Source organism: Panicum virgatum, chromosome 9K (assembly GCF_016808335.1).
Source record: "Panicum virgatum strain AP13 chromosome 9K, P.virgatum_v5, whole genome shotgun sequence".
NCBI lineage: Eukaryota > Viridiplantae > Streptophyta > Magnoliopsida > Poales > Poaceae > Panicum > Panicum virgatum.
The window spans coordinates 45,470,166-45,758,523 of NC_053144.1; the positions used below are offsets into that span (position 1 = coordinate 45,470,166).

The following is a 288,358-nucleotide window of genomic DNA, read 5'->3' on the forward strand; positions in this document are numbered from 1 at the left end:
CAGGAACTACCGAAGGATAGCCAACCAGTGAAATTGTGACTTTTGTCAAGCTGCATACTTTATATGAGTACATCTAAAGAAGAAGAATATACTCAAAACTACTTCGTGATACTTATGGTTCCAGTCACAAATGTTTGACGTTTTGGACAAGCTTTTTGGTCAAGCTTTTTAAAAATTGACTATTAATAAATGTTAATATTTTGAGAGTTATCATTGTGGTTTCTTTTGAAAAGTACTTTCATAATCACATAAAATTGTTTGATTCTAGAATATATTAGTAGCTGTCAAAGGTACTCATTGAACACCATTCCTTGTTCAGACAGCCCTGTAATAGTTATAGAATGCATATCGAGTGAGTGCAAACTCTATTTAAGGTTTGCTCGCTGAAATAGTTTCTGTTCTATATGACTACCCCCAAGGATAGGCAAATTAGCTTCTGCCATCGAGAGCAACACCAAATTGTTCGGGGTGACTCCTCCAATTTAGTAGAGTGGCCTAGCAATAATTTGCTTGTGGGCAACAGCTTTCTTTTTTTTTAGTAATTTGCATAATTCAATCCAGCAGAGACTTGGAGAATAGACAAAGCAAGACCATTCGTGTAAGCAATGTGGTCGGTGCTTGGATCTAAAATAAAGCAACGTCCAGAAGTAGCTTCACTGACATGTGGGCCTACAAACATGGGACCCGTGTGTCAGGTGTGCTTGGTAGAATTGCAAGCTTGGAACCCGCTCTTGCTCAGCTATCCTCAATAGGGCTTTTGTGTATCTTGTGGAAGATGATTAAGTAACTCTCCTATAAAATTCACCAAGGCCTAGCTGATAGTCCATTCAACATTTATTAGAAAAATATTGAAATGGCATTTCGAATATATTGAACCAGCTTTTCAAAAATGTTGAACCAACAATTTGAAAATATTAAACCTCAACATTTTCCTCACCTTCTTCTCTGGCGGCGGAGGCAGACGACACAGGAGCAGGCGGCGGCGGGTAGAAGCAGGTGGCGCAGTGTGACACCCTAGGTGTCTGCACAATAAAACTACATTTATTTTCTGTGCTTCATGTGTGAAATTGTTTGAGCAAGAGCCTATTTTAAAATTTTAAGGACCTTTGTGTAATTATGAATTGTTCAAAGGTCAACTTTATAGTTTTATTTGAATAGGATGTGTGATTATAGCTTTTGTGGAGGGTTTGAATAGGATGGCGCAGTTTTATTTGAAAGTTTGAGCAACTTTCATGTTGGGCACTTTTCCATCTGAGCCCTAGATTAAAAGTTATCTTTGTTTTACAATAGAGTCCCTGGAATTTCTGAAATTGCAAACTAGTCCTCTATCTTCCACCTCCTGCCTGCCTCTCTGTTTCTCTCACCGCCGGCGCTGAACCACGCCGCCCGCCGCCGAAGGAGGGCCCCCGAGCCACCTCCTGCTTGCTGTGGACGCCCACGCGTCGCGCCCGAGCCCTCACCGCCGCTTTTGCCTCGCGCCGTGTCCTCTCCTCTCCTTGCCACGTAGCACCAAGCGCCCGCCGGCCGCCACCTCGCCGCCGCCGTGCACAGCTCGGGGAAGAGCCCCGAAGCTCTTTATTTCACGCGCATCAAAACCAGGAGGACCCCCTCCTTCTTTTCCCTTCGTTCGTTTGCCGATTCCCCAACCCCAGACCCCGAAACACCACCGCCGCCATCCGCAGAACGCCGGCGTGCTCAGACAGCCGTCGATCCGCCTCTCCAAGGTCACTCCGCCCGAGCTAACCCTGCCACCAGCTCCGCCTCATCCTCGCGCAGCTAGCGGGCTACTTCTCATCGACCAAATCCCACCGGAGCGCCGTCCCCATCGGCGCAGATCGCCGGTGACCGCCGTCCTCCGCTGACCCACCTCCTCCGGTCGTCTTACGGTGCACCGAGCAGCTCTTCGGGTTCGTCGTGGAGTCCTCTTCGTTTCCCCCAACCTCTCCTTCGCCGCCGGCGAGCCTAGATCCGGAAATGGCCGGCGCACTTTCCTCTGTTCTTCCCTGCGACCAGGGACCTCTCTGCTAGAATTCAAAGAACCCTAGGGGGTTATCTGCATACCCCGTGACTCAAGTGAATAGTGACACTAGGGACCTTTTTGTTATTTTAGTTGCAAACTTTGAAATTCCATAGAAATTCGTAGAAAAATCAGAAAAATGCAAACCTAGATGTTTTGGAATCCTTGAGAGTAGCTCTATGCATTAGAATCATAATATGTTGGGTGTTAGATGAGAGTTTTTGCTGTAAAAATAGATTTGTGTTACTAGTGCTTAAATGCTAGTTGTTTTTATCTTTTCCATAACTGATGTTTGAAGCAATGTTATGCTGTGAAATTTTTAGGATAGAGTAATCATGTGATTCTAGGGTTACTATAAAAATTTCGTGGTCAGTTCTCATGTGTAGCTATAGCTATGATTTAATGCTTATTTAGTGAACTTTAATTGTGATAAATAGTTTCATTACTTAGAAAATTCTGAGAATTTTTTTTAACTCTATTTTGGTCATATATCCATGTCTGTAAAATTTAGGATCCAGAACCAGTATAGAACTACCTGTACTAATTAGTTTTATCATATGTAGTTTATTTTTGTCTAATTTATTACTTCAGTTTTATGCCTAGATAAATTCTGAAAAATTTATGAGGTGTTCATAAGAATATGAAGTCTGTTCTAAAAAAATTTGTACTTCATAAGTGTTGTATTTTGTTCTGAAGAATTCAATCTTGATCTAGGTGTTGTCTGAATAAATGAATTGTTCTGAATAAATGGCTGCATTATTTGGTACGAAATTTTCAGGATAGATTACTATGTTTACTTTATGTTTTATGTATTTTTTCTGATTTTACTACTGAATGTGTGCTGAGTTGTTTAATTATTAGCAAGCTATGACTTGCATGCTATAGGAATCACTACAACTTGTTTTATGTAGTAGTGAGATTCTTTTGTGCTGTTGATCATGATGCCTTGTATAGTTAGAAATGTTAGTACCTACTCCATAAATGACTGCCCCATGTGTGTGTTAATTTTGTTTGCTTAGTGTTAACTGCAGCTTCACCACATCGTGTGTATGTTTATAATTTCATCTCTTGCATCACATATAGATACTACGGTGTTAGCTGACAGGATGTACGAGCTGATCCCGGAGCCCGAAGAAGGTGATCACGAAGCCCAAGTGCACACCGCTGTACTAACTGAAGACCCGGACCAAAGTTCGAAAGAGCCCAAGGCTAACCTAGCTAGCGACTACCGAGAAGGCAAGCCCCGGACATAACCTATATTTCAAATTATTATCATTTATTGTTTTACTTGTGCATTTACAGTTCTTAGGATTTGAATTGAAACTCTAGTTGCATGATCCTAGGAACCTATGTACTGAACACTAGACCTGAGTTCGAACAATTGCTAAGCTTATAGGACCGGTAAAAGTCGAGTGATTGCCTGTCACTCGCGAGCTCTATAGGAATTGCTTGTTTACTTTCTGCTATCAATATAAGGACGACGAACGGGGTCGTGTTCAATATCATGACCTTGTGTGAGACCCCGTCTGTGTTGATGAACTTGCTAAGGTCGCAGTGTGTGGTAGTGCTAGTTAAGTTTTTGAACGTACTAGCCACATGCCATAAATATGGTACGCGGTAAGCCTAGTAGCCGATCGGACCGGTGAGTGGATATATCTTCCACTCTCTCTTAGAGATAGGTTTTTATTTATGTTTATGTTGCGCAACACCACAGCTACAGGGACGAGGTTGGTGCCCTGTAGTCGGGGAGAGTGGCACTATCCACAGGTCAGAATGAAAGGTAAACAGTTGTTTGGGAACGACCCGACGGTGTTCCAAACGTGTGTGTTAGGTCTGCCTAGCCAGGTTAACAAATTCGATTCGAATCGTCCGCTTCTCACGTTTTGGGACTGCTTGATCTCTTTGCCACACAGAGTAATAAGAGCAACATTATTATGATCAACCTTGATGTTTGCTTAAAGTTCTACCATGGTTGAATAGTAGTTGCTTACATAGAATGGTTAATCAACTAGAATCTTAGAAGCTAAAATTTGAAAGTAAGGACCTACTCTTTATTGCTTTTCACAAAAGGAAAACCAGAGCCTCACAGAACCCTGCATAGTCTAGTTAGGTGGGCTATATATACCCGTTGACGGTTAAGTCTTGCTGAGTATTAGAATACTCAGCCTTGCTGTTGAAACCTTTTTCAGGTATGAGTTTTGAGGACCAGATCGCTAGTCTGTCTTGGCCCTGCTCTTTGCCTCCTGGCTGGTCCGTAGAATGGGATCTGTCTTCGGCTGGCAATGACCCTGACGAGTGATACCTTGCTTGGGCTAGCTTGGTATACTTTTGCGACGTGTTGTAGCCGTCGTGTTCTCTTTCCGCTGCTTTTCAAACTCTGAACTTAAAGTTATGGTTTGTATAACTGTTTTACTAAGTTTGGACCTATAATTTGGCTTTGAACTGGTTTGTAATAATTACTATGCTTGTGTTGTAAAATATGTGGTTGTAATATCTCTGGACTCGCCTTCGTGCGGAGTATGCTTATTCGATCTGAGAACCGGTGGTTGTATCGGGACGTTACCCGATAGACCAAGAATTGTTCCGTTTGAAGTGCATTTGAGCCGGTGTTGCCTTTAGGGTGATGGCCAGCGCATTTGAGCCGGGATAATTCAAGTGGTTTTGCCACACGCAGGAGCCGGCAGCGCGGGTGGCAGTGGCGGTGGACAGGGCGCGCGACGCGGCCCACTGGGGTGGCGGTGGGGCCCAGGAGGGTTAGGATTTGAGTGTGTAGATCCAATAATTATAGATGATTGCATGAATTTCAAATATTGGAAGGTGGAATCTCAAATATTGGAAGGTAGAAATTGGGAGTATCTACCCATCATCAGGGTGATTTTGTTTTCATTTATCAACCACATTTTGGACCAATCAGAGTATACCACGTCATATGTTCAAGAGAAATAAAAACTGAGTGACGGCCATTTATTTCAATCAAAAGTAAAGAACAGTGTACATCTTATTAAAACCGAGTGAAAAAATTACATATATCACTCAGATTTTCTTTCATCTTGAAATCCTTCCGAAAGAGAACAGCTCACGATTATTCCACGTGACCCTGTTAGCCTTGATGATGATGAAGGTGCGTCTCGAGCCATACTAGAGGAGTTGTTAATTAGTGAGCTTGACAGACTGAATAACTATTACCAATTGCTCTTGTTAATTAGTACAAAATCTTCAACTGTATATAGTAGTCTCAAAAAAATTAAAACTAAAACACTTTGTACATTTAGGATTTACTGAACACTGATTCAGTCGCCTGAGTAGTCAGATAACAATGAATACACGGAATATTTTCTAATGAACATTCAGATCATAGAACGACATGCTCACCAATTTGTCTAATAATATAATAACAGCACTAAAAAAAGACAGAAAACAAATAAAAACTGAGAAACTATCCCACTGTTGCATGCATCACACAACAACAATTTACTACAGAAATGAAATAAAATTTGTGCACGAACAAATAAAAATGAAGATACGTCCACGGAGCACCTGGATGATTGATAAGTTGCTAGGGGTAGAAAGAGGTGACTGTCAGCGTAACCTGGGACAACCACTGGGTTAGCCGGGTACAAACTTTCGTGGACTTCCTTAGCGCTGAGTGCAGCAAATCACCAGCAACAAAGTCTCTCATTGCAGCCATTTTTTGCAAGCATCGGCGTCTTAGATGAGAACCCGACCACCAAAAGCTGTTGTGTGAGTGGATAGGAGGAAAATTGTGAATCAGAATGGCAGCAAGCTGACGGGCCGACCAAATGAATGGACTGATTATTAACGAAACGAACAACAACCGTCAACTAGAACTAGCCAACAGCAGCACAAATCACGAAAGGATCAGAGCAGTTGAGATTTGAGTGATAAGAAGGTAGAAAAACACCCGATAGATGAATAGAAATTCCGTAGAAATTCTCAAAAATGCGAAACACGCCAACCACCAGACAACTGGACTACTCTCGCAAAAAAAAACAAAAAAAACTGGACTACTGGATTGAGCCCAGCCCACCAACCCTGTCCTAGCTCCTCTGACGCGTGGGCCCACAAGACAACGGCACCCAACCGCCGCCTCTCTCACTGGGCTGGAAACGAGCCTGGCCGATCCAGGCTCGGCTCGGCGAGGCTCGGTGCATGAGCAGCTTGGCTCGGCTCGGTAGTTTGGCGAGCTCGCTGAGGAGGCTCGGCTCGGCTCGAAGCCGGCTCGCAAGTCTGGCACAAAATATATATTATGTATTTAATATACACATTATAAGACATTGACTAGTGCATATAAATATATAAAGTGTATACGTGTGTTGAAATGAAAGTAATCAATAAACAATAATCATATTTAGTATAGATATAGATTAATATTGATATTGTCACACCACAGATTAGGGTTAGAGTGTTTCATAATAGCCTATGAACCATTATGAGTCTCAATGGACTGAGCTCGCGAGCCGACTCGCGAGCCATAGCGAGCCGGCTCGCCTCGGCTCGTCATTTTCACGAGCCTGAGAAGTAGGCTAAGCTCGGCTTGTTGGAGGCTCGCGAGCCGCTCCGAGCCGAAGCGAGCTCGAGCCAGCTCGTGAGCCTCGAGCTATTTTTCCAGCTCTTCCGCTCCGCCCTTCTCATCGATTCAGAGGGCAGAGCTCGAGAGACGCGAGACCCAAATCCTTTCCACGCTTCGCCGAGCGTGGAGGGAGGCGGTGGTTGCGGGAGTTGAGGGCGAGGCCCCAGACGCCTATGGCCGCGCCCGCGCCTCGCGACGTCGCCGTGCTCCTCCTCTTACTCTTCCCCGTGCTCGCGCCGGTGGCTTCCGCCGTGCCCTTCGTCGTCCTGCACGGTTGGGGTTTCTCGTGCCTCGCTTCGATTCTGATTCACTTCGTGCTAGTTCCCCTCCTTATCTGTGTATGGTTGTTGGGGGGTTCGTGCAGGGATTGGCGACGAGTGCGGGAACGATGGGTTGGCGTCTTTCACCAAGATGCTTGGGGAGTGGTCAGGCTCCAAAGGCTACTGCATGTAACGCCCTCTTTCTCCCTCTCTCTGGGATGAATTATGTTGATTTGAGAGGGGCATATTTGGAGTTTTGGGATCCTACGTTGGGCTTGCTGATTTTTCTGTTGTGTGATTATAGAGGAGTAAATGGTGGTAGGGAACGTAAACCTGGGGTTGTTGATATTGTGCTTTGGAGTAAACGGGTTTGTTTACCTGTTTCAGTATGAATTGCCTGGGCATATAAGGTGAAATCGGCTGTGTGGTCTGGTTTATTTGTTTGTTTCACTTGTGAACGCCAATAAAAGTAGGATCCAAATTTAGGTGTAACGAGATTTCCTTGGACATGTAACAAAAGGGAATGAGCTGTTATATGCTAGCTGCGTGTGTGTGGATAATTTATTACTTTAATACTTTTCATACATGATAATTTGTTATTTTTTCTTTTTTTTATCACGAGCACCGTGGTACCATATAAAATCATTTGTTTCTTTGACTTTTCTTTTACAACTTTAAGCCACCCAAACAAATAAGCTTTGGTGCTACTGCTATACACATGCCGGGGAATCTCTTTGAAGACAATTTGTCATGTGATGATCTGTTGCCTGGTTCCATTTGTTATTTTACTCTGCGATTTCATGACTGATGTCTAGGGTAACATATAAACATGTATTTTGAACTTTGCTCCCAGAATTGTAAATTTGAGTACTCTTTTCTCATTCCTAAATGTCTTGATAGAGTTTGTTGGGATTACAATTCCTTGTAATGTCTTGATCCCCAAGTCTTGTAACTCTCATATACACCGCCCAAGAGGCTCAATGCAAATCCATCACATTATACGCAATCTATCTCTCTACATGGTCTCTATACTAAAAAAAAGAATTTCTTTAGGATTATATTCCAGTGTTCTGTCCAAGCTGATGTGTAGTTGTTAGGTGACACTGCTGTTGACACATTTCGGATATTGCCTCTGCACTGCTGTTTGAGTATCTTCTAATTTTTGCTGTGTTCTTCATTTGGAGCATTAACCACCAAAGCATGTCTAAACACACAACAAAGTATCGCATATGTTTTTCAGTCTTTTAAGAAGGCACCACCCTGAATATTTTAACAGAGGGCCGAACCCTTTAGGATTATATTCCAGTGTTCTGTCAAAGCTGATGGTTAAGTTTTGGGTGATGTTTTGTTATTCAATATATTGCAAAATTTATCATAACTGATTTTATGACATATTTAGGTTGTTTTGAACTCGGTTGGCAGATTATGGCAGCAGTATTGAAAACAGTTTTATAGGTTATGCTTTCATGGCTGATCTGGAGAATATAATTTGAAAGTCCTATTTCTCTACTTAGCTCAATATTTACATTTATCTACTGTTGGCATTTAGTTTGGTTTGCCATTAATATCAATTGACTTTACTACAATATTGATGTCTCAGATTTCTTTAGATAGGCGATTTCTACTGGAAAAAACCTGCAATTGTCATTCTGTCAATCTCGTTTTTTATTTAAAAATATCTCATTTTTGCTTGGTCTTGACTTTTATTGGAAAATGTCTTCCTCAGTGAAATTGGAAAAGGAGCATGGGACTCTTGGTTAATGCCACTTCAAGAGCAGGTTTGTTTCTTACTCAATATTGCAATTGGATAGTTCCATGTATAAGTTTTCATGCCATATATTCGTACGCAGGCAAATACAGTTTGCAAGAAGGTGATGCAGCATCTTCTGCTTTTCTGAATTGTACTCTGAGTCATCAAGGTTCTGTAGCATAGCTGGAATTTGTTTTCCAGGTCAAGAAAATGAAAGAGCTCAGCGAAGGTTACAATATAGTTGGCCTGTCTCAGGTTTGTTCATGCTGATATGTTGTTTGTGATTCATGACATTAACTTGATATTTTCTTATCTGTTCTTGAAATCATTTTTGGGAAAATTGCAAGGCTGCCCTTGTTTTGAAGTCCAATTTCACGTTTGCCCCTATTTTTTTAACTTTGCATGTTTACCCCTGTTTTTAGTCTTCCAGTTGCATGATTGCCCCTGTTTTGAGGTCGAACTGCACGTTTTCAGGGGCACCCATGCAACTGGAAGACTAAAAGCAGGGGCAAGCATGCAAAGTTAAAAGAACAGGGGCAAACGTGCAATTGGACCTCAAAACAAGGGCAGTTTTACAAAAGACCCAATATTTTTCTGCTCCTCCTGTGTACCAATTTTTTAATTATTTTACCGAAAATGAAAATTGCTTCGCTGTCTTGGTTAATTCGAAGCTATGGAATTTAAATAAGAAGCATTACAAGAACGTTGCAAGTCTCAGTGGCTTCATACTACTAAAAAAAATCTAGAGATATGGTGTTACAGATCTCAAACTTATGTCATAACCTGATAATGCTGCCTGTGAGCTTCTGGCAACTATTTTAGAAAGCTATATGGACATAATTTGCTGGCTTTAGCACACTTTAAGTCTGGAACTTGCTCTGAAAAATTTCTTGCTGGTTTAGGAGGAAATTTCTCTGATTCCTGTTAAGTACTCTCGCTAGATTCTGAGGTTATTGGTGCTGATCAGGATTTGGGAGTTAACGATTTCTGAGCCTATCCCATCTATTCTTTTATGTAGGGGAACTTAATTGGACGGGCTGTAGTTGAGTACTGTGATTGTGGGGCACCGGTGAGCTGATTTTTGTTCTTTACTTCATTTTATTTATCAACCACTGAGCTAACTTGCTAATATGTCAATCTGTTGTTGATATTATTATTCTGAATGATGGTTAAGCCTTTCATGGGCTGTATGCTCTACTTATTTTAACCTCCTTTTTGGGAATAGGTCAAGAATTTCATCTCAATTGGGGGTCCTCATGCTGGTACAGCTTCAGTGCCACTTTGTGGTGTAAGCTTATTCCATTCATCTGAATTTATGCTTCTTTTTTAGTGTGCCAATAGTTAGCATAGATTGCAATACCATCAAGTATAAACGAGTGAGGTTTTGACATGTACAAAATGTGTGGCAGTGCTTATAATTTATTGACCACTGTATTAGAAAATCAGTATTTGCTACACATCTCATGGTGCGATACTTAAAACACTACTAACTCTGGTCCAAGATTCATATTTTAGTTCTATGTACATTGACGGAGGAGTTTATGCACTATTTCTTCACATACTACGACTGCACACTTGTTAGTCAATTACTATAATGATTAGCACTTGCTTATAAAAAGTTCTTGAGGTGATAAAAATGGCAAGTGTTTAAACCAAAAGCTTGCTAAAACAAAAATAATGTAGCCTTTTCTGAGCATGGCTATTATTGTCTCCTCCTGTGGCCACAAATATCAGTGTAGCAACAAAGGAAGACATCAGCTTCAGCATAGGTTTGAGTTCGTTTAGCTTGGTGCAAATCAACTCGGTTGGTTAGCTATGAGAGGAATTATGGTCGGTGGATTTATTTTACTAGGGATTCGTTTGTTTCATAGAAAAAAAATAGCGCGCTATTTTCGCGCTATAGCGCCGCTATAGCGGGACGGAGCAAGTGCCGCGACGCTATTGCTAATTTTCACGCTATTGGCGCTATCGGTGCTATTTCGCGCTATTGCGCCGCTAAACGCGAATAGCACCATAGCGCCGCTATTTTCCCGCTATTGCTACCAGGCCTAAAATAGCCTGCGCGGTCCGTTACTTCATAAAAAAAAAGGTTGTTATTATGTTGGAAACTCTTGGATTATGTTGAAAATTCATGGATTATGTTGACTGTTATTATGTTGGAAACTCATGAATTATGTTGGCTGTTATTATGTTATCAACTTATCATAGATTTTTATTTTTCCTGTCACTTGTAAACAAATAGCGCGCTATAGCGGCTGCAATCAGCTAACGCTACTCCGCTTGGCTGCCGCTGTAGCGCGGCCATAGCGGCACTATAGCGGCGCTATAGCGCCAATAGCGGCCAGAAAAGGCCAAACGCTATTTTCAATAGCCCGCTATTTTTTTCCATGGTTTGTTTAGTTGTTTGCTTGGAACATAAGGCGTAACCAGGATCAGTGTTATATAAACCGATCAAGTTGTACCCACGAAACTCAAGCAAAAAATCAATTTAGTTCCACCCTGAATGCTGTCACTGTCAGAGCCTTTCCTTGAGGGCGACATGCTCTACTTCTTGCTAAACTTCCTATCAATCAAGTTCATATCAATAGCAGAGAGTAACAACAATATACTCCCTAACCACTGCAGCGGTGCAGCCTTGACGTTTCACGTTTCTTCACTTCATCCAACAATAGCACCTTCATGGGAGGAGCTAGAACTGAATTGAGATGAGTTCGCAAGCCGTTCCTACTTCCCTCATGCAATATACAAATCCATACAACCATACAAATTACTACCTTCGCCAAACGAAATGAAAATGAAGAATTGCTAAGAAGCAGAGTATGTGTATAAATGAAATTAGTGTACATTAAATTCTTGATAATTGGAGCTAGCAATTGTATTATCATATCTCCTACACATCGAGCCTGCAACTTTGTCAGGGTGGTCGCTGATATAGCTTTTCTATAACTGATGCAGTCCTAATTTGCTGCATCCCCACCTTAATCCTCATCTTAATGCTATCAAAACTTCACCTTATTTCGATCTGGAGTTTCTTCCCCATTCATAGCTTGGAGCAATTGCTGCCAGCAAGGTCATCACTAAAACTACCTTTTAGTCACTGATGTGTGACTATGTCCTCTCTCAGCTTGACCTTCATGTCAGACCATGGCAATGATGCACCAACAATTTTAAAGCAGTCTTGGAGTTTTGCATTGGTACAATCACAAGAGAATAAACTGAGTGGTATTGAAGTTAACCTATCTAGTTGAGTGGTCCGTCTAAAGTGTATGTATCTGTCAATAGTATAGCTCCAGCACCTATTGATTAAGCTCCTCCTAGAACCAATTTGCAACTTCTAGTAAGCTCAACAATTGAACTATACTGAGCTGAATTTGGAACACCAATATTCTTTACATATTATCATTGTTGTTATGCTACTAAACTTTTTCTCCTTTTGTTGCAGTCTGGGTTACTTTGCATTCTTATTGATAATCTGATTAAATTGGAGATATATTCAGACTATGTCCAGGTTTGTATAATCTGTTCTGCAATGTCGCAGTTTCTATAATGCAGTTATTACTGCTAGTCATTCGACAGCCTTTTCTGTTCTCTAACAAATTAAGGATTGTGATATTACAGGCACATCTTGCCCCTAGTGGTTACCTAAAGATACCCACTGTGAGTACTCTTCCTCCCCCCCTCCCCTTGCATTCCTTCTAACAATTATTTCTATAGCTTTTTTTGTTCCTGGCTTACATTGTGCAAATAATTCTTCCTGATATGCATGGCTTTCCTATAGCTTTTTTTTGAGTTCAACCTATTTATTTGCATGGTTGTGCATTTGGCTGTTTACTACTCCCTCCGTTCCAAACTATAGGTCGTTTTGGCTTTTCTAGACACATCGTTTTTGCTATGTATCTAGGCATAGTGTATATCCAAATGCATAGCAAAATCTATGTATCTAGAAAAGTGAAAACGACCTATAATTTGGAACAGAGGGGGTAGTACAAGACTTCTACTTCTGCAATAATCATTTGTTATAATCAAATAGGGAAGTAAAAATAGAGCAGCACATCTAATAATCACTTTTACACCTGGTCACTGAACATTTCATACATGTTTAGTTTAACTTGTTAAGCATGTTAAATTTTCCTCTAGTTATTCCTAGTTAAAATATGCCTGGCAGCATAACCATGAACTCATACATTTCTTTCTTTTAAGTTTCCTAATTGGCAAATTTTACCATTTGCAAAGCTTCCTTGTACCTTTCTACCTCACCTCTCAGGAATCTTAAAGCATAAGATCCAAAACAATGTTTATATCATCATGTATAATTGTAGTTATTTTTATTTACACGGTGGTCTGTTAAACTCTTCTCCCTTGTTTATCCTTCAGGATATGGAAGATTATTTGAAGGGTTGCAGATTTCTTCCTAAACTTAACAATGAGATACCAAGTGAAAGAAATTCTACATATAAAGAAAGATTCAGCAGCTTGGAAAACTTGGTATTGATCATGGTAGGTTCAACTCGTCCAGACACTTTCTTAGTATGTATCATATCATTGTATGAGCCAAATTACTATTGGAATGAACAGAAAAAAGGTGTTTCTGTTAGCCTCGAAACCAAAATAAAGGAAGCGAGCATGTGCAGATATGAGTTTCTAGTAAACAGAACAAATATTTGTTCATTTTAAGCATATCTCATACAAAATGGCACACTTAACACATACAATGGTAAAAAAGTTCTGCATTGGCTGTCGGAGCAATTGCATATCTTATACATTACCTATATACATGTATGCAAAGGTTCTGATATCATCGGTTGCCACCACTCTTGTAGTGTAGTGGTAATGGTAAGCTTCCCAGTTGAGGAAGACACCAACCAGAGTTCAAATCCTGGTGGCAGCGGGGAAAAAAACCCTTGTTGGCAACCCGAAAAATTGTGGCAGGGCGCCGGCCTGTAGCTTCTTTGGCTGGTTTGGGCCCTCCTACTAGAGAGGTTAGTTGCAGTGGTCGCTAACCCTGTAGGTCTCGGTCGGTGTGGCCCTATAAGGTGAAGCTGGGGTTCAGGGGTTTTCTCGACCGGCTTGGCTGAGGTTTCTTCAGGTGAAGCTGGGATTTAGGGGTTTTCTCGGCCGGCTTGGCTGAGGTTTCTTCTTAGTGCAATGCCGTGGGGGCGGCCTTTCCCTCGCTAGTCGAGTTTTTTTTAATACCATGGGTTTGCATAATCATCAAATATAACATGTTAGTTTCTACATAACCATCAAATCACAAGGCATGGTGCATAATCTGAGGAAATAGACAGCTAATATATGCTCTATCTCGATTTTTCTTGTCTTCTGTATTCCATATTTGTAATACTTCTATTGAAGACCACATTTTAAACTGCTACAGTTTGAGGATGATGCAGTCTTAATACCTCGGGAAACAGCATGGTTCGGTTATTACCCTGACGGTGCCTTTAACCCAGTGCTCCCTCCTCAAGAGGTAAACTCTTCCCTAATTCCCTGTATTGCCTAAACAGTTTGTTTGCATTGGACAGTACCATGGTACGACTCATACCAGTGCATAAACTCTCATGCATGATGCTTATGCTGGCCTTTTTAGTGTCAGTTTGTGACCAAGATATTTGTATGTAGACAAAGCTCTATACCGAAGATTGGATTGGCTTGAAGACTCTGGACGAGGCTGGGCGTGTTAAATTTGTGTCTGTGCCAGGTGGTCACCTGCGCATCTCCAGAAGCGATATGAAGAAGTACATCGTGCCTTACTTGAAGCCGGATGCGTCATCCAAGTATAGCATACGCCGGATCTTGTCGGTTTGAGAGTGTATAAGGCGGGCGGCTGCTTTATTAGAAGCGAACCACGTTCATATTTGGGAAATGTCTGTATCAACTGGATCCTGTATTGATGTCTTGTAAATACGCTCAACGTGAAGGGAAGAAATGAAAGCCTAGTGATAATGATAATAGGGTCCGATTGGTGGGTTGCTCTACTAGGGGAAGGCCCAAGCTTACGCTGGGCTTAAGCCGGGCTTGTCCAAGCTTACCAGGGTGGTTGGGCCTCACATAAATGTATGCAAATGTTTGGTTGCTGGTAGCTCTGCGTAGGTCCAAGCTTACCAGGGAGGCAGTGTTTGGATTGTCTAAAAAAAACAAGTGCTTGGATACCTGCATTAGGGGTTAGGCTGCGTTGCAGAATACAAAAGAGTGTGTTAGCTGGTCGTCGACACCAAGCTAACCTCCCTGGTAAGCTTACCGTCCTATGCGAGGCCTTTTTACGTCTCTGTCAGTGTTCCCCTCAAACCTTAATGCCTATTCTCACCTTTTCATCTCTTTGTTCATTTGCGAAATTCAGATGAAATATTCTTCAGCCGTGAAATCCAAACTGACAGCTTACACCACAAGGATCTGAATGCTTGACCATGAAAATAAGTAGCAATCTCTTTGCAACTGAGATAAAGATCAAGACATAGGAGTAGCAATCTCTTTCAAACAATCAGGAAGTTATATTGCGCTGAAAATAGAGCAATGAGAAATCTTGTTGAATCTGGAGAATCTGTGGGAGCCAACAGAAAGCGCACACATTGGAAGAATGGAAATTCATGCTAAACCGCAAACTGAAAACCATATGAATGTTCTCCTTAACACACCGACTCTGACGCCAACATATGAGCAGCTTTGTCAGCTCTCAGCAAGCAGCACAACAGTGTTTCCATTTCAAAGAGCATCTAGACCCTCTAATTTGTTTTTGCGATTAATGACAATACAACCATTGCAAGTAACATGTATTTTGCAATGACAATCTTAAGTTAGTGTAAATGAACAAGATCTTACCCAACACCCTATACAGAAATCTTGAGCCCTTTGTTTACTTTAGGATCACACTAGTGCACGGATCAGTGAGGATTTCTTTCTCTTTTCTTGTTCTGAGTGCTAGAAGTTCCTAGATCTACACAAGAACACACACAGAGAGAGAGGACCTCCAGTGCCTGCAGAAGAGCTTGGTCCGGCCATCTCACGTTCGTTGATGGAGATCCGCTCAAAGACAGCGACGAGTGATGCAGCGAGGTCGTTTCCGGCGCGATGGCGTCGTAGTCGATGGCGATGACGACGGGACAGAGCTGGCGGCGGTGAAGGCGATGAAGGTGGGGCTTCCCGCTGCTCCAGCGCTCCCTCTAGATCGGCTAGGGTTTAGGGATGTGGGTGAGGGTGCTGCGGCACGGCGAACCTCGTGCTGTGTGCCCGGCCCCTCACTCCCTTTTAATCTCGCGCTGTACAGCGGGGGCCCACCAACCATTAAGGGTTGGACGCCCCCGATCAGGGCGCAGATCAAGGGCCTAAAAAGCCGTTGGGCTTATTTAGTAGGAGATCAACCTAACATTCTCCCCCTTGATCTCACTTTGTACTTTAACCTGAAACTTTTCCTTTAGTTGTTCCATCACAGATTAATGAATAGAGCATGCTTTATCATCACGATCCAAGACCGATAGACTCAACAGCTACCACACACATCACTGTTTTGAAACAAATTCTTTATCTTTTTGGCCCCTTTTATTCTCCAAAAATCACAGGCTTTCCCTTAAACCCATGCCGGCTATGTGTTCCATGAACACATTGGGTGGTAAGCCTTTAGTGAGCGGACCCGCAAGCATTTTCTTTGTACTTATATGCTCGAGTGTAATAGAGTGATTCTGGATTTTCTCCTTCACAACATAAAACTTTATGTCAATGTGCTTGGCAGCATCACTTGACTTATTCTTATTATTGTGAGCATAAAACACTGCTGGTTCATTATCGCAGTACATTCTGAGTGGTCTTTGAATGCTGTCTACCACTCTTAACCCGGGTATAAATTTCTTTAACCATTCAACCTGCCCCGAGGCCTCATAACATGCCACAAATTCAGCGTACATCGTCGAGGATGCAGTGACGCTTTGTTTGGAGCTTTTCCACGATATAGCTCCCCCTGCGAGTGTGAACACATAACCGGACGTGGACTTTCGGTCATCGATGTCCCCCGCAAAATCCGCATCTGAGTACCCTTCTATCTCTAGGGAATCGGATTTTCTGTATGTTAGCATGAGGCCTTTTGTGCCTTGCACATAACGTAATGCTTTCTTTACCATGATCCAGTGTGCCTGTCCTGGATTACTTTGATATCTGCCAAGTATCCCGGTAACAAATGCTAAGTCAGGGCGTGTACAAACTTGAGCATACTGTAGGCTTCCGACAGCTGAAGCATATGGAACCGCTTTCATTTGATCGATCTCATACTGGTTCCTGGGACATTGAAATTTCCCAAATCTATCGCCCTTGACTATTGGAGCAGGTGAAGGCTTGCACATATGCATACTATATTTCTTTAGAATCTAAGTATGCCTTTTGTGACAGTCCTAATACCCCCTTTGTTCTATCTCGGTGAATTTCAATTCCCAAAACAAATGAAGCTTCACCGAGATCTTTCATATCAAAGTTTGAGGACAAGAATTTCTTTGTCTCCAGTAGCTGACCAACATCACTACTAGCAAGTAGAATGTCATCCACATATAGGATCAGGAAAATAAATTTTCCACTTCTGAACTTTGCATAAATGCAATTGTCCTTCTCATTTTCTTTAAACCCAAATTTCCTTATGGTTTCATCAAATTTTAAATACCACTGCCTAGAGGTTTGCTTTAATCCATAAATGGATTTCTTTAAGCGACATCTCATATGTTCTTTTCCTTTCACGACAAAACCTTTTGGTTGTGCCATGTAAACATTTTCATACAAATCCCTGTTAAGGAATGCCGTCTTTACATCCATCTGATATAACTCTAAGTCATAATGTGCCACCAATGCCATTATAATCCTGAAGGAATCTTTACACCAAAACCAGAGAAAAAGTTTCGTTATAGTCTATCCCTTCTCTTTGCGTAAAGCCTTTTGCCACGAGTCGTGCTTTGAACCTTTCTACATTCCCTTTGGAGTCATGTTTTATCTTGTAAACCCATTTACAGCCTACTGTTTTGGCTCCTTTAGGAATTTCCTCTAAGTCCCAAACACCATTGGAACTCATTGATTTCATCTCATCCTTCATAGCTTCCAGCCATTTAGATGAGTGAATACTTCTCATGGCTTCTTCATATGAAGTAGGATCACCCTCCATATGAACCTCTTCTGTATTATAAACTTCATAGTCGCTAGAAATAGCCAACATTCTTTCTCTTTGTGACCTTCTAAGGGCCACTGCTTGTGGCACATTTTGTGCCACAACTTCTGGTACATTTTCCATAGGGGGCTGTTGCTCCTCCTCCTCCTGTCCAACTGCGGGTTCCGGTGGTTCCTGGTTGACAGGTTCCAAACATTCGCTCACTGTTGGTATGGGTGGAGTTGCGACAGGTGTTGACACCGAAATATCTAGAATAGTTGGCGCAGCAACAACCGAAGAAGGTACTGACGTCACTATTTCAGGAACTTTTGGTGCAGCATCAACAGGTAGTGAAAAAAATGGCTCTTGAATCATAGGAGTAGGCACATACACCCGCTTCTCCTCAAGGTCAATTTCTCTAGGTACCATGCTCCCCCTGATCATTTCACTTTCTAAAAAGACAGCATGTCTCGTTTCTACAAACTTTGTATGTCTGTTTGGGCAATAGAAACGAAAAGCTTTCGATTTTTCAGGATAGCCTATAAAATGGCAGCTTATAGTTTTGGGATCCAGTTTTCCAATATTTGGATTAAACACTTTAGCCTCAGCTAGGCTCCCCCAGACCCGTAGGTGAGTCAGTGAGGGTTCTCTTCCTGTCCATAGCTCATACGGTGTTTTGGGCACTGATTTGCTTGGCACTCTGTTGAGAATATGGATGGCGGTTTTTAACGCCTCCATCCACAGACTCAATGGCAATGTGGAATAACTCATCATACTGCGCACCATATCTATTAGTGTACGGTTGCGCCTTTCAGCTACTCCATTTTGCTGAGGCTCCCCCGGTGTAGAGTATTGGGCAACTATACCATTTTCCTGTAAAAACCTCGCAAAAGGTCCAGGAACTTGTCCGTAAGGGGTATGTCGACCGTAGTACTCCCCCTCCACGGTCTGGTCTTACTATTTTAATTCTTTTGTCAAGATGATTTTCAACCTCAGCTTTGAATATTTTAAATTTATCCAATGCCTCAGATCTTTCTTTAATTGGATAAATGTAACCATAGCGGGAGTAATCGTCTGTGAATGTTATGAACGAATCATAGCCATCCACACTTTTCACAGGAAACGGTCCACATATATCAGTGTGGATTATTTCTAATGTTCCTGCACTTCGTGTGGCACCCTTTTTTATTTGCTTTACAAATTTTCCTTTAATGCATTCAACGCATTGTTCAAGATCAGAGAACTCTAACTGTGGAAGAATTTCACTCTTCACTAATCTTTCAATTCTCCCCCTCGAAATATGTCCTAAACGACAGTGCCATAATTTCGATGAAGTATCTTGAGTTCTCTTTCTTTTCTTTGTTTCTTTCTCTGACAAGGATTCATGCACATTCACATTACATACAGAATGCACTTTATCACGCATAGATAATAAATAAAGATCATTGTAAAGGACAGCATCACCAATACAATTATTATCAAACCATAGTTCACATTTGCCATTCGCAAAATGACAACCAAAACCATCTGTGTCTAAGCGTGATACACTTATCAAGTTTCTTTGAAGCGAAGGAACAAATAAAACATCTTTTAATACAAGCATGAAACCATTAACTAGCTCGATGGAGACATCGCCAACAGCTTCAACATCTGCTTGTACTCCGTTCGCGACTTTAATGTGTCTTTCGCTTCTTTGCGTAGTCCTTGTCGAACGGAATCCCTGTAAAGAATTTGCAACATGCACAGTTGCACCAGAATCAACCCACCAAGTAGATTTAGAAAACTGTAAATACAGGGATTCATTAACAAATGAAATTACATTCTCACCATTCTTTGCCATTATCATCTTTAAGTAAGCGGGACAATCTGCTTTACGATGCCCCTTATCAAAGCAGTGGAAGCACTCATCTTGTGCTGGAGGGCGCTGTTGCTGACGCTGTTGCTGATACTTCTGTGGCATAGGGGCTTTGTCTTTAGCTTTAGAGGAAGAAACAGCATGGAAAGGCCTTTTCTTGTTATTATGCACAAAATTGACAGACCCACCATTCTGTTTCTTGAGTCTATCTTCCTCTTGTGCACACATGGCAATTGTCTTTTCCATGTTCCACTTCTCTGGTTGTGAGTTATAGTTTACAACGAATGTTGCAAACTCTTTTGGCAGAGAGGCGAACACCAGGTGCACCATAAACTCTTCCTTGAGATCCAAGTTCATTGGTTTGAGCTTGGAGTTTAAGGCGCACATCCTCATGATATGATCTCTTATAGTAACGGCATTGCCATAGTACCTCTTTGTGACCAACTGCTCTATGATCTGTGTGGCATATGTCTTTGAAGAACCAGTAAACTGGTTCTTTATCTTTTCAAGGTACTCTGCAGCTGAATCACACTCTCCAATTGAACCCAAAATGTTAGGATCAATTGTGTTCTTTATCACTGCCACACATTTCTTGTTGGCATTATTCCACTTTATCTTTTGGAGATCATAAGCCATCTTTATGGGAGCATAGTCCCTTTGCTTTTCCTACCATTCAGCATCAGTGTCAGATTCCTCTCTCACTGGAGCCGGTGGCTCAGTGGGCTTTGGAGTGGTGATCATCTCATCCACCTCTCCACAGACGAAAGCAAGATCAACCTTCTTGATCCATTCGCCATAGTTGTCTCCTTTTAGAGTCGGGATGTGACTGATGAATCCCATCAAGTTCATCCCCGCTGAAAATTTCAAAAAATAGTGAGAACATAATAACAACAATTGTATGTAATAATTCCAACGTTGGTCAAAAAATAGAACATACAACTGTTTATGCAATTAAATCTATATCACCATTGGGCAGAAATAGAAATAAATGCATAAAAACTATGAAATTACAGTATTGTAATTAACAACATTGGTCAGAAAATTAACAATACCATAATCCTTAAAATTAACCTTTTAACCATGCTCTTAAACTTTAATTGTCTCGTTGGTTCGAATTAAAGTAAAGAGCAACTGTAAAGACTTTTTCAGCGAAAACATGTAGAAAATTTCTATTTTCAGAAGCAATACTGTGAACTTTTAGCTCTAAACAATATACACGTTGGTGCAAAATTGAATAGAGATCAAACTATAAACAAATTCATACAAAATACTATTGAAAAAGCTTCTAAAAAATAGAAAAAACCAATTAAATCTTACACTGTTTAAGCGGCCCGGGCGAGAATTCGGCCCGGTCCACTCGGCGCGCGCGGCGATCGGGCCTTCAGCCCGGCAGCCGACGGCCAGGCCGCCAAAGTAGCCCAACGCGGCGCCCCTCTTGGGCCATTTTCAGCCCGTTCGCCGCCGCGTCGCCCCTGACCGTCGGATCTGAATCCGACGGCCCCCTGCACGCCTCGCGCGAGCAAAACCGGGCGACGCCGGCTCCCCCCTGAACCCTAGCGGCACTTCTCCCTCCCCCTTCTCTCTCCACGCGAACGACGGCGGCTCTCTGGGCGGAGAAAGGAAGAACCGGCGCCGCCGTCACCCCCTTCGCCGGCGTGCGCGCTCTCCCGTGCGGGAGCGCGCCGCCGTCGAGCGGGTGGCGGTGGAGCCCTTTCCAGAGTACCCGCGCGCGCGGAGTCCGGCTCTGTGCCGCTCGCCGATGAGCGGTGGAGCGGGTCCATCCCGTGCGCCGGTGTACCGGCATCGCGGGTGCCCTTGATGTGCAGGCGACGAGAGCCTAGGTAAGCCTCGCCGTCTATGTTCTTTGGCTAGGGTTAGGGTTTGCCACTTTTTCGATCCATGACCGATTTTCCGTTCCTGTTCTTGGTTTCTTTCGATTCGTTGTTGAATCATGCTTTCCCCTACTAGATCTATGCGCTAGCAAGGTGACCGATACCAATGTTTACTTTAGGATCACACTAGTGCACGGATCAGTGAGGATTTCTTTCTCTTTTCTTGTTCTGAGTGCTAGAAGTTCCTAGATCTACACAAGAACACACACGCAGAGAGAGAGAGAGAGAGATAGGACCTTCAGTGCCTGCAGAAGAGCTTGGTCCGGCCATCTCACATTCGTTGATGGAGATCCGCTCAAAGGCGGCGACGAGTGATGCAGCGAGGTCGTTTCCGGCGCGATGGCGTCGTAGTCGATGGCGATGACGACGGGACAGAGCTGGTGGCGGTGAAGGCGATGAAGGTGGGGCTTCCCGCTGCTCCAGCGCTCCCTCTAGATCGGCTAGGGTTTAGGGATGTGGGTGAGGGTGCTGCGGCGTGGCGAACCTCGTGCTGTGTGCCCGGCCCCTCACTCCCTTTTAATCTCGCGCTGTACAGCGGGGGCCCACCAACCATTAAGGGTTGGATGCCCCCGATCAGGGCGCAGATCAAGGGCCTAAAAAGCCGTTAGGCTTATTTAGTAGGAGATCAACCTAACACCCTTTGCTTGTGTTTCTCTTGATCATGGTAAGCATCCATCACTCTCTCTAACTCATCTATATAATCATGCCCAACAGGTTAGGGTTAGCAGTTTAGCATGGAACACACACACACACACACACATGGGAGTCATAGAGTCCAAGAGCTATCATAAATGTCCCGATTAAGTAGCAAGATGTGTTCACAACACCTCTATGAAACTCCAGGAACAAACCTTACTAATCCATGGACTAATTTGTCGTCCATTTGGCCGAGATCTCACTTCAACCATTCTAACTGAAAGTGTTGTTATACCATGTGGTTGCATCGCCGACCTCTATCGGACCGCCTCTCCATGTAGTTGAATTATGAGCCTCTAGCACAACCAAAACCCTTCCTGGTTCATGCTAAAATATGTAGTCGATCACTAGTGGAAATTGTAGCATTGGTGACAAATGGGATTTGTCACTATGAAGGCCAAATTCGTCACAAAGAAAGTTCTGTGACGAATTTTGTGATGATATAATTGAAGGGATCTAGGATGTCACCTTGAGCATGGAGGTTGAATCAAAGCTAAACTCTCATCGGATATTTCCGACACAAACTAAAATGTAGATATATCTATACCTATGCAGTTCTAGTCAAATCTATGAGTCTTAAGAGCTTTACTCGAGGTGTATAGAAGCTTTTTAACTAATCTACAACCAAAACTTCAAACAAAGATAGATCGAAATAAGACTCACAGCCGTCGGCAAGAACAAGAGAATAAGCAAGAACATGAGAGACATGGATTTGTTACCGAAGTTCAGACCCCACAAAGGATCCTACATCTCCGTTCAGGTGCTCACAAGTTGTAAAGACCTAGGTTGTCACCTAACATTTGTCTCACCCAATCGATCATAAATATCGAGATTGGGACACTTACTATGTGTTCGTTGGCAAGGAGGATAATACATACTTTCGAAGATGTACCAGAATTATTGGAAGCTCAATAGGCGATGCCTACTAGCTGCAAATCAATCTTCAAGAGTAGCAAACATAATGATGTTTGACTAGGCAAAGCAGGCTCATACCCAAGATTTTGAGGCTCCGGTGTGAAACACAAAATGGTATTGATACTAGGAAATAAAAATAACCAAAACACATTGGGATTCTATTTTATATCTCAATTCTTTTTTTTAGATACCAAGAACCACAATAGATATTCATGCTAAAGGAGTAAAGGACAAAATTACCCCCCCTACAAAGGACCATCAATTATGCACCATTATGTCTCTCTGCCCAGTACTCTCTCAGATTTCAAAGGACAAAATTACCCCCTTCCCCCCCCCCCACCCCTACAAAGGACCACCAATTCTGCACCATTATGTCCCTCCGCCCAGTACTCTCAGATTTCCAAAGGGGAAACTTTAGGTTGCAGCTTCCGCCATCGCCTTCCCGGTGGTCATGGCACATCTACTTCTGATACCATCAAGGAGGTAATCCATCTCAGAGAAAGAGAAATCACCTCCCTCTCTTACACTCACTTCTCTTCCCTTTTTTCTCCTCTCTCTTTCACCTTCAGATCTAGCGATGGGGAAATTTTGAGAGGCTACTGTCTCTCTCTTCACTGTCAGGGTGATCATGATGGATCTGCTTGGGTTGCCATCAAGAAGGTAAGTAGCGGAGGAGTCCTCTCTTTTTCATGCTCCTTTTTCTCTCATCTTCTTTTTTATTTCTAGATCCGGCGGAAGGGGAGTTTTTAAGAGGCCAGTGGCTTCCTCAGTCATTGTTAGAGTAATCATGGCACCTCTACTTCTGTTGTCATAAACGAGATAAGCCCTATGAGAAAGAATCGTCATACTCATCTCTTTGATCTCCTTCCCTTTCTTTTGTTTCTCTCTCCAATATTTCACTTTAAGATTTGGCGGAGTGGAAACTTCGAGAGGGTGGCAACCTCCACCATCACCATTTTTGTGTGATCATGGTGCATCAATATTGGATGAGTCGGTTAAGAGAGACCTTAAGGATTGGAATATCTCTAAAGAGATAGCTTTGGATAGGAGCGCTTGGAGACTAGCTATCAATGTGCCTGAACTTTGAACTTATTTCTTTCGGGGTTCATCTCTAGACTACCCCAACTTACCTGGGAAAAAGGCTATGTTGTTGTTGTTGTTGTTGTATGGTGTATCAATATTCACTGCCATCAAGGAGGTAAGCCATGGGAGAAAGAGACATCATCTTCGTCACCTATTTTCCCTTCTTTTTCTCACCTTCCCCTTTCCCCTCTCTCTCTATTTTACTTCCAGATCTGGCGAAGAGTAACCTTTGAGACAGTGGCAACTTCTGCAATTAATATTCTTCTGCTATCACCAACAAGCTAAGTTATGGGAGAAACAACCATCATCTCTATCTCTCTCTTCTTGTTTACCTTCTCTACTTTATTTCTCCTACCTTATATTTCACTTTTAGATCTGGCAAAGAGGAGCCTTCGAGAAGGTAGCGGCCTCTACCATCGCAGTTAATATGGTCATGATATATTAATTTCCACAACCATCGAGGATGTAAGCTCTGGGAGAAAGAGACATCATATTCGTCTCATATTTCACCTTCTTTCCCTCCTTCCCTTTTCTCTTCCCCTCTATTTTACTTCTAGATCTAGCAGATGGGAAACTGAGAGGGTGGCGGCTTCTGCAAGTCATGTTAGCAAAGTGCCTTCAGGGTGGTCATGCCTCCGTTTCCAATACCACCAAGGAGATAAGTCATGGGATAAAGAGCTATATCTACAACTCCTTCGTTCTCTTCCCTTTTCTCCTCTCCTCTCCTTTACTTTCTAGATTTGGTGGAGGGAAAATTTGATTGGACAGGGCATTCACTACTTTTGTTAGAGTAGTCATGGGCTCAGGGGTGACACTACGTTCAGTTAGAATGGTGGTGCACGGGTATTTAGCAATGGTAGTTTGAGATCTTTCTACATGGTTGTGATTGTTGTGCACCACCATAGATTTTATGCTAGCTTCGCCCCTGCATGGGCTCATGGCACCTCTGCATCCACTATAGTCAACGAGCTATACTGTGGGCGAAAGAGCACCATCTTACTTTCCTCCTTATTCTATTTTTTATCCTTCCCTCTCTTTTGTTTTGAAAATGTTGAGAAGGTGGTGGCATCTCCTATCAAGTAGGTAAGCTATGGGAGAAAAAAGGCATCATCTCTATCTTTTCTTCCTCCTTTCCATTTTCTCCTTCCCTCTTCTTAGCTTCCATATATGATAGATTGAGAGTTTTGAGAGGAGAGGAAGATGCTTCCGCCATCACATTTAGATATCAAGCCATTCTCACTGGGAATTCCATGCTCATTAAATGAGGTAAGACATTGGCAAAACTAATGAAACCTAATTTACACTATTTCTAGCACATTGGAAATCTAGTGAAACCCCATTGAAAGCATTTTGTTTCATCCTCACACGTTGGAAACCCAGTGAAACTCCACTAATTGTGTTCCATTTCACAACGCCATGCAACACTCAAAGATTTGGTAAGCATATGGAACCTCTAAATGAAAATTTTGCACTGTAGAAATTTTTTGTTCGCAATTTCATCCCACTCTTGATGATGGCAGAACAATAAAATGATACTAGCCACTGCAAATGCGCTCATGTGGTGCCTCCGCTTCAATTGCTACCAATGGGATTAATGTAGGAGATATACTCTAAATTTAGTCGTAAATTTATTGTTAAATCTATTTCCCCCCTTTTCCTTAGCAAATTGTGATGGTTTTGTTCTAGTGTTGTCTTAAGCACTCATTTGAACCTTTTAAAATCTTTTTTATGGAAAAAGGTTTTATTTAACTTTTAAAATGTAGAAATATTCTCCAAAACAATTTTTTATGTTTTTCAACAACATTTCAATATTTCATTTACAAAGCACATTTTCCCCTAAAACTTTATACGATTTATTTGAGAACATTACTGAGCAGTTTTAAAAAGAAAAGGAGGGTTTGAAAGTTTATAACACAATCAAAAGTTCTCGTGTGCTAAATGTGCTTCTATCTTCTAAAACGTTATGTGATTTGATCATTTCTCATGTGCTCAAAGTTTCCGAATTGAATTGCCCTCATGTATAAAGTGCCTACGAATCAAGTGAAAATTTCTCATTGTTTAAATCAATTCGAAACCTCATTTTTATCTGTGCAGATGTGTTTAGATTTTTTATTATAATGAATACAATGGGAAGCCTCTTATGGTTGTTGGGAAATGAGAAAAATGTCTAAAAGCTCTGATCCTGGTAACAAGCTACAGTTCTCTATGCACGCACGCGGAGCAGTGCTCCCCGTCCAGCCCTCAGCCCGTGATCAATGATATGAATTGCATACCTAACAGAATAAATCACTGTTACTCTACAAATGCACATCCATCAATCATGGGGAAGAAAATTATATATAACAATCAGTACATTTAGAAAGTTACATGTATGTTGCAACAGGACGGATAGCTCAAGTCGCCACGCACCTCAACACTAATCAACAAATGATAAATATCCATAACTTAAATCTATATGCCGGTTCATAATTCTCATCGACGCTAAAGTTCTTTTAAGTTGCTACTTCTACATACGAAATGATCACAAGAAAATTGCACACTCAACCTTAAACATCAGCGATGGAAGGGCTGCCACCTAATTGATTTCATTGGGTCACTTCAGGGGCTCTTCCTTTGGTGGCTGCAGGGCTTCCTTTGGTATGGGTTCCTCTAGTCACTATCTGCACAAGCTAAGATGATGTGATTCTGCACTGGCCACGCAGCATTTCAGCCCTTCAACAAAGGCGCCATTGTTGGAGGATGGAAGGAAGGACCCCTTCCCCTGTGCATTCATGTTGACGTCCCTGACTGATGGTGCTCCAAGTTCCTGAGGACAATCCTTGCAAAGATTTTAGCTTCAATAGAAGCTGTTGTTGCTGCAGCTGCTGCGCGCAACACTCTACCTGCTCCTGCTTTCTGTAAGAGACCCGCATGGTGCACAGCATGCCGTCCTCCTGGGATTGTGAACTGCATTATTTCAGAGTACCCATCAGATCAGATCACAAGGAAGATACACAAGTTATAGAGCAAGAACATAGGAGAAAGATGGCATATGAAAATGAGTAGTTAAAACTGTCGAGCCAAGTATAGACATGGGTAATCAATCGTTGGCGTGGCCCAAGCGAAACAAAAATATCAATCACAAGATATAGAAGGGTTGGAATGTTAGAAGCTCAATTCTAACTCTCATTGAGTTGAGAGGATGACAATGAACTTGGGGCAATTTTCTGGTTTTCTCATATTCACAAACTCAAAGCCATACCAACCCAAGGGGCTGGGGATACATACTTATAGGCAGCCAGGGTAGGCAGCCAAGAGATGCTAAGATGCTAGTCAAAAGAACTAAAGCTAGATGCTGTCCTAGCAAACTGACTGTCCTAGCAAACTGAAATATGCTAAAGGAATAGATGCTCTGGTCCTTGCAAGGACCCTATGACTTATCCATCCAGCACAAAGACTTATCCATCATTCTCCCCCTAAGTCTTGTGCGTCGTCTTGTGGGAGGAGTGGACCATCCCGGTCCTGGAGCAGAGCTCAAGGAACTTGATCCTCCCAAGGGGCTTGGTGAGCAGGTCTGCAAGCTGGTCCATGGTGTTGATGTAGCTTGCCTTAATGCTCCCGTCCTCCAAGCAGCCTCGGATGAAGTGGTACCTCACCCGGATGTGCTTGCTCCGTTCATGGAAAACGGGGTTCTTCGCCAAGGCCAGGGCGGACTTGCTGTCCACCCTGAGCTCCACCGCTCCAATGTCTCTGCGGAGTAGATCACCAAGCAGTCGAGCGAGCCAGAGCGCCTGAGTCGACGCGGTGGAGGCCGCTATGTACTCGGCCTCGCAACTGGACAAGGCCACCACCTGCTGCTTGACCGACTGCCAGCTAACGAGGCACTCGCCGAGGAAGAAGAGGATCCCGCTCGTACTCTTGCTGGTGTCGATGTCGCCGGCGTGGTCGCTGTCGCTGTACCCAACGAAGTGTGCCGCCCCAGGGCACCTCGGGTAGTGGAGACCGTGGTCGAGAGTCCCCGCAACATAGCGGATGATCCTCTTCACGGCCTGCTGGTGCTCCGTCGTCGGTCGCTGCATGAACCGACTGACGTAGCCGACGGAGAACGCCAAGTCCGGCCGTGTGTGGGCGAGGTAGCGGAGGCTCCCCACAAGACGCCGGTACTGAGTAGCGTCCACCCCCTCCGCCGTGCTGTCACGGCTCAGCTTCAGCCTCTCCTCCATCGGAGTGAGAGCTGGGTTGCAGTCGGTGAGCCCAGCGAGCTCGACGACGCGCTTGGCGTAGGCGGTCTGTCGAAGTGTGATCCCGGAGTCGTCCTGGTGCACCTCGATCCCCAGGTAGAAGGAGAGAGGCCCCAGGTCGCTCATCTGGAAGGTGGCCTTCATCTCCTCCTTGAACGCCACCACCTCCGCATCCTTGGTGCCGGTGATCACCAAGTCGTCGACGTAGACACCCACCAGCAGGGCATTTCCGCCATTGCCCCGCCGGTAGATGGCCGCCTCGTGCGGGCTTTGCTCGAAGCCCATCCCCTTGAGCGTGGAGTCCAGCTTGGCGTTCCACGCCCTCGGGGCCTGCCGCAAGCCATAAAGGGCCTTGCGCAGACGTAGCACCTTACCCTCCTTGCCGGGGATCGCAAACCCCGGCGGCTGGTGCACGTAGACCTCCTCCTTCAAGTCGCCGTTGAGAAACGCCGACTTGACATCCATGTGATGGACACGCCAGCCCTCCTGGGCAGCTAGCGCAAGGAGGAGTCGCACGGACTCCATCCGTGCCACGGGAGCGAAGGCATCGTCGAAGTCGACTCCCTCCTGCTGCACGAAACCTCGTGCCACCAGGCGAGCCTTGTGCTTGACGACGGTGCCGGCCTCATCCCTCTTCAGCTTGAACACCCACTTAAGGGTGATCGCGCGGTGACCGCGAGGGAGATCAGCAAGCTCCCAAGTGCGGTTCTTCTCAACCGCGTCCATCTCCGACTGCATCGCGGCACGCCATGCCGCGTGTCCCTCGGCCTCTGCAAAAGACCGAGGCTCGCCGTCGTCGCACGCGAGGTGCAACTGCGCCTCCAGGTCGTGAGGCACCAGTCCCGGCACCGGCTGATCGCCGAGAAGGTCCTCCATCGTACGGTACCGCAGCGGCTCACCGTCGTGGTACGCATCGATGCGCTCCTCGTCGTGAGAGAGCGGAGTAGCGAACTCCACCGGGCTGTGAGCAGGTGCTGGAGTAGGCGTGCCCGGAGGAGTGGCTGTCGGTGCTGGAGTGCGCGGCGTCGCCGGCTGTGGTGGTACAGCTGAGGAACTCGGCGCAGCCGGAGTCGTAGCTGAAGGGCGTGGTGCCGCCGGTGTGGCGGGCGCCGGAGTCGGTGGAGGCTCGGGGACCGGGGTAGGCACGCTCGGCGAAGAAGAGCTGCCTACTCCCCCAGCTCCCTCGAAGTGGACGTACTCGACGGTGAAGTCGTCGTACGTCGGAGTCGAGCCGTCGTCCACCGCCTTGTCCCACGCCCATCCTCGCCCTTCGTCGAACACAACGTCGCGCGCCGTGCGCACACGCTGTCTCCGGGTCGAGAATGCGGTAGGCCTTCGAACCCGCCGCGTAGCCGATGAACACTCCCGGAGTGCTCCTGTCGTCGAGCTTGCCGATGTGGCCAAGCTCCTTGGCGAACGCGAGGCAGCCGAAGACCCGCAGGTGGGAGACCGCCGGCTTGCACCCATGCCAAGCCTCATACGGCGTCATGCCGTCGAGTGCCTTGGTGGGCGAGCGGTTGAGGATGTAGACGGCCGTCACCACCGCCTCTCCCCAGAAGACAGTCGGCATCCCCCTCTGCTTGAGGAGGGCCCGGGCCATCCCCACAACCGTCTGATTGCGCCGCTCGACGACGCCGTTCTGCTGCAGGTTGTACGACGCGGAGTAGTGGCGCTGGATGCCCTCATCCGCGCAGTACGCCGCGAACTCGGCCGCCGTGAACTCGCCGTCGTTGTCGGTGCGCAGCACGCGCAACTTGCTGCCGCTCTCCGCCTCCGCAGCAGCCTAAGCATGCCTGATGGCGTCCGCAGCCTCCCTTGCTGCCGAGGATCATCACCCACATGAAGCGGGAGAGGTCGTCGACGAGCAGCAGGAAGTAGCGTCGTCCTCCCAGTGTGACCGGTGTCACCGGGCCACACAAGTCCCCGTGTACGAGCTCGAGCCGCTCCTTGGCTCGGAAGCTCGCCTGCTGGGGGAAGGAGTGCCGCCTCTGCTTCGTCAGCACGCAGACATCGCAGAGCTGCTCCACGTGGTCGAGGCACGGGAGGCCTCGCACCATCTCCTTGGCGCCGAGCCGCTTCAGGGCCTCAAAGTGGAGGTGCCCAAAGCGCTCGTGCCACTGCCATGCCTCGTCGTCCCTGCGAGCTGCAAGACAAAGAGGCTGGGCCACCCCGACATGGAGGATGTAGAGGCGGTTCTTCCATCGAACCACCCTGGCGAGAAGCTGGCGACGGTGGTCCCAGATGCGGAGGACCCCGCTGTCGATCACCACGTGGGAGCCGCTCTCATCGAGCTGTGATGATGGAGTTCCGCAGCGCCGGGATGTAGTAGACTCCGGTGAGCATCCGGTGCTCTCCGGACTTGGCGGTGAAGATCACGGAGCCCACGCCCTTGATCTCCACGACGGAGGAGTCCCCGAACCTGACGGAGCCACCTACGTCGACATCCAGGTCGGAGAAGAACTCCCGCCGCCCGGTCATGTGGTGCGTGGCGCCGGAGTCGAGGTACCAGCCATCGACCCTGTCGTCGTCGGAGCCGTTGCCGAGGAGAACTCGGGCACGCGGCTCGTCGAGGTGGAGTAGAGCGGTGACAGGCGGTGCCGCCGGCTGCGGCTCCATGTCCCCGTGGAGTAGGAACAGAGCCGGCTCGTCATCCCGGCTCGTCATCCGGCTGGGCCTCCGCGACGTGGGCTTGGCCCCCACGCCTCCGCTGCGGGCAGTCCCTGGCCCAGTGGCCGGGCCTGCCACAGTTGTGGCAGGCGTCGTCTCGTGCCGCCTTGGGCCTGTCAGCGGCGCCGCCCTGAGCATCTCCGCGGGCGCCACCCTCGACGCGCCCTCGTGCCCCGGCTTGGGCACCTCCGCGCCCCTTTCGCGGCTTGCCGCGCTTGCGGCCACCAGTCGAGGAAGAGGGCTCCCCCCTCCTCCTGTCACCGCGCCGAGCCTCCCACTGCTCCTGAGTGAGGTGGAGCTTCCCACCGATGGAGATGCCTCCCGAGGGAGGCTGTGGCTTGTCGCTGTCGACGACCTTGAGGCGACCTATCGCCTCCTCGATCGTCATGGTGGAGAGGTCCAGCAGAGACTCGATCGAGCGAGCGGTCTGCCTGTACCTCTCGGGGACGCAGCGGAAGAGCTTCTCGACGGCTCTCTCCGCGACGTAGGTGTCGTCGCCGAACTGCACCACCTTCTGCAGCAGAGTGTTGAGACGGAGGGCGAAGTCATCAACATCCTCACCTGGCTTGAAGGCCAGGTTCTCCCACTCCTTGCGAAGTGCCTGGAGAGTGGTCTTGCGGGCGCGATCGCTGCCGATACGTGCCGCAGCGATGGAGTCCCAGGCCTCCTTGGCAGTTCGCTTCTTGGAAAGCGTGAACTGCATCTCGGGCGGGGCTGCTGCGATGAGAGCATCCAGCGCCCGTCGATCCTCATCGTAGTCGACGTCGCCGTACCGGACTGCCTCCCACATATGCCGCACCTGGAGCTTCACCTCCATGACCGCGGCCCACTCGACGTAGTTGGTCTTCGTGAGGGTGGGCCACCCACCGCCGGGACCGACGTCCCTGACCACCGTCTGGAGGCCGTGGTAGCCGGGGGCGCCGCCGCGCGCACCCCAGCCAGGAGCGCCGCCACCGCCCTGCGCGCCGCCGCCAGGGGCGCGGCCGCCGCCAAGGGCGCCGCCTCCGCCCTGCGCGCCGCCGCCAGGGGCGCGGCCGCCCCAGGGGCGCCGCCTCCGCCCTGCGCGCGGCCTCCGCCGCCGGGTGAGCGGCCCCCTGGACCGTCGCCGGGCGCACCGCCAGGCGCGCCGCCGTCCAGGCAGCCGCCGGGCGCACCACCAGGCGCGCCGCCGTCAAGGCCGCCGCCAGGCGCGCGGGCCCCTGGACCGCCGCCGGGCGCGCCGCCGTCCAGGCCGCCGCCGGGCGCGCGGGCCCCTGGACCGCCGCCGGGCGCGCCGCCGTCCAGGCCGCCGCCGCCGGGGTGGGCTGCTGCCCACCGCGCGGTCCGCTCCCGCGCTCTCTCCCTCTCCAACTCCTCAAGGTCCTCGTCGGCGGTGGCGTCGCCGGCGATGGAGCCGCTGAGGCTGCCGCGCAAGGTCTCAACCTCGACCTCCGCCGCACGCGCTGCATCCTCCGCCTCCTCTGCTTCCACCTCCGCCCTGGCCGCTGCCAGCTCCGCTGCAGCCAGCCTGGCCGCCCTCGCCGCTGCTGCAGCGGCTTGAGCCGTCGCTCGCCTGCGCTCCTCTGCCGCGGCGAGCTCGGCGTCTCGCTGGCGCCGTGCGCTCGAGGCGACCGAGCGCTGAGACGGTGCGTCGGACATGGCGCGCCTCCAAAGGGTTGTTGCGTGGAGAGGGGGAAGGGAACGGGGAAGAAGAGGCAGCCGGAGCTGCTGCTGTAGTGGCTGGTGCAGCTGCTGCTGCTGCTGCGCTAGCTGCTGGTGGTGGTGGCTGGGCTGCTACCGCGGCTTGGGAAGGGGAGGAGCAAGAGATATCCAACCTACAGGAAAGTACGACTCGGATACCAGATGTTAGAAGCTCAATTCTAACTCTCATTGAGCTGAGAGGATGACAATGAACTTGGGGCAATTTTCTGGTTTTCTCATATTCACAAACTCAAAGCCATGCCAACCCAAGGGGCTAGGGATACATAATTATAGGCAGCCAGGGCAGGCAGCCAAGAGATGCTAAGATGCTAGTCAAAAGAACTAAAGCTAGATGTTGTCCTAGCAAACTGACTGTCCTAGATGCTGTCCTAGCAAACTGACTGTCCTAGCAAACTAAAATATGCTAAAGGAATATATGCTCTGGTCCTTGCAAGGACCCTATGCCTTATCCATCCAGCACAAAGACTTATCCATCCAGCACAAAGACTTATCCATCATGGAAGCTGGAACTGACAAATGACAGTTAGAATCATAGAAAGAGAAAAAAACACTACAGGATGCTGAAAAACTGTAGACGCCGTGAACACTCATCGCGCTTCACATCTGAGAATTTTCTTCGTATTTAGGTATTTAGATTCAAAATATCAAAGCATTAAGAACTTTCAAAATTTTAAAATAAGGATTAGGGATTGGTTTGGGTTGCGCTATATCTATCAAAGAGTATACAATAATAATGGATTTAGTGAATCAAATCCATGGTTTAATAACGAACTGTGTTAACTGACCCTCAATTCTTATCTTCAATTGCAGATTAAAAATGGGTGATTAGCGGGCTCTGGATCCGCTACCCAATAGCATTCTGTGTTAGCTTAAGTACAGAATCGTGTGTTTTATATTACTATACAAGATAATGACAAATAAAAGAAATAGTAATAACAATATCACTGTAAACAGAAACAGCCAAAACTGCTCTTCTAACGGACAGAAAGGTTAACACCCAAAGCATCAAATGGACACGAATACATCTTTGTGGAAATTTCTTACCACCCCAAATCAAATACAGCTCACGTCTCTAGATGGAGGCTGTCGGTACCCTGCTCCTAGTGATGCTTGGGTTCACATGCTGTAGTTATCCGTAACTACGCCCTAAGGAGCTGAGCAGCCGGACCCCTGGGGTCCGACTCCATCTCACCGGACCAACGGTCCCGGACCCGCTTCCTGCTCGGGGACGGGTCCGGTGTCACCACGTGTCCTAGAGGTGGAAATGCTCAGTACCTGTGGCCGAGGACCCGGACCCCGCAGGTGGGTCCGGGACCTCCACGTGCCTATCCGGACCCCCCGTGAGCTCTCGGCTCATCTAGCTGATCGGGAGGGGTCCGGAGCCGCCGCGTGTCACGCAGACACGGGCGCGGGCGCAAGCCTTCCGCTGGAAGCTCCCTCACCCACCCGCATTAAGTGCGAGTGCTCGAGGCAGGCAGCTTTTGTCAGTCCACACTGTGGATCGCCAGTTACCGAGGCGGCTCGTCAGTTACCAAGACAAGCACTAAAAACTCAGCGCCGTGCGCATGCGCGACGAGTCATGATGACCAGCTACTGACTGGAGCAACAGTGCACACTGCTACAGTGGACTGAGTCAGTAGTTCGGCACTTCATCATGACCTCGACGCGCGGCTGTAGAGGCTAGACTCTACTCTGACAGGACAGCTCAAGACCATCCCTGGTCAGAAGCTACGCACGGAAGCCGACGACAAAATCTCCGAATCTGAGGCATTGAAGGCCAAAGTGTAGTTTATAATACATCGCCGGGTCCACATGTCGGGGCCCCGCTCACTGTACGTGCTCCCCTTGGACATATAAAAGGGAGAGCACGCTCGTTAGAACACAGATCCTCAGACTCTCTCAAGACTCAACTAGAGAGCGCAAGCAATACAACACACAGTGGACGTAGGGTATTACGCTCCGGCGGCCCGAACCACTCTAAACCAGCTGTGTTCATCGTGTTCTTCCTCGGAGATCGAACTAGAACTAGCTAACCCCCGAGTACACACCCTCTGGGCTTAGGCGGGTGCCTTCCGCCACCCGGCTGTGGTTTGCCACACCACGACAGAGGCTTAAGAGAAACAGCATTAGATGTTGAGAAGGGATAAAAGAAACAAACCTGAAGAAGGGCAAAGGCAGCACAAGCACGAAGAATTGGTGAGGGATTCCGAAGCATGGCAACAAATCTACCAATCTCGGCACCACTGAAGAAAGTGAGCACTGTATTAGTACTACTATGTTTCTCTAACTACATATATATGACACAAGATAAAAATAAGATGCATGCGACAAATATGAAACCTACAAAAAAGACTCGGTATGCTCTGAGTAAGAATAACCAGCTAAACTTCATAAAGGCTTAAAATTAAGTGAAGAGCCAAACCTGCATCTCAGGTGTCCAGCTTCATGTATGAACACTACTTCAGCAACCTGAGACAGTGCTGCCGGTGCTGAGGAGCTAGCAGCCACAGAGAACATTTGTGGATCTGAGAAAGTGAGCACAAAAGTCTCTATATGCTTAAATGCTATTCTTCTAGCTCCCTCAACATTAGCACTTTTGGAACTGCTATCTGAGGATGTCCCAACCAAAGCAACTTCATCCATTCTGTCAGTTCAAAAGGTTCAAATTTAGACCATCTGGTCATATGTATATACATCATTAAGATAATCTTGTACAGAGATAGCAATTACCAAATTCTTGATAAACAGCTTACTGCAACAACTATTGCATGTGTATCAGCATCTATAGTTAACTTCTATTCAAGTTATTACGAAGGAAATGGAGGGCTATTTGATAAAACAATATACAAATACAAATAATACTAGTTCTGATGCAAAATATCATATATCAGCTCAGCCAATGTATATCATATATCAAACAACTATTGCATAAGCCAATGTATACAAATTCTTGATTGAAGTCAAACAACTATTGCATAAGCCAATGTATCAGGTCAAGCCTAGAAATCATAAAGTGATACAATAATTTTTTATATACTACCAGCATAGTATATCATATATCAATGAACATACAGAGTTTTGAAGCCTAAATCAGCACTTTAACACAACTTAAAGTGTCAGCCTGCTTGTTCCTTGCTCAACTACACTAAGTACGAACTAAATACCAGACTTCACCATCAAATGGCAAACATGTGAAGCAATCAACTGAGAGAAGTCAGTAAACAAACATACCTTCCATCAAACATATAGGCAAGGGCTAGTGCAGACATGAAGCGGGCCATTTTTGACCCTGATGTCGAGCAAATGCTTACAAGAACAGGTACCCCACCTTCTTCAACTATGCGGAGAGCATTACCAGAATAAAAGGCAAGGTTCCACAGTGCCCCTGCAGCTGTCTCGTGAACATCCTGTGGAACAGAATGTCACTTTCTAAGTAAGAACATCTTTTATTCCAAAAGACAGAATTGGCAAATTATGAGAACTATAAAATCACTTTAACACCCCAAAGTAGGAGCAAACCTTAACAAGAACTTGAGGGCACTGATTAAGTCATCTGCTTTACTTGAAATAAGCCAGTTAAAATAAAAAATGAACTTGCACATGTTTTGCAAGCCATCACTATGGAGGGAATGATGTGTTCATACAAATAAAACTACATCACAACGTCCTCTAAAGACAGTAAATTTAAAGTTGCTTGAAATAAGTGATCTTCTTTGCTTGAAATAAAGCAGTAAAACTAAAATTTGAACTTGCACATGTTTTGCAAGCCAACCTTAGCAATTTTCCCAAGCATTTAAGAAATGGAAGGATACAAATAAAATTTATTACACTACAAGCCTATAATGCCAGCAAATTTAAAGTCGCTTGAAAAAATACTCTAACATATTTCGTCCACATGAGTTAGAACCTAAAATATTAAATGAATTGTGGACACAAACTTATTTCATCAACATATGCGATGATTTTTACATCTGGGCGTTCTGATTAATGCATGAAGCATACAGTGAAGTTTCATGATAATATTATATAGTACCAACAGAAGGCCTTTTTTCATAAAGTAAAAACAATTAAAATTCATTTATAGAACATATACATACTTGAACAGAAATTTGTCGAACTTATTGACTACATAAATTGCAAATAAAACTTACTTCAACCTCAGAGCGTGCCAATGTGAGCAAAGGTGCAACTCCACCACCCTGTCCTATTGCAATACTGACCAATGTAAAGAAAATTAAAGTTATCACCTATATGGGGATCGAATAATGACTAAAAGATTGGCACAAAGAAGGTTAAAGAATCAAAGGGCCAGTGAAATGGATCAATAAATGTTAATGTTTACTAGATTTCTTCTCCTTATTCGAACCCAAGCTGCCTTTCACCACTTCATCAACATAGGTTAATCAGAAATTTCCATGAATACTCATAACTAATACATGTTATCGGCAAGAGGGTCTATGGTAAGGATATCATGAAACAAAACAGTTCAGTAATAGGTGCAAATGTACTTCATCAGCAATATGGTTTAGTAAAGTGAAGGAGATAAAACTATGTAAACTTCATTCTCATTTAGCATATATGCACAGACCATAAGAGAATGGTAATGCCTTTTTATCAAACTTCTGAAGTAAACTCAATAATATGATCAGAAACGGCCATAAGAAATCACAACTGAAAGAACTTAAGTTGGTGAGAACATGTTAACATTTAAAGTAACCTGTTCGCTTCTGAAACAGATAAGCCCCATAATGCGCCAGCAGCTCTCTCTTGAAGGCCTTCTGAACCATTCAAACACTGTTGCACTAGGGAAACCTAAAAAACAGAAGTCATTATCTGAAAATATGCAAGGGATGGCACAGAAGATTTCCTAGGAACACTTAGGTACGCCAGTAGTATTCCAATTATTTATCCCATTAGTATTGGTTTAGTGTCTTTGCCCCCGTACTTAACCATAAAAAATTCAACATAATTCTTCTACACAAACTGCAACCAAATAACTCAAGCCTACTGCAATTCTTATATATTAAGACAGCAGCACTCTGCATCACTCCCTAGTCTAAAAGCCTCTACAGAGGTATGTTTTTATTTAAATGTACCACTTAACAGCTAATAGTCACCAGATGGCATGAGGTGCGGAGGATGTGGGGGAAAATGACTTACCAGAGCTTCAACACCACCCACTGCAGCAATGGCCTCACGGTTTCTGTCATCAAATGACAGGTTCCACAAAGCACCAGCAGCTTCTTGTCTAATTGATACATAAAAATTGCGCAACATTAATGTAGATTCGTGCGAACAATTCAGGCAGAATTACATTAAAACTTGAAATCCATGCAAGTTGGAGCATATCAAATAAATGAGAAGCATACCTTACACCCTCATTTTGAGAACCTGTTAGTTGCACTAGTGCCTCCAGAGCACCTGCTTCCTGACCTACAGCAGCATTGTTGTCATTGTTGTCTCCGTGTGCAGCTAAGTTAGCTAAAGCTCTTGCAGCCTACACATAGAAGAAGAGTAGCGTTAGAAACTAACAAGTGAGCAAAAATATAGAGATTTTGGGCATTAAAAATACAAAGCAATAAGCTGGGAGCTTCTACATAAAACTGTCGTAGGAGTAGCTTGAAAGCAAATAGAAAAGGTCTAAATCTAACATTAGAGCTTGAAACATATGACACTAAATCCTGAAACATTAGACTAAACTGTGCTTCAAAATTACGTGGCAATGTACTAGTCAGCAAACTACCAAACTTAGTAGTCTTAATGAGTTTACAGGAGTTTGGCCCTCTTGATAAGGGCAAAAGTTATGAATTATGGAATATACAATGAAGGAACACTAACAAGCTTATAGGTAACATCTCAAGTAAAATCTATGCTAAACCTTCACTAAAGCCTGATAAATGCAGCATGCATGACCCAATTTGGGAAGTGTAGTGTACCAAAAAGTTAAATAGGCAAGCAATAGACTGATGGCTAGTATTCAGGTGTACAGTAATGAAACCTTGGAAATGATAACCACATGAATTTGCTAGTGCTCTGTTTTTATTAAGACATATCTATCCCATGGCCAGCTTATTTCTCATACAGCACAGCAGAAGTTCGATACATAAGCAATAGGATGCAGATGGTACGTGTAACATGTCCAGCTGCACATGTATACTCCCTCCATTCCAAATTATAGGGCGTTTTGAGTATATCTAGGTGCATCGCAGAAGCTATGCACCTAGAAAAAAAAAGGACCTATAATTTGGAGCAGAGAGAGTAGCTACAAAGGTAGAATTAAAGATGAGAGTTCGCATGCTACTAGCCGTGCTTTGAATTAAACACATCATACTGGTTTTGCGGAACTCATTTTACAAAAAGTACTAGGAGAGCTATAATAAACATGTATTGGTGTCGTATAGAAAAAGAAAAAAGCATGAAGGTGCGATCTGCTTTTTACCTGTTCTAGGACACCCTCGAGTTTACACGATCGAGCAAGTGTAACCAAAGCATGGACACCACCAGCCTTTGCAACTTCCAAGCTACACTTGTCATCAGCAGCCAAGTTTGCAAGAGCACCAGCTGCACGTTCCTAAAGAAAAAGGAATAATAACATATATAGACTAATTGTTTCAGCTACTTAGCAAGTGAAATTGGAAATTCAAGAAATTGGCAATTAAAGGTTTCATACAAGAACTCCATCAGTTCCAGCAGGCCAACGATATATTAGATCGACCAGGGCCTTGATGCCGCCAGATACAGCGATAGCCGCCTGAAGAAGAGCAACCAACAAATTATTACCAAAAGTACCCCAATCAGAAATTAGGCAATAAGAATCAGCATAGGAAGAATAACAACCTTGTGGTCTTCACCCACAGAGAGATTCCAAAGGCCACCAGCAGCTTCTTCGGCAACAAGCCTATTCATCGACTTAGCCAAACTAGTGAGTATTGTAATACCGCCTTCATCTGCAACTGCCTTGGCAACCTTGGTATTCACTGACAAGTTGGCAATAGCCTGCATGGGGACACTAACTAATGTGAGAAAATGGTAAATGCGAGAACACAAAAAAAAAAAGGCAGAGCAAATTATTACCTTCGCTGCTTCTGACTGTGCACTCTCCCTTGAGCACCTTGCAAGGTCCAGTAACATTCGGATGCCTCCATTCAGCATCACCGCCTCTGACCTTGCAGGATCCACATTCGCGCTCTCATCATCCATAACTACAAATGTAGCAAGGGCAGTAGCTGCGCGCTCCTGCACATCCTCCTGCGAACTCTTCAATAGTCTAAGCAGCAGTGTGGTGCCCTGCTGCAGCCAGAACTCATCCATGCCTTGTGGGTTGGACTCTGCAATTCGCAGAAGTGACTGCGACAGGATCCACTCAAGCCAGGTCATTGTATCACCAGCTATGTCATTGTGCCTCCAGCTACACTGATTGAACACCTCGTGCTCTTTCACATCCACACGAGGAAACATAGCGGCAATGGATTTAAAGATGTGGCTTTTAACGGTTAGCACAAGCTTACCCTTTGTGTTTCTAAATACAGAAGGATCTTGAACCAGTTCCTCCTCGACAGAAATGCAGTTGAGCGCGCATATAAGCTTGAGGGTTTTGGAGTTGGAGATGAAACGAGAGACAGCATTTGGTGGGACATCAGTGCGGGAGATGTCAATTGCAATAAGGGAGGGAAGCTGGGTCCAGGAGGTGGATGCAGTAGCCCATTTCAGGCTTCGGCATCCGGCAACGGAGAGGAACCGGAGAGAGTGGATGCCAGCGAGGGCGGCCTCATCGATAGTGCCGCAGTCAAGGAAAGCCACGTCCTCGAGGAGGGGGCAGTAGCGGGCGAGTGCTCCGACGGCACCAGCGTCGGCTTCACGGAGACCGGAGAGGCGCAGGCGGCGGAGACGGGAGCAACAGAGCGCAACCTGGCGGAGGGCGTCGCTGGAGATGCGCTCGAGAGGGTCTGGCCCGATCTGGAGACGCTCGAGGTCCTCGTGCCGCGCGGCGAGCACGGCGAGCGTGGCGTCCGTGAGCCCGCGGCAGCCATCGGCCACCACCTCGCGGAGCCCGCGCGCTCGGAGGCCAGGGACGGCCTCGACCGCCTCGTGCCCGCGCAGGCGAAGACGGCGCAGGCTCCCGCACCGCTCGGCGAGCGACGATGCCACCTCCCGGTCGCAGCGATGCGCGCGGAGGTCGAGCTCGCTCCACAGGCATGGCGACGAGCCCAGCGCCCGCCACGCCCGGCACGCCGCCGCCATGCTGGCGCGGTCGCGGTAGTTGAGCCGCGAGAACAGCTGCAGCATCGTGTCGTCCGGCAGCGCCTTCCAGTCCAGCTCCGCGACGGGCGCATCCTCCTCATCCTCCACCCCCGCCGTGCCCGCGCGCGACGAGCTCCGCACCGCCCTCCCCTCCCTCTCCCTGCACGTCCTCCGCCGCACCCGGCGCGTCATCGCACCCGCCCAAGCCCAAGCCAAAACCCAAACCCTAGCTCCCGCTCCCGCCGCCGGCGAGCCCACGCCACCGCACCAAGCCCGAGCACGCACCCGAATCCCCCAAATCGGCAGGTAGTTAGGCACCTCCCGCGGCGAGATCGACAGGGCCACCACCCTCCCGCCGCTTATCGGGTGAGGGGCGCGCAATCGGCGCCGATCTCGGTGTCCGATTCGAGCTGGGCGCGGCGAAGCGACGCGAGGCGGTGAGGCCGGTGGCTTCGATCCGTTCCGCGGGCGGGTGGATCCGACCGGGCCACCGACCCGGCGTGCGTTCTTCCGTCCCCTTTTCCTCACCCGCTCACCGAGCTGGAAGGGGGGATGGAGGAGGTCAGGCGGAGGCGGGGACGGGCCTTATATATGAAGTAAATGGATACGACCGCGCGTACGCAGCTGCGGACGCGTACTCCGAGTTGCAGGCCAAATACGCCGACCGCCTACGGCAGCGTCAGGGGGAGTAGTCTGGAGGCACCGATGCAGTATGGCGCTGAGATGCGAGACTCAGACCAGTTTCAATCGCGTTTCATGAGAGTTTCAGTCCAGTTTCAATCGGATTTTATAAAAAAAATCGTAGTCGTTAGATTTTATTTTATGATATTAGTTGTGCTGACTTGGTAAGCTCATTAAAAAAAAGAGAGAAAAGGGATATTCATCCTATGAAACAGCTTTTGCCTCTGATAGACGCGCCAAATCGCTCGCCCTTCCCTCCAAATCGCCCGCCCTTTAATCATTTTTATATGTGTGATTCTATTTAATATTGTACAAATATACAGGTTAATTGATAGAATTTTGTGACAATGTTTATTTACCAATGTGAATCTTCAAATACGATGGATGGCCTCATATAACCCGTGTTTATTTGTCAACATCGTCATGTTATAGTATGTTACCGTTCTATAATGTTCTAGTATGCTACTTGGTCTAGATACAATTGCAAAAGGTTACATAATTTCACATGGTGTTTTTTTTATCATTCCATCATGAAAGAATTAAATGTTGCATCTGTTTAGAAACAGTGCAATTCAAGTATGAAACTGTACATCGAGATACAGTCTCATTTCAATATAAAAGATGATATGATAGACTTTGGAAACAGTACAGATGATAGACTTTGGAAACAGTACAGCAACTGTGCATCCTGACCCCCGAGACCATAGTATAATGTAGAAGCCTAGGGGATATTGAGCTTTTAATCTGCCATTACCATGCAATTTTCGTGGGACGAATAGTTGCAGCTAGAGGGCAAGAGGAGTTCATCTTGATTGAAAGGGAGTTAAGAGGCTACGATTAACAATTAGCAGCACGCCATGAGACTACTGCGAGATCAGTTCCAACGGCAGTGAGAGCACGTGCTCGGCGCTCCAGCTGCAAGTAGATTTCCAGCTAAATTATATTAAGAAAATCTTAGTTGTTTACTTGCATAAAACATGACGGTACATCTTATGTCCTGCACCGTTCATATGCAGATCATGATTTGGTTCATACTTTCTACAGCAAAAAAAATTGACCAGGTATAACGAATCTAGAACATAATACACGGAAATATGATCTATTCCCTCTACCAAATTGTAGGTCTTTTTGAAAAATCTACATACATAATTTAAATGTATCTAAATATAGTCCTTATCTAGATGCATAGTAACAATTGTGTATCTAGATTTGTTAAAAACGACATACAATTTGGAACGGAGGGAGTAGAACGGTAGCATCATCTGTACGAGGAGTTTAGAGACAAAAGAAGCATTCATCTTTCCGCCTACACCGATTACAGTAAGTTGGCGCCCCGAATTCACCTACTGCTAGTATGTCATACAACGTAGCTCTCTCCACTGCTGGCTCCAGTTCCACTATGCAGAAGCAACGCATACGAAGAGATCATTCATCATCTTCAGAACTTTCATCAGATTGATCAGGTCCTTCCTCAGGCAGGGCAGATACAATTGCAGCACAGCAGAAAAACTCACGGTCCTTCAGGAGTAGGCATCTCCCATCTGAATTCCACTTCAAGTCGACGATCCGGAAATTCGGCAAGGGGATATTTACACAGCAGGCACCAGACGGTGTCCACATGTACAGGTGAGAGCTCTCCGTGCACAGAACGAGGCGTGTGCAGGTAGGGTCCCAAGCGGCAGCACGGATTGGGTCTTTCTGCACAAGCACTGCTGCAAGCTCAAGGCGACAAATATCCCATATCCAAAGAGCAGTTGGCATGTTGTCGTTCCGGGTGAAGAAATAGTGGCTGTCACTGCTCCATGATAGCATACCTGCAACATGTTAGAAGGTGAGAAAGAGGTGTTTTCCTTGAAGAATGCAATTTCCGAGTTACAGGTTTGGTCCATGATACACCGGACTTATAACATCAATTGTGTTTGAAAATGTTGTTTTCACTCCTATACAAATGTCCAGCAATAGAAGAATTCACAAATGAATTAAAGACAAATTGCAGGTCACAAGTGCAGTTTGTGTTAAGAGTAAGAAATAAGACAAGCAATGTGTTAGAAACAAATGAGATCACAAGCTCATGATACTAGACACGTGTGCATCAGTCATCAAGTAAGGAAACAACTGATAACCCATATGCATGAATAGGACCTCACAACAAGCATCAGCTGAAGTGGCAAAACACAAGAGGAGCTCACCAATTCCTTGTTTGGGGTTGGGCTTGTCAGTAGCTGGTTTCGTGGAAGGTAAGGTGATGGGAACATCCATCACAGCATATTTTACTCTAGAACCTCCTCCCTCAGTGCCATTTTCTGATAACAAAAACAGGGAACATTCATTAGAGAATTTAAACAAGTATGTAGGCACAAGTTCAAAAATTAAAGGCATCACAACATGTCAATTTGCAATGGGTCCATTCGTATATAGTGTGATAGGAGGACAATAACATGGAGACTGCAGTTATCGACATGGTTTTAAGCTACTACAGCTTCAACAGAAGTATGTTAGTATGGTATCACAGTCAGTATGGGTTTTCTATCTATCATTCTATAAATAATATGGAACACATAATCCAATTATTTTGTTGCCATAACAATGTGAATGAAACATTTTGTAATCTACAATGTGATACCAATTTGACGAAAATAAAAGGATCCATATTAAGCATCTTCACTTCAGTATCCATAAAAAAGAAACATATCTTTAGAAGTACAGCAGTGCATAGCCAAATCAGATAAGAACATGTGGGAGCACTATGTTTACAAGTCTACTACAGACTACAGGAACACAAAATTGACTGAGAATGTGCCATGGAGTGTTTTAGTTTCAATTCTATTATATAGGATAGCATCTTAAAGAACGTTTCATATCGAACCACAACAGCCAACTTCGGTTCAATAGGAAATTCATCATTCATGAAGCAATAAATGTTTTAAAGAAACAAGGCCCCAAGGTCAATGCTTCGAAAATATAAAAAGCAATAGCATGAGTAGCATGAATGATCACTCCTAATCTTACCAGCACCATTGTCTTGCATGTTACGAGAGAAGCCTTCACTAAGACATAACTCTGACATATCAAGCTGCCACGGGTCATCCACTTCCTGTTGATATTTGGCAGTTAGAATTTGAAACAAGATTATTAATTAGAGAAGAAGATTTGGACCATGCGGCTACGCTAATATGACAGTTAATGAAAGAATGTCAGAATTACCTTAAATATAGCCGCATTACAGGGACTTCTAATAGAGGCTGTATGTGTGAACTCCGCAAAAGTTTTCCATGTCAGATGGTTCAAAGTACGCACTGCTTGATCATAGCTGCCCACTGCTAAAAACTGTCCACATGGTGACCAAGCAACAGATTTCACGCCTAACCCACTTTCATAAGCTAGATACTTGAACAGGCACCTTCCATCAGGCGAATAAATCAGAACCTGTAAATGAGGGGAAAAAAGGATGTCAGAACCTATAACAGGCATTGTCCACAGATGATCAGCATACATAGAGTTGGTAACTCTGTATGACTATATTATGCTCAGTAAGTAGGAAAAACAACAGATTGGTTCTATTTTACGACAAACTAAAATGACCTCATAAGATTTGGCAAGAGATTATTGGTTAAACTAAAAGTTCAATCATCAAGACTAAAAATAATCATGTGCATATGACAAACATATCCAACAATGCCAGGTGTCAACTAACTAATTGAGGCACTAGGGAGGTAAACGAAAGGCAAAATATATGCTGCCCTGTGGAACAAGACAAACAAGGTAACTCACAAGCAATGGACACCTTATTCGAATTAATTAAAGTTAAATTAGCAGAACGAATATTAGACAGCTACAAGTGTTATATAAGATGATGAATACTTATAGTAAATATGCTTTTCGTGAATACATCTGAAAGAGGATAACTAAAGACTTAAGTTGCTCCTCAGAGATAGGCATGTGAATTGATAGTTGCAAGCCAGATAACTCAAACGGTAACAGGGATTTGTGGAGAAAACAAGCGTACCTTGTATTCAAGAAGTGAATCCCAGACGACAATAGCACTATCATCTGGTGACCACTCAACACCAGCTAAGTCTACTGTATCAACAGCAAAGACACTCATTATCTCCCAGGAATGACATGAGAGCAAATTTATGTAGTCCTTGCAGTCGCGCCTGGTGCATATTGCAGCAAACTTCCCATCCTTGGTAAAAGAAACACCTCTAGAAGCATGCTTTGGCCACTGGACATGCACGCATGCTGTATTTACAAGAGACCACACGGTGAGACGAAGCTGAAACTCGGATGTAGTGAGTATATGACGACTGTCAGGGCTCCAGCGAGCATATGCAATCCCTGCAGGGCCTTCATCGATCTTGCAGGTCCAGTCAGGCTGGCTCAGTGACCAGGCCTGAACCATGTGCCGCTTGTAAAGTCCACATAGAATATATTCTGAATCTGGAGCCCACTCTAGAGAGCTTATCTTATCCACACATGAAAACAATTGTACCACCTGCACAGGTGAATTCAAACAAACAATAAACATAAAAAAATTCAAGACATATACATGATGTATACAATGTAGTGTTTGCAATGTAGCTCAGGCATATAATGTAGTGTCTCAAGTGTCAACGTGGGCGCATTTGTTGTAGCAGTATGAGTTCTTGTAAACCTTGACCTCGTCAGTTCCTCCATACGGTAAATAGAAACTTTCAAGGCATATACAAAAATTTAAACCATAATAGTATCGAAAATTTTTGCATAGGTTGATATAAAACATAAACATAGTTCACAAATAAAATAGTGCAAAATATTAGCTGATACGCCCGTTCGGATGCGAAATGACCCTGAGACCCTCCCCCCTTACCATTTGGTGCAGATTCTACGATCCAGAATGTACCATGAAATTGAGCTAAATAAAGCCTACTCCTGACCCCTGGGACTTAAGATCGGCAGAAATAGGCGCATTCTATGGACCAGCAAGCTCGAATTAGAGCAGCACAATGTCACATTACCCTATTCCAGAATTCCAGATTCGGCGATTACAAGGAACACAAACCCTAAACCCACATTCCCTCACGACCCATGAGATCGGCGGGGCGAAAGGAGATCTGTAAGGGACGGCGTGGGCACCTTCAGGGAGACGACGTCCCGGACGACGAGGCGGTAGTCTACGGCGACGGCGAGGAAGCGCGCGTCGGGGGAGAAGCAGCATGGGCCCGTCTGCTTGTAAGGCTCCGTGAACTCCATCCTCTGCTCCCTCTCACCCGACTACCCGAGGCAGACCTCCGGGTGACGGGGAACGGAAGTGAGTCCTCTCGCTGGCCGGCGGCCTACCGCTCCGGCGAGGTGGGGTTTGGACTTTGGAAGGTTCGCATTGGGGATTTGAATTTCTTGTGGGGGTAGAGATGTAAAATGGAAATGCTCCGTCACATCGTTGACAGCCGAGTTGACCGTTGACAGCCGATGGGTCCATCTTGGCAGCCCCATGGTCATAGCCTCACAGGCTAGCATAGGGTAGGAAAAACTTTGTTGGCAATTGACATTTGGCAGGTTTAGCGTGCTTGGTTGTACGCTACATTGATCAAAATGCACTTTAAAATCTTAAAATGGAATTAACATGTGGAAATAAATATAAAATCAATAATTAAAATTATATACCTATGCTTACATTATGATATCCAATATCCATGATAAAATGACATTTTTCTTTTCAAGTTCTGCTGCTCGTGTCTCCTTCAAGCACGCATCTGGAGAACATAAGTTGTGACGTGTGAAGAAAATGTCATCGTACATGGTAACTTTATTATTAGTGATTAGCGCAGCACATATTTAGATAAAAGGTTAATTGGATCTATAAAATTATAATTTTCCATTTTCTAAAATAAGCCATTACAATTCGTGTATTAGGAACGATGTCATTACAACTCGTTCGAAATCTGAAGCAGATTGCCGTGAGGTCTGTATGAAAAACATTTCAAGAGTGGTGTATGAGCAATTTTCTCAAAAAAACAAAGGAGAGTAAAAACGGCACATTAGCAACTAATATATTGGTAAACCATTATCTTTAAAAAGAACATAACAAAATCACGAGAATCACAAATAGAAATAGCCAACAAGTACTAGATGACAAGCCAACTATGGCTAATGGCAGATCTACTCACTTAACAAATCCAACTGAGCGAATTCAAGTTACCAAGATACGTGCACGCCCGAGCCTTGCATGTGCAGGCTCTGATCTATGATGCAGCACAATATGGAATAAACATCGACAAAAATCAAAGGGGGGTGCAAAATGCATACATTTGAGATTTGACACATCTTTGAGTAAAGAAGCAATCAACAAATAGCTAGGGGTCTTTGGGTAAAGTAATCAATAAATAACTAGCTAGGCCAAATAGGAAAATATAGAGCAAGGAACACGTTTGGTCATTCAAATTCAAAGAAAGAAAACGATAATCCATGGTGACTTGTTTGCGACGAAAAAAAAAATCAAATTACTAGTATCTTGCGATTCAAGCACAAAAGAAGAAAGCACTACCGATCATGGCAGCTTTGGTCAGTCTTGACGGAACGCAATTGGTCAGCAAGTAGAGACGCCTTTCATTTAACATAATATACACGTGGCAGTCAACTTATTACATGATATATATACAAACCCGAGCAACTTCACTCTTTGGTTGCTGCAGACACGAGTTACGGACCCACATTGCACGTCCTTCTCTTTAATATGTACAGGAGCAATGCAAAAACACAAGAGAACTCAGACAATCAAGGGTTAACCACGACACCTTGCAGTAGACAGGGATGCCCAGTTGTCATCTGCTCTGCCTCAAGAGAGCAGGTCTCTCTCCCCACATTCTCAGGTATAGCCTCCTTGCAGGCACGGCATCGAAGCCACAGGTATGAAAAACCAGCAAAAGCTGCCTTGCTAGCAAACTGCACACGGTATATTAAGCTTATCTCCCACAATCCACTGCCCATATTAAGTGCCAACGTATCTGCATTATACCCTTCTAGGTCTGATTCTGAGACCATCACAAATGCGCTGTCATCAAATGCAACAAGGTTGCGAGTCGCAAGGAACAACGGTGACTTGATGATAGGATTGTCGAGGCAAGTAGACTTCCCAGTTTTCTTCACTCTAAGTTGGTAGAATTCTTGCACAGCCTATAAAATAAGAGAAGCAATCCCACAGAATTAGTTGTGGCATTCACTGGTACATCACCAGCAGAGCACAAATTAAATGCCTATTCAACACCACCCACTCTGTTTTGAGTGATCACATGTTTGCTCAGGATCAGTTAATATATCTGCTTATGCTGTAATCCTTTGAAATATCCAGGTACATGCTTTCGGATCATATGTTGAACAGATAAAAAAGAAAAAAATGATTAATGAGTCATGATATGATATTTGCAGTTCCAGCAGAAAAGTGCCAAGAACACATAATTATGTCAAATGCTGTCTATTGAACTCTTCGTTCACCAAGCCTCGAGGACCTTCTCATCTACTAAAATATCACCTAACATCTTAAGGAATCTTGACAGTATGGCAGATGGCCTAACTATTGATTAAAAATGGAGTATTGAAACATACGATGCCCTTTTGCCAACTATATTTCTCAGAAACAACTAAAAGATTACCTAAATTAGCAAACAATATAGCTTTCTGAGAGAAGTCATAACTAAAATGAGCCCAACAGATACCTGACAGGTTCTCCTTTTTAATTTTGTATTGATAATATCCTTTTATTCTATTTGAACAGTGATCCGAAAAAATATACTATTGACACGATTGTATGCAAGCAAGAGAAAAAAAATGTGAAACTTACTTGCCACTGTGCAGAAGCTAATAACACCCTAGGCCGACGCAAGCGGACATGTTCATAAGCTTCTGCAGGAGTCATATTTTTATATTGCACCTAGAGAACGTAGTCAGTGCCAGTTAGTCACAACATTATTCATATTACAGAATCAAGTGATGGCAATAGAGCTAAAGCAAATTGACATACCAAGTAGCAAATAACAACCGTAGTGCTACGTCCACGACCAGCTTTGCAGTGGACGTAAGTCAACTTCCCAGATAAAGCATTTCCTTCAAGTATTACAAATTTGAAACAAAACCATTAAACCATGCGCCAAATCAGAAAATTAAATGAAAGGTAAGAGAAAAGATAATCAAAGTGATGAACTTTTACTTATGACATTTTCCAGTTAGAATCATAGATAGGTTTCCCATTATATGCTCAAGAGGAAAATTCCAGGAGAAAACAAGGAGAGGGCACTCAACAAGTAACTGAATGCAGGTAAAGAAAAAACAGAGTGTATCATATTATTATCTAGCCATGTTTCACGTAGAGCATCATTAGCATATGCTTCTTCTGACATAAATTGGTATACAAAACAATGCAGTTTGTAAAACATAGACATTCTCAGTTCCTTCATGTTTGAAAATAAGAAAGAAAATTAGAAGATTTGCACATGCTGATATTAAACGTGCATGTTACTACCTCATCAAATTCGTTTGTCTCCTAAATCTTTAATTAGCATGCACATCTATCATACCATACACTAAATAAGGAAATCCAGGAAGATTAAACCATGTCTTTTAAGTCCTATAATATCATATCATACCAAATAAGAAAGAACAACTGCTCCTAAAACATCATATAGAAAAGAATGGAGTACTTTATTCTTCAGAGCACACTAAAAAGGAGTTTGAATTGTCATATCACAAGTGTTGAGCTCAGTTCAACATTCCAGCATAAAACTGTAACCTTGACAAAATGTAACATCAGGAGATATATTTCTTTTTGAAGATTCTTACTGTGGATGAAATCAGCAGCTTCACAAAGGTTGACAAAAGAAGGTGCATAAAGATAATCCCTTGTCGGTAGCACCAGGTTTTCGATTCCGTGAGCCTAAAATCACACACATTATCCGTTACTTGTTGCTTCCGGAAAGAGATCACAACAGACAAAAAAAAAGTAACTAGCATAGTAACATGAATTGGTTCAAGCATCAGCATATCATGGCAATTGGTAAATTATCACCGTCCTATACAACATCTAAATTCACAGCAAGCACAGTTAACATGTAAATGAGTACAGTAGTCCAAATGGTAATAAGGAGAACAATACAACAGATTGTTAATAAAAATTAACAATGTTGCTGCATCGGCGTTATTGTTCTCATAACCACTGCACTACATTGGGAAATTTTAATTCCCAGCTATCAGTACCAGCTCCACAGTTCACCTCAATTACCACCATAGTTGACTTTCAAAGACCAGTCTACCAAACAATCTCAATTCATCATTCAATCAGACAGAAACAGCATCCCTCATGAACGCTTCAAGAATTGATCATACACAGGATCTGATGAGAGGAATAAACCAACAAAGCTGCACTTGATGGTTTGCATACATTCAACACAATATTGTTGTAGGAAAATCAGATTAAAAGTTCTCAACGTTAAACTAAAGAAGCATGCCCTAATTAATCAGACAACTATTTGGTTTATTACGACTACATCGTATCATCAGATCACAATCCACCAAACCACCAATATATCACAAAAAAAAAATGGCTGCAGAACAGTATAATTGGATGCACTCGATCAGTCAGTTGTAATATACTAACCTCGTATAACGATCTAGGAACAAGCCTCTCATATGATTCATTCAGTGTTACCACACCACAAACTCCAAGCTCCTTTAGACGGAGAACATCGCTAGGGAATGGAACAGCACCTAGCAGAACATGCTGATCCAACCAAAAAAGATTAAAGGCAGTTAGAGGAGAACCTGCAGAAATTCTGAGTGAACTGAAACAGGAAAAGGCAGCAGAGTTTTTTGTGTTTTCAGAACTTATCAACAAACACAAAACGAAATCCAGAGTCAGAAGAAAATCCACAAGCCAGGAAGCAGAAAAACAAAACCTAAGTCCAAACACCATGACTGCAAACTGCCACACCTTACCATAGGAGAAGCAAGCAACATTCCAGTAGAAAGCCCGATGCCGAATTGCCGACGCAAACTCAAAATCCCACAGCAACCAAATAGATCGGACAAAGCTACCGGATCAGCAAAGCAGCCAGAACAAAATCGATCAAAAAGGAGAGGAAAAATTCCCCACCTCGTCGACCTGATCCCACCAGTGGAAGTGCGACTCGAGCCGATTCCTCACGACGTTGTAGCAGAGCGTCGGGTAGAACAGCATCCGCGCGCCGACGCCCACTGCCGCGCGCTTCGCGTCGACGGCCACCCGCATCACCACCCCACCCTCCCCCACCGCGGCGCCGCAATCCCCGGGACGCAGCTGCGGAAGCTCCTCCCCGCCATCTCCCCCACCTCCTCCTCCTCCGGAATCGCCCGGAAGCTCCTCGATTCGCATCGCTCCCCGATCAACTCAACTCAGTCCGATCCGATCGGTGCCCCCAAAAAATCGCCCAAAAAGACAAAATCCCCAAAGACGATCGATTTGGGGAAAGCGGGTGGGCCGATTTGGGGGGGTTCGAATCCGATCTGAGGCGTTGGGTGGAACCGAATTAGATTCTCGATTCGGCAACCGGGGTAATCGAGATCGGAAGCCTCTCCATCCCCCACTTTCCTCGCTCTCACGCCTCCTCCCCCACCCTTCCCACCTCGCCTCTCTGAACTCTGGAAGAAGTCGAAAGTCGAAACTGCCCGAGCCAAGCAGCAACCCGCACGTCACCATATGACTCGGCGACGTGCCACCAGAACACTGACAGGTGGGCCTCCTTGTGCCTCGTCCATCCAATACTGATATGTGGGCCATACTGAGAAGAGAGAAAAAATAAAAGCCAAATCTCGGACATGAGCCCAAGAGGAAATTAGCGATGACCCGCGGTCGCTGCCGCCGCCGCCGCCGTGTGCTGCAGGAGCCACTGCAGCACGTTCAGCGGCGGCGATGGAGGCGGCCGAAGCCGGGAGTACAAGTTGCTGAAGAGGAAGCTGATGTGGTAGAAACTGAGGATATGGTGCAAGTTGCTGAAGAGGAGCCTGTAGAAAGTGAGGCGGGGGTGCAAGGTGCTGAAGAGGAAGCCTAGGCGGTGGCGCGTTGCCGGGGAAGAATCGCTCCCGGACTTGGCGGAACACCCATTGCCCGATGAAGATGGCGGCGTCGGCCGATGGCAGTGCCTATCTGGGCGCCGACTCCAAGGGGGGCGGCCGAGGCAGAGGCACGCTGCTGGTTCCGGGCCTCCGGGGTTATCAGCTCCCAGCCTCCCATCCAATCCGGCGCCATCGCGCCAAGTCGGAGGAAATCGTCTACCACGGCCAGGTTTAGAAGATTGGACGCTTGCAACTGACGCTATTCGGCGAAAACAATTGCATATGTTTGGAAGGAAGAGTCAGTGCCTCACCGGAAGCACACAACTGTATCGTTCCTCTTGGGATCAACGAGCTGCAATCCGTTTTGAAAACTACTGGCTGCAGACCCCAGAGCTAAAATCTAATAATTTGATATGAAATGTCAACGTTTTCTTAAGAAACTGTTAAAACAACACATAAGTTCAAATCTTGATCTTGAAATAGTGCACCCAAATTTTGGAATAATAAATTCAGAATTTGATATGAGATGTTAGAATTATATATTTGAAATGTCGAAATAATTCATCAAAACGTTAAGGTAGTAAAATTAAAATGTTGAAATAGTGCATATTACATTTGTTGATTTTTTCAAGAATTCAAAAATGTATATAAAAAGTATCCATATTGGATCTTATTGTGTTCCAATAATTAAAACAACACATATATTTAATGAGAGCTAACTTGAACTCACAAGTAAATACATGTGGAAATCCATGGAATACTTTTATTTTAGGTTATACCATGATCAACCTCCAAAAGAAAATTCTTCCATCTACAAAAGCAAACATTTCTGGGAGGAATATTTCTTCCCCCCAAAGTTATGCATGGGTTCCAAACTAAAGAGCTGCATTGAGTTCACGACTACTGCAGCATGAGAAACAAAATTTGAAACAAAAATAATTTACTATTAGTGAATACTAAATTTGAAACTAAAAGCATAAAAAAATTAGAAGTTGACCAATGAGTCCATATCAACTATGACTAATAAATAATAAATCATGAATTAAAAATCAAAAAAATAGTAATTGATTGTACAACAATTAAGGAGAAAGTTAGGAAGGAAATTGTTAAATAAATAGCATAGGTCAAATACAAATTACAAAATAACTAAATTTGAGTTAAAAAGAAATACAAATTCACAAACGTTTCATGCTAAATATGATGAATAAATAGATAAATCTTGATTTAAAATTAATATAATTAGTATTTAATTTGTACATAAATTTGAACAAAGTTAGCTAATAAATGTATGTGTCAAACATAAAGGATAATTCTTGGTCGACACCACGCCATTAGGATACGATAAATTACAATAGAGAACCAAAATCTACGCATCCATTTACTTTGTTTTTTTAATACCGGAATAAAAAAACTAGCCAGCTGTGCTATTTGCACGGACCACCTTGCTAGTTTCGCCCCCATAAAACTATCAGCATTTGAATAGCTGAATTATAAACAATGTACTAATTGAATCTAATAAAAATGATTTATTATATATTTGAGTTTGTGTTGATAAAAGTTGATTGATGTACCGAAAAGAATGACATCTAGTATTATCGCAACTCGTAAGCTAGCCTGTGAAAGCGCATGGGGTGGCAGCTAGTTCACCAGCTACTGAGATGGTATATTTATTGTTACTACCAGATCAGCAGCAAAATAAGACGATAAGCTCGTGGTCGCTTTTGAGGCAAAACAAATGCCTGATCAGCCAGCCACCAAGAGATTGGTTGCAGAAACCGATCCATCTCTTGGCCAAAAAATACGATCATGGCTTGCATGAACAACACCTCCATTCATCACCTACATGAATGTTGTTTACAAGTGGTTCCAGGCAAACTATCATATGCGGCATCCTTTTATCTCCGATGAAGTCTGGATGATCCAGCTACGTAACTAAAACGAAAACAGACGCGACCATCGTCGGCCGGCGATCTACTTGGCGTGGTGCTTGACGCCCCGCGGCCCCGCGGACTTCTTTATGGACTCGATTCTCTGCCGCCTGATCTGCTCCCTGAACCTGGCGATGAATTCCTCCGCCTTCTTGTCCACCTCGTTCTCGTCCACTTCTGGCGTCGACTCCCTCGGCGAGTTGGTCCTCGTCGAGCCCGCGCCGACATCGTCGTCGTCGCTGCTCTCGGTGTCGTCCGAGGAGACGGCCACCCCGCCCAAGATGGGATCGCTCACTGACCTCTCGTACTGGAACCTGGGAATGGACTGGTAGGCTCTGTAACCATACGACTCCTCCAATCCACGCACGCCCACTGCGTCACGGCCATCGCCGGCGTCGTCAGGCAGCTCCTGGCTTTGGCCTTGGAAGGCTGCGGGCTCCCTCGCCCTGATCGTTCTCACCGACTTACCAACTGCAGCCGGCGGCGAGTTGCCGCCGCCGTCGAAAGAGTTTCTTGGCTTTGCCGTCGAGGAGTTGCTGCTGCTGCTGTAAGCAGAGGTGCTGAAGATTCCCGTGTGGGGCGAATAATGGTCTTCCCCTCGGCCTCTCATGCTGTGGTGCTGCAACTCCTCCTTGAAGCTTTTCCCCACCGCCGCCCGGCGTTCTGACGCCGGGTGGTAACCGTGGACGAGGAACGGGGGCGGAGGCGGAGGTGGCGCCGGCGGTGGCGAGGAGATGGACGAAGACCTGTACGGGCTCCTCCGCTTGGCGTAGTACTCCTCCTCGCTGGCCTTGGCCAGCGTTTCTCTAGCCACGGACGACGCCGGGGAGAGCCTCTTGGGAGACGGCGAGGGGCTTGGCGACGCGGGCCGCCCGGCGCCGTCGAGCCTCCCGGACCGCGACCGCCACGGGATCGGCGAAGGTAGCACGGTCTCGTCGCGGGCGCCGCCTGTCGCGGGGTCCTGATGAGAGCTCCGACGCGGCCGCGCGCGCGGCGTCTCGCCACCGCCCGCGCTGGCGTCCTGCGCCGACTGCGGCTTCAGCACCCGGACGGGCAGCGATAGCGGCGCCTGCGCGTCCGCGGCGCGCCCGTTCCGCCCGCCGCCGCTGCTGGACACGACGACCACGGGGTCCTCGGGCCGGTGCAGCGCGCTCCACGACCTCATCTTCTCTCTGCCGGCGCCGCCGGGTGGACTGTCCGGCAGCACCTCTTCGTCCTCCTCGTCGTCGAACGGCGCGATCGAGTCCCTGAACATCCGCCACGCGTACCGCGCGTCCGCCCTGGCCGGCTCCGGCGGCCCCGCGGCGGCGGCGGCGGCGGCGGCGGCCCCGGCGCGCCCATCGTCAGCGCTGTTCTTGCGGCTGAAGAGGCCATACGAGACGGCGATCCCGACGAACAGCAGGTGCAGCAGCTCGCACGCCTTGGCGAGGAACGCCTGGCCGGCTCCACCCGCCCCGGCCTCGGGCGCCGCGGGGAGGAGCGGCAGCAGCGCGACGCAGAGCGCGAGCAATGCCGCCCTGAACGGGAGGCTCTGCACCACCGAGGCGGCGGTGGCGGCCTGCTGCTGCGCTGCCATCGGTCGATCTCAAGAGGGAAAAAAAGGTGGGGAAGGACCGAAGGAGAGAGAGGCGCCCAACGTGACGACCAGCTCTTTTTAAGCTTTTCTCTTTGCCGCCGCGATCGCTTCGCTTTACTCGCCCCCTGCTCGCCGTCGCGGCGGTCGATGCTCTGCTCCCTCGCGCCAAATAAAGTTGAGCTTAGCTTTATCAGCGATGTATCCAATTCTCTCTCTCTCTCTCTCTCTCTCTCTCTCTCTCTCTCTCTCTCTCTCTCTCTGACGCTGCGCACTTATGCCCTTGTCACAGTGTGGATCGAGCCCGGCGATCGATCGAGGTGGTCGTGGTATCTTTCTTGCTTGTTCCGGTGGCGGTTTGAGACGGAGGAGGAGGGAGGAGAATCGCTTAGCGGGGAAGGGAGGAATTTGAAGGCGGGCAGAAAGGGGGGATAGATATAGACCCTCCGAGGTAGGACTCGGAGGAGCTGCATGCCGCATGCGTGGATTTCTAGCGTGATGGCCAAGCGGCTGTCGTCGTCTTCTGAATTCCGATGCCATGCCACCAAGAGCATCTTGCTCCCATTCAAAGTTGTTCGTGGATGTTACGCGAACGAAGAAGTGGCTGTGGTAGATGGTAAATGATCCAGTGGGCGGGTGGTACCACCCACATCCCATGTGTCATCCTGCTGGATGCTGAATTGCTGATGATGAATCTCTGACGACGGGCTTGCGCAACTCAAAAGCAGACCAGGACGGATCAGAGACCCAGTGGCAGAGTTCGCTGAAACCATTCCCTTCCCCTCCAACCACGAGCTGAGGCCTGGTTTTCGGATTATGTTTTTTTAAAAAAAATCCCTAGCTGATGCAAACTAAGTAACTATCCCTCTACAATTTTACCAGCTCGTGCATTGCAAAAAAAAAAAAAAAAAACAGGACAAGTGTACAACTCATGCTCATATAGGCCATCATGACAAGTTGGAGCTGCCAACAATCTGGCAAGTCAGAGTAAGATGCCTAGCTTAAGGGATAATGGTGCCGGCCACTGCTCTCGTAGTAGCGATCACACCATCAGTAAACTGTAAAACTGAGCGGCGGATATGCACCACGCGAGGAGGACGCGGCTCCAGATCGGAGCGGTCGCACGCACATGCACGAGACGGCGCGCGATGTGGATTCGGGATTTCCCCCGGCTGCTTTTGGCTCGCGCACGCTAGCTACAGAGCTCTCTGTTTCTCTCGCTCATGTCGCGCCACGTGGGGCGATCGCGCGTATGGATGGATGGATGCCGCCGGTCAGAAAGTATAGATGGCCATTTGGCCCGATACCCATGGGGCCCCGAAGCCCGGCCCATATTAGCCCGACCCGAGCACGGCACGGGCCCGAATATTATTGGGCTCGGGCCGGCACGGGCACGATAGCCGGGCTGTGCCTGGGCCTCAATCCCGACCTATGGACACATTCAAGCACGGCCCGAAAAAGCCGGACCGATCGGCCCGATGGGCGGCACGGCGGCCCAGGCACAGCCCACGGCCCGCTCCCCAGGCCAGGCCAGCAAAAGAGCCGTTGGAGGCCTGTTGCCGGCCCAGCCCAGCGGAGCGGGTATGTAAGGGGCGCCGGCCGCTGCCCCCGGCCGCCCCCCGCCCTCCATTCGCTCGCCCCGCCCCCGACCCCTCTCTGCTCCCCTCGCGGCCTTTCCTAACCCTAACCCTAGATCGAACCTGGACCCTCTACACTGTCTACAGCTCCGCTCCCCTCCCGTCTTCGTCTCGATCTGACCGTCTTCTCCAACTCTGGTCGCCGGCTCGCCGCCGTTGGCCGTCCACTCTACCCTCTTCTCTTTGTTTTCCTCCCTACTTTTGCATCTTCACCGGTCGACTCGCTTCCTCAACTCAAATCCGTCCCCAAACCCGGTCATCCCTCTATAAATCTCGTAGATCCGGCCGTCCTCGATCTCGCCGGCGTCTTTGGTGCTCCAGATCTGGTAAGTCCCTAAACCCTAACCCTAACGTGTTTTTTTCAGTTTTTTTATTTCTTTCTCCTGTTCTGATCTTTTTTACCTCTCTGCGCAGTTGCTCGGCCGATGCAAAGCCGTTGGGGTACCTGAGGGGGCTGGATCTGGGGTCTTTGGACCCTAAACGGCAGCTCGGTACCCTCGGTTTTGTCGGCCGACGCGAAGACGTGACGCGCCGAAGGCCTGGCCTGCCCTCCAGGCCATGGACGACGACGAGGGCCACACCATCAACGATGAGTTGCGGATGATGGGCCTGGAGGGGGACGACGAGGACGGTATGGAGGAGGAACGGGAGGAGCTTTTGGGTCGGCGTGGTAATGTGGAAGTAATCATGCCCCATCCGCCTCCCGTTGGTGTTTGTGGTGCCGGAGCGGGTGCTGATGTAGGTGCCGGTGCTGGTGCTGGCGCTGGTGGTGCAGCTGACGGTGCCGCGCCGGACTCTGTCAGCCACGCCGGCGAGAAGCGGGGACGGCCCTGCATCTCCAAGGTGTGGGACGAGTACGAGAAGCTCTTCAAGCAGATCAATGGTAAGACCGTCAAGTATGGAGCCAAGTGCCTTCACTGCAAATCCGTCCTTTCCGGCTTTTCCAGTAGCGGCACTGGCCATCTTAGTCGGCATCTTCTAACTTGCCGTAGTAAGAAAAAGAAGTCTGGTGCTCAGCCAATCCTTAGTTTTGATGCTGACGGTAGTGTGGTTTCCTGGGAGTACAGTCCTGATGTGGCTCGTACTCAATTGTGTCGTTTGATTGCAAAGCTTGATCTGCCTCTAGGGTTTGGTGAAACAAATGAGTTTAAAGAGTACATTCAGATTGCTCATAACCCTAGATTTACTCCTGTTAGTAGGCAGACACTACTAGAGATATTGCCAAGTACTTTAGTGAACGCCGTGATGATCTTGTGAAGTACTTAAGCTCTAATTCTGTTAGCTCTGTTGGTTTTATCTCTGATATATGGTCTGGTAATGCTAAGGAAGATTACCTTAGTGTGGTTTGTCATTATGTTAATTCTGATTCGCAACTAGAGAAGAGAGTGTTGGGTCTCAACCTTATTGATGTCAGTCACAGTGGTGACAACATTGCTGAGCGTGTGCACACTGTGATCTCAGACTTTGGCTTGGCTAATAAGGTGTTCTCTATCACTCTAGATAATGCTTCTGCTAATGCCTCTGCTATGGAAGCATTGACACCTTTAATTAGAGGTTATATTGGTGATGAATACTTGCATCAGATATGTGCATGTCATATAATTAATTTGATTGTCAAGTCTGGCTTGAAAAAGCTTAAACCTTACTTGGAAGCATTTAGGACTGCTATTTCATTTGTGAACTCTTCTAACCAGCGCATTGCTGCTTATAAGTCCTACTATATTGCTGTGGGTGTGAGCCCTAGGAAATTTCAATTAGACATGGATGTGAGGTGGAACTCCACCTATCTCATGCTTAAGCATTTTGTTCCTCACAAGCAAACATTTGGTGTGTTCATCCAAACCCAGTACCCCAGAAGGTACTCCTTATCTCTTAACTGATGGACATTGGTATATTGCTGAAAAAATTCTAGAGTTCCTTGAACTATTTTATGATTGTACTGTTGTCTTATCTGGTGTTTACTATCACACTGCTCCACTTATATTGCATAGAGAAAAATTCGTTTGACCCCCCTGAAGTTATGCGCGAGTTTGAAAAACCCCCCTCAACTCAAAAACCAGAAATGGATGGTCCCCGAACTTTCGAAACCGGGCAAATAACCCCCCTGATGGTTTTCACGGTGGTTTCGCTGATGTGGCGCTGACGTGGCGGGTGGGCCCCACAAGTCAGTACAGTCCTCCCTCTCTCCTCTCCTCTCTGTCTCTGTCTCTCTCTCCCGCACACCACGCGGAGCTCCGGCGGCGCAGGGGAGGTCCCCGGCGCGCCACGGCCTCCACCGCCGCACGGGCCACATCCACCGCTGCGAGGCCCGCCGCCGGGGGCGGGGCCCCTACTCCAGGGCTGACGTGGCGGGTGGGCCCCACAAGTCAGTACAGTCCTCCCTCTCTCCTCTCCTCTCTGTCTCTGTCTCTCTCTCCCGCACACCACGCGGAGCTCCGGCGGCGCAGGGGAGGTCCCCGGCGCGCCACGGCCTCCACCGCCGCACGGGCCACATCCACCGCTGCGAGGCCCGCCGCCAGGGGCGGGGCCCCTACTCCAGGGTGGGCGGCCGCGACCGCGAGCTCCTGGGGGGGAGGCGCGCGCGGTGGCCACGAGTAGCAGGAGGGGCGGCAGGCCTCGCGGGCAGAGGGAGTAGAGGGAGGACGAGGGAGGAGGGGCGGCAGGCCTCGCGGGCAGAGGGAGCAGAGGGAGGACGAGGGAGGAGGGGGGCGAGCTTCGTGCCGCGACGCCATGGCCACGGGTGGCAAGGGCCGCGCTGGCGCACTGGCCAGCTCGAGGTGGGGAGCTGGAGCTCCGCCGCCCCGCTCCGGACGCTCCGCCGCCGTCGACCTCAGAAAGAGGGAGGTAGAGGAAGGGGACGGCGCCCCTCGCAGGCGTCCACGGCGAGCTCGGCCGCCGCTCTGCGCGGGCGTCCATGGCAAGCCATGCCGAACTCGGCCGCCGGCCCGCGCGGGCGTCCACGCCGGGCCGAGCTCTATCGCCGCCCCGGGTGGCCGTCCCGCGCGAGCGCCGGGGGGGCAAGGGCGGGCGCCGCGAGCTCCGCCGGGGGGCAGGGGCGAGCGGCCGTCCCGCGCCGAGCTCCGGACTGAGCAAGCGCTGGCGGTGGGCACGACACAGGGGCCGAGGGCGAGCACGACGTAGGGCCACGGCGCAAGGGCCGGCGGCGGGCACGACGTAGGGGAACGGCGCAGGGGCCGGCAGGCACGACGCGGGCACGGCTCAGGGGCCGGCGCCGGGCACGGCGCAGGGGAGGGATGGAGAGGAGAAAGGGAGGGGATAAGTTCTGACTAGTGGGGTCCACTGCCACATGTTCAATGAGGTGGCTCCGACATGTGGACCCCATTGACACATCAGCAAAACCACCACCGAAATAGCTTTGACCTAGTCCAGGGGGTTAATTTGGCCGGTATTGAAAGTTCAGGGGGGTTATTTGCCCGGTTTCGAAAGTTCGGGGACCATCCATTTCTGGTTTTTGAGTTGAGGGGTTTTTTTTAAACTCGCACATAACTTCAGGGGGGTCAAACAGACTTTTCTCTATTGCATAATCTCATTGAAATTGCTGGACAACTTAAAAAATTATGAAAATGACAGAATGCTTAGAGAGGTGGTAATTCCTATGAAATCTAAATACTTTAAGTACTGGAATGACATACCTCTGATTTATTCCATTGCATTCATCATGGATCCTAGAGTTAAAATAAAAGGTTTTAGCAATGCTTTCAGGCTGCTCTCTAGTTTAACTAGTACTGACTATTCTGCTTATTTTACCTCTGTGAGAGCTGCTCTGTCTGACATGTTTGGCAAGTATGAAAGCAAGTTTGGTTCTATTAGATTGGCAAGGCCTACACATAAACCTTCTACTGGTAAGAAAAAAGCTCAATGGGGTAATATCTTTGGTGATGGTTCTACTTCTACTACTTCTCCTGGGTCTGGTCTTGGCAGTGTTGGTGCTGGTGGCTCTTTTATTGTTCCTCTTAGTAGAAGGACATCTGCAAGTGCTTTGCTGCAAGCAGCAAGCACCGGTGGTGCATATGGTATTTCTTCTGAACTTACTGCCTACCTAGATAGTGACACTGTCAACCAGTTTGATGATGATTTCAACATCTTGACCTGGTGGCATGAGCACAAACAGTCTTATCCAGTACTTTCTATCTTAGCTAAGGATGTTTTAATTGTGCCTGTTTCTACCATCTCTTCAGAATCTACCTTTAGTCTAACTGGCAGGATCATAGAGGAGAGGAAGCGTCAGTTGAAGCCAGAGATGGTAGAAATGCTCACATACATCAAAGACTGGGAGGCTGCAGATGAAAGAGCTCAGCACATGGTGGAGGATGGAGACCTGGAGGCAGCTTATGAAGATCAGTATCTTGATGAAACTCCAGCACAAGCTGCTGTGTAATAGGATAGTTTATTTACACTGTATGACTATGAGGTTAACTTAACACTGGAACTTGAACTTAATGAGCTAGGCTGTACTCTTTTTTCCTATCTAGGGTTTTTTCACGAGACGTGAGTTTTTACCTAGATAGGTTTTTAATGATGCAGTCATTGCACAAAACAGCTTATCCTTGATATTTTATTGATTTTTGTCATTTTTTGTTACTCAAGATGAATCGATCTGTTGAATGAGCCATGCTGGAATTTTAGTGCTTAGCCTCGTGCCTGGGCACTTGGGCGGCACGAGCACGGCGGGCGGCACGGCACGGCACGAAAGAGTTTAGTGCCGTGCCTGGGTCTCAAGTCCAGCACGCTGGGCGGCACGCCACGCGCACGAAAGTCTTTTCGTGCCCAGGCGTGCCATGCCTAGTCGTGCCGTGCCTAGGCGTGCCGTGCCTAGGCGTGCCTGGGCCGGGTCGTGCTGTGCCGCCCATTTGGCCATCTATATCAGAAAGACTGAAAGAGAAAACCCCCGGGTCCTCGCCCCCACGCCTCACTTTTGCTCCCCCGTTGGTCTCGCCGAGGCGAGCACGGGGAATGGGATGCCGCCCATGCTCTCCTTTTGCCGGGGTCGGTCTCCTCCTTTCACCTGGTCTGAAGTCTGAACCCAAGTGTCATGCTCGATTGCTCGTTTGGCCAAACCTTGACGGGTTCAACGAGATTTTAGCGTGTGTTTACAGGAGAACCGAGATTCTAGTTTGCTCGCTTCTCACCTTGCAGTTCATGCACCTGTGACCTGTCGTCGTTGAACAAGTGCGACGACTCCTTTTTATCCATCCGTGAATTGGATTCAGTTCTGTCAGCAGAGCGTCGTCGCCCTACTACTGAGCTCCGGAAACACACCGAGATTCTTCGGCTCTCTAAACAAATCCCTCGCTGCTCAAAGTTTCTAGTGGCCCGGGGGGTTTTTTAATCAAGGCTGCGAACTTTTGGGCCTCTTATCGCATCGGAATCAGATGTGCGCCACGTCCGACGCCGGTCAGCGAATCCTGAACCTAAAGCGTGAGCACGCAGCTAAGTTCCTTTCGTTAGATTAATGATGAAGCATGCAGCAGCTCACTAAACTGCCAAAAGCTAAAGCAAACGGGCACGATTAGAGCCGGCATAAGCTTATCCCAGCGGCTTAAACAAACAGCTTGGGGGCTTGGGGATTAGTCTCTTAAGCATGGAAAAGAAGCACAAGCAGAGAATCAGTCCGTGTTGTCACGAGCACAGGTTCGTGCATTAAGAGTAGTAAGTAATCTTCTTGCTGAAAAGAAATGCTAGGCTACTACTAGTTCAGTGCGATTCCAAGGGGAGAGCACGGCAGGAGTTCAGTTTGCCTAGTTCTTACGCGGGGCCATTGGCCGGGGGACGGCGGTATGGTTGCCATTGCCGGAGTAGATGGCGTCCGATCAACGCGAGCGATCTGATGGTGGGATAAATCACAGGAGGCAGAAAATGGAAAGTTTCAGTCGGCGCTACTGCGCATCAGCTGATGGGACGGGTCAGATTCACCCACCCACGCACCCCCATGACTCTTTCTGAAGGGCAACGGAGAAGCAACCTTGTTCTCGACATTACTGATTTTTATTTTGATGTCCGAAGGTCCAGTTTGCCACTACACGGCACATCTAATGAAAACATATATTGAGTACTTTTTTTTTGAAACGTGGGAACATATATCCTAGCAAAATACTCCCTCCCTCTCAAAATACTAGTCATCCTAGGAATTCTAAGACAAATTAACAAGAATGTAAAATGATCATGTTTGCCCCTACATATTATCCATATTTGGCACTAATTGATTTTTGCATGCATATACACTTTCTAAATAGAGTATGGTGATTTGTTTTTTTGAACAAATTTTGAATCCCAGGATGACTAGTATTTTGGGACGGAGTGAGTAGGCTTATCATTTTCTTTGGATTTTATTTATGCGTTATCATGGTCAGACAGAACTCACTCACTGCACGATTTGATTTTCTGCGACTGGGACCACGGAGGCCTTTACGCCTGGTTGGGTCGAAACTCCTATGGGCTGTTATAGAGGACCGACCACCACAGACGGTCGGGAAAAAGAAAACAAAAGTTCGCCAGGTCCACCGCCGCCTCCTTCCTGTCCACCGTCGGATCGCCGCCGCGGCCATCGCCTCGCCATCGCATACACCGGCGATTACTCGCCCAACGAGCATGGAACATTTTTAGGAGGTGGCTACCTATGCATTGAGCCCTGGATTAGGCCCTGTTTGGTTTTTATAAATTAGGTGACTTATTACGTCAGTTGACTAAAAATCATTGACTTAGGTTTCCTCCATTGGTCGGTCGACGGTATCGCCGGCTAAATTATTTTTCTAATCAATAAACAGTGATGCACACCTCTCGCTAGCGACGCACTCCTCGCCCAACGACAAGCCTCTCCCCCTTATAGGCACGCAACCCGAGGCTCTGCTTTTACTGTGCCGCCCAGCGACGTCGCCGGTGCCTACTATAGCCGCTAGAGGAGGCCTTATAAGTTATGGTTGTTTGATTGTAGGTAACTTAGAGCATGTACAACGGTCAGCCGATGCCGTCGTCTTGCATCAGACGCCGCAAAATACACCTTCCCTCAGCCGATTTAATGCGGAAAGAGAGAGAGAGAGAGAGAGAGCAGATCCGTCGCCTCCTTCGTCGATAGGGGGGCACGTGCTCTGATGGAAGTCGACGGCACCGAGCGTGCTGTAGCAGCTGAGGCGAGTCATCGACGGCCACCAGGATCCTATGCGCGCGGGGGAGGGGGGCGAATCCATTTTCGCGGCAAAATTGAGCGTGCTTCCTTCTCCCTATATGCCTCTGCCCCCTTCCTGTTAAGATACGCTCCTCATCCTGAGTTAGTTTCAGTTACTTATGATCAGCTTTGGTTGTTGTATTGTTGTCTTGTAAGCCAAGTATGTAATCTTCTTAATGTACAAGTTGTAATGCCACGTTAGGGGCTCTTCCTAGCTATATTAACACAAAACCGAGAGCCTGAGAAGGCATCTCGTTCCACCCAATTTCACATGGTAATCAGAGCTCGGTTTCTTGCCAACTTGATTCATGGCGACATCAGGCTCCTCCGCATCTGCTGCCATTCCCTCTCTCGGCTATCTCGTGACCGAGAAACTAGCGCAGAACAATCATCCACTCTGGAAGGCGCAGGTTCAATCGGCGCTCAAGGGTGCGCAGGTTGCGCACTTCCTCAACTCCGCCATGGAGGTTCCACTAGAGATGATCGCCAAGCCTGACAAGACGCAGATGCTCAACCCCGACCACACTTCCTAGGTAGCAAAGGATCAACAGATACTCAACTATCTGTTGTCCTCGCTTTCCCGGGAAATTCTCGCTCAAGTAGCGACACTGCCAACATCTGCTGGTTTCTGGGAAGCAATCGAAGGGATGTTTGCATCCCAACCGCGAGCGCGCGTGATCAACACACGGATGGCGCCTCCTACATCCTCTGTGTGGCAGAACTGCCCAAATTAAACTGGCTTAAGTGTGCTAACTATCATCTTAAGCGTTAATCAAGTAAACACGCACTTAAAACGGTGTAATCCGGCAGCCTGTTGGGTTAAGGATCGAAAACACTGGAAGTCTCGCACGAAGACGAGCATAGATGATTACAAGCAAATAAAAATTCTCAAATTTAATTTACAATGCGGAGTTTTACAAACAAGATTACGCAAAATATCAGAGTTCAAAATGCAGCGGAAATTAAATAGAAGCTTAGTTTAGAAAAACAACGATTACTACGATGACGTGAGGACGTCACATCCAGCAGTAGTTACCTGAAAACCAGGGTGACAACAAACCCTGAGTATACTAATACTCAGCAAGACTTACCCGACACGGGTATACTTAGCCCACTATCTAGACATGCAAAGCTTTTTGGCTCTGGAGTTGGTTTTGCTGAAAGGCTACTAATACTGGATCCTTACTTTCAATATTTTAGCTCAATTTAAGTTTATCAAGTACCAACTAAATTTGCCTGACATCTAAGCAAGCATGGTTGATCACATTAAACCTCTATTTAAACCATTCAAACGTCTTCAACTCATTTGCATTTCATCCTTTACTACGATGTGACAAAGTGACCAAGGTTCTCTTAACCGAGAGAGACGGCGAATCGATCCGATTTAACCTTGCAAGGTGGACCTAACTCACACGACACGTGCAGCCACGCCGGACCACATATGTCAACCGTTCCCATCATTACCCCGACGTCTGAATCACGCCTGCCAAAACCCAGGTGAAGGGTCCCTCACAGCGAACTCCCAGAGAACTAGGAGGCGACATACACTCCAACACCCGCCATCATTCCACTCCCAGAGTAGCAGGTCGCGATTCAAAGTATCGTTGCAAATTAGGTAATTAGCTTACCGGTTTCGACTACCTCCTACTTCCGGCATGTGGTTAGTACTGTTCAAACTCAGTCAGCACTGCCAACAACGGTACGGTCCTCAATCGACACAGGCGGAGGTCCACTTTCCAAACATTCCATATCCATAATCCAATTCCTCTCCGCCCGGTCTCCATTTTTCTTTCCTCACAAATTCATTCTCAAATCACTTTTCCATAAGCAACAAAAACCTATAGCTCGCGAGTGACAGCAATCACTCGACTTCTACCGGATCCTAGTTAAGCATGGCAATACTAACGACACCTGTATACTAGTATAAACTCATAGGTACCTAAGGAGAAACATGCATACTAGGGTTCCATACAACTCCTAAAACGTAAATGCACAAAATAAATAAATAAACATTGAATACTCAAATTAGGGGTTATGCTCCGGGGCTTGCCTGGATTAACACTGAATTAGTTAGTGTTGGTTAGGTGATATTCGCTTGGCGGACATTTTCCTTTGGGTAATGCACATCGGGTCCATCCATCCATCTTCTGGGTGCGTCCACCGTTACACCATCTTCTGGCTCGGCTGCTGCTTCGGCTTGCGGTTCCCCTGCTTGCGGCTCCGAGATCGTATCAGCAACCAACTCGTAGACGGCTTCGCTCGCAGTGTCTACAAGTATGAAAGGATGCCATGCTAAAGTCAGAACCACAGCAATGCATGGATGCTCATGATGCGACACATTTCAATACAAAGCAATTGAAAGAACCGACAGAGCTGACATGCATCGACTGAGTAATCACTACAAAGAAAGTAACAACTAACGATTTGAGTGCTTAGGTGCGGTTCCGAAATTTAACTCGTTTTAGCCTGAAGTGTTTCCTTCAAAACAACACTATTAAACTTGCTTAGGGTAGCACGGAGTGAGACAGAAACTAGCTTTGATGAGGTTCCACATGCATGAAACGAAAACTAACAACACTTATATAAAGAAAAGAGTAAAGCTAGGGGCAAAATTATAAGCAAAACCCTAACTTGCATACATGATCTAGCAACAAAATTAACCAGCTCAACGTGAAAGCAGTAAAGCATGGCACCCAAAATTTTCCAACATTTATTGCTGCTAACAAAGTATTAAAACAACCCTAGCAAGGTAAACGAAACATAAACAGATCTACACAAAAGTACACAACACTAGCACATGACATTTTTATAGCGGATTATACATGCAAGGAGTAAGCCACTGCAAATTTTTTAGAATTTTTAGAGCAACAGAACCAGTGGTACAAATTAAACTACCTTAAATGCAAACTGAATTTTCAACAGGGCAAAAGTGACATTTCACAAGCACAAGTATTTTTCTTCTAAAGATCTCAGTTTTAGAAACCTAACAAAATTGATTTTGCATTTTTAGGAATTTCCTATGATTTATTATGCAATTTAGAACTATCAGCCGAAATATAGAATTAAAATTGAAAAACAAAAAGATAAAAGGGGGGCTGACAGCCGGCGGCGGGGTAGGCCGGCGGCGGACGGGTCGGCGCGAACTACAGGGAGGCCAAGCGGCCTCGGGGCGCGCGGTGTTGGTCCGCGGGCTGGAGCAGAGCTGCCCCGCGGCGGGCGCGCGTGGCGAGCAGCGCGTTCGCGGCGGCGCGGCGGCCAATCGGTGGCGATAGCCGCGGATTCGCGTGGGGAGAGGGTCGGGGAGGATGGGTAGGGTGCGGCCGAGCTCACCATGGCTCGATTTTGAGCGGAGGAGGTCCGGAAGAGGGGGCTCGACGGAGAGGCGAAGCTCCTGCGATGGACGGCGATGGCGGCGGCGGTGGCAGCTCGATTTCAGCCCGGTGACGGCCCAATCGAGGTCGGGAAGGTGCTGCAGAGGTGCGGGGTGAGGTGAGGGAGACTCTGGCGCGAGGAATCGGGGCACGGTGATGATGGATGGTCGGCGCGAACGCCGGCGCGGCGAGCGGCGGTGCTAGGGTTGCACGGCTCTGCTGCGGTGCGAGGAAGGGGAACGGAATGGATTGAACCGGAAGCTTCTCGGCCTAGCGAGGAGAAGAGCGGCGCGCGGACGGCGAGGTTCGCCGGATGCTCGATGCGTGGAGGCTCGCCGGCGTCCAAACGCCGACGCCGGTATGGGCGTCACAGTACCGAGAACAGTGTGTAACAGTGCCCCGGTTCAATGAATTTGACTTTATTTTGACCAAATATAACTCCAAATTTCATATAACAACTTGAAATTTGGCCAAAATAAAAGTTGTAGAGGATTTAAGGATCTACGACTTTCGTTTCGGGCGAAAGTTGATTTGGAACTCGGATCAAGGAGAAAAACGAGATCGAACATCGCTAAGTCGAAAGTTACTATGCAAACTCGATTAGCACTAAAGATGATGATTAGCCTCGATTAGCAATTAAGCACAAAGTTAGCGTCAAAATTAACACCGGGGTGTTTCAGCCTTCCCCCCTTAAAGGAATCTCGTCCCGAGATTCACACGCGTAAGTGACAGATAAGGAGGGAAGATGTTCGTTAACCAAGTATATTAGTACTAACCAAAAAAAAATTACCTTCCCCAACTGACTTACCTTCGGAATCTTTCTTAAGGGTAGCGCATTCAGCGTGAACCATGCCTTCTCGTTGGTACCACGTGCAGGACTTGCTTCTATCGCATTGCTTATTTGACCTCTGACCTTGTGTAGATGGTTCGTACTGTGCAGCTAACATCCGAAGTAGATGGCTTGAGTCGCCTCCCGACATACGAACATCGGATAGTATCCTTGTCCAGTTCAGATTATTAGAGGTGCTAACCGAATTAGGTGGATCTTTCCAAGTGGATGAACGGCAGTCCCGGATAAAATGGCCGTATTCGCCACACTTGAAACAAGGTTGACACCCGGTGCAACGACATTTCTTCTTTGACCTCATTGAACACCGAATAGGTGAACGAGTTCTTGCTCTTATAGCTGGGTCGACATCAGTAGTACTGCTAACTTGCCTTCTACCACGTGGAAAGAATTCTGTGCATGTAATTTCCCATCCACTCAAGTCTATGCTGCTTGCGCCGAGCTTGGGAGTCTGACAATCTACCTGGTGATCTTTAAGTTCCATCGGAAGTCGCGATGGTGGCATTAAGCAATCCGGGTAAACATTATGTGTCTCCTCTTGCTTCCAATTTACTTCCGGTCTGGGTTTAGCATATTCTTCGGGTACTTCACTGTGAGCACTTATCTTTTCGTTGGAGCTGCTTCATAGACAGGGGCGGTCGTACATCTTGCAACAGTGGCAAGGCTCAAATTGTCTCATTGGTGTTTCGGTTATCATGTTGTTGGAGGGTAGAAGATTGATGTGTCCCCGGTCAGGATTCTTCCTACTGCTTTTCGTTGTATACTCCATTATTCACCTAAGGAACAGAATAAAGTTGGAGACATCTTTAACAGTATGGCACTTTTATTTCAGAAGGGCTCACATAAATGACATACACACAACAACCATAACTAACACTGCATACCAGAGTTTCTAGCTCCAACTTAAGCAAGGTGGTTTAAAGAACCCAAGGTTACGCATGTAGTCCAACACCAGGTTTTCCTACTAAGGTGAAAGGAACTTATTCTCTGCATGCAGCTAGGGATGCCTTCCGATGACGACGATACTTTCAAGAAAACACCGATCTCGATTCGTACACGACCCTTGATCTAGATTGGATAACTAAGTGATGTAAGGTTTTCCGATCAAGAAGAAAGGATCAAACAACACAAAAAAAATGATGATGAGACAAGGTGATCAAGCTCACAGAGCTGAGATCAGAACATGAGGAAAAACAAATGTCGGTGAGATTCATCACCAGGCTTACGCATAGTAAGTAAGGATACTAAGGAAGAATGATTTAGAAGAAGCTTTTGGAACATCCTTGCTCAGGATTTATTACTTGAAGTAGTTGCACGATGCTAGTTGTAAAACATTTTTATTTATGCCAATGCAATCAAGGAATGATAACAAAATATTCCAACTCAGAGTGTAAATGCTCGATAACCATGATAATGATGCACCCATGAAATGTATGATTGCAATAGTGGTGCAATGCAACAATGGGATGTTCCATGCACAAATGAAATGGTGCATGTGATACGATGCAATTGCCATGATGCCTACACCATGATGCAAGGATGGCAATGCTATTTGTTGTATGCACATAAAGAGATGTATAGAGCATGATGCATACACATATGAGTTGATGATGCACACATGCAACACGCGCCTTATGACCATTCCCTCACGACTAATCTTGTGTTAACCCTATATCCTTGAGTAAGGATTAAAAGTTAAGACACTAGTAAGCGTTGCACAAGAAGGGATTGAGGTGAGTTACGTCACATATACCGAGACACCAGCGCGCTCCTAGTGGCTCAATCATGTGGCTGCAGAACACACGAGGCCCTAGGTTCCGTCGCGGCATCTGGGTTATGCAACTAAACACAACCGCAAGAGAAATCGATAGTAGCAACCCAACAGTGCCAGCAACAAGATAGATTAACGAAACCAAAGACAACCCGAAGTTGTACTCGGACGCATTCCCGTTAGTCAACCTACGCATTCCCGATCATGATGCAACACAATGCACTGACCAATGATGTGATGCAGAATGTTACAATGACTCTACTCAAAAGTTATCATTATCATAAATCTTTGTAATTTATCCAAAAATTAACTGAGCAAGAACGAAGGTACACGATTTCAAATGTTGGAATCAAAATGCCCAACATTGAAAGATACTAGAAGATTTATTGGACCATGGATCGAAAGGTTTTGCTGACCGACATCAAGGTTTAGATAGCCAAAAGATAAAGCAACAACACTTTTGCTAGAATAGGTTCGAGGTATAGATCAAGAGTTTAGATTTGAATGACAAGCTAGACTACTGATAAGGTTCTCACAAAACTCAAATCCCCTAACTTACAAAAGACGTTCCCAACTCAAGATCAAACTAGCAGATTACGTTGGCCTACTACCACATCACGAACCTAGGAAGACATTCAGATAAAAACAACACATTTTAGTAAAACAATGCAACAAGCAAGGTGATCAAACCAACCAAAGATGAGATGATGCATGCACATTCTATTCGTTTCTCACCCAAACAATTGCCAATAACTAGGCATACGGGGACAACCGGTGGCACAATACGTACTCTCCCTATATATACTAATCGTTCTTACGTTCAACGCTTACGTAACGTGGTTAGCGTACCTGCAGACAAACACAATATATAACGAGATATATAAATCCATTTCTGGACCCTTCGTGCCAGCACTCACGAACGGTCCCCATGTGTCCTACGCCACACGGGTAACGCATATGCAGTTTCCCACATATTCACACATACATTACCATCCACTATGCGGAGCCCGGCCGGCGGAGCGGCGCGGCCCGGTCGCGGCCAGGGCAGGGCGGTGGGGCAGGGCCTGCGCGGGGAGGCGCAGAGGGAGGGGCGCGGGCGAGCAGCGGCCCGCGGCGGCGCTGAGGCAGGGGCGGGGCGGCGCTGGGGTTTCCCCGCCGGCGACGGGGTCGGCCGGCGGCGGACGGGTCGGCACGAGCTACAGGGAGGCCAAGCGGCCTTGGGGCGCGCGGTGTTGGCCCGCGGGCTGGAGCAGAGCTGCCTCGCGGCGGGCGCGCGCGGCGAGCAGCGCGTTCGCGGCAGCGCGGCGGCCAATCGGCGGCGATAGCCGCGGATTCGCGTGGGGAGAGGGTCGGGGAGGATGGGTAGGGTGCGGCCGAGCTTACCATGGCTCGATTTTGAGCGGAGGAGGTCCGGAAGAGGGGGCTCGACGGAGAGGCGAAGCTCCGGCGACGGACGGCGATGGCGGCGGCAGTGGCAGCTCGATTTCAGCCCGGTGACGGCCCAATCGAGGTCGGGAAGGTGCTGCAGAGGTGTAGGGTGAGGTGAGGGAGACTCTGGCGCAAGGAATCGGGGCACGGTGACGATGGATGGTCGGCGTGAACGCCGGCGCGGCGAGCGGCGGTGCTAGGGTTGCACGGCTCCGCTGCGGTGCGAGGAAGGGGAACGGAATGGATTGAACCGGAAGCTTCTCGGCCTAGCGAGGAGAAGAGCGGCGCACGGACGGCGAGGTTCGCCGGATGCTCGACGTGTGGAGGCTCGCCGGCGTCCAAACGCCGACGCCGGTATGGGCGTCACAGTACCGAGAACAGTGTGGAACAGTGCCTCGGTTCAATGAATTTGACTTGATTTTGACCAAATATAACTCCAAATTTCATATAACAACTTGAAATTTGGTCAAAATAAAAGTTGTAGAGGATTAAAAGATCTACAACTTTCGTTTCGGGCGAAAGTTGATTTGGAACTCGGATCAAGGAGAAAAACGAGATCGAACATCGCTAAGTCGAAAGTTACTATGCAAACTCGATTAGCGCTAAAGACGATGATTAGCCTCGATTAGCAATTAAGCACAAAGTTAGCATCAAAATTAACACCGGGGTGTTACACTCTGGGTCTTGACTTCGAGTACAATCACGGCTAGAACTGAACCAATTACCCTTGGTGATTTGTTCACGCAGCCGTCTACTTTTGAGCAACGGTGTGCACTCCTTTAGGGGCATGGTTCAGGTTCCTCCGCCAACTTGGCATCGCATGGAGGACATGGGAGCAACGCCAACAATTTATGGTCGCGGCCGTGGTGGCCGTGGCCGTGGTTCTGGTGGACGCCACGGCACTGATTCTTCGGATCGTCCTACCTGCCAACTCTCTTTTAAGGAAGGACACATGGTGCTGCATTGCTACAAGCGCTTTGACGCTTTGTTCCAAGGACATGTCGACGCCAAGTCTGCTTCCGCTGCAACGACTTCATCATACGGCATCGACACCAACTGGTATTCTGATTCTGGTTCTACCGATCACATCACGGGCGAACTGGAAAAGCTGTCCGAGAGGGACAAGTACCATGGCGGTGATCAGGTACACACTACCAATGGATCAGGTATGGAGATAGATCAAATTGGTCGCAGTTTTGTTCATACCCCGTCTGATGGTCTCACTTCTGCTCTTCTTTGTGATCCTGAGAAAGAATTTGCTATCAAGGACTTGGGCTATCTTCATTTCTTCCTTGGGATAGAGGTCACGGGAGCAAGGGGGAATTATTGCTGACTCAAGAGAGGTATGCGACCAATATTCTAGAGCGAGTTGTCATGGAGCTGTGTAAACCTATCAGCACACCCATGTCCACAACAGAAAAGCTTTCTCTGCAATAGGGTGAGCTGCTTGGGTCTGATGATGCCACAAGATATAGAAGCATTGTAGCTGCTATGTAGTATTTAACTTTGACACGACCGGATATTTCCTTTGTTGTCAATAAAGTGTGCCAGTTTCTACATTCACCAACAACACTTCACTGGGCTGCTGTTAAACGGATCATTCGGTATGTCAAAGGAACAATACGAATGAGTTTGAAATTCAGTAAAAGTCAGTCTATGTTAGTAAGTGCTTTTTCAGATGCCGATTGGGCAGGTTGCCCTGATGACAGGCGATCCACAGGAGGATTTGCAGTTTTTCTTGGTGGTAATTTGATTTCATGGTGTGCCAGGAAGCAAGCAATGGTGTCTCGTTCAAGCACATAAGCAGAATATAAAGCCATGGCAAATGCAACGGCCGAAGTTATGTGGGTGCACAAGTTACTTGATGAACTAAGGGTTATGCATCCAAAGGCAGCTTGTTTGTGGTGTGATAACATTGGGGCCAAATATCTTTTAGAGAATCCAGTGTTTCATGCGCGAACTAAGCACATAGAAATTGATTATCATTTTGTCAGAGAGTAGGTTAATTTGAAACAACTGGATGTACGGTTCATTTGCTCTGCTGATCAGATTGCTGACGGTTTCACTAAACCTCTTGCCTAGCGGCAACTGTGTGCATTCAGAAACAATCTCAACTTACAGATGTAGTTGTGATTGACGGGGGGTGTTACGATACACTCCTCGTCCTGAGTTAGTTTCAGTTAGTTATGATAGGCTTTAGTTGTTGTATTATTGTCTTGTAAGCCAAGTATGTGATCTTTTTGATGTACAAGTTTTAGTGCCACGCTAGGGGCTCTTACTAGCTATATTAACACCGAGAGCCTGAGAAGGCATCTCGTTCCACCCAATTTCATACTTCCTTCTCAATCTCAAATCATTCCCCACCCCATCCTGTGGCGCAGCGCAAACCCTAGCATGGGGAAGGATGAGAAATTGGCGGCAGCGGCAGCGCAAGAGCCGCTGAAGGCGGCGGCGGCCCGAGAGCGGAGAGCCGCTGCGGCGGCAACGCTGAGAGGAGGCTCGGCGCGGCAAAAGGAAGCTGGCAGCAGCGGCTGGGAAGACCGCGGTGGTGCTGCGGTGCCGGAGCAGAGGGGGTTGAGGCACGCGGTGGCAGAGCACACGGGGGAGCAGAGCGGCGTGGGGATGTGTTCCACCGAGCCCCTAGAACAGAACAGCCTCAATCTAAGACTTGTAGACAGAAAACTGTATGTGTAAACAATTATTCCAATGGCAACAACTTAGCAACTGGAGCATGATTGCACATACATCCCACAACATTTTTTTTCCTGTAGTAGTCTGTTTGAAGCCATGTAAAGATATGGTACTCAAGTTCTCTTTTGTTTCCCTGTTTGCATAGTGTTTGTCCAATTATTTAAGCACGCCACATTCCTGTTAATGAGCCATGTAAATTGTGCAGGGACAACGATCCAATACCTCCAGGTGGTTTTACCGAATTTATGCAGCCTCAATTGTCTCAGAATTTTCAGTTTCAGTTAACCAATATATCTGAAACATGTCAGATATCAATGTATTTTTTCTATCAGTTAGTATCTTTTTTTTCCTGTCAGTTAACTTGATGTAGTTTGTCACTGGATTGGTGGTTAGCATTTGAAACTTGAAATTTGAAAGGAATGTATTTTCTGAAATCTGAAAGGATAGTTTCTGAAATCTGAAATGACATCTGTGTCAACTGATGTGTAGAGCATTTATAAATGGTAGCAGGACATATTGAATTTGTTAGACTCTCGTTTGGTGTGGTCATCTAGGACCTGTAGCAGCTTGCCTCGATCTAGTTTTCCTGTCAGTTAGTATGCATCTGCATGTTACCTTGATCTATTTCTGAAATGATTGTGAACAATGGCCTGATAGGTTTCCAATTCTGAAATGATTTTGGAACATAAGTTGCACTGTGAATTTCTGGAACATATAGTCATTCACAAATATCAGATTTCAATGTTCTGACTTCTCCCATGGCTTTGATTTTCAGCTGGCACTAGAAGGAAGCATACTGCTCCCATGACTTCTCCCATGAATTGTGGTACTCCTGCATATACATGTATAAAAAAGGCCTGCTATTGATAGCCTGCCGTGGCTTTCATTCTCCCTTTCATTCTGTGTGAATTATTTTAACAATTTCTGCTGAAGAAACTCGGCTATTTGGGCTTGATTTACACATAGGCAACTTAAGAATGATTTAGTTGAGCACACATGACATCGTTACGGGCGAAGGAAAAATTAGAGTAACATGTCCAAGGCAGGCGACGACTTTATTGTTATATCATGTCATGTATTTCTATCCATATAAATATATATTATATACATAATTATTTTTAAGGGTCATACTATTTAAAAACATGTGTATTCTTCTATGTATGCAATGCTACAAAGATTAAGTTATGCACTAGATTACCATGATTCATGTATCCAAGAGTGAATTAAATACCTAATAAATAGCTAAACAGACAACTCGTACAAACTGTCTGTTTAGCTGTCTGTGTGTGACAAATAGACAACAACAGTCTGGACCTTTGTACATGCCCTATAAACCCATTAAAAAATCATGTTTTATCCCGGATCCTCTCCTTCTATTATAGCTTTAAGTGTGAGTCCCACGTAGAAAAAGAGGAAATGAGTGACTTATAAGTTTTAAGTAAGGGTGCACCAAATTATTACTTATAAGTCCCATGATTTAATAAGTTAGTATTTTTTGACAAAATAAGTCATTTTTTACACTTTTCAGCTTATAAGAGCAAGTTTAGTGATTTCACCTACTCAAGGGCGTCTGGGGCTCCAGCTCGGATGACGCTGCGCTGCGATAATGGTGGACCCCACCTGCTTTAACTCCTCAACTGCCACGCGGAAGCAAATAAGCGGGCGAGCGGACGATCCTGCTACCAAACAGCGCACGTCGCCGGCTCAACCAGGCGTCTCGCCGCCAAGGTTAACCTAACCGGTGGGAACCGGTCCGGTTCCGGCCGGTACCCAACCGGCCAAAATTCAAATTTTAAATTTGAATTCAAAAAATGAAAAAATTTCAAAAAAATTCCTAAAAATACTTCAAGGTGTGATGAATCTAATGGTGTCAAATTTTCTCAAAAATTCATTCATTTAGTATAGTTTGTGGGAATTTAAAGTTAAATCAAAAAAGAAAAAGAAAAAAAATGGGCCGGCCCATGAAGGCCCACCGATCAAACCGGTCAAACCGGCCGGTAAACCGGTCAAACCGGTCGGTAAACCGGTAAAACCGGCCGGTAAACCGGTTGCACGGGAGCGTTTGAATTTCAAACCGGTCAAACCGACCGGTAAACCGGTAAAACCGGCCGGTAAACCGGTCAAACCGGCCGGTAAACCGGTCGGAACCGGTTGCACGGGAAAATTTGAATTTATTTGAATTTGGATTTGAATTCAACCGGTTTCCACCGGTTACCGGCCTAACCGGTCCGGTAAACCGGAGGGCGGCGGTAACCGGTTTCCGGTTGGGAAATAAAACCCTGCTCGCCACTCGCTTGGTTTTTTTTCTTTTCTTCTTTCTTTCCAATCCACATCAGATTTCTCCCGTTATTCGCCGGTTACTATATACTTGCTCTAATCAGGTGACTTACCGGTTTATGGGACAAGAATTAGTGGTCAGACAAGATTCTTCAGCGGTGGGGCCCACGAGAGTAACGTCGAAGTGCGTGACGACTGTCTGGGACGTGGGCCCGGTTCACCAGGTCCGATGGGACACGGCCACACGGGCTGCTTGTAGTCTTGTACACGCCTGGCACTGCGGCACTGCCATCCCCTCGCTGGTAGTCCCACAGCCATCCCCTTCCCCTCGCTCATCTCCCATCAGTGACTCAGTTCATCGGCGCCTGGAGATCCTTAGCCAATCTCTCCGATCTTCGCCGGCGCCATCCTCCCCTGTAACATTTCTCCTCGGAGACTTCCCTGTAGGATTCCGATATGCTTTCGCTGCCTACTAATTTGATAAAAGAAAAGCATTCTTTGATGGTTTTCTGTTTTCTCATGGGAAGTTGGGGTATTGATGTGCTAGAAGCTGCATATGTAGGGACGGTATCTCAGTCTGTGTGTTTGCAACTTTGCATCCACGGAAGTTTTGTTTGACGAGGAAGAAGCAACGGAAGGGATCAGGCCCTGCCGCCCTGGGAACCCACCATCAGAGCATTAGGTGACTGAATCTTTCTTATTCTTTCAGCTTTCAACATCACATGGATCGATCCTTGTCTGGGTAGAACAGTTAGAGCTTCATTTCTATGGGTTAGGCACTTGGGCTAGATTTGCAGGCCGGCACAAGTTGTAACAAGCGGATTTCAGATTACTTGTTGCGGCGATCACAGTTCTGAAAAGGACGAGAAAGAGATGGGCAGGGCTGGTTTCAGAAGGAAATACTGGTCAAGAAAATCAGGGGCACGGAGCAACAACCGCAATGCACAGGCCGACAAGGTGATACAAAACCCGGATCGGATGCAGTCATAGCTACGACTGCAACTTAAGCGGTACAACTACATCTGCCGTCCAAAAGCTAACCGACGCTCCAGATTTACAGCTAGCCCACTACTTCTTCTTCCCCTCCCAAACTCTTCTTCTTCCTCCGTTCATTGCGTCTGCTCAGGTCCGCCGTCGGCTGCACGGCCTGCACCGAGGACTGCGCCGCGCTGTGGGAGGACGAGAAGGAGGACGTCGCGAACATGGCGGGCAAGATGAAGAAGGCCAAACACCACCGGCGAAGGGTGAAGGCCGCAGTGGCCATGCTGTGGAGCTGCTCGAGATTTATAGCTAGAATGAACGCCAAGAGTAGTCTCGCTGGGTACGACTCCAGGAGCACCCACATCATATATCTTCTGAGCAAACGAAGAGGATGAGAATGGCTTGGTGATCCGATGGATTTGAATAGCCAATCAAATGAACCGCAGCTGCCTAGCAATATCTGCTACTGAAAGTAGGCCCTGGAGTGCAAGCTGCTGCTGTGTAGCTGCAGCGCTGCAGAAAAATCACTGCCTATTCCAGTGATGTTTCTTGGTTTCTTCTTCTTTTTCTGATTTAAGTCGATAGAGAAACAAGTTAGAATTGGTTGATTTTCAATTTCATTCATGAAGTTGTAGTACATAAGTAGAGAGTTTTGGCCAAACTCATACACCCGCTCTCTTAGCTGTGGAGTATGGTCAAGGTAGTGCAAACTTGGACTCTTAGAGTGATTTCGTTTTGTTTGTATGGAACGAGGGAGGCAAATCGTTGCGGGCTGTATGCAGTGGACGGAGGTGGAAGAAGAGTCTGGAGAGGGACTGTCAATCTGGAGCATTGGTTGGTTGCTGGACGGTAGATGTTGGTGGTACTGCTTAAGTTGCAGTCACAGTTATAACTGCACCCGATCCTGGTCCAAAAAAAATACGCACCTGCTTTCTCCCAACCACCTGCACAAAATTTCTCTTTTCTTGTCAGTTGTAGGCGAGTTCAGTGACACATTGGCATGCACTATGTTTGTGTTCTTCAGGAGCCACGGCACCGTGCATCGCCCATCAGGATTGTGAGGCTGTACCCTCACCTTACCCCGGAACAGCGCAAGATGATAGAGGACGCCGGCTTTGGAGGCCTCCTGAAAATCAGCTGCCCGACATTGCCTTCGGGGTTCTGCGGTTGGCTCCTCCGGCGATTCGACACTGATTATTGCGAGCTGGTGATCAAGGGCCGGGGAAGGATCCCAGTCACCAGCGACAGCGTGCATAGAGTGCTGGGCATCCCAAACAGCGGGGGTGATGTCAAGTACTGCTTGGATGAGGATGCCATTGCCTTCATGTTTGACAAGTTCGGTGTTTCAGGCAGGTACTCGCCAACCATCAAAGGCATAGAAAATTCCCTCAAGCACATGAAGTCCGCGGACGAGCATTTCCTCCGGACGTTCATGGTGCTTGTGATCTCAGGCTTCCTTTGCCCGACTACTTGTCTAAGAATCAGCCCCCGCTGCTTCCCGGCATTGGTGGACATTGGGTCCATCAGGGAGCTGAATTGGTGCAAGTTTGTTGTGGAGCAGCTCAGGAAGTCTATAAGCGCATATGGCAGGAAGAACAGTGTGCCGGGCTGCCTTTTCTACCTTGTGGTGAGCACTCTGTGCATCAGTTGCTTGGAGAGAAAAAAACATTTATCGTCCCTGATATAGTTTTAACAATTTTGCTGTAGATTCTATATCTAGATTCACTTGATACCCGTGACATACAAATTCCTGATGGAACACCACGGATTTCTGCATGGAACAAGACGCTTGTAAACAAAGTCATTGAGATGGACATGAAGAACAATGGCTCTTTCGGAAAATGCCTTGTAAGTTTTTTTCTGTACCACTCTTCCTCTGAAATGGTAGCCTACTTCTATCTCTTATGAACTTATGATCCTACTCTGTATTTGCTTCCAACATTGCATGCAGTTGAAAAAGAAGGCTCCTGATAACATCAAATCCAGAGGTGCATCAAGCGTGTCTGCCATCCTTGGAGGCGTCCCGGAAATAGCAGATTTTGTGTCAGCAAATGTCGTGGCCGGGTACAGTGCACAGGTAACATGTCTTCATATAGCTAAGATTTATCTGTCACCATTTTATTGGAACTCTGTGACTGAATTTGTGCTTATGCACATGTTTTGGACTGTAGAAGAAAGAGGTGTTATGCAATGCAGTAGGCAAGCTTTGTGCAAGTATCACAACCGCTCTCTCAAAGTTCATGCATGAGGTCTCTGCACTCGAAGGCAATAGTGGAGAGGCCAGCAGAGATCGCGCTTCTGCCCTTGTAGAAAATAACAATGTCAATAATGTGGAGGAGAATGACATCCAAGAGGAGGAAGACGTGCTCCCAGAAGATAGTTCTGAGTCGCCAACCGAGGATACGAAAGACACATCTGCCGAGGAGTTTGGAGATGAAAGCTCCGTGGATGGAGGTAGCACGGACGATGACTCTGAGGATGATCCTGACTGGGATGAAGACGAGTTCAATAGCAGTAAGCAGAAACGTGTTAGAACTAAGCCTGAAGATGGAGCGGCCAAATCTGAAAAAGGGTCAGTCAAAGGTTCAGGACATGATTCAGACACCCTAAATGGAAATCAAGAAGCAGGGAATGGGTGCACTGAAGAGCATACAAATCTTATGAAGCGAACTTTGGCCTCTGTCGATGGGGGTACGTCGTTGCAAGCAAGGAGCGCACGCCGGAAAACTGGCGAAAAAAGCAATGTCGTTGTGGAGAAGACGGCAGTTCTGACCCACGGCAGCCCGCTGCGTGGCGGTGGAAGGTCGTGCAGTTCTGGCCCGAAGCTTTGTGATGATGGGAGACCCTTGAAGGTGGAGGAGGTAGACAAGATGCCTGTCATTGATCTGTGTACTCCGACGAGCTCAGAGAGCGACTGCGTTGTCCTTAAGACTGCAAAAAATCCTTCTTCTTCTGTTGATGGCCCGAAACGGGCCTCATGACTCTCAACACAGTAGCTGAAATGGTCCTGAAACATGTGTTCTTAGAGATCGAGGCCGCCGTTGGGTTGTCAGTTAAGGTTCAGTTGGGTCACTTGACGTGTTGTAAAAATTCAGAATAAGTTGACCTGTTATTGACTGCATACTTCTCTTTGTCAATGCAAAGCATTTGCAAACTCGACTTGGTTGCAAAACAAAACCAGAAAATGTAGATTTAGCTAATCAAGTAGTGTCTTCGTTTATGAGAAGATCTTGTGCCAAGCTGCTCATAACGCAGGCGCCTGCAGTCTTCTACAATACTGTAGTGCAGGTTTAGCTGAACAATGCTGGTACTCTAGTCTGACCTTTCACTGAATCGAGCAACTTCAGTCGAGAATTTTGACCGTGTTCATTCAATCTAGTCTAAACCTGAATATTCTGAACAGAAGAATGCAGTCCGAATTTCGGACAAATACCCATACCCTAAATTTTGGTTAGGCTGTAAAGCAGTTGAGATAATTTCCATTATGGCATGCGATGATTTGTCATCCTTTTTATAGGATTGCTTCAATTGGTAGGCTGTAATGTGACATCGTACACGGTTATCGCTGACTTCCGAAAGAAGAGGTGCAAGATGGAGGTGTTTAGTTTATTCAGGCTGCCACTTTGATTCTTTCAGATATGTTGTTCTGAAGGTTCAGCAATATGTCAGCGTTTACTGCATTGACTTGAATACAAGATGCAGGCATGCGTGACGCGTTGCATTCGTTTTTTCTTTTTTCTGTGTGCAGTGAGAGAATGGTGTTCTTTTGCCCAAAAGAAACCCTGCTACTCTGCAAGAAATTAGCATGCTTAGACGGTACATGATAAGGGCTGCGAAAAAAAAAAGTCCTGGAGGACTTCCATCTGGAATTTTGACCGTGTTCGTTCAGTTTAGTCTGAATCAGCGGACCTGGGTATACTCCGGACAGAAGAATTGAGTTTGAATTCCCTTGAGTCATAATACTATGGAGGAGGAGACTAGGAGATGGGCAGATGGTGGTGATCAAGCGTCGAAACCGACTACTGAAGATTCCTGACGAGAAACTGGAACCACCACACGGAATTTACAAGTAAGAAGGCTTCCCAGTTTGCTACAATTGATGTGCGGTGCGTGTGAGGAGTGCTCAGAGAATCGCAGCGAATTAGGCCACATGCAAGGTAGCATGAATCATCAAACTGCCACGACTTGTAATAGTAGTTGCTGTCGCCCAGTATCAGGTAATCAGGATATGAGGCACAGGCCCACCGCACGGCCACTACTTGGTCCACTGCAAAAAAGAACGATGTGGATTGTGCTCAACAATCGCAGCAGCAGCAGCAGCAGCGTGCCATCAGCCAAGCCCATCACCCCAGTTCTCTGCTTCCACGATCTGTGTTCGCCCACACTTTTCTCTGCTCCAGAAAAAGCCTGAGAAGGAAAAGGGAGAACCAAGAAAAAACACAGACGGGTCCCAGAATGATTAGGCATTTAGCGGTAACCACCACTCTGCAGCCTTTCTAATCAGGAGCTTTGTGCAGGCAAACACCATGACCACAAAAAAGATTGTCACAGGACAACTGCACTAGTAGTAGTACTACTAGTAAACTACCATGATTACCTACCGGTTCAGCTTGGAAACCTTCAACGCGGAAAAAGATTCAGTGGAGTGGCCGCAAAAGCAGGGCAGGCAGGCAGGGGAGCAAGGTGTCCCGGGGGCAGCGTTTTCTAATCAGGATCCGGAGGCCAGGCCCGCTCCCCACCACCATCCGGTAGCTTGGCTTGCATGCAGCTTTGGCACCCGGAGTTAAGCTGAGGCCCTCCGCGTGGGCTCCCCCGGGTCAACACCCATCGCCCCTCTCGCTCCAACTCCATTATACTCCGTAGTATTAGCGGCGCATCATCATCGGTGGCACGCATCTCTGTCTGGCAATGGCAAATGATTAGGGCACGGCGGGGTGAGGGCGGGTGAGCGGATACGCGTGTGCAGACTGCAGGAGGGGCGCCTTGTTTCAGTGTCCCCGGTCCCATGGGTTGCCGGGGGGGGGGGGGGGGGGGGGGGGGGGGGGGGGGAACGGGTGGTTAGCGGCTACATTAGTGCCGGATTAGGCCACCAGGGTCTACTGCTAGTTCTATTATAGTACTCATGATGTTGATGAGGAGAAGGCGCGCACGCACGCACGCCCGGATCTAACCAAGATTGCGTTGCCTCCCCTTCGCTGACGAGGGCGTAGCCAAATCATGCAGGCACACCTGCACCTACATAAGCTATAGTTTAATGGCGGTGGTTGCGCTAATGCTGGAGCTAGTGGTGGTGCTCGTCGCGTTGCTAATCAAATCTTCCTTAATTCTCGAAACAAAAACCACGATCTGTTTGATTTTTCGTCCTGGAGAATTGAATCCAGCGATCTATCCTAGCTTTACGTTCTTTTCGGTCAGATTCGGGGGGATTTTCGCCGTAGCACGCGGCAGAGAATATACTCGACCCGTCGCTGGAAAAACGAAGCCTGCCGGCTCATTTCAGACGGCACCACCACCCCGGCTGCCTGCCTGCTTGTTCAGAGGCACATGTGAATCCTGCCGTGCTGCGTGGGCGCGACCAGAGACAGCCAAGGAAAAAAAAATCGCCCTGTTTTTCTTCGCTTCTCGTGGTCTGCCGGTCGGGGTGGATGGCGCCAGCCTGCTTTCAGCTCCGCGCCTGCGGGTTCCTTCGATTTTCCTTGATGGAGATGCTACTTGTCACTTGTCACGAACGCTTCAACGATAAGAACACGGCGAGGAAAAGCTGGAGGGGAGGTTTCCTCATCGGACTCCAACATCAGCATCAGAAACTTCATCAGACTTTAATGCGGCACAAGGAAGAGAAAGACTAGCCGGCTTACTGTCCCTCTTGACAATTTTCTTATAGAGCATAATCATTGCACTGATCCAATGATTGCATAGAGGTTGGAATTCCGAAATGTTTGTTGAATTGAAAAGTTGTCTTCAAGAGAGGGTGTTGCTTCGACTTGTGAATTCTGAACAAGCATACACATATCAACAACCGACATCGTATATAGAGGTTTCTCATGCCTCGAAAAGAGATGGTGTACGTAGTACCCAAGTAGATACAGAGGTTAATAATAAACAAGCAAATGAGCATGTATATCTGCGAATAAAGTACTAAAACCATTTGCATCACTTATCTAAAGTTACAAACGCGCCGGGGGAGGCGCTCGCGCACCCAGGCCACGTCGGCCCAAAATCCCTGGGCCCTCCGATGGCTACCGTCCGCCTGGCTGGCTGAACTATTCCGGCGGCCCCCGCACCTGCCTGCCTGCCTGCCTGCGCGTCCCCGTCTTTCCGGCTTCCGCGTGGTGCGCCGCTGCTGCCGGCGCGTGCTTCTTGCGGCGGCCGCTGCCGACGATTTCTTTTCCCCCACCAAATCGCCCCAAAAGAACCATCCCTCCTCTGCCGAGGCACGTCGCCGCCGGACTAGCCATGTCTCGGCCCCGCCGCGTCCAGGAGCTGCGTCGGCCGCTATATTCCGCCACGATGCTGCGGCGTCGTCATCTCCCGAGCAGGTCCCGCTAGGGATTGACGATTCGGAGACCGACGACATGAGCCCTGGTAAGCAGCATCTACTTCTCCCTGCGCGCAGCGTCTGCATATGCCTGCCGGCCTGCTCCGCATCGGTCTCGGACTCTCGGGGACCTCTTCCTTGGTGAGGGGCTCCCCGAGCACCTCCTCCCTGTAGGACGCCTGGTACCTCGGCTCCATCCCGGCGAGGAACGGCTTCAAGCCCTTCTTGCCCGTCGGCGGCAGCACGAACGAGTCGAAGTCCGGGAGCTCCTTGCGGCTCTTGGGCAGCGGCTTCCTCCCCGTCCACGGGGACCTAGATCAGACATGCGTGTAACCTCAATTTCAGTTTCCATCAGAGCTCACCTAGATGTCTACTGCATGTCTGAATTGGTCAGTCAATTATCGATAATGCTTTCTTAAGCACTTGGCTTCATAGTAGAAATGATTTTGGTCTGTAGTTCATGTATGTTGTTGTGAAATGGTGGATCGAAGTTTGTCCCCAACCACTCAGCTCACTGTCAAACTGCAAGTATGCAGGTTCGTGAACTCTGAAAATATCTTTGCTTAAACATGAATTGTTAGTTGGAATTTTGATTCAGGCAACCATTCAGTAATTTTTCTGTTATTATAAAACGGTTCGAGTAACATCTTCTCGTGGTCTGTGCTATTGCTATTTGCATTATTTGATCTCAGTTACCTTAACTTTAAATGGTCATGACGACCTGTTGAGGGAGCATCAAGGAGCAGTTTTTTACAAGTTTTGTTGGGGTCTTTTGCCCCTGATGTAGAATGGATTTGATACGCCCTTGGCTAAATCTGAACCTGTATGTCCGTGCATCTGTTTTTCGGCTAAAATGATCCTGTGTGCATGTGTGCCTGCAGAAAGGAGTTCCATTGCTGATTCAATAATACACTAAAGCGAGCACGTCACTGCCTCAAATTGATTTGATCCAACTTCCAGCGGTGCAGCTTGGCCTTCACGTATAGGCGGTGCAGCTTCCAAGGGCGGCGGTGCAGCTTCTAGGGGTGGCGGCGCCAATCAAGCGGCAGCGGCGCTCACGTCCAGACCCCAGGGCATCCGAACAGGATCGATCACGGTGGAATCGAAAGAGACCCCGAATTGCATGACGCGGACCCAGTTTTAAATATAGCGATCACATTGGACCCAGTATTTTGGACTACCCATAAAATTGGGTGGTTTTCTATTTTTACAAAGGGGTATAATCTCCAAATTTAGCTAATAAAATATAAGAGCTTTTGGAGTTGGTTTTCATTTTCCCTTTGGGTGAACAGAAGCTGCTTGACTTGGTGGGGAGTGATCCAATGTGGTTGAGCATCAAGCAGTGACTTAATTTGGTGATTGATTGAATCAAGCAAAAAATACTAATATTTTAGCTCCTCCTATCATGTAAAAAACCAATAAATAATCACGGAGCATATTTTCATGCTTGGCATATGTGTTCAGTTAACATTCAGAAGAATCAAGTGTTTTAAATTGGAACATAGCGAAAATAGCTGAAGATGATTACTCGATTTCTTTCATTCACCTGGTTACACAAATATAGTGATCCCATAAATAGGACACTGTTTCATAAATAGGACACTGTTTTCTTGCTACGTAATTTTACATCTATGTTATGATATGATTGATGCTATCGATTTTCAGAATTTTGTTTGCCATTGTGCCGTACTGTAGCCATTTAGCTGGTGCATATACTTTCTCCGTCCGGTATCTCTGCTTAGCATATCACCACAAGACCAGGCAGCTCGTATAAAGACTCTTCTTTAGAATCTCACGTTGGTTATCATGTTTTTTTATACTATATGGCCTCATATTTATAGCTTATACATGCACTGAGTTCATACATTTGCTGAATAAAAGAAGTTTTCTGCAGCATCACTTGAACAAACTATTTTGATAACGCACTATACAACATATCAACAACCCGCGCGCATGGGCGCGCGCTAATCACTAGTGAGTACAAGAAGAGCAAGACATTGTCTATTTTGAGCAAATAAGACAGTGCCAAAAAAACAAAGATTATAGGACGAAAGCTAAAAAACTAAACTACTGGTATAAAGACAAATCCAACCAACCTAATTAGTACTGTAATTAGCAAGCACATCTCATGCCATATTAGTAGCACTACTAGCAGTGGCTAACCAAAACCAAACAAGCCATCAACATTTTTTTTTCTACAACCACCGATGCTGGGGTTCGGGGGGGGGGGGGGGGGGGGGGGGGGGGCGCGTCTGCGTGAGCCTGAGTCGATGATCATGACCTCCGGGCCGGGCCGTCGACGAACACGGGCCGCACGGGGACGGGGCCCCAGGGCCCCGTGGGCGCGGGGCGGGCAGCCTCGTCGGCGGTGGCGAGGCGCTCGCAGGAGGGGCACATGGTGAGGGTGGTGGGCGGCGGCATGCGCGCGTACTGGTGCGGCGCGATGAGCTTGAGCGCGCGCAGCTCCGCCACCTCCCGCTGCAGCCGCCGGTTCTCCTCCGTCAGCGTCTCGCAGCAGCGCTTCAGGAACTCGCAGTCCACCTCCGTCTGCTTCAGCTTCGTCCTGGCCGATTTGATTACCGCCGGTTGATTAGCAACGGATCAATGGGACGATTAAATAATAAACAGATGAAATCATCAGGTTATTATAATAAATGGGTTTAATTGTTTCTTTACCTGGCCCTGCGGTTCTGGAACCAGACCTCGACCTGACGCGGCTTCAGGTTCAGCTGCTTCGCCAGCGCCGCCTTCTGCTTCTGAGAAAGAAACACCATCAGATCTTCTTTTTTTTAATAGATTTTTTGCGATGCCTCGAGAGAGATAGAGATTGATTGGAGTTAGAGTTCTGATGAAAATGGTCAGGAGTCGAGAGTGATTATTATACGTACGGGGTTGAGGGTGTTGTGCTCCTTGAAGCTCTCCTCGAGGACGGCGGCCTGGTCCTTGGACAGGCGGAGCTTCTTGCGCGACCCGCCGCCGGCGCCAGAGTCCTCGTCGTCGCTGCCGCCGCCGGCCCTCGGGGTGTGGTCGCCCTCCAGCTCGCCGCTCCTCGTCGCGGCGGCCCGCTTCCCGCTGAGGCTGGACAGCGTGCTGTTGGGCGAGGACGCGGCGGGCTCCTCGTCCTCGCTGCAGCTGCCCCTCCGGGCCTCCCCGGCCGGCGCCCGGTTCACGTCGATACCCCGCAGGAACGGCATCTCGTGGCCGTGGCACGCCGCCAGCGCCGCCGGCTGCTGCTTCCTCTCCAAAGATCGATCCGTCCCTGCATGCATGCACGCCCGGTCGATCGATCTCGGTCAGTATCCGAACGCCACTCGATCGGTGTGTCTCCTCTAGATCGGGAAAAAAAACTGCGACGCATGCATGTGTAGCAGCCCAGTCTGCTCCTAAAAATAGCAGTGCTCACCGGAGGAGTGGGAGAAGAAGAGACCGGCGCCGCTCCACCACTGCGGCTGCGGCGGCATCGGCGGCGCGGGGTGGGAGGAGATGGGCGCGACGCTGATAGCTCGCTGCGGCGGCGGTTCGACAGGGTGCGCGGTGGCGATGCTCAGGCTGAGGCTGAGCCCGAGCCCGAGACCGTGCTGCTCCTGATCCCTCGCATTAACCGTCATCTCCATCGATGGCTACTCTGAAGTCTGAACTTGGGTTTCCTTGTCCGGGAAACCGGAGGCTGCGTGCAGTCTTGCAGAGAAAGAAAGGTGGGTCGATCGACCTCGGTGTGGTGACTGGTCTGGCAATGAGGGAGGGTAGAGAGGGTGTTGCTTTTAAAGAGCCCACACACGAGAGAGAGAGAGAGAGAGAGAGAGAGAGAGAGAGAGAGAGATCATTAGCGGGGTGATGGGGTAAATCAGGTGATATTTTGTGGGGCGGAGGAAAGGTCAAAATATCATAATAGGAGGAGGCAAAAAAAAAAAGATGATGATGATGAGGTGTTGGCAGGGGCGTCACCCTCGCCGGCGCAGCCCAATCATCAGATCAGCTGAGCCTCGCCTTGGCCGTGGGGGTGGGGGGTCCGTCCAGGCGCAGGCACGTAGCGCGCGGTGGCGCCTCTTTTGACTTGTCCCGCCGCGATCACGATCGGGGGCGCGGCCGAGTCCTGCTCGCTCCCCACCCCACCGCGCACGAGGCTGGGCCCGGGCATCGCGTGCGATCGGCCGCCGGGTCACCGGTGCCGCCAGGATCCCGGCGCCGCTGAGAAAGAGACGGAGGGACGCAGACCCTCGATCGAGCCCAGGCCTGCGAGTTCTGGCGTCAACCCTCCCAGGTGTACTGCTGGATCTACTACGGTTGTAGATCACTTGTAGTACTAGTACGGCACGAAATAATCCGGTCAGAGAATTGATCCGTAGCCATCTACCACCTCGGTGCGTCGCGTGCTCTCTCCCGTTTCCACGAAAGTTCCCTTGTTCACTTGGAAACCGTCTCCGCTAGCTCGTTACTGGTCTTTATGACATCATCCACAAGACCACAAAAGAAAAGAAGAACAAAAAAAACGCCGAGGTGAATTTTGTGCAGCAGCGAACGGTGCTGTCACGGACGACGCGAGTGAGTGGTGATGTCGCGGCTGGCGCGGTGTGACATGAATGCGATGGGATTGGGGGGGGGGGGGGGGGGGGGGGCACGGCATGGTCGACGGGCGCGATCGGGCCGTGAGCCGTGGGGCAATTATTAGGTGTTTGCCTGGCCGGAGCCCCGGGGCGCATGCCGACGCTCCGCCCGCGCGGGCAGGGCCGGCGTCGGCCATCACGCTGTCCCCCCGCGTCCAATCGGCACCACCGCGAGCCCTCACCCGATTGTCTGCGCCGCCCCGCCCTGTAGCTTCGCCCTGCCCCCACGCCCACGCTGCTGCCTGCTGCTGTTCCCTCACCGCCTCCGGCCAGCCAGCTTTCCGCTCGTGCGCGTGCCCATGGCCGGATGGCGATGTGCGGCGGTGTGAGATGGCATGGCCTGATGGGATGCCCGGCCGGGGAGGTGGGGGGAGGGGACCCCGCGGTCAGCTTACACCGGCAAGCGGCAGCGGCGGGATCAGCAGGGCCCTGATCGCCTGCTTGCAGTGTTGCGGATCGGTGTGCGCTTTTTGCACTGTACTGGCCATAGACGGCCTGATGCCCATCCTATCATCATCATCATGATCGCCTCAATCATGAACCGGAACGAGTTCATGATTGGGTCTAGGCACGGCCCACCTTGCATGATTGCTCGCTCTTGCAGTCTTGCACTCTCGCCGGTTGTGGTTGGGATATATTCACATTCACCTTTCTGTCACGGGCAAAGGGAAAGAAAAAGGAAAGGGCCAGCGGCGGCCGGCCAATGCGCGCAGCGTGCCCGATCATTCCATGGTTCCCTCTTCCCTGGCCTGCCGTGAGTCGAGCCGAGAGCTTTGCACGAAGGATGATGATGCAGCAGATGAGCTCGAGCCGGACGCAGCCTAGAGCTGGTGTACGTGCCAGTGCTAGGCCTAGTAGTAGCTAGTACTACTCCAATAGGAGAGCCACCGGGGCAGACAGCGTCACGTGGAGCGGGGCGGGAAAGCGGGAGGGAGACCGGGGCCGGGGGTCACGTGGGCGCGCCCGCCTCGCCGGCCCCGCCGCGCCGCCACGTCGGAGCGCACCGAGAGGCAGGGAGCCGGAGCCCCCACGCGCGCCTGCCTGCCCCGCGCGGCCCCGACAGCGCCCACCGGCCCCAATCATTGACATTCTCGCCCGCCTTCCCATCATCACTCGACTCGGCTCCAACTCGCTGATGATGATGGGACCAACTTTCAGGTTTTCTTCCCCGCTTTAGAGTAAGGATAATAATTTAGCTCGTTGCTGATTGCAAAATTTTTTACAGTTTATTTCTCAAACCACTTGTATAGTGGTTTAGTTTTCTACCATTAATATATGATCCATTTGTCTATCTCACAAATTTTTTTGGTTCTTGTGTTAAAGCTAGATGTAAACTTACAGTCCACTTCCTCTCTCTCTTCTTCTCTCTCATCCACCTCATCATTTAGTCTATTTTTAGTCCACCATAATACTTACTCTTGTGCCCACTGACAGGCTTTTTTCTTCATCCCCCCTCTCTCTCTCTGAGATAATAATGAGATAACCACATCCCCCTCCGTCCGTCCGTTCCGGAAGATAATCTGATTTGATTCTCCCGAGCAAAATATTCTGCACCGCGACCCTTTTGCTTACGTACGTTTATCCAAAAGGAAAAGGTTACTTGCTCGCCCAATTCAAAAGCACAATGCGTAGTATTTTATTTCCAAGAACTCACTCAAATTCTTTACATATGCAACCTTAGATAATTAACTTGCAGATACTATATGTCAGGTCAGGGATACAAAATTGACATAATAAATTGCACCGTGATTAAATAAATAATTCCAGGCTGCATCGATTTTTTTTAGTCTTTAGACTTATGTTTAAGAATATGTGCAAGGAGCCAGATCACAACGGTCTCCTATTCTTCATTAGAATCGTCGTGAGCCTGAAAATGGTGCGGAGCGGTGCGCTCCTAATGCGTACCCGCTGCCCCGTCAGTGCCGAACCCATATTAATTAGGGGTCGGACCGCCCCGTTTGCACACCTGCCCCGCCATGACGTCACGCTAGCTGTCGCAGTGCTGCACGGCTCAGTCTGCCAAGGGTCCGGGTCGACCCACTTGTGAAGTCGATCCTCTCCTCATTTTAGCCCATGGGCCGAAGCGGTTCGACCCTAACCAGAAGAGGGACGGTAGGGTTGAGATCCGATCGATCCCAATCGACCCTAGGGTCGACCCGACGGCGCCCTCCTCCCGCGACAGCGCCGCCCTTCCTCCTCCCTCACGAGTCACGACAACAGCGCTCCGCCGGCCGTCACAGGGGGCGGCGGCACGGCCTGCAGGCGGCCCGCGGCGGGGGCGCCAGGGGGCAGCGCGCGTTGGGCGCAGCTGCCACGCGGAGGCGGCCACGCGTGCAGGGTCCCGCAGTGCGGCGAGCTCCGCCCTGAGATCCCGAGGCGGGTGTGTGCAGAGTCCCGCGGTCGGGTGAGAGGAGGGGAGGGGGCCGTGCGTGCCCCTGCCTTGTGGATCCACCAGTAGCCGTCGCCCGCCGCCGACCTCAGCTTCCTCTCGCCCTCGCTCTCGCCGGAGAAGCCCAGGACCAGGGGCTCCCTGTCCCCAATCGCCTCCCCCGCGGCGGCCTCCCCGCTCGCCGCCCCCGCTGCCCTGTCCACGATCGGCGACCTGCGGAGCCTCGCCGCGTCCCACCTTGACTCCCTCAAGCGCCGCATCGACGCGATCCACGGCGACTCCGTCCGGGACCTCGAGGCGTCCCACTCCCGCCTCTCCAAGCGCGTCAAGGTGGGTGGCCCCCGGCTCCCCGTTCCGCGCCGCTCCGATCCCCCTCGTCGCTTACCAATTACCATGAGCTTGTCAGATGCGATGCGGTTTCAATTTCACCTGCTACTGCCTGCGTGTTCAGATGCAGACGCATGGCTGCGTGCAGCTGGCGGAGGAGGCGGACAAGGAGCACAAGAAGGTGGCCGACAAGATCGCCGAGCGCGCCGAGGTGGTGAAGGTACCTCCGATCTCGTCCGTTTCACCTGCTGTTTTGTCGTAGTTGTAATTGATAGTTGATACTGATGTCATCATCGGTCACTTGTTGGTCCCAATAATTCTGAATTTCTGATGTTTTCTGTGAATCGCAGAACTCGTACAAGAAGTTCGTGGCTGAGGTGCAGGCATCTACATCTACACCATTGGTATTGCCTCCGGACCATTCAGCCCTGACTCCATCACCACGCCGCCACAACGAGAATCCTCAAAGCTTGGATCCCACCCCTCTGCCATCGCAAGATGATCCATGGTGAGATATCCTTTGATTCGTATGCTCTTTCTTTTCCTATAGCCATCTTCTGCTCGTTGTTCTTTTCCTATAGCCATTTCTGAAGCTCCTCAGTGAATGTTGTGAAGTGGGCTGACCTTGTTTTGCTGCGTGCTATATTTGTAATGGCCTGTTCTCCCTTGAAATCAGTAGTTCCATTCCTGAATGCAGTTTGCTATTCGTGTTCAAATCATCTGAAAGTGAATAGTGGCTATTCCAAACAGGATTTGTTTCAACAATATTTCTGTGAAGGACAGTTCAGATGGCTTATTCATTTTTTTCAAGTTTATTTTCCCTACTTTCTGTGACCTGCATGCTTCCTACTTCCTAGAATCCTGCATGCTTTGTTTGCGTACTTGTTGCTGATATCTTTTTAGTGCTGAAATTGCTCCATGATTTTAGTACTGCAATTGTATATTTTCCCATTTTTTGTGCTGCTCTTTTTTTATTGCACTAACGATGTTTTATTGCTACTATCCCACAGCGAAATCCCTACTCTTGCGACCGAATATCGTGTGGTCGACAGAAGCCCAACTGGCACAAGGACTAATGATGGTGAGTACTATGTGCTTAAATATAAACTGCTTGCACAACGGGCTTGTGAATTTGTGATAGACATGAACATGTTGTGTCTTTTATTGATAGGTTTCGATGAACATATTGACATGTGTGATGTTGAGGCTGACAATAGCCATGGCCAGTCTGAGGGGATCAATCCATCAATCCAAGCAGCAATTGATAGGGCAACCAAAAATTTCAGATCCGCTTGCTGGAAAGAATTTGAACCAATAATTGAAGATGGGGTGGTTGTGCAAGGCAGGTGCAAACATTGTGATACTCTGATGGCTGCCAAACGTGGTGCAGGCACAAGTTCTCTTCTAACCCACTTGAGAAGATGTAAGAAACGGAGCAGGGCTCTCAGAATAGTGCAGGACTTGAGTTCTACATTGAGGTCTCCTTGTGGCACTAGTTTGAAGGATTGGAGCTATGACCCAGATGTATCACGGAGTTTGCTTATGCGGATGATATCATTACATGAGATTCCCTTCCTCTTTACAGAATATGATGGATTTAGAAGCTTTGTGGCAAGTCTCAACCCATTGTTCAAAGTGCCATGCAGAACTACAGTTAGGAATGGTTGCATTAAAGCCTTTCATGAGAAGAAGGTTGCACTCAAAGAAACATTGAAGAATGCAGGATGTAGGTTCTCGTTGACTACGGATATGTGGACAAGCAACCAAACACTTGGGTACATTGTTGTAACTTGTCACTTCATTGATATGGACTGGAGGTTGCAAAAAAGGATAATCAAGTTTATCGATGTGAAAACACCCCACACTGGAAATGAGCTTCTGAACAATATTCAAAACTGCATTCAAGATTGGTCAATAGAAGATAAATTATTTGCAATAACACTTGACAATGCTGCAGCAAATGGTACAATGATGGACTTGTTGAAGCATAATCTGGTGGACAAGAAATTGATACCAGCAGAAGGGAAGTTGCTTCACCACCGGTGTGCGGGGCATGTCATCAATCTCATTGTCAAGGATGGGCTCAAAGTTGTGGAATCTGTTGTTGAAAACATTCGTGAAAGTGTAAAGTATATTCGTTCTTCACAATCACGTAAACAAATGTTCAAGGAAATAATTACAGCAGAAGGGATTACATGCAAGAAGAAGCCTGGTCTTGACATTACCACAAGATGGAACTCAACGCTGTTGATGCTGAAAACAGCTCTGAAGTACAAAGTTGCTTTTGAGAAGTTAAAAAGTGAGGATCAAAAGTACACATATGCTCCATCTGAAGAGGAATGGGAGAAGGCTGAGGTTCTCTGTAGGCTGCTGAAGCAATGAGGTCAAAATTCAACAAATACTGGAATAAGTCATATATAGTGTTCTGTGTACCTGTTGTGTTTGATCCTAGGTTTAAGCTAAAATTCATTGACTTCCTTTTCAAGGAATCATTTCCAAAGAAAGCCAAGCAAAGATTTGAAAGGGTTGAGAGTCTAGTCCGTCAGTTGTTTCAATCATATTCTTCTCAAGGAAAGGAGTCCAATGCAGCTGAACAAGGTGCTGCGCAAAGTGCTGAGCAGGCAGTGCCTTCCATGAAGAATGATCCATGGGCTGTTTGGGATCGACAGCTTAGTAGTGCTCTTCAATCCCAGATGACCACGGAGCTTGATAGGTATTTGGAGGAGAACCCAATACCACGTTCTCAAGAATTTGACATTTTAAAGTGGTGGATGGGTAATGCAACCAAGTATCCAATTCTAGCCTGCATAGCAAGGGATCTGCTAGCCATCCCAGCTTCTTCTGTAGCTGCGGAATCTGCTTTTAGCACTAGTGAACGAATAATCAGTGACTTCCGTAGCAGCTTGACGCCTGAGGCTGTTGAAGCACTGATTTGCACCCAGGACTGGTACCGGGCAGAAGGTAAATCAACAGAGTTTTCTATGGCGTCCATCAATGACTTCATAATGGGCGAGATGGTAACTGAACTGCAATAAGGTAAGCTGTGCATTGCTTTAGAGTGGGAGAGATCCACTTCAAAATTATTTATATCAATGTGGAATGTGTAAACCTATGTCCTGTTAGACATGAATTAGTAACCTTTTCCTTTTTGAATGAGCATACTCAGTGAATGATTCCTTGTGTTAAACAGGGTAGGAGATTGACAAGGTCACTGCAGGGCAGCGGTTGGATCTGAACCTTGAAGAGGGTAAGATCACTTGTCTCTATTCAGTTCTTTTCCTATTAGCTGCCTACAGTTGTGCTGAGCACTGAAACATTAGAATCTATATTTTGGAGGGTATATGATACTCCTATATGGACAGACTTACTCCTCAGACCAACAAAGCTTGACCTCAGACCCTTTATTCATTTGATGATAGCTTTATCTCTGAATTTGTGCCCAAACATTGTCTAAACTGTGTACTTTTCAACTCTCAATTATTAAAACCATTAAGTTTTCGACATTGGAAACTCAAAGTAACACATGTTATACTGCTCTTTTCCAGGACTCCTTATGGTGTTTATGGTATCTTCTTTTCAGAGTACCGGGCCTCGTGTTCTGCATTCAAGAAACACTGTATAAATTGCTAGCTTTTATATTTATGATCCCATCTGGTTAAAGGTGTTATGTATGTTTGTAGCCGATGATGCTTCTATGGTGCACGAAGGGATTCAAGCTCGTTAGTTCTAAAGCTGGCAGGACATCCTCATTTATTTAGCTTAGTTTTGAGATGCTCTCTGATGAAGTTCAGAACTGACCGGGTCAGAAGGAGTTAAACTAGCTCAAATCTGGAACATGTGCTTGCTCAGATTTTGGTAGAAACCTCAAGTTCAATGCGGGCCTTATCCTGTGTAGATGCATATTGCGCAAATCTGTTATGTAGGTGCCGTGTTTCCTTGCTGCTATGTCTGTTATCCAAGTACTTTGGTTTAAATTTTATTTGATTGTTACCCTATTTCATTTATTAGTAAATAATGTATTGCATGGATTGGATCTTGGACAGGAACTCTGTAACTAGCGCCGATCATATTCTGAATTTCCAGAGTTGTTTTTTTCCCATTATTGCATCATTATTTTATTTGTTGGCTGACTGCAATGGAACGGTTCCAACGGAGCAGCAGCTATTTCTGTGAACTTCTTTGATCCATATGAGCTTTTGTGCATGATTTTCTTCCATGAGAATAAACTGTGTTTGATCACTGAATAAATAAGCACATATGCATGCGAACCAGCCGCGCGTCAGCACATCGATCTGCTGGCCGCTGCCCCTGTATGCGGCCACTGACAGGAGGTTCAACCCGTGGTGCTCCGGGGATCATGTCCGGCTAAATTAAAGGAGGGGCGGGTCGACTCTCGATCCAGTAGATGAGCAAACGGGGCAGCGGGTCAGCATCAGGAGCGCTCCGCTCCGGCCCCCTTGCAGGCTGATGCACGGCTGCCTCAGTAGTCGGTACGTTGCCCACTTGCTGTGTCTAGAGAGAAGCAAGGCGGCGGGGAGGCGCTCTGCTGCAACTGAAGCCTGCAAGGTTCGACCCCAGGATCACCAGGGGTAGATAGGGTCGTGACCCCTTTGATCCTTTTTATTTCAGGATTGCCCCGCTCCGATTCGTGGGCTGTTTTAAGGAGCGGTTCGATTTCACAAAAGGATCGACCCGAACCCCTTGCAGGCCGAGTCGTGCAACTAGGAGTAGATCACAACGTGACACTAGTTAGACATTGGCCGCATTACCATGCATGCATCAAATTCAAGGACGACGCGACGAATGTGTGCGCCCCGTGTATCCCTCGCGCCAATTATTGGCTCTCGCGGCTGTGGATGGCGGTGATCAGCGTGCCCGCCGGCCCTAGGCGCGGCCACCGGCAATTGGGCGAGCGAGGCGACGGGTCGCACAAAACGACGCGTGCACCCGTGTCCTGCGTCCGCCGAGAGAGAGAGAGAGAGAGAGAGAGAGAGAGAGAGAGAGAGAGAGAGAGAGAGAGAGAGAGAGAGAGAGAGAGAGAGAGAGAGAGAGAGAGAGATACGCTCATGTGTGCCCCCGGATTATGCTCCGCTCTGTCGCTGAATTAGGAGGCCTGATCATGTTTAGTTTGCTCTTAGGTAGTACGGTCCCCGGAGGATATATAATTATATGTTCTTCGAAATGAAAAGGTCGATCTTCTTCGTTCCAAGGGGGAGGAGTTGAGGTGATGATCGTTTCTTCTGTGAAGAAAATTGAGATGATTCGTGCATGCGACCAATCCGTTCCAATAATTGTGTGAAGAAAATTTAGTGGATCGGAGTACGTGTTAACCTGATCTGATCAGGATCGGCGCAACAACCACCGCACCCCCTACCCCTTGCTACGACTTTGAGGGATCCTTCTATTCACGTGTACGTTCAGTTCATTCTACTCTCTCTACTAGTCGGCATTACGGCATACTAGGGGACTAGGACCAGCACGTACACGTACCCAGCATCCACGGCAGTCGGCAGCACACGTCCATCGCCGCACGATCATCGCCTATCATCGCAGTCAGAGAAGAATGGATAGAGAAGCCGCGACGGATCAACGTACACGTCCCTAGCTAGCTTAGACTTGCACTAGCTATTTTAGATGCGCTGCATGTGCTACCAGTTCCGGACGCCCCGCGGGGGGCCACGTCTCGCGCGGACGTGGCGCGCCCCTGCGTGCATGCGGCGCCACGCGTGCATCGGTCGCGCGCGCAGCCATGCGCGAATCGTAGTATGATCAAGGATTCATCGGGCGACCCCCAAAGTCGGTGAGTCGCCGTTGGAAAGTCGCATGCATGCCAAGAAGTCAAGACTCTCGCGCGCTGATGGCTTTTACTCCTGCTTTGCTTGGCCGCGAGGTCACGCGGCGGCGAAATGCATGGAGATCGATCCATCATATCATCAGACGGCCGGAGGCCGGAGCCCAGCTGGCCCGACCGGCCGACGGTCAGCTGGGCTCCGGCGACGTGGCCGCCCCGGCGAGAACGTCCACCGGTGCCCCCTACGCACGTGCACGTGCACGTGCGCGGCCGCGCGCTGGTCGCTGAGCCCACGCCTGCGCTCCCACGTGCATGCTGTGCTGACGCGTACGACGACCGCCTCAATTATTCGCCGATGGATCGCATGATTCGCATCCATCGCGTCCCGAGGGAATTGGACGCCCAACGAGCTGGCTGCCCCTGCCAGGCTGCCTGCGACGGCGCCGCCCCATCTCGCTGGGACGACACGTCGCGGCGTCCGATTCGACATGTACAACTGCGACTGCGGCGTGCGTGCCGTGTCTCTCGATGTCGATCCGGCCGCATGCTGCACCTGGCTGGCCGGTGTGACGACGTGACGCGAACTGGCGACGTATACCGTTCGTTGGGCGACGTTGCCACCAGCGTACGCATCGCTCCATCGCGAGGGATGATCCTAGCTAGCTAGCGTGTCGTCGTCGTCGTCGAGGCACGTACGTGTCCTGTAGTAGCTAAATGTGTTTTAGTGGGAAGCGATCACCACGTACGCACACCCATAATGCGCGTCTGGGAGTACGTGGCGGCCGTGAGCCCACGGCTAGCTTAGCTTTAGTTGAGCAATCATGCAACAGTTTAATTATTCCAAGTCGATCTGCTGTCAATGGTCAGAGGATCCAGTAGTAGCTACAGTTATCCATCTTGAGAATGGCACAAAAACAGAAAGGGGCAGGCAGTGACGGAGCTAGAAATGAAACTAGGGGGGCTATTTTTCCCCGACCAAAAACTGAGGAGGAAGAAGTCTGTCCTTGATAAGTAGCGTTAGGGATTGGATGAACCACAAATTAATTGGGATTGGTGGATTGTGGCAGCCCGAGTCCAATCCATCTTGCGGCCGGCTGCGAGGCCGGCGAGCGGCAAACAATGGAGACCGCAGATCGAGGGGCGAGGGCGAGGGTCAACGAGACGCGAGCGGCGATGCGACCGTCACCCAGCGCTGCGTGCCATCTGCACCTTCTGGCATGGCTGCCAAGGCCTGGGTGAGTGGATTTACATGAGATGTCTATGTGACTTCATTTGGATAAGGGGGGGCATAGGCCACTTTTATCGACATGTAGCTCCGCCATTGGGGGCAGGTACCGCTTGACAATAATTTTGTGAAGAAAACTGTGGAGTTAGTATTGCATAAGGAGTAATACTACCAGAGTCTACGTGTAACGTAACGTGTCTAAGGGTGGTAAAGGGTCCAAGATTTTGAACTAGAAAATCTAAGGGCCGGGCTCTAAAAGGACCGGACTCTAATATTATATAATTTTAAACTAAATAATTTAAGAGTTTTGTTGGACTGTGAAGAGGCCACTGGGGTCATGGCCCGGCCCATTACCAACCCTAAACGTGTACTTACCAGGGCAGTTTTTTTAGGGGGTAGGAGAATGATCGGTAGAGACGAGGGAGAAAGATGCACTGTGCAGGGGGTCGTGCTGCGACAGTGACACGGACCCGGCCGGCAAGCGGCAAGGTGTCCGGTGGTCATGATTGAGTTCCTAGCATGCCCCCGTCGGCGAGTGCAAGCTGCCCCACGTGTCCCCCCGTCTCCCATTCACTACACTCCTGACTCGGACCCCACTCTCCACTAAACTAAGAGCCCGTTTAGTTACCAAAAATTTTCACCTCCCCTTTAAACACATGTATGAAGCACTAAATATAATTAAATAACAAAATTAATTACACAGTTTGGATGTACACAGTAACCCATATGTGCTAATGATGCTGTCAAAAGCGTCAAAAGATTCGTCTCGCGGTTTCCAAGTGAATTCTGAAATTAGTTTTTTAATTAGTATTCGAAAAGCCCTCCCGACATCTGGTCAAACATTGACGTGACACCAAAAAAAATTTCTTGTTTGGGAACTAAACGCCCCCTAACGTAATCCCATCATTGGAGCGCCGCCCGAGGGATATCGTGATCGATTGCACATACAAATGGACGGGATTAGGCAATCATCGTGCAAAAGGGGGGCACTCAATCAGGAGCAAACCATCGTAATCCCATTGGATTTTCAGAATACTAATAATCCAATGATAAATATTTTTACTAGTTTTGTTCTTCAAAAGAAATAATTTCGAGGTTTTGTTCTTCGAAAGAAATAATTTCGCAGCTTTAAATTAAAATCTTCCGTCAAAATAGGCTCGTCCGTGCAGATTTGGCATTGTTTCTGTCCTTTCCTCTCAGTTTTCTTCTTTTGGAGTGGTACACTCGCATAGAGTATGCCACACCACATGAAGGCGAATCATGACACTTCCTCTTCAAGCTGTCCCGTGTTCGATCGAATTAAAATACGGCTTGAAAGAGATGGACAGAAAATGTAATGCAGTTGCGCCAACAATTAACACGTGGAGGGTACCTACGCGTCTTCCCCCGCACCAGCAGGATCTTCTGGTTGGAGACTCAGGTCTGGGTGGCGTGGATAAAATTGATGAGGGATTAGTTGGTGAGTTCCTAGAAACTGCAAGAAGGAATTATTCCAGGCGGCAATCAGGGGACCACGTTCCCTTGATTGAGGAACTATCCCTTTCAGCTACTGCATGCTGCTCCTACTAACAAGATTAGCACTAATCCCACTTGGTCAAAGTCCAGGTAGATAATACTCCAGTACTCCATATATACTAGAAAGCCCGCGCAGCAAGGGCCTGATTTTTACCTTTTATTTGTATTATATGAAATTTTATTTGATACATAGAAGAATAATGTAATTAGATTGATAGAATATTTTTTTATGATTGCAATGTATGTGAGACTAATTGGTCAATTTGTTATCTCATTTTTTTTGGGCGCAGGTTGTTGCTGTAATTACTGTTAGCAGGTTAAATAACTTGTGTAGTGCAAAAACTGTATGGCATTAACATATAAGGGTAGTCACTCTTTTGGCCATCGAGGTCACACTATATCCACTACCGGATATCGGATCTGTTTTTTTTACTCACTCCCCCCCCCCCCTCTCTCTCCTGCGCCGGTAGGATCCGGCATCAGCGAGATGGGACCAGGCGGCCGGAGCTCGGGCCGGCGGCGGGCTTTGGTTTTTGGATAGAGTAATTGTTGCATGTAGGTAGATTTTTTTAAGTAACGTACATAAGATGAATCCGTTGTTGAAGGAGTTTGCTTGCGACAAGCCCATACCACCGGCGCTGGAGTTTGCATGTGTATAATTTTTATGTGATTATATTAGGTTGAGTGCAAATGATAGCGTGTATTTGCAAGCGACGTGTAAAGTAACATATAAATTGTATGTTGTTGCATATATGTAGCTGCGCAAAAAATATAGTACATTAATTAATTTATAGTAGCGGCAGATGGCAAGCCCATACGTTACTATGGGTAATTTTTTAAATACTTTTTCAGTTCAGTGTTGATAAATTATGTTAGGTTAATATCATGCCTATGTTGTCTAACAGTATAAGCTTATAGAAATTTATGCATTGTAGAAATCTTTTAATCTGTTGGTATGTAGCTATTGTTTTGTTTGTTTTCATAAACAACCGTCGATACTTTAAGTAGCTGGCAGCAATATTGCGAAACATGGGCATGAGTGCATATCAAAGGAGCCTCGGGGCCTGATGTCACGGGAAGGTTCGGAGTTTACGTGTCCTTTGTTTGTCCACATGTTTGTCTACGAGAAGGAGCTATCATGGGGTCCACACGGGCTTTTTTTATACCCCCGGCGCCCTCCCACTCTCTCACTCTCTCTCTCTCTCTCGGCCTCCCTCCCTCCGTCCGCAACCTCCTCGCCACCTCCGCCCCCCGCACTTCCGCAGCTCCGGCCGTGCGCGGCTCTCTCTCTCTCTCCTTCTCCCATGGCGGATCCAGCGGCGGCCTTCCTCCCCGGGGATGTCCCGTGGCGGCCTCGCGCGGCTGCGGCAGACCCAGGGTGGCGGCACGCCTCGGAGACGGAGGAGGAGCTGGTCTCGCGGCAGAGCGGGGGCCCCACACGCGCCTCCTCCTCCCGGCGACCATGGGCGGCGAAGCCCTCCCCTGCTCCCTCGGATCCCCGCGCGGGTGGCCATGGCGGGGGGAAGCGCTGTCCCGGGTGCAAAGGCCAGCGCGGGCGGCGTTGCGCGGGCGTTGCGTGGGGGCGCTCCCCACTCCCCTGCGCCCTCCAAGCGGCAGAGCCGAGGACGGCCGGCGGCGGGACTCCTGCGCGAGGACTGGGCCTCGCGCTGCGCGGAGGCCGGGCGGCGCGTGGGGCGGCGGCGGAGCGCACGGCGGCGGCCGGCGAGGGTGAGGGTTGCACGCGGCGCCGCGGCGGCTGCTGGCTCGTGGGGCCCGCGGCGGCGGTCGGCGCATGGTGGCTGGCTGGAGGCGCAGCAGCGCTTGGGGCGTGTTTGATATGGGGCAAAAGGCCTTGGCCAAGTCCGCACCGTGCAGGTCACCGTGTTTGATTTCATTGGCCCTGTTCCCCGGCCTGGCTTCGTGGATGCAAAACACACTCTCTTGGCTCTGACTGCACGCTCGAGGGTTTCATTCCTCCTTAGCCTGGCTCTGGCCGTGTGCGCTCGGGCGAATCTCGGGCGACGGCGGGAGCTCGGGCGGGCTCGCGCGGGAAGAGGGAAACTTCCGTGCGCTTCTTGCCGGCCATGGCCTTCTTAACCCCCCTCCTCCCTCTCAGTTCTTCTCCTCCCCTCCACACTCCACTCCCGTAGAGGTGCCGTCGACGAGGTAAGCTTTGCTGCCGGCGCATTGTTGGTGTTCCCCGGTCTTCCTTTCCGTTCCCCCGTGTGGATCTGCGTCCCGGCGGCGCGGCTGTCTTGCGGGCTCCGGTTAGGCAGTCTTCTTCCTCCTCTTCTTCTCCGGTGAGGCGGTGTTGCTGTTCGTGGATCTGCCGGCTCTTGTGCTTCCCCATCTAGATCTGCTACCTCCTCCCCACCTCCATTCGATTTGAGCAGCATCTGCACCCCCTCCGGCTCACCCGAGGTGAAATCCATATTTTTCCCCATTTCTTCGGTTCACAGTTCACTGTTGGCTCGGATCTATGAGTTGTTTGATGCTGTTTCATTTTGTGATGATAAATCCTGGCCGTATTAGTTCATGCTTAGTTGTTCTTGTACATGGTACCATGTTGATTTGTTTCATCTTGTTACTGTTGTTGCCTGTGATCATATTTTGTTCGGTTTGTGAGATGAATAGTCGATGATGACTAGCTTATGTGCACTGGGAGGCATTTTTAGTAATGCAGCCGTGCCTTTACTCATTTGTTAATGCTTACACTTTACATTCAGAGGCCAGTCAGGGTCTACTTTGATTGCTTATACATCTGTGAATGCATGTAGATGGATGCAAATGCACAACATGCGGTGATGGCTAGGCAGGCAGCTGGGATGGTTTGCTTTGTGGTCAATAGGCTTAGAAGGATTATAGGAGAAGAGACAATTCCTTGTGCCAGCTGAGGAAGGATTTGTGGGTGCTTTGCCTGAAGATGATGAGGATGTGCCCCTAGAGGAACCTGCAATGGTTAATGTGAGGGATCAGATTTGCAATGCTATGTGGGCTTCTAGGGGGTCATCTACGACTTGATTTGTTTTACATTTCATGGATGTGTACAATAATTTGGTAGACCCTGGATATGGAACTAATGTAGTGTAATGCTTATGTACTGTTTCATGCTATGTCTGAGACCAGATATTTGCATTGGTTATTGATTCTTGTGGTTCACTAGTTCACTGGTTATTTATTCTTGTGGTTCACTGGTTCTTTACCTTGATAATGATAGGATGACTGCTAGTAACATTGATGCTCAAGGTGGGTTTGTGTTTGCTGCAAACATGGTGCAAGGTGCAGCTGCAATTGCTTAGGCTATTGTAGGTGCAGCTGCAGTTGCTCAGGCTGCTGTAGGTGCACCATATGTTGTTGACCTGGTGGATGGTGAGGCTGCTCCTGCTGGAGCAGAGCAAGGCCCTATGAGGTGGACTAGCAACATGTCTGGGTTTGTCCTAAGGAGGATGGCCCACATTGTGACTAAGGGTGGTAGGACTGACAAGACCTACAAGGATAAGGATGTCAATGCAGTAGCTAAGGCTCTAAACGAGTACAGTGGGTTGCCTGTTAGTCCAACTCAAGTGTACAATCACTTGAGGAAGTGGAAACAGAAATGGTCTAAGGTTGCTAAGCTCAAGGACCTTAGTAGGGCAACATTTGATGATGATGTGCATGCCATAATGCTAGAACAGGACCACTATCTTGGTCATTTCAAGGTATCTCATTCAAGAAAACATTGTCTGAAGCATTCTCTTCTTAATTTTGTGCTCTCTTATTAATTGTGCCCTCTCTTCTTAATTGTGTGCACTCACTACAGGACCACCCTAAGGATGCTGAGTACTTGAATACTCCAATTAGGTTCTACACTGAGATGGAGACTCTGTTTGCTAGCACCTTGGCTACTGGTAGGTTTGCCTTAGGATCCAATGAACTTTTGGGGGTGAACAATGCTGATAGTGTGGCTGCTAAGCTGGAGGGTCAAGACTTCTCTTGTCCTACTTATGAAGGCAAGGCCACAACAAATACCTTTGACTTTGCTGAGGGCAGCAAGGCCACATCACTTTTGTCACAGAGTGTTGGTGGTAAGAGGAAGAGGGGCAATTTCAGTGAGGAAGAGATGCTAATGATGACCAACATTACTGATGCTGTCAACAATGTTGCCAATGCTATGCTGAAAACAGGTGCTGCACATGTTGACCCAGACCTCTACCTTGCTGTCATGGAGATACCTGATTTCTCCACTGAGGCCTTGATTGTTGCCTACACTCACCTCCTTGAGAACAAAGCAGTGGCAACTGGTTTTGTGAACATGACAACCCCCCACAGGGCCATATGGCTTCAGACCTACCTCGCCAAGAACTACTACATGTAGTTCTGTCCTTGTTTGGCAAACTAGCATGGAGAGGGTTGATTGTTGAGAAGTTATAGTTTCTCCACTTCCCTCTCCAACTTCTGTCCTCTCTTTTGGGTTCCACTTTGGCTAGATGATGTGCATGGTAGATGGCTGACCAGCACCTTTTGGGTTTAGTTAGTGGGAAGGTGGCTAACTAAAGCAAGTCTATTTTGACTCACTGAATGTGGCTGAACTCTATTTATCCTACCTAATATATTGTAATGCAGCCTCTGTTGGCTAGCTGATATGAACAACTATTACATTTGACGATCTGAGACATTTCTGTTGTTGTTTTGAAATGGCCGATGATGCATAATTTAGAACTGATATGCACTAATGTTTCCTATTAGCTGAGGCCATTATTTTAGAACTGAACAAAACATTTCATCATGTCTTGCTATTCATTTCTGTTGAACTGCCATAGTTTGCTCTTCAATTCAGTTGGAGTTGATGCTGGTTGGGGTTGGGCTAGGCTTGAATCAAACACAATCTCATTGTGGTAGTTGATGGCGGTTGGGGTTTGGGCCAGACTGGGTGCTGAGAATCGAACACAAAAAAAGGTTAGACCAGGCTCTGCTGATTCAACACAATCAAACAACCCCTCTTGGGCCATCGCAGTCAGGCCACGGTTGGCCTGGGCTTGGCTCGCCGGCCAGGCCTGCCAGATGCAAGAAATCAAACACGCCCTTGGTGGCCGTTCGATGGCCCGATCGGATGGCAGTTTTTTTTTCCAGGTGACGTGGCGCGACGAGAGGCCGGGGAATGACACCGGAATCGTGTTTTAGAGATATGCACTACTCACCTCGCCCAAAAAAAAAGAAGACAATCGTATGGAGATGATCATAGACACGGAGTGTATCGCTCCCGTTACTATTTGTGGTCAACTTTGAGTGGAGCGCGACCAATTATTGGAGTATACGTATGAGCATGCCTATCTAAAAATATCCGGGTCATCACCTGACTTGAGTTCAAAGCCACAAGGACGGAGAAGAAAAATTAAGGACGTGGCGTCGCCTTGCTGGATGTGGAAGCTTATCCACCCGCCTCGTGGCGCCATTTTGCAGTCATGCATGCTACGGCTAATAAAATACGCAGTTAACTAATGACTCTGGGATTTGATGATCTCTTGCTACTGCTACTATTTTAATCAGGTGCATAGATTTGTATGGTACCACCGGACACTAGCACGCTGCCGCCAGCCCGCCACATGAACAACACAACTGCAATGCGAGGCCCAAGCTATCAGCAGACCAGGCATCATTGGGCTGTAAAGAATGGCACGAAACAGACCCAATGATAAAACTGGCCCAACATTCTCATGAGATGACCACCCCATATACTCGATCAGGATCCACCGTCAAACAAATGATCCCTAAACGTGGCCTTCACGGATCACACACGCATGTTACTGTCATTTCTGAACTAACTGCTCAATATAATCTCAAAATTAAAAGAACAATCTTTCCCATAATTTTGGGGGGAAATTGAATCCAGAACAAAACTGGGAGCATCTTCCAGTATACCAGGCAGCAGACAGGCAAACGCAGAGCCAGACAAAGCTGGGAGCGGATCACTAATCCCAACCATTACAAAAGAAACACACGAGGCAGTATTGAGGGAGAATTTCACCGTTACTAGAGTTCCCGCTAATCAAAATCCTGTAAAGAATCCATGTGATACTTGGCAGATTCAGAACTATAATTTGATCTGAACAAAAGGTAACCTTCAAAGTTTATCCTAGGTATTGTCTAGGAGATGCTACAAAACTGCTACTTACAGAGAATCCACGTCACCACCGGAACTACAGTATATGGAGGTTACCAAGACAAACCTGTACAGCATTAGCTTCTAGTGCAGTATATGCAGAGAACCCACAACACCACTGTGACTGTGACTATAGTATATGGAGGTTACCAACACAAACCTGTACAGCATTAGCTTCTAGTGCAGTATCCATGGGTAGTTCAGAGAACCCACAACGCCACTGTGACTACAGTATATGGAGGTTACCAAGACGAACCTGTACAGCATTAGCTTCTAGTGCAGTATCCATGGGTAGTTAAGTTCAGGCAGTGATCTCAGCAGCTCCTGTTTCTCCCTTCCAACTATTAATTGCGCATAGCAGAGCATAATTGGGCACCAAGTTCTTGTCAGGAAGCTGTCTTTGTCAACGGCGACGCATCATTCTCATGCAGCCACATCTCAATCGCAACCCGCTCGTACGAGTACCCATCAGATGCAATGCATGGATCCTGCATTACCCTCTGCAGAGCAAAAAAACATACAAAGTTTCACGTCACATCCTTCAAGTAAAATAATGGAGACAACAAACTACGAGTAACTTAATATCAGACTGGCTGTTAGTCTCACTGTAGTTTAATTTTGCGTCAGGTACACCACAAATTCTTCAAATTATAAAATACGTCAGCTTAGTTCCAATGCAATTAGGTATCTTCATGAAAGGCAGATGAACCATCTGCCTTTCATGAAGATAACAAACTAGATGCCTAAACATAGCCTTGATGCAATTAGGTATAATAGATGCAACAAATACCTTGAGTATAGGGCAGATAAAATGGCTTGGTGGTGCAGTTGGGACTGCCCGTACTGAGTCAAGTGCGGTGCTGGCAATCTTGTTCAGCCGCTCTAAAACTACAAGAACATTAGACTTCAGGTCAGGTCGATCCTTGCCTCGCATTTCCAAACAGCTTAGCCCAAGCTGAGCAAGCTCATATGCTGCTTTTACAGGCCATTTTCCTGCACGCTGGTCCAGGATGTCAACAAGGTGACGCTCTTCCACTGCTTGCTCAACAGTGTCTGCTAGCCCCATTGGTGACTTTGCAGTCAGCAGCTGCAAGAATACCATGCCCAAGGCATATACATCAGATTTTGTCGAAACTTGACCTGACCTTTGATACTCTGGGTCCATGTAAAACAGTGTCCCAACTAGATCTGTGTGTTTGCGAATTGTATGTGTTGATGAGGCCTCACTTAAAGGAAGTAATGTTGCAATGCCTGCATCGCCAATTTTGCTAGTGAAATTACCGTCAAGGAGTATATTTGCAGGCTTGAGGTCACGGTGGATAATTGGTTTTGGTCTCGAGCTGTGTAGGTAGATAAGTGCCAATGCTATTTCCCAGGCAATACGGAAACGGTAGTACCATGGGAGTGGGGATGTGCCTCCTTTGCACTGTAACCGATCCTCAAGGCTGCCATTCTCCATGTACTCACACACCAAGCAGGCTCTGTCCAGACAAGCACCTAGCAGCAGCAGCAAATGGCGATGGCGGGTCTTACTCAAAACCTCAAGCTGCAGAAGAGAGTGCATCCCATAAGAATTTCATGTACCAACATGACTACACGAGATAAAAAGACAATGCATCTATTTTTGTATATCATGGACTTGATTGTAGATTTCAATACAGCACAACTACCTAGCATAGTAGCATGTTGGGTTCTAGTGTAGGGGCACATTTGCGTACCTTAGCTTAAATTTGTAATGTTAGTACAGACATTTAATCGCTGATACAATTATGATCTTTAGTTGAACTTCGTAATGATGCAGGAAATACCTCCTGTTTGAAATGTTTGGTAACACGGCTGTCGTCAGGCTTGAGTAGTTTTATGGCCACGGTTGTTTGGTGGATTTTGCCCTTGTACACTGTCCCGTTAGCTCCCGACCCAATCTTAAGTGCCTCTGAAAAAGATGATGTAGCAGACTCCATCTCTTCCCATGTAAACATTATGTATGACTTGCCTCCCAATTCAAGAAGTTTCTCCAGCTTTTGCATATCATCAGCCTCCCTTGACGCCCTAAGCTGCACGTGCTGCTTTTTCAGAGCTTCTTCATTTGCAAGGTCCCTCACATGCCGGGCATGCGCCTCTGCAGCATACCGCTGCTCCCTCTCTTTCCGTGCTGCCTCAATGGCAGTGTTGATCCTGGAGTGGACCTCCACCAGCCGAGCTTCCTCTTGAGCACGTTTTTCAATTAAGTCAATCATCTAACATATGTTGAAGATATGTAAGATGATGTGAATTTGGAAAGTAATTAGCTGCTAGTATTAAATAACACTACCTCTAAACTTACTTGCTGAGAAGCGCTGGTGGACTCATCCTCAACGAGTTTGCACACTCCTCTCATATGTCCTAGTTTAATCTTGAGCTTTTCGCGCTCAAAATTGACATTATCCTATGTTGGGAAAAAAAGAATCATGGAAGCTCAGAAATATATTAGCAAAACCTGACCTTGCCTAGTCAAGAAGTTTAAATAGGGCAGCTAAATGATTTAACCAAGTGTATTTTTTCCCGAACTACAAGAAACTAAGAGTGAATTTTTAGAGCCAAGAAAGGGTACTCTTAAAAGATCGGTCATGTCATTTCCAACTTCAGATAACTAATTGCAAAAAGGTTTAAAATGTATTTGATGCATAAAGGATTGTGAATATTGCATGACCAACCTTGTCCTCTGAAAGCATCAATTCCTGCAGTGCATTGCTTACGATTGTAGCTTTGTCTGTGATCGGCAAGTTACTAGATCCAGATATTTGATCACTAGCACAAGGAGTGTTTGCCTAGTTAAGAAATTTGAATAGATTAGATAAATGAAGTCACCCAAGTGTCAAATCTGTAGAATTAAATGAAACTGCAAACATTTGAGAAGACAAAAACTTTTAGAAAAAGGTAAATATTGTGCAAATGTTGGCAAAATGTGATTTCACAGCACCTTTAGTACAGACAACATAGAGATCCGAAACCGATTCTCATGTACCTTCAACTCCATGTATCAGTAGATCACTAAAAGGTGCAGTGCGAAGATGATTATGCGACTAACCTTATCCTCTGAAAGCATCAATTCTTGCAGCGCACTCTTCACGGATGCAGCTTTGTCCAAGACAGGCAAATTAGTAGGTGCAGAAATATGACCAGCACAAAGAGTGCTTGCCTAGTTATGTATTAATAAATCAGGTAAGTGATGCAACATAAGTGCCATATTTTTCAAAATACAAGACATTACAGATGTCAATTTAAGAAGCAAGAAGAAAGGGTAAGTAGCGCACATGTTGCAATATGGGATTGTCGATCTGCTTTAGTACAGATAACTAAGTAACTAACTGGAGGAGATATAGAGGTGTCTGACACAGACTCTCATGTATTGATAATTCAATCTAATAATGCAGTAAGATGAAGAGATATTTGAAGAAAACTGCATGACTAACCTTGTCCTCTGAGCACATCAATTCCTGTAGTGCTCTGCTAACAGTTGGACTTTTGTCTGAGATTGGCAAGTTACTAGATTCAGTGATTTGGTCAGCACCACGAGGACTGCCACCTTGATCTTTATCAACAATAGATGTTAAAGTGCTTCCAGTGAGATATTCTTGTAAAGAGCGTGGCCGATTATGATCTTCAGAGGAGGAACTATCCAGATTTCCCCCTGGCAAGTTGGACCCGTGAATTCTGGAAGGTGTAATATCTGCATGGGATGAAAAGGATAAATTTCTTGGACTGGTTTATGCTGAACCAAATGATCTTCATTCCTTTCTCATTGGTATCCAAAGGGCCAATAATACACCATTCAGATCACAAAAAAGGAAACTAGGTGCTCCAAACTTCACGAGTACAAATGTAGCAAACATGCTTTCTATATCAGCTTCATGAGTACAAGGAGGGTCCACACAACTACTCTGGTCGGTAAAATAGAGTAAAGAAATCAAGTTGGAGTCATTTATCATGCTATCCTAGCAACACAATGGAAATTTCCAGATACTTTACCTGATACTGATGACTTATCATCCGAATAAAGCTCGCTGTTAGAACTCTCATTAACCTGGAATATCTCAGAACTGTTGCCACCTTCCGATCCAGGAGAATAAACCATGGACAAGCCACCTTTTGAAACAGAATACACCATACAAAAGCTTGGAACACACTTGCATATTCGAGAGGATGTCCTAGTGCCCTTGGATTTCCTAAGCCATTTCACCAAATTAGCACTGTTTCCATTTCCAGTTCATAATTAATTAGTACGGGGCAGGTTTTAAGTACCTCATAAAGTTGCCCTGAGAAGAGGCACCAACAACAAGCTTGTGGATTTGGCAAGCTGAGACAACACCTGAAATAGTTTCTGCCACGTCATCACCCTTGACAACCAATACTTCTGCTTCAACCTGAAAACCAAGGCATCATATACGTAATAACGTAAAGAAGGTTGTTTGAAAATTCGTAGAACTATTGCTGGCTGAAAGCTTTTTCCTGTTTTGATAAATTTACCTAATATGCCTGAAAAGACTATACTGAACATAGTTAATTAATTCAAATGATAAGCCTGATTATTCTTGCACATTCTAGTTATTTTATTTATTTCGTTATTTTTATTCAGTTTTAGTGTGCACTTGAGAATGAAATTTCATAAAGAACAATAAATGTTGTCTTGAATAGAAGCCTCGGACCTTTCCAATGCACATGTTCTCGTACATAAGCAGCATATTTTGGGCCTCACATTCGACTTCCTTTTCATATGCACTGGCAATGTCATCCCTCACTTGATCAACAGGAACATAGTTGCCCACTACATAAAACCAAGCAAAATTGTAGTGCCAACAAGCTTTGCAACTGCAAGAGAATGTGCATATTTGAATTGAAGAATGGCTACTTACTCGGGGTCGGAACAAGTGTGACCTTTTGTCGGACATGAATGAGCATGAACCTTGTCCTCTCTCTGGCACCAAAATTTTTCAGAGCCCATTTCACTGCGTACTTGCTGGACTTGGAGCTACTCACGGCCAGCCCAACAGTGATAGGTGGATCAGTAGACGGTGATGATTCAGGGACCACAGCTTCTTCCTGGGTGGCCATTGCCTTGCAATTTGTGTCGCCCTAAAGTGAAGGACACTGTATGATCAACAACCAAAACAACAGGACCCTGAGTACAGTAATTGCATCATCCACTTGCTGTAGTATAGAATCAACATAAGTAGGAAATTTCTGTAAACTATTCTTCAGAAACTGCAAGGGGAAGATCCCGCTAACACCATGGGACACTGCATCTATCTACAATGTAGAAAAAAAATTGCAGCCAAACCGGCGAACCCTTAGAACATCACATCCTAGGATCGAGCAGGAAATGAAACAAGCTAGGCACACGGGCGCACGCGCCTGCGCACGCCGCGGCGCGCCGAAGCACAAGTACACGCACGGACGCACCCCAGCGAGCGCGCACCCTCACGCACACTAGCAAGCGCAACCACACACGCGTGCGTCCCGCCCGCTCGCGCGCGCACACAACAATCCAGCAAGCCTCGCACATGAATGGGAATCAAAACGGAGTGGAGCGCAACAGCCGCCAGCATTCGCGTTTCATCCACCAGCTCTCTACTCGGGGGAAAACCAGAAGGGGAATGAGGGATTCGATCGGGAACCCAAACCCTACCTTCTCCACTATCGTCTCGAACTCCGACGACTACGACGGCGACGGCGTGGCTTCCCCCGAGAGTCGAGCCGCCGCTCCCGCTCGCCGCCTCGCCACCGCCACGAAGCAGCAGCAGGAGGCCGAAGTCCTGGAGCGGAATCAACCAAAACCCCTTGTGCCCTTGTGGGGAGGGGAACGAAAGAAAAGAGGCCCAGACTACTGCGTTGGACACTGGTTTTTAGTGGGCTCCGGCGCGTGCAGTTTGTTCTGGCCCAGCCCAGAAAGAGGGACTCACGCCAGCAGAGGTGGCCGGCGGGAGTCCACACCTGAGACCGCCCCCCTCGCCGTGGCGGACGACGTCTCGTGCTCCGGCAGGCCTCCATCCACGCCGAAAAGCACTCGGGTCCAGGCTGTCCAGCAGGCCGCCGTTGCGCTCATCTCTTGCGGGAGTGGGTCTGGGAGTGTGATTCTGTGATGAATCCACCTTTACCAATTACCGTATTAACAGTTCTGACATGGGAACCTGCTCCTTGGAGGACATTTTTACTGCAACTACATGTATGGACAAGTATGATGAACTGCAGCTACATCCCATTTCGTAACGGCAAGTTGGTTTTGGCCTGTCAACATCAGGAACACCTGTAGGCTCCAGGCAACGTGATCAACATACTAACATGTTAGAAGTTTTTTACCTAAAGAACGAGATTATACAGGCATGGTTCTTAAAGTTCTGTTTTGTGATGCTTGAGTGTAGTGCTTGGAAAATAAAGTTGATCTACGAGACCAAGGTCCCATTTGGATGTGCTAAAAATGAGGACTAGAACTAATTAGAGTTAATAGAATTTAACCGTCAATTAACCATTATCAATGCAAATTAGCCCACAATTGGCCTATCTTAGTCAGTTTACTAGAAGGAGAGAGGGAATTTCTACATACAAATCGTTTCCATTTAAAAGTGCGATAAACAAAATTTTCTTCCATGACCATAATACTTGGTGTTCACGATCTGTCAGGTGGCCAACAGTACTGCGGGATCAATAGACTCTTATATACTCTAGTTAACTAGTTAATTTCAGTTTTAGTCTTTCTCTCTGGTAGGGTCGTCATTTATCGTTTTGTGTAATAACGCTTTGTACCTTTTTTTTAACAAAATAAAACTTTGTAACTTTAACTGGCTAGGCTCTTCACCAAGTTTGGGGCGTTTTTAAACTCGTTCTTTTTTTCTCTTAACAAAAAACGTGCCGTGGCACACTCTCAGAAATCATAATTCTCGTGTGGGTTTGGTTTGACTTGACATGGACATACACAAAAAAAAAAATCTGTCGATACAACCCAGTGCCGCAGCTGATTGACATAAACCTGGAGGATCTTGTGAGTGATCCCCCCATCCACCCGCATCAACAAAATAATGTCATGACGATCTGGAGGTTGGTAGGCAGCTTTCTCTCTACTCTACGTGTGTGCAATCTCCATCACTTTTTATTTATAGCATCGGATGAGGAGGATAATTACGCGTCACTTGGTCGCGACATAGACTCCTGATTTTTTTTATTTTGTTACGGTCGTTTTCTGGTCCACATATTTAATCAAGTATATATAATTTTTTCTTAAGTAAGAACAGGAAGCACATTTAGGCTGAGAAGTCACTCTCAGGTATCAGCTCAAGGCACCATACAACCTCCAGATTTTTGTTGTCACCCCGAGCACCCTGTTTATCTGAGGACAAATCTACTAGCCTTTTCCTTACGTTATCTTATCTATATACTTATCTGGCTGGCCTGCTGAGCTCCCGGAAATTAGAGCTATTTTAATACCAGTTCTGACTTCAGAGCGGATAACATTTAGGGTTTAGATAAACCGTCCTTGCCTCTCGCTTGACGTGATCTGGTGGTACGGCGGCACACTGTTTGGACTTTGGAGCGATTGCAATGTCGGTTTCGGAGTCGATCAAAATCTCTTTGCCTTGGGCGAGCTGTCTCATCTCTTGGGTTGATCCCTTTTGACTTTGCATGTTTACTTCAGAGTTCAGACTGCCTGACTTTTTTTTTTGAGAGGGAGACTGCCTGATCTCTATCTGTTCCTGAAAAACTGCATGCGCGTCTTGCCTTTTGTTTCCCATCGGTCAAGCCTTGCCCGCACAGGAGCCTACACGGAGGCCCGCCGCGGGCGATCACGCGCTGCTTGATGCGTGCAAGTTGCGACCGCGGGGTCATGCGGTTTGACTGGTCTCCTCATCGTCCATATTTTCGTCGGCACGCGGCACGTCAATGAGGAGCCGTTTAGTTCCATTGGCAAAATTTTGTGGATGTCTCGTCGTGTGTTTGATCAGATGTCGGGAGGGTTTTTCGGATACTAATTAAAAAACTAATTTCAGAACTCACTTGGAAACCACGAGACGAATCTTTTGAGGCCTTTGACCGCAGCATTAGCACATGTGGGGTTACTGTAGCAATTATGTCTAATCATGCACTAATTATACTTAAAAGATTCGTCTCGTCGTGTACATCCAAACTGTGTAATTAGTTTTGTTATTTAATTATATTTAGTGCTTCATACATGTATTTAAAGGGGAGGTGAAAAATTTTTGGATAAAATTTTTTGAAAACTAAACGGCCCCTCGGGTCGTCGTGCCACCACGCCCGTCCGGTGTGCGCTCGGGTCGTCGCGCCACCACGCCCGTCCGCCCAGATTCCCAATCTCCATTTCCACTTGTGCGGCCGCGGCACCAAACGCTCAAATCTTCCCGTAAATCTTCCGAAGATCCAAACGAGTTCCGTTGCACATATATTTCCATATCGCAGACAGCATATCTTGTCACAAAATTGGACCTACCCATACGGCAAGAGGAGAAAGGAACAAAGGTATATCCGAGTACGGAAGACTATGTTATTTTAAATGTGTATTTTTTTGAAATTACGCAGCACAGCTCAGACAGGATGATTTCAACCAAATATTCATGTGATTGCATTCACTATTTGGATCATTATTAGAATATTATGGCAAGCATAGCTGGAGTATATCGCAACTTCTGTATAATTTCCATGCGATTGAGCCAACATCCGCTACAATTACACCGATTCATCCCCTTCAAGAGATCTCCATTACAAGACTGTATATGAAGCTCTCGATTCCTAATATTAAGCAAAAGTCCTATATTACAGAAATCGCATTTCATTTCATCGATATGAATACTTGTCCCGGAAGAAAGAAATATGAAACAGATGGGAAACGAACAAGACCGACGAGCGGCTTGCCATTGCTCACCACACACGACGAAGTGGACAGGAAATGTGGATGAAATGGTCCGAGGACCCGGCGATGAAAACGAAACGAGAGGAGACGGGGGCACGGCGCAGCGAGCGGAGAGGAACGCGCACGCGGGACGCAAGCCGTGTCCACGGACAAAAGGCACGGAGGCTGGAGGAGCCCGCCAGGAAGGGGAGGCGTGCCCCTCAAGCCGCTGCCCAAGTCACACGTACTCCCTCCTTCCCCGTTTATAAGGCATGGTGGAACATGACACGGTCTTCTAAACAACACTTTGACCATTTATTTATCATATATTATATCACTTTTGATTATAAATTTATAATCATTGTAAAATATATTTGATTATGAATCCAATCATATGAAATTTGCATTATAAAAATAAAAATTTAATAGTCAAATTATTGGTCAAAGATGATAAGGTTTGAATCTTGATATACGTGTATGCCTTATAAACAGGGAAGGAGGGAGTATATCCCCGCGGGAATATCCGCCACGTGGACGGCCCACGCTCGCCGACCACCTTAACCAATCACCACTCAACAGTTCAGTTAATCCCCCCTTGCCCCTCGCCTCTTCTCTTCTCCACACACGGCATCCTCCCCCCAGCTCCTCCCCCATCTCAGGCGCCATCACCACCAGTTCACCACCACCACCAGCACTCCTCTTCCGACTCGCGCAGCTGCGGACCGAGGCGCCCGCGCGACGGCGCGAGCCCTACCTGACGGAGTGACGGCGGGAGGCGGGGGCGGCGCGGCGATGACGCGGCGGTGCTCGCACTGCAGCCACAACGGGCACAACTCGCGGACGTGCCCCAACCGCGGGGTCAAGATCTTCGGGGTGCGCCTCACCGATGGCTCGGCCATCCGCAAGAGCGCCAGCATGGGGAACCTCTCCCTCCTCTCCGCCGGATCCACCAGCGGCGGCGCCTCCCCCGCCGACGGGCCCGACCTCGCCGACGGCGGCGGGGGCTACGCATCCGACGACTTCGTCCAGGGGTCCTCCTCCGCCAGCCGCGAGCGCAAGAAGGGTGAGCGCATCCGACGACCGATCTCTACCCCTCCCCCTCCCCTCTAAATCTCTAATCGATCACCCGTCTCACACCAAGCTGACGCGGGACCCTAGATAGTAGATCCTCCCAACCCCAACTAGCTCCAACCTTTCCCATTCATCTACCTGGTGTTTTGCTCCTTTGTTTTTTGGATGTTTTTATGCTCAGTGATTAGGAGTCGTGTAAGCTCGGGAAATGGATACTCCTACATAGTACGAGCTCCTTAACTGAGTTATTACTGGGGCAGCCTAGCTGCGAGAAAAGCATTAATAGTCTGCGACACTACCAGTACTACTGAATATTGTAGTTTGTACAAATGGGTGGATTTGGTACTATGGAGTACTTGGGTTGATACATATGGTGCTGGAATTCGATCCGTTATTGGTGCAAGGACCACCTGTGGAGGTCCTGACTCCTGAACTGTTTGATTGGATTATGGGGATGTTTCGAGAAGCTCAGCTTCAGAATTTTTTTAGATTAATGGGTATGGATTGTTCCAAGCAGTGGCATCAGTTTATTTGGGAAAATTTTGGTCTGATTGGTGATGCCGAAAGGCTGTAGGGGTATAGGCCGCCTCATGAGGCAGGACATGCAGAGCAATATAAACTGCTGCGCTAACTGCTAACACATAGTCTTAGGTCTACGTACATGTGCCAGCGGACAAGTCTTGGTGTAAATGCACTATTACACTGGGATGCAATCACTAATTATGCAGTGCCAAATTCCATCTGTCCATACTTAACAAGGAAACAAGTTGTTCATAGGTTCAGAGCAAAATCAAATGATTGATTAATGAGTACCAATGGTCTGCAAAGCCTGTCTGCCTTTATTATTGAATAAATTGATTATGCTGCTGCTTCTTGTGAGATTTTCTGAGAACAGTGATAGCTAGTTCTTGGTTCATACTTGGTGGTGGGTGGTAGGTGTTTTAATGCAAATCAAGGGGCAGTTGTCCCCTCAGATTATGCCAATCCTTTTTAGCTCCGTTCTGGTTTTGTGCTGTTTAACTAGTCCTTTATGTATCGATGGTACTCTCCCTATATGTTGTGTTTAATAGCGAACTACTCCCTCCATCCAGTTTTCATGGGCGTATAGGGTTGGGAAAAGTATCCAGTATTCATGGGCACTTGGCTCATTAATGCGTGGTCTGGCGGCCATTGTATGGATCCGTCGTTTAAGGAGTACTCGCGCAGTCCTAGTTCTCTACTGCACGCAGCACACAGCCCTCTCTCTACTGTGACTTCCATCTGATCGGTACTTTGGTTTAAGGGGGAATTAACTCTTCCTTGGTCTCAGTGAAACTTGCTTATGCGCCTATGAAAACTGGATTGAAGGAGTAGGTTGCTGATTTTTCCCATGCTTCATTTAGCATGCTGGTGTTCGTCAATTTCTGTTTACTGGTTTGTTGTAGCTTCGCATATTACTGCCTCGCTGCATTCTGGACTTTATATGCCATTTTGCTGACTTAGATTGTTCTGGTAGGTGTTCCTTGGACTGAAGAAGAACACCGGAGGTTTTTGCTGGGATTACAAAAGCTTGGAAAAGGTGATTGGCGAGGCATTTCTCGTAATTTTGTGGTCTCAAGGACACCCACTCAAGTAGCAAGTCACGCTCAAAAATATTTTATACGCCAATCGAATATGAGCAGAAGGAAGAGAAGGTCTAGCCTTTTTGACATGGTGCCTGATGAGGTAATCTGATTGATCTTATCCTCGATTTTAATGCAAATGTGTGTGCAGTAGCTACTTCATCACTAATTTTTGTGGCAATATATATCATCTCATGCTAGTGCATTTTTTTGATCTAATTCTTTAGCTTGTGTATTTCACGGAGCCATGGACAGCTATGGCATTGTCCTGTCCTGAGGCTCATTAGGTAGTTCTTATTGTGCTTTGCATATAATTTAGAACTGAATTGTGTTCTCTTTGTTTTACAGTCAATGGACCTTCCACCCCTTCCTGGGAGTCAAGAACCAGAGGCCTCAGTATTAAATCAAACACCGTTGCCACCACCTGTGGAGGAGGAGGTAGAATCGATGGAGTCAGATACTTCTGCTGTTGCAGAAAGTTCCACAGCTTCTGCTCTCATGCCAGAGAATCTGCAACCAAGCTATCCGGTGATTCTTCCAGCTTATTTCTCACCGTTCTTGCAATTCTCAGTTCCGTTCTGGCCAAACCACAAAGATGGAGATGATCTGCCCCAAGAAACGCACGAGATTGTCAAGCCCGTTGCAGTTCATTCGAAGAATCCAATTAACGTTGATGAGCTTGTGGGCATGTCCAAGCTAAGCATAGGGGAATATGGTCAGGAGACAGTATCAACTTCTCTTTCGTTAAATCTGCTAGGGGGTCAAAATAGACAATCAGCTTTCCATGCAAATCCTCAAACGAGGGCTCAGGCCTGATCTTCAGCACACAAAACTGCATTAGGTGAAACCCTGGCAAAATAAGCTTTGCCTCCTTGTTTTTTTAATATTTAAGATTAACCGTTCTCTGTAGCTTGTATCATGTGCTGTAAGTTATGCTATGTATGAATGTATCTGTTATTTGTCTGGCACGCATGATATGGCACTATATGTTAACAAAGTCATTAATGTTAGTGCTGATCTTCATGGTTGTAATGTTGTAAACTTTTTGTAAGAAAAGTGTTAGTCAGTTCTGTGGGCGCAGCTCTCTGCCTGATGTTTCATCGCATTGCTGAAGCTGATGCCGCCAGATCACTGGCCATGCTACTGTGTTCGTGATATTGCTCTGCTGAAGGTTGTTTTTATAGCTGCATGCTTCCGAGTTCATCCTGTTTTAGCTGCTTGCTGCATATTTGCTACTATTTCGTTCTCGTTGGGTCAGTTTGATTAAGATGTTTGCGCCGAGCTCAAACTGTTTGATTCTTCTGTGTATCGTGTATGTGCGCCCGAAACAAGCGCAATGTTTGATTCTTCTCGTGCAACATGCGTATAGAATATTCTTTGAGATTCTATTGGGTAGCACCTTACCTTTTGATCCTGGTGGCTGGTGCTCTCACATGCATTCTGCACCAAGTTCTACATGTGTGGTTGGTGACAGTAGTGGCAAGTGACCAGTCCCTTTCATGTTATCTTGGTCATCCAAACACAGGACACCATGCCGCCTTTTTGTCTTTAGCAAAAGTCTCTCGCTTTGTGCGCGTTGCAGGCGGCTGAAAGCTCCAAGAATAATCAAAGATTGTTTCACCAGCAACTTCAGTCCCGTCTGCAACAGGCATGTTATCTAGATCCATTTTCTCCTTTTTCGCGGAATCGAAGTGACTTTCTCAGTGCTCAGTAGTGTCGGTCAGTGAACTTTTTTTTTATTAGAAAAAACAATGGGGCATGAGTGCTGCCATTCGTTGAAGGAAGAGAAGAGTGAACATAAAGAAAAAAACGTCAGCTGAAAATGGAAAACACGCATCAGGCAACTAGAAATATTGATCAGAATCACCAACGTCTTTGGCAATTTCTTTTTCCGTTTGCAGCTACATCAACAAGAAATAGCAAGGCTGTTTCTATATTCCTGTCAGATGTATCATTTCTTGATTCTTACCATTTGGAATGGCCAGCTATAACAACTGACAACAACAGACAGGTCAACTGTTACATGCTTACATACAATCCTATATTTTACTTGCAGGTTTGATCACATACACTCCAATTAATAAAGTTCCAGGAGGCTAGGTCAGCTAGGAAACATAATCTCTTTTTCTCCGAACTGAAGACTTATCGGTGGTGTGTGTTTGCAATCGTGCTGATCCGTCATGTCAGCATCATCAGCATCATAGGTAATTCTTCTTTTTACAGATGAACACGAAAGAAAATAAATAGCAAGGTCTGTTTGAACATTCTCCTTATATCTCAAAATTGGAAAGGTGAGTTATAGGAACTGACAAGGGCAACAGATTAGTAGCAAACACTAGTTGCACACAATCATACATTTACATCTGCTAATTGCAATCCCATACTATATTTTCTTTGCAGATTTGATTAAATGCACCTGCAATTCAGAAAAGCGCTACAAGCTCGGCAAAGCTGTTTTCCCTGATTTTGCTTGTTTCTTCTCCACCTTCTCCCCTACAATCTTCTTCCAGAACCAGTGCCTCGACCAGACCTGCTCCATCTGCTCCATGGGCAGCTTCTTTGTTTCCGGCAAGAACAGATAAACAAAAAGTGTCATCAAGCAGATCCACCCACCAAAGACAAAGAACGTCGCTGACTTGATACTGCAAAGAACCTCAAGAAAAGTCTGGCCGATCACGAATGCCATCAAGAAAACCACAGCAACAACAATGCTCTGCCCTGCGGACCTGATCTCCAGTGGGCATACCTCAGCAGGGACCAAGAATGTAAGAGGGCCCCATGACCACGCAAAGCCTGCAACGAACACACACATTGTGATCAACACTAGGTATGCATACTCATTGTCCATGTTCTCAGAGTCCTTGAACGTTGCAGCCAATATTGCACCAACAGTGAACTGCGAGAGGATCATCTGCACACCACCTATAAGGAAGAGCTTCCTGCGCCCAAACCTGTCAACCACCATCATCGCTATGATGTTGGCAAATGTTGCGCATAAGCGTGTCACTACCGAGGAGAAGAGGGACGCCCTCTCCTTGAGACCGATTGTCCTGAACATGACTGGTGCATAGAAGTTCATCACATTGATCCCAGTAACCTGATTGAAGAATGGGATCAGCAGTGCTACTACAAGCTGTGGCCTGTACTTTCTCTTGAATATGTTTCTGAATGGATACTGTGTTGTCCTTGAGAGGTTACTAGCAGAAACCAAGTCATCAAGCTCCTTTTGGACTGAGGTTGTTCCACGCAGCTTCTGGAGCAGGATCCTTGCCTTGTTGGTGTCACCATCGCGTTGGATTATAAAGCTTGGTGTCTCAGGAAGGAAGATCACACCGATGGTTAGGAACGCAGCAGGGAGTGCTGCCATGGACAGGGATATCCTCCATCCCCATCCCGCTGTAATTTTTATAACAAAATAGTTGAGGATGTTTGCAAAGAGAATGCCAAGGCTGATGCAAAGCTCAAAGCCATTGTTGATTGCCCCACGGTATCGCGGTGGCGCCATTTCCGACAAGTACAATGGGATTGACTGCAAATACAATTTGCATAGTACAATATTAGCACAGTTCTGTTTGTTTACCAGGATAAAAGGAACTATTACTAAGGCATCCATCCAGGCATCTAGTACAAGCTACAGGTGAAGGAATTATCTCTAATGCATAAATACAAAATGAAACGAAGCTTGATCACCCTTGTTTTCTTTAAAATATGTGATTATATAGGACAGTATTATTAAGCTAATGATGTGTTAAGACCTTTCGTCTCCCTTTCTCTTGCAAAATGTGAATTTCTGAAGATTCACTGTTTTTCTACTAGCTATTCTAATTATTAGGCAGTAAATATAACTAACAAGTTGAAACTAGGAGTTAAAATGGAAATCTCACTTTCACTTTCCAGCATTATTGTATCTCCACTTGATACGTATTGCTTTATCTCTCAAAAATTTCAAGGTTCCAACATTCTTTAGAAAGCAAAGAGTGTGTAAAAAGATGGACACATGAGTACTTGTCGGATTCTGGTTGATGGGTCAATCCATCGACAGCAATGACACTTGAAAGTCATCAATTCATCATAAGCCAAACATGTCGTTGCTCAAACTTTGGCTGTTTATTACAGCCAACTTGGGAGCTGGAACAAATCACACCCACAAAAACCCCTTTGTCTTTAGTCACTCAGTCCAAGTCAATGAAAGACTTGACCTGTCTACAAAAGGTTGCATCTCAAGTCTGACACTGGTTTCATAGCCACACACTATTTTCTGCTTTCATGCCAGATATGCATGCACATTCATTTATGCTTCTAATATTCTAGAAAAGTGTACTGATTTATTGAGATATATAACATGTCATAAACAATTCGAAGTCTTTTTTTTACTTATATTGCATGCGCTTGACCACATCCAGTGCCTGTTTCCTTCAAATCTAAATTATTCTACAAGTCTAACAAAAGAAGTACTGCACTACCGATTTATGATTTCTTGAACTATATCTGTGCCATATCACACACTAATAATTCTAGCATAAGTTACCTGATTGGTGAATCCCAGACCAATTCCGAGTAGGATTCGGTTAAGGATCAGCATGGGAACATTTACAGCTGCGCCACCGAACACTGAGCCAGCGACGAAGATGGTGCCACCGATGAGCATCGACACACGGCGGCCATACCTCCTTGTGATGGAAGCCGCAACGAAAGTTGCGACAAGGCCAGCAACGTACAGGGAGGATGTGAACATGGTGAGTAGCTCGCTGTTGAACTCGCAGTAGTGGCTCACTCTGGTGTCCTGCGCCTGACTCTGACGGTAAACCTCCGGGAAGAACCTCTTCCGGAATGAGTCCATTGAGGTGACACCACCTATTATCACACGCAAGAGCACTAGGTGAACTTCGACGAAAATTTAATTGGAATCCCACAGAATTGATGACATTATCAAACGCTCACCAATTCCATTGACTAGAGAATTCAGGAAAGGGTTGATATTGCAGCAGAAATAGTGAGGAACCAGCAGAGGCGGGACTGACCGGAGATGCCGAGGTCGTAGCCGAAGAGGAGGCCGCCGCTGCCGGCGACGACGCAGGACAGCACCACGAACGGCGTCACGCGGCCGCTGTACCCTTCCCCGCCGTCCGCCTGAGCGCTCTCCACGAACGCGCCGATCGCCATCTACGAATCCGTCCTGTCCCGGCCGCCTCCCTCGCTAGCCCAGCTATCAGCTTCTCCTTGGCAGGCGGAGTGGAGCGCAACGGCTAATAAATACAGTCGCCGCTCTAGTGCTGGCAGGTCTAGTCTATTATTCGGGCGGGTGCAGACGTGTCCACGCTCGCCGACTCCGCCTCCCTATTGGAGTACTCCGCTCCCTCCGCCAGGACAGGCGACGGCGGCGTGACCTCTTTGACGCCTTTTTTTTTGAACATTAATCAGAATTCAAGTGGCTGACAGGCAGTGATTATAGATCAGAGGGTAGCTTAATTCATTCTCATAGTACAATCAAAGCAAGACAGCTTCAAACTCAGTACACTACTGCAGCGATGACACAATTGAGATCAGAATTTGCTCATCCGCATTTTGAAGATTCATCGTATACCAAATCACAAACCAACTCGCCCGATACATCTCAGATTTCTCCCCCAAATTGCCATAAACCCAATTCGTCAACAGCAAAGCCAACGAAATTGGAAGCAGTAGCAGAGAACATCTCAATTCTCAAGTGTACAACGCATCCAGCTCGGCCCGGCCGGAGATCCTGGCGGCGACCTTGTTGGTGTCGACGCCGAGCTCCGCCGCCACGCGCCGCATGACCGCGAACTCCGAGGGCCTCGCGCCCGCTGGCCACGTCACCACCATGGTGGCCGCCTTGCCCCGGATCTCGCACTCGGCGAGCACCGCCGCGCCGAGCCCGTCCACCACGCTCCCCGGCACGCCCCTGGCCGCGCCCACGCCTCCTCGCGCGCGCGCCGCGCTTGTCTCCAGCTTCCCCTCCACGGGCTCGTCGGCAGCGAGCCGGCCCCTGTACGACGCGCTCCGGACAGCGTCCAGGACCAGCACCTCCCCCGGCTGGAGCTTGGAGACGAGGGCCTTGGCGGCGGCGCGCGCGCGGTGGGCGGGGACGGCGCCATGCGCGGCGGCGAGGAGCGTGCCGGAGGGGTGGTGGAGGTAGACGCGGATCGGCTGTGGGGCTGCAGGGGCAGGTCGGGGAGGAGGAGGGAGGCGTGGAGCGGGGGCGGGGAGGCGAGGAGCGCGAGGGAGGTGGGGGAGATGAGGACGATGAGGAGGCGCGGGGCGGGCGGGCTGGGGCTGGGGGAGACGACGAGGATGGGGGTGGGCTGCGGTGGCGGCGCGGCGAAGTTGTCGAGGTAGTCGGGGGAGAAGCGGGACGGCGGCGGAACGTCGGTGACGACGTCCTCCGTGGCGCCGGCTCGATCGGCGGTGCTGGCGGCGGCGGGCCTCTTTGACGGAGTTACTGTGAATATTTTTTTTTCTTTTTTCTTGGTTGGGTCTGAGTCTTTCAAAGGCTCTATTTGAATCCATGAGTTAGAGTTAGGTCTAAATTGGGATCGTGTCGGCGTAGACCGCGTCGGCGTAGACCGCGTCGGCGTAGGTTATACACGGAATACGCACAAAAAAACCTGCCACTCGCGATGAACACCCGTTTGCTAGCCGCCCACCATGCAAAACGCGGCCAAATAAACTGCGCAGAGCAAAATCGCAGAAGCGGGCCGGGAGCCGCGTTGCGCTTATCACCGTCACGCTCATCCTACTCGCGGTCCCAAATAGAACCTTAAATTAGGTTAGATTGAGCTCATCTAACTCAAAAATATCCAAACAAGTAGGCTAGATTGGGTTGGGTTACATGCATCTAAAGTCATGTACAACTTATTGACAGCTTGTTGTCTATAAGTGTCTAAAACACTGCACCCAGCTAACAAAATAAACAACTCGTACATTGGTCGGTCTATTAGGTTATCTCTTTACTATTTAATACATGTATTTGCGCATAAATCTTTGATAATCAAGTGTAACTTTGATCTTTGCATCCTCTATTGTTGCTTGATTGAGAGATGAAATAATGTATACTGTTTGGTTTGTTTGTGCAAATTTTTACATGTGAGGCATAAATTAAAAATTTATGAAATATTCCCTTCATCTAGTTTTGATAGATATATTTTCATATGGTACAATAATCAAGAGCACCGTGTGCTTATCAATCTAATAAATACAATATAGACTTTTTGTTGGTCCTTCAATGTTTTAACTGAGAAATTCTCGTTACTAGTATTATTTATTGCCACATCCTATACCAATAGCAAATATATCTATTATTTTTGAATATTTGAGTTTTTAAAATATATCTATTAAAACTGGATGGAGGGAGTACATGAAAAAAAAATTCAATTGTTCCTGTAGCCTTTTTATCTCTTCCCGTCTCTATCTTGGAGTCTTGTGGCTCTAGTATCTCCTCCCGTCTCTGTCCTCTCTCTCGGTTCTCCTCCAGGTCCGTTGCTTCTCAGCACTCAGCGTGAAGCACAGGCAGCGGCGGCGGCCAGCACCGACGCTGTAACATCCGCCCAATTTGACACCGTTTAGGCAAGTCGCCGGTCATCAACCATTAAATTCGAGCTACCACAATTCCATCAACCGACATGATATTCACATAAAATAACATCAAATCTGATAATCTCGGTACATGCTTGCCAAGTGTGAAATGATCACCGGGGTGTCCGACCCTAGAGGGGGAGGGGGTGAATAGGGTTGCTAATTCGCTTTCTAACCTAGAGCTCAAACTACTTGCATAAGATAAACCTAACACGTCCTACACATGCTAGTTATGACTAAGATTTATCTATACTACTCTCTACTTATCCCAAAAGACTTGCAACCTATGGTCAATCCTAATCAAACTAACTAGGAAAGTGAAGGCACACAAGATAGAGTAAATGTGGAAACGTAATACGGTAAGTAAAGAGGTAAGGGCAAGAGGGATGCAATCTCCCGAGTAGACACGGTCATGTAACGTGGTTCGGCTCAAACGCCTACGTCCACGGGACACCGAGGCTCTTCCGATCACCGTCTTGCACTAGGCCACCAAGGCACACCGGCAAGCAAAGGCAAGTGCCCACAAGACACCGAGTCTCGTGCACCGCCACCGTCTCTCTCGGTCACCCGGCCGAAATCCAATACGGAGCTTCTCCACCAAGGAGGGGGTCTCTTCTTCCCCCGTACAAAGTGTCGGCACCGCTCCACACCAAGTCGGAGGGTCGTCGACGGGAATGCTTTGCTTGCCTCGGCAAGACTTCTCTTAAGCTAGCTCTCTCAAGAACTAAGCCTATACAAGTGCACAAAGCACTCTCTCAAAGCTTCTAACAAGCTAGATATGACACTAAGGTTTGCTAGGATGGTTGGAGATGATCATTTGCTTGGGCAACACTTCCTTCAACCTTTTTGGCGTCCAACCATATGCAGCAACCGGCCTTGGGGGGTATTTATAGCCCACACACCCCAAAAGAGCCGTTGGGAAAGGCTGACAGAATTCCTGAACACCTGTTGATCCGACGCTCCAGTTTTGTCATCACCGGTTCAACCGGTGAATGCTTTTTCCCAGCTAATAGCCGTTACTGCTCCAACGGCTACTTGATCAATTGTACCGATGCTCTTGAAATCATCATCGGTTTAACCGGTGAGTGCAAGTTCAGAAACCCCTGAAAAATGGAGTCTCTGGACAACTGCACCGACGCTCAATTTGAGCATCGCCGGTCTAACCGGTGCTGAACCCTAACCTTAGCTTCTGGATCCGTTGCACCGATGATACATCTTTTCCCATCATCGGTTCATCCGGTGCACTCTGTTGACTTGGTCTCTACTGAGCCCATTGCACCGGTGAGTGTAATTTGCCTCACGTCGGTTTAACCGGTGAGTGCAAATTACCTCTGTCTTGGTCCTTTCGACCTGATTTCTTCGGGGTTTTGTATCTTTTCATCCCTTGGACCTATAAGCCTGATAATGATCATCTTAACACATATATTAGTCCAAGTGTTGTGTGTGTCATCAATCGCCAAAACATTATATTGAAATATGGCATGAGAGGTCATTTTCGCTACAACGTGTCCAGGATTGAGCGCACGTACCGTTTACAAGGGTATATCACCAAAAGAACATATAGAGCAATTTTAAGCGTAAAGGAGTACCACAATTAAATTATTACAAGTTCGACATAGGAGGGTCCAAATCTGAAAATAAAAGGTTCAACAATCTAATTCAAGTTTGGTTCAAATGAAAGAGACATGAATAATAAAGTTTAGTATTTGCCATGATCTCTCAAGAACCCATCTTGCAGCGGAAACAATAATCATAACAAAAGTAACGACGTCTTGCTTAAGGGCGCCATCACCACCACAAGGACCTACTCCTCCCCCACACTAGGATCGGCTTGGTAGAAGTGGCCAAAAACAAACTCCGGCTCACCTACAACTGTTTAGAAAGCAACATGAATACAAAAGGTACTCGCAAGTCTTACGCAAAATAAATAAACAAGGATCATGCAAGAGACTCAAACAGAGGCTTTAAGGTTAAGTGATTATTGCGCAAGTATGAGCTCTCTAACCAACGTCTAGCTCTTTAGTAAAATTATTTATTCTTGCCCAATCCACAGCTCAAATTTTAATTGACTAAGATTAAACCAAGTAATTGATAATAAAATACCGTGAAACATATACTACCATAAACGATACTTGCTACGAAGAATTTGACGAACAAAGAGCTTGCTCATAACCGAGAGCGCGGCAATTCGAATTGATTTAAACCTTACAAGGGTGTACTACTTTACCCACACAACGCAAGAACCATGCGGCTCACTCAACTGATCACATTGGATGAAGGGGTACTCGCGACAACCTTTTCCAACAAGGCTCAACCCTTGAACATCAGGCCTAGCTTACGCGGAGAGTCACCTAGGTCCATCGGGGACATACCTAAGCCTCTCTATATAGCACCCTTGGCCACGTATCTAGGACCGTGCATCAAAGATCAAGTCTAGAAGGTATTTGGCTCATCCTTTCCATTATTTCGGATATGTGGTAGCATGATAAGTTGCTCAAAACCGATGGCATCCACGGACAATCCTTAAACGATTCGAGCGGACTATGCCTCTGAGACTCCTTTCTCTACGCCCTAACATTCCGCCCAAATCACGAAACCAATCTTTCAACAAAAACAACCTTTCCAACATATCCAAAACCAAACATGTGCGATCAAAGATAACCAAGTGGGTGTAGTGTGTGCCTAATCCAAGAATTCGTTACAAGTTGTAGATCATCTCTAAGCATAGCTAAGCATCTAGTCAAAAATTAATTAGGTAATCATACTATTGTGCAACAAGAATATGGATAAACAAATCAAGAAAGGGCAATGCATAAAAGTAGTTACAAGAATGCAATAGATAACATATTGTATATATATATATATATAACCCATAAATACCCGATGAGATAACTAAATTGCATCAATTTAAATAGGTGCAAGGGATCATGCTTAGCTGCTTGCTTGGTTTTCTTCCGGGTCAACAACAAACTCCACACCGGGCTCGGTTTCAACGACTTCGACGGGCTCGGTGGGTTCGTTCTCGGATGACTCGATCACTATAATGCACGAATGAGATGTATGCATTAGTATGATGCGGTGACATAAAAATGACATGCTATGAGTGAACATGGATGAAATACTATGCAAAGGCACACAACGTAACACATGTCATCAAAACAATCAACACCAATGCATAATGACCACCAAAGCTAAGATAAGAATTAAGAAACACCACTTAAACAGAAAGCATAAATCATAAATTAAATTGAGTATGCAGAGAACATTACAAGTAAGCTATGAAACTTGGATTTGCAGCAAAAAATATTTTTTTGGAATTAACCATAAATATATCAATTTTTAGTCACTCTAAACAAGATAAATCAAAAAAGACTTGCAAACTTAATTGAACAAATCTAAGAAAATTACACAGATACTAGGCATGAATACAAAGCTAACAAAAGTATTTTCAGCATTTTATCACTTTCTAGTAAAAATTTATACATTAAACTATTTTCAGATAGAGCATACGAAATCACACTAAAACCTTAACAACCAGCAAGGAAACATATGAGCAAGATGCACCACTGGAAACTACACTTCAAAAGGAGTCTAGAATAATTTGGTTTGGTATTTGTGTAGCAATACACAAATTACCAAGTATTTAACTCACTTTTACAACATTAAAGCACAAGTAAATCTACAGGATAATAACATGCAAACCAACAATTTTACTGAGTAGATCTAAGCAAGAGGAAACTAACGAAACAAGTTTCATATTTTTCGGATCTATATTTTTTATTATGATTTTTACAAATTCAAACACACACAAGTACAACAAGCATTTGCTATTAGCTTTCACTGTTCATCTTCTTCTGTAGGTCATAAGCAGACACACGCACGCACAGAGATGAGGGCCGATCAGCAGTGCTTTAGTGCAACGGCACAAGGAGAGGAGCACTAGGATCATAGGCATGCGCACAAGGGAGCATCCAGTTCATGCCATCTCACCCTCAGTGGCTTGGGAGCGGAGGGAGCAGCAGCAATGGCAGAGGAGCAGTGGCGTCGTGGAGGAAAACTTGCCGCCAGATGACCTACACGGTGAAGGATGGAGGGGGCAAAAGAGGTGAAATCGATGCGCGAGTTCAAGGGGAAGGTCCACCTACAAGGAATGGAAGGGAGGCTCAGCAGGCGTGAAGAATTTTGCCCGCAACCCGTTGAGCTGCTGCAGCCAGCAATGGGGGGTGGTGGTGGCTGCAACGGAGGATTGGGGGAAAATGGCTAGGGTCGGGCCGAGCTTGTATTTAAAGGGAGGAGGAGTGGGCGGCCGGATGCGGCGCCCCGGCAGGCCGCGGACACGCTGGCCCAGCCAGCGGACATCGGCGTGGCGCCGCCGCCCCTGCTAGCCAATCCATGGATGAGCAGGCACGGGAAAGGCGGGTGGAGGGGATGAAAGGTGGGCCTGGGGCGAAGGAGAAAGGTTAAACAACAGTTCGAGTTCAAAAATTTAAAACAGGTCGTTCCCGGGTCTAAAATTCATGAAATTTTTACTGGAGCAAGATAAAATCACCAAGATCATTTTGCAACAAGAATCATAAACCTGCATGTCGGGTACATTCTCTACCGATCATAACTTTACTACTCTTGCTGAACTTCCGGAGGGCGCACCAATCATGTCGGGTACATTCTCTATCGATCATAAACCTACAATCATATTGTTTGATTCTGGTGCAACCCATAGCTTTATCAGTGATAAATTTGGGGCAAGACTGGGATTGAATTCAAATCCTACTAAGGCACCATATCTGATCACCACACCTGGTGGTAAAATAACTTCCAATCAAATTCTTAGATATGTGCCAATCCAATTGGGTAGCAAGTTGATTAAAACAGACTTGATTTCTTTAAGTTTAGAAGGTATGGATGTTATCTTGGGTATGGACTGGATAACCAAACATAGAGTGCTGTTAGATATCTCTTCCCGAGCTATTGAGATTGATTCACCATCTCAAGGAGCTACTACCCTTTATCTTCCACTCCAAGAGTACACCACTCCTTGTACTTTGGCCTTGAAAGATATCAAACTTGAAGACATTCTAGTAGTGTGCGAGTATGCGGACATCTTTCCGGATGACTTGCCCGGACTACCTCCTGATAGAGATATTGAGTTTGTGATTGAGTTACAGCCAGGCACAGCTCCTATCTCTAAAAGACCCTACCGGATGCCACCAAATGAGTTAGCAGAATTGAAGATTCAGCTTCAAGACCTTCTGGACAAAGGTTACATTAGCCGAAGTGCTTCACCATGGGGTTGCCCAGCCCTATTCGTGAAGAAAAAGGATGACAGTTTGAGGTTATGCGTGGATTATAGACCTCTCAATGCGGTGACAATCAAGAACAAGTATCCTCTTCCCTGCATTGACATCTTATTTGATCAGTTAGCCGGAGCTAAGGTTTTCTCCAAGATCGATCTCCATTCTGGTTTTCATCAAATTAAAATCAGGCCATGTGACATACCAAAGACGGCTTTCTCTACCAGATATGGACTCTATGAGTATCTGGTGATGTCTTTTGGCCTTACTTATGCACCGGCTTATTTCATGTACTTGATGAATTCGGTGTTCATGCCAGAGCTAGACAAGTTTGTCATTGTAGACAGAGGAAGATCATGCTAATCACTTGCGAGTTGTTCTACAACAACTACGGGATCATCGCTTATATGCTAAGTTCTCAAAGTGTGAATTTTGGTTGGATAGTGTAAAATTTTTGGGCCATACTATCTCCAGTGAAGGCATATCTGTTGATCCGAGCAAAGTTCAAGAAGTAATGGATTGGAAGCCTCCTACTTCAGTTCATCAGATTAGAAGTTTCCTTGGTTTAGCCGGTTATTATCGCCGTTTCATTCCGGACTTCTCCAGAATAGCTAAACCAATGACGGAATTATTGAAGAAGGGAGTTAAATTTGTTTGGAATGACAAGTGCGAAGAAGCATTCCATACTCTTCGAGCGCAATTAACCACTGCCCCAGTGCTGGCTCAACCAGATAATACCAAGCCATTTGATGTGTATTGCGATGCTTCTGGCACTGGACTCGGATGTGTACTTATGCAAGACAATCGGGTAACTGCTTATGCATCATGAGCACTTCGAAATCATGAGAAGAATTACCCCACTCATGATCTTGAGTTAGCAGCAGTTGTGCATGCTCTCAAGATATGGAGACATCATCTTATGGGCACCCATTGCAACATCTACACCGACCATAAGAGTCTCAAGTATATCTTCACACAAGCTGATTTGAATATGAGGCAAAGATGATGGCTAGAGCTCATTAAAGACTATGATATTGATGTACATTATCATCCTGGCAAAGCAAATGTGGTTGCGGATGCACTCAGCCATAAGTCACATTGTCATTGCTTAGAAGCAGAATCCTACAATGAGACGTTATGCAATGAAATGAGAAAACTAGATCTAGAGATGGTTCCGCAAGGAAGCTTGAATCACATAGCTATCAAGCCTATGATTCAAGATAATATTATCTCGGCACAACTACGTGATAAAGGCGTCAAGATCATTAAACAAGAGTTAGCTCGAGGCAAAGAAAAGTACAAGTGCTTTCGGATGGATCACAAAGGAGTTTTATGGTTCGACAATCGCATTGTTGTTCCTAAGGACCATCATCTCCGAAGGCAAATTCTTGGTGAAGCACATCTCTCAAAGTTCTCCATTCATCCCGGAAGTACTAAGATGTATCAAGATCTCAGGCAGAATTATTGGTGTACCAGAATGTAAAGGGAGATAGTCAAGTATGTTTCTGAGTGTGATGTCTGCCAAAGAATTAAAGCCAGTCATCTCAAGGTAGCAGGTACACTTCAACCACTGTCGATCCCATCCTGGAAATGGGAGGACATCAGTATTGACTTCATTGTTGGCTTACCCAACACATCCTAGAAGCATGATTCAATATGGGTGATCATTGATAGATTGACAAAGACTGTCCATTTTCTTCCAGTGCATACTACCTATTCCGCTAAAAAGTATGCAAAAATCTATCTTGATCAAGTAGTTCGTCTCCATGGTGTACCCAGGACAATCATATCTGATTTTTGATTACAATTTGTTGCACGTTTCTGGGAGCAATTACAAGACTCTCTTGGAACTAAGTTGATTCGTAGCTCTGCATATCATCCTCAAATGGATGGACAAACCGAAAGGGTAAACCAAATCCTTGAGGATATGCTTAGAGCATGTGTCATCCAATATGACAAGAACTGGAATAAATGTTTAGCCTTAGCAGAATTTTCCTACAATAACAGTTATCAGTCCAGTTCGAAGATGGCACCATTCGAAGCATTATATGGTCGAAGATGTCGGACTCCATTGAGTTGGTCACAAACCGGAGAACGCAAAATCTTTGGACCCGACTTAGTAACTGAAGCGGAGAACAAGGTGAAAACTATCCAAGCAAATCTCAAGGCAGCTCAATCTCGTCAGAAAAGCTATGCAGATATGAGGAGAAAGCCATTGCAATTCGAAGTTGGGGATCACGTATATTTGCGGGTATCTCCAACTAAAGGTGTTCAACGGTTCGACATAAAAGGAAAGTTAGCACCACGTTACATTGGACCCTTTGAGATCCTTGAAATTTGTGGACAAGTGGCTTACCGAATTCGGCTTCCTTCTCGGTTAACCGCTGTCCATGATGTCTTCCACATCTCTCAGCTCAAGAAATGTGTTAGAGTCCCTGAGGAGATTGTTGAACAACAAGACATGGAAATAGAGTCAGATCTATCATATGTGGAACATCCAATGAAAATCCTCGACACTAAGGAAAGAAGTACCAGAAGGGCAAATGTTAAAATGTACAAGATCCTTTGGAACAATCACATCGAGGAAGAAGCTACCTGGGAAACAGAGCACTATCTTCAACAAAACTTTCCGACTTCCTTAGAACGAATCCAGGTACCTAACATCCCAGTCCACTTCTACTCTGGAATCTCAGGACGAGATTCTTTTTAGGGGGGAAGGCTGTGACACTTCAGGTGTCTAGCTATTAGAACATAAGGTTATGTGTGCATTTTGTGTGCTTATCCTTGTTTGATAGTTAAAAATTTTCAGTGCAAATTAAGGGCATATGTGTAATTATGTAAAATTACTAGCCCCTTTTTACAAAAAGTTTTAATTTAGGGAGTATTTTCAAATTGGTGAAGGGCTTTCTTGCAAATATGCTAGTAATCATTACTTGGCAGCTTTATTGCATTTTAGCACAAATTTGGTGTGAATTTGCAATCAAAAAGTACTTTTTCCTTATTAAATAGAGTTCTTTTAAAGTTTTGAAAATATTTCAAAATCCTTTGATCTAGTGAAAATTTGTACAACATGAAAGTTGTAGATATTGAAAAACTGAACAACTTTTATTTTGGGCACTTTCTCATTTGAGCCGTAGATCAACGACAAATTTTAGTTTACAGATAGCCCCCTAAATTTTTTCTGGTTTTGCAAAATAGTCCTCAGCTACCCTTCTTCAACCTCCCGACCTGCCGGAGCTGTGCAGGCGCCGCCGCCACGGGTTTCCCCGCCCATCGACCGGCCGCGCCGCCGATTGGAGCGCCGCTAAGCCTCCCCGCACTCTCCATGATCCACTTCCCTCCTTGCTGGCATCTCCCTCCCCTCGCCACGCCGCGCTGCCGAGCCGCTGCCCCTGCTTCTTGATTCTGGTGAGCGCTCCGCCTTCCAGCTTCTCCAAGCGTCACGCATGAAGTTCCACAACCCCTCCACCGCCTCTTGCTGGCCTACCACCCTTGCGCCACGCCACCCAGCAAGCTCCCCTGTGCGCCACCCCGCCGGCCGCCGTGGAGAAGACAACGCCGTTGTCAATTCGCCTTTCTTTCCTGATGAGCTCAATCCCTAGTCTTCACTGATGCTCATCCCCTTCGCCTTGGCCTATAAAAGACCAGGCCGAGCCTCATCGACCGGCCAAACCCCGCCGTAACCCTATCCCAACTACGGCGAACTCGATCAACCATCAGCCCGCCGCCATAGAACCTCTCTAGCTACCACAACACCACTGTGAGCTTCACCCTACTCCTGTGAAGCTAACCTGCCCGTTAGTCCACTTTTTTCTTCACCAGAACGACCTCACCGCCGTTCACCCTCGCCGCCGTACCCTGCTTCCCGCCGACAAGTTTCTTCCGGTTGCCCCACGCCCATCCAAACCTACCCAGAGGTTCGCCTCAACCCCCTTTACCTCCCCGGCCCCTCGAACCTCGCTGCTGGCGACGAGCCTTGCCGAAATATGCGGTCAAACCCCTTCCCCAGCTCTGACCCCGGCCAGGGACTCGATTGCAAGGATTGCAATCTTTGCCGATGTCCTTTCTGCAAAAAGACCTTTATCTTTTTCTTTTGCAGTGAACTTCAAAAATTCCTTGAAAAATGTAGAAAAATATGAAATTAATTTTGTTTTGCTCCTTGTAAATAACTCTACAGCTTTATGCTATTGGTTTGAGTTGGACTCCTTTGTAACTAAATCTAAAAATAGAATTAGCTAATAGCACTTTTTGTTTGTATTTAATGTTCCACAATTATTTTTCTTTCTTTCTTGTGAACTTGAACTTTTATTTTCAAAATCTTCTTCCTTTATTTTAAATTATGCCTATAAGGAATTATTTACATAATTTCTTATGGATTGTTTTCAAAACCTTATTCTTATTATTTTATGGAGTTTCACCCTTTTTACTCTATAGTGAAGGAAAGCTACACTCAAGCACCTCACTATATTTTCAACTTTTGCATTTCATATAGAAGTCACCCCGCTAGCAGACGGCACTTACGAGCTCACCTAGGAGCCAGACGGGGATTTTTCTTCTGAATCTCAGGCCAACGTGGTCGATTTAACTGAAGCCCCGAACTTTGGTTCGGAAGAGCCAAGTATTACTGACCCTACAGACACCTCTACAGGCAAGCCCCGGAGTATAATCCTATTATTTCAAATTATGCAACTTATGGTTATATTTTACTTGTGCATTTAAGTTATTGGAGTTGACTGAAAACCCTAGTTGCATAATCTTAGGTACCTACTATTTGAACACTAGAATTGAGTCCGAGTTAGCTGCTTTGCTAATAGGACCGGTAAAAGTCGGGTGATTGCCTGTCACTCGCGAGCTTATAGGAGTTGATTGCTTACCTTCTGCAATCACTATAAGGATCATGGGCGGATTTGTTGAAGTCCGTCTGTGTTGATGAACTTGATAAGGCCGCAGTGTGTGGTAGCGGCGGTTAAGCGTTTGAAAGTACTAGCCACATGCTGTAAATATGGTACGCGGCAAGTCTAGTAACTGATCGGCCCGACAAATGGACATACCGCACACTCTCTCGTAGAGATAGGAAGTTGAAATGAAAGATAAATTATGTTGCAACAACTACGACTGCAGAGAGGGTCGGGCTCGCTGTAATCGGGGAGAGTGGCACTGCTCCATGAACCGGAATGAGAAGCCAACGGTTGCTTGGGAGTGACTCAATACTGCTCCAAGCGTGTGTGTTAGGTTTACCCTTGCAAGGTTGGAAATTCGATTCAGAATCGTCCGTTTCTCGCGGAAATTGAGACTGCTTGATCCCTTTGCCACATAGAGTAAGACGTGAAACTTTGGCAATACTTAACCTTGTTGTATGCAAATATTCTCTACCATGTTTGTTTAGATAGATGCTTACCTAGAATGGTTAATGCAACTAGAATCTAAAAACTAAAATTTGACCTTAAGGATCTACTCTTTGTTGCTTTTTAGAAAAAGAAACTCCAGAGCCTTCACAAACCTTTCATGTCTAGTTAAAGGGCTATGTTATACCCTTAGACGGGCCAGTCTTGCTGAGTATTAGTATACTCAGACTTGCTTTTGATAATGTTTTAAGGAATGCTTTCCGATGACCAATACATTAGTTCCACTTGGCCTAGTGGTTTACCTGCTGGCTGGACGATGGAATGGGAACCATCCACCAGCCATGGTTCTGATGAATGATGTCATGTTCGGGCTTACCATGACATCACCCCTACGACGTCTGTACATAGTCGTGTTTTACTTTCCGCTGCAGAACTCTTTTCTTATAGTTGGTTTCTGTGAAAACCTTTCCTTTGGAATAAAACTATAAAAGCTAAAGCTTCGGCTTGCTAGCTTCGAAACTTTGATGTAATTATACTCCTTATCTATTTGATGTAAAATATTGTGGAATTGTTGTATCTCTGGCCCACCTTCGTGCGGGATGTGTATGTCTGTTACGATCCGATATAAATTGGCTATATCGGGATTCTACCCGAAGGACCAATAATTATACTGGTTGAGGTGCGTTTAGGTGTTTAGTGCATTAAAACTGGTATAATCCAAAGTGGTTCTGCTACACTTCGTTTGCCTTATATCCCACAGTCTGTGAGGTAGTTCACAGGTGGTGACAACCCTGTTGGTCCTTAGTAGCCCTCCACGTTCGGATATAGCGTAGAGCCGTTGGCCGGAGTCTCCTGACCATTTCAGGGGTAAGCTGGTGCCCGAAGCGAGTATCTAGCCCAAGAGATCGACCTTAACTCATCTTTAGTACTACCTCAGGAATCCTCTCTATCCCCGCCATTTATCTTTGTGTGTCCTTGGACCAATTTAGTAAGAAGTTGGTGCACACACGTTCCCTGTGGATACGATACCCTTGAATACTCACGGGTGAAAGCTACAACGGTATCTGTATGCTTGCGGATTTATTTGCATCGTTAAAATACCCAACACTTACATGGATCAATGGAAGGTTTGACTGCATAGTGAAGACACAAAAGGTCATTGAAGTTGATTGGGGACCAAGTGCAAGTGTTTCTAACGTCCTCCACCAGGCTACCAATCACTTTTGGTGCAAGGAATTAAAGAGTCCAAGTCCAACACGTTTGGATTCGGACTGCAGAAAAACAATGACTTGTGATGGACGCCACGGTCGCATACGGAATCGGATTGGGCTGTTCAAGTACTTCGTGGAAAGCTTATCAAGTGTACTTTCCAATGGATTCGACCTCACATCCATATCTGTTCGGAGTCGGCCACAATCATCTATTTTATACCAAGATGTTTTCTGCCCATGATGCTGTGTCATCTTATTTTGTCCCAATGGGTCATATATCAAGTTGAGTCCATTATGGACGCATCCTAGGATTGGAGGATGACCCCAGCACCCCTGTGGTCATCCTCCCACTTTTTTAACCCTTTAGCAACCGCCAAGAACACTTGGGTTTTGTTTTCGTTGAGTTAGCCATTGCTATGGCCTTTCAGCGTGCTTTTTGGTCCAACCGCCCATCTGATTGTTTTCGGAACCCCACCATATTGTGATTTAGATTGAGTTCATCAATTCTATCTAGCAATCAAGTGCTTGTTCTACTTGCTGTTGCTGGTTCTCGATTGCTTGCAGGACAAGTGCCTGACAGAGGTACATCCGAGGACCTCCCAGCCGAGTAGTTATCTCTCGACTGAGTACCTACTCGGCCAGGACCACTCTGCACGACTACCTGGCGGACAAGCACTCGGCTGGACGTTGGAAGGTTCCACCGAGGATCAGGATCAAGGCGCGGATATGAATTCCGGATATCTAGGGATCTCAACCGACCTGATTCCATGTAACCTCCCTTACTTGTAACCCATGGCACCTGGCCTATAAAGGCACCATGAGGAGACCCATAGAATGCATCTCATTAACCCATCTCTCATCATCAAGCTCATACAATACACACAACGTAGGACGTAGGGTATTACGCTCCCGAGCGGCCCGAACCTGTCTAAATCCTAGTGTCATCTCGCAACCATCTAGTTCTTGGCTCCGTAATCCCCCCTTCACCTACAAATGTACCGCTGGGCATACCCCTGGCGGACTTGCCGGATAAGCAATCCGACAGTTGGCGTGCCAGGTAGGGGAGATTTCTCAGGAGTACTTACAGCGAGCTCGATGGCATCAAGATCCGGCGTCTTCTTCTCCACAAATGTCAGCATCCAGATGGAGGCCGCCGCCGGATTTGCCTTCACCTTCGATAGTTTCCCGAAAACTACGGTTCCCCAGAACCCACCCACCAGCCCCTCGATCACCGAGAGCGGCAATTCTACAAGCGTCAGATCCAATCTGATGGCACAGAGCTCCATTGTTCATTGGGTTTCCGAACTCGACATCAACGATCCTCCGATCGTTCGCCCCAGGGCAACGCGTCGTCCCTTTATCTCCAATACCGATCTAATCTCCGGAATAGATCGCGTTACCAAATCCCTTGCCGAGTGCATTCAACTCGGCGAGAGCATGCTGGGTCATCCAGGTGACTCGATTGTCGTGCCATATGGGCTCGGCAACAACTCTGCGGTCTACTCTGATCAGGTCCTAGTATGCATGGGCAACCTGCGCATTATCGAGCTGGACCAGTCCAACTCGGAGCAGATCCAATCTGATCCGCCCTCATCTCCTGAGGCTGGATATCAGGTTGCTGTCTTCACCCTCCCGCTCAACCGCAGCAACCCCGATGGCCGGCATCAGATTTTGGTCGTCTCGCTGGACTTTGAGTCCGTCACTGATGAGAACGACCAACAGCGGGCGCAGCGTCTTCACCGCAACGCCCTTTGTGCTGATCGTCAGGCCAACGAGGATGTCATCCTGCAAGCCGAAGAAGATCTCAAAAACGCTGAGCGTCGCAACCCCGGGTTGGACGGAGGCGTCCATCTCCACCGAGGCCCAGGAACCTCAAAAACGGGTTCGTCCAGGACTACGACGACCATCAAGTCTTTGCCACACCATCCGCCAACATGGCCGCCGTCCTTCAAGTATTCGAAGGTCTCCCCCAAACCCTTGAGATTGAAAAAGTCCGTGCTCGTCTCCACATTGCAGCAACCCAGGCTTAGGGCCTAATGAGGGAGTACTCCAACTACCGGGCGCAATCAAGCTCCAACCGCTCGGTACGCCCCCATCGCCGCGATGAGGAGGTTGACCAGCCGAATCTCCGTGACTGCCTCGGCCGCCACGATCTTCGACCTTGCATCGACAACCGTCATCGCGAACGGGACAACGCCGAGCGGGAATGACATCACCGCTACGACGAGGAGCATGGTGCACCTAGCGCCAACCGTGACAACCGTGATCGTCGACCCCGCGACAATGACTACAACCCGGCGGATGACCTCGACAGCTTCTCCGCCTTCTCCGACAGGTTGCGAGCCATCCAGTGGCCTGCGAACTTCAAGCCGGTCGGCATCGAGAAGTTCGATGGCAAATCCCACCCCAAGACGTGGCTGCGCACCTACGCAATTGCCGTTCGAGCTGTGAATGGCAACAACGACATCATGGCGTCGTACTTCCCGGTGATGATGATCCGCCAAGCACAGAACTGGCTCGAATCCCTTCCTGCCGGCTCAATCAACTGCTGGTAGGACCTCTGTACCGCCTTCGTCCAATACTACCAGGCAGCCTGCCCGAGCCCCAAAACCAGATGGTATCTGGGCAGCGTCACGCAGCGTCCCTCCGAGTCCTTGCGTGACTACATCGAAGGTACTTTGCTAACTGTAACACAATTACGGAAGTTGATGACAGGGATGTGATCTACCACTTCCACCAAGGCCTCCATAGCATCGAGCTATGGAGGAAGATGTTTGAAAGCATTCCCAAGACTGTCTCTGACATGACGACCTTCGTCAACAAGCATGCCGAGCGTGCACACCACCGTCACAAGGACGGCCGCGATCCCCTCGATCGTCCTCGCCAAAGGGACAACGACTAGGCTCGTCCAGCTGGAGATCGTCCTCCATGACACTGCAAGAACCGCGGCCACGATGAGTCGTCCAAGGCTCGCAGCGCAAGAGCGGCCCCGACAACACCATCGCCGTCGCCGATCGGCCCCAGCAGTGCACCTCCCTCGACCAGGAGGAGCTCGACAGGCTCCTCGACGCCAAGTGCCCCTGGCACAAGGACGCCATCCACACGGCACGCGAGTGTCGCGCCCTCTCCAACAGTGTCGTCCCGGAGGAGCCCAAGCGTCCAAGGGTTGATGACCGTGAAAGGCCGGTGTTGACGGTCACTAACGACCAATTTAGACCATCAACTACTGCACAAAAAGGAACAAAAATGTGGAATAAATGCTAGAATAGATTTATTTACTAACGAATTCCACAGGTGATGTTCTAGAATGTGTGCAGGTGATTTCTAGCTGATGTTGTAGTACAATGGTGTGGTTTGATCCAAGACACGACGTTCCAGCGAATCAAGACACGACACATGTCATAATATGGAGTAGAGGGCCCACCAGAGCAAGAAACCGACATTATAAAAGCTAAAACCCGTGCCAATGTAACACCCTAGTTTAAATTTCAGTATTTAATAATAAATTTAATTGGCTTTATTTAATTTTCTAAGGTTTATATGCTTAGTCTTGCATTTAAATTAATTTTCTTTCATAAATAATTAAAATTTTCTAGGTTTAACTTGTTTGTGCATTCATACTGGTGCATAAGTTTTATTTGGTTGAGTGCATATGGTTTGAATTCAAATTTGATTTGAATTCAAATAGTTTGCGTTGAGTTTGAAAAAGAAAAAGAAATAGAAATCAGTAAAATAGGAAACACGTTTTCAGCCCAGCACACCCTAGCGGCCCAACCCGGCCTTCTTCTCTTTTCTTCGGCCGGCCCAGAACACCACCCCGCGGCCTAGCTTCCCGACCCCACCTGTCGGCGCATTCTTCATCCTTTCCTTTTTTCCTCCCCGCACCGGCGCTGCTCCATTTTGCCTGCGCCGTTCCCTCGCTGTCCAGTGGACCGCCCCGACCTTGCAGACCCACCGGCCAGCCTCCACGCACCCCGCCCCGCCTTCTAGAAGCTCCAGCCCGAGCTCGGATCACGTGGGGTGGTTGCACGCGATCCGCTTCCTCCGTGAGCGGATACGCCGTGATCTCTGCCGCGACCTTCCCGAGAACGGACACCTAGGATCAGCGGCCACCTCCTTAAAACGCACCCCCGCGGCCCCCCTGCACTCCACCTTCCTGTTCAACGCCGCCCCTAGCCCGAGATCCCGCGTCCCGCTCAGCTCCGCCGTGCAGAACCCTTGCGCCACCGTGCACTCGCCGTGCCAGCGCCTCCCAGCCACCGCAACCCACCCCAGGAGCACCGCCTCGACACCTGGAACCTCCCTGAGCCGGCCTTGCCCGACCCTAGCCCCTGCACGCGCCGGAATTACGCCAGAATCCGCCACCGCAGGTAAACTGGTTCCCGAGCAATTGCTCGTCACTGTTGATCGTCGGACCTCCCTGACCCTTGCTACTGCTTCGCAGCGACGCCACGCATCTACTCGTGCAGTCCAGATGCCCGGAGGTGCACGCCGTCATCCACATCCCCGAGCTCCGCTCGTGCGCCGCCGCCGGCCATCGACGTCAACCCCTCTGCTCGGCCACATCGCCCGTTTCCAAGCCCGGGTGAGCACCCCGTGGCCTCCTCCTTCTGTTGTACTAACTAGCCTAGCGCGTAGACCCCCACTTGTGTGAGAGCACCTCTGCCGGTGTCCGCCGTCGCAGCCCTGCCATGGCAGGACCACTGTAGAGCGGCACCACCTTGCTTGTGCCATGTTCTGGCTCTGCACGCCCACGTAGATGCTGCCCGACCACCTTGCGCCCAGAACTGACCCCTAGCACAGCCCAAACCTCACTCTCCGGCGAACTCCGTGGCCGCCGAGCCGTCCTCGCCGTCGAAACCTCTGCTCCGAACCCCGAGCCATCTCCCTGTTGCCGCAGGTGAGTCACACATGTCGTACATTTTCTTTTGCACCAAACCTCAGGCCAAAAGACCCTCTGTAGCGCCCATACCGCCTGCTCCGGCGAGCTCGCCGCCGCGGGAGCTTCTGCTCCGGCGAGCAGTGCCACCTCGCCCACGTCCTGTTGATCTCAAGCGACGGATCAAGATCCTACGGCGCACAGCAGCCCGCGCCGGAGTGAATCGGGAAAGAAAACGGTCAGCGCATGGCCTTTTGCTAAAGAGCCCTTTAGTTCCTTGGAAATGAACCCGCAGTCCATGACAGTGTAAAAATATTTCCATCCAGGCCCTGTTTTTAACACTTTAGCCCATGAACTTCTTGGATATAGAACCCGCAGTCCACCAGGCCGCCGCCCCTGGCTTTTTGCATGCTACCCCTTGGGTCTATACATTAATCATGTATAAGTCCCTTGTTTTTGCGCAGAAGCCTCTGAAAACTTAGTTTTTCTTGCAGAAAAGCCCCTAAACCTTGTTTTAAGCCTAGTTTTTGCGTTCTAGCTCCGTTTTAGGTGTTCTTTATGTCCACATGATTGTTGTAACGCGTAGAATAGTTCTAGCTCAGTTTTGTTTGCTGTTTTTATGTATTGTTGTACTATTTCTTAGCATTTGCCTTTGTTTGCATGTATGTGTATGTGCTGGACCTTGTTTTGGCGTTGCGATCGTGAGTAGACATTGATCCTTCGGAGGAGTACCGGGAGCCACCTTTTGTAGAGACCTTTGATCAGCAGGAGAACTTTGAGGAAGGCAAGTATAACATGAACATTCCTATCACTTTTAAATACAATTTCATACTGCATTTTAATACTGTATGCCTATAAGGACTTTCCTAGCCACTTTATACCCTTTATATATATATCCCTTGGGTTGCATTTTGGTTAGTCGTGCTAGGTGCCGCGCTATAACACACTTGGTCCTTTTTAATTAATTTGATTAATGGTATATGCAACTTAATTCTGAGAGTGGCCCTCTGTGTTATGAGCTTGAGTGCTCACGTCTCGTTAAAATTTTTTTTTCTAGAAACATGGTTTAGGGGGCCAGCACGGTGCTTAGTGCTTGGTTGGCCACTCTCCCTAAGGACTGGTTCATAGAGCGACAACTTGGGACAATAGCGCTACCACAAGACTGGAATGGGACGGTCTTTTCTTACTAATTAGGTCTTTTTGGTTTGGAGTAACTTACCTGCGGGGCAAGAATGGTAAGCTTCTATGGCCCTCGTACTGAGTAGCCTCGTCTATGATTTGTGTCTTGACGCCCACTAGACCTGCTCCATCATCGCCGATCCAACCCTCGCAGTTACTCCTTACCAACGAGATTCTTTGTAACGGCCTCGTAGTGAGTTTGCTAGTCATCTCACCTACGGAAGTGTGATGAACAAGTAGCGTAGCTCACGACTTGTGGGTAAAGATGTGCAACCTCTGCAGAGTGTAAAACTGGTATACTAGCTGTGCTCACGGTTATGAGCAGCCCAGATCCTCCTTTTGATTAGTGGGGTTATCTTCCTTTGATTAGGGGGGTTCCCCGGGTGGTTTGGTTTGGTTTGGTTCTCAGTAGTTCATAATTAATTTTGATTAATTACTATATAATTGGGTTATGGTAATTCATCAACTTGTAGTAAATAGCTTTAATAAAATTTTGCTAAGACTTAAAAGCTAATGCAGTTGAGTCAGCCAACCTTAGAGCCTCATAGTTTGTGTTATACTTGTTGAGTACAAGTTGTGTACTCACAGTTGCCTCCTCTACTCTTTTCCTCTTGTTCTCTTTGGGGACACACTACTGCTGCTCAGTTCTTGGCGACGCGGAGGAGTTCACCTAGAGCTACCAGGAGTACGAGGACTTCTAGACGGTCGTCTCCCAGTCGACGTCCCTTTGGCGCCCAGCTTCCGAGAGTTCCGTACCTGTTTTGCGCTTCCGCATACTTTGTATCAGACATTTTGTCATTTATGTAATAAATAACATTCGTACTCGCTTTATTATATCTTTTTACGTGATATGTGCTGTGATATACTGTTCATTCTGTTGTATATACGTGTGACTTGATCCTGGCACGTATATGATTGCTCGGTTTATGTCCTTTTGTAAACTGGGTGTTACAAATGGATAAAGATCACAATCTGCGCGATCGAGTTTGGCTTGAGATGAGTTACCTCGAGCCCGTAGAAGAAAAGGAGTCCGTGGAAGAAGGCCCCCGCGGGCAAGGTGAAGCCCTTCTCGTAGAAGGACCAGACGACCACCGTCTCTGTCCAGTCCTCCGTCGGGAATTCCTCCCCAAGGCAGCACTTCCACCCCGAGATCTCCTTCTCGGGGAGGAGCCCATGCTCCACCAAGTGCTGGATGTCCTCCTCCCGGAGGGTTCTCGGCGACCATGCCTCCGTGGGCGGTGGAATATCCGCACCGCTCCCCGATGCGGAGGAGGAGGACTTCGGCGACTCTCCAGCCATTCTGGGCAGGGGCGGGTGAATCGGATATGCGGCCGACGGAGAGAAGGCTGGCGGCGAGAAGGCAACAGCAAGAAGGCAACAACAAGAAGGCGACAACAAGAAGGCTAGGGAACGGGTGGCCCTCCGTGGGCCGGGCCCTTCCCCTTTTAAAGAGGATTAGCCGCGCGTGCAACGGCAGCTCCGAAGATCGCGCAGGATTTAAATCGACTTTCCAGAAACAGCCCGAGTCGTACTCGGCAAGGAGCGGGCCCCCAATAGTAACTTTCTGCCCGTTGCAGTAAAGGCCAAACGGTAAAAATACAAACTACCCGGGCGCCGCTACCACTCGGCGTGTCTCCGCGACTCCGCCAGCTGCCCTGCTCGGGGGCTAGGCGCCGCTACCACTCGCCGTGTCTCCGCGACTCCGCCAGCTGCCTTGCTCGGGGGCTAGGCGCCGCTACCACTCGGCGTGTCTCCGCCACTCCGCCAGCCGCCTTGCCCCGGGCCTAGGTGGCGCTACCACTTGGCATGTCTCCGCGACTCCTCCAGCGACCCTGCTCGGGGGCTGGGCACCGCTACCACTCGGCGTGTCTCCGCGACTCCGCCAGCTATCCTGCTCGGGGGCTGGGCGCCGCTACCACTCAGCGTGTCTCCGCGACTCCGCCAGCGACCCTGCTCGGGGACTGGGCGCCGCTACTACTCGGCGTGTCTTCGCAACTCCGCCAGCTGTCCTGCTCGGGAGATAGGCGCCGCTACCACTCGGAGTGTCTTCATGACTCTGCTAGCGACCTTGCTCAGGGGCTGGACATTGGGACTTCAGAGTTGGTTGAATCTGGTCTGGCGAATGATCGGGAAGATGATAAGGCAGCAAGACATACTAGGTGCTCAGATAACTTGGAAATTTAGGCAAACAAGGCTTTGTTATTGACCCTCGAAAAGCTTCTTCAAAACCTTCCGAGGCTCGGGGGCTGCACCCAATGGGTGCGCCCAGGGGCGCATCCCGTTGAAGACTAAAAGGAGTTGGACATCATCATGAGTCCCGAAGAACTTTGCACAAGAGAACCATCAAGATTCAAGCTCAAGCTCTTCAGCACTCGAGGGCTTGACGGAGGTACATCCGGGTACCTCCCAGCTGAGTAGTTATCTCTCGACTGGGTTCCTACTCGGCCAGGACTACTATGCATGACTACCCGGCGGATAGGCGCTCGGCTGGACGTCGGAAGGTTCCTCTGAGGATCAAAATCAAGGCGCAGATATGTATTCCGAATATCTAGGGATCTCAACCGACCTGATTCCATGTAACAACCCGAGTAGATATCTTCCTTTACTTGTAACCCATGGCACCTGGCCTATAAAAGCGCCATGAGGGGACCCATAGAACACATCTCTCATCCCATCTACATTTTTCATCGTCAAGCTCATACAATACACACAACACAGGACATAGGGTATTACGCTCCCGAGCGGCCCGAACCTATCTAAACCCTAGCATCATCTCGCAACCATCTAGTTCTTGGCTCCGGAATCCCCCTTCACCTATAAATCTACCACCGGGCATACCCCTAGTGGACTTGCCGGATAAGCAATCCGACAACCAGAGAAGCCGGGAGCCAAGCGGGCTCGTGGGGAAGTCGGCCAACCAGGGTGGTCGACCGACCTGCCCCTGGCACCCCTTGGGTCCCTCCTTCTGGGGGTGCTTCGAGGCATTGCTGGCGAGGTCATTGTCACCGAGAAGGCTTCTTCTTGGAGAGCCTCCGCGAAGTATTGCTCCTTAGGGCTATGTGGATCGCCCTGGCAGGATTCTGGCGCAACGTATAGGACTATCTCCTTGTCGGCCATGGGTTGATGGTGATGGGATGCTGGTGGAATCAATGGAGGGTTTGAGGAATAGATGGAAACAAGGTGGAGGGTTTAGGTTTTTCTGAAGAGAGGAAGAAAGGTGCGAGACTCCTTTTCTCGTCACGAAACACCGTCGCCCCTCACGAAGCTGAGCCTCACTGGGGCTGGCCCATGTTCGGCCAACCTGTGGGTCGGTCGACCCAAGCTGGGCCCCAGTGGGCCCCAGCTTGTGCGGGTCAGCATGTGGGGTCAGGTGTTTGAGAGGTAGAACGGGCCCACCTGCCCTTTTGGCCTATATGTCTCTTTTTAGATATAAGTGCGTGATCGACTAAGTCAATCACGTCTATCTCTTCATCAAGAGCTTTATTATGGTCTAGGAAAACCTTGAGTCGTTGACCGTTTACCTTATAGGCATTACCATCGTCATCTTGTATCGTGATAGCTCCATGCGGTGATGTGTCGATGATGTGATACGGTCCTCGCCATTTGCTTTGTAGCTTCCCGTGACCAAATAACTTGACCCTGGAATTAAAGAGCAATACCTTGTCTCCGGGATTGAAGTTCTTGGGCTTCAATTGCTTATCATGCCATCTCTTGGTTCTTTCTTTGTAGATCGAGGCACTATGATAAGCTTTGTCTCTCCATTCCTCCAGTTTTGAGATCTGATGTTTCCGGTACTCTCCGGCTATTTTAAGATCCATGTTCCACTTCCGGATAGCCCAGTGCGCTCTATGCTCCAGCTCTAATGGGTATCTTGTATGCTGTACGGTATACCCAAAGTGCATCCGGTAATTTCAACTTCCATCCCCTCCCCATCTCATTCACGGTCTTTTGCCGAATGTTCTTGATTTGTTTGTTGGATGTTTCTGCTTGACCACTTGTCTGGGGGTGATACGGAGTCGCGATGTTGTGCCTTGTCCCTAGCTCCTTGAGAAAGTTCCAGAAGGCCGAGTCAATGAAGTGTGACCCTCCGTCACTGATTACCATCCGTGGTGTGCCAAACCTTGGAAAGACAATCTCATGGAATATCTTACGGGCATGCTTTGCATCTGCGGCTCTCCAAGGCATGGCTTCGACCCATTTGGAGACGTAGTGTATGGCGACCAAGATATACTCGTATCCTTGGGATCTTACAAAACGTCCCATGTAATCAATACCCCAGACATTGAAAAGTTCGACTTGAAGATTGTAGTTCAAGGGCATTGAATCACGAGCTGTGATCCCTCCATGCCTCTGACAGTTTGGGCATATTCGGATGAAGTTCTTTGTATCTTCATACAAAGATGGCCAATAAAAACCGCTTTGCCAGATTTTCGCTTGAGTGCGAAATACACCATAGTGACCTCCGTATGGTGCTGCATGGCATTTCTCTATGATCTTTTGTCCTTCTGCCGTAGGTACAGAACATCTGAGTAACCCATCTGCACAGACTCGGTACAGATATGGTGCATCCCATAGGTGGCATTTGCTCTCTTGAACTAGCTTCTTTTTGCTCTCCCCTGGGGGTATATACCCTGAAACCATGAAGTTCACGATATTCGCATACCAGGGGTGCGAAGCTATTACTTTGAGAAGCATATCATCCCGTAGGAAGTCATTTATCGGCGGGTCTTGGGTATTCGTGTTGGTCATGCGCGATAAATGATCCACCACTGAATTATCTACTCCTTTCTTATCTTTAATTTCCAAATTGTTGACGCAAAAATCAACACACTGAAATCTGACCAAGCATTCCAGTCAATCTGACCTGTTGATTGACAAGGAGACATGATAAATGTTAAATTCGAGGGAGTATCGACTGGAGTTCCGAAGATCCCTCACAGGCCGTATCGGCAGGCAATGCCGATACAGAAAGCGACAAAATCAGCTCGGTCGGCCGAATTGAACCAGACGATCGGCTAGATCAGCCGATATGCATAGGGAGCAGTTTAAAGGCTACGAATGTGTAACCTAAACAACACTATCAGATAATCACCTAGAATAGATCTAATCGGCTATATGATGTTTTGAATAAAATAGCACGATAAGTTGCCGATTAAAAGTATTCCAAGATGAATAGATATTGATAAAAGCTAAAACAATAGGTAAAACCTATAGAACTAGCAGATACCAACAAATTGTGAATTAATCTAGACGAGACGACAGCGATACGCCCGGAAGTCAAAGGCTAAATATAATTCGATAATTTTTGAATAGATCTGAACGAAGCAACAGCAAAGCGCCCGGAAGCTAAAACTCAAATTTACTCGGTAAACGAAAACTTACCAGCAGATCAAGTCGCTCGAATGTGAGGCATCCTTGATCAACTTGAAAGAACTCGTCGAAAAGAAAAGTGGCTAAGTCGCCGAAAAGTAAATTGCAGGTAAAAAATAGGGTTTGTTGATTGATCGTGTGATAAACTTTTTACAATGGACGGGAGTACATATTTATAGTCTGGTCTAACTTGTCTGACAAGCAAAATCTAAACTAAAAAGAAATATTAAAACACACGGACTCCAATTTCCTTTCACAGAATCCTTGCTAATTAAGCTTCTGGCCGATCCATCCGTGAGAAGAGATAACTCCGCGTACGTGTATGACCAACCAAATCCCTCACATGTGACGTGGACCAGCATTAATGCCGTAGCCTTCCTTCTCTTTAGTTTATTCTCTTCTTTGCACATGCATATCTCCCATAAATCAGACTTAACAATGTTGTGCTTGCCAATACACACGTATCTACCTCTGATCTCCTAGCTTCTCTTGCTTCTTCTCATATTCATGCGAAGCATATAGGAACACCATGCACCTCCAAATATATCAAATAATACCTCTTGGCCAGCTCGTAAAAACAATCCGGCTGCGATGCCAATTATATCGCTTCTTTCTGGAACGGACGAACGCCATTAGAAACTTGCCGATCGTCATCCATGTGTACGCTTGACCCTTCTTGTTGCCTTTAACACCTACACACGTATGCCAATAGCCGATGATCTTTATAATTTAGATTACATCGGATTTGTCAAAATCCGGTGTCAACACAGGCCCCCTAGTTTCGGAGTATGAAAGACTCATGCTTCGAATGTCTATAAATCCAGTGCCTCAATCTGCTCAATCATTTCATGGACAGGAGGCCTCGGCTTTTCTGATGTTGCTCATCTATAGACGATATCTTTCTTCATGTTCCTTACCAAAATTTAGCTGATACCCCTGACAGATGAAGATCATAGCGAACTGGAGACTGTGATGAATTTTTCTGGTAATCCTTTTTCATAGCCGATAATCCTCTCCATGATGTGTATAACAATTTAAACCAATGTGAAGAGCCAAACCAACATTACTTCTTCTGCTAAATAACTTGAGTTTTTTGAAAGATTTTTAAATCAGAATAAAACTTTTCTCCTCAAATGACTCTCTCAGATCGCTCAATGTGTATGATTCCTCACCAAGGCATTGGGCCGCCTCTTTCTTCCCTATTTCTAATAATAAGGCCTCTTTGTGGAGTTCAGGGTAGAGAATGAAAAGAAGCACACATGTCTCACATATATTGCAAAGTCAAAAATTGGACCCAATTGAGAAAACAGATCATACAATGAGATCAAGATGTGCATGTGTGTGGAAATTTTTTTTTGGATGGAACTCACACCCCTCTTTGCATGACTCTATCTTTTATTTCGGGATATAGGCTATTTTTTCTTTTCTTTTCCTTCTTTTTTCTTTATGCTTCTGGGCATGGATATTTTTTTTCTTCTTTTGCATATCCCATATCTTTTTGCATGATGAATATGAAGAGTCGTGTCAAAGGGATGGAGCATTTTTGTGTGGATGGAAGTCATATTTTGGTGTAACTTCCAGTGTAAAAGTCAGCATATATAAGTAGTCGGGTAGGTGGACCTAGATAAAACAATAGCGACGGAAGTCGATATCTAGAATACCCAACAATGGAAATATATGTGGAGTGTACGTGATCTTGATCTTAAAAGCATGAAATGAATCTCACAAGGGTCACAAATAATTTGACAACGCTCAATGTAAAAACAAGTAGCATATGTGTAAGGTTTTCAAATATATCAATGTATGGCTCTGGTAGGAATTTATCATGTCATTGAGGAGCTAAGCTATTTGCGTTTTTCACAAAATAAAATTCCCCAAGTATTTTTGCAGTAAGAAATAAAGTCTCTTTGATCATACCAGCATCGGCAGCGGGGCGGCAGCACCATAGTCTTGTGATCATTAGTTCTCGCTGCTCAACAGTCATCGGCTGCAGTATAACTTGAGCACTGGCTGATAATTGGCTTCTTGTAACCCCGTTGTCTGATGTCTGAACCCTGGCCCCTTCTTGAGTTGTAATCATCGACCCTGATCTCGTACAATATTGTGGTCGATCAGCCGAGTGACAAGAGTTGGTCTATCAGGTAATCTCATCGGCCTATCCGAGTTGGCCAAAGCAAGCAACGCCTCAGGCTTGTGCAGCACATGCAGGTATCATCACACAGGTAGTGATTTGCCTGCATTGGATTTCGATCTTGATTCCTAGCAGCACCATAATAAGATAATTGGCTCCTTGTATTTCCCACAGCCACAGGCCTATGCCTCTCCTGCATAGGTAATATATGCTTCCTCTTGCAACATTGTCTGGATGATATCCATCAAGTACATATCCATATCCCTGATGGTTCCATCGCGTGAAATAATTTCTGCTAGCCGATTTCTGCATGATCGGCTTTGTTATTTCTACCGTTGACTCTCCGTTGATCATCGTTAGTGAAATCAATGAGCAAGCCAATGGAGAGCTACCAGCAGCTATAATTGGTGATACGTTCATGGTCAGCAATATGACGAGCAGATGGCGAAGCGAGCAGCTTCCCAAGTAAGCCACGTGCATGCATATGATCCATGTACATGTCATAGCAGCATTGTCTATTAGTCGATTGGCTTACCATAGGTTGTCCCTCTATTAGCCGCGATAATACTTCCATCGGCGCCCATATCAGTAACCTGCTGCCGATGAGCCTGTCGGTCATGCAAATCGGCCAAAAAGGAACTTTCAGTCATTCATTAGCCGATATAGCCTATCGGCTCCCTTGCCAAGTATGAACCACATAGGACGAATTATCATCCACGGTCATCATACTCCTATCCGGTTTTGCCATTGCGGCATTTTCTCTTGCCGTCCGCTATGGTGAAATCAGGATTCCCATCAAGATACCCATATTTCGTTGAAGCTTTAATTCCTCCACCGGAGCCGACGTACGACGACCGGGACTGCCGAGACTGCAACACTGGATCGGTAGATCTCTCTAGCATTGGTGTATCCTTAACGTCGTCGATGATGCTGTCATCTTTGTCGTCATGTCTGGATCAGCATCCTAGCTTGGTCACCATCGTCGATCAATTCGGCAATGTCCAGCTTGCTTGGCGACGTATCCGCATTGACGACCAAGGGGAAATCTGGATTCACCATCAACAGTGAACTGGCCATGTAACAAGATGCAGTTATCGACGACGCCCATGAGCAAGACGCCGGAGAAGAATATGATGGCGAACTGACGGCAAACTCTTGGCTATCGGCTACGAGTTATCTGCACGTGTCAAGCTGATAATAGGACGATGCCTTGTACCTGGCATAAATTGGACAATCATGCAACATTTGTTGCATGTCGCTAAATCCTTTCCTGTGTCAAGATTCTGGCCTTCCCTGATATGTGGCAAGTCATTCTCTGATCTTCTAGACAGTATCACACATAAATGAATGCCAACAGAATCACTTCTTCATACAGTCTGATAAATCAGCCGATGTCTCCAGTCTGGAAGCCATGGGAAAGTTCTGACATTATCGATCATACCCGGCATCTCCATCATCCTTGCTTAGCGGTTATGTGGATAATACCCGGCACCTCCAATAGCTTCATGTCAACAGCAATCAGGCCAATGATAAGTTTGTGGCACCTCAATCGGCAGAGCCATGAAAGGACCACACCTTTGGTAAATCTTCTTGCCATCCTTCTGATCATCCTAAGCACAATCCATACACATCGACATACATGGCCTTGTGGTTCTTCTCAAAGATGCCAGTTACGATGAGGTTTGCCGAGGTATAGGTGAACCGAGCTAAATGTCCAAGTCAAGCTGCAGCAGAGTTTGAACCTTTGAAGATTCCCCTGCCTGAATATGTATGCTGAAGGACGTTGTTCTAGTAGCCTCACAGCATCACATATACTATATAGCCGATAACTAACATCCAATAAATTGATCGGCTGTATTAGCACAGGAATAAACAGGACAAGCAAAGCTCGTCTTGTTTTTGCCAATAATTCCTTTTCTTAATAAAATGCTCTCAGCCACCAGCATCAAGAGGATACAGCCGATGCAAATGTAAATAATCTCTTCTGAACACTCAAAGAGACGCATCGGCTCATGAATAGGTACTGAAATAATTCCCTCCCTTATACGTCTGGTTGATTGACAAGCCCTGACTAATCATACCGCTAGTACACTAATCGGCTATTCCATATGTACAAGAAGAAATCATCAGCCGATAAGCAATACCTGGAGACGGCTTTTTCTGATTAAGTCCAATGAGAAGGTGTGGACGGAGTTGATAGAGCTGATCCAGATGCTAACTTTCCACTGAGTATTGTAATCAGCTTCATAGCCGATGCACCCAAAACAACTAAAGTTGTTGGTCAAAGTCAAACCCCAACACTTATCGGAGCTGACGCATCTTGGGTTCTGGAACTGCGCCGTATTGCTGGTGGCTTAGAACAGGACTTTCTTGGACCGGCCATGCGACTTCGTACTGGCAGTCGTGCAACTTCGCAAGGTGTTGTAACCGTGGCGATGCTCAGTGCCGTATCAGTATTATCATCAAGGCCCTTAGCCAATTTTGCTGCAGACCGCATCGGCTATCCTTCTTTACTCTATTGACCGGCTGTAAAATTAACTCCATCGGCTACACCTTTATGCACCAGAAAAATTATCAGCCGATGAGCAATATCTAGAGAGATCAAATAAATACGTACTTAAGTCCCGTTCAACACCATCAGCCAATTATAGATAGGAATATTGGCATCCATGAGTTCAATCATCATGTCTCACCAACACTACAACGTGAATCTGGCGCTTCATCGTAACATATAGAAAATAGCCAATGATAGAGTCCAAGAGAGCTGTTCTCCAATAAAATAATATATAGGCTTCAATATCCCAGATGTAGGAACTCTTTTAGCAATCATCGGCTACAACTGCTAACAACTGAACTACATGTTGCCGATTTGATTAAACAGACGAGTTTGCATGCATCAAGAAATCAATGACGCAATCTGGCACCAAATCCATCTAAGTAACATGCAGCCCATAGACCAATCTTCATCAGCTTTCAATATCAATATTATAATATGATTGTGTTCCACCATGGAGCCGATAGATGTACCAACTATCATGTAGCTATCGGCACACCTTTTCTGAATGACTGTTTGCCGATGCAACAATATTTTACTCTTTTCTTGACATTGGATCAATATTCATTCAATATTATATCTAATCTCCTGATCAGCAATCCCATATGCACTTCCTAGCCGATCAATCTTCATCCACTCCAGTATTTAGTGCAGTTGCAACTCTGTCCATCTGGATCCCAGGGAAAATAATCTCCAAGTAGCCGATAATTCTGAGTAATAATTTTTTGCTCTTGATCACCTGGCTTCCACGGAAGACAAATTCCAAGCAGCTAATATTCCAAAATAATATTTTTGGGAGGTGGGCAATAATTATTTCAAGAAACCATCTTCTTCCTTGCCTCTGCAACCTCCATCCATCCATCCATCGACCACTTCAGGCTGGAAGAATAAAATATTGGCCATCCTTGGCAGACGGCCATCAAGCATAACAATTTTCATTGATCCAGACCTCTCAGGTTCTTCTTTGACGTATGGGCATGAAGTCAGCTTTATATTCTTTACCCATTCAGTCAAGCTGATTTTAGCCTCTTCCTTCTTAATAGCTGGAACTTCTTCTTCGTGAGGCTTTTCAAAGCTATGTTCTTCTCCACATTGGTCTTCGTCTTTGGATCTGCCAACCGAATTTTGTACTTTATAATCTATATCTCTTGATTCATCAATCATTTGTGAATTCAACTTTTCAGACTCAACACATTTATTTTCGTTGTCCACTTTGGCCATGCAGGATGGAAACAAATCTTTGTTGACCCTCATCTGTTGTACAAACTCCTCCCATTGAGTTTTTTCTTGCCTAATAGCCGATTGGACCTGATGATGAATTGATGGCTGAACGACTGTCTGCCAGGTCATGGGTGGCTGAACTCCCTCGTGCAACTGACATTCCATGTGCTGAAGAACTGATGCTTGCGGCCAACAGCTACCTAACTGTTGTTGTTGATGAGTCATCGGCTGTAGCTACTGGACCGTTGATCATAGTTGCTGACAGGCCATCGGCTGTAGCTACTGGACCGTTGACCATGGTTGCTGACAGGCCATCGGCTGTGGAGCCGATGCATAATATTGATAACCGCCTGTCTGATCTGATGTTTGATGCTGAACTATTGGCTGCTGTGGATGTTGAACTGTTAACCATGGTTGCTGACAGGCTATCGGCTGCGGACCCGATGCATAATATTGATAACCGCTTGTCTGAGCCAATGTTTGATGCTGAAAAACCATCGGCTTTGAAGTATGATAATTAAACTGATGAACAATTTTACCAGCATCCACACCTTTGACTGTATTATTTGTCGTGTTTGCTAGGCTGCTAGTCCAGTTGATCATTGCTTGTTTCATAGCTTGCTCGAACATCTCTGTTGGAAAATTCATGATGATATCGTCGTGTCCCACCGGGCGTGCCAAAAGATGTGTTGACGTAAAAATCAACACAATGAAATTCGAGGGCAAGTGTTCGCCAAGCTTCGGAAAGTAGACCAAGCGTGCCAGTCAATTTGACCTGTTGGTTGACAAGGAGACAGGATAAACGTTAAATTCGAGGGAGTATCGGTTGGAGTTCCGAAGATCCCTCACAGGCCGTATCGGCAGGCGATGCCGGTACAGAAAGCGACAAAATCGGCTTGGTCGGCCGATTTGAACCAGACGGTCAGCTAGATCAGCTGATATGCGTAGGGAGCAGTGTAAAGGCTACGAATGTGTAACCTAAACAACGCTATCAGATAATCACCTAGAATAGATCTAATCGGCTATATGATGTTTTGAATAAAATAGCATGATAAGCTGCCGATTAAAAGTATTCCAAGATGAATAGATATTGATAAAAGCTAAAACAATAGGTAAAACCTATGGAGCTAGCAGATATCAACAAATTGTGAATTAATCTAGATGAGACGACATCGATACACCCGGAAGTCAAAGGCTAAATATAATTCGATAATTTTTGAATAGATCCGAACGAAGCAACAGCGTTGCGCCCGGAAGCTAAAGCTCAGATTTACTCGATAAACAAAAACTTACTAGCAGATCAAGTCGCTCGAATGTGAGGCGTCCTTGATCAAATCGAAAGAACTCGTCGAAAAGAAAAGAAAAGTGGCGAAGTCGCCGAAAAGTAAATTGCAGGTAAAAAGTAGGGTTTGTTGATTGATTGTGTGATAAACTTTTTACAATAGACGGGAGTACATATTTACAGCCTGGTATAACTTGTCTAACAAGAAAAATCTAAACTAAAAAGAAATATTAAAAGTTTAAAACACACGGACTCCAATTTCCTTTCACGGGATCCTTGCTAATTAAGCTTCTGGCCGATCCATCCATGAGAAGAGATAACTCCACGTACGTGTATGACCAACCAAATCCCTCACATGTGATGTGGACCAGCATTAATGCCGTAGCCCTCCTTCTCTTTAGTTTATTCTCTTCTTTGCACGTGCATATCTCCCATAAATCAGACTTAACAATGTTGTGCTTGCCAATACACACCTATCTTCATCTGATCTCCTAGCTTCTCTTGCTTCTTCTCATATTCATGCGAAGCATATAGGAACACCATGCACCTCCAAATATATCAAATAATACCTCTCGGCCAGCTCGTAAAAACAATTCGGCTGGGATGCCAATTATATCGCTTCTTTCTGGAAGGGATGAACGCCATTAGAAACTTGTTGATCATCATCCATGTGTACGCTTGACCCTTCTTGTTGCCTTTAACTCCTACACACGTATGCCAATAGCTGATGATCTTCATAATTCAGTTTACATCGGATTTATCAAAATCCGGTGTCAACACAAATCAAACTCTTGGAGTAGGAGAATCCATCTGATCAACCTCAGTTTAGCATCCTTCTTAGTGAAGAGGTACTTGAGTGCGGCCAGGTCTGTATAGACAATGACCTTGGTCCCCACTAGATAGGATCTAAACTTGTCGATAGCAAAGACAACTGCTAGGAACTCTTTTTTTGTTGTGACATAATTGAGCTGAGCTCCAGTGAGTGTCTTGCTTGCATACCCGATCGAGTGATGCTTCTTATCCTTGGTCTGACCAAGTACGGCCCCCACCGCATAATCACTAGCATCACACATGATCTCGAATGGGAGCTTCCAATCTGGGGGTTGAATGATCGGAGCTGAGATGAGTGCCTTTTTGAGAGTGTCAAAGGCTTTCTGGCACTCATCTGTGAATTGGAAAGGAACGTCCTTGGCTAGGAGACTTGTGAGGGGTCTAGCGATCTGGAAGAAGTTCGCAATGAACCTTCGATAGAATCCAGCGTGGCCAAGGAAGCTTCTGATTCCTTTCATATTGATGGGAGGCGGAAGTTGTTCAATGACTTCAATCTTCGCCTTATCCACCTCTATCCCTCTCTCGGATACTAAGTGTCCAAGAACGATGCCTTCACGGACCATGAACTGACATTTCTCCCAGTTGAGGATCAGGTCCTTCTATTGGCATCTCTGCAAGACTCTATCCAAATTTTCAAGACAGTGATCAAAGGTTTTTCCATAGACCGAGAAGTCGTCCATAAAAACTTCCATAATTTCTTCGATCATGTCGGAGAAAATGGACATCAAGCACCTTTGGAATGACGCGAGTGCGTTACATAACTCAAAAGATATTCGTCGGTAGGCATATGTTCCATAAGGGCTTGTGAATGTATTCTTGCTTTGATCTTCGGGATGGATGGGTATTTGATGGTACCCAGAATAACCATCAAGAAAACAAAAGTAGGAGTGCTTCGCCAACTGCTCTAACATCTCATCGATGAAGGGTAGTGGGAAGTGATCCTTCTTTGTAGCCTTGTTGAGTTTTCTGTAGTCTATACACATCCTCCATCCCGTGATGGTTTGTTGTGGAATTAGCTTATTCTTACTATTTTCTACCACCGTCATGCCTCCTTTCTTGGGCACGACTTGAACTGGGCTTACCCACTCACTATGCGGAATAGGATAGATAATTCTAGCATCTAGGAGTTTGAGAACCTCTTTCTTCACCACCTCCCTCATAGCATTGTTCAACCTTCTTTGGGGTTCCCTAGAAGGTGCTATTGCGGGATCCAATGGCATTCGGTGGGTGCAAAGGACAGGACTGATGCCCTTGAGGTCTTGTAGGGTATAGCCTAGGATTGATCGATGGTTCTCCAGAACGGCAATGAGCTTGTTCGTCTCTCTTCTGAGAGTTTGTCGCTAATGATCACGGGAGACTCTACATCACTATTTAGAAAGTCATATCTAAGCCCAGAAGGTAAAGGCTTTAGCTCAATCGGAGGTCGTGATGGCTTTTCAGTCGCGGGCAGTTCAGAAGTTTCACCGGGGTCTTCTTCTGCATCGCTGACTTCTTCCGGCATTTCCTCGACATCCCTGAAATAAAATAAAGTCAGATTGTGGTTGCCCCAAAAAGAGAAAAGATGGCATGCCAAAGAAGCATGACCCAAAAAAGAAAAGAGAGAGAGAAAGAGGTAGTCATGTCTCAAAAAAAAAGAGAGACATGGATGATTCAAGAGAGAGAACCAATGTCTTAAAGAGTAAGTTACATTCATCCATCCATCCATCCACCCATCCACTCATACACTTGCACCTTCTGATCGAGATTGCATGAGTTGTTTCTCCATGGATCTTCTCTTTGACTTTACAATATATGGAATGCAAGTATGCCCTGTTCTTATCCTACCTTGAGCTCCACAAAAGCTTTTTAGCAGTAGGAAAGACTGAAGACAGATACTGCCCTAGTGAGGATAATAAAAGTTGAGTGACTCGAGAGAGTCATCCTGGGAACTTTGCCATATTTTCAAAAATCTTTCAAAAAGTATCTCCAGATGGATTGCAGATCTATGAACAAGTAAGTACTATTCTATGCATCGTTCTAACTCTCAACAGCCTAAGGTGAGGAGATAGCTAAGAAGCCTCATGAAGGAGTAAGGTAATTGTGCAAAGGTATGACAGCCAACTTACTTAAGCTTATAGATGAACATCTCTGCTTCAGGCTATGACATGACACGTAAGGTATGAGTCAAAGTGATTTTCTTATCAACAACCTGATTTGTTCTACTTTGCTCGGGACGAGCAAAGGACAACTTGGGGGATCTTGTTGACACTCACTAACGACCATTTCTAGGCGTCAACCTGATCAGAAAACCATGAGAGTTTGCATTTCTTACACGCATCTTTTTCCAATAAAGTCCGTAGACCACACTTTACCTTCTAGAAAATGCAAGTTGTGTTTTTGAGCTAATATGCAGGTTGCAAGCACACTTTGGCCTGACATAAAATCACAGAAATTATCAGAGCACTGATTCAGGCTCAAACAAACCAAGTGTAGCCCAAGAACCCAGCCAAATCCACTAAAGACAGACCAAGACCAGTGTGGATCAGACAAGGCAGTCCAGGACAGCCCACAAGAGGAAGTTGGGGGCGGTTGGAGCCTCGGGCAGGCTGGCCAAACACCCTGGTCGGCCGACCAGGCCCGTGGGCACCACCGCCTTAGCCAAGCCACGTGTCGTCTCCTGGTTGGTCCTTTAGGTCGGTTTGGAGAGCTCACCCCGTGGCTCCCAACAATAAATACAAGGGGGGGTAGAAATTAGAACACACACACCTCACTCACTCTTCTCAAGTTCCTATTGCATAATCTTTAGGCTTAGTGGAGTTTAGGAGAAGTCTAGGAGTCATCGAGTCACCGGAGTTGCTCGAGAGTTCTGGTATGGGTTCATCTCTAGCTCTCTCTTGTAATATTCGGTTGTTCGTAATAGAATTAGACTATGATTACCGATATTGTGACAGTCCAGGTTTTATGGACTAGAATCACCCAGTTAAAAATATAGCTTTTGTGTTTTTGCGTTTATTTAAAAAATTAAACCATGATTTCCAGAGCAAGGGTATTTTTGTAATTTTGGAAAAGTACAGAGTTCTTTTTACAAAATAGTTTTGCAAAAGGAAAAAAATTCAAATTTTGTGAAGGATTAAAGTGCATATCTTGTTTTTCATTTTTACCCTTGCAAAAAGATATATTTATACTCAGGGTTACATTTAAAATTTTAAAAGTTAAGTTTTGTTTATTTGTAAATGAAAGATTTGGCGGATTTCAAAATAATTTCAAATTCTTTGATCTAGTGAATTTTTGCACAACATAAAAGTTGTAGATCTTAAAAAGTTACACAACTTTCATGTTAAACACTCTTTCATCTGAGCACTAGATCAACAGAAAATTTTACTTTACAATTTGGTCCCTGAGATTTTTGAAAATTGCAAAACCATCCTTCTTCTTCTTCCTCTCTGCTTCTCCCTCTGCAGAACAGGGGCGCCGCCATCGCCGTTGGTTTGCCTCGCCGCCGGTCTTCCCGCGCGCGAGCCACCGCCTTGGCTACCCCACGCGTCGCTCCTCCCTTCCCTCGGCCACACCCCAGCACTCCGCTGGCCTCCCTGCCTCGCGTCATGCCACCTGCCCGCCATCGCCGAGCGCCACCTCGCCGCCAGCGCAGCGGGAAGCTGCCCTGCCACCCGCAGTTTGACCTCCCCGCTGCCTGAGTTCAACTATGCATCCCTTGTAAGCCTGCCTGGCCACCCAGACCCCCTCTCTGGCCCCCGCTTAGCTCGCCACGCGCGCGCTGCCACTGCTGAGCTCGACACGCCGCCGGCGTGCGTGGCAAGCACTCCGGTGTTGACATTTCTTAGCGCAATCACTAGGAATGGTTAATTCCCAGTAACGGCACCAGAAATGCCTGTTGTCGGTCCTTGGTGCAATCACTAGAAATGAGGGCGCCGAACCCATCCTAGCAACTGCACCCAAGGGGTGCCACTCTCGTGGTATAATCAATATGATTACAGATGGATCCGCAAGCGCACGGATATACGGTTGTAGCATTTCACCCGGAGAGTAAGGGTATCGTCATTTATTTGTGTCCCAAAGGACGACAGCGGCAAAGGTATTGTACTCAACATTAACCATGACATTGTGCCTCAAGTAATAGGCAATGCTCTAACAGGGGTAAGTACAAATAAAGAATAAGCAAGGGTAATGTGACACAGCACACATCCACACTCCAAGAGGAAGGAATAAAGGAGAGAAACTATAAAACAAAGAACTACTCTATCCTACGTCAAGTCAGCTAGAGCTTAGGCTAGGTTAGGTGTCCTAGTGCTTCTATCCAAAGCTGGGGTCATGTTAGATCATGGTTAGGACTGCAGGTGCCAGGAAAATGGGATAGCGGGGAGAAGGTCCCGTACCGGAGTACATCCAGTCCCGTTACCTCTTTGCATGAACTCCTACACTGAACCCGAATGTCGGGGAGTATGCTAAATGCAACACCGCTATTATGCCGAACGGACAGGGCTGTCACCACCTGCCGTCTACCCCAGTCACACCGTGAAGCACGGTCATATCCGAAGGATCCCGCATACCCGAGCACCACGTTCGTGTATGAAGTCACTACTCTAGTGCCCCCAGGTCTCCCACCCTTCGGATGGACGAGTAAAACACTAGAGCAATCCCGAAAGCACAACGAACCTCTATCCGTACCCGGATCATCTAGCCTAACCAAGACCGTAGCATAACTTATGAACGATTTAAGCATGGATTGATAAACTATCAAGATAATAAAGCAACCATGGCAGAACTCTATATTATGAATAGAAGTCTGACAAGTTGGATACAAAGCCATGCCAGGAGCTGAGGATTGCTCAACGACCCCGAGGACGACTTGCTCGCTAAAGAGAACTAGCCTAGCTCCACTACCTAGCTAAGAGAGCAAGAGAGAGGAGAGCCTTCTTGGAGAGAATGGAATGAAGTGTGTGTGTTGAGAGGGGGGGAGAGAGGCCCTATTTATACTACTTGGAGGTCGGTTTCCCGCTAACGCATATATGGAAGGTGATCAGGTGCCTTGGCCGTGACTTCTCCTCGAGATGCACTTGGATGCGTTGCAGGCCAGGTTCGGCCGACCCTAGGGGTCGGCCGACCCCACCTGTCAGTTGTTCGTGCTGATCCTTTGCTGGGTGGTTGATTCATTGGATCTTATCCTTATCCTCTAGTGCATCTTGCGTGGAGGCCCCGTTTCCTCTGACATGTGGGCCGTCTTTGTAAGGGTGTGACACCGGATGCGATATTCTGCGTAGTTATGTGGCATTTGCTGCGTGTTTTTGTCTTATTCCGCTCTTGCTCATCTGAAATGTACGAAACTCGAAAACAACTGTGGATCGAGGTTAGTGATACAAATATGTGAGTAAGGCATGTAGTTTTCCTTTATTATTGAGTATAGTTGATGGGTGAAAATGGCACTTAAGCACCGTCAACACCCGGGAGCCCCTGATCCCTATATATTCTTTGCCCAGAAGCACCAGGAGATCATATTCATCCTATTCCCCGCCTCCTCTCACGCAGTTCACCTCTCTCGAACCCAGAACACCACCGCCCTTCCCTTCGAGCTCCGGCGAGCACCTACACCACTGTGAAACCTCCGCTCCAGTATATCCCAGGCCCATCCCAGTACGCAGCAAGCTTTCCTGCTCCTCCCCGAAGCTCACCGAGCCATTCATCGTGACCCAGACGCCCCAGCCCCGCCGAGACAAACTTGCCGTCGAGCTTTGCTCCGCCGCCGCCCCTACTGACTGCAGCTCTGACCCCTCCGGCCCTTTCCCTTCCATTTGAGGCCACTAGAAGGTTCACCCGGGCCCACTGGTCCTCCCCGACCCTTCCTCCTTCGCCGCCGGCGACGAATCCCGCTGGAATCCGGCGATCCCCTCCCTGTTCCCCTTCTTCCTCTATTCAGGGACTCAATTGCTTTGATCTATTTCTTTCTAGGGTCTTTTCTGTAAAACTGCCTTTTTCCTTTTCTATATTGTGTAGTAAACTTTGTAAAATCCTAGAAAAATATAGAAAAATCAGAAAAATACCAAATTAATTTTGTTGTGCTCCTCTTAACTAGCTCTACAACTTTGGCTACTAAAGTTTGTATGAAACTTTATATTGTGTGCTCTAGTTTAATTGTTAGCAAATGAGTGATTTATTTATATCTTTTCAACCATAGCTTTGTTATGCTTGATTTTTGAAACCTAGCATACTTTCGACATGTATAGTCTTGTGTGAAATTTGTGGTCCAAATGCATGATTTTACTCGTTATTTCATGTGCTGTATTTATTTCTAGCTTATGCACTTATTTATTTTGTTAAAGCATGTTTTTGTTAATTTCTTGGAGTCATCTTTTTACCATGAGCTCTTCTAATCACGAGTAACTTATGATAATTTTTGGGAAAATTTTTGCACTGTCTGACTTGAGTTTTTGATTTATTCTTGAATTTTAAGGTTAATTCATGCTAGTTAGGTTTTTGTTAGAATAAGCTCCATGTTTGGACTTAATTCCTATACATGGTCTTTCCTTTTTAATTTTGAGTTTATGTTTGATTTAGAACCCTAGTTGTTGAAATTCTTTTGAATTCAAATTCTAAATTTGAATTCAACCCACCCCATGTTCCTGAATAGATTTAGCCTTTCTTTCTTTTAATTTCAAACCATGTTTCTTAGTATAGCTAATTTTGTTATTTTATGGAGTTCCTTGTGTTTACTTTTACTCTATAAATGATTACCCAATAAAGTAACACTTTAAGCTTGGTCTTAAATGTTTACTTTATTTAAAAAAACTTTTTAGTGAAGGAAAGCTATACTTAAGCACTTCACTAATTTCGAGTATTGCATTGCATATAGTGTGACCCTAGTGAGATGATTTTCATGCCTTCTCGATCATAAGCACGTACACAACCCATCCATTTGCGACATTCCTACATTGGGAATTAGCACCATCATCCATCCATTCTCCATCAATAAAATGCTCTATGTCTTAGTAATCTTTCTCGTAGAACATCTCTGGAATAAAATAAACTTAGAATATGGGTGCCCCAAAAAGAGAAAAGATGGCATGCCAAAGAAGCATGAGCCAAAAAAAAGAAAGAAAGAAAAAGAAAGGGGGTAACCATGTCTAAAAAAAAAGAAAGGGATGATTCGAGAGAGAGAGAATGCCTTAAGGAGTAAGTCACATCCATCCATCCATCCACTCATACACTTGCACCTTTTGATCGAGATTGAATGAATTGTTTCTCCATGGATCATCTCTTTGACTTTACGATATATAGAATGCAAGTATGCCCTGTTCTTATCCTACCTTGAGCTCTATAAAGGCTTTATAGTAGTAGGAAAGACTGAAGGCATAATAATAAAAGTTGAGTGCTTCGAGAGAATCATCCTGGGAACTTTGCCATATTTTCAAAAATCCTCCAAAAAATATCTCCAGATGGATTGCAGATCGATGAACAAGTAAGTACTACTTTATGCTCTGTTCTAACTCTTGACAGCCCAAGACAAGGAGACAACTAAGAAGCCCCATGAATGAGTAAGGTACTTGTGCAAAGGTATGAAAGCCAACTTATTTAAGCTTATAGACGAACATCTATGCTTCAGACTATGACATAACAGGTAGGTATGAGTCAAAGTGATTTTCTGATCAACAACCTGATTTGTCCTACTTTGCTCGGGATGAGCAAAGGACAGCTTGGGGGGATCTTGTTGACGCTCACTAACGACCATTTCCAAGCGTCAACTTTATCAGAAAATCATGAGAGTTTGCTTTTCTTACACACATCTTTATCCAATAAAGTCCCTAAACCACACTTCACCTTCCAGAAAATGAAAGTTGTGTTTTTGAGCTAATATGTAGGTTGCAAGTACACTTTGGCCCGACATAAAATCATAGAAATTATCAGAGCACCAATTCAGGATCAGACGGACCAAATGTAGCCCAAGAACCACAACAATTCTACTCAAGACAGGCTCTACCTCAACGTTCAGACAAGGGGATGCCCAGGACAACCCACCAGCCAAAGCTGGGGGCGGTTGGTGGCCATGGGCCGTCGGCCGACCACCCTGGTCGGCCAACCAGCCCATGGGCCCCACCACCTTCAGGTTGCTACGTGGTGTCGTCTCATTGGTCCCTACATCGGTTTGCCGAGGATGAGCTGCAGAAACCCCGTGGCTCCCTGCTATAAATACAAGGTGGGGTAGAGATTAGAACACACACACACACACACACACACACACACACACACACACACACACACACCACACTCACCTCTCTTCTCAAGTTCATCTTTCATAGTCTTTAGGCTTAGTGGAGTTTAGGAGAAGTCTAGGAGTCATCGAGTCGCCGGAGTTGCTCGAGAGTTCTGGTATGGGTTCATCTCTAGCTCTCTCTTGTAATATTTGGTCGTATGTAATAGAATTAGACTATGGTTACTGATATCTGCTCGAAGTACGTTCTGAGTTATCGGATATACGCTAATTGATCTGGTTGCGTTATCATTCGATGTTTACATTGCATGATCACCTTGTGCATGCGATGGTTAACATATCGGTCTTAGAACTCTATCAACTGCTCCAATATTCGTATGTTTGCTCTAGTGTGATGTCTGTCCATCCGGAGGGTGGGGGCTCCGCGCGGGACACTAGCGTATCGCTTACTAGTGTAGACATGGTGTCTAGATTAGCTAAGAGTTACTGGATGTCAACTATACCCACGGTTTATAGAGGTAGCCAGCTGAAAGCATCTAGGCCCCTAAGTTGTGTTTTGGTAATTAATGACAATTCTTATGGACTAACGAAAATCTTGAGATAAGAATGAGTATAGGTTGGTCCATGGAAAAGTAAGCCTAGAGGACATCATGAAGTGCTTGGAGATGATGTCAAGAGGATGTGCTCAAGGCAAAGGTATAAAGATAGGGCTTTTCTATTTTTGTCTGTCACAAGGTGCTTAGTGGATGAAATATGACCGAATTAATAGGATAGATAGCCGTACTATCAATAGGGGTTTGTGAACACGTGCTTGATGGTTCTATAGTGCCACTTTGCTCAAACAATTGCATTGCATGCATGAGGGATTGACTTCGTTGCAAGAGTGGCGCTTAAAGTTTCAAAGGAGTGCTGACTGGTGCGGGGCGGACGGTCCTGCCCTATGTGGCGGACGGTCCGCCATACAAAACTTTGAAATTGGCAGAAACTAGAAGTTTTTGGTGGGCTAAAAAATGTCATGGGTGGACGGTCTGCCAGCTCTTGTGTTGGTTGGTTCAGAACCTTGGTGGTTCTGTTCGGTGCTGAAAAATGACCGGCGGACACCGCCTCTTACTTTTTGAAATCGACAGAAGTTCGGCCATTTCTGTGTAGTTGGAAACAATGAACGGCGGACGGTCCACTCCAGGGGGGCGGACGGTCCGCTAAGGGCTTAACGGACAGTTTTGACACGCATTAAATGTTGTTGTAGCTGTTGGACTTGAAGGGCGGACAGTCCAGTTTTTGTGAGGCGGACAGTCTGCGATTGCGCAGATTTGAACATAATGGTTGGATTTCGAGGGAGGGGCTATATATACCGCCATGGCCGGCCGTGGGTGTCTCTCTTGGCTCATTTGAAAGCTTTCTTGACCTTCTAGAGGAAGCCCTCTCTTCTCTCTCACTCACATTGCTTAGTGGTTGCATTCTTGAGAGTGTGAGAGCATCCTAGTGCATTGCATCATGTGTTTGAGCTTTGGGGCACTAGAGAGTCTTCAAGCAAGCGTCATCAACTTGTTACTCTTGGAGGTTGCCGCCTCCTAGACGGCTTGGAGAAGTGGAATCAACGAGCTCACCAAGAAGATTGTGGTGAAGAGCAACTCTAGTGGAATCGAGGTTTGGAGAGGTTTGAAGTTCAAGCCGGCTCAAGATCAAGAGGTGTTCTTGATAGAGGAGCGGTTGAAACTTTGAATCCACCTCAACGTGGATTAGGGGTGACCGGCAAGTCATCGACACCACGGGAAAAATTCTTATCTCTTGTTCGGTGATCTCCTAGCTCTTTTATTTGTAGCAATTTACTTTGAGAAATTTACTTTACTAGAGCTTGAATTGATACTTGTCATCCTAGGTTGCAAACCCTCACTAGACATAGGATTTAGTAGAAGTAGAAATCTCCTTGTGGTACTAATTAAATTTGTCTAGCGTTTGTGAATGAAGTTAAAACCGCATATTCACCCCCCCTCTAGTTGGTGTCCTAGATCCTACAAGTGGTACCAGAGCTAAGTACTCCATAATTGCAAGGATTTGACCATCCCGGAGTTAGAAAAATGACTAGTGACAATGGGGTTCATATTGGGAAGCCACCTTTCTTTGATGGAAACAATTATGATTATTGGAAGGTTAGGATGACGGCTCATCTCAAGACAATGAGTAGAAAAATTTAGAGAGTTGTCAATGATGGATATGTTATTATTGATCCCAAAAACTTGACACCTCTTGATGATGAAAATGAGCTACTCAATGATCAAGCCATCAATGTTCTTTTTTGTGCTCTTGATGTGAGTGAATTCAACCGAGTGAAGAATCTTGACACCGCTAATGGAATTTGGAAAAAGCTCATGGAAATTCATGAAGGCACATCAACCGTTAAGGAAGCTAAATTATATGTGCTCAAAGGAAAATTTAGTGAGTTTGTCACGAAGAAGGATGAAAGTGTGTCGGAGATGTTCAATCGGTTGAATGATATTGTGAATGAGCTTAAGGGTCTTGACTTTGAAGTGTCGGATGTGGATTTCTCTCACAAATTTCTTAGGTCTCTTCCAGAAAGATATGACACAATTGTGACATTGATTGTGAGATCCGACTTGAAGACCTCCACTCCCACACAAGTCTTGAGAGAAGTTCTCACCCATGACATATTCAAGAAATCACAAGATGAAGTACATGGTGTCACAAGTGATGTGAAGAAAAAGAGTGTGGCATTCAAAGCTCAAAGCTCAAATGAAGAGTGTGAAAATGATGAAAATGATGATGAGTCGGATGAGGAGTTTGCTCTATTTGTGAGAAGATTCAAAAGATTCATGAACAAGAAAAGCTATGGCAAGAAAGGGCAATCTTCAAAGATGAATCCTTTTGAAGATAGAAAGTGCTTTGAGTGTGGAGAAATTGGCCATATTGTCATCAATTGTCCAAATAAGAAGAAGAACAAGAAAGACAAGAATGACGATGACAACAACAAGAAGAAGAAATTTCTCAAGAAGAAGAAAAATGGTCAAGCCTACTATGTGGAGTGGGATTCCGAGGCAAGCTCCGATGAAAATGATGATGATGATGACAAGCCATCCAAGGGGGTTGCCGGAATTGCCATCAAGGGAGCTCCATCACTCTTCACTACACCACATTGTCTCATGACAAAAGGTGGTGCAAAGGTACAACAAGATGGTGAACTTGATGAACTTTCAGATGATGATCTTGTTGAAATGCTCAATGATGCCGATGAATTCATAATTAAGGAAAAAGCTAAGTTGAAGGACTTGATGTTGAAGTTTACTTCTCTTCAAGATTCCTATGAGGAGCTAAAGACTTCTCATGAGAATCTCAAAGAAACTCATGAGAAGCTTGAGGAAGCTCACAATACCTTGCTTAATCATGAAAGAAAAGCAACATTGAGCATTGGTGTTAGTTATGATTTAGTTGATGATAAATCTTGTGGCTCTAGCTCTACTAGTTCCTCTTGCACTATAATTGATAACTCATCTTGCAATGAATCTCTCATTATGGAAAATGATTTATTAAAGAAAGAGATTACTTGCTTGTCTAATGATTTGAGAAAGTGCTATGATAGTAGAGCCAGGTTTAATCATTGTTGGGCAAGCCAAAAGTTCACCTTGAATCGGCAAGATTTTGGATATATTCCCAAGAATGGCAAGAAAGCCTTTGTGCAGACCAAAACCACGTTTGTGAATAGTAGTGGTAAGCCATATTGTGAAAAATGCAAGAAGGTTGGTTATGATGAGAAGAATTGCACCAACAAAAAAGTCATATCCTTTGATTCAAGCTACATTCTTATGAGAAATTCTAATGGCAATGTTAGTGCAAAATTTGTTGGGTTACCCATAAATGGTGCTAAAAAGAATGTCATTTGGGTGCCTAAAGCCTTGGTCACTAACGTTCAAGGACCCAAGAAAGTTTGGGTACCTAAAAGAGCTAATCTCCTTTTGTAGGTGAACTACAAGTCCGGAGGAAAGGCATTGGGTGCTTGATAGTGGATGCACCCAACACATGACCGGTGAATCAAAGATGTTTCCCTCTCTTGATGGAGATGTTAGTGGCTACAATGACATCATTTTTGGTGACAATAATCGTGGTGAAGTGAAGGGAATGGGTAATATCAATGTCTCTCAAGATCATTCTCTTTCAAATGTCTTACTAGTTGACTCTCTCAAGTTCAATCTATTGTCAATTACTCAATTTTGTGATCATGGCTATAAATGCATCTATACTAGTGATAGTGTGAAAGTTTCTAGCCCTAGTGGAAATGATTGCATCTTTAAGGGCTTTAGACATGAAAGTTTGTATCTTGTGGATTTCTCATCTAGTGATGCTAATTTAACCACTTGCTTATTCTCACAATCATCTATGGGTTGGTTATGGCATAGAAGACTTGCTCATGTTGGCATGAAACAACTCAACCAGCTCTTGAAACATGATTTAGTAGTTGGTTTGAAAGATGTGAAATTTGAAAAAGATAAGTTATGTAGTGCTTGTCAAGCCGGGAAGCAAGTTGCTAATTCACATCCCACTAAAAGTGTCATGTCAACTTCAAGACCTTTGGAATTATTGCATATGGATTTATTTGGTCCTACAACATATAGAAGCATTGGTGGAAATTGCTATTGTCTTGTTGTTGTGGATGACTATTCAAGATACACTTGGGTTTTCTTTCTTCATGATAAGGCTGACACATTTGATATTTTTAAGAAATTTGTGACAAGGGCCGAAAATGAATTTGACCTTAAAGTGAAGAAAGTTAGAAGTGATAATGGTAGTGAATTCAAGAATTGCAAAATTGAAGAATTGTGTGATGAGAAGGGGATGAAACATGAATTCTCATCCAAATATACCCCGGAACAAAATAGTCTTGTTGAAAGAAAGAATAGGACTTTGATTGACATGGGAAGATCAATGCTTTTGGAATATATTGTCTCGGATAGTTTTTGGGCCGAGGCAATCAACACCGCTTGTCATGCATCAAATATGCTATATTGTCATAGAATCTTCAACAAGACTCCATATGAACTTCTCATTGGAAGAAAGCCAAATATATCATATTTCCGGGTTTTTGGTTGCAAATGCTATATTCTCAAAAAGGGAACTCGGTTATCTAAGTTCCAAACCAAGGTTGATGAAGGGTTTCTTCTTGGATATTCATCATGTAGCAAGGCTTATCGGGTTTATAATAAGTCTTGTGGAATTGTTGAAGAAACCTATGATTATGAGTTTGATGAAACCAATAGGTCACATGAAGAGCAATACAATCTTGATGATGTGAGAAGTGATGGTTTGAGGAATGCTATCAAGAACATGTCTATTGGTGATATTAGGCCAAGAGAAGAAAATGAAAAAGAGGATGGTCCTTAAATTTCTATTAGAATTGATTCCTCTACTTCAACCTCAAATGCTCAAGCTCAAGAAGCAAATCAAGATGTGCATGATGATGGCTCTCAAGCTCAAGAGCAACCGGGATTCTCCACTCCATTACCGACATCAACTCAAGATCCTCTTGCTCAACCAAGAATTCATCATGCAATTGCCAAGGATCACCCAATGGATCAAATCATGGGTGACATTAGTAAGGGTGTTCAAACCCGATCTCACATTGCTTCTTTTTGTGAACACTTCACTTTTGTATCCTCTATTGAACTTAACCGTGTAGATGAAGCACTATGTGATCTGGATTGGGTGAATGCCATGCATGAGGAATTGAATAATTTCACCCGCAATGAAGTTTGGGAATTAGTTCCAAGGCCCAAGAACTACAATGTCATTGGTACAAAATGGGTCTTTAGGAACAAGCAAAATGAAGATGGAATTATTGTGAGAAACAAGGCAAGATTAGTGGCTCAAGGATTCACTCAAGTCGAATGTTTGGATTTCGGTGAAACTTTTGCTCCCGTAGCTAGACTTGAGGCTAATAGAATCTTGCTAGCTTATGCATGCTTACATGATATAAAACTTTATCAAATGGATGTTAAAAGTGCCTTCTTGAATGGTAGAATTAGTGAACTAGTTTATGTTGAACAAACCCCCGGTTTTGAAGATCCTAAGAAACCCAATCTTGTTTATAAACTTTCGAAAGCTCTCTATGGTCTTAAGCAAGCTCCCCGGGCTTGGTATGAGAGACTAAGAGACTTTCTCATTTCTAAGGGTTTTAAAATTGGGAAAGTTGATACTACTTTGTTCACTAAATCTATTGGAAAAGATTTGTTTATTTGTCAAATATATGTTGATGATATCATATTTGGTTCTACTAATCAAGATTTTTGTGAGGAATTTGGTGAGATGATGTCTCGGGAGTTTGAGATGTCCATGATTGGTGAATTGAGTTTCTTTCTTGGTCTTCAAATCAAGCAACTCAAGGAAGGCACATTTGTATGCCAATCTAAATATGTGAAAGATTTATTGAAGAAGTTTGGAATGGAAGATGCTAAACCAATCAAGACTCCTATGGCTACAAATGGACATCTTGATCTTGATGAGGGAGGTAACCCGGTAGACTTAAAGCTTTATAGATCCATGATTGGTAGTTTGCTTTACCTTACCGCATCTAGGCCCGACATCATGTTTAGTGTTTGCATGTGTGCATGATTTCAAGCTGCACCTAGAGAGTGTCATTTGACCGCCGTCAAGCGGATTCTTAGATATTTGAAATTCACTCCAAATGTTGGATTGTGGTATCCTAAAGGCGCACATTTTGATTTGGTTGGATATTCGGATTCGGATTATGCTGGGTACAAAGTTTATAGAAAGAGCACTTCCAGTTGTTATCAATTTCTTGGAAGATCTCTTGTTTCTTGGGCTTCAAAGAAACAAAATTCAGTTGCTCTTTCTCCCGCCGAAGCGGAATATATCTCGGCCGGAAGTTGTTGTGCGCAATTGTTATGGATGAAGCAAACTCTCCTTGACTATGGTGTGAAATTTGATGAAATTCTCTTGTTATGTGATAATGAAAGTACCGTGAAGATTGCTACTAATCCGGTTCAACATTCAAGAACCAAGCATATTGATATTCGGCATCATTTTCTTAGAGATCCTGTGAACAAGGGAGATATCAAGATTGATGGTATTGGGACCGATGATCAATTGGCGGATATATTCACCAAGCCATTGGATGAAAATCGGTTTTGCAAGTTAAGGAATGAGCTCAATGTCATTGACCTCTCAAACGTGGCTTGAAACCTAGTACTTGCGTCATACATATCTTATATGCCCTCATATGCATGTGCTTCTAGTATTTTTATGGCATTTATGAGCTATTTATGATTTGATCATGATTTCACTTATTATATCTCATGAAATTGAATTATCATGCTTCGTGGATTCTATTCTATCATTGCTAACCTTGTCTTGATGCATTGGAATTTTTGTTGAGCAATGATCCCTAATCAAAGTTAGTATTGAAAAAGAGGACAGAAATCTAAAAAGTTGATCTTTGGTAAGGCGGACGGTCCGCCCATGGACCACGGACGGTCCGCCCATGGACCACGGACGGTCCGCCGTTAGTGAGCAGAAACAGGGCAGTTCTGTCTGGTTTGAATCTTTGTGTAGCGGACGGTCCGCCTTTGCTGGGCAGAAAAGCAATAGAACCTAGGCCGACTCTGATGGATTGATAAAATCAACTGGAGACGGTCCGCGTGAGACGGGCGGATAGTCCGCTCCTGTCGGTCTCGCAGTGGGCCCAGGCTGGCCAGTCATATACTCAAGGGTCTCCTTCTTCCCACCAAACCCGAGCCATACTCCACCAAACACATCTTTTCAACCCTAGCACGTGGTGGAGAAGGTTCTCAAGGATTCAATCTTTGGAATGGTCCCCGGACGGTCCGAGCGCATCCCCGGACACACCGCGACAATGTTCATCATGTCCTCTCAGTATTTCAAAGAATCTCAACTCAAATCCATGGTTTTCTTGTCAATGGAGGTTGTTAGAGTTTCACTCATGACGTACTTTTGGGCCATGGTTTCGCAAAAATAGTTGGGGGATCTTGTTCCTAGTGTTGAGGAGAAGCTATGGTTAAAATTTGGTCGGTCAATTCGATCTAGAACTCAAGAATTGAAGGATTGAAATTTGGGGCGATTTTGGTTTGCCCGTTCGCAGGGGGTCGCTGACGGCCCGCACCTCAGAGGCGGACGGTCTGCGGGCAGCAGAGGCGGACAGTCCGCAATTCCCAAGTAGATAGTCCGCCGCTGCTGTTTTCAGCAGAGTTGCATATTATTGGATATACATTTGATCAATGTGGATGAACATATTGCAGTGATTCTTATTGTTGATTCTTGATCTCAGGGGTCTCAGAAAGGCTTTTTGAAGCGCTGCTGGTAGAGTCAAGAAAGGAGTAACAAAAAGGCAAAGGAGAGATGATGATCCAAATGATGATGATTACAACCCCAATCCGAGTGAACTTGCTGCTGAGTCTTCAGTTGGAGGTGGTGGTGGAGATGACATGAACATGGATGATGATACCAATGGTAGTGATGATGATGAGGTGGTTGATCTTCTCACTCTCAACTATCCTGGAATTCATTGAAAGGCTGAAGAGTATTCAAATGCAAGATCACAAAATCAATACGATCTTCCTCGAGATATCTACAACCAGTACTTCCACACAAAGGTACAAGAGGATGTCTTCTCTGATCATATGGTTAAGAAAACTGTCTATAAGCATCAAACCATTGACCTAGGATACATGAGAACCCTACCTGTGATGACTGGATTAGTGGATTCATTTGAGAACTTAGGTCTCTCAGATTTCTTCTTGCATAGATGTGACTGGAATGAAACTGTTGTTAGGCAATTTTATGCAACTCTAGAAATTGACACCAAGGAAGAAACTCTAGTGTGGATGACTGGAAAAAGGCGTTATCATGCTAGTTTTGCTGAGTTTGCTGCTGCAAATGAATTGAACTATGAATTTCTTAAGGCTCCAGATTCTAGAAAAGTTGTTTCTGAAGATCCACTTGAGGAAGCTGCTTATCTTCAATTTTATGAGACTCACCGTCTTCATATTCGTACCATTCATGGTGGCATAGTTGGTCTTAGGCATCATCCTGCTGTCATTAATAAGATTGCAAGACTGACATTCATGCCTAAAAGTGGTAACAAGGATAAAGTCAGAGGTCTTTATTGGAATGTAATATCTCACATCATGTATGGACACAAGATTGATGTCATAGGGCTTATACTTGGTCAGTTGGCAGACTTGAGGCTCAATCTTGAAATGAATCTCTATTTTGCACCTTATATCATGCCTTTGATCAAGGAAAAGACAAGATTTAGAGGGGTATGTGAGTGCAGGCATGTTTCTTTTAGGCCTTTCAAGAACGATATTGATTTTTTAAATAGGCCATTGACTCCATTCCCTAAAGTGGAAGGAGAGGGTGATGATGAGGAGGATGATGATGATGATGAAGAAGAAGCACCTGAGGGTGCAAATGATGAGCAAGATGTGCCACCTCCACCTCCAGGTCAGTCACAGTGGGCACCTCCTATAGGTTACTTTGATTCATACTATGCCAACATGTAGCAGGGCATTGGTACTCAGATTGAGGGCTTGGCCACTCAGATGCAGCAGCAGCTTAATGTGGGCCTTCAAACTATGAACACTAACATGCAGGGGCAGTTTCAGGCATTCGGGCAACATATTCTGATAGCGTATATCAACCCATTATGACCAGCATGCAGTCTATGCAGTAGAGCTTACATGGTGATATAGCTGCCGTGGACTCTCGGTTTGATTATCTTCCCACTAGTGAGCAGTATCAGCACTTGGCAGATTCTCAGGCACAGCTGCAGTAGAACTTCAACACACTCAACACCTCATTCACAGATTTTTCTACTCATTTCTACTCGGTGTATCCAGCTCCAGTACCTCCTCCTCAGTTTTATCCTCACCAGCCGTTCTACTTGCCACCGCCGCCTGCACCTCCTGCGGATGATTGAGCTTCTTGGTTATTGATGCCAAAGGGGGAGAAGGATGAAGTGATTTGATGATTTGATCTAGGGGGAGCTCACTTTTATGATCTTGTGATTGAACTTGTCTTTATTGTCCTATGCTTGCATGAACTTGAACTTGAACTTGGCATGTTTAAATTTCCGCTTTGCATGAACTCTCTGTGTGATCTAGAACTCATTATGTAATATGTGGTGAACTATGTTATCCTTCATATCTTGTGATGGTTCTAGTTCGTTCTTGTGGTCTTGAGGTTATGCTAATCTTGTTGTGCAAGTATTGTTCTATCATATATTTCTTGTATGCCTCGATTCCATTTTGTAGGGGAAACTTCGCTAAAATTTCTAATCACACATATGTGCTTATGAAAAATATTCAAATCTTATATGCACATATCAAGGGGGAGTTCTCTCTACCTATCGGGCTTTGGAGAAATTTATCCAATCTATTTTCTAAGATTTTCAAGAAAATGGGTAAGTGAAACCAAAGTTCAATTTCAAGTCCACCTTATGCCTTGTGTATTGTGTTGACTTGAACCTTTTTCAAATCACTTTTGAGAAGTGTTGTCATCAATTACCAAAAAGGGGGAGATTGAAAGCATCTAGGCCCCTAAGTTGTGTTTTGGTAATTAATGACAATTCTTATGGACTAACGAAAATCTTGAGATAAGAATAAGTATAGGCTGGTCCATGGAAAAGTAAGCCTAGAGGACATCATGAAGTGCTTGGAGATGATGTCAAGAGGATGTGCTGAAGGCAAAGGTATAAAGATAGGGCTTTTCTGTTTTTGCCGGTCACAAGGTGCTTAGTGGATGAAATATGACCGGATTAATAGGATAGGTAGCCGTACTATCAAGAGGGGTTTGTGAACACGTGCTTGATGGTTCTATAGTGCCACTTTGCTCAAACAATTGCATTGCATGAATGAAGGATTGACTTCATTGCAAGAGTGGCGCTTAAAGTTTCAAAGGAGTGCTGACTGGCGCGAGGCGGATGGTCCTGCCCTATGTGGTGGACGGTCCGCCGTACAAAACTTTGAAATTGGCAGAAACTAGAAGTTTCTGGTGGGCTGAAAAATGTCATGGGTGGACGGTCCGCCCAGGGGGTTCTGACGGTCCGCCAGCTCTTCTATTGGTTGGGTCAGAACCTTGGTGGTTCTGTCGGGTGCTGAAAAATGACCGGCGGACGGTCCGGCCCGGAGGGGCAGACAGTCTGCCTCTTACTTTTTGAAATCGACAGAAGTTCGGCTGTTTCTGTGTAGTTGGAAACAATGAACGGCGGACGGTCCGCTCCAGGGGGGCGGACGGTCCGCTAAGGGCTTAACGGTCAGTTCTGACACGCATTAAATGTTGTTCTAGCCGTTGGACTTGAAGGGCAGACGGTCTGCCAAGGGCTTAACGGTCAGTTCTGACACGCATTAAATGTTGTTCTAGCCGTTGGACTTGAAGAGCGGACGGTCCAATTTTTTTGAGGCAGACAGTCCGCGATTGCGCAGATTTGAACATAACGGTTGGATTTCGAGGGAGTAGCTATATATACCCCCATGGCCGGCCGTGGGGGTCTCTCTTGGCTCATTTGAAAGCTTTCTTGACCTTCTAGAGCAAGCCCTCTCCTCTCTCTCACTCACATTGCTTAGTGGTTGCATTCTTGAGAGTGTGAGAGCATCCTAGTGCATTGCATCAAGTTTTTGAGCTTTGGGGCACTAGGAAGTCTTCAAGCAAGTGTCATCAACTTGTGGTGGAATCGACGAGCTCACCAAGAAGATTGTGGTGGAGCCTTGATTTGGTTGTGAGAGGTCCTTGTGCTCACCTCACCGGAGTGGTGAAGAGCAACTCTAGTGGAATTGAGGTTTGGAGAGGTTTGAAGTTCAAGCCGGCTCAAGATCAAGAGGTGTTCTTGATAGAGGAGCGGTTCAAACTTTGAATCCTCCTCAACATGGATTAGGGGTGACCGGCAAGTCATCGACACCATGGGAAAATTTTTTGTCTCTTGTTCGGTGATCTCCTAGCTCTTTTATTTGTAGCAATTTACTTTGAGCAATTTACTTTACTAGTGCTTGAATTGATACTTGTCATCCTAGGTTGCAAACCCTCACTAGACATAGGATTTAGTACAAGTAGAAATCTCCTTGTGGTACTAATTGAATTTGTCTAGCGTTTGTGAATGAAGTTAAAACCGCATATTCATCCCCCTCTAGTCGGTGTCCTAGATCCTACGCCGGCAGGTGGTGACAGCCCTGTTTGAGCCCTAGTAATCCTCCACGTTTGGTATAGGGGGTAGGAGGTGCATAAAGCCACCGGGGTGTATGGGCTTCTCTCGTTACTTCGATAGCGGTCTCCCTGTAGTGTAGTTTAATATCTGACGATCTAACTATAAGATAGCATAGATATAGCTAGCCTAGCACAGTTGACTCGAGCCCTAACTTCTACCTTTCTCCCGGCCTTTAGCATCTTTTTTTCTTTTATTTTACCATGAGGGTAGTTGTACGTGTGTCACACTACCTCCTACCATACTATATCTTACCCCTGTTTATGCAAGAGAATATCCAATCTAGATAAAGTTCATCAACTAGTCTATATCTCTTCACTCACTGCCTTCCCTGCGGAAATATAAATGACACCCAGGTATACTCCCGGGTAAAATGCTACAGCGGTATTCTAGGCGCTTGCAGATTTATTCGTGGTTCATGAAATACCTGCCACCTCAAATTGGCGTCTGCTGGCGTCATCGCTGCTTTCCCGGTGGTTAACGCTGGTAGGCGCCAACAGCGATTCGCCCTATCATTGTCAGACGGCGAGTAAGTCGCCGCGCGTTCCGGGTTGGGTGAATGACCTGGACAAGTTGGTGACAAACTGCTCGCACAGCTCTCCTCAGGACCCGACAGATCCTGGCGGAAGATTCATCAGCCAGGACCGGGCGGTCCCCCGGAGAGCGACATGAAAGTAGTTGGCCATGACCCGGGGCCCTCCTCCCACCTGGATGGCTATGGTGTAGATTTGGAGGAACTCCTCCGGGTCGATGGTGCCGTCGTATTTCTCCAGCAAGTCGGGCCGGAACATTGTGGGCCAATTGACCCATCGCATGTCCGCCGTAAACACCCGGCAACCGGCTCCATATGGGCCGATGTCGTCACCGGAGGCAGCGCCCGTACCGGCGGGACGCCAGAGGACGCCTGTTCGTCCTCCGCCAGGCGCCACCGCTCCCACCCTCTTTCCAGGACGGTGCGAGCATCCTCGCGGGCCCTTAGGTCGTTGAGCTTGGAGCGGAGGTCGGAGCCCCCGGCGGCGCAGGCCGCCGGGATCGGGGACCGCGCCGAGGGTTCGTCGTTGGTGGTGCAGGAGTTCTGTCCCCTTGGGCCAGGGGCAGCCCTCCGCACCAAACTCGCTAGTTCATCGAGCCATTCCCCCTCGGGGTGCCCGTTTCCGCCCTCAGAGTTGGGTGACGCAGCAGAGCTCAGGCGGCAGCCGGCCCGTTCCCCAGGGGGAATGCTAGCACGGCTGAGATGGCTGCGGGCCGGCAGCCTCTGTTGGGTCGCACGGCCCCGTGTTTCCGCTCCCACCTGGGCGACGAGGGCGCCAGCGGACGCCATGCCCCCAGACTCGGCCCTTGGGGTGTCAAGCCGAGGCGGCGCAGTTGCGTACGAGGCCACCCTCCTGCCAACCGGAATTGGAGAAGGTGAGCCCCCAGCCCCCATGTGAGGAGGGGTGCTGGGGGGTCCGCGGCGCTGATGCGCGCGCTCGCTTCCGCTCTCCCGTCAGAACGGTCGGAGCGGCTCGCCATGGATCTCTCTTGGTGAAGCTTCATAGCGAGAAAAATTTCACACTCCAACACCCCCTAACTGCAAGCAGGGATTCATGGGAACCCCCATTTAGTGATTCGGCCAGGGGTGTAACACGCAGCGAAAGCTCCCTCGGTGAGAGCGGTGAGACTATGATCTTTAGACCGGTTCAGGCCGCCCGGAGGCGTAACACCCAACGTCCTGTGAGCTTGTATCTGGTTATTGTTCTTTGTGTTCCAAAGATCCAATCCCCTTGTAGTTCAAGGATCTTGCTATTTATAGAATACGAACTATACTGGGAATATTCCTGTTCTGGTGTGAACGCCCCACGTCGGGTGCGGGCGCCATCCTCCAACTTGCCCACCTCCTCGTCAGCTGAGCGATCATTGGGTCGGGCCCACTTCGAGGCGCCTGCGGTGCACAACGGGAGGACCATGGCATCTCGGGAGGTCCCGGGGTGTGCCCCGAGGCACCACGGGGTGTCCCGAGGTGGTCTTCTTCTGCCTTGGAGGGCCCTCGCCTTGCCCGGGATGACCTCAGTCAACCCCGGGTAGGCAACCGGGGTCAGTATGGGAGTTACCATGACAGAATGTGCGGTAAATGGAGGTAGGTCCCAGCCACCGTCCATTTATCCCTTGATGTAACGCGGCTCAGAGATAGGCCTACCTTGCCGGCTCTCCGCCGTCTGAGCGCACGGCTCCTCCGTAATCATGGTATTTTTACAGGGAAGCCGCTCCCTTCCTTGGGCCCCGTGTTGGCTCCGGCAGCGCAGCGCAATAATCTTTGGGATCACCCGCACGGTAAAGATTATCTACCGGGCGGATGTCTTTGACGAGAAGGAAAAGGACCTCCCTGGGCCCTTGCGAGTGCCCCGAGCCCGGTACAGCCCGGGCGAGCGTGGGGTCCTCTAACGGGACCCGCCTGGCCCGCTCGGACTCCTTTGGGAGCATACAGGCGGTTTGCCGTCCCCCGCACACTTATCTTGGGGAGTGGGCCCCCCATCCCCACTACGCAGGCATATGTGCATTGTAATGAACTATATATTTGCAATGATGCTTATTTTTGTTGACGCAAAAATCAACACACTAGAATCCGAGGGCAAGTGTTCGCCAAGGTCCGAAAAGTCAACCAAGCGTGCAAGTCAATTTGACCTATAATTGACAAGGAATAAACAAAAGTTAAATCTGAGAGCGTATCGGCTTGAATTCCGAATATCTCTCGTACAGGTGTATCGGCAAGCTCTGCCGATAGAGAAAATGACAAAAGAGTATTTAATACGAGCGCGGGATAGGAGATCGTATCGGCAAACTCAGCTGACACGGAAAAGACAAAATCAGCTTAAAGGAGCCGATCACACGTGCGTAACAAGATGAAAGCTACGAATGTGTAACTCAGATAATATTACTCGATAATGCTCGAAACAGATCTGAACCAGCCATTATGATAATATGATGATATCACAGATTCTATAGATGATTTACCGTGTTTCGAAGCAGATAAATTTGATAATGGCCAAAAACATAGGAAAAAAACCTATAAATCTAGCCGATATCGATAAATTGTGAATAAATCTAGACAAGAAAACAGCGATGCGTCCGAGATCAAAGCCTAGATGAATTCAATAACTTTTGAATAGATCTGAATGAAGCCACAGCGATACGCCCGGAAGCTAAAGCTCAGATTTACTCAGTAAAACGAAGACTCACCAGCAAATCAAGTCGCTCAAATGTGAGACATCCTTGATCAACTTGAAAGAACTCGCCGAAAATAAAATAGCGAAGTCGCCGACAGAAAAATAAATTGCAATGAAATTGTAAAGGGTTTGTTGTATTGGATGTGTATCAACTTTCTCTGGTCCCGTACAACTGATATATATAGCCTAACGCTAACAAATCCTAGCGAATTACGGCAAACACATGACTTGACTAAAAAGTAAAGACTTTCTATCTATAAACTATTTTAAAACTACAACCGAATCATCAGAATAAAATCTAGGCCTTCCTTCCCTTCTGACTCGTCGGCAACTTTCATCGGCCGATTACCAAACCGCGTAGATCAGCATCTTCTTGGAATATTCTTCTGGCCCATCGGCTGCAACTCAATTAGTAGATCCTGACAGTGTGCATGTTTTGGTTTCTTTCAAATCGGCAACCTCTTCTTCATGATATCAACTTCCTTGACACGTGTTAAAAAAAACGGTGTCAACACATGCCCCCCAGTTTCGGAGTAATTTATCTATTGCTCTGAAATTATCTCAAATCATGATTACTTTTCTGTACCAATGCTCCAACCAGCATTTAGAACAGTTCCTCGTATCCTATGCACACGGCATGCTTCAGCACGGCTTGGTAAAAACTCTTCTTTGCCCATGGCTTTTTGCTTCCTGTCCGCACAAATCAAACGCGACGATTCATTTTCTGTCCTTTTACCCGATTCATCTTTTCCATCTAAGCCATAAATAATACCTCTTGGCTTGACATTGTTGATGGTCCTTAAGTGCTAAAATTAACCGTCAACTCCTACAGCTTTTCATGATCAATAATCACCAAACTTAATTATAGCATTTATGACTAATCGAATTGCACAAGTTTTGGTGAATTATCATTTGCAGGCACCCACATCTGTAAAATGAGGAAAACACAAGTGAACATAGAAGAAATGCACAGAATATCTTGCACCTGTGTTTCACTTACAAGAAGGGCCCACAAACCAGACGAAATGGGCGTGCCAAGCAAGATGCACCCAAGGATCAACACCAGGGCCCACCTATCAGTTATCCAGAAGAAGATAGGCCCGAGGGAGCGCCACTTGGGTTCAGCCGACCCCCTGGATTGTCCGACCCCATTGTGGGCCAAATCAGGCCCATCTTTCTCTAGCAGTCTCCCACGGCTCCCCTACATCTATCCCGGACGTGCATAGTACCACCTCGCGAGTCTAACCGCGGATCCACCTTTAGAGAGGCTACATAAGGAGAAGGAGAGCCCCCCATTCAGCACACCACACAAGAGATGTAGAGCTCCATTGCAAAGTCAAGGCACTTCCTAGGCTAGTGCTTAGAGTAGCAGGAGGGTGAGGAGTAGTTCGGAGGGACGCCAGCCTATCAGCGCTCTTCTCCAACTTGTACCTCTACGGATGCTGGCTTTCTCTGGTATGAGTAAGTTAGTATTTATGATTCCTGTATTGCATAGTACTTTTGTATGGGTGAGATCAGTTCTCTTACTCGCGGGTTCGTCACTCCATATTTATACAGAGTGCTGTAGTTTGCTACGGGATATAAAACGTAGTTAGACTGCAGTAGTAATCAGTAGCGTAGGTGTGGTGTCTAGGCTAAGGGTTTCCTTCGTTTGCCTTATATCCCACGGTCTGTTGACCTAGTAGTCCTCCACGTTTGGATATAGCATAGAGCCGTTGGCCGGAGTCTTCTAACCATTTCAAGGGTAAGCCGGTGACCGAAGCGAGTCTTACCCAAGAGATCGACCTTTAACTCATCTTTAGTGCTACCGCAGGAATCCTCTCCAGTCTTGCCACCTAATCTTGGTGTGTCCTTGGACCGACTGAGTTAGGAGTTAGTGCACACACGTTTCCTGCGGAAATGATACCCTTGAATACTCACGGGTGAAAGCTACGACGGTATCCGTGTGCTTGCGGATTTAATTCGCATCATTAAAATATCCAACAAGCTTTCTGGCGCCGTTGCTGGGGAATCATTGCTGTTCTGACTTCGAACCTAGTTGCATTGGTCCTCGTATATTTTCAAAAAAAATCTGTTTTCTTTATCTTTAGCTCTACCTTCGCCCCTGCTACCCATTCTACCCTCCTATCTTTTTGCTTTTCTTATCTCTACCTCTACCCCCGCTACCCTTGGAAGGTTATCCTCGTACACACCTTCCGTCCCTATGGGGTGAGTCTTTAGAGCCATCCTCTCTGGACTTAGTTCCTCATCCGGCTACGAGATTCACCCTCATGCCTTACCGATCGACAAGTTTTGGTGAATTGTCATCTGCAGGTACTCACATGTGTAAAAGGGAGAAAACACAAGTGAACACGAGGAAGAATGTACAAAAGATCAACACTGAGACGTGTCACTTACAAAGAGGGCCCATATGTCAGAGCAAACGGGGGAACCAAGGCAAATGCACCACGGGATCTTGACAAGGGCCCACATATCAGACTCCCTGAGGAAGATAAGGACGAGCAGCTGCCAGGTGGGGTCAGCCGAACCCAGGGTTCGGCCGAACCTGGCCAGCATCCCGTCCAGATGCACTTCGACGTGGCGTGCCCCCTACTCCTCCTGATCACCTTCCATATATGCTTTTGGCGGGAACCGACCTTGAAGACTATAAAAGGGGCCTCCCTCCACCTCTCACAACACACACCATTTCATATGTGAAGGAGAAGAGTAGAGAGGCTCCACCTCTTTGTATCATTAGCCTAGGGAGTGTGTGAGGAAGGAGTTCGGCGGAGAGCCGGACTTGTCGGTGTCTCTTTGGCTTGTACCTCTACGGATACGGTACATTTGGAGTACATATCCGGGTTCTTCTATTCGGTGAGCTCTAGTTAAGTTATTCTTTTGTTCTCGTTCGTTCGCGGGTTCATCGTTCGTTCTTGTAGCGGATACTCTAGAAGAGGGCCCCTGATAAAGACGGGATAACCCTGCGCAACTCTAGAGTAGTAGTCGAAGGCATAGGCATGGTGTCTGGGCCTCGGATTACCTTTGTTTGTCTCGAGCTCAGCTAGTATTGTGGGGTAGACGGCAGGTGGTGACAGCCCTGTCCGTCCACTACGGAGACAGTCTGCGTGGTTAGTGCACTCCCCCCCCCCGCCTGGGTTCGACATAGAGCGATACTGGAGGTCCCTGGCAGACTAGGGTCAGACCGGTGCCTGAAGTGAACGGGTGAAAACATTAGTGTATCTTCCCTAGAACCCATCCTTAGATCAGAACCACACTACCCTAAGGTCTCTCTATCTCTTATCTTCTTCAGGGTAATCTAGCTAGAAGACAGTTACACATCCGTTCCTCGTGGAAAATACGATACCCTGAATACTCCCGGGTGAAGTGCTACAACGGTATTTTCGTGCGCTTGCGGACTTCTCTGTAAGAGTTAAGAAATGCCAACAAGCATTTCTAGCGTCGTTGCCGGGGAACGGTTGCCTTAGTTGTCTTCCAACCTAGTTGCTCATGTGTCTTTTCTTTTATCCTTTCTTTTCTGTTTATCCTTATTCCATGGACACCCTTTCTATCCACCAACTCTCTGCTCCCTCGGGCGAGTTCTTAGAGCCACCACAGTCATCCAAGCCAATCACAGCTTCAGGCTTTGAACTCCGCCCAGGCTTCATAGCCATGGTCCATGAACAACCCTTCTCAGGATATGAACTAGAAAATCCCTACCACCACCTACGAGAGTTCGAGCAGATGTGCTCTTGCTTGTCCATTGCAGGCATGGCACAAGAAACACTTCGGTGGAAATTATTTCCTTTCTACCTTGCTGAGAAAGCGAAACAATGGTACACCCATAACATAGGAAAGGTAAACGGAGAATGGGAGGAATTGCGGAACAGATTCTGTCTCACGTTCTTCCCTATTTCTCACATTGCTTCCCTGCGTAAAGAAATCCTCGACTTTCGTCAGGATGAGAAGGAGACCCTTGGGACAGCCTGGGCTAGATTCTCACAACTCACACATGCCGGCCCAGACTTGTCCATTCCCGACCATGTGCTGCTTTAGCACTTCTGGTTGGGGCTGAACAATGACACAGCCCAACAGCTTGATATCACCACTGGGGGATCATTCGCTTATAAAACCACTTCCGAAGGGGTGGCACTCCTGGATCGTATCCTGGAGAACACCTCCTTCACAAAACCCCTCCCAGTGATACAACCTTCAAGCCAGGAGGAAGCTTCGATAACCATTCACTCTTTAGTGACCCATGATGAATCACCGGTCAAACCTTCCCCTGAACCAGAAGACCCGGAGGAGGAATAAATTCTGCCTTCGGAATTCCCATTTAACATTGAGGAGGATATATTCTATAACTTTGGCAATACCACATTATATCCCCTCCAGAAAAGGCCTCCAGTCCCTTTAGACCCTCCAAGCAGTCTCGATAAGGCTTCCCTTAAAGAGACAGTGAAAAGGGTAGCTGCTATCATGAATAGCGAATGGATACAAGAAGGGGAAACTTCACCTGAAATAATTCAATTTCATGCCCCTTCCTTTACCATTCAATGCTTCGTAAAAGGGGCTGTAGTCACAGCCTTTTATAATCCCACAGTTGGAGTAAACATCATTTCTGCCTCTTTCGTTTCCGACTACTCGGGTGATAGGCATGTGTGACATCCTAGAATTTTAAAATGCTACGCAAGAAAAACTAAATATGATTTCATGCTTAATAAACAAGAAAAACTCAAATTATGTATTTCGTTTGGAAAATAATATATGTGTATGTATGAATAAGCATGTGTATGTATGTGTGTTTGTGTGTATATGAAGTTTTGCACATAAAATGACAGGTCAAATGAACCATAGTATTCGAGGTTTTAAACAATCTTTCAAATTTTAAACAAATATGCTTTGAAAATAATTTCTAAAATATAGCTCAAATGAATTTTTGTCCAAAACCAAAGTTGTAGGTTTTCAAAGGACGAACAACTTTCGTGTTTAAAGTTTTTCGAGTTGATACACAAAAATGGGAGAAAGATTGGAATTTCGAAGCGTATAGGACCTTTTCACACGCACTCAAGTTTTAATTTTTATTTTTCAAACGAAGCCTCAAATGAACTTTTTCCTAAAACAAAAGTTGTAGATCTCGAAATTTTGAGCAAGTTTGGTATTCAAAAGTTTTTCATTTGAGGCATTGTAGAAGGAGAAAAATTGAGTTTACCGACTAGAGTTTTGAACTTTGCTTTAATTACGAAATTGCCCCACCACCGTCTCCCTTCTCTGTTTCACGTTCACGGCGTTGCCGTCTTGCCGCCGGCACGGCCACGCGCCGCGCCCTCGCCGCTTTCCCCGTCTCTGGTTCTCCCGAAGCCTCTCGGCCTCTCCACGCGGCGCCATCTCCCTGCGCGCACGCCGAGGACGGCCGTCGACGCGCCACGGCGACGAACACGCCGAGCCGTGCCGTGCGCCGCTTCGCAGCTCACCGCGAAACCTCTGCCCTGCCCCTCCTCCACCACAACTCAGCGCCCAGATAGCATCTCCCTCCGCCCCAAATGACCCCCCAGCTAGCTCCCCGTCGCCGCTCTAAAGCTCCTGCACCCGGCCTCACCTTGCTTCTTCCACCAGAACGCCGCCACCACACCATGGCCGCTGCCTCCACCTAGGCCGCCGCCGAGCCTCCTCCTGCGCCCCTCCCCTCCCCAAACCGACCCTTTAGCGAGCTTCCTCGACCTCCACTGGTCCTCCCAAGCCCAGCCACCTCCATCCATGGTCGCCGGAACGCCGCCGCCACGGCACAGTTCCGCTACTGTCCGCCGGCGCATGTGGAGCCGCCGCCTCGGACCTCCTCCCCGCGAACCAAGGACACCCAGAGGTGCGGCTCAGTCCCCTCTCTCTTTTCCCCAACTTTCCCCTCACCTCCGGTGCCTCTCCTCGCTGGAAACGGCGCCGTCCGACCCTCCTCTGTTCTCCAATGTCCGCCAGGGACCTCTAGTTAGAAGAAACAGAAGTTCAGGGGCCTCTGCGCAAAAAGAGATCCTTTTTCCTTTTTCTTTTCCAAAGCAGTGAACTTTGAAAATTCGTATAAAATCGTAGAAAAATCATAAAAATACAAACTAAAATGTTTTGGAGTCCTTAGATCAATACCTACAACTTTTGTTACAGTCACATGTTCATATTATGCTTCTATTTTAATCTGGGAAAAAGATTAGATTAATGGGACTTTAATTGTTCTAGGAGTTTTGCTCAGTATCTTTGTGTGATTTTTGATAGGTAGCTACTTCATGGAATGCTTAGCTTGGTGTAAAAATTTGAGCACCAGATAAGACTTGTAACTAGATGAAACCCTTTTCTTTGTTGGATCTAGCATAATACTTTTCATTTTTTTGTTATTGATGTTATAATGAATATTTATGGATGAAACTTTTTCTGTACACATAATATCCTGAAATAACAGTGCAGTAAAAGTTTGAAAGCCATCACATGTCTCTAGATATGGTTTGATTTAATCCATGTGTAATCGTGCTATCTCATGATAAATAGTTCTAGTAATTAGAAAAATCTGAAATTTATACCATTATTTAGTTTTGGGTATATGAACCTGCATGCCAAGTTTGAGGGTCAAATGTGGAGTATAACCTGAGATGTTAGTTACTCTTGATATCACCTTGCTTAGTTTGTCATTTTTGCTCTGGTCTTTATGCTACATATTTATATATGAATTTTGCAGAGAATGACATTCTAGATATATAGTTGCTGTACAAAAAGTTTGAACATGTCTACTTAACAGAAACTAGCTGGATTATTTATGCATGTTGTCACATAAGTAAATGCATTACTGAAGTTGTAAATGGTTTTTAAATGCTGAATTTACTATTGTATGTGTGTTGAGTTGTTATTTATTTAGCAAACCATGATTTACTTGCTTTCGGAAACAACTACCACTTGTTTATGACGTTAGTGAGCTTCTTTTGTGCCGTTGATCATGATGCCTTGTGTAGTTAGAAATGTTAGATACTACTCTATAAACGACTGTCCAGGGAATGTTAATTAAGAAGTTTCACATCCAATTCATTTTAGGTTAGACTACAACTTTATCGTGAAGGAAAATAATAAAACATAAATCGCTAAACAACTCGGAACTTGCATTCATACATATGCATTGTTGCATTCCATTCAGGTGCGATAGATGAACCGCATGGAGGATGTGATGTCAGAGCCGAGCCAGAAGACGGTGAATGGTGGACACGTCTAGAAGATGGGCGGTTGGATCCCGATGTGCTCGACCGAAGGAAGATGCTCGCTGAGCACTTATTCTTTAACTAACACTGACCTAGTGTTATTTCCAGGCAAGCCCCGGAGCATGTCCTTCTATTTTTAAATTATGCAACTTATTATTGTTCCTATCTACTTGTGCATTTAAGTTACAGGAGTTGACTGGAACCTTAGTTGCATGATCCTAGGTACCTATGCTTGAATACTAGTATGTGTAGGACGATAGTTAGCTATGCTAATGGTTCGGTAGAAGTCGAGTGATTTCCTGTCACTCGCGAGAAATTATAGGAGTTGGTTGTTTACTACTTGCTACAACTATAAGGTCTAACGGGCGGGGTCGTGATACTCTGGATGCCCCGTCTGTTTAGTGAAAAGTGATAAGGCCGCAGTGTGTGGTAGTGGTGGTTAAGCGTTTGAACGTACTAATCACATGTCGAGAATATGGTAATCGGTAAGCTTAAGTACTGGATTGAACCGCAGCCGGAACATACTCCCCACCGTCTTGAACTCGTTCACATCTAGCTAATGGCGAGTACAGGGTCGTCGTACTGCTGTACTTGAGGACGGTGGGCCTGTTCCGTGAAGCGGGAATTGAAGGGAAGAGTTGCACGTGTGACTCTGTGAGTAACCACGTGACGTGTGTTTAGGTCTGCCTGGCCAGGTTAACAAATTCGATTCGAATCGTCCGCTTCTCACGGTTTGGGACTGCTTAACCCTTCTGCTACATAGAGTAAGAAGTGAAAGATGGTGATGATGAATATGGTTGATTGATGAAAAATAATTGTTCCCACCATGTATGCTATTGGATAGATGCTTACCTAGAGTGGTTAATTGAACTAGAACCAGAAAGCTAAAACCTAAGATTAAGGATCTACTCTGTACTGCTTTTCGGCAAAACAAACCCCTCAAGCCAAAAGCCTTGCATGTCTAGATAATGGGCTAAGTATACCCTTAGTCGGGTAAGCCTTGCTGAGTATTAGTATACTCAGCCTTGCTTGTGGCTTTGTTTTTCAGGTGGTACATCTGAGGATGTGGTTGACGTCATGTACGGGCTTCATCATGACGTCTTGATTCGTCGGTAGAATATCGTTCATTTCTCCGCCGCACTTAAACTCTGTTGTCTTTTTATGAATTCAAATTTGGTTTGTAATATTAATTCAATTTCATACTCTGTGCTGTAAAATTTGTGGAATGTTGCATTATCTGGACTGCTTTGTCGATCCTGTTCAAGTGGTTTAATCGGGATTTTACCCGACAGCACTGCCGGGTTACTCCGTTTTAAGTGCGTGTTAACCCTAGTTACTGTTTCGATGATGGTTAGCGCATTTAAGCCGGATTAATTTAGGCGGGACTGCCACAGCTGGTATCAGAGCTGCAAAGCATACTTCCAAGAGTGTGACAAACCTTAAAAACCTGTTTTCTTAAAACTTGATCACAAAAATCGCAGTTGCAAATACGTTGGTCCGTTAAGGATTGTGCATAGTTCGTAAAGCCCTAGGGGAATTATGGGAGTTCTGTTAGGTGGCTATTTACTTATGGTTTATTTATATCTGACTTCCAGCACTTTACATTTCTGTCAAACCTTTCTTTTGTGCACAATCAACCCTTAAATTCTGTAACGACGCACCTACGCTAAGGTGAGAAGGTAAGGATCCTCAGTCAGCTGAGAGAGTCTGACCTTCCTGTCGGTGATGCGAGCCGAACGCTGTCCTCAAGCAGTGGCTTACTTGAGGTGCTGTCAATATATCAACTATCGGTTGAATATATTGGGAGTAAAGTATACTCAGTCAGCTGAGGGAGTCTGACCTTCCCGTCGGTGATGTGAACCGAACGCTGTGCTCAAGCAGTGGCCTACTTGAGCTGCTGCCAATATACCGACCATCAGTCGATTATATTGGGAGTAAAGGAACTCGTGAATACGCTATTTCGGTGGCGTATGTTAACGTTGGCCATACGGCGGAAATTGTATGGCTGCCGTTTCTATAGCGAACGGTAATGTATGGGTGAATATGTGGGCAACTGCATATGCGTTACCCATGTGGCGTAGGACACATGGGGGCCGTTCGTGAGTGCGGGCACGAAGGGTCCAGTCGTGAATATTTATATATATTTATGTTGTTCATTTCCTGCAGATACGCTAACCCCGATTTCGATAGGTTAAGAACGAATAGAATTCGGCTAAATATATATAGGGAGAGACGTAAATTTGTGCCATACCACCGGCGCTAACCCCGTAAGTCCAAAGCTATTTGGCAGTTGTTTTGTTTTGTGAGGACGTATAGGACGTGCATGTATCATATCATATCATGTTTGATTTGAAAATTGGTTAATGGCAAACAATGTTATGTTTCTTATCAAATTTTCTTGTGTGGTTCCTGCTTGTTAACTCACCAAAACTTTCTAACATGCCATGGGTTAATAATATCAATTTAGGTGCCTACCTGTGATCTGCACTAGAAAATGAAATGTCTTTATGCATGAGCATCTTTCCATATCCATGCATTTAACCATCCCACAATAGCAATTTAGTATCATTGTTAGACCATGTGCATTTTGGTAAAGAGAAAAATAGACTAGCTGTTTATAAGCATTTCTGATCTCCTATTCTATCCTCCGTATCTAGATGCGATATCCTTGATTTTGTAATTATTTTCTTTGGGTCCATCAGCGACAAACTAAGGTGCCACGATACAACCAAGGACCTCGTGTATCTATCTATTTTGTTTTGGTGCATGTGGGCTTGTACTTGGACGGTCATCTGGTACCATGACAACCAGTACACCTCTGCTTGTGCTAAACAATGGAGGTTGCACGATTTTGTCATTGGCGGAGCGTTGGTATCTTTGATTTATGGGAATGAGACCCTACTGCATTGATCTTCACACCTCTATTCCACCTCCGCATTGCATCCTCATGAGAGCTCCAAGTTTTGTATGTGATCCATTTTGTTATCCTATATCAATTCTAATGTACCACTTCATCGGAATCTCGGGACGAGATTCTTTTTAAGGGGGGTAGGCTGTGACATCCTAGAATTTTAAAATGCTACGCAAGAAAAACTAAATATGATTTCATGCTTAATAAACAAGAAAAACTCAAATTATGTATTTCGTTTGGAAAATAATATATGTGTATGTATGAATAAGCATGTGTATGTATGTGTGTTTGTGTGTATATGAAGTTTTGCACATAAAATGACAGGTCAAATGAACCATAGTATTCGAGGTTTTAAACAATCTTTCAAATTTTAAACAAATATGCTTTGAAAATAATTTCTAAAATATAGCTCAAATGAATTTTTGTCCAAAACCAAAGTTGTAGGTTTTCAAAGGACGAACAACTTTCGTGTTTAAAGTTTTTCGAGTTGATACACAAAAATGGGAGAAAGATTGGAATTTCGAAGCGTATAGGACCTTTTCACACGCACTCAAGTTTTAATTTTTATTTTTCAAACGAAGCCTCAAATGAACTTTTTCCTAAAACAAAAGTTGTAGATCTCGAAATTTTGAGCAAGTTTGGTATTCAAAAGTTTTTCATTTGAGGCATTGTAGAAGGAGAAAAATTGAGTTTACCGACTAGAGTTTTGAACTTTGCTTTAATTACGAAATTGCCCCACCACCGTCTCCCTTCTCTGTTTCACGTTCACGGCGTTGCCGTCTTGCCGCCGGCATGGCCACGCGCCGCGCCCTCGCCGCTTTCCCCGTCTCTGGTTCTCCCGAAGCCTCTCGGCCTCTCCACGCGGCGCCATCTCCCTGCGCGCACGCCGAGGACGGCCGTCGACGCGCCACGGCAACGAACACGCCGAGCCGTGCCGTGCGCCGCTTCGCAGCTCACCGCGAAACCTCTGCCCTGCCCCTCCTCCACCACAACTCAGCGCCCAGATAGCATCTCCCTCGCCCAGTGCATCTCCCAGGCCTGCCCACCGCCTCTCCCTGTACGTGCAGAGGCGCCACCACACCATGGCCGCCGCCTCCACCTAGGCCGCCGCCGAGCCTCCTCCTGCGCCCCTCCCCTCCCCAAACCGACCCTTTAGCGAGCTTCCTCGACCTCCACTGGTCCTCCCAAGCCCAGCCACCTCCATCCATGGTCGCCGGAACGCCGCCGCCACGGCACAGTTCCGCTACTGTCCGCCGGCGCATGTGGAGCCGCCGCCTCGGACCTCCTCCCCGCGAACCAAGGACACCCAGAGGTGCGGCTCAGTCCCCTCTCTCTTTTCCCCAACTTTCCCCTCACCTCCGGTGCCTCTCCTCGCTGGAAACGGCGCCGTCCGACCCTCCTCTGTTCTCCAATGTCCGCCAGGGACCTCTAGTTAGAAGAAACAGAAGTTCAGGGGCCTCTGCGCAAAAAGAGATCCTTTTTCCTTTTTCTTTTCCAAAGCAGTGAACTTTGAAAATTCGTATAAAATCGTAGAAAAATCATAAAAATACAAACTAAAATGTTTTGGAGTCCTTAGATCAATACCTACAACTTTTGTTACAGTCACATGTTCATATTATGCTTCTATTTTAATCTGGGAAAAAGATTAGATTAATGGGACTTTAATTGTTCTAGGAGTTTTGCTCAGTATCTTTGTGTGATTTTTGATAGGTAGCTACTTCATGGAATGCTTAGCTTGGTGTAAAAATTTGAGCACCAGATAAGACTTGTAACTAGATGAAACCCTTTTCTTTGTTGGATCTAGCATAATACTTTTCATTTTTTTGTTATTGATGTTATAATGAATATTTATGGATGAAACTTTTTCTGTACACATAATATCCTGAAATAACAGTGCAGTAAAAGTTTGAAAGCCATCACATGTCTCTAGATATGGTTTGATTTAATCCATGTGTAATCGTGCTATCTCATGATAAATAGTTCTAGTAATTAGAAAAATCTGAAATTTATACCATTATTTAGTTTTGGGTATATGAACCTGCATGCCAAGTTTTAGGGTCAAATGTGGAGTATAACCTGAGATGTTAGTTACTCTTGATATCACCTTGCTTAGTTTGTCATTTTTGCTCTGGTCTTTATGCTACATATTTATATATGAATTTTGCAGAGAATGACATTCTAGATATATAGTTGCTGTACAAAAAGTTTGAACATGTCTACTTAACAGAAACTAGCTGGATTATTTATGCATGTTGTCACATAAGTAAATGTATTACTGAAGTTGTAAATGGTTTTTAAATGCTGAATTTACTATTGTATGTGTGTTGAGTTGTTATTTATTTAGCAAACCATGATTTACTTGCTTTCGGAAACAACTACCACTTGTTTATGACGTTAGTGAGCTTCTTTTGTGCCGTTGATCATGATGCCTTGTGTAGTTAGAAATGTTAGATACTACTCTATAAACGACTGTCCAGGGAATGTTAATTAAGAAGTTTCACATCCAATTCATTTTAGGTTAGACTACAACTTTATCGTGAAGGAAAATAATAAAACATAAATCGCTAAACAACTCGGAACTTGCATTCATACATATGCATTGTTGCATTCCATTCAGGTGCGATAGATGAACCGCATGGAGGATGTGATGTCGGAGCCGAGCCAGAAGACGGTGAATGGTGGACACGTCTAGAAGATGGGCGGTTGGATCCCGATGTGCTCGACCGAAGGAAGATGCTCGCTGAGCACTTATTCTTTAACTAACACTGACCTAGTGTTATTTCCAGGCAAGCCCCGGAGCATGTCCTTCTATTTTTAAATTATGCAACTTATTATTGTTCCTATCTACTTGTGCATTTAAGTTACAGGAGTTGACTGGAACCTTAGTTGCATGATCCTAGGTACCTATGCTTGAATACTAGTATGTGTAGGACGATAGTTAGCTATGCTAATGGTTCGGTAGAAGTCGAGTGATTTCCTGTCACTCGCGAGAAATTATAGGAGTTGGTTGTTTACTACTTGCTACAACTATAAGGTCTAACGGGCGGGGTCGTGATACTCTGGATGCCCCGTCTGTTTAGTGAAAAGTGATAAGGCCGCAGTGTGTGGTAGTGGTGGTTAAGCGTTTGAACGTACTAATCACATGCCGAGAATATGGTAATCGGTAAGCTTAAGTACTGGATTGAACCGCAGCCGGAACATACTCCCCACCGTCTTGAACTCGTTCACATCTAGCTAATGGCGAGTACAGGGTCGTCGTACTGCTGTACTTGAGGACGGTGGGCCTGTTCCGTGAAGCGGGAATTGAAGGGAAGAGTTGCACGTGTGACTCTGTGAGTAACCACGTGACGTGTGTTTAGGTCTGCCTGGCCAGGTTAACAAATTCGATTCGAATCGTCCGCTTCTCACGGTTTGGGACTGCTTAACCCTTCTGCTACATAGAGTAAGAAGTGAAAGATGGTGATGATGAATATGGTTGATTGATGAAAAATAATTGTTCCCATCATGTATGCTATTGGATAGATGCTTACCTATAGTGGTTAATTGAACTAGAACCAGAAAGCTAAAACCTAAGATTAAGGATCTACTCTGTACTGCTTTTCGGCAAAACAAACCCCTCAAGCCAAAAGCCTTGCATGTCTAGATAATGGGCTAAGTATACCCTTAGTCGGGTAAGCCTTGCTGAGTATTAGTATACTCAGCCTTGCTTGTGGCTTTGTTTTTCAGGTGGTACATCTGAGGATGTGGTTGACGTCATGTACGGGCTTCATCATGACGTCTTGATTCGTCGGTAGAATATCATTCATTTCTCCGCCGCACTTAAACTCTGTTGTCTTTTTATGAATTCAAATTTGGTTTGTAATATTAATTCAATTTCATACTCTGTGCTGTAAAATTTGTGGAATGTTGCATTATCTGGACTGCTTTGTCGATCCTGTTCAAGTGGTTTAATCGGGATTTTACCCGACAGCACTGCCGGGTTACTCCGTTTTAAGTGCGTGTTAACCCTAGTTACTGTTTCGATGATGGTTAGCGCATTTAAGCCGGATTAATTTAGGCGGGACTGCCACAGCATGTTACTCCAACCATGAAATCCCTTAGAATTGGACCGCACTCCATTATAAAAGGGATTGGGATTATGCAAGATGTGCCAGTCTAGACTTTCATATCTTCGAAGTCCAAGACTTTGACATCTTGATAGGGCATCCCATAGAAAAACTTTTCCTAGATGTTTCTACTCTAGGAAGGTTAGACGTATCTCTTGAGGGAAAAGCATACTCCTTGCCTATCGACCCAACCAAGATTTCCATGGCCGAATCTGTTCCCCAAGAAGAACTAATTGAGGAAGTGTTGGCAGTCATGCCGGAAGATGACTCTAAGCCCTCCTTAGAACGAGATGCTGAACTCTTCATCCAAGAAGAGGACGACTTAGGTGAAAAACTCGAACTGCCCATTCACGAGAAGCCAACACGACCTCCAATAGAGCTAAAAATCCTTCCTGATGGCCTTCGCTATGCTTTCCTCAATGGTGACACACAAACTCCCATTATCATCAGTAGTCACCTTTCCGATGAGGAAACGGCTAAGCTCTTAGCCATGTTAGAAAAGCATAGATCCGTCTTTGGTTACTCACTCAAGGACCTGAAGGGAATCAGTCCTACCCTTTGCACTCATCGTATCCCTATCGACTCTACATGCACACCTTCTAGGGAGCCTCAGCGTAGGCTAAACAATACGATGAGAGATGTCATTAAGAAAGAGGTCCTTAAGCTCTTGCATGCCGGGATCATTTATCCCGTGCCACATAGCGAGTGGGTGAGCCCGGTACAAGTTGTGCCAAAGAAGGGAGGTATGACGATCTTTGAGAACAGCAAGAATGAACTTATACCTCAACGACCTGTCACGGGGTGGAGGATGTGCATAGACTATCGGAAACTCAACTCGGCAACAAAGAAAGACCACTTACCACTGCCCTTCATTGACGAAATGTTAGAGTGGTTGGCTAAGCATTCTTTCTTCTGTTTCCTTGATGGGTATTCCGATTATCACCAAATTCCCATCCACCCTGATGATCAAAGCAAGACCACGTTTACTTGCCCATACGGAACCTATGCCTATCACAGGATGTCTTTTGGGCTCTGCAATGCTTCCGCATCGTTTCAGCAGTGCATGATGTCTATCTTTTCAGACATGATCGAAGAAATCATGGAAGTCTTCATGGATGATTTCTCTGTCTATGGAAAAACATTTGATCATTGTCTAGAAAACTTAGACAGGGTCTTGCAACGATGCCAAGAAAAGGACCTGGTGCTAAATTGGAAAAAATGCCATTTTATGGTCCGTGAAGGCATCATCCTTGGACACCTTGTGTCCGAAAGGGGGATTCAGGTGGACAAAGCCAAAATCGACGTTATAGAATGTCTTCCACCTCCAGTAAATGTCAAGGGGATCCGTAGCTTCTTAGGTCATGCGGGGTTCTATCGCCGTTTCATCAAAGACTTCTCTCAGATCACTAGACCCCTTACAACCTTTTAGCTAAGGATGCGCCCTTTGAGTTCACAGATGAGTGTCTTCGCACCTTTGAAATCCTAAAAAAGGCACTCATCTCGGCTCCAATCATTCAACCCCCAGATTGGAGCCTTCCGTTCGAAATAATGTGTGATGCTAGCGACTATGCCGTTGGTGTGGTCTTAGGCCAAACCAAAGATAAGAAGCATCATGCAATTGCTTATGCTAGCAAAACTCTGACAGGAGCCCAGTTAAATTATGCCACCACTAAAAAAGAGCTCCTTGCAGTTGTTTTCGCTATTGATAAGTTTAGATCTTACTTGGTTGGAGCAAAGGTTATTGTTTATACTGACCATGCAGCGTTAAAATATTTGCTCACCAAGAAAGATGCTAAACCCCATTTGATTCGGTGGATTCTCTTACTCCAAGAATTTGACCTTGAAATAAAAGATAAACAGGGAGTAGAGAATACTGTAGCCGATCATTTGTCGCGTATGCAAGTTACTAACCTGCAAGAACCACCAATCAATGACTTCCTATGCGGCGACATGCTACTCAAGGTGATGAACTCCAACCCATGGTACGCAAACATTGTGAATTTCATGGTTGCAGGTTATGTACCACCTGGGGAAAACAAGAAAAAGCTGATCTTCGAGAGACGTCACCTTTGGGATCCACCGTACCTATACAGGGTATGTACGGATGGATTGTTGAGGAGATGTGTCCCTACAGCAGAAGGGGTACAGATCATAGAGAAATGTCATACTGCAGCATATGGAGGCCACTTTGGAGCTTTCAGAACACAAGCAAAAAACTGGCAAAGTGGTTTCTTCTGGCTCACAATGTATGAGGACACCAGAGAATTCATTCGAAGGTGCCGAAGATGCCAGCTGCAGGGAGGCATCACTGCTCGCAATGCAATGCCCCTCACATATAATCTCCAAGTGGAACTATTCGACGTCTGGGGTATTGACTTTATGGGACCATTCCAAAAGTCCCATGATTGCGAGTACATTCTGGTCATTGTGGACTACGTCTCCAAGTGGGTGGAAGCGTTACCCTGCCGATCTGCAGATGCCAAGCATGAGAGGAAGATGTTTCATGAAATCGTTTTTCCTTAGTTCGGAACACCAAGGATGGTTATAAGTGACAGAGGGTCCCATTTCATCGACAAGACCTTCCACCGCTTCCTAAAAGAACATGGCGCAAGTCACAACATTGCTACACCCTACCACCCTCAGACCAGTGGACAGGCAGAAACTTCTAACAAACAAATCAAGAATATTTTGCAGAAGACGGTGAATGAGATGGGTAAAGGATGGAAGAATATGCTGGCTAATACACTCTGGGCATACAGAATAGCATACAAGACCCCCATTGGCATGTCACCATATCAGCTGGTCTATAGGAAGACGTGTCATCTCCCAGTTGAGCTTGAGCATATGGCCCACTGGGCTATTAAGAAATGGAACATGGATTACAAGCTCGCTGGAAGGAATAGACAGATGCAACTAGCAGAGTCAGAGGAATGGAGAGAGAGGGCGTACCATAGTGCCAAGATATACAAGGACCGTACCAAGAGATGGCACGATAAGAGGCTCAAGCCCAAGGAGTTCAAGCCAGGTGACAAGGTACTATTGTTTAATTGGGTAAAACTCTTCGGAGAATGAAAACTTCGCAGCAAATGGAAAGGCCTGTACCCCATCATCAACACATCTTCTCACGGGGCGATCACACTCCAGGATGGTGACGATGAGTACTTCAAGGTAAATGGCCATCGGCTTAAACTTTTTTATGAACCTTTCTGACCTGGTGAAGTTTTCGACAAAATTAAGTTAGTAGATTTCGATTCTACACATCTTCTCCATAGAAATGAAGCCCATGCACCCCGTGATCACCTAGCCCACGACATTAGAAGCCCACACAAAGAAACTGAGGCCCAGTCAAGCCCAGAGGAGGGCGGCCGAACCTAGGGATCGGCCGGCCCCACATCGTGGCCGTTGGTGCTGGACCTTTGAATTTAAACCCTCCAACATCCCTTTTCTTGTTTTCTTGCGTGGAGACACTGAACTTCGGAAGGTTTGGCACTATTTTGATCCTCTCTTCCCTTTAAATTCATCTCCTCTCCTCTCATTCTTCTCATTCATACAAAGTCCAAACACTCCACCCTTCCTCAGCCTCCTCTCACATGCAAAACACCAACTCCATGGCCAAAAAGTCCATCATCCCGTTCGTTGGGTCCGACTCCACGTACGGACTCAATGGCGAGCCGTCTCCAGCCAATCATGCTCTAGCAAGCCCAGCAGTAGAAGAAGAGGCAATGCACATTGCCACGACGCCGCTGGTGATCATGCCGGCGTCTGGGAGGAGGCCCCTCGGCCTCCCCTTCGGCACGGCACACTGTCAAGAAGTCCACTTCCCAGAGGGGTAAGGGAGGCCGTCCAGGAACTACGCCGAGGCCGACGATGGGTGAACTTCATCCAAAGGATGTCGTCGTCCGCCTCTTCGCCGATCCGATGCCTCCAATGCCCATGGAGGAAGGAATGCAGCATGCCTACACTATAAAGAATAAAAGCGGCGACGTAGTTAGCCACCATTACACCACCACTCTCACCCCCATTAGTGACAACACTCCAAAACGCTTTAGGGTCGTAGGAGTCCGGACTCCCGGAGGGGGGGTATGGTAAAGGTCTTTTTCCCGCGCTCTCCCCCAAGGAGAAGGGAGAGGCTGAATCCGTTGCGTCCACCCCTAAAAGGGTGAAGAGGCACCTAACTCCTCCTCCCATCACACGTCCTGGGGGCAGTACGAGAGTGAGGATGAGAAGGTCCTAAAGGGGCCCAAGGTCGTTCAGCTTCTGAAGACTATAGTTGCGTTAAAGAAAGAAAATCAGAAGCAGGGCAACCAACTGGCGGAGTTGTCCTTAGAGCTGACGCCAGGATCTCACGCCTGGAGAAGGGCAAGGACATCGCTTAGGTGTGCAACCCCACCAAGCGATAGGGCGCTCTTGTTTTTCATGTTTAGTTTTCAAGTTTATCTTTGCATCTTGTAATAAGCGCCCTTTTATTTCAATATAATAAAGATTGAACTCCCCGGATTCCAATCCGGCAGAGTTCCCTTTTGTTTGTGCCATATTTTGTCTTGAGTATTCTTACAGGTACTGAAACAAGTGTGGGGGAAATGCACCCCACAAAACTGCAACTTAAAACCAACATGACCAGCATGCGAAAGCAGAGGGTGAGAGGGCCCACCTCAGGGGCGGCCGAACCCAGGGTCGGCCGACCCCTGGTGGGGCCCACTCGGCTCCATCCAACTCCAGAACGTTGGTTTGCATTTTCAAATCCTTAAACCTCCCTGCATTCGTTTAAATTCGATAAATTCCTTTGCAGAAAAATTAAAATCTCCTTATGCTTCCAAAGAATGAAACCTTGCATGCATTTTATTCTTAGCTTTCTTTTTAACCTTGTGAAATAAATTCTTATAGGGACCCCATGCTTTCTAAGTAATTGATCAATGAGATATGACTTGGTTTGATGGCGCCATGCTCTTCCTTGCAAAAGCACTTGTTTTCTTTTTTTCAAAAATTAAAATAAGCATAGCTTGACTCCTCAAATTATTGTGAATTCCTACCAAAGCCAAAGACAAGTTTTCATGCCCAACATTCAAATGTTGTTTACCTTTGCTTTGAGCTTTGTCAAACTCTTCGACCCCTGTTAGAAACTTGTCATGCTCTCTTGATCAAGATCACATACACACACTATACTTCCACACTAGGAGATAGTTGTCACATCCATCATTCCATAAAATAAGAACTCTATCACCATTCCTCTCCAAAACAATTTGGGCTATGCAAAAAGAAAATAAAAGATGTCTACCCAAAGAAGGTAGACCACATGCTCAAGGAGTATGTCAAAAAAAAGAAAGAGAAAAGATGCATACCCAAAGAAGGTATGCCACATGCTTGCAAAGGCATGTCAAAAAAAGGGGGGAAAAGAAAATGACGATAGCCCACAGTTGGAAATAACAAAGGAGAAAAAGTCATGCAAAAAGAGTTCATCCATGAATCACCAAAAGTAGTCCACACACTTGCACATCTTGATCAGATTGTATGACTCATTTCTACTCGGATCCTATTTTTGACTTAGCAATACAAGCAAGGCAAATATGGCTCTCCACTCTTACCCTGAGCCCCATATAAAGCCTGAATAGATGGTAGGAGCAGGACGGCAACATCATTGCCTTGGTGAGGATATAATACAAAAAGAGTGGTTCAGAGAGTAATTTGAGGAGCAAGGCTATCTTCTTTCTTTTCAAAATAAAATTTCTAAGTGCTAAGCAGGAAGAGCTAAGAGCCTGAATCCTGGGTCGTTCCGTTGTTCAATCACCCAAGACTGCATGGTAGCCAGACAAAAATTCACAAGGGTGAGAAGAAGCTTGGAATAACTTGTATGCATGTTGAATTCAAGGAGTGGCATCCACCTTGGTCCTTCAAACTTTACTCGAGGACGAGCAATGGACTAAGTGTGGGGGTGTTGTTGACGGTCCTTAAGTGTCATTTTCGACCGTCAACTCCTGCAGCTTTTTACCAGAAATAATCACCAAACTTAGATATAGGGCTTATGACTAATCATTTCCACAAGTTTTGGTGAATTGTCATCTGCAGGTGCTCACATGTGTAAAAGGGAGAAAACACAAGTGAACATGAGGAAGAATGTACAAAAGATCAACAGTGAGACGTGTCACTTACAAAGAGGGCCCACATGTTAGAGCAAACAGGGGAACCAAGGCAAATGCACCACGGGATCTTGACAAGGGCCCACATATCAGATTGGCCGAGGAAGATAAGGACGAGCAGCTGCCAAGTGGGGTCGGACAAACCTAGGGTTCGGCCGAACCTGGCCAGCATCCCGTCCAGATGCACTTCGATGTGGCGTGCCCCCTACTCCTCCTGATCACCTTCCATATATGCTTTTGGCGGGAACCGACCTTGAAGACTATAAAAGGGGCCTCCCTCCACCTCTCACAACACAGACCATTTCATATGTGAAGGAGAAGAGTAGAGAGGCTCCATCTCTTTGTATCATTAGCCTAGGGAGTGCGTGAGGAAGGAGTTCGGAGGAGAGCCGGACTTGTCGGCATCTCTTCGGCTTGTACCTCTACGGATACGGTACATTTGGAGTACATATCTGGGTTCTTCTATTCGGTGAGCTCTAGTTAAGTTATTCTTTTGTTCTTGTTCGTTTGTGGGTTCATCATCCGTTCTTGTAGCGGATACTCTAGAAGAGGGCCCCTGATAAAGACGGGATAACCCTGTGCAACTCTAGAGTAGTAGTCGAAGGCATAGGCGTGGTGTCTGGGCCTTAAATTACCTTTGTTTGTCTCAAGCTCAGCTGGTATTGTGGGGTAGACGGCAGGTGGTAACAGCCCTGTCCGTCCGCTACGGAGATAGTCTGCGTGGTTAGTGCACTCCCCCACCCCCCACCTGGGTTCGACATAGAGTGATACTGGAGGTCCCTGGCAGACCAGGGTCAGACTAGTGCCTGAAGTGAACGAGTGAAAACATTAGTGTATCTTCCCTAGAACCCATCCTTAGATCAGAACCACACTACCCTAAGGTCTCTTTATCTCTTATCTTCTTCGGGGTAATCTAGCTAGAAGACAGTTACACACCCGTTCCTCGTGGAAAATACGATACCCTGAATATTCCCGGGTGAAGTGTTACAACGGTATTTCTGTGTGCTTGCGGACTTCTCTGTAAGAGTTAAGAAATACCAACACTACCTAAGGAGGGGATGGGTTGAAAGAGACTCATTTCCCCATGACCCGAACTCAGAATTCTTCATTTGGCCCACAGAGTTGCACATCCTCTTTCACTATGCGGCCATGAATATTCTCGAGTTTCTCTATCCGGAGAGCAAGCCACTCACTCCATGAGCATGAAGTTCCATCCTGCTTCATCACAAAAGCCATGCTCATCCTTGACATCTCTGAGTTCTTTTGTGCCAAGTTGCTGCGAGTCTTACGGTCATCTGAGGGTTAATGCCCTTTTGGATGGTTGTATTTGGTTTTTCTTATCATAATACCTATGCAGGGCTCGTTGTTGTATTTGTGCACTAACCTTGCAGCTTGAACAATGATAAATCCATAAATGGTGGTGAAGCTGGGAACCTCATCAACATTAACAGCTGCAAGATGAATCCCCATGGTCGAGCTTGCGACCATAAACCAAGCACTGCCGGGAGGTAGCCCGGATTATCTTTAAAAAAAAGAAAATAATTAAAAAAACAAAAATAAAATAAAATCTGGTGCTTGAAGAACTTCTCACTTTTTATTTGAATAAAGTTTAGACTCCCCGGTATTCAAAACCGGTAGAGTCCTTGTTGTTTCCACCTTTGTTTTTCTTTTGAATAAAAATAGGTACAAGAATAAGTGTGGGGGAGATCTCTCAAAATCACCAATTACAAATTCTTTCGTGATCTCTCCCCCCAACTTGTTGCACATCATCGACGGTCCAACACACTGAAGATCAGGACAGATGGAATCCAGAGGAGGACGGCCGAACCTCTGGTTCGACCAAACCACCTCTGATTTCCCTCAGCTCCCTCTTCTTCCTCTTTAAACGATTGTTTGTACAACACTACCCTCAAACTCCCTCACTCTTGAGTTTAAACAAATTGCATATTAATCACTAAATTTAAACTCAATGAATCATGCCATTTCTCCATGTGCACTCCATGTGCTTCCATGAATAAATTTGCATACTCTTCATTCCTCGCATTCTTTCAAGTTCTTGTGAACATATATCATCATAGGGACCCCATGCTATCTAAGTAATTGACTAATGTGATATGATTGGATGAATAGAACCATGCTCTTTCTTGCAAAGTACTTGGGGATTTTTTCAAAAAAAAATCATCAATAGCTTGTCTCCTCAAATTAATGAAATCCTACCAAAGCCAAAGTTAGATGTTCATGCTCAAACCTTCATATGCAGTTTTACTTTGCTTTGAGTTTGGTCAAATTCTTTGACCCTTGTTAGAGACTTGTTATACTCTCATGATCAAGATCACGTACACGTCCACTCACATACTACTCTTCTACACTAGAAGATAGCAAACATTATCATCCACCCACATAATAAAAACTCCATGACATATCATGACTCTTTCTCTCTAAAGTGACCATCAAGGATGTGGGCTATGCAAAAATAAATAAAAGATGCATACCCAAAGAAGGTATGCCACATGCTCAAAAGGCATGTTAGAAAAAAAAAAGATTAAAAAAGAAAGATGCATACCCAAAGAAGGTATGCCACATGCCCACAAGGCATGTCAAAAAGAAAAAAAAAGAGAAAAAGATAGTCCACATCGATGGAAAATAAAGAAGAGAGATGGATCATGTGTTGGGTACTTTAACGATGCGAATTAATCCGCAAGCGCGCGATAGAACGAGAGGGATGGTTAGCGAACGGAAATTGTACAAGTGGAATTCCGCATTGGGCAGAGAAATCTCATTTGTATAGCCCATGAAGAAGAAAATCAAAGAGTCATCCGGGCCTCTCTTGAGTGTGTGACCTTGAATCAAATAAGACTTGTCGATATACGCGCGGTCACCCACAATGAAGGGAATGGAATTTCCCTCTAAGGCATCGACACGTGTAGCGATACGAGTAATCAATGAAGTACACTCAATAGGACCCTTCATCTTGAAGTTCGAAAGCCATTGCTTAACCAAAGCTTGCGCGGGGGAGATTTTGATCTTATTGACCATGGCATATAAAATGAGCAACTCATCGTTACACACGATTTGGACACCATCTCTTGGAAAGAGAGTGATGGCTAACCACTTGTGCATCAAGCGAAGAGTTGGATTATGAATGTCATTGCACCGAGGTGCAAATCTGCCATGGATAACTTGACCCGAAATCTGCCTCCAAAATTCATGACGATTAAAACCGCGGCAAGCTTGCTCAAGAGAAATCAGCCAGCGTTTGTTGAAATCGAGGTGGCTAGCAAAAGTGTTCCAAGAAAGCAAATAATCCTTCCCGAAAAGTCAAAAATAAACTCCAATTTCCGCCTCCCGAAGAGTGCAAAGAAATTGGATGGTGAAGAGCCGAGAACCGTACTCTTCAACGAGAACGAAGTTGTCCCATCCAATTGCGTGCCAAACATTAGCGAAGTCTTCGTACATACCTATTTTGATGAGGAGTTTCGGATCGAAGGCTCGGGTGTGGACGAAGCTTCAGTTCTTGATGATGGCGTAGCCTTGTCATTCATAGGCATCACGCAAGTCGAGGTAGGGAGCGTCAACTTCATCAATTTCTATGGCCTCGGCTTGCGGTTCGGCTTGCACCTCTTCGAATTGTTCTTCTTGTTCATCTTGTTCATAGTCCATCGTAGTCGGTGTTGGTTCGGGGGAATGACAAGAGCTTGACTCACCTCGTGAATGGGGTGAGCCTAACCTCGTCATCCTCTTGATAGCTCCGGATATCTTCCGACCTGCACCCTTCATGCTTGCAACAAGAGCGAACAAGAACGAGCGAAAACAACTCAACTCGGGTTACGTTAGTGAAATGAAAATGAAACTCTTACCCAAATGTTGTTCCTCCAAGTGTGTAGACAATCTTGCAGCAAAGAAATGAGAGAGAGAGTTTTCTTGCAGTCAAACTTGTGCAAAAATCTAATGAAAACCCGAGAGCAAAGTTTGAGAGAGTTTGAGAGGGAGTGAGTGAATGAGAGTTGAGTGTGAGAGCTCAACACCCACCCCTCGGCCTCTATTTAAAGAGAGAATGGCCGGGCACAGTTGGAGAAGAGCTGCGCACAACGGTTAGTGACCGTTGGAGAAGGTGGGGCCCAGGAGCCATTGGCCCTGGGTTAGCCGACTTGTGGGGTCGGCCGGCCCCAGGGTGGGCCCCCTGGTGCCCCCTTTTGCCAGTTGCTTTCTCAACGGTTATAAACTTTAAAAAAAATGAGTACCCGGCCAAACTTTGCCTCAAAAGATTTTCAAAAAAATATTTTTCTTCAAGGATTTCAATTGTCAAAAAATATTTTTGTAAAAACAAAAAAGGTGCTTGAAAAGATTCTAGCATGCAGAAAACAATTTTGAAAATTTCAAAAAAAAATGCAGTGGGGAAATCAAATGAGGTGCAAAGAAAATTTGAAAAGGTGAAACGAAGCAAATATGAGATAAATACCAATTTACCTTTGGCAAGGGCGCGTCGTTTATAGTCCGACGTGCACGACTTTTCTCCATTGTACTTACCATTGGTCAGCTCGTCCTGGAGAACTGGACGAGGATGAACTCTCAACCTTACGCCACATCTTCTTTGATTGTCTTCTCTTAGAGTGGGTGGTCGTAGGTTCTTTCTGGGGGTTGATTGAGTATAGCTGCGCTACACTCTTCTGTGAGCCTGACGACCTCCGCCGTGGGCAGTGGTCACTCGTTGTTGATGATGTCCTTGGTATAGCGAGCGTAGGTTGGCACATGCATCACGTCCAGTAACGGGACATTAACATGTATCTTCTGGATCATCTCAATAAATCGAGCGAACTGCTTGTCCATGGTAGTTTTTCGCTTCCGAGTGGGAAACGGGAGGAAGCTTGTGTCGACGAATTTCTCCAGGGTCTCTTTCTCAGGATCCTCGGAATCGTCATGTTTTGGAGGTTCTTCATCCTCTTCGTGTGGCCTTGCTGCTTTCTCTACATGGTTAGGGTGTGGTAGATCACGAGTGGACTTACCACCCCTCGTGGTCACCGTATTTAATCTTTCTGAAAAGGGAATAGCAGCAGCCACTTGGCACAAAAGACCATGGAGATGTCAAGGATGAGCATGAATTTTGAGATGAAACTTCATGCTCATAGAGTGAGTGGCTTGATCTCCAGATAGAGAAACTCAGGAATGTTCATGTCCCCATAGTGAAAGAGAATGTGTAACTCTATGGGCCAAATGAACAATTTCGAGTTCGTGTCATGAGGGCAATGAATTTGTTTCAACTCATCCCCTCCTTTGGTGGAAAGCCTCACATTTCATCAAAGATGAACGTGGTGGCAAAGCAATCCATCCTAAGCTTCCAATAGAAGTTCATGAAGCGTGAACATAACTGTTGGAAATATGCCCTAGAGGCAATTATATTTCCTTGTATTCATGGTTAATAAAGTGTACCTTGAATATTCATGGATGACAACTTGTATTGATTAATGCTTATGTGAAGTATTTGTGAAACTCTATACTTGTATGAATATTCTAAAATGTTCCTAGTCGGAGTTCATGTGAGGACACACATGAATATTAGACTAGCACATGTATTAGTTGATTGACTACATTTCACAAGTCATGGACATGGGGATGTCAAACTAATAATGTGGGCTCATGTGAGACATGAGACTGAACTGACCCAACACGAGATGATGACTTCTCATTACACAATATGTACGATGTGTCCTAAGACCTGAGATCGTCGTATGTACTCAAGATGTGAACCGACTTACTTAGGAGCCAACAAACGCTGCACCGTAACAGGGTAGTCATAAAGGTGGCTTTCGGGTCTGTCAAGAAGCATGCTGTGAGACATAGTCGGTCAAGATGGGATTTGCCCCTCTCTACAAGAGAGAGATATCTCTGGGCCCCTCGAGTGATTCGGATCAGGAAATGCATGGCCATGCTGGGGTTAAGAGTTAACCAAGGATTCCGAATCACAGGATCGAGAAAGAGTGGTCGGCTTTAAGCTAGACCAAATATCGTGAGGCAAAGGGAACAACATGTATATGATATTGTGGTGGCTCGTCTGATATGATCTTTGTGTGCGTATATGAGTCGACATGTCTTGCTAAAGGCCGCTGTCTACTATTGGGCTGAGTAAGAGTACTCGGGCCATGTCTATTCACATGTGAGCCCATAGGGTCACACACTTAAGGGAAAGAAGTCTGACAAGAATCAGATCCGAATTAGACTGGGCTTAAGTGCACTAATGGGCCTTTTAGGCCCAAAAGGGGGCACCCAAGGTGGGGCCCAAGGCAGCCCACCTAAGGGGCTATATAAACAGGGGAGGGGGCGCACAAGGGGAACCCTAGTTTTCTTCCTTGCCGCCGCTACAGTACCGTGAATAGTAGCAACGGTTGAATAGTGCCGCCCCTCCTGTGCGCCAAGCCCGAGGTCGCCTTCGCGGATCTAGCAGTCCGGATCGTGACGCTTCTTCCCGTACGTGTGGATACCGTGGAGGTGCCGCATTTGCTGCACAAGGACGAGCCGCACGTGAGGAGGTTCTCACAACTGCACTGCCGGCTTCCATCTGCACTACACCGGCGCGCTACATAAGTTCCGCAACCGCGCGTCTAGTGGTAATCCCGTGATCTATAACTGCAGTAATCCTGGTTTATGAGGTAGAAAATTTTTGTTTTTGCTACCCCATTTTCCTACAGCGGTATCAAGAGCCAGTGCTATCTCGTTATAGATTCGGATATGTGCATATGGAGATATGTGTAGTTTCAGATCGATCTATGACCTAGTTTCATAAACTAGCTGCGAAGGTTGTGCAACGACATACTCTTACCGATCGGTTTTCCGCCATCGGAGTTAAGTGATGCACATAAACCCGGTTGTTGTGGTTGGAGATCAATGTGATTGGTCGAATCGAAACTTCGGGCATAAGCCAGATGCATGAGATGCATAGGGCAGTAGATTAGATCTACTGTGAATTCTGTTTTGTTGCAAAAGCGTGTTTTATAGTAAAACAGTCATAACTTTTGCATACGAACTCGGATTTAGGTGAATTTTATATCGATTTGTATCTACAGAAAAAGTTAGACTTGGTTCAGAACAGCACCTCTATTTTTGTGAAATTTAGATTTGCAAAATTCGGCCCAGAAGATAGAGTTTTCGGCGTTTTAAGTTCGGACGTCGGAATCGCATAACTCTATTTTGTAGGTTTTGTGATCGGTATGACCTCTATGTGTATGTGATGCATGTGTGTAATTGTTTCATGACCTGCGTGTCGTGATTATGACAATTCGGCCGGAGCCATATGAATTGTTACATTTGATGTAATGGCTTGCGTGCTAACCTGTGATGATCCAAGTCGTGAATGTAATTTTATTTACTAGCTATTAGGTGTAATAGCAAGTTCTAGTTCTTGGAGTTTTCATCACATGAAGGATGGTGCACATGTACATGGAGATGGTGATCAACATAGTGAACAAGTTCCATGAAGATGGAGATCTACATGGCGAACAAGTTCGATGGAGATGGAGATCACCAGAAGAACAAGGGCCATACTGATTCACAATTATGTGCTTGTTGTTCTTGACGTTTTACTACTACGTGTGTCATAGTAGAAGTAGAACGATCCCTCACAAACTTCGAGCTATCATGCCCTACCAACTAAACCTTGCATTGTCACATGTCTTGTACGATTGGTGGTGGGTCTATGAAATTAGGGCGCCGCTGGTTTTCCTTGACTAGACAGGCTGTATCGGATACATGCACGCATAAAGGGTTGGTTAGCTTGACAAGGTCATCTCAACAGTTAAGGACCTAGGGGCATAAAGGTTGGGAGCGAGACATGGAGATGTCACCCAACAACAAGAGTCATATGTGATATGATTAGCAAAGAGTTGCTTACCGATCTATCTAGTCTTCTAGAGGTGATGCTAAAGCTCACTAGTCGACTTGATAGTTGTGGGTCTTGAATCGCTAAGAATCAATAGAGGGATATTGATTTTAGTGGGAGTAAAATCTGTTAATTGCTTAATATCATTTACTCCATCATGAATATGTTTGTCTTAGTATTTTGCATTATTATTTTGTTGTAGATCATGGTCCGCAATAACACACAATCCTGTTCATTGCGTTCGGTCCTTGAGAAGGACAAACTGAATGGGACTAACTATGCGGATTGAATCCGCAACCTGAGAATTGTTCTCAGGGCATAGAAAAAGGAAGATGTTCTAGATACCCCATTACCAGAAGAGCCTGTTGATGATGCACCTGCTGAGAAAAAGATTACTTACAGAAAGGCTTATGACAACAACCTTGAAATAAGCTGCCTTATGCTCGCTTGCATGGAACCTGACATATAGATGCAGTTCGAGACAAACCATGAGGCACACGATATGATCGTGGTGCTTCAGGACATGTTTCAAACTCAGGCCAGGACTGAATGGTTCAATGTGTCCAAGGCCTTTGTCGAAAGCAAGCTGGCAGAAGGCGCTGCAGTGGGTACGCATGTAATCAAGATGGTTCGTGTAGCTTTTCCCTTAGAGTATTCCCCCAAGGTTTTTCAATCCATGGATCGACAAAGAACTACCTAAGGTTTTCCATCTAATCTAATGGATCTATCCTAACATGAAGCATTGATTGCATATAAAGGGTTAACCTTTAATAGATATGAGTGATATGTAGAGGTTGATCTCATCCATGAACATAGGCTTAATCATAGCAAAACCAAAGATATGACTAGGCCTATCGTCATCTAGTTGTAGTTCAAGCTAACGAGCGGATAAATCATGCATCTCAATCAAAAGCATCTTTAAACTCAAAATCTCCAATCCGATCCCTCGATACCCCACCTACTAAGTGGCAACGGCCTGTCACGACGCCACCCCTTTCAACAAGATACCCTGAAGCAAGTCGAACCCCCTTTGGTAGTTTCGCCATGAACCTCTAGCCACCATGACTACAAGATCATGCTAAGCGATCTATCTCGATAATAGATCTAAGATGAAGCAAACCCAAAGAGAAGAACAAAATCGAAAGAGAGAACATGATCGCTAATAGATTCGGAAGACATGATTATCATTACTCACATAATAGATTCGTTTGGATCATCACCGCCATGTGCACACCATCGATGAATCCAACTAGCTCTTGAACTCCACCATGGCACAACCACGCAGGGAGGCCACGACGGCTAGGGTCGGCCTAAGCCATCTCCTAGACAACTTCGAAGACTTGCGGCAGCCGTCGTCTCCCTCCGGTCTTGGCCCTAGGTTTTTGTCGAGTTCTGGGTGGATGGATGCTTCGAGTTTAATAAGGTGCGAGCTATTTATAAGCCGAGGAAGCCACCGGTCGAAGGGGAGGTCGAACCGACCTAAAAAAGGGCTGGGCCGGCCGGCCCAATGGGCCTAGGCCGGCCGGCCTGGCTCATTCCTTCGCCGTCTCGTGTCCTCCTTTCGCGTGCAGACTCCTCGCATCTTCTAGAGTTTATGTCCTTCACGATTGCACCCCTTTTGACGTCGTTATCTTGGAGATATCTTCGAGGAAAGGATAGGATAGGGAATCCTTGCTTAAATCTTCATTTGCTTTGCTTAATCCCGAAGTATCTTGATCTCATCTTCGTAGGTTTGGTCCTTTGGGCTCTCTTGGAGGATGGATGTGCATGAATGGGCTTCGAATCAACATGGGCTTTGGTCCTTTCTTTGGGCTTTGGCCTTCGCCTTTTTTTGTGTTAGCGCTCGATCACGGGCCTCATCATTTCATGCTCCAAAATAGGCCAAAAACCTGCAAAAACGAAGTTCCTCCAAAATATATGTGCAAGTGTGAAAATGACCAATAATTAGGCCGGGGTTAGGACGGTTAATGATTTTGATATTAAATTCATGCCATTATCAAGGATAAACAAGTGATAAAAGGGGTACTTAAGGAGCGCCAACAGGCCCAAACTTGTCCATCCCTGACCACGTGTTGCTTCAACACTTCTGGTTAGGGCTTAGCAAGGAATCTGCCATATAGCTTGATATCACCGCAGGAGGGTCGTTCACACATAAAACCACAGCCGAAGGAGAAGCTCTCTTAGATCGTATTCTAGAGAACACATCCTTCGCATAAACCCTTTCCGTAGCAGGATCATCAAGCCATGAGGAAGTCACGGTTGTTGATTCTACATCCACGTCACCTACTCACATAGAACCAACCACAGAACCTTCCCCCGAACCAAAAACAATGGAGGAAGAAGAAATTCAACCTCCGGAGTTTCCATTCAACATCGAGGAGGACGTTTTTCAAAACTTTGGAAATGCCTCGATGTATCCTCGTGAGAAGAGACCACCAGTTCCTAAAGAAACCATAACCCCTCTGGATAAAGCTTCCTTACAAGAAGCAGTCAAAGGGGTAACTGCTGTCATGAACAGTGAATGGGTACATGAAGGGGAGATGTCACCCAAAGCAATTCAAATTCAAACCCCCTTGCATACTCTTCCCTGTTTCATCTAAGGGACTGCTGTCTCAGTTCTCTATAGCCCCATGGTCGGAGAAAACATTATGTCTGCATCCTTTGCGCTTAGCCATCTAAGCGATAATCCATTGCTCCCGACCACCAGATCCCTATGGATTGGACCATGTTCCAACATTGAAGTGATCGGGATTTTGCACGATGTACCAGTTTGGTACAATAAAACTAAGATTGCCCTAGATTTCCATATCTTCAAAGACCAAGACTTCGATGTTTTAATCGGGCATTCCGTCGAGAAACTATTCCAAAACATCTCCTCGTTAGAAACTCTCGACGTAACTCTTGGGGGCAAAGCTTTTAGCTCTCCGATCCTTCGATCAAAGGATTCCTTGGCCAAATCTATGCCCCAAAACTAATAAGTTGATGAAGTGCAAGCCATTTTTCCTGCCAAAACTCCTGAATCTTCTTTAGACAAAGATGCTGAACTTTTCATTCAAGAAGAAGACGATCAGGAAGAAACCTTTGAGTCAGCAGCACTTCTTCAAAAATCTTTACAAGGGATCCTCAATGACGATTTTAGGAAAAGTGTTTTCGCCATCCCTTGCTTAGAAACTCCAATAGCGGAGCATAGTGCTGAGCGCGTTCTACTCAAGGAAGTGAAGTTTGTATCCCCATTCATTTCACCTAAACCTATCTCTCATCTTTATGAAACTGAACGACCTCCATCACCCTCGAGTGAGTTTAAGCCTTGTCTCTCTGGCCCAATGTTTCACATTGAATCTCTTGAATAAGAGTACTTTTGTGCCATGGACCTTCCTCAGACTCTGGAACCCAAGACAGAAAATTCCACAAATGAGCAAGAAACCTTTGAGTTTTCTCAAGATTCGTGCCCACATAAGGAATCTCTAGAGTCCATCGCGCCTAGCTCCACGTGCTCTCACTAGGACCACAACCACCTCTTGGTCCTTCCTAGTAAAATGTATAGAAGGGTGGTTGTAGATGCTTTTGTTTATCGTAAGCATAGCAAGTTTCGTGGAAGCACTATGGCACTAATCTTGCAGCTCAAATGCAATCCACGTATGATGGTGAAGGGGGGGGCTACACCAATAATTGACATCTGCAGGAAGAAGCCTCCATGGTCGAGCTTATGACCTTAAATAAAGCACTACCAGGAGATAACCCGATTATCAAAAAAAAATCCTTCTCTTAAAAAAACATAATAATAAGAGCATGTTTGTAAGGTAGTATGCACCTTCGGGTATTTTTGGTCGCTAACGCTTTTAGGTTAAGATTAAAAAGAACGAAGGACATGCGACACCTAGGAACATGAGAACTATTCCAACTGTGACACCCTAGGTGTCTGTACAGTAGAACAACATTTATTTTATGTGCTTCATGTGTGAAATTGCTTGAGTAAGGGTCTATTTTAAAAGTATAAGGTCATTTGTGTAAATATGATTTGATGCAAGGCCCTTTTTATAATTTGATTTGAATAGGATGGGTGAATATTGCTTTTGTGGAGGGTTTATTTGCAAAATTTAGTGCAATCATTACATGGCAGAAAATTTTACTTTTTAGTCTGAATTTGAGGTGAATTTGCATTGGAAAAGACAAAAGTCCATTAAATTCAAAATCCTTCTTTTGTTTTCAAAATAACTCTTTAACCTTTGGTCAAATCAATTTTTGCACAACATCAAAGTTGTAGATCTTGAAAAGTTCAACAACTTTCATGTTGGGAACTTTTTCATTTGAGCCCAAGTTTAGGAGATATTTTTGTTTTACAGTAGGGCCCCTAAACTTTTTGGAAATGGCAAAGCAGTCCATACTTCATCTCCCACCTCTCTGCTTCTCTGTTTCTCTCTGCCGCCGGCGCTGAGCGGCGCCGACCGCCACCGTGGAGGGCCGCATGCCACCTCCTGCTCTCCGTGGCTCCCACGCGTCGCGCCCAGACTCCACGCCGCCCTCCTTCCCTCGCGTTGGATCTCCCCTCCCTTCGCTACGCCACCCGTCCATCCGCGCGGCCGCCACCTCGCTGCTGCCGTGGCCAGCCCGACGCAGTACCCCGGACCCCCATCTCTTGCGCGCCCCAGCACCCAGAGCACCCCAGCAACCTAATCCACTCGCTCACTCGCTAGCTCCCAGCCCAGAGCCCCCAGAACACCGCAGCCGCCCCTCCCAAACGCCAGCGAGCTCGAAACTCACCGTCGACCCGCCATTCCAGACTCGCTCCGCCCGCGCTGACCCCATCTCTAGCTCCGCCTCATCCTTGTGCAGCTCGCAGACCACTCCTCCTCGCCCAGAACCCACAGGAGCACCCTCGCCACCGCCCTGCTCGCAACGAACCCGCCTCCTCCAACCGTTCCAGACCCGGCCAAGCACACCTACAGGTGCGCCCTAACCCGGTGAACCTCCCCAGCCCCTCCACCCTCGCCGCTGGTGACGAGCCGGCCGAAATCGGCCGATCAAACCTCCCTCCCCTGCTCTGACTCCGGCCAGGGACTCCCCTGCAAATACTTTTAGAATTCTAGGGTCCTGGATGCAAGTACCTAGAAATTTGTACAAAAATAAGCAAATACAAATCCAAATGTTTTGGAATCCTTGTTACAAGAAATACAAGTTTTGTTACATTCACATCTTCATTTTTGTCTGTATTTTAATCCAAGAAAAAGGAAAGAATAAATAGGCTTTATTTGTTCTAGGAGTTCTACTCAGTAACTGTCTGTGGTTTTTGGTTTGATTTTGTCTTACAGTATTACTAGTGTCTGGTGAAAATTTGAAGCCAATTTTAAATCATTACCTAGGTCTAAGTTTCAAGATTCCATGATCTACTAGTTATGCTAATATATTTGTGCTGGTAGATAGATTAGAGTTCTGAGTGTGAAACTTTTTCCATTTTTACATATCACTACAACCTTGCTGTTACCCAAGTTTGGGAAATTTTAGAGTGGTCTAGCTATATCTTTGATTTAATGCTTGTTAAGTAAACTTTAATTGTGATAAATAGTTTCATTAATTAGAAAATTCTAAGAATTGTTTTTGAACTATATTTTGGTCATATGTTCATGTCCGTAAAATTTAGGATCCATAAACACTATATAACTTCCTGTACTATTTAGTTTTTTCATATGTGGTTTAATTTTGTCAAACTTATTACTTTAGTTTTGTGCCTATATAAATTCTGAAAAATTTATGAGGTGTTCATAATCATGTTAATACTGTTCTGAAAAATTTTAAGCTTCATAAGTGATGTAGTTTATTCTGTAGAATTTGATCTTGCTCTAGGTGTGGTCTGAATAACTGTTTTATTCTGATTAATTGGTGGCATGAAATTGAATGAATTTTATAGGGTAGATTTCTCTCTGTATTTACTGTTTTAAGTAATTTTATGGATGTTAGATACTATTTTTATACTGAGTTACTCAATTCTTTGCAAACCATGATTTATATGCTATATAAACTAACTAACACTTACTTTGTAAGTTTAATCAAATTGTTTTGTGAGGTTAATCATATTGTTTTGTGTAGTAGGCAATGTTAAATTACTACTCTATAAATGATTGCCTATATGCTTAGTTATGTTTGTTATCTTTTAAATTGCAACTTTATTGTGAAGCGTGTGTTTATAATACTGTTTCTTGCATCACATATAGATACGACTGTTTTATCGGACGGGACGTACGAGCTGATCTCGGAGTCCGAAGAAGGTGATCAAGTGGCCCAGCTGAACGCCACTATACTAACTGAAGACCCGGAACAAAATCCGGAAGAGCCCAAGGCTAATCTAGCTAGTGACTACCGAGAAGGCAAGCCCCGGACATAACCCAGTATTTCAAATTATTACAATTTATCATTATTACTTACTTGTGCATTTACAGTTATTAGGATTTGAATTGAAACCCTAGATGCATGATCCTAGGAACTTATGTACTGAACACTAGACCTGAGTTCGAATAATTGCTAAGCTTGTAGGACCGGTAAAAGGTGAGTGATTGCCTGTCACTCGCGAGCTCTATAGGAATTGCTTGTTTACTTTCTGCTATCAATATAAGGACGACGGACGGGGTCATGATCGATATCATGACCTTGTGTGAGACCCCGTCTATGTTGATGAACTTGCTAAGGTCGCGGTGTGTGGTAGCGGTGGTTAAGTTTTTGAACGTACTAGCCACATGCCGTAAATATGGTACGCGGTAAGCCTAGAAGCCGATTGGACCGGGGAGTGGATATACCTTTCACTCTCTCTTAGAGATAGGATTTATTTATGTTTATGTTGCGCAACACCACGTGTGCAGGGACGAGGCTGGTGCCCTGTAGTAGAGGAGAGTGACCCTATCCACAAGCCGGAAAGAAAGGTAAACGGTTGTTTGGGAACAACCCGACGGTGTTCCAAACGTGTGTGTTAGGTCTGCCTAGCCAAGTTAACAAATTCGATTCGAATAGTCCGCTTCTCACGGTTTGGGACTGCTTGATCCCTTTGCCACACAGAGTAATAAGAGCAACATTATTATGATCAATCTTGATGTTTGCTTAAAGTTCTACCATGGTTGAATAGGAGTAGTTGCTTACATAGAATGGTTAATCAACTAGAATATGGAAAGCTAAAATGTGAAGTAAGGACCTACTCTTTATTGCATTTCAGCAAAAGGAAAACCAGAGCCTCACAGAACCCTGCATAGTCTAGCTAGGTGGGCTAAGTATACCCGTTGACGGTTAAGTCTTGCTGAGTATTAGAATACTCAGCCTTGCTGTTGAAACCTTTTTAAGGTATGAGTTTTGAGGACCAGATCGCTAGTCTGTCTTGGCCCTGCTCTTTGCCTCCTGGCTGGTCCGTAGAATGGGATCCGTCTTCGACCGGCAATGACCCTGACGAGTGATACCTTGCTTGGGCTAGCTTGGTATACTTTTGCGATGTGTCGTAGCCGTCGTGTTTTCTTTCCGCTGATTTTCAACTCTGAACTTTAAACTTATGGCTTGTATAACATTTACTAAGTTTGGATCTGTAATATTACTTTAAACTTGTGTAATAACTACTATGCCTGTGTTGTAAAATATGTATGGTTGTAATATCTCTGGACTCGCCTTCGTGCGGGGTATGCTTGTTCGATCCGAGAACCGGTGGTTGTATCGGGACGTTACCCGACAGACCAAGAATTGTTCCGTTTGAAGTGCGTTTGAGCCGGTGTTTCCTTTAGGGTGATGGCCAGCGCACTTGAGTCAGGATAATTCAGGTGGTTCTGCCACAGCTGGTATAAGAGCTCCAAGTGTACACCAGAGGTGTTGGAACCTTAAAAATTGATTTCGGTATAAAAATTGGACCAACAAAGTGTTTATAAAACTACATTGGTTTCGTTAAGGATTGTGCATAGAGCATAAAGCCCTAGGGAAATTATGGGAATTATCAGGTGGCTATCTATGTATGGTTTATTATATCTGACTTCCAGCACTTTACATTTTTGTCAAACCATACTCACAAGCAACCCTTAATTTCTGTAACGACGCATCTACGCTAAGGTAAGAAGGTAAGGATCCTCAGTCAGCTGAGGGAGTCTGACCTTCCCGTCGGTGATGCGAGCCGAACGCTGCCCTTAAGCAGTGGCTTACTTGAGGTACTCCCAATATACCAACTATTAGTTGACTATATTGGAAGTAAAGTGTACTCAGTCAGCTGAGGGGGTCTGACCTTCCCGTCGGCGATGCGAACCGAACGCTGCGCTCAAATAATGGCCTACTTGAGCTGCTACCAATATACCGACCCTCGGTCGATTATATTGGGAGTAAAGGAAATTGTGAATACGCTATCTCAGTGGCGTATGTTAACATTGGCCATACGGCGGAAATTGTATGGCTACCGCTTCTATAGTGAGCGGTAATGTATGGGAACGCTTTCATGAGTACTAGCATGAAAGGTTCAATGTATATATGTATTCTGTCAATTTTTTGCAGGTACACTAACCACGATTCGATAAGTTAAGAACGGTTAGAATTTATCGACTAAATATAATAGGGAGAGACTGTTGTCGGTCGAAACCCACCGGCGAGCAGCGACAGGCAACACGAAGAGCCGGGAGGTCGCCGGGGCGCTGGCAGGCACTGCTCCCTCGTCGACGGCCCGCAATTCCGTCACGCGCCCGGAGATTCCGGAGAATGTCGGGCAGTGCCACCTGACCTATACCCGATCAGGAAGGTGCGAACGTGCTTGCAACGATTTGCCTGCATACACAAACACGTGGAAACGTAAGTCCGAGCCGTGGTCGGCTCCCTGGGACGACTCTTGCATCGGCTTTAAAGAGCCGATCGAGTCCCAGTGTCAGATTGGATCTGCATCTATCCGGATATTGATAAATAAAGCAAATAAATGTAAAGCTGCTTCAATTAAATCTAACTAATCTAATCCACGACGGTAAAAGCTTCACTGCTAGATCGGAACATCCTACATGTGATTGGGCCTAATGAACGTAATAAATAACTAAACCTTAACCAGAATAGAGGCCTAAGAACAAGCTAAATCTAATTCCCGGATCAATTCCCTGTTAAGACTAAGGCAAAGCATCTAATACATCACCGGATCATCCAATCCGTTTGCAAGGCCTAACCTAGCAGATATCACGCCAGCTCTTATGAACAAGAGCAAACCGTAACAGATTGGATCTACTAGACGGAAAAGAAGCAGGGTGTTATCTCTGTGCAACTAATTCTACACAACAAGAACTAGCATAGGATTGAAACGTGACTGCACGAAAAACAACATGATATTCGTAGATGATAAGCAACAAAGCACAATAGATCTACTAAAAGCCATGCTACGAACATCAGGATAACTAGCATTACTCGCCATCAAAAATGCTTCAGTACGAGTAATACCAAGGTAAAAGCAAGAACAACGCTGCCCTGATCGCAAGAAGCGATTAGGGCAGCATGGTGCTTACTTGGATGAAACCCTAGAATTAGGGGTGGCGATGCGCCGAGAGTTGTTGTTTGCGAGACGTGATGACGTTCTTCTTTTCATGAATAACATAGGGTACATATTTATAGTCCGGAGACTTGGGAAACAATCTAATTCTATCTTGTCCCGATCGGACTCTATCTCTAACCATGAACTAAATCTAAAGATACACGGCCCATGTGGCCCAAATGCTCACGCAGGAGCCGATTTACAAGCCTTCTTAACCTTCTGCTTTAAGCCCAACTTGCTTTCGGCCCATAAATTAACCTTGCGATAACACATGCCCCCTGCTTTTGGCAATGTTAATTCCAAAACCACTCCATCGCTCCATCTTCCCGTTAATGCTCATTAAAACACACTGCAACCACCAAGGAAGACGCAACGTCTCTGCAACTGGCTCCTCGTAGAATGTGAAACTGCCGATCCGTCTTCCTCCTTTTTGCTATTTAATCTCACCCCGAATCGGCTCTCTTCACAGCAAACTCATCTTCTTCTCAAGCCAAGTAGCACAGAAAAAACCCCAATCCTCCAGCAACCAGTAGCCATGGCGATCTCTTCCTCCTCCGGCTCCAACTCCTTCGGAGATTCTTCCTCCTCCTCTTCTCCTTCTTCTTCTTCCCTCTCTGCTTCTTCCATCGACTCTATCCCAAAGAGTCAGGAGCCAACGCCGGAGTGGGACCCGACAGCGGCGTACGAGGTGTTGGCTCCTCTGCACTGGGATGCAGAGGAGTTCGACTTCGGGACCGTCTCCGAAGAGGACGAGCCCGAGACCGAGGGAGAATACCTCCAACTCCTGTTCCAGGAGGAATTGGAGAGCGATGAAGAAGACTCCTCGGAGGGAGCCGATTCTTCCTCGGAAGAGGAAATCGGCTCTTCCTCCAGCGATGAACCGATGGGCGGAAAGCCTTTCCGGTTCCTCGGGTCCTCCGAGGAGGACAGCGAGGAAGAGAGCAGCGGCGGCGGCGGTCGGAGCAGCGACTTCGGGTCTGAAGGCGGCAGCAGCGCCTTCGGCAGCGACGACGACGACGGCGGAGATGCGCCGGCCCAGAGCCCCAAATGCTGTAGGTACTAGGTACCTACGAGCAGTAGTAGTAGTACTGTAGGAGTAGGATTGTAAAGCCGAAGGATTATTCCTTTGTCAAATCGGCTTTCCTCTGTAAAAAACCTTTCCTTTTAATGAAGTTAATTTCCTTCAATTACTGTGTATTTAATTTGTTTTCCAAAAAGCCGATGGCAACGCATCAGGCTTCTATAAATATACAAGAGCCGACGAAATTCAAACTAGAAGCAACCCGCACAAGAGTAGAGTATCACTTCCACCTTGAACCGAACTCGAAACAGACTCTCAAATCCGAGCGTAATTTGAAAACCCAGCTCTACAAATTCGAGCAAGAACTTCTCCAAGCATCCGGAATTCGAATCAGAACCCGCAACAACCAAACCCTAATTCAACAGATCTGAACCATGGCAGACTCTGCAGCTCAGACAACAAATTCTTCAATCGATGATGCGTTAATCTGCGGCCTTAAGGTAACATCCAGCCCGATCCTCTTAACTTTCTTCAGCTTATTAAGCCTCTGAAAAAATTAAACTCTGAAACATGACACCATATGTAAATTTCTGAATCTCTGAACTTCAGGTGTCAGACATCCTTCTGCCGCATCCTTCCAATCCAAAATCTTTCTGTCTTGGCCCACGAGCTTACGAAAATCCCATAGATTTAATCTCTTGTGAAGCAAATAGGATCCCTTTCATGAGTCAAAACATTGATTTGAACCTCTGGGCTGACTGCTTAAGAGCCTGGCCTAACCCTCCTGAGAGCTGGATTACATGGTACAGCAGAGTAGCAAAAGCTTATATGCCCTTGTGGCAGGAATTGAACATAGCCGATGCACTTAGCTTATCATTATCACCCCTTGACAAAGATGAAAACCTTCTGAAAACCATCGGCTATTTTTGGTCTGATGCTCTGAACTATTTCCTCTTTGGCCACAGTCCCATGACCCCTACTCTGCTAGATGTCACCATGATCACTGGCCTACACATTGGATCTCCTAATCCAGCTACCCACAAAATGGCAGAAGTCCCCTTTAAACTCTCATCCAAGGCAAATTGCACAAACTGGGGCACTTACATGAACCAGCATATGAAAACAAGAGGTCCAGTGACTGAAAAGGAACACACAGCCTTTTTAAATCTTTGGTTAGAACATTTCATCTTCTGTGATCCTTCTTTAGCTCCAACTAAGAATTACCTTCCTTTGGCCTACCACTTGGCCCATGGCAATCGCACTGGCCTAGGCAAGCTTTTCCTTGGAGAAACATACAGATATCTCCATTTGATGACATCTAACTTGCTTAACCAAAAGAAACTGAGAACTGGAGGCCCATGGTGGTTTATTCAGTTTTGGGCACAACTGTACTTTCCGCACCAAATCCCAAACTTCCAAAGCCTGACCAAGAATTCCTTTTCTGATGAGAGTGGCAAACCAATTATATGTACTAGCTATGGCCAAGCCTTATTTAGTCCTATGGCAGTAAATTGAATCCAACAGATGCAGCAAACTGGTTCAGAGTTTTCTATAAAGGCTTAGAGAATCCCCTTTATTTCCAATTCACTGAATCTGAAGCTTTTGAGAACCCAACTGCCTTCAGACTAGATAGCTTTGCCGATGACGACAGCACTCGGCATCTATATTCCCTGATGATTTGACCTGGTTTCCTCCCTGTTGGCATGAGCACTTCCAATAGAATTATCAAACCAGGCTATGAAACCTATCAACCAGTCAGAGCAGGTCGGCAATTTGGCTTAGGAAAAGTCCCTCCCCACTTCCATATTAACCAATTGGTGGAGAGTAGAGCCGATCTGCCTGATGGTCTCACCAGCTCAAGATGCTACATCATGTTTGACAACCTCCACATTCCAGCACCAGCCGATCTATCCTTCTCTCCCTCTTCAATCGGCTTTACCACTTGGTGGGAAATGTGGAAAACTCACATTTTCAAAAGAGCTTTAGGCCCTCTACTGCAGCAAATTGATCCTGAATATGTAATCCCCGAGGAAGAGGTACTGAATCTGTGCATTTTATCCCTTCTGAGTCATCTATCCTTTTACTTACCTAATCCTTGCTCACCTCTTCTTATAGCAACAAGATGGTCCAGCACCTGTGACCAGTAACGGGGAACCATTCCACTTTCTTCCAACTGCTCCTAATGTCCTCTTTTGCAAGGGATCACCATCAATGAAGAAAGTAATAATGGCTGTTCAGCCAGACTTACTCCAGTCGGCTTCTAAACGAAGACAAACTTCTGCAAGTGCTGCCCCCTGAGTGCCAACTAAGAAAAGGAAGATGATCACGAGGCGAGTCATCAAGAAATCAGCACAAGCTTCCCCGAGTCCATCAGAGTCTAACACCAACCAGGTAACTCATTTTTCCAAAACCTCTTCTTTATTGCGTACATATGTACTCTGGTTGACTGTAATTTTTTTTAGGACGCAACTGAAGACATCCTTGAAACTAGTAGCCCAGCACAACACGAAGTCATCGTTCATGAAGCTGACACTGGAGCAACTGAAACTTCAAATGCTCAGACGGATGTGCATGACGAACAGGCTGACATAGTCGAAGCCCCTGTTATCACCTCCAATCCAACCGGATCGGCTACACCTGAACCGATCATCACTTCTTGTTCAGAACAGGTAACTTTTATGAGAACCAATTCAGAACCAGCCGATAGCTTGATAAATGCACCTTGCTCTAACTTTAGATATGTCCACAGGGCTTTGACATTTCAAGTCTGCTTTCCTTTGACCCGGCATCAATGGGTTTGACTGCCCCTGGAGCAAAAACACCATCTTTGCAACAATCGGCTAACTTGGCAAATCAGCTTCATCTCATCAAGGATCTACTATATGCTCCGATCACTGCTCTGGTTGATGATTCCAGCAAGATAAAAGAAATTCTCGAGCAGATAGAATCCCAGCTTCAAGAATCACTTCGAGTCAAACTTTGGCTAGCCGGCCATCTTCCTTTCTTTCGGGCGGAGGTGATGGCAGCACAACAGAGGATAGAACTGCGTCATTCTCAAATCCCTCTGAAAGCCGACATCACTCAGAAGTGCAAACTACTCAACCAAAAGAAGGCAACTCTGGATGCTAAAGCTGATATCTCCGAGAGCACAAGACGACTCAACCTCTTGGAAAAGGAACTGATGGAACTTGAAGAAAAGGTCCGCAATACCCAAAGACTAATCCAAGAAGAGAAAGCTTCAATCGCAAACTCCAAGCAAGAAACCCAAGAAATGATTGAACAAATACAGGCAGAGTTTGCAGAGATAAGCGCCTTGAGTCGACATATAATATCAGGCGATGACAAGGACGACGAAGAAATCATTGCAAGAGCTGACACTGTACGTGCAGAAGCCATCCATGCCATAGAAGGATTCCTGAACTAGTAGAACTATTCAGAAAACATTTGATGTCGCCTGTTAAACCTGAAACTTGTACTCATTTAAAACACCTTAAGTCGATGGTTACACATCGGCTATCTTGCTTCTCATATGTATTTTTACTAGCCAACTCAATGTGTTGGCCTCTCATTCATTTTTTTTTTGCCGGCCAACTCAACGTGTTGGCCTATCTCTTTCTCTCTTTTTTTTACCAGCCAACTCAACGTGTTGGCCTTTCTCGGTACAGCCAGATGGATCTGATCGGCTCTTGTTAATCGCTTTCCCACATGCTCGGGAAATACTTCTTGAGGTGTTGGCCATTGACAGCAACAGGAAACTTGACGTCGTCCAATTCCTCGAGCATGTATGCATTCCTAGGCAAAACCTGATTAATCTTGTACGGCCCATGCCAAGTTTGAGACCACTTGCCATACTTTTTATCTTTAGTTCCCAATGGCAATACTGCCTCCCAAACCAAGTCTCCAACTTGGAAATTCTTTGGCTTGACCTTCTTGTTGTACGCACGAGCAACTTTAGCCTTGTTTTCCTTAATCTTCTCCAATGACCAAAGTCTTAGCTCTGTCAGGTCCTCCACATTGTCATTCATCAAGGCTGCATATTGTTCAGTTGTCAGATCGTTCTGGAACTCGACACGCCTTGATCCAGCCGTGATTTCCCATGGCAACATAGCGTCTTGGCCGTAGACTAAATGGTACGGCGATGTCTTGGTGGACCCGTGACATGAAATACGATACGCCCACAAAGCTTCTGACAACACCTCATGCCAGCGCCTAGGATATTCATCAATCTTTCTCTTTATGAGCTTGATGAGGCTCTGGTTGGATGCTTCAGCCTGTCCATTAGCTTGGGCATAGTATGGAGATGATCTGATCAGCTTAATTCCCATGTCATCGGCGAACTTCCTGAATTCCTCTGATATAAAGACCGATCCTCCATCGGTTGTAATAGTTTGAGGAATCCCAAATCTGTGAATGATGTGCTCTTTGACAAAGCTGATCACATCTCTTGACGCTACTGACCTCATGGGCAGTGGCGGACGCAGATTACAAACTTAGGGGGGGCTTGGTTCTTCCTCATTCTCATCTCCACTCATTTTCTCTCTTTTTCTTCATCTTTTTTCTCTTTTCTTCTCACTTTTCTCCTTTGATTTCAGTGGAGGTTTTGGGCAGTAGGGGGGCTAGAGCCCCCTAGCCCCCCCTGTAAATCCGCCCCTGCACATGGGCACTGCCTCTACCCACTTTGTGAAATAATCTGTAGCAGCTAAGACCCACTGGTGACCCTTGCTAGATGACAGGTTGATCTGACCAATTATGTCCATGGCCCAACCTCTGAATGGCCACGGTTTGATGATAGGATTCATTACTGATGCTGGCACTATCTAAATTTTGCCAAACCTCTGACATGCTTGACATCCCTTGTAATATTTGAAGCAATCTTCAAGCATAGTGGGCCAGTAATAACCCGATCGCCTAATCAGCCACTTCATCTTATGAGCCGATTGATGAGTACCACAGGTTCCCTCGTGAACCTCATGCAAGAGCCGATTTGACTCTAAAGGTCCCAGACATTTTAGCAGTAGTCCTTCCAAGGTCCTGTAGAACATGTCATCCCCTATCAGAACATACTTCATAACCTTGAGTCTTATCCTCCTGGGTGCCCCCCGAGTCGAATCCTTCAAGTAATTGAAGATATCGGCTCTCCAGTCTCCGGGTTCTAGAAATTGAACCTCTACATCGACCCCGTCGGCCGTTTCCTTGTACCCAGAAGCCATCTGTGCCAAATCATTAGCTTCATTGTTCAGAGTCCTGCATATCCAGTGGAAATTGATGTACTTGAATTGTGACATCAACTCACGGCACTGCATCCATATCGGAAAAAAAGCCTCGCTCTCACATCTATATTCTTCCGTGAGCTGAGAAATCACCAGCTTCGAATCTCCAAATATTTCCACCGCTTCTGCACCAGCTTCGAGGAGCAGTTCCATCTCTTTGCGAACGGCTTCATATTCCACCAAATTATTGGTGCATGGGGCAGTCATCCTGATGGAAAAGGAGTAAGTCGCCCCTCGAGGCGACACCAATAGAATTCCCACACCGCACCCATCATCACAAGCCGATCCGTCAAAAAACATAGCCCAAGCACGAATAAATAGTGCAGCAATATCAGTGCTGATCCTGTCTGCAACAAGATCCGCCAGTGCCTGTCCTTTGACTGCTTTTGCAGGCTGATATCGAATATCGAACTCTGACAATGCGAACATCCATTTTCCAAGCTGGCCTTCTAGAACAGGAGCCGACAGCATGTGCTTAATGACATCCGATTTGCATATGACAATTGTTTCCGCCGAGAGTAAAATATGACGAAGCTTTGTACATGTAAAGAATAAGAAAAGGCAAAGCTTCTCGATTTCAGGATACCTGGTCTCGGCATCTAACATGCTCCTGCTGAGGTAGAAAACCACCCTCTCCTGGCCATCGTGCTTCTGAACCAATACCGAAACAATGGAAGTGTCACCCACGGATAGGTACACATAGAACGGCCTATCTTGCTGAGGAGGAACCAACACTGGAGGCTTTGACAAATATTCTTTGATTTCATCGAAAGCTTGCTGCTGTTCTCTCCCCCCCCAGTGAAACTCATCATCGGATTTGATCTTCACTAAACCCATGAACGGTTCGATGCGCCCAGACAGATTAGAAATAAATCATCTGACAAAGTTAATTTTACCGATGAGCTTCTGCAACTCTTTCTTCGTAATAGGTGGCTTCATCGTCTTCACAGCTTCTTGACACTTCAGGCCGATCTCGATTCCCCGTTCATGCACCAGGAATCCCAAAAATTGACCGGCCGATACGCCAAAAGCGCACTTCTTTGGATTCATTTTGAGCCCAAATTTCCGAGTTCTCCCCAAGACTTGACGCAGATCTTCTAGATGCCCCCCAGCTGATTTGGACTTGACTACGACATCATCAATATAAATTTCTACCAGTTTGCCGATGAGATCATGAAAAATGTAATTCATGGCACGCTGGTACGTTGCACCGGCATTTTTCAATCCAAAGGTCATAACCAAGTACTCGAACAAGCCGACCGCACCTGGTACTCTGAACGCGGTCTTATTCACGTCTTCTGGGGCCATGAAGATCTGGTTGTAGCCGGCATTACCGTCCATAAAACTCATCATTTTGTGGCCCGCAGTTGCGTTGATCAATGTCTCTGCAACAGGCATCGGGTATTCGTCCTTTGGCGTCGCTCTGTTGAGATCTCTAAAATCGACGCAGACACGCCATCGGCCATCCATCTTTTGTACCGGTACCATGCTAGAGATCCATTCTGCATACCGGCATGGCCTGATGAACCCAGCATCCAACATCTTCTCCACTTCTTTCTTGACTTCTTCTAGGACTTCGGCCTTCATCTGACGTGCTCGTTGCTGAAACGGCCGAAACCCTTTCTTGAGCGGGAGCCGATGCTCGACGATGCTTCTGTCTAGACCGGGCATCTCAGTGTAGTCCCATGCAAAACAATCCCGGTACTCTTTCAGCAGTATAATCATCTCCTCACGCAAGACCGGATCCAACTTTTTGCTGATAAATGACGGCTGTGGCTTATCCCCAGGACCGATGTCAACCTCTTCCAAATCATCGGCTGACGTGAACCCGTATCCCAGCTTGCCGTCGTCTGAAAAACTAGCTGCGAACGCAGGCGAGTCTTCGTTATCCACAAGATCAGCAGCAAACATAGGGAGATGACAAGAAAAATTATTTGGCCAACCGCATGGGCTGGCCGTTTCTATACTTCCATTATCATTCGAAACCAAATAGTCAATGAGTAGCCAACTGCCGGAGCAGGCCATCGTACGTACATGATGTAACAATTCCGACCCCAAATAGGATTTTTCTACTTTTTGGGGCCGGTCGCTGGGACCGGCCTCTCTAGCTCTATTACACCCCGTAGCATGCCAGGACGTACTTACTCTGTGAGGCCGGTGGATAAGACCAGCCTCAGTCCATTTTTTGTCACCTCGATCCGATCACAGTCTTCCAGTGAAATCCCTGAGATTGGCTCTTGTCCTTTTGCGTCCCAGGCGTTCATATCTGCGAGCGAGACCTCGCTGGAATCGTCTGCAGGGACCACTTCTACTTCATCGCCATCCCATTGGACCAGATACTGATGCATTGTGGAAGGGATACAACAGTTGGTGTGAATCCAATCCCTCCCAAGCAACACCGTGTATGTACTCTTGCTGTTGACGATGATGAATGAAGTCGGGATCCTCTTGCGGCCCACTGTCAACTCCACATTAAGAACCCCCATTGCCTCTGATGGCTGCCCGTTGAAGTCATTGAGCATCACGTTGGTCTTGATGAGGTCAGCAGAAGAACGCCCCAACCGGCGCAGCACTGAATATGGCATCAGGTTGACTGCAGCACCGGTGTCAACCAACATCCTGTTAACGGGTTTACCATTGATGAAGCCCTTGAGATACAGGCCCTTCAAATGTTTGTAGCTTTTTTTCCTTTGGCTTCTCGAAGATGATCGCCTGGGGGCCAAGATCCAACTGAGCAATAGGCAAATCCTCTGGTTGGGGTGCCCATAATTCTGATGGGAGCACGAACACCATGTTCAGATCAGCCGATGGCTTCTCATCGGCTTTTGCCTGCTTGGGGCGCCACTCATTTCGTGAAGGGCGCCTTTCCACCCTTCGCGGGTGCCTGACCTATTCCGCGAGATCCGGACATGCCTTCCTCAGCATGTCAAGGTATCTTGCTTCTGCCTCTTCTAGATTGCGCAAGCGCTGCACTCTGCGCTTCTGCGAGCGATTAAGCCCGTCAGGACACCACCGTGGGCGATGGTACCTGTCTTCTTCTTCTGGCTCGAAATCACCCTTGGTCGGCCGCTCAACATGTTCGTCGTGACGCACTTTGGACCCCAAGGGCCGGAACACCGATGTCTCGCCTGACTGTCGTGTTCGAGGCCTGCACTCCAGACAATCATCTATAGTGGGCAATCGGCTCATGCCGGAATTCCAACAGTACCTGAAGAACGTGCAATGCCAGTGGACGCGTATAGCCTGGCGCCTTCCCAGTGTCCTCCCTGTGCGGTACTCGTACTCCTCTTCTTCCGATTGATACCGGCGACGCAGCTTGTGCTGATTCTCATATTTTTCCAGAAGCCGATCAGAAGCTGGAAGCTGATTACAGATGTGATGCACTTGCTCTTCAGTGATATGCTGTCACCCTGGCTTATTTTGATCCTGGGGCCGTTTGCCAGAAACGGCCTCTCTCCTTTGCTCGTCACGACGGCGTACAGGCCCCGCCATGTTGATCTGGAATGAAAAATGCTGGCCCGTAGGAGTGAAGTCTGACAACTCTAACACATTGGCTTGCGGGAAGGGCTTCGTGTCAACCTTCTTCATGTGCTGAGCGAGGATTAATCGGCCTTGCTCGATAGCCGATTGAATCTGACGGCGCAGATCCTTGCATTCACCCGTGGCATGAGTGAATGAATGATGCCATTTACAGTATAGCCTCCCCTGCAGCTCTTGTGCGGCTGGCAGCTTGTGACTCTCTAGGAGCTTCAGCTATTTTTCTTTGAGCAGAAGATCAAATATCTGCTCTGCTTTGGCTACGTCGAAGTCGAAGCCCTTCACAAGCCCCAGCTGTTTGATCCATTTGCACGTGACGGGGTTTGCCCCCCGAGTCCACTCTGCCACGGCCACTTCTTGTTCCTCGCCGGAGTCATCAGATTCATCCGCTTGGGCCATGTTCACATGGCGCTTGAACTCATCCTGGTACAGCTCATGATGGTAAAGCTCATACACGGTAAGCTTCTGTACCAGGTGCGCCAGAGATGCGAACTCCAACTGGAAAGCCATATCCTTGATTGGCTTAGTGAGTCCTAGAACTGCCAGATCAACTGCCTCCTTCTCCGTAATGCGTGATGAGTAGCATCGATTCTTGACCTCTCTGAAGCACTGTATGTATTCCGACACAGTCTCTCCTCGCTTCTGCCTGACTTGGGCGAGGTCGGCAATCCCAGCTTCAGCAGCCTCTGAGTGATACTGGGTATGGAACTGATCTTCCAGCTACCTCCAAGTTCGAATCGAATCTGGAACCAATGACGCGTACCATCCAAAAGCTGGGCCTGTAAGAGATTGGCCGAAGAACCGGACTCTCAGCGAATCCGATACTGAGATCATCCCAAGCTGCATTTAGTATCAGCTCACATGCTCAATGGAGCTGGCTCCTTCTGACCCGTTGAACTTGGGTGGCAATGGGATCAAGTCGTAGTCACTTGGATACGGCTTGGAATAGCCGATTGCTTTTCTCTTGGGCAGGATGCCAAACTGGTCTCTCAGTATTGCACTAACCTGCTCCACACTAAGAACTCCTGGGGCCGATGGCTCAGCACTCGGCCCGGTAGCGTACTTTGCCAGCCACGCTTGTTTCTCCGCGTCTGCTCCAGAAGCTCCTGGGCTTACCAACTGCACCGAGCGTGTTGGATTGATGCTGTCAGGGATGTATGCGCACATGTAGCCGTACGGGATCTCCTTGGGTGGCTCGGTCAGGAACTGGCCTTCTCCAGGATCACCGCTGATCTTGTGAACGACATAGATCGGCGAATTCTGTTGTCCTGCTGCCGCGAGCGAGTAGGACACTGGCGGCCTAGATTGTAGTGCAGCTTCCCCCATGTGGCTCCCCAGGACTAGTCCCGACGGGGAATACTGGTTCTTGATCACCTCCTGGACAATGCGATTTGCCACGCGCTCAAGTTCGTTCACCAGGCTTTCTGAGTGCCGATGGAGCGTATGAGCCACCATATAGTTCATCTCCTGGCGTAGGGCCCTGGTTCGCTCCTCTGATGGCACAGACAGATCAACGTTATCGAGAGCGCCTTCTGGTGAGAACCCCTCCCACCTGATGCCATGGTTGTAGGTCCTCTCAAAAGAGCCGATGAGATCGGCTTCGAACTGAGCTTTGACCTCATCGTATTTTTGCTTATGTTCCAGAGTCAGCTCTTCATACGTGACAGGTTTGGTGACCGGCGGAACCGGTGCTTGGTCCTGAGCTCCTGTCATCTCTGCGGCGGGCGTTGTTGTTGATGAAGGTCCCACCAGGCGTGCCAGAATGTGTTGTCGGTCGAAACCCACCGGCGAGCAGCGACAGGCAACACGAAGAGCCGGGAGGTCGCCGGGGCGCTGGCAGGCACTGCTCCCTCGTCGACAGCCCGCAATTCCATCACGCGCCCGGAGATTCCGGAGAATGTCGGGCGTGCCACCTGACCTATAACCGATCAGGAAGGTGAGAACGTGCTTGCAACGATTTGCCCGCATACACAAACACGTGGAAACATAAGTCCGAGCCGTGGTCGGCTCCCTGGGACGACTTTTGCATCGGCTTTAAAGAGCCGATCGAGTCCCAGTATCAGATTGGATCTGCATCTATCCGAATATTGATAAATAAAGCAAATAAATATAAAGCTGCTTCAATTAAATCTAACTAATGTAATCCACGACGGTAAAAGCTTCACTGCTAGATCGGAACATCCTACATGTGATTGGGCCTAATGAACGTAATAAATAACTAAACCTTAACCAGAATAGAGGCCTAAGAACAAGCTAAAAGCCAATTCCCGGATCAATTTCCTGTTAAGACTAAGGCAAAGCATCTAATACATCACCGGATCATCCAATCCGTTTGCAAGGCCTAACCAAGCAGATATAACGCCAGCTCCTATGAACAAGAGCAAACCGTAACAGATTGGATCTACTAGATGGAAAAGAAGCAGGGTGTTGTCTCCGTGCAACTAATTCTACACAACAAGAACTAGCATAGGATTGAAACGTGACTGCACGAAAAACAACATGATATTCGTAGATGATAAGCAACAAAGCACAATAGATCTACTAAAAGCCATGCTACGAACATCAGGATAACTAGCATTACTCGCCATCAAAAACGCTTCAGTACGAGTAATACCAAGGTAAAAGTAAGAACAACGCTGCCCTGATCGCAAGAAGCGATCAGGGCAGCATGGCGCTTACTTGGATGAAACCCTAGAATTAGGGGTGGCGATGCGCTGAGAGTTGTTGTTTGCGAGATGTGATGACGTTCTTCTTTTCATGAATAACATAGGGTACATATTTATAGTCCGGAGACTTGGGAAACAATCTAATTCTATCTTGTCCCGACTGGACTCTATCTCTAACCTTGAACTAAATCTAAAGATACACGGCCCATGTGGCCCAAATGCTCACGCAGGAGATGATTTACAAGCCTTCTTAACCTTCTGCTTTAAGCCCAACTTGCTTTCGGCCCATAATTTATGGCGATAACACATGCCCCCCTGGTTTTGGCAATGTTAATTCCAAAACCACTCCGTCGCTCCATCTTCCCGTTAATGCTCATTAAAACATACTGCAACCACCAAGGAAGACGCAACGTCTCTGCAATTGGCTCCTCGTAGAATGTGAAACTGCCGATCCGTCTTCCTCCTTTTTGCTATTTAATCTCACCCTGAATCGGCTCTCTTCACAGCAAACTCATCTTCTTCCCAAGCCAAGTAGCACAAAAAAACCCCAATCCTCCAGCAACCAGTAGCCATGGCGATCTCTTCCTCCTCCGGCTCCAACTCCTTCAGAGATTCTTCCTCCTCCTCTTCTCCTTCTTCTTCCCTCTCCGCTTCTTCCATCGACTCTATCCCAGAGAGTCGGGAGCCAACGCCGGAGTGGGACCCGACAGCAGCGTACGAGGTGCTGGCTCCTCTGCACTGGGATGCAGAGGAGTTCGACTTCGGGACCGTCTCCTAAGAGGACGAGCCCGAGACCGAGGGAGAAGACCTCCAACTCCTGTTCCAGGAGGAGTTGGAGAGCGACGAAGAAGACTCCTCGGAGGGAGCCGATTCTTCCTCGGAAGAGGAAATCGGCTCTTCCTCCAGCGACGAACCGATGGGCGGAAAGCCTTTCCGGTTCCTCGGGTCCTCCGAGGAGGACAGCGATGAAGAGAGCAGTGGCGGCGGCGGTCGGAGCAGCGACTTCGGGTCTGAAGGCGGCAGCAGCGCCTTCGGCAGCGACGACGACGACAGCGACGACGGCGGAGATGCGCCGGCCCGGAGCCCCAAACGCCGTAGGTACTAGGTACCTACGAGCAGTAGAAGTAGTACTGTAGGAGTAGGATTGTAAAGCCGAAGGATTATTCCTTTGTCAAACCGGTACAAGGGACGACAGTTTTCTGAGGATGGAGTTCAGAAGAGTAGAGTCACCGTGACCATTCCTCAGCACCCCACCTTGGCTTGGCCGCCTATTGAGATTGAGGTGGTTGGATATCGTCTTGTGGACGCTTTTGAGGCAGCAGCTCTCAAAGCTATCACTACCTTCTGTGAGCATCATCCCGATGAAGTAGTCGCTTATCCTATTGGCTTGTTTCCGGCAGTCAGTGCTGACAACGCAGAGTGGCTCTTCAGGACCACCCACTTTGGACACTTAGTTGGAGACGTAGCTGAGGAGATTATCCAGGCGGTGATCAGGTATATGAATGCCCAGTCCCACTATCAGATCCTTCAGTAGAGGCACATGGATCAGGTGATGGACTTGGCCCAGACTTTTCAGCGAGGTCTTAGTTTGAGAGACACTCAGATTCAGGGGCTTAATGAGGCTGTTGCTAGGAAAGATCACGCCATTGTACAGTTTGAGCTTCAGGTTCTGGAGCATGGTGCTGAGATAGTGCAGTGCAACACGGTGATTGCTTTTCTTCAGGAGCAGGTTCACGAGCTCCAAGTGGATCTGGATGATGCTATGGCCCATATTGGTATGCTCCATGAGCAGCCAATACCCCCAGTTGTTCCAGCCGAGCCTACAGTAGCAGAAGAAGACCCAGAGGAGATTGAGGGAGTTTCTAAGATAGATTCCGAGCACGCGCTTGCCAAGCCTAACCCTCAGCCGGACGACTCTTCCTCCGGCAGTGCTTCCTCTGTGGGCAACCTCGACGACTTCTAGGCATCTTAGGATAGTCCTAGATAGCATGTGATCTTCCTTGTTGTAGTATATATAAATAAGGAAGGAGATGTTGTAAAATAGCAATAGGAAGGGGTACCACTTGTTGTAGCATATGTGGTAAGAAAGTGTGATGCTAGGTTTGTACTATAAAGACTACCTTGGATGTAACATAAATAATGGCTACCAGTTTGGAAATCTTGATCTTTCTGCTTGCCAAATTCTAGGCTGTTTGATGCATATCGAAATGAAAGAGTATGAAGTCATCTAACAGCTGACCAATTATGAGTTATATTGGTTGAACAAATATGTGTTATGCATATTGTGTTACACCGCATTTTGTTAATTCTGCTGATTTGATTTGATTTTTGCTGTCCAATGTATGATCATTGCACATACCAATAATTTTGGGAGCAAGAATGATGTATCTAATGGATGTCTTCCATAAATACAGATGGTTGGTCATACTCGTGGATCGCCTGAAGGCTTCGGCTATGAAACTGCCAGTGGATCTCAGCAGCCACCGCCACCACCGCCGAATCTGGCCGAGCTAATGGCCATGCAAACCGAATTGCTTCGTCAGCTAATGCAAGGGCAGCAGAATCTGCCACGCCAGCAACATGGAGGACGTGATGCACAACCAGCGGGTTACCAGGAATTCTTTAGTACCCAACCTCCGCTGTTCAGCCGAACTGATGAACCTTTGGACGCTGATGCTTGGCTCCGTACTATTGAGTCCAAGTTTGCCTTGCTAGCAGTACCTTGTGCTGATGCGAACAAGGCACAGTTTGCCGCCCAACAGCTTCGTGGCACCACTCGTATTTGGTGGGATCACTATTGTGCTATGTAGCCTATTGGACATGTTATCTCTTGGGAGGAATTCCGGAATGCTTTTCAAACACATCATATTCCTGAGGGATTGATTGAGAGGAAGTTGAATTAATTCTTGGCTTTGAATCAAGGAACCTGCACTGTTCTTCAGTATGCATAGGCCTTCAATCATTTGTACCAGTACGCGGGCCATCATGCGGATACTAACGCCAAGAAGCGTGACCATTTTCGTCGTGGCCTCAACACCAAGCTCAAGGAACGCATGAACCTTGTTCAGCCAAATACTTATAATGAGCTGGTCAATATGGCCATTACTCAAGAAGATTGTATCGCAGCACACCGCGCCGAGAAGAAGCGAAAGGCACCAACAGGACCCTCGTGTGCTCAGCGACCGAGGTATCATCTGGTGCAGAATACTCCACCAAGACCTCCACAGAGAAATGCCCCAACGGGCAGATTTGTTTTTAGGCCGCCTCAGCAACAGGGAGGATTCAGACCTCCAGTCTTTCAGCAGCTGTAGCAGTTTGGCCCAAGGCCAAATACCCCACAATTCAATCGTGGGAATGGCAACAATCGATGTTTTAATTGCGGCAGTACTGACCATTTTGCCAAGAATTGCCCGAAACCCAAGCAGTCTTATCCAGGGAAGAACTCCAATCAGAACAACAAGGGCAAGGGCAAGAAGCAAATGGTGCAAGTCCGACAGGGGCGAGTTAATTTCACTACTCTTGCAGAGCTTCCCGAAGGAGCACCAGTCATGTCGGGTACTTTCTCTATTCACAATAAACCCGCAGTCATATTATTTGATTCTAGTGCAACTCATAGTTTTATAAGTGCCAAATTTGGAGCAAGGTTAGGATTGGATTTTTGTCATACCAAGATGTCTTGCATGATAGCAACCCCTGGTGGGAAGTTAGCTTCCAATCAAATCATTAGACATGTGCCAATTAAGTTGGGTAGCAATTTGATAAAGACATATTTGATCTTGTTGAATTTAGAAGGCATGGATGTTATTCTGGGCATGGATTGGATGACTAGACATAAAGTACTGTTAGATATCTCTTCCCGAGCTATCGAGATAGATTCACCATATCAAGGAGCCACCATACTCTATCTACCACAACGAGAGTGCTTCAACTCTTGTGCATATGCCATAAAAGAAGTTAAGATTGAAGATATTCCTGTTGTGTGTGAGTATGCGGATGTATTTCCAGATGATTTACTTGGAATGCCCCCTGATAGATATATCGAATTTGTTATCGAGCTTCAACCCGGTACCGCCCCTATTTCTAAGAGGTCGTACCGTATGCCTCCAAATGAGTTAGCAGAATTGAAAATCCAACTTCAAGACCTTCTTGACAAGGGTTTTATACATCCAAGTGCTTCACCATGAGGATGTCCAGCCTTGTTTGTGAAGAAGAAGGACAACAGTTTGAGACTATGTGTTGATTATCGACCACTCAAATGCGGTTACTATTAAAAATAAGTATCATCTTCCCCGCATTGATATCCTGTTTGATCAGTTAGCTGGAGCCAAGGTTTTCTCTAAGATCGATCTTCGTTCTGGCTACCATCAAATAAAAATCAAGCCCTGTGATATTCCGAAAACAGCTTTCTCGACCAGATATGGACTTTATGAGTATCTGGTTATGTCTTTTGGTCTTACCAAAGCCCCGGCATATTTTATGTACCTGATGAATTCAGTCTTCATGACGGAGCTTGATAAATTTGTTGTGGTGTTCATCGATGACATTTTTATCTACTCCAAGAATGAAGAAGATCATGCTCAGCATTTACGCATCGTTCTTCAACGATTACGAGATCATCACCTTTATGCCAAATTCTCCAAATGTGAATTTTGGCTAGATAGTGTGAAATTTTTAGGCCATACTATCTCCAGTGAAGGTATATCAGTTGATCCAACTAAAGTGCAAGAAGTGATGGATTGGGAACCTCCTACTCCGGTCCATCAGATTCACAGTTTTCTCGATTTAGCTGGATACTATCGTCGATTCATTCCTGATTTCTCCAGAATAGCCAAACCTATGATGGAGTTATTAAAGAAAGGAGTGAAATTTGTTTGGGATGATAAATGTGAAGAAGCTTTTCAAACTCTCAAAGCACGATTAACTACTACTCCAGTGCTGGCTACACCGGACAGTACCAAACCTTTTGATGTCTATTGTGATGCTTCTGGTACGGGACTTGGTTGTGTACTTATGCAAGACAACCGAGTGATCGCGTATGCATCAAGAGCTCTCCGGAATCATGAGAAGAACTATCCAACACATGATCTGGAGTTAGCAGCTGTCATTCATGCTCTTAAGCTCTGGAGACATCATCTTATGGGAACTCATTGTAACATTTATACTGACCATAAGAGCCTCAAGTATATATTCACCCAAGCTGATCTCAACATGAGGCAGAGACGCTGGCTAGAATTGATAAAGGATTATGATCTAGAAGTGCACTATCATCCAGGAAAGGCTAATGTGGTTGTGGATGCACTCAGCTGCAAGTCACAATGCCATTGTCTATTTGTAGAGCCATTCAACGAAACTCTATGCCAAGAAATGATGAAACTAAATTTAGAAATGATACCTCAAGGAAGTCTGAACCATATAGTTGTCGAGCCTACACTTCATGATAGTATCATCATGGCACAATTACAAGATGAAGGTATCAAAATCATCAAGGAAAAGCTATCCCAAGGAGAAGCAAAGTACAAGTGTTTCTGAGTGGATCATAAAGGAGTTCTATGGTTTGAATTTCGTCTTGTTGTACCCAAGAATCACCAGCTTAGAAAACAAATCCTTGATGAAGCACATCTATCAAAGTTTTCTATTCATCCCGATAGTACCAAGATGTACCAGGGTCTTAAACAGAATTTCTAGTGGACTTGGATGAAAAGAGAGATCGCCAAATATGTTTCTGAGTGTGATGTCTATCAAATAGTTAAAGCTAGCCACTTGAAAGTAGCTGGTACTCTCCAACCTTTACCCATTCCATCTTGGAAATGGGAGGACATCAGTATGGATTTTATCGTTGGCTTACCCAACACTTCGCAGAAGCATGATTCTATTTGGGTAATCGTTGATAGACTCACCAAGACCGCACATTTTATTCCTGTGAATACAACTTATTCTGCCAAGAAGTATGCAGAGATTTATCTCGACCAGATTGTCCATCTACATGAAGTTCCAAAGACGATCATTTCTAATCGTGGGGCTCAGTTTATTGCACATTTCTGGGAGCAATTGCAAGAATCCCTTGGAACGAAATTGATTTGTAGTTCAGCTTATCATCCATAAACAGATGGGCAAACTGAATGAATCAATCAACATTTCTGGGAGCAATTGCAAGAATCTCTTGGAACTATATTGATTTGTAGTTCAGCCTATCATCCACAAACAGATGGGCAAACTGAACGAATCAATCAAATCCTTAAAGACATGTTGAGGGCATGTGCTATTCAATATGGCAAGAACTGGGATAAGTGCCTAGCACTGGCAGAGTTTTCATATAATAACAGTTACCAATCTAGCTTGCAAATGGCACCATTTGAAGCGTTATACGGTCGAAGGTGTCAAACTCCTTTGAGTTGGTCACAAGCTGGAGAACGCAAAGTATTTGGGCCAGATCTAGTTACTGAGGCAGAAGAGAAAGTCAAAGTTATCCAGGCTAATCTTAAAGTAGCCCAATCAAGACAGAAAAGTTATGCAGACAAAAGAAGAGATCCTTTACAGTTCAAGGTAGGAGATTTCGTATATTTGTGAGTATCTCCTACTAGAGGTGTTCAACGCTTCGGCATAAAAGGGAAATTGGCACCCCGATACATCGGACCATTTGAAATCATCAAAACTTGTGGACCAGTTGCTTATCGGATTTGTCTTCCTTCTCAGTTGGCCGCCATTCATGATGTCTTTCATGTATCTCAACTCAAGAAGTGCATCAAAGTGCCCACTGAGATTCTTGAACCACAAGATATCGAGGTTGAGCCCGATTTATCTTACGCTGAGTACCCAATCAAAATTATTGACACCAAAGAAAGAAGTACTAGAAGGGAGAAAGTTAAAATGTACAAAATCTAGTGGAATCATCATACTGAGGAAGAAGCCACTTGGGAGACTGAAAATTTTCTCCAAAGAAACTTTCCCGACTTTCTTAGAACAAATTCAGGTATCAAACCTTTCCATTCCTTTTCTTCCTGTAATCTCAGGGCGAGATTCCTTTTAGGGGGGAAGGCTGTGACACCCTAGGTGTCTGCACAGTAGAACAGCATTTATTTTATGTGCTCCATGTGTGAAATTGCTTGAGTAAGGGTTTATTTTAAAAGTATAAGGTCATTTGTGTAAATATGATTTGATGCAAGGTCCTTTTTTATAATTTGATTTGAATAGGATGGGTGAATATTGCTTTTGTGGAGGGTTTATTTGCAAAATTCAGTGCAATCATTACATGGTAGAAAATTTTACTTTTTAGTCTGAATTTGAGGTGAATTTGCATTGGAAAAGACAAAAGTCCATTAAATTCAAAATCCTTCTTTTGTTTTCAAAATAACTCTTTAACTTTTGGTCAAATCAATTTTTGCACAACATCAAAGTTGTAGATCTTGAAAAGTTGAACAACTTTCATGTTGGGCACTTTTTCATTTGAAATCTATTTTAGGAGATATTTTTGTTTTAGAGTAGGGCCCCTAAACTTTTTGGAAATTGCAAATCAGTCCAGACTTCATCTCCCACCTCTCTGCTTCTCTGTTTCTCTCTGCCGCCGGCGCTGAGCGGCGCCGCCCGCCGCCGTGGAGGGCCGCAGGCCACCTCCTGCTCACCGTGGCACCCACGCGTCGCGCCCAGACTCCACGTCGCTTTCCTTCCCTCGCGCTGGATCTCCCCTCCCTTCGCCACGCCACCCCGGCCATCCGCGCGGCCGCCAGCTCGCCGCCGCCATGGCCGGCCCGACGCATTACCCCGGACCCCCATCTCTCGCGCGCCCCAGCACCCAGAGCACCCCAGCAACCCAATCCACTCGCCAGCTCCCAGCCCAGAGCCCCCAGAACACCGCAGCCGCCCCGCCCAAACGCCGGCGAGCTCGAAGCTCACCGTCGACCCACCATTCTAGACTCGCTCCGCCCGCGCTAACCCCATCTCTAGCTCCGCCTCGTCCTCGTGCTACTCGCAGACCACTCCTCACCCAGAACCCACCGGAGCACCCTCGCCGCCGTTCTCCTCCGCCGCCGCCGCCTGCTCGCAGTGGACCCGCCTCCGCCGACCGTTCTAGACCCAGCCAAGCACACCTACAGGTGCGCCCTGACCCGGTGAACCTCCCCAGCCCCTCCACCCTCACCGCCGGCGACGAGCCCCGCCGGAATCGGCCGGTCAAACCTCCCTCCCCTGCTCTTATTCCGGCCAGGGACTCCCCTGCAAATACTTTTAGAATTCTAGGGTCCTGGATGCAAGTTTTCAATCCTTTCTCATTTATTTCTAGGCTGAACTTTGAAAATACCTAGAAATTCATACAAAAGTCAGAAAAATACAAACCCAAATGTTTTGGAATCCTTGTTACAAGAACTAAAAGTTTTGTTACATGCACATCTTCATTTTTACTATGTATTTCAATCCAAGAAAAAGGAAAGAATAAATAGGCTTTATTTGTTCTAGGAGTTATACTCAGTAACTGTCTGTGATTTTTCGCTTGATTTTGTCTTACAGTGTTACTAGTGTCTGGTAAAAATTTGAAGCCTATTTGACATAATTAGCTAGGTCAAAGTTTCAAGATTCCTTGATCTACTAGTTATACTAATATATTTGTTCTGGTATAAATATTAGAGTTCTGAGTGTGAAACTTTTTCCATGCTGTTACCCAAGTTTGAGAAATTTTAGAGTTGTCTAGATATATCTTTGATTTAATGCTTGTTAAGTAAACTTTAATTGTGATAAATAGTTTATTTGCTTATAAAATTCTGAGAATTTTTGTAGAACTCTATTTTGGTAATATGTTCATATCTATAAAATTTAGGATCCAGAAACACTATATAACTTCCTGTACTAATTAGTTTTATCATATGTGGTATAATTTTGTCAAAATTATTACTTCAGTTTTATGCCTATATAAATTCTGAAAATTTTATGAGATGTTCAAAATCATGTGAATCCTGTTTTGAAAAATTTTGAGCTTCATAAGTGCTGTAGTTTGTTCTGTAGAATTTGATCTTGCTCTAGGTGTGGTCTGAATAACTGTTTTATTCTGATTTATTGGTGGCATGAAATGGAATGAATTTTACAGGGTACATTTCTCTCTGTATTTACTATTTGAAGTAATTTTATGGAAGTTAGATACTATTTGTATACTGAGTTACTCAATTCCTTGCAAACCATGATTTATATGCTATCTAAACTAACTAACACTTACTTTGTAAGTTTAATCAAATTGTTTTGTGAGGTTAATCATATTGTTTTGTGTAGTAGGCAATGTTAAATAACTACTCTATAAACGATTGCCCATATGCTTAGTTATGTTTGTTATCTTTTAAATTGCAACTTTATTGTGAAGCGTGCGTTTATAATACCGTTTCTTGCATCACATATAGATACGACTGTTTTATCGGACGGGACGTACGAGCTGATCCCGGAGTCTGAAGAAGGTGATCAAGAGGCCTAGCTGAATGCCACTGTACTAACTGAAGACCCGGACCAAAATCCGGAAGAGCCCAAGGCTAATCTAGCTAGTGACTACCGAGAAGGCAAGCCCCGGACATAACCCAGTATTTCAAATTATTACAATTTATTGTTATTACTTACTTGTGCATTTACAGTTCTTAGGATTTGAATTGAAACCCTAGATGCATGATCCTAGGAACCTACGTACTGAACACTAGACCTGAGTTCGAATAATTGCTAAGCTTGTAGGACTAGTAAAAGTCGAGTGATTGCCTGTCACTCACGAGCTCTATAGGAATTGCTTGTTTACTTTCTGCTATCAATATAAGGACGACGGACGGGGTCGTGATCGATATCATGACCTTGTGTGAGACCCCGTCTGTGTTGATGAACTTGCTAAGGTCGCGGTGTGTGGTAGCGGTGGTTAAGTTTTTGAACGTACTAGCCACATGCCGTAAATATGGTACGCGGTAAGCCTAGTAGCCGATTGGACCGGGGAGTGGATATACCTTTCACTCTCTCTTAGAGATAGGTTTTATTTATGTTTATGTTGCGCAACACCACGGGTGCAGGGACGAGGTTGGTGCCCTGTAGTCGGGGAGAGTGACCCTATCCACAAGCCGGAAAGAAAGGTAAACGGTTGTTTGGGAACGACCTGACGGTGTTCCAAACGTGTGTGTTAGGTCTGCCTGGCCAATTTAACAAATTCGATTCGAATCGTCCGCTTCTCACGGTTTGGGACTGCTTGGTCCCTTTGCCACACAGAGTAATAAGAGCAACATTATTACGATCAATCTTGATGTTTGCTTAAAGTTATACCATGGTTGAATAGGAGTAGTTGCTTACATAGAATGGTTAATCAACTAGAATATGGAAAGCTAAAATGTGAAGTAAGGACCCACTCTTTATTGCTTTTCAGCAAAAGGAAAACCAGAGCCTCACAGAACCCTACATAGTCTAGCTAGGTGGGCTAAGTATACCCGTTGACGGTTAAGTCTTGCTGAGTATTAGAATACTCAGCCTTGCTGTTGAAACCTTTTTCAGGTATGAGTTTTGAGGACCAGATCGCTAGTCTGTCTTGGCCCTGCTCTTTGCCTCCTGGCTAGGTCCATAGAATGGGATCCGTCTTCGACCGGCAATGACCCTGACGAGTGATACCTTGCTTGGGCTAGCTTGGTATACTTTTGCGACGTGTTGTAGCCGTCGTGTTTTCTTTCCGCTGCTTTTCAACTCTAAACTTTAAACTTATGGCTTGTATAACGTTTACTAAGTTTGGATCTGTAATATTACTTTAAACTTGTGTAATAACTACTATGCCTGTGTTGTAAAATATGTATGGTTGTAATATCTCTGGACTCGCCTTCGTGCGGGGTATGCTTGTTCGATCCGAGAACCGGTGGTTGTATCGGGATGTTACCCGACAGACCAAGAATTGTTCCGTTTGAAGTGCATTTGAGCCGGTGTTTCCTTTAGGGTGATGGCCAGCGCACTTGAGCCGGGATAATTCAGGTGGTTCTGCCACACCAACTGGACACCGGGTATTCACTAGTTATAGAACACACTCTGAAGGAAACACCAACACCACACACTCGACTCTTGGTGTCCTGACACACAAAAGTCCAAGTGTGGGGGAAGTTGGTGACCAAATCACTGCAAGTTCTATTCAAGGAGTATCCTAGTTTACAAAAGGATCAGCTCTGGCTTATAAAAAAAAGGGAAAAAGAGAGCTTAAAAAATAAATAAATAAATAAGAGTGAAGGAGGCAAAGAAAAATAAAAGAAAAATAAAAGAAAGAATATAGATATATATATATATATAAAGTGAACAAGGAAGGGAGTAAGATTGAGCCTGCAAGACCCACGCAAGCCAAAAGGCCACCATGTGCACATGATTTCAAGCTGTGGCCTTACACATCAGCAGAAAACATTATGCCGCCTAGCTCCACCCATCCTTGCTCTCACGCATGCTTGCAAAGCCTCGCCATATTCCTCATCCGCTTATAGCTCTACAGAGCGCCACTCTAGCAGCCCGAGCTCACACACCTGAGCAATGCTCCTCTTTTGGTCTGGGATTTGCTACTCCAGTCCATTTGGCACTCACTCACACACACGAAAGGAGACGTATTTTGTGCCTCCAATCATCGTGCTAATGGAGCATACTGCCAAGGCCCAGGTTTCCTACACACTAGCCATGTGTGTGACCCAACCTTGCTGTCACCCGAGTCAGCATGGTCTATGTGTCATCCTCTACTTCAGCTCGCATAAAAAATGGAGGCGTCATTGACAACCAAATATGACCATGCCACCACTGCAGCAATATCAAGACATCCACCTTACGTGCAGGTGGTAAGTGCACTCAGGTATGTGACCCCGAGTTCACCAATCTCCATTTGAACATAGCTTGATCTTCAAAATTCATGATTCCTTTGTTTTTGCTCGTATGCTCTGGTTTGGGTGTATAAACGTTGTGCATCCATAGGCTTTTTAAATTAAGTATGGTGCTTAGGATAAAATAGCCTTCTTTAATCAAGTTAGACATGGTGTCAAGTTTGGTTAATGAACCGTTGAGTTAATACTATCACAAACTTTGGATGTATATATTTTGCGGACTAAACCCTGTAGGGAAGACATCAAACAGATAGGGAAGTCCTGAAGCTAAATTCATACTGGAGATAAATCAAGGCTCGAGATGTACTTCAAAAGAGAAAAAAATGCACAACGTACAAAGGAGGCACAAATCACCTCTCAAGGTGCACTGTGAGTATTTTGCCAAAACGCTCCTTTACGTTCAGGCAGTTTTATCCCAGCCTTGTTTCAATTTTGCTAAAAAGATAAAAATTTGGTGAACAGCAAAAAATACCCTTTGAAAAAAATTATTATATCTCTCTCTTGAAAAAATGATGAAATAAAATAATGGAAAACAATCTGGGATCCATGTCTTTTGAACCTTCAAATCTGTTTTTCCTTAGAGCATGGGTGTGAACAACTAATCTCAAGGCAAAGATAAAACCCCTTCAAAAACTTCTTTAAACACGCCTCGAGTATTTGTTGTCTACTAACCTTTTGCAGGGAATAAAAAGAAAACAACCGAGGAGTAGCAGCAACCAAATACTCATACAACACTCCCTAGTTCCATGGAAGACAGGTGCATTAGGAACTAAGCAGAACAAAGTACAAAGCTTTGCTTCACGAAGCTTAGCTATTGCATTATTGTTCGTGCTTGGTAAGTTCTGTCAGGTAAGTAACTACACAACTCGTGCATCCTCATGTCATGCTTCCACCCTGCAAAGTTACCCATCACGCCTAGCTTGCCATGAAAACATAGAAGTAATAAAATAAAAGAAAAAAATAGAATATAACTAATAAAATCAAAAGAAAAGAAATTCAGGCTTTTTCAAATACTTGTTCAATAAAAGTTTAGACTCCCCGGTGTTTACAACCGGCAGAGTCCTTGCTTGTTTCCACTTTTGTTTTGTTGAATAAAAGCAGGTACAAGAATAAGTGTGGGGGAGATTTCTCAAAAGCACAAGGAGCAAACTCACTTGAGATCTCTCCACCAACATCATGCACGACACCGATAGACCAGCTCCAAGTAACATGCCCAAGACAGGACCTAGCAGGCCAACTAAAGGGTTGGCTGGGCCCCCAAGGCCCGCTGAATCCTAAGGAGGCCTCTACAGCCCTTCTTTATCCGTCATGCTGGTTTGCTCTCGTAAACTCACACCTCCCTATTCAAATAAATTCTGATCTAAAATTTCAACTCCAAATCAAAATGCAAAGAAGGGCCTTGCACTCCATGCGCTTTCATGAATAAATTTGCATACTCTTTATTCCTTGCATTCTTTCTGTTTCTTGTGAACAATCATCTTCATAGGGAACCCATGCTATCTAAGTAATTGGCGAATGTGATATGATTGGGTGAATGGAACCATGCTCTTCCTTGCAAAGTACTTGGGATCATCTTGCACTCTGTCATCGGCCATCCTCTCTAGCCGATCATGCGCAGGTACTCTTTTTCCAACAGGATCACAGAGCATGGTCCTGCCCCCCAGTCGCTCAAGCACAGATTTCCTTTTTACTAGCCGATCATGCATAGGAACACGTTCACGTCGGTGCAACTCATCACCATGACGTGGCTTCTTATATGATCGGCCTCTTCCTCTGGACTCTTTCCTTTGACATCATCGGCTGTTATCTGTGCTTTGAGATCAACAGCCCCAGATTTCTTAGCTGATGATGATGTCAGGATCTTGGCTTGTGGTGGAATCTTCCCTTTGGTCATGTCCACCATGTTAGTGGCAAACAGGTGCTGATCGATCTTTATCGTCCTCTTAGGAGTTTCAAACTTCAGCTTCCCTTGCTCGAAAGCCAACTGAATCTTCTATCGGAAGACCTTGCACTCGTTTGTATCATGAGATGTGGCATTGTGCCACTTGCAGTACTTCATGTTTTTGAGTTCCTCTTCCAATGGGATCTTGTGATATGGCTTCAGCTCGATCAACCCTTCCGACAATAACAAGTCAAATATCTTGTCGGCTTTTGTGATATCAAATCCATAAGACTCGTGTTCTTTCTTTCCAAACGGACACATCACTGGCTTCTTGTTGATTTGAATCCACTCAGCCGATGCGACCATTTCTTGCTCTTCATCAGAATCAGGATCAGCAAAATATTCAACAACCTTCTTCTGAAAAGGCTTCTTTGACTCATATGATCGAGTTTCTCCTGTCATCCGACTGGCGATTTGGCTGATACTTTCAAATTCTTGCGATGCATACTTCTCCTTGATGTGTGGCAAGAGTCCATTGAAGGCTGCATCGGCCAACTGCTGGTCTGACAGGACTAAACTGTAGCATCGGTTCATGACATCTCTGAACCTCTAAATGAAGGCAGCCACTGATTCATCGTTTCTCTGCCTCAGGCTAGTCAGATCTATCAATTTCAACTCAGTAATTCCAGAGAAGAAGAAGAGATGGAATTGCTTCTCTAAATTGGCCCAATATAATATGGAATTTGCTGGCAGTGTAGTAAACCATGCAAAGGCCGATCCAAATAAAGACAAAGAGAACAATCGGACTCTGAGTGGGTCCTGATTAACTACTTCTCCACACTGTAGGATGAATCTATTGATGTGCTCAACTGTAGAAACATCCCCTTGTCCTGAAAACTTGGTGAAATCATGAATTTGTACTTGTGTGGGAGAGAAATCTGATCATAAGCCGAAGGATAGAGAGTTCTGTACATGACAGACTGCTGCTTTGGCCTTAATCCAAACTGCTCCCTTATCACTTCAGCGATCTTGAAAGCCCAATCAATCTGCTAACCAACTGCTGGTGTTTGCTGAGGAGAAACCACATTTGTTGAATTTGCAGCAGCTGCAGGTTGCAGTGATGTAGGGGTCATCGGCCGTCCTACCGATGCCATTTGCTGCGTCTGCAGAGCCATCTGATTGGGTGACTGTTGAGCCATCTGATTAGCTGGTTGTTGGTACATTGTCAACGCAGAAGTAGTTGCCGGCTGTGGAGCCAAAGGACTAGCTCACTGTTGAGCCGAAGGATCCATGTATGGCACGTTGACTTGTCGCAATGCTCCGTCATCTGGTCATGGAATATCCAGTTAAATCCACCCTGATGAGGGGATCTTGAAGCTAGAATCTCTGAAGGAGTCTTGAGCAGCAAAAGAATTGCAAGATGCTGTTGTGGGGTCATCGGCAGTGGCGCCGATGTGTTGAACTGTGCAGCCATCTGTGGATTCCATGGATTCTGAATAGTCGGTTGTGCTGCCGATGCATTCTGCTGAGGGGTCATCGGCTGAGTAGCTAATGCATTAAACTATGCCGCGGATGATGCAGTAAAGAATTCAGGCAGCATACCAAGTCCAGTAGCTGGATCCCATCCCTTTTGGTACCCAGACGTAGATCCTCCTTGTACTGCCGTAGGAACAGATGGTGGAGTTAAGTAGATGGGATTTTGCGGATGTGGCGATGTCATAGCAGTAGTTTGTGTTGACGCCTGACTGTTACTTGCTTCCGGTCGGCTATCTGGAGCCGACAAAGCTGCTGCTACAGCCGATTCTAGAGGAGCAAAGTTCATCAAATTTTGTTGTATATAGCTTGGTCCCACGCAACCTGGGAACGTGCCTTCTGCAAAGGTCTTAACCACCGCATTGTGCACTGTATTACCCATGACTGTAGCGCTTTTGATGAACGCTTGTCCTACGGCTTGATAAATCGTGTCTGTCATCTTGTTCTCACGCTGTGCTTCTGTCAATGGTTGGTGAGCAGGAAAATCAAACTTCTTGACCACATCACCAGATCTAGTAGCGTTGTATGATTTCAGACATTCACGCTTATATTTTTCTACAGCATCTTTTAAGTCATTTTGCTGATCTTCTTTGAGCTTGCTTTCATCAACAGGGACGTAGTTGCCTTCGTCGACTTCAGATCCATCTACGGGTTTCATCATGTTGAAGCTTTTGGTCCCACTAGCGTGCCAAAGGATGTGTTGACGCAAACATCAACACACTGGAATCCGAGGGCAAGTGTTCGCCAAGCTCCGGAAAGTCAACCAAGCATGCCAGTCATTTTGACCTGTAATTGACAAGGAATAAATAAAAGTTAAATCTGAGAGCGTATCGGATTGAATTCCGAATATCTCTCGTACAGGCGTATCGGCAAGCTCTGCCGATAGAGAAAACGACAAAAGAGTATTTAATATGAGCGCGGGACAGGAGATCGTATCGGCAAACTCAGCCGACATGTAACACCCTAATTTAAATTTCAGCATTTAGTAATAAATTTAATTGGCTTTATTTAATTTTCTAAGGTTTATTGTGTTAGAATTGCATTTAATCTAAATTTAGTTCTATAAGTAATTAAAATTTTACCATAGGTTTAAATTTTGTGATGCATTCATGCCGGTGCATAGCTTTTAATTGTTTGAGTGTGGTTTGAATTCAAATTGGTATTTGAATTCAACCTTTGTTTGAATTAGATTTGAAAAGAGAGAGTAAATAGAAATAGAAAAGGTTAAACCCAAGCCCAAAACCCAGCAACAGCCCAGCCCGGCCCATCTTCTCCTTCCCTTCCCCGCGGCCCAGTTAGCCAGCGCTGCCCGCTCCCCTCTCTTCCTGGGCCCGTTTACCCGCACGCGACCGGGCCGCTCCACCCCGACCTGCTTCGCGTCGCGGCCCACTCCGCCCTCTCCTCCCGCTCAGCCCGAGCCGCCGCACTGCTCGCGTTTCGCTCGCTGACCAGCGGGGCCCGCTTGTCGGCCCCGTCTTCTCCCCCGCGCAGCGCTCACAACGACTGCGCGGCATCCCCGGCCGTGATCCCCGGGATCCCCTTCCGTAACGCCGAGCCGAAATCCCTGGGCTCCGGCTCTATTTGACCCCCCGTGACCCTCCCTGCGCCCTCATCCGCAGCCGCCTCCCTAACCCTAGCCCGCCGCCCTGCGCCGCCGTGCCGAGCCACGGCGCCGTCGCTGCTCCTGCCACATCAACCCACCCCAGCACACCGGAGCCGAGCAGAAGCCCCACGTCGACTCTAGGGGCGCCCCGCACCGACCCAAGGAGTCCAGGAGCCCAGCGCGCCCCTGCTTCGACCCTTCCCCCGAGCGCCGCTGCGACTCGCCGCAGGTCCGCGACGCCAAGCACCCTGCGCGACGTCTCCGGCCACCAGAAGCCCCGGTGAGAACCCACAGCCCTCCCCGGTCCTTTTGGCGTTAGAATTCATGGTCCGTAGCCCCTGGCGTCGCCCAGAACGCTCGAGCCGGCGAACTCCGCCGCGTTCGCCCGCCATCGCCGCCGCTCACAGCGTCCCGCGCCCCAATCCTCTCCCCAGAGTGCCCCAGTGGCTTGCGCGTGCCACGGACAAGCTCCCGAGCCAAGCCGCAGCCCGAATCGGCCACGGGGACGCCGGATTGGCCAACCCCGGCGACCCCCCGCGGCGGAGCAGAGCTCCGGCGACCTATCGCCGCCGCTCCCGCGCGCGAATCGTGTCAGCCGTCCGATCATAGATCTGCGGCCCTGATTTGATCCAGCGCCCTTAAAACCCAGACCATCAGATCTGGATCCAACGATCCAGATCAGCGCGTACCGCTTCGCCTGTCATTTTTGCATAAGAGCCCCTGACCCTTGTCAATATCAACCCGCGGTCCACAGCCATTCAAAAATAATTACAGATTAGGCCTGTTTTATTCACTTAGGCCCCTGAGCTTTCCCAAATTAGTACCCGCCGTCCAGCCCTAGGTTCTTTTATGAGTTAGACCCTGGAGTTAACGTTTATTTACGTTTTAGCCCTCGGTTTTAGCAGAAAACCCCCTGGAACCCTGTTTTTATTACAAATAAGCCCCTAGAACTTGTTTTTGGCCTAGATTATGCGTTTTAGCTCCATTTTTAGCGTTCTTTATGTCCACACGATCGTTGTAACGCGTAGAGTAGTTTTAGACTAGTTTAGTGTGCTGTTTTTATGTATTGTTGTACTATTTCTTAGTTTTTGTTAGTGTTTGCTTGTATGCTTATTATTGTGCATTGTTTTGGCCATGTGTTCGTGAGTAGACGTTGATCCGTCTGAGGAGCCCCAGTACCAGTACCCGGAGCAGCCATCTTCGGAGCAGTTTGAGCAACAGCCAGAGTAGTACGAGGAAGGCAAGTATAACATGAACAACCCATCACTTTTAAATACATTTTCATACTGCATTTTAATACTGTATGCCTAAAAGGATTTCCTAGCCACTTTATATCCTTTATATATACCTTTGGGTTGCATTTTGGTTAGTTGTGCTAGGTTGCTGTGCTATAACACACTCTGGTCCTTTTTAATTAATTTGATTAATGGTTTACTTGAACTTAATTCTGAGAGTGGCACTCTGTGTGGCTTGAGTGGCTCACGTCTCGTTAAAAGATGGTTTTTGTAGAAACATGGTTTAGGGGGCCAGCACGGTGCTTAGTGCTTGGTTGGCCACTCTCCATAAGGACCGGTTCATAGAGCGACAACCTGGGACAACAGCGCTACCACAAGGCTAGAATGGGATAGACTTGGCTTACTAATTAGGTCTTTTTGGTTTGGAGTAACTTACCTGCGGGGCAAGAGTAGTAAGCTTCAATGGTCCCTGCTCCTCCGGCTGGTCTGTGCTTGGATTGCGCTCCTGTGCTTGTACCCTCGGAGGTGGGCCCCATCGTCGCTGACCTGACTCTCGCGGTTACGCCTTACCAACGAGATTCTTTGTAACGGCCTCGTAGTGATCGCTAGTCATCTCACCTAAGGAAGTGTGATGAACCTCTAGCGTAGCTCACGACTTGTGGGTAAAGATGTGCAACCTCTGCAGAGTGTAAAACTGGTATACTAGCCGTGCTCACGGTTATGAGCGGCCCAGATCCTCCTTTTGATTAGTGGAGTTATCTCCTTCCGACGAGGGAGGTGCTTCTCGGGGTTACCTTGGTGGTTTGGTTTTGGTTTGGTTTCTCAGCAGTTACATGATTAAACTTGATTAATAACTATGTAACTGGGTTAATGGTAATTCATCAACTTGTAGTAAATAGTTTTAATAAAATTTTGCCAAGATTAAAAGCTAATGCAGTTGAGTCAGCCACCTTAGAGCCTCATAGTTTGTGTTATACTTGTTGAGTACAAGTTGTGTACTCACCCTTGCCTCTTCTCTACTTTTTCCTCTTGGCTACGCTACTGCTGCTCAGTTCCTGCCGACACGAGGGAGTTCGTCCAGCGCTACCAGGACTACGAGGACTTCTAGGTGTTCGTCTCCCAGTCGACGTCCCTGTGGCGCCCTGCTTCAGCTTCGGAGAGCTTTATCGTATTTTGTACTTCGCTTCCGCTGTATCAGACATTTTTGTCATTAATGTAATAAATAACATTCTTATTCGCTTTATTATATCTTTTTACGTGATATGTGCTATGATATACTGTTCATTCTGTTGTATATACGTGCGACTTGATCCTGGCACGTATATGATTGCTCGGTTTATGTTCTTTTATAAACCGGGTGTTACAGAGTGGTATCAAAGCCGTATCAACTGTAGGACGAAGCCTAGATAGAACTGGTCGAGTTTTAGGACTTCTTCTCACCAATCCTTGCCTACTGAAATTATTTTACTAATATACCCCTTGACTTCTTTGACTTTTTACCCATCTTGCCTTGATTTCTCTCTCTGAAGAATAGTTTTCGTAGATTTGGCCTGAATCAGTCATTTGACCACCATGAGTTAGCTAGGTGACCCTTTTATAATAATACGATAGCACGTTCTGTGACGCGTTGTGTTAGTCGAGTCGTATGTTAAACTCGGCTAAGTTGTGAAAATTGTCTGCTTGTTATTATGCTACATGTTTGATTTGGATTTTTGAATGATTGCATAGCTTAGTAGTTTAAATTTGTTTAGAGAAAATCACTTAGATGTTAAAGTTAACTAATTAATAAAATGAGTTAGATCGTTGGGGGTAAAACAGTCAACTCTATCCTGTCTACTTTATCATGGCTGAGTCTTTTTCCGCAAAGAGTTATCATATCCATCTGAATTTATTCCTACAATATCCTTACTCGTGAAATCTTTTGTTCAAATCAGATGGTGAACACCAGGAGCACCGGTTCCGATTCTGGCCAGCAGCAGGGTCAGAACAACCAGAGTACCGGGATCCCAATGCCGCCGCCTTTGACTCCGGAGCAGTACTTCCAGCTCCAGATGCAGATGATGGCCACCCTGAACAACACCGTTCAGGCTCTTCAGCAGGCTCACACTCAGCCTCCGCCTCCTCCACCGCCGCAGCCTCGCGACAGGCGTGCAGAGTTCCTGAGGGGTCACCCGCCGACGTTCTCTCACACGTCCGACCCTCTTCAGGCTGACGACTGGCTCCGTGCAGTGGAGCGTCAGCTGGACATCGCCCAGTGCGATGATCGGGAGCGAGTTCTGTACGCAGCAGGACAGCTGCGAGGGGCAGCTTTGGACTGGTGGGAGTCCCACCCAGTTCACGACCGCGAGACTCTCACTTGGCTCCAGTTCAGGGAGCAGGTTCCGCAGCCACAACGTCCCCGCGGGCGTTATGAAGATGAAGCAGAAGGAGTTCCTTGCACTGAAGCAGGTAATCTTAAGTATAATCATTCAGCATTTTCTTTTGAGCTAATGCCCCCTTGTTCTATCCTTATGAATCTTGAGTTAATCTTCCGATATCTATCTGTCTTTGTGAATTCAGGGGACTATGTCGGTCACGGAGTATCGTGATCGCTTTCTTCAGCTGGCACGCTACGCCCCTGCCGATGTTGCGGATGACCGCAAGAAGCAGGAGCACTTCATGGAGGGTCTTGAGGACTATCTCCAGTACGCGCTGCTCAACCTCCGCTTCGACGACTTCAACCATCTGGTTGACAGCGCGCTCAACACTGAGCGCAAACACCTGGAGATGGAGGACAAGAAGAGGAAGATTGTCCCCGTTGCTTCCGGCAGCAACACTCATCCTCGCCTCCAGCAGCCCCAGCAGTACCAGCAGCCTCAGTACCGGCCTCCTCAGCAGTACCAGCAGAGGCCACCGCAGCAGTACCCGCCTCGACAGCAGCAGGCAGGGCAGGGCCAGAGGTTACCGGCACCTCCGGCTCGTACTGCTCTACCAGCTCCACCGGCACCGCAGGCTCCACGTCCGGCAGCTCCTACCGGACAGCAGGCTCAGGGACCTCCTCGCACCTGCTTTCACTGCGGCCAGCCGGGGCACTACGCCAACGCTTGCCCCCGGAAGGCGCAGGCGGGACAGCAGGGGCGCCCAGCTCAGCCCAGGGCGCCACTTCAGGGCAGAGTGAACCACGTGACGGCCGAGACAGCGGCCGAGGCTCCCAACGTGGTTATTGGTACGTTCATGGTTAATTCATATCCAGCTACAGTGCTTTTCGATACTGGTGCTACGCATTCCTTCATTACTCAGTCTTTTGTCGAGCATCATGGTATTCATACTAGCACATTAAAGAGGTGCCTGTTAGTATCTTCACCGGGAGGACAGTTGAGGTCTCACACTTACTGCCCGAGAGTCAGTGTTTCTTTGAGGGGAGTAGAGTTCTGTACTGATCTGATGGTGCTAGACACCAAGGGCATTGATGTCATTCTGGGAATGGAGACTCTGGCCAAGTGGGGAGTTCGGATAGATTGTGCTCAGAGGACAGTCTTGCTATCAGCTTCCAGTGGCCAAGAGGTTGTTATCAGTGCAGTAGAGCCTTCGGGATTTCTTCATCAGATGGAGGCTAGACCCACGGACGGTATTCGCGTGGTGTCTGAATTCCCGGATGTCTTTCCGGATGATCTGCCAGGTATGCCGCCTGAAGGCGCCATTGAGTTTTGTATTGATCTCTTGCCTGGCACAGCTCCTATTGCAAAGCGGCCCTACCGTATGGCACCTATAGAGCATGAAGAAGTCAAGAAGACTATTGATGAGTTGCTAGCCAAGGGCTATATCCGTCGCAGCTTCTCTCCTTGGGCTTTTCCGTTGTTGCTGGTAGATAAGAAGGATGGCTCGAAGAGGATGTGTGTGGATTATCGGGAGCTGAATGCAGTTACTATCAAGAACAAGCATCCACTGCCCCGTATTGAGGATCTCTTTGATTTGCTTCGAGGTGCTCGTATATTCTCGAAGATTGATCTTCGTTCGGGTTATTTTCAGCTGAGGATCCGTCCTGGGGATATTCCGAAGACGGCATTCACCTGCAAGTGCGGGCTATATGAGTATACAGTCATGTCCTTCGGCTTGACTAATGCCCCGGCTTACTTCATGCATCTGATGAACATGGTCTTCATGGATTATCTAGATGTCTTCGTGGTGATTTTCATTGATGATATTCTGATCTTCTCCAAGACAGAAGAAGAGCATGAGGAGCATCTGAGACTCGTATTGCAGAGATTGAGAGAGCATCAGCTGTATGCCAAGTTCAGCAAGTGCGAGTTCTGGATTGACGAGGTTCCATTCCTCGGTCATGTTATCTCTCAGGGAGGCATTGCTGTTGATCCGAGCAAGGTGAAGGATGTGCTCGAGTGGGAGACACTGCAGACAGTGAAGGAAGTCAGGTCTTTCTTGGGCTTAGCTGGATATTATCGGAGATTCATTGAGAATTTCTCCAAGATCACGAAGCCTTTGACTTCTTTGCTGGAGAAAAATGTGGCTTTCATATGGACTGATGAGCGTCAGAGGGCCTTTGATGAGCTGAAGAAGAGGTTGACTACGGCGCCAGTCCTGACTCTGCCAGATCAGACGAAGAGGTTCACGGTGTATTGTGATGCTTCGAAGGATGGTCTTGGGTGTGTTCTGATGCAGGAGGGCAGAGTGATTGCTTATGCTTCACGGCAGTTACGTCGGCATGAGCTGAATTATCCCACCCATGATCTTGAGTTAGCCGCAGTTGTGCATGCTCTGAAGATTTGGAGGCACTACTTGTATGGGCAGCGTTGTGATATCTACACCGATCACAAGAGCCTCAAGTACATTTTCACGCAGAATGAGCTGAATATGCGGCAGAGAAGATGGCTAGAGTTGGTCAAGGATTATGATCTGGAGATTCACTATCATCCGGGCAAGGCCAATGTTGTAGCAGATGCTTTGAGCAGAAGGAGTTATGTCAACATGGCCGTTGCTTTCCAGATGCCTCCAGAGTTATGCGAGGAGTTCGAGCATTTGAGTCTGGGCTTCTTGCATCATACCTCTAGTGCAGAATTTGAGGCAGTACCGACTCTAGAGTCAGAGATCAGGCAGCATCAGAAAGATGATGAGAAGCTGCAGGAGATTCGTGAGTTGCTCAAGAAGGGCAAGGCTCCTCATTTTAGAGAGGATGATCAGGGTACTTTGTGGTACAAGAACCGGATCTGTGTTCCAGATGTGAAGGATCTCCGGAAGTTGATTCTGAGTGAAGCCCATGATACAGCATACTGTATTCATCCGGGCAGCACGAAGATGTATTATGATCTGAAGAAACGTTTCTGGTGGTATGGGATGAAGCATTCAGTGGCAGAGTACGTGGCTATTTGTGACACCTGTCAGCGTGTCAAGGCTGAGCATCAGAGGCCAGCAGGTCTGTTACAACCTCTGAAGATTCCAGAGTGGAAATGGGAGGAGATCACTATGGACTTCATCGTTGGATTGCCTCGTACTCAGAAAGGGTACAACTCCATTTGGGTAGTAGTGGATCGATTGACGAAGGTTGCTCACTTCATTCCAGTGAACACTACTTACTCCGGTGCTAGACTTGCAGAGTTGTACATCTCTCGGATTGTCTGCTTGCATGGTGTGCCCAAGAAGATCATATCTGACAGAGGGTCTCAGTTCACTTCTCGGTTCTGGGAGTAGCTCCATGACTCATTAGATACGAAGCTGCGTTTCAGTACGGCTTATCACCCTCAGACAGATGGGCAGACAGAGAGGACCAACCAAGTGTTGGAGGATATGCTGAGAGCTTGTGCTATTCAGTATGGTACTAGTTGGGATAAGTGCCTGTCATATGCTGAGTTCTCGTATAACAACAGCTATCAGGCCAGTCTGAAGAAGTCCCCCTTCGAGGCATTGTATGGCAGAAAGTGCAGGACTCCTCTCTATTGGGATTAGATTGGTGAGAAGCAGCTCTTTGGCCCTGAGATCATAGATGATGCAGAGCAGATGGTCCAGGCTGTGCGAGAAAATCTGAGGATTGCACAGAGCAGACAGAAGAGCTATGCTGATGGCAAGCGGAGAGACCTGACTTTCAGTATCGGTGATTATGTGTACCTGAAGGTGTCTCCGATGAGAGGAATCCGCAGATTTAATGTCAAAGGGAAGTTAGCACCTCGTTATGTGGGGCCATTCAAGGTGCTAGAGCGGAAAGGCGAAGTTGCTTATCGCCTGGAGTTACCTCTCAGCCTCTCAGGAGTTCATGATGTCTTCCATATATCTCAGCTGAAGAGATGTCTGCGAGTACCCGAGGAGCAGGCACCCCTGGATGGAGTCAATGTCCAGGAAGATCTGACTTATACTGAGCATCCGGTGAAGATTCTGGAGACATCAGAGAGGGTTACTCGAAACAAGCGCATCAAGATGTGCAGGGTTCAATGGAGTCATCACAGTGAAGCTGAGGCTACATGGGAGCGAGAAGATGAGCTGAAGAAGACATATCCAGATCTCTTTGCTAGCCAGCTCAGCTAAATCTCGAGGACGAGATTTCTTTAAGGGGGTAGGGTCTGTAACACCCTAATTTAAATTTCAGCATTTAGTAATAAATTTAATTGGCTTTATTTAATTTTCTAAGGTTTATTGTGTTAGACTTGCATTTAATCTAAATTTAGTTCTATAAGTAATTAAAATTTTACCATAGGTTTAAATTTTGTGATGCATTCATGCCGGTGCTTAGCTTTTAATTGTTTGAGTGTGGTTTGAATTCAAATTGGTATTTGAATTCAACCTTTGTTTGAATTAGATTTGAAAAGAGAGAGTAAATAGAAATAGAAAAGGTCAAACCCAAGCCCAAAACCCAGCAACAGCCCAGCCCGGCCCATCTTCTCCTTCCCTTCCCCGCGGCCCAGTTAGCCAGCGTTGCCCGCTCCCCTCTCTTCCTGGGCCCGTTTCCCCGCACGCGACCGGCCGCTCCACCCCGACCTGCTTCGCATCGCGGCCCACTCCGCCCTCTCCTCCCGCTCAGCCCGAGCCGCCGCACTGCTCGCGTTTCGCTCGCTGACCAGCGGGGCCCGCTTGTCGGCCCCGTCTTCTCCCCCGCGCAGCGCTCGCAATGACTGCGCGGCATCCCCGGCCGTGATCCCCGGGATCCCCTTCCGTAACGCCGAGCCGAAATCCCTGGGCTCCGGCTCTATTTGACCCCCTGTGACCCTCCCTGCGCCCTCATCCGCAGCCGCCTCCCTAACCCTAGCCCGCCGCCCTGCGCGGCCGTGCCGAGCCACGGCGCCGTCGCTGCTCCGCCACATCAACCCACCCCAGCACACCGGAGCCGAGCAGAAGCCCCACGTCGACTCCAGGGGCGCCCCGCACCGACCCAAGGAGTCCAGGAGCCCAGCGCGCCCCTGCTTCGACCCTTCCCCCGAGCGCCGCTGCGACTCGCCGCCGGTCCGCGACGCCAAGCACCCTGCGCGACGTCTCCGGCCACCAGAAGCCCCGGTGAGAACCCACAGCCCTCCCCGGTCCTTTTGGCGTTAGAATTCGTGGTCCGTAGCCCCTGGCGTCGCCCAGAACGCTCGAGCCAGCGAACTCCGCCGCGTTCGCCCGCCATCGCCGCCGCTCACAGCGTCCCGCGCCCCAATCCTCTCCCCAGAGTGCCCCAGTGGCTTGCGCGTGCCACGGACAAGCTCCCGAGCCAAGCCGCAGCCCGAATCGGCCACGGGGACGCCGGATTGGCCAACCCCGGCGACCCCCCGCCGCGGAGCAGAGCTCCGGCGACCTATCGCCGCCGCTCCCGCGCGCGAATCGTGTCAGCCGTCCGATCATAGATCTGCGGCCCTGATTTGATCCAGCGCCCTTAAAACCCAGACCATCAGATCTGGATCCAACGATCCAGATCGGCGCGTACCGCTTCGCCTGTCATTTTTGCATAAGAGCCCCTGACCCTTGTCAATATCAACCCGCGGTCCACAGCCATTCAAAAATAATTACAGATTAGGCCTGTTTTATTCACTTAGGCCCCTGAGCTTTCCCAAATTAGTACCCGCCGTCCAGCCCTGGTTCTTTTATGAGTTAGACCCTGGAGTTAACGTTTATTTACGTTTTAGCCCTCGGTTTTAGCAGAAAACCCCCTGGAACCCTGTTTTTATTACAAATAAGCCCCTAGAACTTGTTTTTGGCCTAGATTATGCGTTTTAGCTCCATTTTTAGCGTTCTTTATGTCCACGCGATCGTTGTAACGCGTAGAGTAGTTTTAGACTAGTTTAGTGTGCTGTTTTTATGTATTGTTGTACTGTTTCTTAGTTTTTGTTAGTGTTTGCTTGTATGCTTATTATTGTGCATTGTTTTGGCCATGTGTTCGTGAGTAGACGTTGATCCGTCTGAGGAGCCCCAGTACCAGTACCCGGAGCAGCCGTCTTCGGAGCAGTTTGAGCAGCAGCCAGAGCAGTACGAGGAAGGCAAGTATAACATGAACAACCCATCACTTTTAAATACATTTTCATACTGCATTTTAATACTGTATGCCTATAAGGATTTCCTAGCCACTTTATATCCTTTATATATACCTTTGGGTTGCATTTTGGTTAGTTGTGCTAGGTTGCTGCGCTATAACACACTCTGGTCCTTTTTAATTAATTTGATTAATGGTTTACTTGAACTTAATTCTGAGAGTGGCACTCTGTGTGGCTTGAGTGGCTCACATCTCGTTAAAAGATGGTTTTTGTAGAAACATGGTTTAGGGGGCCAGCACGGTGCTTAGTGCTTGGTTGGCCACTCTCCATAAGGACCGGTTCATAGAGCAACAACCTGGGACAACAGCGCTACCACAAGGCTAGAATGGGATAGACTTGGCTTACTAATTAGGTCTTTTTGGTTTGGAGTAACTTACCTGCGGGGCAAGAGTAGTAAGCTTCAATGGTCCCTGCTCCTCCGGCTGGTCTGTGCTTGGATTGCGCTCCTGTGCTTGTACCCCCGGAGGTGGGCCCCATCGTCGCTGACCTGACTCTCGCGGTTACGCCTTACCAACGAGATTCTTTGTAACGGCCTCGTAGTGAGTCGCTAGTCATCTCACCTAAGGAAGTGTGATGAACCTCTAGCGTAGCTCACGACTTGTGGGTAAAGATGTGCAACCTCTGCAGAGTGTAAAACTGGTATACTAGCCGTGCTCACAGTTATCAGCGGCCTAGATCCTCCTTTTGATTAGTGGAGTTATCTCCTTCCGACGAGGGAGGTGCTTCTCGGGGTTACCTTGGTGGTTTGGTTTTGGTTTGGTTTCTCAGCAGTTACATGATTAAACTTGATTAATAACTATGTAACTGGGTTAATGGTAATTCATCAACTTGTAGTAAATAGTTTTAATAAAATTTTGCCAAGATTAAAAGCTAATGCAGTTGAGTCAGCCACCTTAGAGCCTCATAGTTTGTGTTATACTTGTTGAGTACAAGTTGTGTACTCACCCTTGCCTCTTCTCTACTTTTTCCTCTTGGCTACGCTACTGCTGCTCAGTTCCTGCCGACACGAGGGAGTTCGTCCAGCGCTACCAGGACTACGAGGACTTCTAGGTGTTCGTCTCCCAGACGACGTCCCTGTGGCGCCCTGCTTCAGCTTCAGAGAGCTTTATCGTATTTTGTACTTCGCTTCCGCTGTATCAGACATTTTTGTCATTAATGTAATAAATAACATTCTTATTCGCTTTATTATATCTTTTTACGTGATATGTGCTATGATATACTGTTCATTCTGATGTATATACGTGCGACTTGATCCTGGCACGTATATGATTGCTCGGTTTATGTTCTTTTATAAACCGTGTGTTACACGACATGAAAAAGACAAAATCAGCTTAAAGGAGCCGATCACACTTGCGTAACAAGATCAAAGCTACGAATGTGTAACTCAGATAATGTTACTCGATAATGCTCGAAACAGATCTAAACCAGCCTTTATGATAATATGATGATATTACAGATTCTATAGCCGATTTACCGTGTTTAGAAGCAGATAAATATGATAATGGCAAAAAACATAGGAAAAAAACTATAAATCTAGCCGATATTGATAAATTGTGAATAAATCAAGATGAGAAAACAGCGATGCGCCCACGATCAAAGCCTAGATGAATTCGATAACTTTTGAATAGATCTGAATGAAGCCACGGCGATACGCCCGGAAGCTAAAGCTCAGATTTACTCGGTAAAACGAAGACTCACCAGCAAATCAAGTCGCTCGAATGTGAGATGTTCTTGATCAACTTGAAAGAACTCGCCGAAAAAGAAAATAGCAAAGTCGCGACAGAAAAATAAATTGCAAGGAAATTGTAAAGGGTTTGTTGTATTGGATGTGTATCAACTTTCTCTGGTCCTGTACAACTGATATATAAAGCCTAACACTAACAAATCCTAGCTAATTACGGCAAACACATGACTTGACTAAAAAGTAAAGACTTTCTATCTATAAACTATTTTAAAACTACAACCGAATCATCATAATTAAATCTAGGCCTTCCTTCCCTTCTGACTCGTCGGTAACTTTCATCGGCCGATTACCAAACCACGTAGATCAGCATCTTCTTGGAATATCCTTCTGGCCCATCGGCTGCAACTCAATTGGCCGATTCTGACACTGTGCATGTTTTGGTTTCTTTTAAATCGGCAACCTCTTCTTCACGATATCACCTTCCTTGACACGTGTCAAAAAACGGTGTCAATAAGTTTTTTTCATACAATACTTGAGCGGAGGCATTTGCAGTTAGTATTTTTCATGATGTAGATCAATTTTAGTATGCCTTTGCTTCAATTTTAGTCAAATTGGGCCTCTAGGCATGTACAACTACTTGTGAATGCAGCTATCTTTTTCTTTTTTCCATTAGAGGTTGCAGTAGTGCATGAATGTAACTATATGCTCATTAGAGGTGAGTGATCTGAGTGTATGGATGTAACTATATGTATGCATGTATAAAATAGAAGAATAGAATGTATTTTGATTTTTTTTTGTTTTCTAATTCCACATTAGTAACAGGCATTAGGAAAATGCATGTTATTGTTTACTGTTATTGGTAACAGGCGCAACTAATGCCCATTACCAATATTCTGTTATCGATAACGGGCGTAACTGATTCCCGTTACTGATATTATGTTATTGGTAATGGGCAAATGCCCGTTACTGATGATGGGTCATTAGTAACGCCAAAAGGGTAACGGGCGCTATGCCCATTACCAATAGCAATCTATGCCTGTTACCAACTTGGCATTTTCACTTGTCGGGGATGCGAGGGATCCGATTGGGTTTGGCTAGCTGGCTGGTTTGGTGGGGTGTTGGGCTGGTTGGGTGTAGAATACTAATCTACATCTAGGGTAATTAATTTGTTGAAATATATGTTAATTAAATTAAATTCAATTAAACTCTAAAATCATTTACTGTAATTGACGTCATTGCTATCTCGTAGGTTAGGTTGATACAAATCTATACAAACGGAGATAAAATAATTAAGCAGTAGGTTCATAAAGATATAGGGGGTGGGAGACGCAGAGCGCGCGTGAGACGGCGAGCCGACACTCTGACACGCAGTGCTCGAGGCTCTACGGCAATGGATGAGAAAGCATCAGTAGCGGCGGAGTGCTGACACCAACTGCCGTGGTGTGGTACGGTTGCGCAGGGTGGCGACAGAGTGGACGCAAAGTGGATTTGCTGAGTGCAGCGGTGTTGGAGGCCAAAATTGGCAACAACCGAGGCCGACCGGTCTGACCGGTTGGGCCGACCGGTCATACTGGTCTGGGCCTGTAATCCGAGTAGGGTTAGGGTTTCATGTTAAGAGTCCTATTGTAACCCAATTTTGAAGGGGTACGTCCTCCACAGCCTATAAATATAAAGGCTGCGACCGATTGAGGGTTTTCTAACCACAATTGAATCAATACAATCTCTTTTACCCTTTACTCAAACACTAATCTTTTTCAGCCCCTTTGCTGTTCTTTGCTCGTCTCTATGGCGTTCAAAGGCGTCTTGAGTGTCCTGCCGACCTCAAGGCAACCCTAGATCTTCGAGCTCCGACGGGGTCCCTCCCGAGCTTGAGGTTCTAGGTTTTCGCGAGTTTCTGCGTCCAACCGGTCTGACCGGTTGGAGGAACCGGTCTGACCGGTCCTGTCTGAAGCCCGCTGGTGAAGATCGTTTGCGATCCGCGTGTTCTAGCGCACCGGTGTGTTGACTAGATTAGCGTCAACATACTTTGTGGCGACTCCGCTGGGGACGAAGAAGCAACCTACATCGGTTACAATGACCGGTGAATTAGGAGATGCTTCTAAGATAGATCCGCTGAATGCTATCAATGTTTCTTATGAAGATCTGTCTGAGGAGCAGCGCCAGAAGTTTGAGGCCGACCTCAAACAACAGAACGAGGAGCTCAAGGCGAGGATGCTAGCGTGCTATGGGAAAACTCGGCAAGGTGTGGTCGAGAAAGAGAAGTTCGTCATGCCGTCGATCTCATCTACTACACCACCTCCGCCTGCTCCTGCAGTCTTCAATGTAAGTTCCGCTCCTCAAGATCTATACAGCATGTTATTATCTGATCTTGGGAAGAAGATCAACGATGCGCAGCTATACACGCAAAATACCTTGATTGATCTATCTGAGCGTATGGATAGGATGGAGAAGGGTAAGACTGTGGATACCACGTACTCTACTAAAGATCTTTACCCTAGTTCGGCAGCTCCTACATCTACAGTTAATGTGGAATTTGGGATGCCACCGAATTATTTCGTTGGCAATCACCACCGCCAGGCACCGTTCGGCCCACCACGGCCGAACCGATCAGACCGGTCGCGACGACCGGTCAAACTGCTGCCTCGGCGGCAGGAGCAGTCAGACCGGTCCCTCAGACCGGTCAGACCGGTGCCATGGTGATGGGCTCGACGTCTACTCCGGCTCTTGCGCCAATTCTGAGTTCGGCTGCTCCTGGCCGAACAGATGAGTTGGAGGGTTTCGTGCCTCCGTATACTACCAGATCTTACGGCGAACCTCCTTTCCCACCCGCTATGCCGCGGGATGTTTGGGATGACTTGACAAAAAATAATCCCCATCATGCCACACAGACGATGAGTACTACTGAATGAAGTAACTAATCGTCTAGGGACAAATGCCCAAACATCTAGTAGCGGGAATTATGAAGCCGGTCATGTTAGGATGAGAGCTAATTTAAATACTTTGCTTGGTACTAAACTTAGTCAGTTGGGCATAAATCCTGGTAGGAATCGGTTGTATCAAAGACCGTACCCCGGTGCTTACGATTTGGTTCCTTATCCCACGGGGTGGCGTGTTCCCGATTTTATTAAATTTAGTGGGGACGATAATCGGTCGACTTGGGAGCACATAAGTCAATATGTGGCTCAATTGGGTGAGGCTAGTTCTAGTAACTCTTTGCGGGTGCGTTTATTTTCTTTGTCGTTAACTGGAACTGCTTTTTCTTGGTTTTCTGCATTACCCCCAAATTCGGTCCGCTCTTGGAACGAATTAGAACAAAAGTTTCATGATCACTTTTATAGTGGGGATAATGAAGCGAAATTGACAGATTTAACATCGGTTAAACAAACTAGAGATGAATTGGTATCCGATTACTTCAAGAGATTTAAAGAAGTTAAAAACCGATGCTTTAATTTGTCAATTTTTGATAAGGATTTGGTAGATGTTGCTCTTAATGGTTTGCGCTCATACTTGAAAGAAAAGCTCGAAGGATTTGATTATTTTAATCTTAATGCTTTGCAACTTCGGGCAATGAATTTAGAGTATAAAATTAAAAATTCCAAGGATGCATATAAGCCTCATCGGTCTAATACTCATGTTATTGAATATGATTCCGATTCTTCGGCCGATGAGGATAATGAGGTTTACACTGCTGAATTTGTTTGGCCATCATCGGCCAAACCGACTTCTTGTGCATCACTTAAGCCGACTCAAAAGGGCCGGAAAGAAGAGATGAAATTTACATTTGATGTTTCCAAATGTGATCGCATTTTTGATGAGTTGTTGTGTTTGGGACATATTAAGATTAGTCATGTCATACCGCCGCTTGAAGAATTAAAGCGGCATGCATATTGTAAGTTTCATAATTCTCATTCTCATGCGACTAACGATTGTAATGTATTCCGTCGCCAGGTTCAATCAGCCATGAATGAAGGACGATTGATCTTTCCTAAGAAGAAAGTTGACAAGACACTATTTCCTATTCACACCAACACACATACTATTGATCTGAGCAATGCAAAGGTGATGCTTCGGCCAGAACAAGCCGAAGGTGCAGAAGGCAAAAATGTGGTGTTTGGTGAAACAAGGCCGAAGAGTGTCGATGACAAGATTCTATCCAGGGAAGTAGTTCTGGAAAAGGCTCCTGATGGCAAGGAGCTAATAAAAGTTACTGTCAAGGCTAAAGTGCCCGGGGGGCAAGAAAGTTCTTCTACTGCTACGAGTCGGCCTGCTGTCCAGGACCGACCGGTCAGACCGGTCCGTCCTAGGGCCGACCAAGAACTTTCAAGCCTAAGCGCCCGGAAGAGGGTACTTCGAAGCAAAACGTGCCAAAGATTCAAGGGAAGATGGTTGCTCAGAAACCAACCTTTGGCCAGCTTCTGAACAAGTACACGAAGGTCGTTCAACAAGATCGGCCACTAAAAAAGAGAGCTTTGTCACCCCCGCGTCGAGTTGGTTCTCCAATGAGGGAAGGACCCAGCAAGCGCCGAGATGATGTTGCCATTGTTTTCCCGCCCCAAAAGGCATATGCTACCATGCCATGGATGCCTCCGGTGTCCAATGCTACAAATCTAGTGTGGGAGCATGAAGGGGTCTGGATGGTGCTTTCCCATGCCATATCCACTGCATTATCAAGGGGAAGGCTTCAGGACACTGGTTCATGACCGATTGGGCCCGCGCTAATCTGGTCAGCAGCCGCATGCTGCACCAGTCAGACCGGTCCAAACTGACCGGTCTCAACAGAGGCCGGTCTAATCTCATCCTCCGAAGCAGGAATATCGCATCAAGAAGAAGAAGGGTGAGGTTCAGCCGATGCAAGTAGATTCTGGGAAGACCACCACTGATGATGTTGTCAAAATCGGTGATGTGAATGTGGTTGTCAAATATGTTGGAAGGAAGCCGATGCTATTTGGAAAATCGGCTCAAACAGATTCCCAGAAGCGTGTGTTGCCAATGATCATGAGGCCAGCAGTAGCAGCTCAGCGAGCAAGTACCGCCAGCCTAGGTGGTGCCCGCCAGGTTTAAGCCACTCACAAAATAGGAGGTTACAGCGCTTGAGACGCCAGGAGCAGAAGGAGCAAGAGGCCGAAAAGCTCAGGGATGAGCACTTCAATAAATATCGGCCAATGGTTCCTCAAGGGAAAGAGTGGCGAGCCAAGCCTGCTGCGCAGTCAACAGGACCGGTTGAACTACCCCAGGTGACCGGTCTGACCGGTGCAGTGGACTGGTCTGACCGCCAGGCGCAACCGGTCAGACCGGTTGACCCTGTTATCGAGCAGGTGGCCGAAGTTAATACTTTGGCTTCACACGATGAAGTTCTAGCAATTCCTGCGGATTTGGGTGATGAGGAACTGGTGGATTATGAGGCTTCTCCAGTGCATAATAACATGGAGATAATTGTTGTATGTTTCTCCGAAGAGTACTATGCCATTTTGCAAGAAGACGAAGCGGCTCTTCTGGATTTCGGGCCACGTGAGTCCGTATTCCAGAAGCCCAAGGAATCGGACAACCACTTGAAGGCTCTTTACATGAGGGGTCATATCAATGGAAGGCCGATTTCTCGTATGCTTGTTGATGGAGGGGCAATAGTGAATTTGATGCCTTATTCATTATACAAGAAGTTTGGAGGAACGGATGAAGAGCTGATCAAGACGAACATGACGGTCAGCGGCGTGGGTGGAGGAGACCCTATTGGTGCTAAAGGGGTGGCTTCCATGGAGCTGACCGTAGGGAGCAAGACGCTAGCAACAGTCTTCTTCGTCTCCGAGGTGCAAGGTAATTTTAGCTTGATACATGGACGTGATTGGATTCATGCCAATCAATGTGTGCCTTCTACCTTGTATCAAATTCTCATTCAGTGGATCAGCGATGAGATTGAAGTAGTTCATGGTGACACTTCATCCTTCATTGCAACCACCGATTCCAACACTCTTGGGGTGCATGATGATATCAAATGTCTCTTGGGGTTGGATCTGTCTGATTTCGAGCTGATCAGTTGTACCAAGGATGGGTTCATGCCTTCTACTCTAAAGCCGATGGAGAATCGGCTATATTATTGCAAGTAAAATGAGTGCAGCAGGCAACTCAGGCAAGACCGGTCAGACCGGATGTCTAGACCGGTTATCAGATCGGTGCACAGAGCCGACCGATTAGACTGGTCAGTCTAACCGGTCAGACCGGTCTGACGCAGACTGGTTGATGGAGAGGATTGAGCACTATCGGTCGCAGATGAACGATATGTGCGAGGCCATTGAATACACTGAAGACATGGATAAGTTAGGCCAAGGGTTTACGTCAGCTGATCCTTTAGAAAAGGTAGATATTGGAGATGGTAGTGTTCCTAGGCTGACTTTTGTAAATGCAAATTTATCGGCTGAATATAAAGCCGACTTAATAAAGTTATTGAAAGAGTATGTGGATTACTTTGCATGGAGTTATTCTGAAATGCCTAGTTTGAGTTGTGATTTGGTTGAGCATCGGCTGCCGATTAAGGCCAGTTTTAGACCTTATAAACAATCTGCTAGGCGATTTAATCCTGCAATGAATGACCGAATTAAAGAAGAAATTAATCACTTGTTAGAAGCTGGATTTATTCGGTCTTGTCGATATGCGGAGTGGATCTCTAATATTGTGCCCGTTGAGAAGAAAGATTCGGGTAAGATTAGAGTGTGCATTGATTTCAGAAATCTTAATAAAGCTACTCCTAAAGATGAATATCCTATGCCTATTGCTGATATGTTGATTAATGAAGCATCCGGACATCGTGTCATTAGTTTTCTTGATGGTAATGCTGGTTACAATCAAATATTTATGGCCGAGGAAGATATGTCTAAAACAGCCTTTAGATGTCCTGGATTTATTGGTTTGTTTGAGTGGGTTGTCATGACTTTTGGTTTGAAAAATGCCGGTGCTACCTATCAAAGGGCTATGAATTTAATCTTCCATGATTTACTTGGTGTTATATTGGAAGTCTATATCGATGATATTGTGATTAAATCGGCCGGTTTGGTAATCATTTGGCTGATTTAAGATTGGCTCTTGAGAGGATGCGTCGGTATGGTTTGAAGATGAATCCACTTAAATGTGCTTTTGGAGTATCGGCCGGGAAATTCTTGGGCTTTATAATTCATGAGAAAGGTATAGAGATTGATCCAAAGCGAGTTGAAACCATGAAGCGTGTTGAGGCTCCAACTTGTAAGAAAGATTTGCAGAAATTCTTTGGCAAGGTGAACTACTTGAGAAGATTTATATTTAATTTGTCCAGGGAGATTGATTCTTTTACTCCTATTCTTCGGTTGAAAGATGAAGCCGAATTTACTTGGGGGCAGAACAGCAAGAATCATTTGAGAAGATTAAGAATTATTTGTCTTTGCCGCCGGTACTTAAGGCACCTAAGAGAGGGGTTCCTTTTAGGCTTTATGTGGCTGCAGAAGATAAGATTATTGGTGCTGTTTTGACTCAAGAGACCGAAGGGAAGGAGTATATTATTACTTATTTGAGCCGATGGCTTGTTGATGCGGAAACAAGGTATACATTTATTGAGAAGTTGTGCTTATCTTTATACTATGCTTGTACCAAGTTGACGCATTATTTGTTATCTAGTACATGCATAGTAACTTGTCAAGCCGATATTATTAAGCATATGTTACAAAAGCCGATTTTGAGCGGGAGAATCGGCAAGTGGGCTTATGCACTTGTAGAATATGATTTGGCCTATGAGTCTTTGAAATCCGTAAAAGGCCAAATTGTAGCGGATTTTATTGTTGAACATCGGATTAATGATGAGCATGATTTGAAAGTCGGTTATATTACTTGCACACCATGGAAATTATATTTTGATGGATCGGTTTGTGATGATGGGAGGGGAGTTAGCATTGGTAATGTTCTTATCTCTCCAAGTGGTGCTGTTTTTGTGTTATCAAACCGATTCGAAGAATTTTGCATGAACAATCAAGTCGAGTATGAGGCACTTCTATTTGTCTTGGAGTTTTTGCAATCTATGGGCGTGAAGCATGTTGAAGCCTTTGGTGATTCACTTCTGGTGGTGCAGCAAGTGTCCAAGGTATGCCAATGTTACAATGGAGTTTTTAATGCATATCTTGATAAATGTCTTGATATTATCTTTTGCTTTGATGAATTTGTGATTCGACATATTCCAAGAGAAGATAACGAAAAGGCTAATGCTCTGGCTCGACAAGCATCAGACTATAATGTGACGAAGAAATATTTCAACATTAGGAAGCCGATGCGAATTAAAGTCGAGTCACTGGTTCTGGACGAACCGGTCCGACCGGTCGTTGAGACCGGTCTGACCGCTCTGACTGGTCCAGAGACAGGTTTGACCGCTGAGGGCGGCATGAACAGCAATTCGGCTGCAAATTCAACTCAAAAGGTTGAAGCTGAAGTGCAAGATTGGAGGGTGCTTATCGTGTCATATTTAAAGGACCCTAGCCGTGGTGCAGAGAGGAATATTCGGCGTTTGGCATTTAAATATATTTTGGTTGACGATGAGCTTTATCATCGAACCGCCGATGATGTTCTTCTCAAGTGTTTGGATACCGATCAGGCCCGTGTTGCTATGGGAGAAGTGCATGAGGGCATCTGTGGTACACATCAATCGGCTCCTAAAATGAAGTTGTTGCTTAGGAGAGCCGGTTTTTATTGGCCAAGTATGATTTCGGATTGCTTTAGATATTATAAAGGATGTGAAGAATGTCAGTGGTTTGGTGATATTTAGTTGGTGCCTGCTGCGTTATTACATCCTATCATTAAGCCTTGGCCATTCAGAGGATGGGGTTTGGATTTCATTGGTCAAATTAATCCGCCTTCTTCAAAGGGGCATCGCTTCGTGTTGGTGGCGACGGATTATTTTACTAAATGGACCGAAGCGGTACCTTTGAAGAATATGACACATAGAGAGATAATTGAGTTCATTACGGAGCATATTATTCATAGATTCGGCATTTCTCAAACTTTGACAACGGATCAAGGTTCATCATTTATTTCAAAGGAGGTACGAGAATTTGTCGAATCTTACAAAATCAAGATACTCAATTTATCTCCATATTATGCTCAGGCCAATGGTCAGGCCGAGTCTAGTAATAAAATTTTGATAAGGCTCATCAAGAAAAAGATAGAAGAGAATCCTAGGAGGTGGCATAAGGTTTTATCCAAAGCATTATGGGCTCATCGCATATCCAGACATGGTGCTACTAAAGTTACTCATTTTGAGCTTATTTATGATCAAGAGGTTGTTTTACCCGTTGAGGTAAATCTGGACGCTTATAGATTGGCTAAACAAAATGATCTTTCTGCTATTGATTATTATGATTTGATGATGGATAATATTGATGAAGTGAGTGACAAGCGATTACAAGCTTTGAAGGAAATTGAAAAGGACAAGTTTCGGGTGGCTAGAGCTTATAACAAAAACGTAAGGCCTAAATCTTTTCAAGTTGGTGAGTTGGTTTGGAAGACAATTCTGCCTCTTGGGACAAAGAGCAATAAGTTTGGAAAGTGGTCGCCGGCTTGGGAAGGTCCATACAAAATTGTCAAAATTATCTTCGGAAATTCTTATATGGTGGAGACGCTGCAAGGAGAACGTCTACCCAGGGCGCTGAATGAAAGATACTTGAAGAAATATTACCCAAGTGTTTGGCAAGACGCTTGAAGATGAAGATGGCCGGTATTTGGATATCGCCCTTAGCATTATTTTTTAGGCCAGTGCTAGAGTTGTAATTCTGTATCATTAGAGCATGTTTAGGTACTTACTTTTTGGCTTGCATAGCTCACCAAAAAGGCAGAGGGGTCATGTGTTGGAGGCCAAAATTAGCAATAACCGAGGCCGACCGGTCAGACCGGTCTGGGCCTGTAATCCGCGTAGGGTTAGGGTTTCATGTTAAGAGTCCTATTATAACCCGATTTTGAAGGGGTATGTCCTCCCCGGCCTATAAATATAAAGGCTCCGGTCTATGTCTGTAATACGAGTAGGGTTAGTGTTTCATGTTAAGAGTACTATTGTAACCCGATTTTGAAGGGGTACATCCTCCCCGGCCTATAAATATAAAGACTGCGGCTGATTGAGGGTTTTCTAACCATAATCGAATCAATACAATCTCTTTTATCCTTTACTCAAACCCTAATCTTTTCCAACCCCTTTGCTGTTCTTTGCTCGTCTCTACGGCGTTCAAAGGCGTCTTGAGTGGCCTGCCGACCTCAAGGCAACCCTAGATCTTCGAGCTCCGACGGGATCCCTCCCGAGCTTGAGGTTCTAGGTTTTCGCGAGTTTCTGCGTCCAACCGGTGACCGGTTGGAGGTAACGGTCTGACTGATCCTGTCTGAAGCCCGCTGGTGAAGATCATTTGCGATCCGCGCGTTCTAGCGCACCGGTGTGTTGACCAGATTAGCGTCAACAAGCGGCACCTACCCACTCTCACCCGCCACCAGGCCTGCTGCCGCCGGCGCTGCCCACCGGCTGTCCCACGCATGCCACCGGACGAGCAGCCACCACCGCCGGGCCTACCTAACTACTGAGGCCGGTACACGTTTAAGCAAGCAGGCAGACAGGAGCCGGCTCGGGGAGGGTGGTAATAATTTCAATAAGTACTCCCCGTGAGCCAATTCATCTGCTATTCTGTCAGTGCTTTCCTTTGCCCGAGCTCCCTTTCCATGCCAAATTCGCCACCATTGCTGCACCAGCACAAAATTCCTCTCGCACATGATCTCCTCGACACCGGAGAGACCCATTTGATCCGTTCTAGAGTTGAATCCATCACCGGAGCTCCGAGTTCGTGGTCCTCTTCTTCCTCAGCCCGCCACTGCACAGAAATAGGCATGCTGCCAGTGAGCCAAGTCTTTTGGGCGTTTATGGCTTGAGTTTAGTTGTAGAGCCGCATAGGGTGCTGGATGGTGTAGCCGCCTATGGTCAAGGCCAGCTTGCTGTGCGACGCTGGTGCGGAGCAGATCACACTTGCCATGCGCCCCGGCACGGCCGTCGTCGACGTGTTCCGCGGGACGGAGCTGACGTGGCGCCTCAAGCGCGGCGGCGCCGGGCGGACGGCCAGACCGAGGAGGCGTTCAGGCTCAGCTTCGACGGGCGGCACAAGGACGTGGCCCTCGCGCGTGCCTGCCGTTCATCATGGCCCGCGAGGAGGCCATGGTGCGGGAGGAGAGGCAGGCCAAGCTGTACAACAACGTGTGGGGTAAGTGGCACCCCATGAGGCTCCGCAATGCCTCCACGTTAGCGATGCTGGCCATGGACGCCGCCCTGCGGTAGGACGTGGTGGCCGACCCGAGCGCGTGCGAACGAGGAGGGGCGGGCGGGTAGGACTGTGTTGGGTGAGAAAAAGAATTAGTTTTGTACAGAAACATCTCCTAACATACTGTTTTTATGGGTTTCCATCCCCTCCCACGTCCCTCGGCGTGACAGGTGGGTCCAGCGTGAGGGATACGGTGAACCCACTGTGGGTGAAAAAAGTTTTAAATTATTTTGGATCTTTATAGTATAGATAGATAAATATATATTTATTGTTTCTATGCTACATTTGAGTCTAAATATACAACTTGATTAATGCTTTAATTATCAGTATTTCTTGATATCTTTGACTATTCATGAGGCGAACTCACGTCTATTAATTGGTTGGAATATGTATGATACTATGTGTCATGTATACGACTAGGTATTATTGATGGTTGGATATTTGGATTAATATCTTAATCGCTAGTACTTACATATGAGATGGGTCAAATTATACGGCTGGTGTTATGCTCTACAATGTGATGCGTTTATCATTTTTGAAATATAGTTTTGATGAGTTTCGATCGTTCCCGATGATCTTTCAATTGTATAGTTTTGTTTCCGAAAAATACCGATGTCATTTTCGTTTCCAACAACATCATATCGTTTTTGTTTTCGTGAAAAAAAATATGAAACAGAAAGTGATGAGTCTTGTTCGGATCGATTCCATCCCTACCGACCATAGCTGACGGTGGAGTGCGTTCGTGCGTGGGCCTACCTGGGTCGGGGTGTACAGCCGAGCAAAAATACTGTTGGCAGTAGATCTATACCTATTTGTAAAACGAGTACAATTTCTACTCAATTTTTTAGTTTGATCCACCTCGTATTATTGCCAGGTGGGCTTTACTCAATCCCGCATGTGAGTCGGACCAACTCTCTCTATTCATAACTCGATTACGTAGATTCCTACAAATTAACACATATACATCAATACACATCCAATATTTGTATCAACTAGGTTTGTGCCTGTGCGTTGCTACGGGCCGTAAAAAAATATTACAATAATTAACACATAGTATAGAGAATACATGATACAATAATGTTCATCAATACTCACAAGCAAACTTCAGCATAATTATTTAAAATAAAATGAAATAATCGCTTTCAAATAGTTTTGCCAATGATATGATTAAGATATTTTTTAACACATTTCTGAATTATTTTCTAATATGCATTCTAATGTAAAACCATCAATCACAAATATTTTGTATGGACGCTTGCCTTGTTGTGGTGCCATGCAACTGAATTGTTTTTTTTACGAGAAAGGAACGTCACTTATATTAGAAAAGAGAGTACAGAATATGAACAGATACTACAGCTGTACCCAGATGAGAGGCGTCAAAAAAAAAGAGAGTACAGAATAATCCCTTCTTACAGAAAGGTCCCTGAGTAATCTATAAATTACAACAAGGTCCTCACTGCCACTGTTCTTCGTTCTCCTCGGAGCAAACATCCAATGTTGCTTTACCCAGGCTTGCGCAACGCCCCAGATGCTCCATCTTCCATCTTCCCTTTGTGAAATCAGGGGGCGGACTCCAAGCTTTGGAAGACTGCAAGAGATACTCGGGAAGCCACTAACCTGAAACAACTCATCCATATTTGAACGTGTTTTTGCATCTATATGGCAAGTTGAAGGGATAATTTCAGCGGCACCTAGAACTAATGATCCAACACAAAAAGCACTTGGATAGAATTATTTGCAAAGAGAAATACACAAGCATCAATTTGTAACATCCATGATATATACAAGTCACTGTGGCCATTATTGTCACAGAACAGTCCAAATAATACCGATCAAGTGCACTAATTAACCTTTTAACTTAAACCCCCGCTACTGCACTTCAGCAGTACATCCAGACTGCCTGCTTTAACCAGGATCGATTGCACAGGAACTCTCGCCAAAAGACGAGCACAGGTGATTACAAGCAACCAAGGTTTTCAAACTTAACTTACAACCAGAGTTAAACAAAAGTCTTCAAATTAATTTACAACAAAAGTTTTACAAGCCAGAGTTACATTTCGAATACAGAGTTCAAACGCAGCGGAAAATAAAATACAAACAGGTTTGAAACAAGCTTCAAAATACAGTACGATAAATAACGTCGATGACCAAAAGATGAACTTCACATCTTGCCCACTGATGTGAGGCTCACCTGCCTGCAATCACGGAGAAGGCGGAACCCACTCGAACGTCCAACCTGGAGGAAGAGGCTGACCACTTCAGGACGCACCGATTTCCTCGAAGTCTTCCGGAATACAGCCTGCTCAGAAGGGTTACAACCAAACCCTGAGTATTCTAATACTCAGCAAGGCTTACCCGTCTATGGGTATACTTAGCCCATTACCTAGACATGCACAGCTCTTTGGCTCTGGATTATTTTGCTGGAAAGCTACTAAAACTGGATCCTTACTTTCAATATTTTAGCTCCAATTGTGTTGATAGCTAGAAACTAGGTTTGCCTAATTCTCTAGAGTACACATGGTTAATCATATTATCTTTTCAAGAATATCAACAAAAGTCCAACTTTACTCTTTCTGCCTTTCAATCCTTACTACGATGCGACGCATTGACCAAGGCTCTCATATCCGCGAGTCACGGCGAATCGATCCGATTTAACCTTGCAAGGTGGACCTAACTCACACGACACGTGAAAACCCCGTCGGGCCACACACGTCAACTGTTCCCATAATTACCCCGAAGTCTGAATCAAGCCCGCAAGCACCCAGATGATGAGCCCCGCACGTGCGAACACCCAGTGAACCCGTGGGCTACTTCACCATCCGTCAACCCTACCCAGCACCGCAGGTCGAGACCCAGATTCCGACGCAATTAAGGTAATTAGCTTACCGGTTTCGACTACCTCCTACTTCCGGCATGTGGTTAGTACTGTTCAATCCTCAGTCAAAGGGCCAACAACGGAACGGTCCTCAATCGACACAGGCGGAGACTCAACTTTCCTTAATCAACAATCATGTCCAACTTTACCTCCGCCCGGTCTCCAATTTCCCTTCTCATTGCATTATTTCTCATAACACTGCCTGAAGTAACAACCCTATATCTCGCGGGTGACAGGAAATCACCCGTCTTCTACCGGTTTACTTAAGCCTAGCAGTGCTAGCGATACCTACACTAGTAAGGACACTGGTAATCAAGATTATGCATCTATGGTTCCAATCAACGCCTGGAACGTAAATGCACAATACTTAAAGTATAACATGGAGTAATTAAAATAAGGGATATGCTCCGGGGCTTGCCTTGCAAGTCAGTGGGGTTAGCGATTTCTTCGGGAGCGTGCTCGACTGCGTCCTCCTGCTGTTCTCCCGCTTGCGGCTCCTGGATCGGCTCGGCAACCAGCGCGTAGGCGATGTCGGTTTCAGCGTCTACATGAATAAAATATGCCATGCATGAAACTTATGAAAAGATACAATGCAATGCAGCACGTGCAATTAGAAATAAAAACAAAACCAATAAACAGCACTTTCAAAACTATGGTCCAAAGGAATGGTGTAGTGCTGAGATGGGATTTCGGTTGCTAATTCCTTTTAGCCTGAAGTATTTCCTTCAAAACATCAACTACTAAGTTTGCTTAGGGCAGCACGGAGTAAGACAGGAGTTTGTTTTGTTGTGGTTACACATGCATGAAACAATAATCAAATAACCACACTTATAAAAGAAAAGTGTAGCTAGGAGCCAATAAAAGCAAGGACTCTACATGCAGATATGATCAAGCCACAAGAAGTTACCAAAATAACAATGATTTTGGTAAAGCATGCCACATAAAATTTTTCCAACAATTATTGACGGCAGAAAGAATTTATTTTACCCAAGAAAAGAAATCAAACACTAATAGATCCACAAACATGTACACAGGCTATGCACCTGAAAATTTTTCAATGGACTACACATGCAAAGAGTAAGCTACCATAAAATTTTCAGGATTTTTAGACAAACAGAACAACCCATACAAAATAATCTAGCTCAAACGCAAACCCTAAATTTAGCAGGGGTAAAAGTGGCATTTCACCTGCAAGAGTATTTTTCTATTGAAGAACTTGATTTTAGAAACCTAACAAAATTTGGTTTGCAATTTTAGGATTTTTCTGCATTTTTCTACGATTTTTTTGAAGATTTCTGCAGAAATCAACAAAAGTAAATAAACCCACCCATAAAGCTCCTGACCCGTGGGCCCCACTCGCCATAGAAACAGAGAGAGAGGGGAGGGGAAAAGCTCCCCTGCTCTGCTCAGCCGTCTGCCCCGGCCCGCACGCCGGCGGCGCGCCTGGCGCGCGCGGCGGCCGTGGACCGGCCGGCCGGCGGGGCAGCGCGGGCAGGCCCACGCGCGGGGGGGGTCAGCGCACCTGCGGCCCGCGCAGGAGCGGCGCAAGGCGGAGCGAGGCGGCGGCGGGGCGCAAGGCTGGGGCGGCGGCGCGCACGCGGGCAAGGGCGGCGGCGCGGCGATCTCCGCCGGCGGCGAGGCCGGTCGGCGGCGGGCAGGGCAGCCCCGCGGCCAGGGCGGCCTGCCGGCCCCGGGGCGCGCGGCGGCGGCCCGCAGGCTCGCGCAAGGCAGCCCCGCGGCGGCACAGCGGCGGCGGCATGGGCGGCCACGGCGGCGCGGAAGCGTTCCGGCGTCGGCGGCGCCTAATTAGCGCGGGGAAAAGGCTGGGAAGGAAGAGGGGCGCGCGGAGAAGCTCACCGGCGACTCGTTTTACGCGGAGGGAGGTCGGGGAGGGGAGCTCGACGGCGATGCAGAGCTTCGGCGCGGAGCAACAATGGCGGTCGGAGACACAGGGGCTGATTCGGCCCGGGGTTGGCGCGAACGGGTTCGTGGAGGGACGAAGGAGCTTCGGGGCGAGGTCGCGCGGCTTGGGGCGCGGGGAATCGAAGCACGGCGGCGAGAGGTGGCCGGAATCGGCACCGGCGCGGCGAGCGGCAGCTAGGGTTACTCGGGTGCTCTGCTCGCTCGAGGAAGAAGGGGACGGAACGAATTGGATAGGGCTCAGGATAAGAACGCGTCCACGCGGAAGCCGAGGATCGCCGACGGCCGACGGGTGGTGTCGCCGGCGACAACGCGGGGTCACGGCATGGGCGCGCGTACGGTTCACTGGAGAGCACAGTAACCGGGTTTAATTCGTTTGAAATGAAATTGACCAAAGTTTGACCGCCCAAAACTCAAATTTTCACATTGAAACCCGAAATTTGACCAAAATAAAAGTTGTAGAGGACAAAAAGTTCTACAACTTTGTTTTTGGGCGACAATTGAATTGAAGCTCGGATCATTGAGAAAAACTGGGTCGAACTTGGCTAAACGATATTTACCGTGAGAACTCGATTAACGCTAACGATGAGCTTAAGTCCATAATTAGCGGTTTAACCCATGATTAACACCTTGATTAACACTGGGGTGTTACAGCCTTCCCCCCTTAAAGGAATCTCGTCCCGAGATTCAAGCACGAGGAAATGTATAGGGTGAGATGGGTAAGTGAGAAGTACCTTGATGAGCATTTAAAAAGTCCGGATACGTGGATCTCAGAAATTCTTCTTTCTCCCAAGTAGCTTCTTCTTCGGAGTGATTACTCCATTGAACTTTGTAGAATCGATTAGTTGTGCGACGAGTAATCCGATCCTTGCGATCAATAATCTTGATAGGATGCTCAGGATACGTGAGATCAGACTCTAATTGAATTGAGTCACTATCAATAGCTTCGGTTGGAACTCTCAAACACTTCTTCAGTTGTGACACATGAAAGATGTTATGAATTGCCGAAAATTTTGCTGGAAGATTCAACCGATAAGCTACAGGGCCACATCTCTCCACAATTGGGTATGGACCAATGTAGCGGGGTGCTAATTTTCCTTTTACTCCAAATCTTTGAACGCCTTTCCAAGGTGATACTTTTAAGTATACCTGGTCACCAACTTTAAAGACGAGTGGATCAGTCCTTTTGTCAGCGTAGCTCTTCTGCCGAGACTGCGCAATTTTCAAATTTTCTTGAATAAGACGGACTTGTTCTTCGGCTTCTTGAACCATGTCCGGTCCGAAAATAGTTCTTTCACCTGCTTCCGACCAATTCAAAGGGGTTCGACATCGACGTCCGTATAAGGCTTCAAATGGTGCCATTTTGATACTCTCTTGATAGCTATTGTTATAAGAGAATTCAGCTAATGGCAAACATTGATCCCATTTCTGTGGATAGGCTAAGACACATGCACGAAGCATATCTTCTAAAATCTGATTGATTCTTTCTGTTTGGCCATCTGTTTGAGGGTGGTAAGCAGAGCTGCGAATCACACGAGTTCCTAAGCAAGTATGCAATTGTTCCCAAAAGCGAGCAGTGAATTGGCTTCCACGATCAGAGATGATAGTCTTGGGTATACCATGCAGGCATAGGATACGCTCAACGTATAACTCAGCATATCTTTTTGTGGAATAACGAGTACTGACTGGAATAAAATGTGCTGACTTGGTTAGTCTATCAACCACAACCCATATAGAGTCATAGCCCTTCTGAGTCCGAGGCAATCCAACTATGAAATCCATACTAATATCTTCCCATTTCCATTCAGGAATACTCAAAGGCTGGAGAGTTCCTGCTGGCCTGAGATGACTCGCTTTAACTCTGCGACAGATGTCACATTCGGACACATATTTAGCGACCTCTCTTTTCATCCGAGTCCACCAAAATCGTTGTTTCAGGTCTTGGTACATCTTGTTGCTACCCGGATGGATGGATAATCGGGAAGTATGAGCTTCATCAAGAATTTGCTTTCGGAGTTCGAAATCCTTAGGGACCACTATTCGATTCTTAAACCATAACACATTCTCACTATCTTGGTGGAAACAGTTTACTTTCGGATCTCCTTCTGCTAATCTTCTCTGAATTTCCTTTACTCCTTTATCTTTCTTTTGTGCTTCGATGATCAGATCACGAAGAGTAGGAGTAAGTTCTAGATGAGCCAATGTGCCATGGGGTACAATGCTCAAGTTTAGCTTTTCCATCTCAAAACAGAGAGACTCACTCAGGGGTATAGCAGAGAGGCAATGACAGTGAGCCTTGCGGCTTAACGCATCAGCAACCACATTTGCTTTTCCTGGATGGTAGTGCACTTCGAGCTCATAATCTTTAATCAACTCGAGCCATCGTCGTTGACGCATGTTCAGATCAGATTGGGTGAAAAGATATTTGAGGCTCTTGTGATCTGTATAAATGTTACACTTCGTGCCCAGAAGATAATGTCGCCAGATCTTCAAAGAATGGACTACAGCTGCTAATTCCAGATCATGTGTGGGATAGTTCTCTTCGTGACGCTTGAGTGATCGAGAAGCATAAGCAATCACCCGATTCTCTTGCATCAGAACACAGCCAATTCCGGTGCCCGAAGCATCACAATAAACATCGAATGGATTTGTAGTATCTGGTTGAGCTAAGATTGGTGCTGAAGTAAGTAGAGTTCTTAACTTCCGGAAAGCTGTCTCACATTGGTCACTCCAATAGAATTTGGTACCTTTCTTGAGAAGTTCAGTCATAGGTTTAGCAATTCTGGAAAATTCCGGTATGAACCGACGATAATAACCCGCTAACCCTAAGAAACTTCGGATTTCAGCCACTGAGGTTGGAGCCTTCCAGTTCAGTACATCCTGTACTTTACTGGGATCAACAGAAATACCCTCAGTCGTAATAACATGACCTAGAAATGGAACTTTCTTTAGCCAAAATTCGCACTTGCTGAGCTTAGCATATAGCTGATGTTCCCTGAGACGTTGGAGTACTATATGAAGATGCTGAGCATGTTCTTCTTCCGTCTTGGAATAGATTAAGATATCATCAATGAATACCACGACGAATTTATCCAGCTCTGGCATGAACACCGAATTCATGAGATACATGAAGTAGGCTGGAGCATTGGTTAATCCAAAGGACATGACCAAATACTCATAAAGACCATAACGAGTGGAGAATGCTGTTTTTGGTATATCTGATGGCCTGATTTTAATTTGATGGTAACCAGATCGGAGATCTATTTTCGAGAAGAACTTGGCACCGGCTAATTGATCAAAGAGAATATCAATGCGAGGAAGAGGATATTTGTTTTTGATGGTGACCGCATTCAAAGGTCGATAGTCCACACATAATCGTAACCCATGATCTTTCTTTTTCACGAACAAAGCTGGACAACCCCATGGTGAAGTACTGGGTCGGATAAAACCCTTATCCAATAATTCTTGCAACTGAACTTTCAACTCAGCTAACTCACTTGGGGTCATTCTGTATGGTCTTCGAGATATGGGCGCTGTGCCGGGCTGTAACTCAATGACAAACTCAATATCCCGATCAGGAGGCATGCCTGGCAAGTCCTCCGGAAACACATCGGGGTATTCACAAACCACCGGAATTATTTCTAGAATCTTCCCCTCAAGATGGTATATGATAGTGGTTGGAATTTCACGCTGGGAAAGATGAATATTCAAAATGCCATGTGTGGAAGAATTGATTCGGACAATGCGAGATGAAGTATCAAGGATAACACGATGTTCCTCCATCCAATTCATTCCAAGAATGATATCTATTCCTTGGTTTGGAAGAACAATGAGATCGGTCTGGAAAACTTTCCCACCTAGGTCAAGGGATACACTCGGAACAGATTGACCGGCTTTTAACGGTACACTCGGTGCATGAATAATATATGGTTTTTTCATGTGTGTTACTTGTAAGTTGAGCCGTGCTACACATGCTTCGCTGATAAATGTATGAGATGCTCCGGAATCAAATAACACAACAACAGGGCGCTGGTTAACGGAAAACATACCCATCATTACTTGAGTACCGTCAGTAATATCTTCCAATGTGGTGTAGTTCACACGACCCGTTTTGACAGGTACAGTCTTCTTTTTATTATCTTGGGTACTAGAGGTTGATATTGGTGTAGGAGGCTGGTAATTGACTTGTCTGCGTGGCATGGTACAATCACGTGCAAAATGCCCAGGAAGCCCGCAGTTATAACAAGGATAGTTGCTGGGGCGTACAAACGGCGAAGCGGGAGGTCTCTGCCCTTGCTGTGGCGCTGGGAGACGTGGTACCCACGACTGCTGCTGTGGCGGCCTAGCAACCCAACGGCCTTGCTGCGGTGGACGACTTAGAGTCCACTGACTTCCTGTTTGTACTAGCTTGTACTTCTGGGGCGTACTGCTGGAAGATCCAACAGGTGCCTTCCTCTTTTTGTCGGCCTTATGAGCTAATGTAGCATCTTCTTGAGTAATAGCCTTATTAACCAGTTCTGTAAAGTGGGCACAAGTAGTTAGGGCCAGTTTGTCCTGCAGCTTGGTATTCAGTCCTCTCCTGAAGCAATCCTGCCTCTTTTCATCACTATCCACATGAAAACCACCATACTGAGCTAACTGGTTGAAGGTTTGAGCATATTGAAGAACAGTGTTATTTCCTTGCTTCAATTCCAGGAACTCTGCCATCTTCCTTCTCATCAGACTAGTAGGAATATGATGGGCCTTGAATGCTGCCACAAACTCATTCCAAGTGAGACGCGCACCAGCGGGGAGTAGAGACTTGTGATTAACCCACCATATCTTCGCTGGGCCTCTCAGTTGTTGCGCTGCAAAGGCGGCTTTGTCTACTTCTGTACAATTGAGGATACTGAACTTGTCCTCGATAGTGCGAATCCATGCATCAGCTTCAAGAGGATCATCTGCCTTGTGGAACAGAGGTGGCTGGGTGGCCAGAAAACCGACATAGTCAGTTTCTGCTGGTGGTGCTTGTCGACCTCTGCCGGCATTGTTTTGCACTAATTGCCTCATCAATTCGGTCTGCTCATTGCGGTCAGCAATAAGAGCTGCAATAGCCTGAGCCAAGGAGGGAAGTGGTTGGGATTGTGCTCCGTGATTCTCATTTTCAGGGTTGGCAGCGTGGTTATCACCCATCTGCAAAATAACCACCCCTTGGTTAGCCATTCCGCTATCAGGACTAATTCATGCAAATAAAGAATGTGCATATCTAATATGGACACACGGCATGAATCATTTCCCTTGCGATATGGTTCACCAAGGAAAAAATAAACTGACTTGCTTTGGTTGAAACTTCATCTACTCACTTGAACCACAGATTGGTAACTCGGGGTTGCACAACTATTAACTACGAGGCGAGCAAAATTAAATTATTTTTTTTTGAGGCGCAACTGCAAACAATAAAGCGGTCAACCAACTCAAATATGCCAGATGCATGCACGTTCTATCGTTTCTCACCCAAGCAAGTACCAAATATGGTATACGAAGACGACTAGTGGCACAATTACGTACTCTCCCTATATATACTAGTCGTTCCTACGATCAAGGATTTCATAACGTGCTTAACGAAGTTAGTGTTCCTGCAGACAAACCAAAACAACAAGAGAGATATAATTATCCATTTCTGGACCCTTCGTGCCAGCACACACGAACGGCCCCCATGTGTCCTACGCCACACGGGTAACGCATATGCAGTTTCCCACATATTCACCCATACATTACCATCCACTATAGAGATGGCACCCAGACGTTTGACGCTGAATGGGCAGCGCTGCATACGTCATAACAACGTATTCACTTCCCGTACACTCGCCTTACGGGACATCCAAGGGTAGACGTGTCCCAAGGGTCACGGTCATGGCCAACCGCATGACAGGTTTACATCTCGTAACATTGCCTTACGAAATGACCGTGATCACAATCACACGGTATGAAATCCGCACTCCATATCAGGCGGCAGATAGCGACAGGCTCATTTGAATTGAGCCTTATCACCTCCTCGTATGCTCATCATACGAGACCCGCGCACGTATGAAACACGTGGGCTATTCTAAGGACTATCAGAATTCTCACCTTGCTTACCTCAGCGTAGGTGCGTCGTTACAGAATAGTAGTTGTGCACAAAAGTAAGGTTTAACGAGAAGTAATTGCTGGAAGTGCTGGAATGAATAGATACTTAGATGCCTCCTAACTTATAACACATAATTAGGGCATACGAACTATCTACCTATTCCTTAGCGCATCTAGCGTCAACTTTTCGAAAAACCCAAAAGTTTTGCAGTTAAGCACTCAAGTAATCACCCCCCAGTGCAATTAGCTCTGATGCCACCTGTCACAGAACAGTCCAAATAATACCGATCAAGTGCACTAATTAACCTTTTAACTTAAACCCCCGCTACTGCACTTCAGCAGTACATCCAGACTGCCTGCTTTAACCAGGATCGATTGCACAGGAACTCTCGCCAAAAGACGAGCACAGGTGATTACAAGCAACCAAGGTTTTCAAACTTAACTTACAACCAGAGTTAAACAAAAGTCTTCAAATTAATTTACAACAAAAGTTTTACAAGCCAGAGTTACATTTCGAATACAGAGTTCAAACGCAGCGGAAAATAAAATACAAACAGGTTTGAAACAAGCTTCAAAATACAGTACGATAAATAACGTCGATGACCAAAAGATGAACTTCACATCTTGCCCACTGATGTGAGGCTCACCTGCCTGCAATCACGGAGAAGGCGGAACCCACTCGAACGTCCAACCTGGAGGAAGAGGCTGACCACTCCAGGACGCACCGATTTCCTCGAAGTCTTCCGGAATACAGCCTGCTCAGAAGGGTTACAACCAAACCCTGAGTATTCTAATACTCAGCAAGGCTTACCCGTCTATGGGTATACTTAGCCCATTACCTAGACATGCACAGCTCTTTGGCTCTGGATTATTTTGCTGGAAAGCTACTAAAACTGGATCCTTACTTTCAATATTTTAGCTCCAATTGTGTTGATAGCTAGAAACTAGGTTTGCCTAATTCTCTAGAGTACACATGGTTAATCATATTATCTTTTCAAGAATATCAACAAAAGTCCAACTTTACTCTTTCTACCTTTCAATCCTTACTACGATGCGACGCATTGACCAAGGCTCTCATATCCGCGAGTCACGGCGAATCGATCCGATTTAACCTTGCAAGGTGGACCTAACTCACACGACACGTGAAAACCCCGTCGGGCCACACACGTCAACTGTTCCCATAATTACCCCGAAGTCTGAATCAAGCCCGCAAGCACCCAGATGATGAGCCCCGCACGTGCGAACACCCAGTGAACCCGTGGGCTACTTCACCATCCGTCAACCCTACCCAGCACCGCAGGTCGAGACCCAGATTCCGACGCAATTAAGGTAATTAGCTTACCGGTTTCGACTACCTCCTACTTCCGGCATGTGGTTAGTACTGTTCAATCCTCAGTCAAAGGGCCAACAACGGAACGGTCCTCAATCGACACAGGCGGAGACTCAACTTTCCTTAATCAACAATCATGTCCAACTTTACCTCCGCCCGGTCTCCAATTTCCCTTCTCATTGCATTATTTCTCATAACACTGCCTGAAGTAACAACCCTATATCTCGCGGGTGACAGGAAATCACCCGTCTTCTACCGGTTTACTTAAGCCTAGCAGTGCTAGCGATACCTACACTAGTAAGGACACTGGTAATCAAGATTATGCATCTATGGTTCCAATCAACGCCTGGAACGTAAATGCACAATACTTAAAGTATAACATGGAGTAATTAAAATAAGGGATATGCTCCGGGGCTTGCCTTGCAAGTCAGTGGGGTTAGCGATTTCTTCGGGAGCGTGCTCGACTGCGTCCTCCTGCTGTTCTCCCGCTTGCGGCTCCTGGATCGGCTCGGCAACCAGCGCGTAGGCGATGTCGGTTTCAGCGTCTACATGAATAAAATATGCCATGCATGAAACTTATGAAAAGATACAATGCAATGCAGCACGTGCAATTAGAAATAAAAACAAAACCAATAAACAGCACTTTCAAAACTATGGTCCAAAGGAATGGTGTAGTGCTGAGATGGGATTTCGGTTGCTAATTCCTTTTAGCCTGAAGTATTTCCTTCAAAACATCAACTACTAAGTTTGCTTAGGGCAGCACGGAGTAAGACAGGAGTTTGTTTTGTTGTGGTTACACATGCATGAAACAATAATCAAATAACCACACTTATAAAAGAAAAGTGTAGCTAGGAGCCAATAAAAGCAAGGACTCTACATGCAGATATGATCAAGCCACAAGAAGTTACCAAAATAACAATGATTTTGGTAAAGCATGCCACATAAAATTTTTCCAACAATTATTGACGGCAGAAAGAATTTATTTTACCCAAGAAAAGAAATCAAACACTAATAGATCCACAAACATGTACACAGGCTATGCACCTGAAAATTTTTCAATGGACTACACATGCAAAGAGTAAGCTACCATAAAATTTTCAGGATTTTTAGACAAACAGAACAACCCATACAAAATAATCTAGCTCAAACGCAAACCCTAAATTTAGCAGGGGTAAAAGTGGCATTTCACCTGCAAGAGTATTTTTCTATTGAAGAACTTGATTTTAGAAACCTAACAAAATTTGGTTTGCAATTTTAGGATTTTTCTGCATTTTTCTACGATTTTTTTGAAGATTTCTGCAGAAATCAACAAAAGTAAATAAACCCACCCATAAAGCTCCTGACCCGTGGGCCCCACTCGCCATAGAAACAGAGAGAGAGGGGAGGGGAAAAGCTCCCCTGCTCTGCTCAGCCGTCTGCCCCGGCCCGCACGCCGGCGGCGCGCCTGGCGCGCGCGGCGGCCGTGGACCGGCCGGCCGGCGGGGCAGCGCGGGCAGGCCCACGCGCGGGGGGGGGGTCAGCGCACCTGCGGCCCGCGCAGGAGCGGCGCAAGGCGGAGCGAGGCGGCGGCGGGGCGCAAGGCTGGGGCGGCGGCGCGCACGCGGGCAAGGGCGGCGGCGCGGCGATCTCCGCCGGCGGCGAGGCCGGTCGGCGGCGGGCAGGGCAGCCCCGCGGCCAGGGCGGCCTGCCGGCCCCGGGGCGCGCGGCGGCGGCCCGCAGGCTCGCGCAAGGCAGCCCCGCGGCGGCACAGCGGCGGCGGCATGGGCGGCCACGGCGGCGCGGAAGCGTTCCGGCGTCGGCGGCGCCTAATTAGCGCGGGGAAAAGGCTGGGAAGGAAGAGGGGCGCGCGGAGAAGCTCACCGGCGACTCGTTTTACGCGGAGGGAGGTCGGGGAGGGGAGCTCGACGGCGATGCAGAGCTTCGGCGCGGAGCAACAATGGCGGTCGGAGACACAGGGGCTGATTCGGCCCGGGGTTGGCGCGAACGGGTTCGTGGAGGGACGAAGGAGCTTCGGGGCGAGGTCGCGCGGCTTGGGGCGCGGGGAATCGAAGCACGGCGGCGAGAGGTGGCCGGAATCGGCACCGGCGCGGCGAGCGGCAGCTAGGGTTACTCGGGTGCTCTGCTCGCTCGAGGAAGAAGGGGACGGAACGAATTGGATAGGGCTCAGGATAAGAACGCGTCCACGCGGAAGCCGAGGATCGCCGACGGCCGACGCGTGGTGTCGCCGGCGACAACGCGGGGTCACGGCATGGGCGCGCGTACGGTTCACTGGAGAGCACAGTAACCGGGTTTAATTCGTTTGAAATGAAATTGACCAAAGTTTGACCGCCCAAAACTCAAATTTTCACATTGAAACCCGAAATTTGACCAAAATAAAAGTTGTAGAGGACAAAAAGTTCTACAACTTTGTTTTTGGGCGACAATTGAATTGAAGCTCGGATCATTGAGAAAAACTGGGTCGAACTTGGCTAAACGATATTTACCGTGAGAACTCGATTAACGCTAACGATGAGCTTAAGTCCATAATTAGCGGTTTAACCCATGATTAACACCTTGATTAACACTGGGGTGTTACAATTATTTATCTGTGTATATTTTTGAAATTAAATAAAAGTTAGTGCCTGTTTTGATACTATATCAATTGGGCCTGTTTGGTTCCTTGGAATTAGTCTGAATTGGGGTCATTTCCCAGGGCAGGCTTGTTTGGCTGCCCAATAAATTGAAAGTAAGATTCCAGATCTGCAGCTAATTCAGGGCCTAACTGTATGGAGGCTCTACGTGGGCAGTATGAATCATTCATATGTAACCAATCATCATTTTCATTAGGATCTACAGTTTGCTTGTTCCAAGTAGCACTACCATTTGCAAAATGGGTGCATGATATCATATCCCATCTTCAATATGACGCACGTCATATAATAATAAACATACTCCCTCCGTCCCAAAAAACAAGTCACTTTAGGATTCAAAATTTGTCCCAAAAAAACAAGTCATCCTACTCTATTTAGAAAGTGCATGCGCATGCAAGAATCAATTATTGTCAAATATGGATAATATACAGGGGCAAACATGGTCATTTTACCTTCTTGTTAAGTTGTCCTAGAATTCCTAGGATGACTTCTTTTTTGGGACGGAGGGAGTAGATTAGTAGATGATGAGCACATGCCTCATAGAAGTACACAATACATGTAAACTGGTTGGTTACCTTTCCACTGCCAATGTTACAATTGTCCTTGGCCAACGTTATCAATATTTAGTTCATGACATTTCTTTAATTTCTTTGATATGCTTCATGACACTTTTTTTCCACACTTCTGTTCGTCAGACACTGCTGCATATCAGACCTTGCCCCTCTTCCGCTTACGTTCTTTAGGATCAGCTTTGTGTGGATGTGGATCGCAAACGTTGTTCGCATCTAAAATGAAATTGCATAACATATTAGCATATAATTTGCCGGGATGTAAATATTCTCGATAAGAGATGCATACATAACAGATGCAAGGGCAACAATTGCCAGGATCACTTTCAGCAATCAGCATATCCAATCAGGTAAGAATATTTTGAAACCAAAAAAAAAAGGCTGGTGGTCACTGCTCAACACACTTTGGTTGGATTCTTACAAAACATATAGAGTGGCAATGCGATATTAATTAAATTGAACCAAAACTGAACCAAGAGTAAAGGGTATACCTGCAGGTGTTGAGGTGGTCAAGGAGGCCACTGAAATCCTCGCAAAATCTAGCTGTTATCCTTGTGGTCTGCTGTCTTTTGTTTCTACAAATGATTGGAGATAACCATCAAGCCTTTCTCTACAAAAATATTTTCCAACTTTATCAACAATCAAGACAATTAATGAACAAAATTAAAAATTCAAAACCAGTCTTGCACTTTGAATAATACGATCACCACTAACCATAAATTTATCAAATTCGCTTATTGTGCTTAGAGTGGGAAAGGCACCACGCGGAACATGTGGTGGCCTTAGCTTGCATTAGTTGGGCAGTCTACATAAAGGAAATCATTTACCCCGCGCATGCATATAATATAAATACATCTGTTCTTCCATGATCAGAAAAGGAAGTCAACAATTACCATTTAATGGGGAAAGGTTCAAAATTTCCTCCACCTATCATCATCACAACCAAATGGGGAATAGGGTGGTTTAGCCAAAGAAAAAGTGAATCTCCATGCACTGAAGAATCTTTTCAGACAGAATCTACAGAACAAAAATGACAGAATGAGTTAAAATACTGAAATTTCTGCTAGCGACAGCCGCCTAGTCTTAGACACAGATAGGGGTGCAAATTGGCGACCCTTAGGTGCACCTCCAACCCTCTTTAGTTCAAATATTTGTACTACTTTTCTAAAATAGGATCTCTTTCTGGAGAAGTAGTTTAAATATTTGAACTAAAGAGGATTGGAGGTGCACCTAAGGGTCACCACTCACCAATCTACACCGAAAGACACAGACCAGCAATGCTTAATCAGGAAAGCCGAACAATATACGATTTTTTTAAATAGTGTACTGAGATGTCCATTAAGATGCTACCTGTGGTAAAGAAACAAAATAATGGTTCTGGACTATGTATGTACCTGGCTGAATCAATCTTCCCTTTTAATTCTTGTATCTCTACCTGTGATATAAAAATAATTGCTGAAGCGATCAAATATATACCAACTCTCACGATTAATGTAGCAAATAAAGACATAACCAATTTATAATAATGTACACACTATTTAGTGCCAGAAGGTATATATACCTTTTTTTTTGTTGTTGTGAATTCCAGTGGGATAATTGAGTTTGGATGAAATAAACCAATCAACACCAAGCATAGCTCAGTTAATGAAAATGCAATTTTTTTCATTTAGATTTTGTGTGATAAACAATTCAGATGCACCATTAGTCTCTTGTATCAAGTAAATTACGACACCAAATAAGTTTGATGCAGAGGCATAAATACAAATTGATAGCGAGACATAGACACAAGTACTTGTCTTCCTAAGCCCAGGATACTTCCTTCCTGCAGTGGTACACATAGTGTTCAAGGATGGAATATTAGACTCAGTTTGCTCCGGGAACTGAATCAAACAAATCGCAGCAACATCCGACTTGATGGCCCAATGTGGCATTCCATCAAACATTTAGTGAGCAGAGAGCTTGGTGCATTTCGCAGCATCTAACCTCGACCTCGCCTGGCACCTCTGGACCTACAGGAGTCCCTGCCCACCAAACGGAGGGATGGTGTCTCTAGATGAACCCACCATTGCTCCAATTGCACTGTCATCCGACGCCGTCGACGGGAAGGCAAGTGTT

The 288,358-nt window shown here is 46.4% G+C and overlaps 11 protein-coding genes, 2 long non-coding RNA genes and 2 pseudogenes across 16 annotated transcripts in view; 5 read left to right on the top strand and 10 right to left on the bottom strand.

The window, feature by feature from the left end:
* Positions 1–6,654: 6,654 nt before the first annotated feature.
* Positions 6,655–14,889, top strand: LOC120651661 (palmitoyl-protein thioesterase 1). The gene is made up of 12 exons (XM_039929233.1): positions 6,655–6,881; positions 6,973–7,057; positions 8,595–8,646; positions 8,719–8,739; positions 8,820–8,873; positions 9,637–9,687; positions 9,844–9,906; positions 12,061–12,126; positions 12,237–12,275; positions 12,993–13,115; positions 13,993–14,085; positions 14,238–14,889. The coding sequence occupies exons 1-12, from the start codon at positions 6,782–6,784 to the stop codon at positions 14,421–14,423; spliced, it is 933 nt and encodes a 310-aa protein (XP_039785167.1). The 5' UTR covers positions 6,655–6,781; the 3' UTR covers positions 14,424–14,889.
* Positions 14,890–19,389: 4,500 nt separating this feature from the next.
* LOC120648732 lies at positions 19,390–19,839 on the bottom strand. The gene is made up of 2 exons (XM_039925410.1): positions 19,558–19,839; positions 19,390–19,450 (listed from the first exon to the last, which is right to left on the bottom strand). The coding sequence occupies exons 1-2, from the start codon at positions 19,829–19,831 to the stop codon at positions 19,404–19,406; spliced, it is 321 nt and encodes a 106-aa protein (XP_039781344.1). The 5' UTR covers positions 19,832–19,839; the 3' UTR covers positions 19,390–19,403.
* A 6,648-nt stretch (positions 19,840–26,487) lies between these two features.
* Positions 26,488–41,555, bottom strand: LOC120651662 (protein ARABIDILLO 1-like). The gene is made up of 12 exons (XM_039929234.1): positions 39,834–41,555; positions 39,597–39,755; positions 39,430–39,510; positions 39,199–39,330; positions 38,129–38,256; positions 37,920–38,007; positions 37,477–37,571; positions 36,911–36,974; positions 35,991–36,166; positions 35,182–35,403; positions 34,918–35,002; positions 26,488–27,117 (listed from the first exon to the last, which is right to left on the bottom strand). Exons 1-12 carry the CDS (start codon positions 41,190–41,192, stop codon positions 26,941–26,943), a joined length of 2,766 nt encoding a protein of 921 aa, XP_039785168.1. The 5' UTR covers positions 41,193–41,555; the 3' UTR covers positions 26,488–26,940.
* Positions 41,556–42,754: 1,199 nt separating this feature from the next.
* LOC120651664 (WD repeat-containing protein WRAP73-like) lies at positions 42,755–47,060 on the bottom strand. The gene is made up of 6 exons (XM_039929235.1): positions 46,797–47,060; positions 45,688–46,176; positions 44,886–45,107; positions 44,691–44,775; positions 43,871–43,984; positions 42,755–43,495 (listed from the first exon to the last, which is right to left on the bottom strand). The coding sequence occupies exons 1-6, from the start codon at positions 46,911–46,913 to the stop codon at positions 43,107–43,109; spliced, it is 1,416 nt and encodes a 471-aa protein (XP_039785169.1). The 5' UTR covers positions 46,914–47,060; the 3' UTR covers positions 42,755–43,106.
* A 1,182-nt stretch (positions 47,061–48,242) lies between these two features.
* On the bottom strand, positions 48,243–52,355 carry LOC120651666 (phosphatidylglycerophosphate phosphatase PTPMT2-like). Its single transcript, XM_039929237.1, has 6 exons — positions 51,802–52,355; positions 51,307–51,429; positions 50,493–50,586; positions 49,678–49,760; positions 49,498–49,587; positions 48,243–48,833 (listed from the first exon to the last, which is right to left on the bottom strand). Exons 1-6 carry the CDS (start codon positions 52,057–52,059, stop codon positions 48,435–48,437), a joined length of 1,047 nt encoding a protein of 348 aa, XP_039785171.1. The 5' UTR covers positions 52,060–52,355; the 3' UTR covers positions 48,243–48,434.
* A 2,146-nt stretch (positions 52,356–54,501) lies between these two features.
* LOC120651665 (formin-like protein 16) lies at positions 54,502–56,785 on the bottom strand. The gene has a single exon (XM_039929236.1). It carries the CDS (start codon positions 56,241–56,243, stop codon positions 54,711–54,713), a length of 1,533 nt encoding a protein of 510 aa, XP_039785170.1. The 5' UTR covers positions 56,244–56,785; the 3' UTR covers positions 54,502–54,710.
* A 20,939-nt stretch (positions 56,786–77,724) lies between these two features.
* On the top strand, positions 77,725–81,582 carry LOC120651667. 4 transcript variants are annotated; one of them, XM_039929239.1, is made up of 7 exons: positions 77,725–77,888; positions 78,008–78,127; positions 78,222–78,402; positions 79,451–80,053; positions 80,134–80,274; positions 80,378–80,503; positions 80,598–81,582. In XM_039929239.1, the coding sequence occupies exons 3-7, from the start codon at positions 78,319–78,321 to the stop codon at positions 81,405–81,407; spliced, it is 1,764 nt and encodes a 587-aa protein (XP_039785173.1). In that variant the 5' UTR covers positions 77,725–77,888; positions 78,008–78,127; positions 78,222–78,318; the 3' UTR covers positions 81,408–81,582. The 4 variants fall into 4 exon arrangements, with proteins under 4 accessions (XP_039785173.1, XP_039785174.1, XP_039785176.1 ...); XM_039929240.1 differs by having other exon boundaries at positions 78,274–78,402; XM_039929242.1 differs by lacking the exon at positions 78,222–78,402.
* A 3,064-nt stretch (positions 81,583–84,646) lies between these two features.
* LOC120651668 lies at positions 84,647–86,411 on the top strand. Its single transcript, XR_005666274.1, has 2 exons — positions 84,647–85,011; positions 85,846–86,411. It is a non-coding gene; the product is annotated as an uncharacterized LOC120651668 (long non-coding RNA).
* Positions 86,412–86,830: 419 nt separating this feature from the next.
* Positions 86,831–88,751, bottom strand: LOC120651669 (homeobox-leucine zipper protein HOX1-like). The gene is made up of 4 exons (XM_039929243.1): positions 88,368–88,751; positions 87,853–88,223; positions 87,641–87,720; positions 86,831–87,527 (listed from the first exon to the last, which is right to left on the bottom strand). The coding sequence occupies exons 1-4, from the start codon at positions 88,576–88,578 to the stop codon at positions 87,239–87,241; spliced, it is 951 nt and encodes a 316-aa protein (XP_039785177.1). The 5' UTR covers positions 88,579–88,751; the 3' UTR covers positions 86,831–87,238.
* Positions 88,752–94,662: 5,911 nt separating this feature from the next.
* Positions 94,663–105,169, top strand: LOC120648036. The gene is made up of 4 exons (XM_039924817.1): positions 94,663–95,301; positions 95,480–95,531; positions 104,125–104,513; positions 104,615–105,169. The coding sequence occupies exons 1-4, from the start codon at positions 94,663–94,665 to the stop codon at positions 105,167–105,169; spliced, it is 1,635 nt and encodes a 544-aa protein (XP_039780751.1).
* Positions 105,170–106,683: 1,514 nt separating this feature from the next.
* On the bottom strand, positions 106,684–112,781 carry LOC120651670 (annotated as a pseudogene).
* Positions 112,782–116,439: 3,658 nt separating this feature from the next.
* On the top strand, positions 116,440–119,656 carry LOC120651674 (transcription factor MYBS3-like). The gene is made up of 3 exons (XM_039929245.1): positions 116,440–116,892; positions 118,396–118,604; positions 118,850–119,656. Exons 1-3 carry the CDS (start codon positions 116,622–116,624, stop codon positions 119,315–119,317), a joined length of 948 nt encoding a protein of 315 aa, XP_039785179.1. The 5' UTR covers positions 116,440–116,621; the 3' UTR covers positions 119,318–119,656.
* A 1,001-nt stretch (positions 119,657–120,657) lies between these two features.
* On the bottom strand, positions 120,658–123,788 carry LOC120651671 (hexose carrier protein HEX6-like). Its single transcript, XM_039929244.1, has 3 exons — positions 123,523–123,788; positions 123,030–123,355; positions 120,658–122,030 (listed from the first exon to the last, which is right to left on the bottom strand). Exons 1-3 carry the CDS (start codon positions 123,662–123,664, stop codon positions 120,936–120,938), a joined length of 1,563 nt encoding a protein of 520 aa, XP_039785178.1. The 5' UTR covers positions 123,665–123,788; the 3' UTR covers positions 120,658–120,935.
* A 174-nt stretch (positions 123,789–123,962) lies between these two features.
* Positions 123,963–139,227, bottom strand: LOC120648037 (annotated as a pseudogene).
* A 146,916-nt stretch (positions 139,228–286,143) lies between these two features.
* The window catches only part of LOC120651675, a 2,920-nt gene continuing 705 nt past the window's right edge, over positions 286,144–288,358 (bottom strand). Inside the window, exons 1-4 of the long non-coding RNA XR_005666275.1 lie at positions 287,638–288,358; positions 287,137–287,260; positions 286,735–286,853; positions 286,144–286,459 (exon numbers count right to left, since the gene is read on the bottom strand). The exon at positions 287,638–288,358 is cut by the window's right edge and continues 705 nt beyond it. This is a non-coding gene — a long non-coding RNA (uncharacterized LOC120651675). The remainder of the gene's footprint in view (positions 286,460–286,734; positions 286,854–287,136; positions 287,261–287,637) is intronic.

Excerpts from the sequence above, each read along its gene's own strand:
- LOC120648036 (XM_039924817.1), top strand. The coding sequence starts at position 94,663 with ATGAGGTCAAAATTCAACAAATACTGGAATAAGTCATATATAGTGTTC. Across the intron at positions 95,302-95,479 it reads ACTTCATAATGGGCGAGATG|GAGATTGACAAGGTCACTGC; the intron begins GTAACTGAACTG and ends TAAACAGGGTAG. Across the intron at positions 104,514-104,614 it reads ACTATCTTGGTCATTTCAAG|GACCACCCTAAGGATGCTGA; the intron begins GTATCTCATTCA and ends CACTCACTACAG.
- LOC120651662 (XM_039929234.1), bottom strand. The coding sequence starts at position 41,192 with ATGACGCGCCGGGTGCGGCGGAGGACGTGCAGGGAGAGGGAGGGGAGG. Across the intron at positions 38,257-39,198 it reads TCGAGGGTGTCCTAGAACAG|GCTGCAAGAGCTTTAGCTAA; the intron begins GTAAAAAGCAGA and ends TTCTATGTGTAG. Across the intron at positions 37,572-37,919 it reads TGGGTGGTGTTGAAGCTCTG|GTTTCCCTAGTGCAACAGTG; the intron begins GTAAGTCATTTT and ends TCTGTTTTTTAG.
- LOC120651665 (XM_039929236.1), bottom strand. The coding sequence starts at position 56,243 with ATGGCAGCGCAGCAGCAGGCCGCCACCGCCGCCTCGGTGGTGCAGAGC.
- LOC120651664 (XM_039929235.1), bottom strand. The coding sequence starts at position 46,913 with ATGGAGTTCACGGAGCCTTACAAGCAGACGGGCCCATGCTGCTTCTCC. Across the intron at positions 43,985-44,690 it reads CATGCAAGACAATGGTGCTG|AAAATGGCACTGAGGGAGGA; the intron begins GTAAGATTAGGA and ends TTTTGTTATCAG. Across the intron at positions 43,496-43,870 it reads CAACCCCAAACAAGGAATTG|GTATGCTATCATGGAGCAGT; the intron begins GTGAGCTCCTCT and ends AACATGTTGCAG.
- LOC120651666 (XM_039929237.1), bottom strand. The coding sequence starts at position 52,059 with ATGCGAATCGAGGAGCTTCCGGGCGATTCCGGAGGAGGAGGAGGTGGG. Across the intron at positions 51,430-51,801 it reads GGTGGGATCAGGTCGACGAG|CATGTTCTGCTAGGTGCTGT; the intron begins GTGGGGAATTTT and ends TGGTTGGATCAG. Across the intron at positions 50,587-51,306 it reads TTCCTAGATCGTTATACGAG|GCTCACGGAATCGAAAACCT; the intron begins GTTAGTATATTA and ends GTGTGATTTTAG.
- LOC120648732 (XM_039925410.1), bottom strand. The coding sequence starts at position 19,831 with ATGGAAAAGACAATTGCCATGTGTGCACAAGAGGAAGATAGACTCAAG. Across the intron at positions 19,451-19,557 it reads GATGATAATGGCAAAGAATG|GGATTCCGTTCGACAAGGAC; the intron begins GTGAGAATGTAA and ends AATTCTTTACAG.
- LOC120651661 (XM_039929233.1), top strand. The coding sequence starts at position 6,782 with ATGGCCGCGCCCGCGCCTCGCGACGTCGCCGTGCTCCTCCTCTTACTC. Across the intron at positions 9,688-9,843 it reads ACTGTGATTGTGGGGCACCG|GTCAAGAATTTCATCTCAAT; the intron begins GTGAGCTGATTT and ends TTTTGGGAATAG. Across the intron at positions 14,086-14,237 it reads CAGTGCTCCCTCCTCAAGAG|ACAAAGCTCTATACCGAAGA; the intron begins GTAAACTCTTCC and ends ATTTGTATGTAG.
- LOC120651674 (XM_039929245.1), top strand. The coding sequence starts at position 116,622 with ATGACGCGGCGGTGCTCGCACTGCAGCCACAACGGGCACAACTCGCGG. Across the intron at positions 116,893-118,395 it reads CAGCCGCGAGCGCAAGAAGG|GTGTTCCTTGGACTGAAGAA; the intron begins GTGAGCGCATCC and ends TTGTTCTGGTAG. Across the intron at positions 118,605-118,849 it reads TTGACATGGTGCCTGATGAG|TCAATGGACCTTCCACCCCT; the intron begins GTAATCTGATTG and ends TTTGTTTTACAG.
- LOC120651669 (XM_039929243.1), bottom strand. The coding sequence starts at position 88,578 with ATGGAGATGACGGTTAATGCGAGGGATCAGGAGCAGCACGGTCTCGGG. Across the intron at positions 87,721-87,852 it reads AGCACAACACCCTCAACCCC|AAGCAGAAGGCGGCGCTGGC; the intron begins GTACGTATAATA and ends TTTCTTTCTCAG. Across the intron at positions 87,528-87,640 it reads TTCCAGAACCGCAGGGCCAG|GACGAAGCTGAAGCAGACGG; the intron begins GTAAAGAAACAA and ends CAAATCGGCCAG.
- LOC120651667 (XM_039929239.1), top strand. The coding sequence starts at position 78,319 with ATGGGCAGGGCTGGTTTCAGAAGGAAATACTGGTCAAGAAAATCAGGG. Across the intron at positions 80,275-80,377 it reads GCTCTTTCGGAAAATGCCTT|TTGAAAAAGAAGGCTCCTGA; the intron begins GTAAGTTTTTTT and ends CATTGCATGCAG. Across the intron at positions 80,504-80,597 it reads TGGCCGGGTACAGTGCACAG|AAGAAAGAGGTGTTATGCAA; the intron begins GTAACATGTCTT and ends TTTGGACTGTAG.
- LOC120651671 (XM_039929244.1), bottom strand. The coding sequence starts at position 123,664 with ATGGCGATCGGCGCGTTCGTGGAGAGCGCTCAGGCGGACGGCGGGGAA. Across the intron at positions 123,356-123,522 it reads CTACGACCTCGGCATCTCCG|GTGGTGTCACCTCAATGGAC; the intron begins GTCAGTCCCGCC and ends GTGTGATAATAG. Across the intron at positions 122,031-123,029 it reads GTCTGGGATTCACCAATCAG|TCAATCCCATTGTACTTGTC; the intron begins GTAACTTATGCT and ends TTGTATTTGCAG.